At 44.2% G+C, this 226419-nt stretch overlaps 4 protein-coding genes across 15 annotated transcripts; 1 reads left to right on the top strand and 3 right to left on the bottom strand.

Annotated features, from left to right (window-relative positions):
• Positions 1–2313: 2313 nt before the first annotated feature.
• LOC129177448 (aspartate--tRNA ligase, mitochondrial-like) lies at positions 2314–14297 on the bottom strand. Of its 5 annotated transcripts, XM_054768596.1 has the most exons (17): positions 13744–14297; positions 13341–13440; positions 13200–13266; positions 11684–11785; positions 11510–11605; positions 11314–11437; positions 9701–9747; positions 9345–9451; positions 8032–8101; positions 7748–7927; positions 7467–7559; positions 7333–7395; positions 4829–4981; positions 4536–4754; positions 4365–4475; positions 3387–3462; positions 2500–3328 (listed from the first exon to the last, which is right to left on the bottom strand). In XM_054768596.1, the coding sequence occupies exons 1-17, from the start codon at positions 13907–13909 to the stop codon at positions 3129–3131; spliced, it is 1974 nt and encodes a 657-aa protein (XP_054624571.1). In that variant the 5' UTR covers positions 13910–14297; the 3' UTR covers positions 2500–3128. The 5 variants fall into 5 exon arrangements, with proteins under 5 accessions (XP_054624570.1, XP_054624566.1, XP_054624568.1 ...); XM_054768594.1 differs by having other exon boundaries at positions 2499–3328; positions 11510–11785; XM_054768593.1 differs by lacking the exon at positions 9701–9747 and having other exon boundaries at positions 2330–3328; positions 7467–7927.
• Positions 14298–51077: 36780 nt separating this feature from the next.
• chd7 (chromodomain helicase DNA binding protein 7) lies at positions 51078–134256 on the bottom strand. Of its 5 annotated transcripts, none has more exons than XM_054800467.1 (41): positions 133945–134256; positions 116167–117667; positions 115770–116062; positions 111304–111749; positions 104970–105120; positions 95629–95760; positions 95429–95494; positions 94851–94906; positions 93468–93582; positions 93092–93175; positions 92864–93001; positions 91784–91905; positions 91199–91442; positions 90895–91071; positions 89601–89744; positions 89432–89530; positions 89183–89366; positions 88893–89106; positions 88619–88814; positions 88356–88523; positions 88092–88271; positions 87904–88014; positions 84426–84637; positions 81030–81229; positions 80070–80229; positions 78794–78883; positions 76159–76262; positions 66584–66713; positions 65658–65773; positions 63832–64255; positions 60241–60449; positions 59205–60167; positions 57277–57443; positions 56869–57123; positions 55640–55810; positions 55339–55569; positions 55054–55269; positions 54834–54974; positions 54661–54765; positions 53179–53356; positions 51078–53103 (listed from the first exon to the last, which is right to left on the bottom strand). In XM_054800467.1, the coding sequence occupies exons 2-41, from the start codon at positions 117554–117556 to the stop codon at positions 52154–52156; spliced, it is 9732 nt and encodes a 3243-aa protein (XP_054656442.1). In that variant the 5' UTR covers positions 117557–117667; positions 133945–134256; the 3' UTR covers positions 51078–52153. The 5 variants fall into 5 exon arrangements, with proteins under 5 accessions (XP_054656442.1, XP_054656480.1, XP_054656470.1 ...); XM_054800505.1 differs by having other exon boundaries at positions 55054–55248; XM_054800495.1 differs by having other exon boundaries at positions 56875–57123.
• A 1896-nt stretch (positions 134257–136152) lies between these two features.
• Positions 136153–168045, bottom strand: rab2a (RAB2A, member RAS oncogene family). The gene is made up of 8 exons (XM_054766624.1): positions 167852–168045; positions 159447–159518; positions 158798–158865; positions 154052–154134; positions 152213–152305; positions 150665–150776; positions 144131–144199; positions 136153–136942 (listed from the first exon to the last, which is right to left on the bottom strand). Exons 1-8 carry the CDS (start codon positions 167895–167897, stop codon positions 136847–136849), a joined length of 639 nt encoding a protein of 212 aa, XP_054622599.1. The 5' UTR covers positions 167898–168045; the 3' UTR covers positions 136153–136846.
• Positions 168046–172634: 4589 nt separating this feature from the next.
• Positions 172635–196972, top strand: ca8 (carbonic anhydrase VIII). Of its 4 annotated transcripts, XM_054769151.1 has the most exons (9): positions 172638–172933; positions 175578–175769; positions 175836–175960; positions 177205–177300; positions 177587–177649; positions 179016–179064; positions 181479–181591; positions 192459–192640; positions 192707–196972. In XM_054769151.1, exons 1-8 carry the CDS (start codon positions 172861–172863, stop codon positions 192591–192593), a joined length of 846 nt encoding a protein of 281 aa, XP_054625126.1. In that variant the 5' UTR covers positions 172638–172860; the 3' UTR covers positions 192594–192640; positions 192707–196972. The 4 variants fall into 4 exon arrangements, with proteins under 4 accessions (XP_054625129.1, XP_054625126.1, XP_054625127.1 ...); XM_054769152.1 differs by having other exon boundaries at positions 172639–172933; positions 175584–175769; positions 192459–196972; XM_054769153.1 differs by lacking the exon at positions 172638–172933 and adding an exon at positions 172950–173151 and having other exon boundaries at positions 192459–196972.
• The last annotated feature ends 29447 nt before the right edge of the window (positions 196973–226419 follow it).

Here is a 226419-nt window from a genome sequence, read left to right as displayed (position 1 = left end):
CCGAAGCAAAGAAGGAAACTTCTCCTGTTGCTTCTGCCAACTTTATTTATTGAACGCGGCCACCAGACAGCAGCTCAGAACACACACACATCTCTCAGCATCGTCTCTCCTTCCTGCTTGCCCACAAGGCAAAGGTTAAACAAGCCCCACTACATAGCTGTCCAGCCAATGCCTGTAAGAAATGACACCGTTTATTTCCTGGTGTGCACTGGTCAATACTGTAATGCCGCTTGTTGTGGGGAAGGAGAGACTCACGTCGCCGATGCACTTTAATGGCTTTATTAACAGCTTTATTAAGCCTCTAGCTTCCTTTTAGTAAGTAAAAACCTTGGCTATGATTGCACTACATTGTCATGTAGACCTACAAAGTACACTTGGAAGAACAAGAGGTGAATAAATGTATTGCAACTGATGTGAAACTGATGAGGGGTAGGATTAAATAAGCTTTGCTTCTTCCTACTCCTTTTTGGACATGCAAAAGTGTGAATTGTACTATGTGATGTGCTACTGTTTGACTCATATGCATGTTCAGGATGAATTAAAACCATGAACCATGATAATAACAAGCCTAGTAGTGCTGTACAACTTTTATCCGCAGTCCGCAGTGCCCTCTACTGGTCAACATTATTATTTTTTTTCCTTTTTTTTTCCTCTACAAGATACAAGATACAAGATACAAGAGAGTTTTATTGTCATGTGCATAGTAAAACAGCAGTTATACCATGCAATGAAAATCTTCTATTGGTCAACATTCAAACTGGACGCCAACCTGTATATAGAGGCCACCTGTCCATAGCAGCCACTTTTGCAGACTCTCTCTAGTGGCCGCTATAGACAAGTTTGACTGTATTTTTATAGATAATACTCAATCTGTCTTGCCCAACAACACACATGAAACATAAATGACCTACTGTTGTTATCTTCTCTCCTGACGGTATCCCGTCAACTAGTGATGTTACGAGATGTGCCGAGGCTTCGAAGCTTGTGTCAAGTAATGGAGGTGGCGTTTCCGCGACGCGCGTTTCGAGGCTTGTTTCATTTAGGGGAGGAGCTGAAATGATGACGTCTGAAGCCTCGCTGCCCGGCTGTACCACGTGACTGCTTCGGGCAGTGGTTCATTTTGGCACGAGGTTTGACAGCAATATAAACCCCTCAGGCTCCATTCAAAATGTGGCTTTTTGATGAAGAGTTGCAGTCATTTCAGCGTTTGGATAGAGGTTATAGAGTTTGGATACTCGAGTTTGGATAGCATAGTTTGGAGAGAGGATGGAGCCAGTGAGGAAGAGGAGGATTTCCCCTGTGTGGGTGTAACGGTGTAACGCCTGTGAGGCTGTGAAAGTGTACGTTGGTAAACCTCACTCCCTCTACCTTAAGACCTTTGATAGACGCGTTGTCGAGAGTGCGGGCTTTTAGTCGTGTGGTCAGCGCTTTCGGCTCCCATTGTGAAGGTCTGTATTCGAGCCCCAGTGCGGGCTGGTTACATGGAAACTAAATATTCATTTATATTGTAATGACGGCTGAATAACTACACGTCAGGATGGCGGCATTCAGTCGGCCATTTATTTTCACAGATCGGAAAGCACTTACAAATGCAGGAGCCTTAGCTACACATGTGTGTAAAACAGCAACACTTCCTTAACCCTCTTAATCTACGCCCTTTTCACCAAAACGCTTGCTCCACACAACATGCTGAACCCGACTGCCCCCTATAGCTCACATACCAAAACCACAGCTAGGAGCAACACAATATACCCGTCGCTACAATATGAACTGGCAATTACATTTTTGTGTACGCCAGCGTCTTCTGTCCCCTGTGAAAGGGTGTTTTCAAAGGCTGGAGAAGTTATTTAAAAGAAATCGTTTAGTGATGGTGAGATGAAGCCTCATGAGGCATCGAACCACGTGAGCCAACTGGTTCGAGAAAGGGCTCATTTCTCGAAGCACGAACCCCCCTGCTGGCCAGGTGTATAATCACAGGCAGCTGTATCTGAACCACATTGAATTGTTGTGTCCATGAATAACAAAAACTGTATGACCAAATCATGTCTCTACATAAATGACCACATGTATGTAGAATAAAATATTTTTGAATATATTGTGTTTATGTACATTTTCCCCAAATGGTACTATCATACGACATGGCGAGTTGTGTAATAATGTTTCTCGTCACTTTAGAAAGATGGCAGGCAGAGGACAGTGGAAGTGCTTGTGTAACTAGGACAATGATGTACGGGACAGGGTACATTTTATTCATTTTTGTTCAGAAATAACACTTTCTCAACAGCTTTTGATGGCGTCAACCTTTGGCTTCCAGTTGTTGAGCTGAGAAGGCAGCCCATGAAAGGGTCTGGTCTGCCGTGGCCACGGTCTTTCTGCCTCGTCCACTCTCCAACTGGACTCCTCAGGTGTGTTGGGATCCGGCTCGAAGGACCAAGTAAATGTCAGGTTCACACGCCTGTGATGCTTGTAAAACACAGCAAAATTACAGAAGAGACAAGACAACAAGCACATCTTTTTACTCACAAGGAGAACAGAGGAGCGTACCAGAGTTGCCTTCCCACACCGCTCTGAATACATTCTCTGAGCTCTCACTTTTTATTTGGGTATTCCCTACCTACAGGGTTGTGCAACTCTCAAGGATGGGGTAGCAAGCAGCTGCACAACTGTACTTGTTTTGTCTATGTGTGTGTGTCTCTGTGGTGATTATCTTTAATACATGTGTTGTATGAAGCACATTTCAGCACAGCCTTAAAGGACATCGGTTAGTATTTGACTGCATCCTTGGTGTCAGCAGACCCAGTGGCGCCATGAGTCGTCACTTTCTGTTGCTGGGTTACCGCTGCATTCCTAAAACAGACATTCCTACAGGGCAACACACTCTAACACTACTACGATACATGCATGCTAATTATATTGCTGGTTAATTTATGTCCAGTTCCAACAGCAGGTAAGAAAAACAAGCCAACTCTGGTGGAGGTTTGATGGCTACAACCATTTTCAGGATGTAAACAAAAAGTTACCTTCTCAATCAATTTATTTGTGTTGAAAATGACTGATCCCACAATAAAAAAAAAAAACTCCCATCAAATTGTGGTGCATCTGCGTGCTCGTTGCACGTTAGCTACCGTCTAAATGTCCCCGCTTTCATCCTGTCCTCCTCTTGTCCCCGCCGGCCACCTGACCGACACGTGGTAAGGCTTCAGCTCCTCCTCTGACACGTAATCGGGGGCGCGGCCCATGAGGTCGTGACCGCGGAACGACTTGGGGAAGGCGATGACATCACGTATGCTGACAGCCCCCACCATGATGGACACCAGCCGGTCCAAACCTATAAAATAAATAAAAGATTTTCCACATCTCCGGACCCCTGGTGTCGTGAATCTCACCAAGAGCGATGCCACCGTGGGGGGGCGCTCCTGAGTCCAGAGCCTCCAGCAGGTGAGAAAGAACGGTGGGATCCTCCTGAGCGAGAAGCATGCTAACTGTTACGGTCGTACAAGTGTAAAAACAAGTTAAGCAAGGAAATAGAAGTCATCTGTTCCAGGGTCAAACTGTGGCCATCCTAAAAGCTCGAAGTGTACAGGCAATGTTTCAGGTCTTTTTGAATTCAGTTCAAAACGTTGAAACGTGTCAAAACAAGTTAAGCAACTCATTCGACAGCAAATACGTAACGATAAAAATGAGGTTTTGATAAATGCCAAGCCTCCATCCCAGAGACGTACAGTATTTACACGTCCTTGATGCTTTTTTAAAAACTAAAAGAGGTGAAGGCATGTGTGCCTAACAGCGGCCACTAGATGGCAGAAGTGCATCTGAAAAGAGCAATTTTGTAACTAGAAAGTCACATGACAGGAAGGAGGAAGCGGAAGAGCGTGGGGGCGTGTAGCGAGCAGAAGGCTACGCACTTTAGGGACGTTTTAACACAAGCGCACACGTACTTCTGTGGAATAGTTGGTGTATTTGTAAATAAAGTTATTGTGATGTTTTTGTGTTGTTTACATATTAGAGCTATCAGAAAAGCAAAACGTATTTGTGTCAAAGTGAAAGTTAGGATTTTGTACTAAAAGCTGCTTTTCTCCCTCTTTTAGTTGGGAACTGACATTTTCCTGAAACTTGCCTATGTTCTACTGCTGATTACTAAAGAAGGCAAACAGGTAGAAACAAGCAGACTGGTGACAGACGGGAGGGTAATGTTGGCTTATACTGCATAAGCATACAACACAACAAGATCAGCCCACGGCTCCACTGAAGGGCTCGTCTTCTGAAAACTGTCCAATGATAATGTGGAGAGAAGTCATGTGTTCCAGGGTGAAAGAGCGGCCTTCTAAAAGCGTGCATGCAATGTTTGAAGCTCCGTTGTTTACCTGGAGAATGTTCTTCAACACGTGAAGCTGCTCTGAAGCCTTATGGATGCGGATGGATCCTCCTCCGATCTCACAGCCGTTCAGCACCAGGTCATAGTGCTGACCCCGGACCTGCGAGTGCACACGTGTCCTGCACGTCAAGTCATACCACAGCCAGAAGACCACACCTACCTTCAGAGGCTGTGTGTACAGTAGCGGCGCGTCTTCTGGCACCGGAGCGGTGAAGGGGTGATGGGCGGACTCCAGCCGACCCGGCTCGTCCCGCTTGGGCACGAAGAGAGGGAAATCCACCACCCACAAAAAGTGAAAGGCTGAAGGATCGCGGACAGAAGAGCCGTGAGACTCCAGGAGGTCGGCGCACCGCAAACGAAGATGACCCAGCAGCGGGCGCTGAGAGCGCAGAGGAGACGTCGCAGTTGGGATGAGACGCTCCACGCCAGCGGGAACGCTTCCATTGGTCTTACCACCACGGCGGGAGCACCGGCGGCTATCAGCAGGAGGTCCCCGGGCTCGGCTCCGGTCTTCTTCAGCAAGGCGTCGCTGATGCCGCCTGACAGCAGCTTCTTCACAGGAGACTTGAGAGTTCCATCAGCTCTGACCAGCACCACGCTCACCTCCTGGGACAAAGAGCAGATCCACCGTTACGTCCCCCCCATTGGAGCAGCCGGGCTCATCTGCTCGTGGTTGTCAAGGAGATGCTTGCTCAGGATCTAACGCCAAAGGGTGGCCTGGGGGTCATTTGTGGCCCACAGTACATTCTAAAAATAGAATTTAACAAGCAGCAGCAAAAATGGGAAAAACTAGCATTCATTTTACAAGAATAAAGTCCAAATATGAAGAAACAAAAGTTCAATCAAATAAGCTTATTTTAGTAGCATAAAGTTCAATGATTTGAAAAAGAAAAAAGACTTTTGAGGTTGTGATACTACGAGGAAAAACTAACAAAACAACGAATAAACAACAATTTTTGGAAAAATAGGTTGCAGAAAAAGTTCTAATATTCCGAGAATCAAGTGAAAACATGATGGGAATAAAGTCCTAATTGCGAGAATAAAATTTACACAAAGAAAGTTGAAATAGTTTGAAAAAAACTGGAAAAATCTGCAGTCATGCTCCAAGAATAAAGTCTGAATATTCCGATAAAGAAGTTGTCAATTGAAGGGAATAAGGTGGTAATATGAGGAAAACAACCTCACTTTAGTAGCCCCACGTTCAAATATTCGAGAAAAAGAATCTATTTTTCAAAGTTGTAATCTCATCACAAACAAACCAAAAAGTCAATCAAGTTTTTGGTCGTGGAAAAAGTTACACTGCTTTGAAAATCAAGGAAGAATACGAGGAGAATAAAGTCCAAATCACGAGAAGAAACTGGATTACGTCAAGTTGAGGTAGTTAGAAAAGAACACATGTGAGGAGAAGAAGGTGGTCACCTAAAGCAGTGGCCCCCAACCCCCGGGCTGAAGAAAGAAAAAATCATTTCCATGATGTTTTATTTTGAAAAACATGTCCATTGTGGGTGTGCTAACTTCCTCTCTACTGCTGCTGTATTTGTACCATTTTTCTTTCACCTCATATTTGGGATAAATGCTGACACTACGTGGGAATGCATGAAGGTAAGTTTGATGACTTATTGAGTGCTAACGTGCACATTTGTCTCAAGTGAATTCATGCTAGCACCCACGTCAAACAGCCATGTCATAATGATGGCTCGCCATTCAGATGTTGTTCATGTCTTCCTTTTACACAATACATCAGAAATAAGATGAATTAGATCGCTACAATGTACGAAACCACACACACGGCCCGTGGGTCAAAGAAGGTTGGGGACCTCTGACCTCAAGGAGAAGCACCGCTAAGCATGCAGCGCAAAGACTCAGGAAAAAATGTTCATTTTTTTTAAGTCAACAAACCAACAAGTTGTAATTTAATTACTTAGGAATTTTTGAAAATGTCCTCTTATGGGAATAAAAAAGCGCATGAAGATGATTTGTTGCTGTGAATGATGAAACACACGCAATACTTGCTAGCACTTCTTCATGTGTTGCTGGACTAAACATCCAAGTGGCAAAGTTGCATCCTTTCATGTTCGCTATAGGTGCCCCCCTCCCTCCCTGGAAACAGCTTGGACACCCCTGCTCTACAGCAAAGCTCCCAACTCCCTCCCTCTCAGCTCTGGGCTGATCCTTGGCCGTTCTCAGGCTCATTCTTCACGGCGAGAGGATTTTTAAAATGCGTATCTGGAGAGCGGCGATGCGTGCAAGTGTATCAAAACCGGTCAAAATGCGTGCCGGGTACAAAAAATGTGTACATGTTGGCAGGTCTGCTTCCTGTTGAAGTGGACGAACGGGGCACAATCCTTGCTGGTTGGGATGAAATACTTCCTTCACCCCAACTCCCAGCCTGTCTAGCAGGACACATTTCCCATCATTCAACATGTTTTCCTATTGAACATGTCACCCCCATTGGTGGAAACCCATTACACGTGTACCCCTCCACGTGCCGCTCTGCTCAGGTGCTGGTTCAATCCTCCGTACGCAGCGGCGGTTCTGGCTTGAATGACGCCCTGGGCGGACCGACGCTGTGGCACCCCCACCCCCTTTTCTTTTTGGTACCTACATTACATTCTACCGCTCACTTCCTCTACTTCTTCCTAAGTTGTGCACCTGATGGCTTTGATTGTCTCTTAACCGCAACCTCCCACCGCCACTCAACTCTGATTGGCTGCCGCAGTTTCCTCTTTTTAGTTGGACGTAACAAGTTGATGTGAAGAATGGAATACGTTTTATTTTGGAGGCTTTGCTGTTGTAATGTACTTTTTCCAAGCGTATGATCAAAAAATGAAAGAAAACACTGCAACTTGGTGAAAAAGCTGCGGCTCAATCGGGTCGTGTGAGTCGGCAGCAGTCGCCAAAACCGATCCCGGAGGAAGGGGGGGTCATCACGCTAGCCGTACCAAAAGTCATCCTACCTGGTGAAAGTGTGTCTTGGCTGCTTGGTTCAGTCCTTCCAAGTCCTTGGCGGTAAATAACGTCTGCGGGCCAAAGACAGCAGAGCGTGAGAACGACACGCAGGCGGCGCCTCCAACGGAAGGTCAGTCCTTACTGCGCCGTCGGGGACACGGATGGCCAGTACCGAGCTTCCCGATTTGAGGAAAGCGGCGTCTGCGGACACGAAAACGTCTCTGATGTCCATCAGCTGGACGGACGACGGGACGAGAGAGATAGACAGGTGAGGCGAGACGGGTGATTGGTTCCAAAGCAACTGATCATTACGGCCGAGCAGCAGACATTTACCCACACGCACGCACATCACACTGGCAACAAAACACCAGCCTATTTCGGGGGTGGAAATGTCTACGTGCAGCAGACAGACACCCCCCCCACCTTCATGCCAAATCTGGTGTCGGGTTTGTCCACCCCGTAGTCCCTCATGGCCTCCTGGTACGTCATGGTTTGGAAGGGAAGCGTGATGGGGGTTGTCTCCGCGGGCCACGAGTACTGCAACAAACCCTCCACCAGGGATGTGATTCCCGCCTGGTCCACAAAGGACATTTCTATGTCCACCTGAGAGGGACAAAAAGTCCTTCAGCAGGTCACCCAGGCAAGACCAACAAGACACACCTCCCACTTTCATGCACTGCAAAGTCACCCTAGATGCCCCCTCCCACCTGGGTGAACTCGGGCTGGCGATCCGCTTTGGAGCCTTCGTCTCGATAGCACCGAGCCACCTGGAAGTACCTGGTGGACGTTGGAGAACAACACAGTCAGTGACGTGTGCCTGAGGTTCCCTCAAGACAGGACAGGAACAAACACAGCGCACCCACGACCTCTGGCACTCAGCAGCACGCCACCGGCGCCACCCTTAAGCCACACCCCCTCCCTCCACGCTTTCTATCGGGTTCATTTGCACTTCCGTGGTGATGGCTTTCCTTTTCCTTGGCGCGCTGCCGCTCGGGAGGCGTGGTGAAGCTCAGCGTGAGGCTCGTGTGCTTCATATACTGACCCACAAAACAACACAACAATAACAAACACCCACATGACAAACACGTAAAAAGTACAAATCTAAATACTTTAAAATGGAATAAAAACTAACCAATAAAACAAAAAGCAAAGCATGTGGATTAGTAAGTATTACTGTAATATCATATTACAACACAAGCTCCGTGAATGAGTGAATTTATGGACCAGCATCATGGAACCGAACACAGTCATCCCTCACCACTTCACGCTTCTACTTTCACGGCTTCACTATCACGGTCATGAAAAAATCACGCTGGTTGGTGGTTGGATACGGCCTACTGGTCCAATAATATGCATCTTTAAGGAAATTAAGCATTTTTAGGCATACAAATGGCTAAACGAAGTGAAGGACAAACTGATGGCACCGAGAAGACGCATTATGAGTGTAAAGGTGACTATAGGGGTGTTATGTCATGCCTACAGGGCTCTAATCATGTTAAAACATGTATTTAGAAGGTGGTAAACAGGTTTGCTATGCTTAATATGTCTTATTTTCTCTGATTATGTCGACTATAATGGCTAATAGGAGTGTGAAGGTGACTATAGGGGTGTTATGTCATGTCTACAGGGCTCTAATCATTATAAAACGTGTATTTAGAGGGTGGTAAACAGGTTTTCTATGTCTTATTTTCTCTTATGATGTCTACTATAATGGCTAATAGGAGTGTGAAGGTGACTATAGGGTGTTATGTCATGTCTACAGGGCTCTAATCATGTTAAAACGTGTATTTAGAGGGTGGTAAACAGGTTTTCTATGTCTTATTTTCTCTTATGATGTCTACTATAATGGCTAATAGGAGTGTAAAGGTGACTATAGGGGTGTTATGTCATGTCTAAAGGGCTCTAATCATGTTAAAACATGTATTTAGGTTAACTGCAAAAATATTCCTAGAAATTCCCTTATCAGGATCAGGTCTGGAACCAACTAAGCGTGATAAAGGAGAGATTGGCGAGTTGTCACCTGTCCACCCCAGCCACCATCAACAGCTGTTTGAACTGCTGAGGACTCTGAGGGAGGGAGTAAAAAAGACCCGGGTCTCTGGAGGGAACCACAAACTCTTTGGCGCCCTGCAAAAGCGGGAGAGATGATTGATTAGCATCAAGGTTTGATAGCATCACGGCAGCACAATACAAATACAGTCATGCTCACGTTCTTGACTTCCTGGAAACACTGGAAGATGACTCAGCTTATTATTGATTAGCCATAATCTATCGCTTCTTGCGTTGCTGTCACACTGTGTAGCTTTATGCACTAGCATGTTGTGTTGTTTCAGTGGTTTCTTTGAAATGAAAAAGAATAATAATCGTGACGCTCACCCCTGGGGTTCTTTTGAACAGTGTTGGCGTTTCTACATCAACAAAACCTGTCATGTGGGAGAAAACACAATCAGAGCATGGAAATTCAGGCTAGCACGGCTGGTGAGGCACTGGCTCCTTTGGGGTTTGTTTATGTTCACACAGGCTGCCCATGAAAAAGAAAAAAATAACTATTTTATAAAGTGAAAAATATGTGTGCACCCCAGCCTTCCCCAGGAAAACGCATCTTAAGTACTTTGTTGTAAAAGTCTGATCACGTCCTGGTGAGCTTGGATATTTATATTCAATCCTCCCTCTCGCCAGTCAAATTCATTCATTCATAAAGATAATGCATGATAACAATACATTTGACTTGCTGCTCTCCAGCTGGTGCCGCTGCTGTCAAAAAGAAAAAAACCACTGGCTTTTCCTCTTGATGGAAGGACGGCAGTGACAAGCCCACCCCACTCCCTCAGGAGGAAGACATTCTGTGTGTTTTATGGTGGAATAGCAAGAACAAAGACGTCCCACAGAAAGCCACGGTACAATAAACACGATATTATTGGCCGCATGCCGACAACGCGTAAGGCGGGGCTTGCGCACTAAGCTGTGAAGAGACGCTCGAGGAAAGTTTCTGGCGTGTATTTGATCAGGAAATGTGCACATTCAGCGTGTTTTTCAAGTACGTGCACACAACACTTGTTTATTTGGAGCAGCCGTTCTAATACTTGACATTGGCCTCATTCTTAGCATGCGTTTGTTCATCGGCCGCCAGTTCATCCTGTTCTCTACGAGCCAGCTCGCTGCTTGGGGGCCTTTTGCACAACCGCTAGCTCCTTCTTGGAAGCTGCAGCGAGAGCTTCAGTGTTATGTGGTGAAATGCATCTTGCACAAAGGTCTACATCAGGCGGCCCCGGGGCCCTCTGCGGCCCGTGACTGTTGCTTTAATGGCCCTCGGCACGTTCGAAAAATACAGTCCAACAAACAAACAGAAAGGGGAGTCATTTTAGAGAAGAAATAATTAAACATTGGGAACATAAAGTCATGATGTTAAGAGACAAAAGTTGGATTCCTACAAGAAAAAAAAAAGTGGTAATTTTGCGAGAACAAAGTCAAACTATTAGGAGAATAAAATTGTAATGTTACGAGAAAAAGTGGTAATTTTAGGAGAATTAAGTTGTAACGTGAAGACAAAAAAGTTGTCATTTTGCGAGAATTGAACATTTTTAAGCAAAACGTCGAAATATTCAAGAAAGTGTTTTTTTTTTTTTACATTTGAGAAACAAAAATATGAAAGTTGAATATGAGGTCGTTTTAAAGTTTGACTATTACACGACGACAAAAGTTGCCATGTTTGTCCAATAAGAGTAAAAATGGAAAAAGAAGCAAAAGAAGAAGAAAGGTTGAGCTAGCATGCATTCTTAGCATATCCGCGTGGGACGCTCTGCAACATGTCAACACCGTCCATCCTGGTGTACGTCAGCAAGCATGTGACAAAAGGCAACACTGATGTGGCCACAAAGCACCCAACTTAAGGACGCAGGGGGGAACTGACGGCACGGGGGGGCACCAAATGCAAAATGAAGTGCAACGGAGGAGCCCGTCCCTAAATAAGCGCAGCTGGACACACATACCGTGCACGTAACACAGATATTCCCTCATCTTCATCACAAGCTGGGACCTCAGTCTGAGGTTCTTCTGCAAGCGAGAAGATCTCAGGTCCAGGTAGCGAAACTGCATGCGCAAAGACTCGGATTTCTGTGCAACGAGAACAGAAACCATCATCCTGCTTTTTTTTCCCCACGTGAGGAGAAACGTGCAGCTACTCACTTTGACAAAGTCTTTGATTTCAAAAGGCAACGTCCGGCAGATGTTGTACACGTCCACGTCCTGGGCGAGGACTTCAATGCGCCCCGTCGGCATCTCCTTCCATGTGGAAACATCACGCCGTGACAGGAGCCGCTCCAAGCGGGACAACGCTCGCGTTCCATACGTTTCACACACCTTGTTTTCCTGTCCCGATGGCCGTTCCTTCACGGTGCCCGTGACTTTGATGACCGACTCGACGGTGAGATGACGCAGCGCTTCTCTGACGTGGCGCGCAGACTGCACACAAAAACACAAGCAGCTCTCGTCCACGCACGTTCTTTCAAGCGACCACGCCAAACACGAGGCCACGCGAGGTGCATTCGAAAAATATCATTTTACAAGAAAGCGACAAAATAAAACCAGCAAAAATAAAGGCAAAATATTCAGAGAAAAAGGCATCATCTTACAAGAAGAACGTCGTAATATTATGAGGAAAAACAGCTGCTATTTGACAAGAATAAAGTGAAAATATGACATCAAATAGTTGCATACTCACCACAAAAAAGCCTCCATTTTACCAAATAAACTCAGAATATTACAAGGAAAAATAATGTTACGATAAAAAGTTGCAATTTTTGTAATATTTTATATATTTTTTTCCCATTTCTGGTGTCTTGTTCAAAGATTTTCAACTTTCTTCTTGTGATATCGGAATTATGAAATTAGGACTTTCCCCCAACCTCGTTTTTTTTGAATGTCAACTTTATTCTTTTTAAAAAAAAACACAAACATCTTTTGTTCTGTAATAATTCACCTCTGTGCTACTAAAATCATTTTTAATTTGACAAATATTTCCTAATAATATTTTTGGATCAATTTGGCAAATAAGTGGCAGTTTGACAAAGATAACCTTGTGATGCTATGAGGAAAAATAACATCATTTTAGAAGCAGAGGTGAAATATAATAAATATATCTCTTTCTTTCAACTCCGTAATATTACAAACAAAACAAAGTTGTCACTTGTGGAAAATGACCTTGAGGAAAGCGTTATAATATTATGGGAATAAAGTCATAATATTACAAAAACAACATTTATGAAGATTATTTAGGAAGAAAGTTGCATTTGGAATATTTAACATACTTTTTGTGGCCTAGTGTTGAAATATTAAAAATAATAATTATATATATATTATTGCTTAAAAAAATATTATGAGAAAAAAAACAAAGAATAAAATTGGAATTCTTTAAAAAGTAGGTTGTGAAAAAAGTGATAATATTAAGGGAATAAAGTCATCACATTCCAAAAAGAAAGAGTTGCGTTCTAACAAGAAGAAAAGATGAACTTCTAATATTGTGAGGAAACATAATGTGGTTTTAGTCGCACGCAGCTGAAATATTCAAGACACAAATAAATGCTTGAAATGGTGTAATACTACTAGAAACAAACTAAACAAAATCACAGTTGTCATTTGTGGGAAATGAGGCTGTGATATGATGGGAATAAAGTCCTGATATTCCAAAAACATGACTGAAGAAGAAAGGTGGAAGAGTTGGAGCAAGTAACAGAACGTAACAGAAGAGCAAAGAGTGGAGTTGATGTGAATAATGACGTGTTTTTTCATCTTTGTGATGAAACAGAGCCAGCACATCATCCTGGATATCAGGAATATTCACGTGTTGTTCACGACTCAAACCATGACGCTGACTTACTTCCTCCTGAGGGATCAGAACTTGGGTCAAACCGCTGAAATCTCGTAGAATGACAAACAGGTCTTGTCTGTGGAAGACAGGAAAATGACACTCGATGCTTTTCCATGCAGCGTGTCACCTGTCAGCAAAAGCAGGAAGCACCTCAGGTACTGCACCCAACCGCAGAGTGTCACCTTCTCTCCCACGTGCTCCCGCCTCAGCTGTCCGCACGTGTGACTGCGAAAAGACAGAGCACTGCTACCTGGGCGGGAAAATCAAAGATCTCGTCAGCAGCCTGTTATCACAAGTTGTAATCCAAGGGCAACACTAAATCAAATGCTAGCAAATATTATTGGATGTAGTGGAGCTATAGTGCAGTGGATCTGCCCGGCACATTTTGGTTAAAACAATAAAAAGGTCAAATCAACAGTTGCCAAAAAAGATGCCTGTGAAGAAGTCCTTCAAACAAGCTCGCACTGGCAGACACGCTCGTTCTTGTTATCCCATCCCCATGAGACGGCACGTGAAGCAGGACACACGCAATACCAGTGCGTGGATGGAGTACCTGAGACATCAGACTGGCACGCGTGTCTGACCGCTGCTTTCCAGGTGAAGCGTCCATGACTTGAAGTCGAGGTCCACTTCCGGTTGCCAACCCGATGAGCTGCGAGTAGTCTCTGCAGCACATACCCGCATGTTGTTGCCATTGCTGCGTTTGTATGTCCGAACATGTGACGTGGGTCGTGCTCAAACTGCCGTGTGGGTAAAAAGTTCGTCTAGTGGGTCAGGAGACTTTACAGACCCTTAGTGACGTCATCATAACCCATTTCGGATTCCATCGTTCCTGTCATTTTATTCTTGTCTTTAAAGGTCGACTGGGAAGGCAACGAATGGCAGCCGCTTCTTACGTCCTGTTTCTCCCTGATCACTTACTTCAATGACTTGACGAACGCTGAGGCGAGTTCAAAATCTGAAAGCCGCATATTTGTTTATCCTGTTTGAGGTCCACATTTCCACGAAATGTATTCCAGACCAATAATATCACTCCAATAATGCGATGTTTTGTGGACCCCTCTGGCAAATGTGGATTCTTCCAATGTCTTCTTCTTCGTAGTATTTTGCAAATACAGCCGCCAGCGCCCCGTACTGGGCGAGCGTATTGCAGCGCGTGATAACGAGGACGCTTGACCAATCCAGCTGTGCGAGTGGAGCCCACTGATCTGTCCTAAAAGAATCTGGATAGCTCACACGTCGCACGCGCCCGTGCAAGCCGCTGAAGCCAAAGAGACGCCATCTTACTACTCACATGTCGACTACATTGGCACAGCGTACATAGTGTACAAAGCAGATGAAGAGGCTAACACAACATCTATATTTGACATTAAAAAGCGGGGAGATTCTCCCATTCCTTCAAGTAACGTAACCTTCGTCCCTTAAAAAGCATTTGATACGTTATTCTCTATCTTTTGGCTATATTAAATGTACTTTTCCCTTCCAATTCTCATTGCCTTTGGGACAAAATTCTACTGTGCCCCCTGGCTCAGCACTCCCCTATAGCAATGATAGTTTTACTCCTCTAGAAAGAGATTTTCATTTGAACTGCATATCCCATCCCTTTTTTCCACTAAAATCCATGGTCATGATCCTTTACTTTTTATTCTTACTTTCATACAATTCACTATGCTCTCGTCTGTACAAAATATGAATCATAAAAGAGACAAGTTTGAAAATTATTTCACATTCTGATGATTTTTTTTGTTTGTGTTATGAAATAGAAATAAGCTCTTTTCTGATATAAAAATATATTTGAACAAAAACCAGAGGAATAATATGTGATAACCATAATGTGTAATAACCATAAACACACACACACACACAGAACAAAACAACACTGAAACAAAACCATATGCTTTGGGTAAGACAATACGTTGTTTGCAATCTCAAACATACCGGTATGCATGTTCAGTAATATTATTTTCCAGAACATATCATATGAATGAATCCTTTTACGTCAGTCATTCAGCACTGTTGTTTATCCAAATGAAGGGTCATGCTGGGTCAATTGTATGCTAACTGGCTTGCTAACTGCACTGTATACAATGCCTGGTAAGCATCATGGAAGTACTGAGGTTCTCCTTCCTTCAAGTAGCGCAACCTTCGTCCCTTAAAGAAATACATATATCATGACAGAACAAAAAGTCAATAGATACTTGTCTTACTGAGGAGTTGATGCCAACCGCCATAATACAGAAGAAAAAGAAGACATTTGTAGACAGTCCCTGCTCTGCGGTCTCGCTGCCTGCTTCTCCTGGAGATCAATAGAAGTCAGACTGCACAGAACACGGCTCGTTTTGATCAAAACTGGCTTGTAGCTACAGTATTTGTCTGTGAGTCAGGTTCAACCTCCTGTGACGCTTGTAAAACATAGCAAAATTACAGAAGAGACAAGACAACAAGCACATCTTTTTACTCGTGAGGAGAACGGAGGAACGTACCAGACAACATTGACTAGTATCCTTGAAGGTTTTACTTTACTGCCTACCTTTCGGTACCAGTATTCCCCGCTAGGTTATAGACTCTAACTGTCTTACTGCAGTACCCGTACTTATAGATTACAGGAAATCTCACACAGTATTTTTATAGATAATACTCAATCTGATTGACCTACTGTTGTTGTCTTCTCTCCTGTCGGTATCCCGTCAACCTTTGGCTTCCAGTTGTTGAGCTGAGAAGGCAGCCCATGAAAGGGTCTGGTCTGCCGTGGCCACGGTCTTTCTGCCTCGTCCACTCTCCAACTGGACTCCTCAGGTGTCTTGGTGTTCTAAATCCACCACTCTGCTTTCCTGCTGGTGAATGTGTTTATCCTTCTCAGCATTCTGGATTCGCAGTTGCTTTACTTCTCCCACCAAGTCCATGATACCTTCTGTTGTCACCTAACAGCAGAAAGCTCCTCTGTGATGAAGTTTAGAGACCGTTTTATCTCGTCTACATCTTCCAACGACGGAATATTGTGTCTTCACCACTTACCTGGATCTAGGCTACAAGCAAGCCACTCCGGGTAATCACAACTTGTCCTGGTAGCGATGTCCAAAAGTCCCCACGCTGTCAAACATCAAGCTTCCGGGTCGCTATTCGGGTCACCGCTTGTACAGAGCAGCTCTCTGATCCCGATCACTGGCCATCAAACCGACTGGTCGTCAAATCCTGGTGTCGGATCAAAAAAGTCAACTTAATGTCCCAATGTCCCACGGCTAAGGACATAAATATGCCCCGGACGCCTCACTTCCACCCAGTGTGTCTTGCTAGCTGCTAGATGCGATCTGATTTTGGGCACCTTTGTTTTCCTCTCTTTCTTCACTCGTTCAGCATGTGGAGCCAAATACTAGTGTTGAGGTAAGGTCCTGAGCCTGAGGACTGCAGGGGGGTGGCTTCACCTATGACCCATCCACCTATCCACCCCCAAACTAGTAAATGTACCATTCCTTATTTATACATGGCATATTTTCATACTTACAACATAGAAAACCTGTGTACCACCTTCTAAATACACTTTTTAACATGATTAGAGCCCTCTAGACATGCAGTAACACCCCTATAGTCACCTTTACACTCATATTCCCCAATATAGGAGACATGGACTTAGTATGAGTATAGTAGACATCAACATTCTATGCTACTAAATTGACATTGTTTTTTATTCTCATAAAATTACAACTGCTTTTTTCTTGTAATATTTTGACTTTATTCTTATCAAATGACAGCTGAATTTTCCATTTTTTAGGTTCAAGTACATCAATTCCAAAGATGGGAAAATGTCTTTTCTTCAGTCATCCGAAAAAAAGAAAGAGAGGTGTTAAAGTTTATGTAGCCATTAGCATTGTTAGCATTTGTGTTTGATTGGCATACTGCACACACGCTACATAACGTCAAAGGCAAAGCCCCAAAAAACACATTTCTAATTGGACTTTTCCATGAAGGTTAAGGAAACACACCAGACAAACGCAAATGAAATGATTTGTCTCATGGATTTCATCAAGAAATATTGTGAGGAAAACATGGAGTAGAAAGTGAAACGTGTAAAAGTTGACATTCATTAGAGGCCAACAATTTCAGTAGGGTTCCACGAGTCTTACCTAATCATTTAGGTCATTCTTTTTATCACATTTATATCGGATTATTGACATCTGGGGCCCAGTCGGGCACAGCCCGAAGACTTAACGTGGGTCGCCCCTCCCATGAGCTCACCACTGGTGGGATGGGCCAAAGGGGTCGGGTGCAGAGCGAGTTGGGTGGCGGACGAAAGGCGAACCTTTGCGGTGCCGTCCTAAGTTGCAGAAGCAAGCTCTTGGGACGTGGAATGTCACCTCTAGCGTGAGGTGGAGAGGTTCTGGACTCACCTCAACACACAGCAAGGCTCTGGAACCAGTCCTCTCAAGAGAAGCTGGACTTTAGAGGTGACGGGCAGGGGTGGCAATTCTTCTTGCCAGTGGTGAGGGATGCCATCAAGCTGAAGAAGGAGTCCTATCGGGCCTTTTTGGGTCACGGGACTCCGGAGACAGACGACAGGTACCGGCAGGCCAAGCGGTCGGTGGCTCTGGCGGTCGCTGAGGCAAAAACTCTGACATGGGAGGAGTTTGGAGAATCCACGACTTCCTGGATGACTTTGAAGAGATTCTGGACCATCATCTGCACATGTCTTCTAATGAGGAAGCAGTGCCTGGGGACTCCATGGTGGGATCTCAGATCTCTGGGGCTGAGCTTGTCAAAAAGCTCCACGCTGGGAGGGTGCCAGGGGTGTATGAGATCCACCTGGAGTGAAAAGGGTGGCGTCGGGAAGATATCCTGCCCCAAGTGGAGGAGTTAAAGTACCTTGGGGTCTTGTTCACGAGTGAGGGAAGGATGGAACACAAGATGGACAGGCGGATTGGAGCGGTGTCTGCAGTGATGCGGACTTTGCATCAGCCCATTGTGGTGAAGAGGGAGCTAAGGATAAAAAATATGGGAATTGATAGGGGCCAAAAGGATGGGGGTGAAAAAATATGTAGTTTAAGAACGACAATACATTTAGACTAAAAAACATTTCTAAAAAAAAATAGATATAAAGACAAAAAAATCTAGGGTCACAGTACACACAATAGATAATAAAAGCTATGAGGAAAAGGGATATACGCAATAAAAACAGTTTAGGTGGGGTTACTCTCACTTTAGTTTGATTTGGTGACAGAACAACAGCTGAGTGTTAACAAGGAGCACAGCTGGGCTGGCTCATTATTCAGTTGGCTGTTGGTGGCTGAAGGTGTCAATTTTCGCAGGACAGGAGCGAGTGCTTCCTGTGGCCGCACAACTACGGACAATTTTCATTAGCGGCTGTTAAAAGGCCAGCGGCGCTGGTTCATTGTCTTTGTGACTCCTGTTTCTCGTCTCCAAGTCTGTGCTGTCACTTAAATGATATACTTACCATAAATCACGGTGTATAAACCGCACCCGTGTATTAACCGCACCCCCATTTTCAGGCTCACGGTGAGGAAAAAAAAAGTTGAGTTCATAAATGCTTGCCAACTCTTTCATCTCAAATCAACATGCGTAAAGGTACTAAGCAATTTCAAAAAGAAGAAGAAAGTCCATCAATTCATCTGCAAGGGAATTACATAATATTGCAATGCTTCAGTGTGAATTTGAATAAACTCCAACGTTTATTCAAGCGTACACAAGCATTTTCAGCAACTGTACAGCAGAGGGCGCTAAAGTCAAAGCAACTGTCTGACCCACAGACGGCTTTCCAAATACGCTTCTGGTTAATGTCTCCCGGTAGTTATAGCCAAATTCTGGCCTAGCGGACCCAAGCGTCCACGAACTTGCGTCTAGCGGCGCCAAACTTTGACTGGGCGTTTTTGGAGCAGTGATGAACTTTGCAGTGGCAGAAAATTGGCCGCTCGTAATATTTTGTGCAGCTCAAAACTTTCGGAGCGGGAGGAGGGACCATCAGTGGTGGCCGAGCGGATACGGCGTTGCCTTAACGGGGTCCAACTTCTGTTAAACGGTGGTGAACGAGCGGTGATGAATTTTTTTTACTGCTCCAGGAACGCTCCAGCAAAGTTCAGGCGGTGTGACCGGGCTTGTAGTACGAGTGATCTTCCGCTGAAGCGTTGTAGAAGCGTTGTCTGATATTATTTTTCAGTCCGAGTCTGGTCACAGACCTGTCATCGTATATAAACCGCACCCCGATTTTTTGCTTCTCGGAGGTGGAAAAAAAGCGCGGTTTATACACCGTGATTTACGGTACAGGGACTACTTGCACCTTTTTGTCACAGAGCCTTTTCTCTGTCGCCTTTTGTTTTCTCCTGTTGATATCATTAAAGAACCCCTACTTTTGCACTCCATGGCTTCGACTCTGCATATTGGGGGTCAAGCACTCGGCAGCTTCTACTCGTGCCTGATGACCCGTGACAGAAAGGATCTCAGCTGCTGTTTGAGTTGGTGTGCTACGTCTGAAGAAGATCCAATAGGACCGAAATGTCGCCATTGAGCACACCTTTTTTCTTTTTCATTGTTGAAAGCCCCCCTCCGTGAATCACCACCTTACCGTGGTGGAGGGGTTTGTGTGCCCGAGTGATCCTAGGAGCTACAGTATGTTGTCTGGGGCTATATGCCCCTGGTAGGGTCTCCCAAGGCAAACAGGTCCTGGGTGACGGGCCAGACCAAGAGTGATTCAGAAGACTGTTGGAGAAATGTATATAAATGTTATCATATATTTGTCTTAAAGAATGTATCTTCCTTTGTTTGAACCACTATAGCCTCTGTATGTGTGTGTGTCTGAGCAGTAAAGTTTTATGGGGCTACGGAGAAGAAGATGAAGGAACTCCTCTTGACCGCATGAGCGCTCAGCTGATTTTGTTCCTTCCTTAGTCATGATTACTTGTTATCTTTTCTATGCACTCATCCACAGAGACTCTTTGTAGATCAAGAAGAACAGACAGGAACTGCTAAACAACAGATGCTTGGAATGTTCTGGTGTAACTGCTGCATGTTTACAGATTCACACTCTTGATTGTTTGTTTATGTGAACACACACACACCCCCACACACCCCCACATACACAGTTAGATACAGATTGTATTGTCACGTTGCAGCTGTTGTGCTCTGTGTAACTAGGGAATCCCCAACAGAATAAAAGGGAGGAGAACGCAGAGTTTACTCAGAACGGATCGAGGTTGTAAACTGAGTACATTTCTGTCTGTTCTCCTCGCGAGTAAAAGCAATCTTGTTGTCTTCTTTCTTCTTTCTTATTGTGTTTAGAATGTTTTAGGTTGCTTGAACCTGACAAAGACCCGTATGAACAAACACACAAGGAGAGACCGCACCTCGCCCGGAAGTGGGATACCGGAGCCTCACCCTGGAGCCAGGCCAGGTCTGGTGGTCGGGCTTTCACCCGTGGGACCCGGCCGGGCTCAACCCGAAGAAGCCACACGGGATCTCCCCCCCGTAGACCCACCACCTGCGGGGGCAAGCATAAGGGTTCGGTGCATTGCGTTTTGGGTGGCGGATGCCTCCCGGACGCCTCCCTGGTGAGGTGTTTCGGGCATGCCCAGCCGGGAGAAGGCCCCGGGGAAGACCTAGGACACGCTGGAGGGATTATGTCTCACAGATGGCCTGGGAATGCCTTGGTGTCCTCCCGGTGGAGCTGGAGGAGGTGGTCGGGGACCGGGAAGTCTGGGCTTCCCTACTGAGACTGCTGCCCCCGCGACCCGGATAAGCGGAGGAAAATGGAATGGAATGAAATTGTTGAAAGTCAGAATAGTGATTGGTGGTTTTGTTAAGTTTGTTTTGTTTTTGTTTTTGTTATAGTTATCGATTATAAAATTACAAAAGCCAAAAAAAGAGAGCCTTTGGGCCTGTGCATTTTCCTCCTCCACCTCAGCTACAGAGGGAGGAGCTCTACCTCAAATGCCTACCCCTAACACCTTACCCCTAACCAACCCTAACACTAACACCCTACCCCTAACCACCCCTAACCCTAACACCCTACCCCTAACCAACCCTAACACTAACACCCTACCCCTAACCACCCCTAACCCTAACACCCTACCCCTAACCAACGCTAACCCTAACACCCTACCCCAACCACCCCTAACCCTAACACCCTACCCCTAACCAACCCTAACACTAACACCCTACCCCTAACCACCCCTAACCCTAACACCCTACCCCTAACCAACGCTAACCCTAACACCCTACCCCTAACCAACGCTAACCCTAACACCCTACCCCAACCACCCCTAAACCTAACACCCTACCGCTAACCAACGCTAACCCTAACACCCTACCCCTAACCACCCCTAACCCTAACACCCTACCCCTAACCAACCCTAACACTAACACCCTACCCCCAACCACCCCTAACCCTAACACCCTACCCCTAACCAACGCTAACACTAACACCCTACCCCTAACCACCCCTAACCCTAACACCCTACCCCTAACCAACCCTAACACTAACACCCTACCCCTAACCAACGCTAACCCTAACACCCTACCCCTAACCAACCCTAACCCTAACACCCTACCCCTAACCAATGCTAACCCTAACACCCTAACACCCTACCCCAACCACCCCCTACCCCAACCACCCCAATTGTCAATTGGAGCCCCACTAGAGGGAGCGAGTGAGCCACATTATAAATAGAGACCAAAAGTTACAGGGGGTCATTTGGATTTGGTCAGGGGAAGAGTAAACTACTCACCTGTTACAAAAGGAAAAGGTAAAACAGAGAAAGGTAAAATATACTCACCTGTTAGAAAATGAGGAAAATGGAAAGGGAAATAGACCCATATAGCAGAAATTTAAAGGAAAAATACTTACCTGTTAGAAAAGGCTAGTAAGCCAGGATTGGAACACCTGTTGGTGGAAAAGGACCAGACCAAAGTATGGACAGTGTTGCTCTGCAGGAAGCTCTTGGTGGTTGTGGGATCAGAGGCAAGGAAGGCGGTGGCAATATATTAAGCACAAGAAGTGCAACGAGTAGTACGAGGGGGTGCCATGATATTTTCTGTCTGGGGGATGTGTGTTTGGGCCGCCTGAAGAAGACTAAAATAAGTTGAAACGTCGCGAAGCAAATAGAGCCACACACATCGGGGGATTGCACTGCGTAGCCAAGAGGGCCGCAGAAGCGAAATAATTTCCGCTGAGAACAGCGAAGAGACAGAACGAACGAGGAATAGAATGACACCACATGCACGAAGAGCACTAAAGCCTAATCACGGGAGCACTAGAACAATGTTTGGTTTCATGATGGGGTGGGGGTTTGAACTGGAGGTAGGCCCGTGCTTGTGCCGCTTCCTCGTTATTGGGGGGGTGGACTCATTGTTCAAAATCCTAACCCTCCTAATGCTAACCAACGCTAACCCTTTTTGAAAAACCTAAGCCCTAGCCCGAACCCTATAGTAATTTGGAACACCGTGCATCTACAGTCATGTGACACCCTAAGGAAGCCTGTGTGTTTTCTACCATATTTGGTCATATGGATATTTAATATCAATTTTAACAATCTTGAGAGATTCAAGTAATAGAACTAAACAAATAAAACTGAAAAAAAGATTTTTTATAACTTTCTGTAAAATGTAATTTTAAAGAAATGCAATTTCTGTTGAGGAATAAATTAGGACACCCCCACATTCAATCCCACTTAAAATGGCTAAAATCACACCAGGTGCACATGATTATCATTGATCACATGATCATTACCAGTGTTTTGAAGGAGGCTTGCCTTATTTAAACCTCACATTTAGTTTGGTGTGCCCCTGACTGTTGACGTGAGAGAAAACACCACGGTGAGATCAGAAAGAAGATTGTAGACGTTTATGAGTCTGCTAAGGGATTTAAAAAGATTTCAAAAGAATATAAAATCAGCCATTCCACTACGTGGAGGACATTGAAAACAGCTGCCAACATGCCCAGGTCTGGCCGTCCAAGCAAGGTCACCCCGGGAGCTGACCGCAAGATGCTAAAAGAAGTCTCCAAAAACCCTAAAATGTCATCACGGGACCTACAGCAGGCTCTTGCTACTGTTGATGTGAAAGTGCACGCCTCTACAATCAGAAAGAGACTTCACAAGTTTAACCTTCATGGGAGGTGTGCGAGGAGGAAACCTTTGCTCTCCAAGAAGAACATGAAGGCCAGACTGAAGTTTGCCAGAGTGAATGTAGACAAAGACCAGGACTTCTGGAATAATGTTCTTTGGACAGATCAATCTAAAATTGAATTATTTGGACACCAGAACAGAGGACATGTTTGGCGTAAACCCAATACAGCATTCCAGGAAAAGAACTTCATACCAACTGTGCAGCATGGAGGTGGAAGTCATGGTTTGGGGATGCTTTGCTGCAGCAGGACCTGGCCAGCTCACCATCATAGAATCCACCATGAATTCTATGGTGTATCAGAGGGTGCTTGAGGAACATGTGAGATCATCTGTGAAAAAATGAAAGCTAAAGCGAAACTGGACCCTGCAACATGACAATGAGCCAAAACATCCCAGTAAATCCACCAAGGACTGGCTGAGAAGGAAGAAATGGAGAGTCCTGGAATGGCCGAGTCAAAGCCCAGATCTTAATCCCATTGAGATGCTGTGGGGTGACTTGAAACGGGCTGTACATGCAAGAAACCCCTCAAACATCTCACAGCTGAAAGTATTCTGCGTTGAGGAGTGGGGCAAACTTTCTTCAGACGATGTCAAAGACTGGTAGATGGCTCCAAAAAGCATCTCACTGAAGTTATTTCAGCCAAAGGGGGTAACACTAGCTATTAGGTGGTGGGGTGTCCTAACCTTTTCCTCAGTTAGAATATGCATTTTTGTTGATATATTTAGTTTAATGAGTGAAACAATGTTCATTTTTGTTGTTTACCTGCGATTAAAATCATTTTCTTTTCCAGAGATAAAGAAACACAAGCTCAGACATTGATATGTGAACATTTCTTCATAAAGAACTGAATATTTAATGGGGTGTCCTAATCTTTTCACATGACTGTATACTGTGTGTGTATATATATATATATATATATATATACTGTACATATACTGTATATATGTACAGTCATCCCTCGCATTATCACTCATTCGCTCTATTGTGCTTTTTCAAAAATAAATGAAATGGCAGCTTTGAGGTTTGCTATGGCATATTATTAGCCATAAAATGTTGTAGTACTCTGACCACTCGGCATCAGTAATGTTCTCTTATTGAGACGGGACGTTAGATTACGCTCACACTGCATGAAGTCATCCACGGCATATTTGACATGGTAGTGAAAAGAAGTTCTCACATTCCATGTGGAAGTGGTACGTTTTTTGCCTTCTTTGTCCTTGACCCTTCAAGTTTAGAATACATTAAATAAATTGGAGGCTAACTAGTTAGCTTGCTAGTTTGCTAATGTTTAAAGCCATGGCCGTCTTTTGTGCGTTACACTTGAGCAATGCGATGTAAACAAAGAATATTAGGAGTGTAAAAGTGACTGGGGTGTTATTTCATGTCTGCAGGGCTCTAACAATGTTACAAAAATGCATTTAGAAAGTCATAAACATATGCTTTTATATTACATTTATATATTACATTTATTACATTTATTAATATTACATTATATTACATTTTACATATTACATTTATTACATTTATTAATATTGGATCCTACTTTGCAGAAATTCACTTATCGCAGTCGGGTTTGGAACCAATTAACTGTGATAAACAAGAGATTTAAAAAAAACACAAAAATCGTAGAAGTCCATCATCCACTTTACAAAAGCAATCCATCGTCTACTGTTATATTTGAGGTCTGTATAATATGTATATATTTTGAAAAGAACTATAAAGGTTTACACTGCTTTACACGAACATACCAAATTTACCTATGTTACTTTTATTGATTTGTTTCAATATATGCTTTTCAGAAAGCAATATAATGAAGTTTGTTAGAAAATGTGTCGTGGTCCTTTAAATACAGCATTAAACATCAATTGCAGTTCCTTGGACCTCCACAAGAGGAAGACAATCATACACCTTTAACTCTAAAGAATGACAACAATTTCTTCAGCTCTCTTGTAAACTAGTAATCACAGCCTTTCTTCATGTGTTTCATACCCGATCAACACACTTTGAACAAAGAGGCTTACATTTGAGGGAACGACGGTCAATGAAGCTTTCTGACAGCAAAACGCGCTTTTTCATCACCAAACCTGACAAAACACGCAGTGATCCAAAACCACGAAACACACGCAAGTACATGCTGCACATATGTTCAGTGGGAAATCTAATCCTTATTTGGAAAGAACTCAACTGTTTTTTGTGATTTCCCTAGCTTGTTTTAGATGAATTCATTGAAGAAATGCTGTATATAAAGAAGAGTTGACTTAACCCTTAACCCTAATCCTAGCTAACCCTAACCCGGCCAAATGATCTTGACATGGCAACACCTACAAGCTGAAATCTGATTGGACAAATAAAATCAGAATTTTACTCCCACTCCAAATGGTATTGTTGTTCCTTCGTTCATGCTTGTGTCAAGGTTAACTGGTTTAGCATCGTACTGCAAACTCAATACAATACAATAATGCTTTACAGATGCCATGTCCGCTGTGCTGTGGGGGTGTCGCTCACCTAAATGCAACTGGGCTTTTTTCTCCTGAGGGTGAAACTGCAAGTGTTGGTGTTTATTTGTTGATCCCGTGATGAAAAAGTGAGAGTTTGATTGAGACTTGGGAAGCATGTTGCCATGGTAACAGCCCAGCATCACCAAGAAGTAACCTGGCTTGTTGTATTAGCGTCTCACCTCCCAGTCGACCAGTAGCCTGCTGCCTTCCTGGTGACCTCACAGCCCCACCCTGCCTGTGTGTGTGTGTTCAGTGATGCAGATGATCCACTGATCTGTGCTTGATGTGGTCCCCCCTCCCCCCAAAGCTCCAGTTTCCTCTCCCAGTCTGTGGTGATGGGGGGAGGGACTGACTGAGGAAGGCGGATGGGGGTTTGGGTCATTAAGGAAGGAGGTGAAAAGAAGAGCATGCACACGTGGTGTATATGGACCAGGGCACATGAGTGAAATGACAACCACAACGTTACAACACATATTTGCAATAAAAGTCACTCTTACAATTATTAGATTTGTGTCCAAAGTGTGGCCCGGGGGCCATTTGCAGCACGTGGCTGTTTTTTTTATTGGCCCACAGCACATCTTCATTTGATGAGAATAATGATAAATCATGAGGAAGAATATTGGAGCTAAACTGGAAGAAAACATTCCAAAACTCCAGACAATGGAGGAATGGAATGAAACCATAGATAAGATCTCAATTCCATGTTTCTCACTGATGGAACTAAAAAGGGAATCATTGACATTGTCAACAATTTCAAAGCAAAAACATCAACTGATTGTCATGGAATGGAAATGGAAACAATAAAAAGGGTCATCAATGAGATCGCAGACCCGTTAACATATATTAGTAACTTATCATTTCAGACTGGAATATTTCCCAGCAAAATGAAAACAGCCAAGGTGGTTCCAATTTTCAAAAAAGGAGACAAACACCAATTTACAAATTATCGGCCAGTTTCCTTGTTACCACAATTTTCAAAAATTGTGGAGAAGCTATTTAATAATAGGTTGGATAAATTTATTAATAAGAATGAATTATTGGCAAGCAGTCAATATGGTTACAGAGCCAACATTTCAACTTCTATGGCACTGATGGAAATCACGGAGGAAATCACTACTGCCATAGACAACAGAAGATGTGCAGCAGCAGTATTCATGGATCTGACAAAAGCCTTCCATACAATTCATCACAATATCTTAATGTCAAAGTTAGAAAGGTACGGAATTAGAGGTTCAGTCTTAAATTGGGTTAAAAGCTACCTAGCAAAGAGGAAACCATTTGTAAAGTTAGGAGAATACACATCTGGGAGTTTATACACCACGTGTGGAGTACCCCAGGGGTCCATACTGGGACCAAAACTATTCAATTTGTACATCAACGACAGGAGTAACAAAGTAACAAAGGATTTAAAATTGGTATTATTCGCCGATGATACCACCGCTTTCTGTTCTGGTGAAAGCACACAAGAACTCATTAAAAAGGTCAAGGATGAAAAGGTCATATTAAAGTCATGGTTTGACAGGAACAGATTATCCTTGAACGTAAGTAAAACTAAAATAATGCTATTTGGAAATAGCAGAAAGGACACGTACGACCAAATATAAAGAGTGACAGAGTGGACATTGAAAGAGTGAAAGAAAACACATTTTTGGGATCATAATAAACTAAAAAATGAGCTGGAAATCTTGTATCAAAAATATACAACAAAAGGTGGTGAGAAATACTTCAATATTGAATAAAGCAACATATGTTCTTGATGAAAAATCCTTCCACACTCTTTACTGTTCTTTGGTGTGAGCATGTCTAGCGTATTGTGTGGAGATCTGGGGCAATCATTAGGAAATAAAAGCAATCTTCACTCACTCAATGTCCTGCAAAAAGATGTCTGAGGATCCTTCATCATGACAACATACAAAGCCTTTCTTTTTAAAAGCACACATATTCAAATGTGCTCATTTAGTACTTTTTCAAACGGCTAAAATCAAGCATCAAGTTAACAATAACTTGTTAGCCAAAAACCTCATACAGTATTTCTCTACAGAGAGGAGGAATATGACTTAGAGGAAAATGAAAGTGAAAGCACTTACAGTATATACCACAACAACATATACTCCAACAAAGTACAGAGATGAGCACATTCAGAACAATACAAGCAGTTGATGTTTGCTAAATACAAGCAGAAGAGTCTTGATCATCTCAATGATGTTCTGTCATGCTTGTTTTTATTATTATTATTATTATTATTATTATACTGATTATGATATGGAATAATATTCCATGGAAAGCAGGAAGTGAACACCATGTACTGTCCTAGATGTGGAACGGATGAGGGGTAGGATTCAGTAAGCTTTGCTTCTTCCTACTCCTTTTGGATGTGTGGAAGCGTGCAAGGATGATTCATGAGGTGGATTCCATTGGCACCTTCATGTACGTTCAAATCAAATGAAACCAGATAATGTCATATTCATTTTTGGAATAGTATGGGAATAAAGTCAAAACATTATGCGAATAAAGTCATAATTATGAGAAGAACATTTGCAAGGAAAAAGTTTCAATTATAATTTTACAAGATTAAAGTCAAAATATGAAGAAAAAAGTCATATTCTAATGAGAAAAAGGTGGAATTCGACGATAAATGAATGTATTTATTTATGTTGGCAGGTCATCATTGTGAATGAGAAGCTGCTTACCTGGGAGGCTTGTGAAGGACAAACCGATGGGACCGGATATCCGCTTTGACGAGTGAGAGATGCAGTGCATGGGTATCAGCTTCCAGGATGGAGAAGAACCAGCCATAAACCCGTAGATGAATGGATGGTAGAGACACGCACCAGGTATCACAAGACTAGCAACCGCTTGACAGTCCGTCTCTTAAACAACGTCAGAGCCTGGGCTGCCAGCCAAAGGATTCTACAATAAGGTCACCAAACCCCCCCCCCCTTATGCATTCCCACATAGTATCAACATTTGGGAGCAAATACAAGGTAAAGGAAAAAGGCTAAAAATACAGCACAGTAGTCGTGGGACAAGTAGTGGTTACATGGTGCATTCAAGTACATGGTTACATGTGGTTACATGGTGCATTCAAGGATTCAAGTTGAATTACACATGCAAAAACTATGGGATTCCTAAATGTACAGTATATTATTTTGGAAATAAAATAATGGCCCATATTATCAAAAATGATATAAATTAACATTTTTTAAAGTGTTTTATTTATCATTGCGCCTGAATGTTACAGCATGCTTGGGGATATGATGTGCTCTTTGACGTTTTGAAATGCTGTAAGAACAACACTTTTATACAAGTGGCTTCTTCCTTTTACAATGTAAGGTTCATGTCTCCATCACTGTATGGAACGCTTATTTCAAGATATGCTTTTCAATGCTATCTTAAACCGTGTGTCCATGGAAATGTTTACATCCCTTTAAAAGAACATTTTAACAGCCTATGCTAACTATAGACTTGAAATATAAAAGCATTGAAATGGTGTTTTTAAGTTACAGTATATTATTAGAAACAAACAAAACAAAGTAAGTCTGTTAGTTTGGGGAAAAAGTGACACTATGATGGGAATAGGGTCATGATATTTTGAAAAGAAAATGTACATCAGGAAGTTGAACTATTTGGAAACTAAAGAAAAAACAGCATCAAAAATGGGGGAAAAGAGTGAAGTTGATATTAATAATATGCTTTGTCACCTGCTGTGTTTGACAGAGCTGAGATGAAAAAGACGTAGCGTATTTCACGACCATAAAGTGCACCGTATTAAAAGGTGCAGTCTCAGTTCCAGGTGCCATTTTTGTATTTAACACATACACAAGGCGCACCGTACTATTGGGTGCAGGTACGCACGCTAAAACATACCGTGATGTTCAGAAGTCAGTGAGGAAGTGAGGAAGTGACAACGATTTATTTCTTTAGATAAATTAAGAGCAGAACTCTCGTTCAGTTTATCAAACCCACTTGAAATCAGGATGGTCATCAAACACGCCGGCTTCCCTGTCGTCATTGTCAGTCAGTCTCGTTGCCGTGCGGCGCCTCAGGAATGATGCTGGCTTTTGTGAAAGCTCCAACAACAGTGCATCAGACACGTGAGCCCAAGCATCCACAATCCATTCACAAATTGTGGCGTAACTTGCACGATGCTGCCTCCCAGTGTTAGCGATTTCATTATTAACTGGAAACCTGAATGAAAAGCAGGCTTGCGGGCACCTCATGTGGTCGTGGGGGCTACCATGTACTGTGTACTATGTACATACTGCTTGCCTGCTGTAATTCCAACAACAACAACTGCTAAAATACTGCTTCAGTAGCCAAACAGACCTGGCAGCTACTATGGTGTGTTCAAGAACCACCAAACATTGTGAAATTTTGCCGCTTAACAAAAACAACATCATCAGTGAAGCATAAATACATAAAATGGGGGTATTTTTTCAACAGTGGTATATGTATGTTGTACATATGACCTGTATTATCACATATTTGTAAATTGTTACTGACTTATGCTGAATGAGATAAAAATACCTTCTTTTTGGAGAACAATTAAAAAATGTGTAAATGCTGAACCGTAAATGTGTGGTGAAAGAACACTGGAAGTCTTTGGTGGCTTTTGTTTGTCAAAGTGGGTTGGTGGGGATGAATGGGAGAGCCTCGTCACATCACTAACAGCTGACACACACACACACTTTCATTGAACACCACTTCCTCCCCCAGCAAAAAGGAGGATGTACTGCCATTGATCGCTGTAGTACCACTCACAGTCTTCAAGCTTTTCTGAGCTTTTCTGCTCCAGATTGGATCTCTTGGTCTGTGGCTGCCAGCGCTGGAGGTCCAGATAAGTCCTTTTCTGTGGCACCTGGATGCTGGAGGTCCAGATAAGTCCTTTTCTGTGGCACCTGGATGCTGGAGGTCCAGATAAGTCCTTTTCTGTGGCCGATAGTGAGTCAGTGGGTGGGCACCTGGAGATGCTGTTGGTGCAGATTTCTTCGGAAGATGTATCTTCTGTCAAATGAAGAGTAAGCACTGCCATGTATAAAGGCATCGTATGGATGTCTATACTGTGAGGTGGCACTTGCTACAGGAAATTGGGTGAAGTAGATCCCTACTGATTTGTGCTTTGGCATTCGCACTCCCATTTTCTTTTCTCTGATTTGAATTGTAAATAATTCCACTTTTTGATGGTAACCAGAAGGAGGTTTGATGGCACTATCTGCAGGGGAAACAATGAGTGCTGCAGCTATGAATCCAGCAGAGGTCGCTGTGACTCCACATGTTCGAGCAGGAAGATGTGATGTTTTGTCTTCTCTTCACGATGATGATTCATGTCTGATCAGCCCGAAACCTGAAGTGTCACATGGTTAAGTTGGCAGATGATCCTCCACTGATGACAATGAAGCTACATACAGAAGCCAGGTGGAACACAACAGGAAGAAGACCAAGGAGATGATTGTGGACTTAATGTGGAACAAACATGGTCCTCTCGCTCTGGACATGGGTGGAGCAGATGTGGAAGTGGTTACCACTTTCAAGTACCTGGGGGTCCACCTCAACCAAGACCTCACCTGAAGCAACACCTGTGGTCTGGTTCGGAGGTCAATCATTTTATCTCATAATTCAAATGTTTCTCCGCGGTGGAATGCTTGGTATAAATGCGCACGTTTCTATCACTGTATCTTCAATAGAGCCATTTCATTCATATGCTATTTATTTTTCAGGCTGATCTCATTTCATCAAAATCAATGCAGATATGAATCCACCCTGTGTGGTCTGCTGGGAGGAAATCAATTTCTAAGGCAGGAGATACGCGATCCTCACTGGCTTGTGTGTGTGTGTGTGTGTGTGTGTATCACTGGGAAGCTGGTGAAATACGATTGTGAATTCTGGGCTCCATCAATTTCCAAGAGCGGCTGCTGATGGCGCTGTGTCAGCCAATCATGTGGCTTTATGACTGCGAACTCATCACTCACCTCATCCTGACATCAAATATTGATTGGCTCACAGCGAGGGCAACGATGGACGGATGAGTGGCCAGAAAGACAGATGTGGTGAGGAGGAAGCTAACGTCATGAATGTACTGAATGTTCCTCATGTGTGACAGCAGCCTGAAATGATGAAGCAGACAAAACCAAAAGCTGGAAGTGAACTAACATTTCATCGAACACCACACCAGCACAGAAGGAATCCAAATGACAATACTCTCTTTTTCTCACGTTACTTCCTCGAGGAGATCACGAAACATTCATCTCATTTTTTTACACTAATGCTCCTTTTTGTGATTCACAATCTGAACCCGAACCCTAAGCCTGAACCAGGACGACAGGTAGTTGAAGAATCCCGTTTCACTGACTCACGAGTACCTGACGAAGACTCCCGTTTCACTGGTCTCATGCGGACTTGATGAAGACTCGAGTGTCACTGCCTCACATTTAAACAACAAAGACTCGAGTTTCCCTAATTCACAGGTACTGGATGAAGACTGAGTTCCTCACATGCATAGTGTTGCGTATGTGTGAGTTTCTGTGAGGGTGCCTCAAGTGAGGAGTGTAGGGCGGAGCCTACGTCTTCGCCAAAGTCAAGCTGGATAGGCTCCAACTTTGTACAGAGAAGGGATGAGTTGAGTACGTATAAGAGAATAGCAGTTACATTGTATGTACTTTATTTATCCCACAGCGGGGACATTCACTTGTTACAGCAGCAAGCAAGATACGCAAGTAAAGAATACATAGTGACTACAACATGGTTCAGGTGGTGCAGGTGTTGTAGAGCCTGACAGCGGTCGGTATGAAGGACCTGCGGAACCTGATGATGTGAGTACATTTAAGAGTATAGCAGTTACTTGATGATGTGAGTACGTATGAGAGTATAGCAGTTACTTGATGATGTGAGTACGTATGAGAGTATAGCAGTTACATGATGATGTGAGTACGTATGAGAGTATAGCAGTTACATGATGATGTGAGTACATTTAAGAGTATAGCAGTTACTTGATGATGTGAGTACATATAAGAGTACAGCAGTTACATGATGATGTGAGTACGTATGAGAGTATAGCAGTTACATGATGATGTGAGTACGTATGAGAGTATAGCAGTTACTTGATGATGTGAGTACGTATGAGAGTATAGCAGTTACTTGATGATGTGAGTACGTATGAGAGTATAGCAGTTACATGATGATGTGAGTACGTATGAGAGTATAGCAGTTACATGATGATGTGAGTACGTATGAGAGTATAGCAGTTACATGATGATGTGAGTACATTTAAGAGTATAGCAGTTACTTGATGATGTGAGTACGTATGAGAGTATAGCAGTTACTTGATGATGTGAGTACGTATGAGAGTATAGCAGTTACATGATGATGTGAGTACGTATGAGAGTATAGCAGTTACATGATGATGTGAGTACATTTAAGAGTATAGCAGTTACTTGATGATGTGAGTACGTATGAGAGTATAGCAGTTACATGATGATGTGAGTACGTATGAGAGTATAGCAGTTACATGATGATGTGAGTACGTATGAGAGTATAGCAGTTACATGATGATGTGAGTACATTTAAGAGTATAGCAGTTACTTGATGATGTGAGTACGTATGAGAGTATAGCAGTTACATGATGATGTGAGTACGTATGAGAGTATAGCAGTTACATGATGATGTGAGTACATTTAAGAGTATAGCAGTTACTTGATGATGTGAGTACATATAAGAGTACAGCAGTTACATGATGATGTGAGTACGTATGAGAGTATAGCAGTTACATGATGATGTGAGTACGTATGAGAGTATAGCAGTTACTTGATGATGTGAGTACGTATGAGAGTATAGCAGTTACTTGATGATGTGAGTACGTATGAGAGTATAGCAGTTACATGATGATGTGAGTACGTATGAGAGTATAGCAGTTACATGATGATGTGAGTACGTATGAGAGTATAGCAGTTACATGATGATGTGAGTACATTTAAGAGTATAGCAGTTACTTGATGATGTGAGTACGTATGAGAGTATAGCAGTTACTTGATGATGTGAGTACGTATGAGAGTATAGCAGTTACATGATGATGTGAGTACGTATGAGAGTATAGCAGTTACATGATGATGTGAGTACATTTAAGAGTATAGCAGTTACTTGATGATGTGAGTACGTATGAGAGTATAGCAGTTACATGATGATGTGAGTACGTATGAGAGTATAGCAGTTACATGATGATGTGAGTACGTATGAGAGTATAGCAGTTACATGATGATGTGAGTACATTTAAGAGTATAGCAGTTACTTGATGATGTGAGTACGTATGAGAGTATAGCAGTTACTTGATGATGTGAGTACGTATGAGAGTATAGCAGTTACATGATGATGTGAGTACGTATGAGAGTATAGCAGTTACATGATGATGTGAGTACGTATGAGAGTATAGCAGTTACATGATGATGTGAGTACATTTAAGAGTATAGCAGTTACTTGATGATGTGAGTACGTATGAGAGTATAGCAGTTACATGATGATGTGAGTACATTTAAGAGTATAGCAGTTACTTGATGATGTGAGTACGTATGAGAGTATAGCAGTTACTTGATGATGTGAGTACGTATGAGAGTATAGCAGTTACATGATGATGTGAGTACGTATGAGAGTATAGCAGTTACATGATGATGTGAGTACATTTAAGAGTATAGCAGTTACTTGATGATGTGAGTACATATAAGAGTACAGCAGTTACATGATGATGTGAGTACGTATGAGAGTATAGCAGTTACATGATGATGTGAGTACGTATGAGAGTATAGCAGTTACTTGATGATGTGAGTACGTATGAGAGTATAGCAGTTACTTGATGATGTGAGTACGTATGAGAGTATAGCAGTTACATGATGATGTGAGTACGTATGAGAGTATAGCAGTTACATGATGATGTGAGTACGTATGAGAGTATAGCAGTTACATGATGATGTGAGTACATTTAAGAGTATAGCAGTTACTTGATGATGTGAGTACGTATGAGAGTATAGCAGTTACTTGATGATGTGAGTACGTATGAGAGTATAGCAGTTACATGATGATGTGAGTACGTATGAGAGTATAGCAGTTACATGATGATGTGAGTACATTTAAGAGTATAGCAGTTACTTGATGATGTGAGTACGTATGAGAGTATAGCAGTTACATGATGATGTGAGTACGTATGAGAGTATAGCAGTTACATGATGATGTGAGTACGTATGAGAGTATAGCAGTTACATGATGATGTGAGTACATTTAAGAGTATAGCAGTTACTTGATGATGTGAGTACGTATGAGAGTATAGCAGTTACATGATGATGTGAGTACGTATGAGAGTATAGCAGTTACATGATGATGTGAGTACATTTAAGAGTATAGCAGTTACTTGATGATGTGAGTACATATAAGAGTACAGCAGTTACATGATGATGTGAGTACGTATGAGAGTATAGCAGTTACATGATGATGTGAGTACGTATGAGAGTATAGCAGTTACTTGATGATGTGAGTACGTATGAGAGTATAGCAGTTACTTGATGATGTGAGTACGTATGAGAGTATAGCAGTTACATGATGATGTGAGTACGTATGAGAGTATAGCAGTTACATGATGATGTGAGTACGTATGAGAGTATAGCAGTTACATGATGATGTGAGTACATTTAAGAGTATAGCAGTTACTTGATGATGTGAGTACGTATGAGAGTATAGCAGTTACTTGATGATGTGAGTACGTATGAGAGTATAGCAGTTACATGATGATGTGAGTACGTATGAGAGTATAGCAGTTACATGATGATGTGAGTACATTTAAGAGTATAGCAGTTACTTGATGATGTGAGTACGTATGAGAGTATAGCAGTTACATGATGATGTGAGTACGTATGAGAGTATAGCAGTTACATGATGATGTGAGTACGTATGAGAGTATAGCAGTTACATGATGATGTGAGTACATTTAAGAGTATAGCAGTTACTTGATGATGTGAGTACGTATGAGAGTATAGCAGTTACTTGATGATGTGAGTACGTATGAGAGTATAGCAGTTACATGATGATGTGAGTACGTATGAGAGTATAGCAGTTACATGATGATGTGAGTACGTATGAGAGTATAGCAGTTACATGATGATGTGAGTACATTTAAGAGTATAGCAGTTACTTGATGATGTGAGTACGTATGAGAGTATAGCAGTTACATGATGATGTGAGTACATTTAAGAGTATAGCAGTTACTTGATGATGTGAGTACGTATGAGAGTATAGCAGTTACATGATGATGTGAGTACGTATGAGAGTATAGCAGTTACATGATGATGTGAGTACGTATGAGAGTATAGCAGTTACATGATGATGTGAGTACATTTAAGAGTATAGCAGTTACTTGATGATGTGAGTACGTATGAGAGTATAGCAGTTACTTGATGATGTGAGTACGTATGAGAGTATAGCAGTTACATGATGATGTGAGTACGTATGAGAGTATAGCAGTTACATGATGATGTGAGTACATTTAAGAGTATAGCAGTTACTTGATGATGTGAGTACATATAAGAGTACAGCAGTTACATGATGATGTGAGTACGTATGAGAGTATAGCAGTTACATGATGATGTGAGTACGTATGAGAGTATAGCAGTTACATGATGATGTGAGTACATTTAAGAGTATAGCAGTTACTTGATGATGTGAGTACGTATGAGAGTATAGCAGTTACTTGATGATGTGAGTACGTATGAGAGTATAGCAGTTACATGATGATGTGAGTACGTATGAGAGTATAGCAGTTACATGATGATGTGAGTACATTTAAGAGTATAGCAGTTACTTGATGATGTGAGTACGTATGAGAGTATAGCAGTTACATGATGATGTGAGTACGTATGAGAGTATAGCAGTTACATGATGATGTGAGTACGTATGAGAGTATAGCAGTTACATGATGATGTGAGTACGTATGAGAGTATAGCAGTTACATGATGATGTGAGTACATTTAAGAGTATAGCAGTTACTTGATGATGTGAGTACGTATGAGAGTATAGCAGTTACTTGATGATGTGAGTACGTATGAGAGTATAGCAGTTACATGATGATGTGAGTACGTATGAGAGTATAGCAGTTACATGATGATGTGAGTACGTATGAGAGTATAGCAGTTACATGATGATGTGAGTACATTTAAGAGTATAGCAGTTACTTGATGATGTGAGTACGTATGAGAGTATAGCAGTTACATGATGATGTGAGTACATTTAAGAGTATAGCAGTTACTTGATGATGTGAGTACGTATGAGAGTATAGCAGTTACATGATGATGTGAGTACGTATGAGAGTATAGCAGTTACATGATGATGTGAGTACGTATGAGAGTATAGCAGTTACATGATGATGTGAGTACATTTAAGAGTATAGCAGTTACTTGATGATGTGAGTACGTATGAGAGTATAGCAGTTACTTGATGATGTGAGTACGTATGAGAGTATAGCAGTTACATGATGATGTGAGTACGTATGAGAGTATAGCAGTTACATGATGATGTGAGTACATTTAAGAGTATAGCAGTTACTTGATGATGTGAGTACATATAAGAGTACAGCAGTTACATGATGATGTGAGTACGTATGAGAGTATAGCAGTTACATGATGATGTGAGTACGTATGAGAGTATAGCAGTTACATGATGATGTGAGTACGTATGAGAGTATAGCAGTTACATGATGATGTGAGTACATTTAAGAGTATAGCAGTTACTTGATGATGTGAGTACGTATGAGAGTATAGCAGTTACATGATGATGTGAGTACGTATGAGAGTACAGCAGTTACATGATGATGTGAGTACGTATGAGAGTATAGCAGTTACATGATGATGTGAGTACGTATGAGAGTACAGCAGTTACATGATGATGTGAGTACGTATGAGAGTATAGCAGTTACATGATGATGTGAGTATGTATGAGAGTACAGCAGTTACATGATGATGTGAGTACGTATGAGAGTATAGCAGTTACTTGATGATGTGAGTACGTATGAGAGTATAGCAGTTACATGATGATGTGAGTACGTATGAGAGTATAGCAGTTACATGATGATGTGAGTACGTATGAGAGTATAGCAGTTACATGATGATGTGAGTACGTATGAGAGTACAGCAGTTACATGATGATGTGAGTACGTATGAGAGTATAGCAGTTACATGATGATGTGAGTACGTATGAGAGTATAGCAGTTACTTGATGATGTGAGTACGTATGAGAGTACAGCAGTTACATGATGATGTGAGTACGTATGAGAGTATAGCAGTTACTTGATGATGTGAGTACGTATGAGAGTATAGCAGTTACTTGATGATGTGAGTACGTATGAGAGTATAGCAGTTACATGATGATGTGAGTACGTATGAGAGTATAGCAGTTACTTGATGATGTGAGTACGTATGAGAGTATAGCAGTTACTTGATGATGTGAGTACGTATGAGAGTATAGCAGTTACATGATGATGTGAGTACGTATGAGAGTACAGCAGTTACATGATGATGTGAGTACGTATGAGAGTATAGCAGTTACTTGATGATGTGAGTACGTATGAGAGTATAGCAGTTACATGATGATGTGAGTACGTATGAGAGTACAGCAGTTACATGATGATGTGAGTACGTATGAGAGTATAGCAGTTACTTGATGATGTGAGTACGTATGAGAGTACAGCAGTTACATGATGATGTGAGTACGTATGAGAGTATAGCAGTTACTTGATGATGTGAGTACGTATGAGAGTACAGCAGTTACATGATGATGTGAGTACGTATGAGAGTATAGCAGTTACTTGATGATGTGAGTACATATAAGAGTATAGCAGTTACATGATGATGTGAGTACGTATGAGAGTATAGCAGTTACATGATGATGTGAGTACGTATGAGAGTACAGCAGTTACATGATGATGTGAGTACGTATGAGAGTACAGCAGTTACTTGATGATGTGAGTACGTATGAGAGTATAGCAGTTACATGATGATGTGAGTACATTTAAGAGTATAGCAGTTACATGATGATGTGAGTACGTATGAGAGTACAGCAGTTACATGATGATGTGAGTACGTATGAGAGTATAGCAGTTACATGATGATGTGAGTACGTATGAGAGTATAGCAGTTACATGATGATGTGAGTACGTATGAGAGTACAGCAGTTACATGATGATGTGAGTACGTATGAGAGTATAGCAGTTACATGATGATGTGAGTATGTATGAGAGTACAGCAGTTACATGATGATGTGAGTATGTATGAGAGTATAGCAGTTACTTGATGATGTGAGTACGTATGAGAGTATAGCAGTTACATGATGATGTGAGTACGTATGAGAGTATAGCAGTTACATGATGATGTGAGTACGTATGAGAGTATAGCAGTTACATGATGATGTGAGTACGTATGAGAGTACAGCAGTTACATGATGATGTGAGTACGTATGAGAGTACAGCAGTTACATGATGATGTGAGTACGTATGAGAGTATAGCAGTTACTTGATGATGTGAGTACGTATGAGAGTATAGCAGTTACTTGATGATGTGAGTACGTATGAGAGTATAGCAGTTACATGATGATGTGAGTACGTATGAGAGTATAGCAGTTACTTGATGATGTGAGTACATATAAGAGTATAGCAGTTACATGATGATGTGAGTACGTATGAGAGTATAGCAGTTACATGATGATGTGAGTACGTATGAGAGTACAGCAGTTACATGATGATGTGAGTACGTATGAGAGTACAGCAGTTACTTGATGATGTGAGTACGTATGAGAGTATAGCAGTTACATGATGATGTGAGTACATTTAAGAGTATAGCAGTTACATGATGATGTGAGTACGTATGAGAGTACAGCAGTTACATGATGATGTGAGTACGTATGAGAGTATAGCAGTTACATGATGATGTGAGTACGTATGAGAGTATAGCAGTTACATGATGATGTGAGTACGTATGAGAGTACAGCAGTTACATGATGATGTGAGTACGTATGAGAGTATAGCAGTTACATGATGATGTGAGTATGTATGAGAGTACAGCAGTTACATGATGATGTGAGTACGTATGAGAGTATAGCAGTTACTTGATGATGTGAGTACGTATGAGAGTATAGCAGTTACATGATGATGTGAGTACGTATGAGAGTATAGCAGTTACATGATGATGTGAGTACGTATGAGAGTATAGCAGTTACATGATGATGTGAGTACGTATGAGAGTACAGCAGTTACATGATGATGTGAGTACGTATGAGAGTACAGCAGTTACATGATGATGTGAGTACGTATGAGAGTATAGCAGTTACATGATGATGTGAGTACGTATGAGAGTATAGCAGTTACTTGATGATGTGAGTACGTATGAGAGTACAGCAGTTACATGATGATGTGAGTACGTATGAGAGTATAGCAGTTACTTGATGATGTGAGTACGTATGAGAGTATAGCAGTTACTTGATGATGTGAGTACGTATGAGAGTATAGCAGTTACTTGATGATGTGAGTACGTATGAGAGTATAGCAGTTACTTGATGATGTGAGTACGTATGAGAGTATAGCAGTTACATGATGATGTGAGTACGTATGAGAGTACAGCAGTTACATGATGATGTGAGTACGTATGAGAGTATAGCAGTTACTTGATGATGTGAGTACGTATGAGAGTATAGCAGTTACATGATGATGTGAGTACGTATGAGAGTACAGCAGTTACATGATGATGTGAGTACGTATGAGAGTATAGCAGTTACTTGATGATGTGAGTACGTATGAGAGTACAGCAGTTACATGATGATGTGAGTACGTATGAGAGTATAGCAGTTACTTGATGATGTGAGTACGTATGAGAGTACAGCAGTTACATGATGATGTGAGTACGTATGAGAGTATAGCAGTTACTTGATGATGTGAGTACATATAAGAGTATAGCAGTTACTTGATGATGTGAGTACGTATGAGAGTATAGCAGTTACATGATGATGTGAGTACGTATGAGAGTACAGCAGTTACATGATGATGTGAGTACGTATGAGAGTACAGCAGTTACTTGATGATGTGAGTACGTATGAGAGTATAGCAGTTACATGATGATGTGAGTACATTTAAGAGTATAGCAGTTACATGATGATGTGAGTACGTATGAGAGTACAGCAGTTACATGATGATGTGAGTACGTATGAGAGTATAGCAGTTACATGATGATGTGAGTACGTATGAGAGTATAGCAGTTACATGATGATGTGAGTACGTATGAGAGTACAGCAGTTACATGATGATGTGAGTACGTATGAGAGTATAGCAGTTACTTGATGATGTGAGTACGTATGAGAGTACAGCAGTTACATGATGATGTGAGTACGTATGAGAGTATAGCAGTTACTTGATGATGTGAGTACGTATTAGAGTACAGCAGTTACATGATGATGTGAGTACGTATGAGAGTATAGCAGTTACTTGATGATGTGAGTACATATAAGAGTATAGCAGTTACATGATGATGTGAGTACGTATGAGAGTATAGCAGTTACATGATGATGTGAGTACGTATGAGAGTACAGCAGTTACATGATGATGTGAGTACGTATGAGAGTACAGCAGTTACTTGATGATGTGAGTACGTATGAGAGTATAGCAGTTACATGATGATGTGAGTACATTTAAGAGTATAGCAGTTACATGATGATGTGAGTACGTATGAGAGTACAGCAGTTACATGATGATGTGAGTACGTATGAGAGTATAGCAGTTACATGATGATGTGAGTACGTATGAGAGTATAGCAGTTACTTGATGATGTGAGTACGTCTGAGAGTACAGCAGTTACATGATGATGTGAGTACGTATGAGAGTATAGCAGTTACTTGATGATGTGAGTACGTATGAGAGTACAGCAGTTACATGATGATGTGAGTACGTATGAGAGTATAGCAGTTACTTGATGATGTGAGTACATATAAGAGTATAGCAGTTACATGATGATGTGAGTACGTATGAGAGTATAGCAGTTACATGATGATGTGAGTACGTATGAGAGTACAGCAGTTACATGATGATGTGAGTACGTATGAGAGTACAGCAGTTACTTGATGATGTGAGTACGTATGAGAGTATAGCAGTTACATGATGATGTGAGTACATTTAAGAGTATAGCAGTTACATGATGATGTGAGTACGTATGAGAGTACAGCAGTTACATGATGATGTGAGTACGTATGAGAGTATAGCAGTTACATGATGATGTGAGTACGTATGAGAGTACAGCAGTTACTTGATGATGTGAGTACGTATGAGAGTACAGCAGTTACATGATGATGTGAGTACGTATGAGAGTATAGCAGTTACTTGATGATGTGAGTACGTATGAGAGTACAGCAGTTACATGATGATGTGAGTACGTATGAGAGTATAGCAGTTACTTGATGATGTGAGTACGTATGAGAGTATAGCAGTTACATGATGATGTGAGTACGTATGAGAGTATAGCAGTTACATGATGATGTGAGTACGTATGAGAGTATAGCAGTTACATGATGATGTGAGTACGTATGAGAGTATAGCAGTTACATGATGATATGAGTACGTATGAGAGTACAGCAGTTACATGATGATGTGAGTACGTATGAGAGTATAGCAGTTACATGATGATGTGAGTACGTATGAGAGTATAGCAGTTACTTGATGATGTGAGTACGTATGAGAGTACAGCAGTTACATGATGATGTGAGTACGTATGAGAGTACAGCAGTTACATGATGATGTGAGTACGTATGAGAGTACAGCAGTTACATGATGATGTGAGTACGTATGAGAGTACAGCAGTTACTTGATGATGTGAGTACGTATGAGAGTACAGCAGTTACTTGATGATGTGAGTACGTATGAGAGTATAGCAGTTACATGATGATGTGAGTACGTATGAGAGTATAGCAGTTACATGATGATGTGAGTACGTATGAGAGTATAGCAGTTACATGATGATATGAGTACGTATGAGAGTACAGCAGTTACATGATGATGTGAGTACGTATGAGAGTATAGCAGTTACATGATGATGTGAGTACGTATGAGAGTATAGCAGTTACTTGATGATGTGAGTACGTATGAGAGTACAGCAGTTACATGATGATGTGAGTACGTATGAGAGTACAGCAGTTACTTGATGATGTGAGTACGTATGAGAGTACAGCAGTTACTTGATGATGTGAGTACGTATGAGAGTACAGCAGTTATACTTCATGTCATCACAGACAACCTCATGTCCTCCATTCACTTGGGGGAGGAAGTCAGGTTGCATGAATGTCACCGTGTTCCATGTGTGTGTGGAGAAGGTGGGGGGTGCACTGGGCTCACGTTTCATCCATTTGTCTCCCATGGCAACGGGGTGGGGAGGGGGGGGGGGGCAGAGAGAGATGGTTTCAAACTCCGGAGGATGTGCTCTTCTCCTCCTCCCTTCACTTCAACTTCTTCCTCTCTCTCTCTCTCTCTCTCATGTCCTCCATCTCTCCTCCTTTCATTGGCATCATGGCGTCACTCTCTGGGGACTATCAGTCATGGAGGCCGTGACGACAGCCAGGCTGTAGGAGGTCATGCTGATGGCAGATGGCTCTTTATCACTGGAGCCCTGCATGGCCTCACCATGACAACCACACACAGCAGGAAGTGACACATCACTCACACACGCCTCACTTTCTCTCTCTCTCTCTGTCCATTTATCTCTCTGTCGCTCTACACATCTAACTCTCTACGTATCTATTGCTCTATGTATCTATTGCTCTACGTATCTATCGCTCTACGTATCTATTTCTCGGTGCATCTATCCCTCTACATAAAGACCTGATCAAAATCTTAAAACCAGTTGAAAAATTGCTAGAATGATCATTTGGATCTTAATGAGGTTTTAAGTAGAGCTACAATATGCAAAACAAGAAGGGGGTGAGACAAAAAGCATTTTGAAAAAGTCATTTATTGAAAATAACAATTCAACTGAAATATGTTGTTAATCAGCTCATCAAAAGTTTAAGGCCTCAGGCTATAAAAGCCAAAATCTGCTAAAAATGATGTAGTGTCATCATTCCCCCTGTCATGCCCTCCTGATGGTGAAGCTAAGAAGCTTTCTCTTTTCCAACGTGGTGGGATTGTGGAGCTGCATAAGCAAGGCCTCTCGCAGCGTGCCATGGCTGCTGAGGTTGGGAGCAGGAAATCAGTCATTCTAAGTTTTTGGAAAGATCCTGAGCATTATGGAACAAAAAAGTTACACCTGCGCTGAGCCGGAGGATCCCATTGGCTGTCATCAAGACACAGGCGGTCTTCCACCCTCATGAAGGTCCTTAGTGGTGTCGACTGCAGTGCAATAACCATCAGACACCAACTGCAGGAAAAGGCTTTAAAAAACAAAAAAGGAATTCAAAGACCTTGTCTCCTTCAAGGCCACAAAAGTGCCCGTTTGGACTTTGCCAGGGAGCATCAAACATGGGACATTGAAAGGTGGAACAAAGTTTTATTCTCTGATGAGAACAAATGTAACTTTGACGGTCCAGATGGCTTCCAACGTTACTGGCATGACAAGGAGATCCCACCTGAGATGTTTTCTACCCGGCACAGTGAGGGGGGTCCATCATGGTCTGGGGTGCTTTTTCATTCAGTGGAACACCGGAGCTTCAGGTGGTGGGGGGTCATCAAACGGATGCAGATGTTGGGGCGGGCATCCCTCATGACTGAGGGCCCTCGTGTGTGTGGTACCAGCTGGGTTCTTCAACAGGACAACGCTGCAGTTCACAATGCTGGCTTGACCAAGGACTTCTTCAGGGAGAATAACATCACTCTTTTGGACCATCCTGATTTCAATCCCATAGAGAACATTTGGGATGGATGGCAAGGGAAGTTTCTAAAAATGGCCATCAGTTCCAGACAGTTGATGGCCTTGGTGAAGCCATCTTCACCACTTGGAGCAATGTTCCCACTAGCCTCCTGGAAACACTGGCATCAAGCATGCCCAAAGCCATTTTGGAAGTGATGACCAAGAACGGTGGAGCTCCTCATTACTGAGTCCTACTGACAACATTTTTGGTTCTGCTTTGGAGAATTTTTTGTTCTTTTTTTGAGCGATGGTCCTAAACTTTTGATCAGCTGATAAACAGCCTATTTCAGTTGAATTGTTGTTTTCAATAAATGACTTTTTCAAAATGCTTTTTGTCTCACCCCCCCTTCTTGTTTTTGCATATTGTAGCTCTACTTAAAACCTCATTAAGATCCAAATGTGCAAAATGATCATTTTAGACATTTTTCAGCTGGTCTGAAGATTTGGATCAGGAGTGTATTTATCTTTTATCTGATTTCTTATTTTTTTGCATGTTTGTCCCACTTAAATGTTTCATATCATCAAACAAATGTAAACATTAGTCAGTGACAACACAACTCAACACTTTATGCAGAATCTTTTTTATTATTAAAAGGGACAGAAAAAATTCCAAACCTACATGGCCCTGTGTGAAAAAGTGATTGCCCCCCATTCAAAAAATAACGAGATGAATTGAGATCTATCAGTGTGGAAAAGGTTATAAAGCCATTTCTAAAGCTTTGGGACTCCAGCCAACCACAGTGAGAGCCATTATCCACAAATGGCCACAACATGGAACAGTGGTGAACCTTCCCAGGAGTGGCCGGCCAACCAAAATGACCCCAAGAGGTCACAAAAGAGCCCACAAGAACATCCAAAGAACCGCAGGCCTCACTTGCCTCAGTTAAGGTCAGTGTTCATGACTCCACCATAAGAAAGACACTGGGCAAAAACTGGTTCCAAGGCCAAAACCACTGCTGAAGAAAAACAACATTAAGGCTCGTCTCAATTTTGCCAGAAAACATCTTGATGATCCCCAAGACCTTTGGGAAAATACTCAAAAGTTGAACTTTTTGGAAGGTGTGTGTCCCATTACATCTGGCGTTTCAGAAAAAGAACATCATAGGGAGAGTAAAATATGGTGGTGGTAGTGTGATGGTCTTCAGGACCTGAAGACTTGCTGTGATAAATGGAAGCAGGAGAATGTCCAACCATCTGTTGGTGACCTCAAGCTGAGAGCAACTTGGGTTCTGCAGCAGGACAATGATCCAAAACACACCAGCAAGTCCACCTCTGAATGGATGAAGACTTTGGAGTGGTCTAGTCCAAGTCCTGACCTGAATCCTATTGAGATGCTGTGGCATGACCTTAAAAAGGAAAAGCCTCCAATGTGGCTGAATGACAACAATTCTGCTAAATTCCTCCCCAGCGCTGGAAGAGACTCATTGCAAGTTGATTGCAGTTGTTGCTGCTAAGGGGGGGCAACCACTTATTAGCTTTAGGGGGCCACCACTTCTTCACACAGGGACATGTAGCTTTGGATGTTTTTATCCTTTCATAATAAAAGGTTCATTTAAAAAGTGCATAAAGTGTTGAGTTGTGTTATTGACTAATATTTACATTTGTAAGATGATATCAAACATTTAGGTGGGACAAAACATGCAAAAATAAAAATAAAGAAATCAGGAAGGGGGCAAACACTATATTTCATGCCAAGAGGGCTCTAATTATGTTCAAAAGTGTATTTAGAAGGTTTTATATCTGCTTTCTATGCTCTAACTATAACTAAATATTTCATTTATACGTATAGATTATTATTATTCCTATATCACAATATCAAGCAATTGATATCATATCACTATCACATTGAATATCCTGTATTTATTTATGCTTTTTACAACATCAGTTTTTTTTAAAGCCCTTGAATTGATTTCTTAAGTCATTATTCAGTTTTCCATGTTCATATTTATTTTCAACCATCTTCTATGCCGCTTATCCTCACCAGGGTTGTGGGGGTATGCTGGAGCCTATCCCAGCTGACTTCAGGCGAGAGGCAGGGTCTACCCTGGACGGGTTGCCAGCCAATAAATGACAAATAAAAAATACTGGCAGTGTTTCAGTTCCTTCTCAGTCAATCAATCTTTCTCAAACTATGGTGGGGGTCAAACAGGACGTGCGCACGTTAGTTGCGTTAAAGAAATAGTGCCATTCAGGGAAACTTGTGAACGTGTTAAAACGTTAACTTTGACAGCCCTAGTCATTTCAGAATATATAGATAGCTGAGCAGACCCTAATCCTAACCTTTAACCCTAAGAGGAGACAGCAGTGTACAGTGTGTGTGTGTGTGTGTGTGTGTAGCCAGCGGTCAGAAATGCCCCCCTCCTCAGAGGAGCTGCTGTCTAAATAGAAAGTGACACTCAGACACTCCAGTGAGTGTCAGGGAGGGAGGAGGGGTGGGGGGTTGGGGGAATGGGGGGCAAGGAAAGGATTCCAACCTTGTTTTGTCTTGTCTTGTCTCAACCAAACACTGAGATGAGTTTTCCTCAACAATTCATTGACACGGTTCCTAAAGAGCAGACGTGATAAGAGACTGAAGCGTCGTGTTCGTATCATCCATGAGCTAAACTATCAACAAGAAAAGCAAAAATGGAAACACAGCAGACTGTTTCTCCTTTGAATAAATGTGGCTTCCTCGCACATCGACATGGATTTCTTTTACTGAGTTTAAAAAATGTCAAATATCAAAAAGGCCCCCAGATCATTTGGATCCTTCTCTAATGATTCACAGGTGGAAGCCAGTGTCACCACCAGGGGCACAGTACCTTTAGCCCCTAGTTTGTCATTCCTGTGCCTTGTGGGCGTGGCTAAGGTTAGGGTCACCACTAATCAATCATATTGGAAGATGAGCCATGAGCGCCACACTGGTCGTCAGGCTGGCGCTAGAGAAAAAAAACAAACAGCAAACATCAGCAGTAATTTCACAGGAATTAAGTCCAAATATTTAGACAAATAAATGTAATTCAACAAGAACAAATTAGGTTGCAGAAAAAGTCACAATGTTACAAGAATAAAGTCTAAATATTATGGGAATTAATTACAGGAAAAAAATTGACATGAAGAAAGCTGAAATAGTTGGAATTAAAAAAACAACAGTAGAAATGCCGTAATTTTACAGAAATAAAGTTCCAATATTAAGACAAACATTTACAATTTTATGACAATACATGTCACCTTAGCAGCATAGAGTTGAAATATTCAGGAAAAAATATAAAATATGAGGACACTGGTGTCTTTAACAGCAGAATAGATAAATCACACTAACTGTGTTATTAGGAGCAACGAGGAGCTGTGTTCAAAGACACCAAGTCATTCACTGTAAGTTGAATTCACGTTTTGAGTGAATTTTCTGGGATTTCCGAGCATACTTGAATACAGTTACAAAGTGAGTGATAAGAATATCCATGTATTGTTTTTCTTTGCATTTCTGTTTATTTAGACCAGAGGTCACCAACCTTTTTGAAAGTGAGCTACTTCATGGGGGCTGATTAATGCAAAGGACTACCGGTTTGATACACACTTCTGAAATAGCCAATTTGCTAAACTTACCTTAAACTATAGGTTATTATAAATTATTAATGATAATCATCTACCCCACTGCAATGCTTATAAAGTTAGCAACATAAACACGCATGCACAAAACATGTCAACTATTAGCAGTACACTAATCACATTGAAATAGCATGCTAACAAGATAATGAATTAGTGGCAATGCTGATGAGGCTAACTTGGCTCAGCAGTTAGCGACCACCTCGACGGCGCGGATGCTTAGTGACAGTGAGGAAATGTCCTGGCAATGACGAATGGACTAGAGAGGTGTTTGGAGTTGGATATACATATTTGGTGTTGGAACTGCACTGCTGTTGATGTGTTCAGGTCACAATAAAGTTATAAAAGTGTCAGACTGTGGGGAGCTACACTGTCCCGCCGTATGTCGTCATAACATTGCTGTGGCTCGCCTTGATGCGCATGTGTCAATTGCGCTAAAAAAATAACGTAACTAATTAAATAAACGAGTTAAGCCCAAGTAAGTATATGCAATATACACTGTATGTGTATATACAAATGACTGTCCAAGAATGATGTCTTGTTTCTAAACATGGTATGTGTGTTTATTCCCATTGAGTCTACAGGGGTCGGAAGCCTTTAGCAACAAAAGAGCCATTTTGCCTCCTCTTCCAGTAAAAAAAAAAAAAATAGTCTGGAGCCGCAAAACATGACACAGCTTATAAAAAAAGTTGTCATCTTTTTTTTTTTTTAATGGTACCTGTTACAGCAACAAAATTCACCAAATATAAGTGAATGTCTTTGCAGTAGGTGCCCTTCATTTTCTGAATCATTTCTTGTTTAGTTTTTAATTTGAAGAATAGATGCTGATATTTTTATGAACGATTCTTTCACGTGTTCATCTGTGAAGGCTTTCCCCCCCTTACGATCTCACGTGCAGCCGAGTGTTGCCAACTTAGCCATTTTCTCGCTAAATCTGGCGACTTTCTAAACCCCCTTGGTGATTTATTTTCCCAAAAGCGACTGGCGACAAACGTAGGGACTGGTATTTGGAGACGTAAAAGTGAAACGTTTTGTTGTGCCCCGCCTCACAGCAGTCACAGGCGGGGTGACACTATCCGCCTCTCCCGGAGTCACCACCTCGGCGATGAGCGTGTCACGAGCTCCCAACACATAGCTACAGCGCGCTTCTCGTTATGAAACATATTGCTATGCTCTCTTAAATTCTATACTTTTATTTTACTGTGCAGTAACTTGCTTCACACTCAACTCTAAACTCGGTCACCTTTTTTTCTCTCCAGTGAGACTCACCAACTAGCCTACCTCCCCTTTCCTTACTCATCCAATCAGCAGTCAGAACGCAGGCTGGACGCATTCACGGACTTGCGGTGAGTCGCAAATTTCAAATTCTATTCGAAATACACTTTCCCTTCTTCGGTGTTAGAGAAAATCATCCAGCTCAGCAAAGGGAGCCGCAACAAGGAGGCTGCGGCTTGCCGACCCTTCCCGTAGACTGCGTGCGTGCGCGCTTTGTGTGTGTGTGTGTGTAAGACAGATGCCTGGCCTAATGGCCTTGCCAGAGGAAGTGGAACATGAAATCCACCAGCCGCCCCAGACAAACACGCACCTTCTTCACTACTGAGTCACCGCTACTAAGGTTGTTTCAAAATAAAACTTTCTTGCTTTGTGTGTAAATGACATGTATAAAATAAGGTTTGTCTGGACTGAAAGTCAATGGAAAAACTTGAATATTTCTTTGACTCTTCCCACTGCTTAGCGATTCAGCACAAATGTGTGGATTTATGGTGAAAAAACATTTTCAACATTTCTTAAAAAAAAAAAAAATAGGCAGGGGGCAGCGAGATCCCGACCTGGGACCAAAAACTAGCCTGCCGTCGCTCAACCTTTCCCCTTCCCTCCATACCGTACCCTTTGGTAAGGGCAGGGAGGACGGGGGTGGGTTTCAAACTTCATTGGGGTCGTTAGGTTGGTTAGGGTTTCATTGGTGTTTGGATGATAGGCACATGACACCTCCAGAGACCTAATCGGCAACACCTTGCATACCAAGTGTGCCCATGTCTTTGAGCCCAGGAAGGGTCCTTCCTCTTGCCCCTTTGCCACTGGCCGCTTCAGAGAATGATCTTGTCTGTCGCAGAGCCCGTCCATGAATGCCAAGGTCTTTCATGAGCTTGCTGGTAGAAGCAGCCACAAAACCTCTGCATACTACTTCAGCTGGATAGACCTTGGCCTTCCATCCTCCTTGTTGTGCATCTGCTGCCAGGTCTGTGTGGCACAGCCTCCTCCTATGGGACTGTGAATCTCTAGGATGTTGACCACCTTTAGTGGAGGGGACCATAGCACTGAGTCTGGCCTGAGGGTGGTGCTTGCAATCTCTAGGGGAAAGATTAGCTGCTTGCTGCATCTTCCATCCCAGGCTGTGGGTCTGAAATGAAGCATTAGAAAAGACATCAAGCAGAGGCGGTGCTTTGGTTTCCTAGGCCAATATCATGATTCACTTTTATTAAAAGCATCATCGCTACAATTCATCATACATGTCTCCAAAAAACAAACAAAGACACACACACTCAAAAGAAAAGAAGAAAAAAAACATTTACATTATAAGTCTGTAAACTTCAAGGCTAGATAAGAATTTTGAGGTAATGCTCTTCAGCTTGCTGGCTAAAAGTAACAAAAAGTCCATTTTTTTTCCAAGAAAAGTAGCTAAGTAATAAAAGGTACCTGATTATTTCTTTCAACACCAGTGCATCAACAGGAACAGAGTGATTGCAGTACTTCTCACACTTTATTTTCTAGTAATACGACACTTGTGGTTTATTCATAGTCTGTGTGTGTGTGTGTGTGTGTGTGTGTGTGTGTGTGTGCTGGGCGAGTTATGTGGGAACATTCAAAAGCTGCCTTGGTTATTGCTGTGTCAGCATCACAGACAGGAGACGCGCATGAGAGGATGTATGAACGGACTTTCAAATATCCATCTCAGCACATTTGTAAAAGGAAACAATTCAAGCGCCGCTTCTTGCTTTTCCAACAAATGAAATGAAAAAGGAAAGAAGTGTGAACTTGTGTTGTGTTTGTAGCATCAGTGTGTGACTAACTAGTCTTCACCAGACGGGAGCAGCATGCACGGGGAAGCTAGCAGGTGGCGATGTTCAAAGGTGAGGAACGTCCCGTGCAAAGAGTCAATCCGGGGTGGGGGTGGGCGGTTGGTGTACTGGCGGGGCAGACCCAGTCTACCTCCTCTGTGCTACGAACGTCCCTTCCGAGGACTGAAGGCTAGCAGTGGAAAGACTGGAAATGGGTTTCAAACAGTGTGTGTGACTGGCTTAACAGTATCAGGGCAGCATTGGGGGCGGGGGGTATTTAGGGCTTCAGTGTAGTGGTAGGCTGTAGATTGTCTGTGTGTGTGTGTGTATGTGTGTGTGTGTGTGTGAGAGAGAGAGAGAGAGAGAGAGACGTGGGGGAACTCCAACACCCCCCAGCAGCTCCACCACACCAGCCTTTAAGACGAGAGGCTGCCCGAAAAAACAAGCAGGCTGGACAAAAAAAAAAAAAAAAGTTTGCATGCTGAGCTCAGCAATAACAATAATGATGAACAATAATAATAATAATACTACAAGTATTAATAGCACTACTGGAACTCGAAGTCCTATTTGAGAGTGGAGATGCAAACTGGCCAACAGTCTGATTTTTCCCTGACTACACTCAAAGATTTCACTTGAACCCCCCCGCGCCTCACTGACACACAGGAAATGCCAAACAAGAACAAATCAGTAAAAGCCAGAAAAAGAAAACAGGCTAGTTGATGGTGGAGGTGTGTTAAGGTGGTGGTGGTGGTGGTGGTGGGGGGGGAATTAGATTTCAGGTTTTATTGGTGTCACTAGTCCTTCTCCCTTGGAGACGCCCCCTCCTCTTCCTCATCACCTACCATTCCCCCCTCCCCCACCATGGATACCTCAGCTTGGCTTGTGGGCCCCCTGGCAGCCACGTTCTGCCCCACCAAGTCACTCTCGCCTCCTCGCACCTCCTCTTCCTCCTCCTCCTCCTCCACCGTCGTCTCCACCTTGTCGTCGTCCTTTGAAGGGCTGGTGGTGGTGGCGGCGTTGCCCCCCAGCACACCCATGGCGCTCTGGAGGTCGGTCAAGGTGGAGGAGGTGGGGAAGCCAGGCAGACTGAGTCCTCCCAGGCCAGGAGGAAGGAACATGGAGGGGTAGAGGAGGCCGGGGGCCATGGTGGACAGGAGGAAAGGATTAAACGCCAGAGAGTTGGCAGACATGCCGGCGGCGGCCAGCAGAGAAGCGGCTTCGCTGTTGATGGAGGTGGCGGCCGGAGAATCAGCAGCTGGCATCTGAGGGGCAGCGCTTTGGGATTTCTCCACGTTCTCTTCACCTTCCTCGTCATCTTTCTGGATGTTGTTCTTTGTGACGTTGTTGCCTTCAGTCCCATCATCTGCCATCTCCTTCTGCTCCACCACCACCTCCTCCTCCTCCTCCTCCTTTCTCTTCCTCTTTGTGGCTTCTTCACCTCCTTCTTCCACGTCCCCATCGGTGGTTCCGTTGGCATTCCCTGATGCCGATGCCGCCGTGGTGTTGGAAGCGGTGCCGGTGGTGGCCAAGTTGCTACCAAAGAGGCCGCCCAGGCTGAACATGTTGGGGAGAGCTCCCATGCCGGGCAGCATGAGGGGCAGCATGGAGGCGGCGGCCTGCTTGGGATCAGAAGGTGAAGGGAAAGCCATGAGACCAGCAGCCAGCTGGAGAGACTGGAGGCTCTGCAAGGACGACAGGTCCATTCCTCCAAACAGGCTGTTGAGCAGCAGAGGATTGATGCCTCCTGCAACAACGACCATCACCGTCATCAATGAGACAACACTGCCATCTCTCAGGCAACCAAGCCTTCACTTCTTACCTGCAGAGGAAGCAGCTGTGGCCAGCGACGCCTGGGCAGCCTGAGCCACGGCTACTTGGGCAGCGGCCGCCGCCTTCGCTATCTCAGATTTGGGTCGCCGTCCGCGACGACGGACGCCCTCCTCCCTGACGACGGGACCCGTCAACAGCCGGTCAAACATAGCTTCTGGGAGAAAACCCTGCACGCATTTATAAACAGTATCTACGTTAGTATACACATTACACACATTTCAAGACATGGGGGTCCAAAGGTTGGTTTTATTATTTAAAAAACAAAAACATCTCTATGGAAGAGATGTATTATGTCTTTTCTTTTCTCCATCATATTTGGACTTTATTCCCATAATATAACAAGGGAATCCCCCAAGGGAGCACAGTCCAGTACCCCCTCTAGGGACTCCACAATGGGCGGGTATTCTGAACTGCTGTTTGGCACATAAGCACAAAAAGTCAGGACCCGTGCCCCCACCCAGCTCACTCTGCACCCAACCCCATGAGTGGTGGTGGCGGCTGCTGAGGCAACACTGTGTATGGTGAGGATGGTGTGCTGCTGACCTTGACTCAATGTTGTGGATGGATGGAAGGAATACTTGGAAGACCTCCTCAATCCCACCACAACTTCAAAAACACACATTTCTTCAATAATATTTCAACTTTATGCTACTAAAAATGTTATTTTTTTCCCATAAAATGACAACTTTTTTCTTACTATTTTGACTTTATTCTTGTAAAATTAATGTTGAATTTTCAATTTTGTATTGAGATTTTTCCAAAGTGCCGCGGGCTGCAGTTTGCACACCAGAGTTTTAAGACCTTAATTCCAAACCATTGGGTCTTAGACACCCTTCTATTAGTTAGTGGCCTTTTCTTTTTATATGTTACAGATTTTTGCTGGATTTTTTTGTTGATTTTTTTTCTCCAATGTGTTGTGGGCCAAGCAAAAGCTAAGCCAGACCACACTTTGGACACCCCCGCTTTTATAGCTCTTCATCAGTGTGGACGGAAAATGGTACAGAGCATAGTAATGTGCACAGTTGATACGTTCCACCAAAAGATGGCCCACTGATGCTGTAGTCTAACAGATGGTGGTGTCATGGTGTCGATGTAAAACACTGATTGCATCTGAAAAGGGTGTCCATGCATTACCATGATAAAGATGTGTCATACATACATGGTTTATGTGATGACCATGATATCCTGCTATGACGAAGGAAAGAGTGGATAAAGTTTGTGCTGGTTGCAGCTTTAAGCAATGACCATAAGGGACACATTGAGCCCCCCAATGGAAGTCAAAATCTGGCAAGGACAGACATGATGGTAAGTAAAGAGACAGGTCAAGAATGTTTTTGGATGTGCACTTGATGCTACACAGAGAGACTGGAGGTTTTGTTGTGCTCCAGTGGCACAGTGCTGTCCAAATGCAATAAAATGCGAACATGTGTGCAGGGCTGAGTTCAAATCAACTTCACAAACAGCTACTAACCGACTGTTTGACAATATCTGTCCAGTCAGGCGCAATTGAAAATTCCGGGTTTTCCAGTAACCATCTGGGAAGTTCCTTCATTGGTGGAGCCATGGCCCCTCCCATCTACAGGCAGAAAATACACCATTAGTTTCACACACACAAAAAGGAGACTGTAAAAGCACAGATGAGACCTTGCGTCCGTTACGGCGGTTGACCACAGGCACTCTCTCATCTCCCGTCAGGGTGTTGATGTCAATCTTGTTGGGGTTTCGACAGCGATGACGTTTCTGCTTGGGTTTGGAGAACTGAGACAGCAGCAACTCTTCATTCTTCTACATACACAAGCAATACATGGATTCAAATCAAAAGGATGAAGCCAGACAGATGAATGAGAAGTAGAACGGGACGTACTGGTGTAAATCCAGCCATGTCCATAGTGTACGTGGGGTGCTGCCTCAGCCACTCCCCCAGCTCTTTGTTGGAAACTGTGGCCTCTTCCTCCTCCACGCTGCCAGACGCAAGAGATCTCCCACTGGGACTCTGCTCCGAGACAGCCAGGGGTCTATGGGCACGAGCGGCATCCCGGAGCCCTTCCACACCTGAAACCTTGGCCCCATCACCATCATCCTGAGCATGAACAATATTTCATTTATGGATTATATAGTTTATATGTCATGTATGATATGGAGTAGTTACCCCTCTTCCAGCTCTTTTGTTAGACATAAACAGCAGCTCCAGGCCCTCAACATTTTTCCTGCGGCCCCGCCTCCTCCTCATCATCGGTAGGTCAGCCTCCAGCGAACCATTGGCTCTGTGTCCGGAGGGCGGGGCTTGCTGCAGCAGTTCCATTTGGGCCTTGAAAGAGGGGTTGGTGACCAGAGCGCTGGGGAAGCCAGCCAACGATGGAGAAGCCTTGTGCTGCACACCCTGAGCAGAAAGCCAAGCCCTTTCACTTCACACCTTGTTTCTTGTAGGCCGGCTTCTAGCCTAAGCATACCTTGGTGAGATCTATGGCCTGGCTCTGGGACTCCATGGTGGCATGGCTCTCTCTCAGCTGGGCAACCATCTCCATCAGGTTGCGCCTCTTGGCTGCTCTTTCTGCCTCAATCTCGATCTTCCTCCTCCTTCTCCTCCTCTGCCGAGGCACCGTTAGACCCAGAGCATTGTCCTGCAGCACAACAATGTCAGGGTGTGTTCGTGTCATTTTATCCATAAGGAATAATGTCACTCGTTCATCTGTTCCAGAAAGCCAAAAATGTTAACACAAAACACGGCTTTACAGTTTGACATGCAGAAATCTATTGGAAATACATAGAAATGTAGAATGAAAGGGGGAGATGCACTTTTCTGTTTTTTAAAACCTTCATTGAAGATGTGATTGTTGATGTGAGTGTTCCCAAAGACACCACCTTCCTGTTTTGCTATGACTTATTTCTACAATTCAATAATGTTTCTCGCCTCATTAACCCAAAACGGAGCCACAGAGAGTTTCAAGGGGCAGCATTTTGATAAAGAAGGTGAGAAACATTGAATTGAAGAAATTAGTCATGGCAAAACAGGAAGGTGGTGTCCGTGTGGCATCTGGTTGCCACATGGTGTCTTTGGGAACAATCACATTTTTGTAGAAGGTTTCATCCATCAATTATATGCATTTAGAATGGTCAAAATATAAAAGTGTTTTGTGTTAACATTTTAAGAGTCACGCATCCTAGACGTAGCTGACTTCTGCTTCCAGCTGCCATTTTGTACCTTAGCAAGCTAGCTTCTTTGTTACAACTAAGGATGTTTTGTGATAAAAATCCATCAAGACCACAGCTGGACTCATGCAGTGTATTAATAACAACAGGACATGCACCGTAGTGTACGCTCAGCAGAGAATGTACGTAAACAGAGGAAACATTTGAGTGTAAATTTCTAGCATTAACTGAAAAACACACTAACCGGGGTGGACGCTAACCGTGGTACCTGATTATCTTGATGCCCCATAAGCGGTTGTGGACATACGCAAGGAATGCTGGGTAACTTCCTGTTGGGGAAGTGTGCTGGTGGGCTTCCCAGCATGCCTTGCGGGTAAAACCGTAGTTGAAAAGAGTATTGTATTGCACGTACATTAGTGTGTATTTTGATACACATAAATGGTGATTGTACAGTGTAAAGTTTTCCACTGTTCACTACTTGGAATGTTAAAAGGAGCTAAGTTGGGCTTAAGGCCCTATATGTTCTCACATGAACCTGCGGGGAAAGCGTCTTATCTTCACTCCCGCTGTAAGGGGCGTGGATCCCAGTCATGGCCAGCTCGCCCAAGCTCCGCCTCTGCAGCGGACTCTCTGTTGATGTGGCTACCGCCGCCGTGGTCATGGTGGAGACATGTCCAGGCAGCATGTTGCTAGGAAAGTCAAAGATGTGGCGTCTGTTGACAGGCCACTTGCCCTTCAGGACGGCTTCACAGATGTTGTCCATCCTGTTAATCATCACACGATCCTGTGGCGTGGAGAAGAGTGGCAGGTTAAGATATATCTTGGAATGATTAGATGTCTGTAGCTTCACCTCTGCATTTATTCACGGCTACAAACTCACCCTTGTATGTCTGATTATACAGGAAATGATGCCATTTGCTCATTGCATGAGACTCACCTTAGGCCAGAGTGCGTAGACGTAATTTCTGTCCCCCAAGGCCTGCAGAGCAGAAGATTCCACTAGGTCATCGGGGCAAAACCCATCTCTGGTTTCATCTCGAGCCGACGTGCTCAAAGACGCGATACTCTCTTCATCAAAGTTCTTCTGCTCGGACGCAGCACTCACTAAAGAAAGACAGGGATGGTCACATTTTACCACTTCATTAAAAAGCGCTTCAAAAAGTGTCATCAAGGGACACAAACTCATTTTAATCAGCTTGCCCCTGGAACTCGGGACCCATTTGAACTCTGTCAACTCATAAGGGGAAAGCAGAAATAGGCCTCTGACCAAATGACGTGTGTTGATGGGGGCGGGCAAATGACATTTCACTTCACAAAATGTACAACAAGCTCAACTACACAACAAAGAAAACGCTAGTGGTAGGACAGCATGGCTAATCACAGTACAGTCACACCCTCACTCATAAGTCATTGCTGTGGTTGAAATGGGCCCATTAGGAATACGCATGCATGTTTAAGCAAACTGTGCTTGTCCTTGGCCTAAATGAAGCATTTCAGCATAAGAACGGCTCAATGAACTCAAATACAAATACAAGGCAGAATTGGGAATGTGGTACTCTACATTAGCCACTAGGTGTCAGTAACTGTTGGGTGAGGCAAGAATCAGACTGATGGCCAGAAGCAGCATTTACTGCAGGTTTAAATTCACACGTCAGCTTTTACGGTGAAGGCCATTTCTGCCTCTTTTCCAGTGTGTTGCCGACACTGATCTGTACTAATAAATGTGGATAGCTCATACATCGCACCCGCCCGTCCAAGCCACTGAAGCCACAGAGACGCCATCTAACCACTCACATGTCGTACGTAGCAGACTACATTGGCACAGCGTACATAGTGTACAAAGCAGATGAAGAGGCTAACACAACATCTATATTTGACATTAAAAAGCGGGGAGATTCTCCCATTCCTTCAAGTAAAATATGAATCATAAAAGAGACAGGTTTTAAAATCAGTTCACATTTTGATGATATTTTTGTTTGTGTTATGAAATAGAAATAAGCTCTTTTCTGATATAGAAATATATTTGAACAAAAACCACAGGAATAATATGTAATATAATATGTAATAATATATAAACATTGTCTCCATATGGGGGTTCATTTGAAATTCGGGTAAAAAAACAACATTTTTTAATATTTGCAAGCAACCGCAAATGATTTAGTAGTCTAGTGGTGGTCGTTTGTTTACATAGCCCCCACAGCCCCCCATGACTCAGGTATGGTATGATATGGACAGAATGTTTAAAAATGATCATAGAGTCCTTATGACTAAGCTCAAGCACACCTGTTGTGCGAGGTTAGTGTGAAGACTAACCTTGCATTTAGTGTGAGTGGCTAACAAACTAACAACACACTTAACAACTCACAAGTTCTCACATAAGTCCGACAAGAGTTTCTTGTGAGTGGCAATTTGGCGGCCGCGTGGCTTCACAAGTCATTGACCAATGGTCTATCCAGATTTATTAGTACAGATCAGTGGTTGCCAACCAAACCACTAATTGTTGTGATTGTGAGTGCTGGTAGCTGTCAAAGATAAATATCAATATAAGCTCATGATATTTGATATTATATGCACAGTGTACGCTACATATACTATACTACATTAAGTGATGGCTAACTTGCTTAGTGAAGTGTGAATGTGAAGGTGCCAAGCAGACATTCAAATATTTCTTTTTGATAAGAAAAAATGCTGTTAATATTCAAGTTTGGAAGAATGTTTGTGTCCAAATGAAAGAAGTGCATTATTCCCAGGCTTTCATTTGCAACGAGCTTCACATTCATCCACTAAGCAAGAATCCTTCATTGCAGTTCTATTTTAAATAAGACCATCAAATCTAGATGATTATTCTTATTGTTGTTGTGATACCTTCAGCCATCGAGGATTTCTCTGATTTGTCATCTTCATCCATCCTGTCCTCCTCTTCCTCTTCTGGGCTTTTCTCGGTGTCTGGAGACTTTGGAGATTTAGCAGACTTGCAGTCCTGCTTCTCTGCTTGGTCTTCCTTCTCTGTGGTCGTCGTGTGGCCCGTTTGTGCTTGAGCTTCTTCCGGGAACTTCTGTGTAATCTGCTCGATTGAAGCTTCAACTGGAGCTACACTTGTCTTCCCTTCCATGACTTCTTTGTCTTGGTCATCCGTTGGCTTCAAACTAGTCTCTTTCATCTCACAGCTCTCCTGGTTTTCTTTTTTTGGCAGAGTCTTGCCTTCTTCTTGAACTTTTGTCACTGCGGCTCGTTTGTCACCCAGAACCTCGGTCTCATTTTTCATTTCTTCAGCAGTTTCAGTCTTTATGCACAGTGCACCATTGCCATCCTCTTCCTCAGCCTCCGTTTTGACCTCAGCCGCAGCCTTGTCTTGCTCCATTTTCACCTGGACTCCATCAGCTGCCTCCTCTTTAACTGTATGAATGGCCATCTTAACGGCGGATGCAGCACTTGCCAGCTCTGCAGACGTGAGGAGCGCTGTGGAGGCGCTTTCAGCTGTTTCTATCCCGGCTTTGGCAAGTTCTCCCATGTTAACCACGGTCCCTCGTTGGCTGGTGAAGCGCTGGTGCGCCTCCAGGAAGGCCAAGGTGGGGTCGTTCAGGATGTGATAATCAGTCCGGCTCACGCCGTGCTTAGAGGCCCCGATGAGGAGGTCCCTGTCGTGGCGGCCACACTCCCACCACTCTGGGAGGTCTGGAGAGGGCTGGCAGAGTTTAAGGCGTTCAGAGAGCAGAGGATGGGGGAGCACCTGTTCCCGGATGCGACGAAGCAACTCAATGCGATAGAGGGTGCGGGAAGCACGTTCCTCCGTAATGGGATCTATGATCAGCGATGGGTCGGAGAGCTCTGCAAAAGGTACAATTCAAAAGGATGAGAATATCATAGGCTGGAAAATGTGTGGTTGTGTCTCATTCCTCACCTGTGTCGCTCTTGACCTGCATGCGGCAGACGCATTTGCACATTGCGATGAAGGAGTAGTAATATTTCTCCAGGCTCTCATCCGTCTTCTTGTCCAATCGGGCAAAGGCTCTGAACTGCATCCAGTCAAATTTCTGACGTTGGGTGTCAAAGATGACTCCAAAAGTCGACACGACACGGTAAAAGTCAGCTTCCTCACGACGCGTCCATCTGAGAGAAAGACAAAAATAAACAAGATAATATTTTACCATGGAGAAAGAAGAAAACTTTGGTCTAATTGCAAAGGGTTGAACTGCATTATACTACATGTGCTTGTTGGGAACTGCACAGAAACTCCCATATTTCCATGTACTCATGGGAAAACTAGCAATATATTTACAGTGCATGCAAAGAGAGGTCCATATTTGCATGTATTCATGGGAAAATTAGCAATATATTTACAGTGCATGTATAGAGAGGTCCATATTTGCATGTACTCATGGGAAAACTAGCAATATATTTACAGTGCATGCATAGAGAGGTCCATATTTGCATGTATTCATGGGAAAACTAGCAATATATTTATATTTTGATTTTATTTATTTTTTATTTTTTTAATGAAAACCCACCATTTTGTGCTGAAAATCTCGATCATGACCCTGTTTACTGGTAAAAATCCCATCTAATTTTCCCTTCATTGGTAAAGCTTGAGTGCCAAACGTCTACCTTACTCAGTGGAGCTAAAAATAACACGTGGAACACCACAGACTACTCAATATATACAGTACATGCAAAACAATACTATTTTATACAAATATATTACCCGCAAGGTATGCTGGGTAATTTCCCACAATATTGTGTATTATTTTTGGTTGCACCGTGAGTGAGGGACTCCTCTGTGAATCACCACCTTACCATGGTGTTTTTTGTGCCCGAATGATCCTAGGAGCTATGTTGTCTGGGTCTATATGTCCCTGGTAGGGTCTCCCAAAGCAAACAGGTCCTAGGTGAGGTTGAGGTCGAGGGCAGGCGCCTGGGCGACCTGGTCTTCTGCGGCCAAATCTGGTTCTTGGGACATGGAATGTCACTTCTCTGGCGGGGAAGGAGCGTGAACTTGTGAGAGAGGTTGAGACATTCCGACCAGATATAGTCGGACTCACCTCGACCCACAGTTTGGGTTCTGGATCCAAACTCCTTGAGAGGGGCTGGACCTTGTTCTACTCTGGAGTTGCTGCAGGGGAGAGGCGGTGAGCTGGTGTGGGCTTATTAATAGCCCCCCGTCTAGGTGCCTCTGTGTTGGAGTCATCCCCGGCTAACGAGAGGGTCATTTCCCTACGCCTTCAGGTTGGGGAAAGGGTCCTGACTGTCATTTGTGCATACGCGCCGAATGGCAGTTCAGAGTACCCAGCCTTCTTGGAGTCCATCAGAAGGGTGCTAGAGAGCACCCAAACTGGTGACTCTGTCGTTTTGCTGGGAGACTCAACGCCCATGTGGGCAATGACAGTGTGACCTGGACGGCCATGATTAGGAGAAACGGCCTCCCTGATCTGAACCCGTGCGGTGTGTTGTTGTTGGACTTCTGTGCGACTACAGTTTGTCTATCACAAACACCATGTTCCAACATAAGGATGTCCACAAGCGCACATGGCACCAGGACACCCTAGGCCGCAGGTCTATGATCGACTTTGTAGTCGTATCATCAGACCTGCGCCCGCATGTTCTGGACACGCGGGTGAAGAGCGGGGCTGAGATGTCAACTGATCACCACCTGGTGATGAGTTGGATTAGATGGCGGGGGAGGATGCCGGACACAACTGGTAGACCCAAACGTGTAGTGAGGGTGTGCTGGGAACTTTTGGCTGAGTCTCCTGTTTGTCGAGTCTTCAACTCTCAACGTCGGCAGAGCTTCGCCTGTATCCCGGGGGAGGACGAGGATATCGAGTCCGAATGGGCTCTATTCCGTGCTTCCATTGCTCAGGCAGCCGATCGGAGCTGCGGCCTCAAGGTGGCCGGTGCCAGTTGTGGTGGTGAGCCCCCTATAGTGTTCCAACGATAGGGGGAATCACACTCCCCAGCCTCCCTGAGAAAGTCTATTCCAGGGTGGTGGAGAGAAGGGTATGACCGTTAGTTGAACCTCGGTCGAAATATGGTTTTCGTCTAGGTGGCGGAACACTGGACCAACTCTGCACCCTTGAAAGGTCACTGGAGGGTACATGGGCGTTTGCCCAAATGGTTTACATGTGCTTTGTGGACTTGGAAAGGGCATTCGACCGTGTCCCTCGTGATGTCCTGTGGGGGGTGCTGCGGGGGTACGGGATTGGTGGCGCACTACTACGTGCCATTCGGTCCTTGTACAACCAGAATAGGAGCCTGGTTCGCATTGCCAGTAGTAAGTCAAGCCTGTTTCCGGTGAACGTTGGCCTCCGCCAAGGCTGCCCTTTGTCACCGATTCTGTTCATAATTTTCATGGACAGAATTTCTAGGCGCAGCCAAGGTGTCGAGGGAGTCCAGTTCGGGGGCACTAGGATCTCATCTCTGCTATTTGCAGACGATGTGGTCCTGATGGCCTCATCGGGCTGTGACCTGCAGCGTTTACTGGGACGGTTTGCATCCGAGTGTGAAGCTTCTGGGATGAGACTCAGCACCTCCAAATCTGAGGCCATGGTTCTCAGTCGGAAAAGGGTGGATTGCTCCCTCCGGGTTGTGAATGAGGTCCTGCCCCAGGTGGAGGAGTTCAAGTATCTCGGGGTCTTGTTCACCAGTGAGGGAAGGTTGGAGCGTGAGGTCGATAGGCGGATCGGTGCAGCGTCTGCAGTAATGCGGTCGCTGTACCGGACTGTCGTGGTGAAGAGAGAGCAGAGCCGGAAGGCAAAGCTCTCAATTTACCGCCCCTATGTTCTCACCCTCACCTATAGTCATGAGCTTTGGGTCGTGACCGAAAGAACGAGATCGCGGATACAAGCGGCTGAAATGAGTTTCCTCCGTAGGGTAGCTGGACTCACCCTAAGAGATAGGGTGAGGAGCTCGGTCACCTGGGAGGAGCTCAGAGTAGAGCTGCCTCGGGCATCTAGTCTGGATGTCTCCCGGACGCCTCCCTGGTGAGGTGTTCCGAGAAGGCCCTGGGGCACACCTAGGACACGCTGGAGGGATTATGTCTCACAGCTGGCCTGGGAACGTCTTGGTGTCTTCCCGGTTGAGCTGGAGGAGGTGGCCGTGGACCGGGAAGTCTGGCCTTCCCTACTGAGACTGCTGCCCCCCGTGACACGGGCCCATTAATGGATGGATGGGCGTTCAGTTTGATGACATCCCGTTTGTGTTGTGCGAGTTTGGGTGGAAGCGTCAAGCTGAGACGAACACGCCGTGGCTGAGATGAACACGCCATGACATCCTCTTCCTCAGCCACAACCTTGTCTTGCTCCGTTTTCACCTGGACTCCATCACCTGCCTCCTCTTTAACCGTATGAATAAAGTCATAAACAGGTTTTCTATGCTCCAACGATGAAAATATTCAATTTATTAGTATTGAATCCTACTGAATTGGCTTATCGTGGTCAGGTATGGAATCAAGTAACTGCCATGAATGAGGGAAGACTAATTGAAAAATGTGTCCTACCTTTGTCTTCTTTCTTTATAGTACATGGCGCCATCATTCATCAAGGAATTTGTGGTCATCACTGGGGACTCCTCTGACATGAACTGCCCACCTTTAGCAAAATACGCACTTCCTTTAGCTAGATAGGCGCTTCCTTCAGCCATGAACACTGTGGTCGGATCTTGGATATAGGCTGCTGCCGTTCCTCCTGCCTCAGTAACCATGGTGATGGCAGGTAGGAAGTCCCGGCGCCGTCGTCTGCGACCGTCGGGTCTGTTCAGGGCCTCCTGGCGCAGCTGCTCCCGGCGATTGGAACGCTGGTAGGCAGTGATGAGCCGGCGCAGGCGCGCCGTCAGAGCCGAAGCCGCAGGCCAATAGAGCCGCTCGCTGGAACCTGCAGCGCCACCCATGGACAGCACACCTTGACCATTTTCAGCAGATTTACCTTCAAGAGTGGGAATAAATAGAACCACATTCAGGATGAAACAAACAAAAGATACATATACAGCAGCGGTGCAATTAGCTGTCCCATATTTAGCAAAGCGAATTATGTCATACCTATAAATCTGATAACATTAAAAATAGCTCAGATAACCAATCATTTTAAAGAAATGCTCCAATGAGTGAACATCACCCAGATCAAGCACTTCTTTCTCCTGTCTGTGACGTTAATGGCTTGTCGTAACTTTCTCTGAGCTCACTTTCCCAGCACGACATTTCACATGCTACTTGTAGCAAATTGTCTGTGATGAGGGGGAAAACCATCAACTACATAAAAAAAACCTTATCAGCCACCTGAAACATCAGGGACATGGTGTTTGAAAACTGTAAAAGGTTTGCCAGAGACCTCCGTGGCGTCACATTGGCCGCTCTGAGTGTGTGCCCGAATACAGTGCACCTTGCTGGGCCACGCCAGGTGGCTCCGCCCCCTCTATACTCTGGTTCTCCTGATAGTAGTAATGTCATGAAAGCTGCAACGAATTGATGATTCATCGATTATCCAATTTGACAAATGTTGTGGTCACGGATGAATGGTTTCATTTACAGTAAAACTGTACTGTAAATATACTGATTTCAGCCTCTCAAATGTGACCATTTTTGAACGTCCTTAGTCATCCATGAGCAGACCTATTATCTTTGTTTCAGGCAAAACATGACAGTCGCACACATCAGCTTTGACATTTTTGCCTTTTTCTGATGTTTTGCAAAGCAAACCACTGCTGAGATGTGTGTCGAGCGTCCGTAAGAACATTCCTACGCCAAGTATGAGATTTATCCAATTGTTCTTGTGTTTAGAAAAATGCGTACATTTATGCACAACTCTCACCATGCCTACACACAAGAGTGAAACTACAAATGGTGCAGGCCATATCATCTTGCTAAGTGCTTCACAACGTGATCATCAAACAAGGTGTTGGAAATTCCTCTTCCTTGCCCTCTTTGCTACGATTTTGAAAGGGAAAAAGTCAATTCCCTGCACCGTGCAGGGAGTAGAACACCGATATAAATGAAACCCTCTTAAAATAATGCACAAAAAATGCACAAAATATCATCATCAAACGTACTTATTTGTTCGTATGATGCACACAGAGCAATTAACAACTTCATACTCCACTCTCTTTGCACTGTGAGGTGTTCAGGCACACTCGTAATTGTGACTGTTAGGCACTAATTGTTTTTCATTTTTATTCACGTAGCCCCATGACAATTGCCGTAGTCCACTTTGGGAACCTTGGATCTACGGTATAGTGCTTTTAGCGTGTTAAGACAGCAATGTCACCACTTTGCTATGTCAAAACCTTTCTGTAAGAATGGAATGACAATAAAGCTTCGTATCTTATATTTACCCTCTGCTTCACCCTCCCCAATGTCATCTTTGTCATCCAGTGGAGAGTTGGTGAAGTCGTCCATTTCATCCTTAAAAGGCATCCGGAGGGGCTTGTATTCTGGGTCCTCATCCTCACTGTTGGAACGCAAGAAGTTCAACATTTGACAATTAAAAAAAAAAAGAAGAAAAAAAACGGTTCCTTTCCACTTCCTATACTTGTGAGATGAGATTCACATATCCACAAATCTTTTACTTTTATCACAGACTGGAAAATTCATGATTGTATTCACGTGCCTCAAAATGTCACATGATGATATTTGTTAGGTACTGGTTTAATTGATTTAACATATGTACAAGTTATAGTCCCACATGTCCAAAAGGACTCGGAAGAAGCAAAAGCTTATTTAATCCTACCCCCCATCCGTTGTACATTTATTCACTTCCTGTATTTCACATGTGATCTTTTAATACATAATGTAGAACAGTGGGAAGGTAATGTAACAATATGCTAACATAATTGTCAAGGTTTTTCCACAATCATAAAGAATAATCACATATAGTCATCAATATAATAATAAATAGGTAATGAATAGAGACAAACATAACAAAACAAGTTGAAGACTCTTCTTCCTTGTATTTTGCAAACATCAACTGCTTGTATTGTTTATTGAAATCTCTCATCTTGGTGCTTTGTTTGACTTTCCTACTCAATCCGTCCCATCATTTCATTCCACATACTGAAATGCTGTGGGTTTTTAGCGTTGTGGTCGTGTATAAATGTTTTAAGTTTAGTTTTTCCCTGAGATCATACTTCTCTCTCTTGTAGACACATGTCAAATGTGGACATTTGATATGTGCCAAACATGGCAAAGCAATACTAAAATGAGAAAGGAAAAGGGAGGGAGAGAAAAAGAAGCTTTTGGTCATCAGCGCCCGCTTTCTTACCCTTCAGCACCATCTGCCATCAAATCGGTGCCCCTCTGCTCGGCAGCGATAGCCTTGGCGTCAGGCATGCCCACCCGCTCCAAAAAACACAGGGTGGGGTCGGCGCGCATGGAATTGTACTTCTCATAGCCTGAAGAGGAAATGAAGGACTTTTAAAAAGCTGAGGGTGATATAGGCTATTAGATATCAACCATTCTTTCATGTGGGGCGGGCGGGCGGGCGGGCGCACACACACACACACACACACACACAGTACATGCCACAAGCATTGACTGTCAAATGAAAGGAGAGAAAAACAGTAGCAGAAGGGCAGATCCCAGCAACCAGCTGCTGGCAAGACAGCCTGTCTGTGTGTACGATTGAGCACACGTGTGCGTCCAACACTCTCTTGCTGTCTGCCCTTTTACGTGTGCATGTGCGTGTGCATGTGCGTGCGTGTCCACGGGAGTCTGCAGGTGCTACTTTGTGTGAGCTTTGTGAAAGCAGGAGCAAGCGGACGGAGAGGAAAATGTGTGTCATGGTGTCTGTGAAAGTGAACTAGTGTGTGTCTGTTACGGGCAATCAGGCAGAACAGATTAGATGTGTAGAACCCACTGAGACACATGAAGAAGGGAGAAACGGGGTAAAGGAAGGGAAAAAGTGGGTTGAGTGAAAATGCAGAGGGAGAAGTGGAAAGTGCATGAAGCAAAGGTTCTTCCTCAGCATCTCACACACATGAATGATTGGGGCCTTCACAGGTCATCACTCTGGCGTATGTGCACACATGTGAGGTGCTGTGCATGTGTGTGTGTGTAGGTGTGTGTGTGTGTGTGTGTGTGTGTGTGGCCTCCCCAGTGACTGGAGATGACGATTCACTACGGGTGAGCCTTTTGTAGTCCTATGTTGTGAGTGTGTGTCAGTCCTAATTGAATCATACAGGGCGGGAATGATGGAGAAATGATTACAATGATACCAATTTAATATGAATGAGGGTCTCCATCCAACGAATGGCCTCATTGTTGGTAGTTCCAGGCAAGTCAGCTACCACATTTATAAATCCATGTCCAAAACATGAAATGCATGTCTGTGTGACATGAACCTGTGTTACAGACACAGCTCACTGACGGAAAACACCTCAGTCTCACCTCACGGCACACTGAGGTCGACAGCTGCCCCCCGCCGTCACCATAGCAACACCTGTCAACTGGCGGATGTGTGTACGTGGGGCTACTGTCATATTTACAGGCTTGTAAAGAAAGCCAAGGCAGTGCTGGTGTGGTTAGGTCACAGCCGTTTGGGGGGACAAGGGGCGAGTCCAAAGCTTTTTACAGTGAGGGCCACATAGTGAAACAAGAAAGGATGCAACTTTGATACTTGGTGAAACAACACGTGTAAATATGCTAACAATGTATATATTTTTGAAGAAAAACAATGCATCTCAGCTTTGTGAAGATGTTATTAGTATCAACTTATCTTCGCTCTGCCCCCACTCATGTCTTTTACATTTGCCAAATATTTCAACATTCTTGTAATATGACCTTATTTCCACATTACGACTTTATTGCCATAATATGAACTTTTTCTCCAACCTCATTTTTCAAAAATGACAACTTTATTTTGTTTTGTTCGTTTCTCATATTACGTAAAAAAAAATGTCTTTAATATTTCAGTATTATTATTATATATACACACAAATACATACACACACACACGCACACACACTGGTGTTTGTCTAGTTTCTGGTGTTCCTTTTTCCTAATATTGCGTCATTGGGGTTGGCTACATCCATCACAATGGCTGTCCTCTGCTGCTCATCCATGATCATCATGTCCATCTTATCGGTCTGTATTGGGAAGTCCCACAGGATCTTAGCCCTCTCATTTTCCGCCACCTTGGGAGGTGTTTCCCGTTGAGATCTAGGGGTGTCCAGTCCATATTCTGCACAGATGTTTCTGTACACTATACCAGCTACTTGGTTATGGCGTTCCATGTATTCTTTTCCTGCCAGTATCTTACACCCTGCTATTAGGTGCTGGACTGTTTCAGGGGCCTCTTTGCACAGCCTGCACCTGGGATCCTGCCTGGTGTGGTGGATCTGGGCCTCTATTGCTCTGGTGCTCAAGGCCTGCTCCTGTGCTGCCATGATTCGCGCCTCTGTGCTGTCCTTCAGTCCAGCACTCTCTAGCCATTGGTAGGACTCATTAATATCCACCACTTCAGCTATCTGTCGGTGGTACATCCCATGCAGGGGTTTTTCCTCCATGGTGGTTCCTCCAAATCTTTCTTTTCCAGTTTCCACTGCCTGAGACATTCACTAAGTGCTTCATCTCTTGGGGCCATCTTCCTGATGTATTCTTGGAGCTTGGATGTTTCGTCTTGGATAGTGGTCCTGTTGCTCACTAATCCTCAGCCTCCCTCTTTGCGCTTAGCGTATAGCCTCTGGATACTGGATTTCGGGTTGTACCCTCCGCGCATGGTGAGCAGCTTCCGTGTTTTAACATCTGCGGTCTGAACTTCCTCCTTTGGCCGGCTTATTATCCCAGCAGGGTATCTGATCACTGGCAGGGCATAGCTGTTCATTGCCCGGATGTTGTTCTTGTTATATATATATATATATATACACACACACACACACACACACACACACACACACACACACACACACACACACATACATATACACTACTCAAAAAAATTAGAGGAATACTTCAAAAACACATCAGATCTAAACTGGGGGAAAAATGATGTTGAATATGTTTCCTGATAATAAGTGGGTGATGTATCAGTAACAAAATGATGCCACATCATTTGATAGAAATGAAAATGATCACCCTATAGAGGGGGGAAATCAAAGACACCCCAAAAATGAAAGTGAAAAAATGATGCAGCACACTGGTCCATTTTGCTAAAATGTCATTGTAGCAACTCAAAAGGATTCTCAGTAGTTTGTGTGGCCCCCACGTGCTTGTACGCATGCCTGACAACGTGGGGGCATGCTCCTAATGAGACTACGGATGGTGTCCTGGGGGATCTCCTCCCAGATCTGGACCAGGGCATCCATGAGCTCCTGGACAGTCTGAGGAGCAACCTGGCGGCGCCGGAGGGACCTAAACATAATGTCCCAGAGGTGTTCTATTGGGTTTAGGTCAGGTGAACGTGGGGGCCAGTCAATGGTATCAATTCCTTCATCCTCCAGGAACTACCTGCATACACTAGCCACATGAGGTCGGGCATTGTCGTGGACCAGGAGGAACGGCATCTCCAGACCCTTTCACATCTGTCGCATGTGCTCAGGTTGAACTTGCTCTCATCAGGGAAGAGCACAGGGCACCAGGGGTGTAGTTGCCAATTCTGGTGGTCTATGGCAAATGCCAATCCAGCTCTACCGTGCTGGGCAGTGAGCACAGGGCCCACTACAGGACGTCGGGCCCTCAGGCCACCCTCATGGAGCCTGTTTCTGATTGTTTGGTCAGAAACATTCACACCAGTGGCCTGCTGGAGGTCATTTTGTAGGGCTCTGGCAGAGCTCATCCTGTTCCTCCTTGCACAAAGGAGCAGATACCGATCCTGCTGAGGGTTGAAGGACCTTCTACGGCCCTGTCCAGCTCTCCTGGAGTAACTACCTGTCTCCTGGAATCTCCTCCATGCGTCCAGGTACCGCAGTGATGCCCTGGTCCAGATCTGGGAGGAGATCCCCCAGGACACCATCCGTAGTCTCATTAGGAGCATGCCCCGACGTTGTCAGGCATGCGTACAAGCACGTGGGGGCCACACAAACTATTCCATTCCATTCCATTTTCCTCCGCTTATCCGGGTCCGGGTCGCGGGGGCAGCAGTCTCAGTAGGGAAGCCCAGACTTCCCGGTCCCCGACCACCTCCTCCAGCTCCACCGGGAGGACACCGAGGCGTTCCCAGGCCAGCTGTGAGACATAATCCCTCCAGCGTGTCCTAGGTCTTCCCCGGGGCCTTCTCCCGGCTGGGCATGCCCAAAACACCTCACCAGGGAGGCGTCCGGGAGGCATCCGGACTAGATGCCCGAGCCACCTCAGCTGGCTCCTCTCGATGTGAAGGAGCAGCGGCTCTACTCTGAGCTCCTCTCGGATAACCGAGCTCCTCACCCTGTCTCTTAGGGTGAGTCCCGCTACCCTACGAAGAAAACTCATTTCAGCTGCTTGTATCCGCGATCTCGTTCTTTCGGTCATGACCCAAAGCTCATGACCATAGGTGAGGGTGGGAACATAGATCGATCGGTAAATTGAGAGCTTTGCCTTCCGGCTCAACTCTCTCTTCACCACGACGGTCCGGTACAGCGACCGCATTACTGCAGACGCTGCGCCGATCCGCCTATCGACCTCACGCTCCAACCTTCCCTCACTCGTGAACAAGACCCCGAGATACTTGAACTCCTCCACCTGGGGCAGGACCTCATTCCCAACCCGGAGGGAGCAATCCACCCTTTTCCGACTGAGAACCATGGCCTCGGATTTGGAGGTGCTGAGTCTCATCCCAGAAGCTTCACACTCGGATGCAAACCGTCCCAGTAAACGCTGCAGGTCACAGCCCGATGAGGCCATCAGGACCACATCGTCTGCAAATAGCAGAGATGAGATCCTAGTGCCCCCGAACTGGACTCCCTCGACACCTTGGCTGCGCCTAGAAATTCTGTCCATGAAAATTATGAACAGAATCGGTGACAAAGGGCAGCCTTGGCGGAGGCCAACGTTCACCGGAAACAGGCTTGACTTACTACTGGCAATGCGAACCAGGCTCCTGCTCCGGTTGTACAAGGACTGAATGGCACGTAGTAGCGCGCCACCAATCCCATACTCCCGGAGCACCCCCCACAGGACACCGCGAGGGACACGGTCGAATGCCTTTTCCAGGTCCACAAAGCACATGTAGACCGGTTGGGCAAACTCCCAAGTACCCTCCAGGACCCTTGCAAGGGTGTAGAGCTGGTCCAGTGTTCCGCGACCAGGACGAAAACCACATTGCACCTCCTGTAGCCGAGGTTCGATTAACGGTCGTACCCTTCTCTCCAGCACCCTGGAATAGACTTTCCCAGGGAGGCTGAGGAGTGTGATCCCCCTATAGTTGGAACACACCCTCCGGTCACCCTTCTTGAAAAGGGGGACCACCACCCCAGTCTGCCAATCCAGAGGTACTGTTCCCGACTTCCACGCAATGTTGAAGAGACGTGTCAGCCAAGACAGTCCCGCAACATCCAAAGCCTTGAGGAATTCAGGGCGAAACTCGTCCACCCCCGGAGCTTTGCCACTGGGGAGCATTTTGACTACCCCAGATACCTCAGCCACGGTGATGGAACTGTCCGCGTTCGTATCCTCAGTCTCTGCTTCCTCTAGGGAAGGTATGTCAGTGGGATTGAGAAGGGCCTCAAAGTATTCCTTCCACCGCCCAACTATATCCTCAGTCGAGGTCAGCAGGCTCCCGTCCCCACTGTAAACAGTGTGGACCGGGCACTGCTTCCCCTTTCTGAGGCGCCGGACGGTTTGCCAGAACCTCTTCGAGGCCGACCGAAAGTCGGCCACACAAACTATGGAGAATCATTTTGAGTTGCTACAATGACATTTTAGCAAAATGGACCACTGTGCTGCATCATTTTTTCACTTTCATTCAGTCTCAGTAGGGAAGCCCAGACTTCCTGGTCCTCGACAACCTCCTCCAGATCCACCGGAAGGACACCAAGGCGTTCCCAGGCCAGCTGTGAGACATAATCCCTCCAGCATCTCCTAGGTCTTCCCCGGGGCCTTCTCCCAGCTGGGCATGCCCAAAAACACCTCATCAGGGAGGCGTCCGGGGGAGGCATCTGGACTAGATGCCCGAGCCACCTCAGCTGGCTACTCTCGATGTGAAGGAGCAGCGGCTCTACTCTGAGCTCCTCCCGGATAACCGAGCTCCTCACCCTATCTCTTAGGGTGAGTCCCGCCACCCTACGAAGAAAACTCATTTCAGTCGCTTGTATCCGCGATCTCGTTCTTTCGATCATGACTCAAAGCTCGTGACCATAGGTGAGGGTGGGAACATAGATCGAACGGTAAATTGAGAGCTTTGCCTTCCGGCACAGCTCTCTCTTCACCACGACGGTCCGGTACAGCGACCGCATTACTGCAGACGCTGCGCCGATCCGTCTATCGACCTCACGCTCCACCCTTCCCTCACTCGTGAACAAGACCCCGAGATACTTTAACTCCTCCACCTGGGGCAGGACCTCATTCCCAACCCGGAGGGAGCAATCCACCCTTTTCCGACTGAGAACCATGGCCTCGGATTTGGAGGTGCTGAGTCTCATCCCAGAAGCTTCACACTCAGATGCAAACCGTCCCAGTAAACGCTTCATCACAGCCCGATGAGGCCATCAGGACCACATCGTCTGCAAATAGCAGAGATGAGATCCTCGTGCCCCCAAACTGGACTCCCTCGACACCTTGGCTGCGCCTAGAAATTCTGTCCATGAAAATTATGAACAGAATCGGTGACAAAGGGCAGCCTTGGCGGAGGCCAACGTTCACCGGAAACAGGCTTGACTTACTGCTAGCAATGCGAACCAGGCTCCTGCTCCGGTTGTACAAGGACTGAATGGCACGTAGTAGCGCGCCACCGGAGCACCCCCCACAGGACACCGCGAGGGACACGGTCGAATGCCTTTTCCAGGTCCACAAAGCACATGTAGACCGGTTGGGCAAACTCCCAAGTACCCTCCAGTACCCTTGCAAGGGTGTAGAGCTGGTCCAGTGTTCTGCAACCAGGACGAAAACCACATTGCACCTCCTGTAGCCGAAGTTCGATTAACGGTCGTACCCTTCTCTCCAGCACCCTGGAATAGACTTTCCCAGGGAGGCTGAGGAGTGTGATCCCCCTATAGTTGGAACACACCCTCCGGTCACCCTTCTTGAAAAGGGGGACCACCACCCCAGTCTGCCAATCCAGAGGTACTGTTCCTGACTTCCACGCAATGTTGAGGAGACGTGTCAGCAAAGACAGTCCCGCAACATCCAGAGTCTTGAGGAATTCAGGGCGAAACTCGTCCACCCCACTGGGGAGCATTTTGACTACCCCAGATACCTCAGCCACGGTGATGGAACTGTCCGCGTTCGTGTCCTAAGTCTCTGCTTCCTCTATGGAAGGTATGTCAGTGGGATTGAGATACATACATACATACATACATACATATATATATACATACATAAAAATATACTGTATATACATACAGTATATATATATATATATATACATACAAATATATATACATACATACAAATATATATACATACAGTATATATATATATACATACAGTATATAGATAGATAGATAGATAGATAGATAGATAGATAGATAGAGACAGAGACAGAGACAGAGACACACACACACACACATAATATGGTATATACAGTCAAATTTGTCTATAGCGGCCACTAGAGGGAGTCTGCAAAAGTGGTAGCTATAGACAGGTGGCCTCTATAGACAGGTTGGCGTCCAGTTGAACAGTAGAGGGCACTGTGGACTGCGGATAAAGGTTGTACAGCACTACTAGGCTTGTTATTATCATGGTTCATGGTTTTAATCCTGAACATGCATATGAGTCAAACAGTAGCACATCACATAGTACAATTCACAATTTTGCATGTCCAAAAAGGATTAGGAAGAAGCAAATCTTATTTAATCCTACCCTTCATCAGTTTCACATCAGTTGTAATACATTTATTCACCTCTTGTTCTTCCAAGTGTACTTTGTAGGTCTACATGACAATGTAGTGCAATCATAGCCAAGGTTTTTACTTACTAAAAGGAAGCTAGAGGCTTAATAAAGCTGTTAATAAAGCGATTAAAGTGCATCGGCGACGTGAGTCTCTCCTTCCCCACAACAAGCAGCATTACAGTATTGACAGCTATGAAAGCTATGTAGTGGGGCTTGTTTAACCTTTGCCTTGTGGGCAAGCAGGAAGGAGAGACGATGCTGAGAGATGTGTGTGTGTTCTGAGCTGCTGTCTGGTGGCCGCGTTCAAGAAATAAAGTTGGCAGAAGCAACAGGAGAAGTTTTCTTCTTTGCTTCGGAGCTGAATAACACTGACAAGTTAACAGACTAGTAGCGAACGGAAAAGAAGACGGCTTTGTTTGTGTCAAATACAGAAGATGAGGACTTTGATGGATTTGTGGATGAGGATTGATGAAAAATAACGTGAGTACATTCTAAAATACTTCAATTAAGTACAACCCAACTCAGTTTTGCTTCCGCTGCCGCATGCATGCTAGCGTATGTTTTTTTTATTGTAGCGTCGCTGGGAGCACGTCCTGTTCCCAGCCTACTTTGCGGTAATGTTTTGGTGCAAATGCTCTTAAAGTTACATGTTTGACCAGGAAATAGCAAGCTCAAAAAAAGATGGCTTTTTTATGTGGAACAACTGACAGTTTGTGTGGATCTTGTAAATGATTGTGACTGAGCTAGGACTCAGTAATTAAAGTCTACACACGACAGCTTCATTGATTGAAAAACAAAACTTTTTTGTACATGAAGCTTCTACTTGAGTCGGTAATTTGGCCGCTATATGCGGTCAGATATTGACCAAGGGAGACAAAATGGGTGGCCGCTGGCCAAATTGGACAGGTGACTGCTATACACAGGGTCTATAACATGTAAATTTGCTGGGGGGGATTTTTCAGTGGCTGCTATAGGCAGGTGGCCATTCTATAAAGGTGGCTGCTAAGACAGGTTTGACTGTATATGACTTGCTGACTTCAGGTGAGAGGTGGGGTACACCCTGGACTGGTGTCCAGCCAATGGCGGGGCACATACTGTAGACAAACACTCACATTCAAACCTATGGACAATTTAGAGTCTCCAATGAAGCTAACATGCATGTTTTTGGAATGTGGGAGGAAACCGGAGTAACCGGAGAAAAGCCACACACACATATGGGGAGAACATGCAAACTCCACACAGAAATGCCCAAGGGAGAATCCAACCCAGGTCTTCCACATTGCTTGACTGTGTGGCCAACATCAAACCGCTAGGCCACACTGTGGCCCATTTTACAAAAGTCATATTATAAAATAATATCAAAAAGTGAAAAGTAATATTGTAATGAAAAAGAGTTATGAGAATAATTGTGTAATATGAAGAAAAATGTAATTGTAGTCGCATAAGTTGAAATATTTAGAAATTGATTTGTTAAAAGTCAGAACACTGTGGGAAAGGAAGTAAAATGCGGTCGTTGTAATTTTTGGGAAATTAGGTTTGGGGGGAAAAGTTAGAATATTATGGGAATAAAGTTGCTATATTACCCACAAAAAATCAGAAGATAATTTATAAAGAAAGTTTAAATACGTATTTTGGAAAAAAACCAAAAGAAAAACACCCCAGCAAAAATGGGCGAAAGCGCCAAGAGTGGAGTGTATATGAATAATAGACTTTTTCACCTTTATGACCTTTATGCAGTGTAACTTCTTAGCATCTACCAATATCAATGCATCTTTTCATTCTTCACTATGTGGCCCCCACTGAAAAAGGTATGGACACCCCTGGCCTGAATATGAGTGCTTTTACAAAGATTTTAGTGTGTCGATAGTTGTTGCTTACCGTGTTTGAAAACACCAATGAGCAGCGATTTGTCTGCCTCGCTGTCCCACCAGTCTGTGGGAACCTCTGCATGGAATGGCTGGGGGTTCCAGATATCCAACTCACTGTGGAGCACATCAAAAACATTCAATCATAGCACTGTTTTACTCATCTTTTGCTGCATATTCATTCTGCCAAAATCACACTTGACTTACTGATAGTCACAGCCTGAAATTGCCAAAGATTGCAATGATAAGAGAGTAGTGTGAAAGACAATGCCAGATGTGTGGATGTCCATCTTTGCTGCACATATACTGTATACTGTGGGTGACATGTGCCTTCACTGATAGCACAGGAACTCATTAGTTGGCTTGGCATAGACCATACACACATGGGATGGGATGACTTGCCAGGTAAGGTTGCAGTAAAGCACCTGTGTATTTACCTCGTGTATTGTGAAAATCATCCATTATGGAAGGCCAGGACAATACACAATGTAGACAATGGAAGCCCACAACATGACTGACAGGAGAAGGGAACAACACAGGGAAACGCTCCTTATCTCGGCAAACAGCAGAACACCCGCTCTTTGGCAGCACGCACGCACGCACGCACACGCACGCACGCACACACACACACACACACTAAGACTGATGCGCTAAATCCCCCTGGCATATGTTGGCACCGGGGCATCCCGTATGCTTGCTCTCTCTCTCTCTCTGTCACACGCAAGGGTATGTCACAGTAGCCGGGGGGGTGGGTGGAGAGCTGACGTCAATGTGGAAGGGTTGAAGGAGGGGGATGGGACTTGATAAGCCACTAGTTTTCATGGTGATTTGCTTTACTTCTAACGTGTCGTTTATTTCTACATGTATTTATTTGTGGCAGACCACTACAAATAAACAGATTTAACATCTATAAAAAAAAAACTGTTTGGTTTTTTTGGTGCCACCTGTTGGCCCTTGTTCACCAACACATTAGAATGAGGCTGTGTCGCGTCACGACAACTCATCGTAATGGCATTTTTAGTGGCACATTCCAATTTATCTGTTGATGAATATAGTGATACACTAACACCTCCTTTATTGCAGTTCAATGACAAATCATTGTTACAGCTGCCACATCTTTTAATCTTAATAGTACAGTAATCCCTCATGCTTAATTGGTTCCACACTTGACTGTGATAAGTGAATTTCCTTCTAAATACAGTTTTTAACGTACTCTAGATGTGCAATAACACCCCATAAACTCCTATTATCCAATATAGGAGACGTAATCAGAGAAAAGAAGCCATTTTAGACGTGAATAAGACTCATGCGTGTGCGTGTTTCAGTAATGTCCTCCAGATGTGTGGACAGTGAGTGACATCGGGATTCAGAGTTAAGTTTTGGCTGAAGTACAGCCACATCACATACCCCGTGTTATTATGAGGATACTAATTATTATTGTGCCTGTTGTGAGGTCATTCAAACAGGTCATACAAGTCTGATGTGCTACTAGAGACACCTAGTGGCCAGTGTAGACTACAGTTCATCACAGTCCTTTAATCCCTTAAATTCTATTTGTATTACGTTCATTTAGGCTTTTTATGCTTAAAAATGCTTCATTTAGGCCAAGAATACGTGAAAATGGAGTAATATTTGCAAAAGCACGAGTGAGGGTGCGATGTGGCAAGGAATGACTGCATCCTTACACATCTAATACAATGTATTACCTTTCAAATCACCAAACAGGAGTGCTTTTTTTTAAAAAAATCAACAAGTAATTGCCTGTGCATGTTATAAGGCACACACAAAATGAAACCAACACCCGTAAGTCAATAACTTCATGTTCTGTTAATAATAATAATAATAATAATGGATTAGCATTTACATACTGTAGCACCCAAAGCACTTCACAATGAAGTGACGCCATTATTCATTCATTCCTCAGTCCTGGGGTAGTCTGACGGAAGCGGGGCTGCCAATTGGCTCCATATACGACCAGTGTGGGCAGCACTGCAGGCAAGGTGGGTGAAGTTCCATGATGACAGTGAGTGAGTGGAGGGAGCGAGGACCGAACAGCAAACCTTCCCATTTCTGGACGACCTGCTCAACCACTGCTGCCCACCATACGCAAATACGCTTTAATAACGTGTGGTCCCACATTTCTTATGACACAATGTGACAGTGATGAAGATTCGGCAGTCAGGTTGAGATGGAAAGGCAAAAATGTGACCAGAGTAGGCCGCCACACATGATGACAAATGACCCAAAATAGGTCAGATATGCAGTAAATATCCACTTCCCCCCAGATCATTTCACAGAGGCCCCGTGTTTGTGTCAGACGGGGAACGGAGGCTGCCAAAGAGGCCACTTGAAGAGAGGAAAATACGCTAAGTAATAATTCATAGCACCATCAAACTGCAACGGCCTCCTGGTCTTATATGCAGAGACCTCGGTCTGGCTGTGTGGGCAAATCAAGTCATTTTCCCGGTCACAGATTTTAGCAGCATCATAAGATGAAAACTTGGATTTCCACACATTGCACATAAACACCATTAATCCAGGTTTTGCAACAAGATTTTAAAAAATCCAAGTCTTTTGAAGCAGGCCGCAAGAAAATCAGATGAAGACAAGAAATGACAAACTTTAAGGACTACTTCAATGATACGAACCTTGAGTCAGCACCATCCAGGATGCGTTCAGCCTGATCTCCAATAACCTCCTGTCTCAGATAATACAGCATCCTCACCCTCAGCAACACCCTGGCACACAAAGTTTCAAGTCAAGACAGCGCAAAATGCTCAATGGACAAATAAAGTGGAAAAGAAAGAAAAGGAGAAGCTTTTGGCTTGTTGGCAGCCCAGTGTACTCATTAGCCTTCACAGACATTTTTATTTTATACATGGCTCTTCTAGGGGTGTTACCAGACCAGACTGGGTCTATCAGAATGAGACGAGATTTACTCTTCAGAAAAGTGCAATAAAATAAATATTTAAAAACATATACGACAAAATATTGTACCACACTCTTCTGCACTCTGTGTATGGGAGCGGCCCCGCCTCCACCCAGCCAAGTAAAGAGGCTGTATGACTGACAAAAGGGCTCACTCCGTTCATGCCGCTGTTTCATAGAACGCACGCGCCAAGGTGCTGAAAGCTATGCACAGAGTGAACTCTCTTCCTGCCAGACATGCATGCAAATGGCAATATATTGATCATCCTCTTCATCTTCATTTATTGTGTGATGATTTGATTTATTTATTATGGTCCTAGTGCCCACCAGACAGTCTTGCCACATTTTAATATTGTGAGATGTTGTGTATTTTCATATTTCATCTCTAAAAGGAATCGTGCCATCTTACTGCCATGAAATTTAATGCCATGTTGCTATGGACTCCTTACTGGTCACCAGTCACGACCAATTAAGATGGGCTCAGCTCTACTTGTGACGTTACGTGTGGGAGTGGTGGTGGATGGGAGGAGCCAAGAGGGCAGGAGAACTGAGAGGACAGAGTGGCCGTCAGCCCATCAGGAGGGAACCCGCAACTTTGTAGATACAGCAAAGAGGGAGAAGGGCATAAAGGAAGTCGCTTGGTACCCATTGTGCAGTGTGTGAGTGTGTGTGTGTGTGTGTGTTTGCTGGCAGCGTCTCTATGATCATCCATCAATGTGCCAGGCCTGATTAGCCACACAACACTGTGCTGTAGCCTAGCAGATGGCACCACATAATCACCCCCAAGTGTGTGTGTGTATACACTTTCTATGTACATATATGAATACATGCGTGTCCACTTCCTGTGCTTGCCTGGCACACAGCCAGGTGTGCACACAAACAAAGAAAAACAAGTTCCTTCTTAGTGAGGCAGAGAAAGTATGTGGCACCTTTGGACAACAGACACCATCAAGGAAGCTAGCATCCAACTGCCTTGCTTGTTTTTTTACAACATACTTGTTACAGTGATGCTTCAAGTGTCTCTTGTAGCTGTCCTCTTGCAGTAGATGGTCGGGATTACAGCTGGCGAGCCAATCTGCTCTTGGTGTCTGCGGGGCTGGCGCTGTGGCTTTTCCTTTTTTGCCCTTTCTGCCTCGAGGCACCGGTGTAGACAGACCTGCAAACAGTGTGGCAGCGGAAACTGCTGAGTGGTTTTGGTCCTAAGTAGGCTTGTGAAGGATAAACCGATGGGACCGGATATCTGGTTGAATAAATATAATGTGAAAGGAAAAAAGAAAGGTGAAAGAAAAAGGCTAAAAATTGCCAGTTAGATGGTGTGCTCAAGGACCAGGCAACCAAGTGGGACAAATGGCTGTTTGCAACCAACATGCAAAAACAGTACATTATTTTTTTAATAAAATGATGGCCCATATTTCCAAAACTCATACCAATTGACATCAAATTTGATGTAGTTATTTAAAAATATATTTTTTTTATCATTACGCCTGAACATTCCCTGCAGCCTGGTGGTTGGGGACCCCTGCCTTACGGCATGCTTGGGGATATGATGTGCTCTTAAGAACGTAACAATGACACCTTCATACGTCTACAAAAGACGAATCGTTGAATCGTATCCAATGGAATGGTTTGCTTGAAATGCTTGTGTTGTAAAAAGATATGCTTTTTGAATGGACCGGTAACCCGTGAGTCTAGATGCGCTTGGAATGGTCTACCACAAAAATTTCCATCTCGAATCGGAAGTTAGCATTTAGTACCAAAACAATGCAAAGGTATTGTTTATGAATGGTTTAGAAGTAAGTGAAGTTGAACTGCACTGGATGACAGCAGAAGGCGTTTGTGGTGGATGTCCTCATCTCAAGGGTCTCTAAGGTAGCACTGGAGTCCACATGCATGTTACTATTATTTACACCACAAGTTACATGCATGAAAGATATAGCACACAATATGTGCAGTTACCAGAGTGGTTGGTCAGCGTCTTGGTGGTGCCATCTTGACTCGGGGTTATCAGGTCCCAGATAAAGCTCTTGATGTTCTCGTCCCCACGGTAATGCAATAAGCAGTAAGCCAGAAGGGCTCGGCAGATCGTCTCCACGTCAGCCTCTTTCAGGGGGCGCTTGAAGCGACCGTGAGCCAGGATGTCACTCCACCTACCCCACCTGAAGAGACAATGTTAGGGCAAGATTAAAACGTGACAAGACTTCTTGGCACTAGGCCTGGGACAATAATACATACATAAATGCATGCATGTCTGTAGCTTCCAAACTGGCAGGAAGAGGGTTCAACGTATTGCTTTCAGCACCTTGGCGCATTTGTTCAAAGAACAACGGCATGAACGGAGTGAGCCCTTTTGTCAGTCATATGGTCTCGTTACCTCGCTAGCATACACACAGAGTGCAGAATTGTGTAACGTAGTAGAAATTCTATTTGTAAATTGCCATATATTTTATCATTCAAGTTAAAATCTTGTCTCGTTCTCATAGACCCAATCTTGCGTATCATCTCGTCTCGTGATAATGACAAAATAGTCAGACACTTTTCACAGCTTCACTATGGCTTTTCAGTCATAAATGAATAAATGGTGATGTTTTGTGGTTGAATATGGCCTATTAGTCAAATTATGCACATTAAAGCAAATCTTACGTATCCTTTGCCTAAATGAAGCATTTTCACGCATGAAAACAGCTAAAAGAAAATACAAATATAGGGCATTCACACATTCGTACACTGGTCACTAGGTGTGACTCATGTTACTGTAATACTCAGTACTGTACTGAGTACTGTAGTACTAAGACACACAATCACCAAACAGGTGTTTATTGCAGGTTTGAATGATCTCACAACAGGCACAGTAATCCCTAACACAGGCAACCTAAAACTAAACTTGTAACCCCCCAGTTCACTCTGCTCCCCCAGCACCAGAACACATTTACAGCAACACACATGAGCACCAGTCTTGTTTATGCCTTAAATGACTTATTTTCTTAAGTCTGCTATATTAAAGTATAAAGGTGACTATAGGGGTGTTATTGACAAGAAATGTAGGTGTATTTAGAAGGTGGTAAACAGGTTTCTGCGTCTTAAATGTCTTATTTTCTCTTATGTCTGCTGTACTGGATAATAGGAGTGTAAAGGTGACTACGTGCAGTATATGGGCGTGATTTCGTGTCTAGAGGACTCTTAATCATGTTAAAAAGTGTATTTAGAAGGGTGGAAATTCTCATCACTGTCTGTTCTGGAACCAATTAACCATGATAAATGAATTATTACTGTACTATTAAGATTAATATTAGTCACAGTGACTTGTAATTTCGTGCCAGTATGATCTCATTCTTTCATGAAAGTCCACATCACGCTGCACAACAACCTCTCCCACTACCTCCCAAAGCAAGTAAAGCTTGTGTGGCAGTGGGTCGGTCTCTTTCACCCTGTTCCGAGCGAGGTTGTTTTTCAATGTCCATTGAAGCATGTGAACTGACCTTACTGGGATCGGAGAGAGGATAAAATGGCGGACAAGTGAGAGGGACTGACGTGTGATGGGAAAGGACGACAGAGCGTCCACTGGAGACAACGCACGCCATCAGCCAGTGTGTTGTCGTGTCCTACAGCCTCAGGCCACAAGACTAGACTGTAACAATAACAACGTCGGCATCTAACTAGCGCCGCCGTTCCTCGCACACACAGTCGCATCCAGTCAGCCATGAAAATGGACAGGCTCTCTCTATACGTGTTGCAAGTGTGTCAGAACAGCACCGTGCTTCACTCAATGGGAGGCTTTTGTGTTGCAACTGGTTGACCGATTTCAGTATCATTCATTTGATAATCAGCTTCATGCACCTACAAGCCTTTAAAAGGCTCCCTGACATCACTCAACTTTGCTTAAGCATGTTATATATCGTGCATGTTATACATACTGTATATTGGGGGTGGCATGGCTCAGGTGGTAGAGTGCTCGTCTCCCAACCTGAAGGCAAGATACTGGAACCCCAGTTGCTCCTGATGCTGCGTCATCGGGTAGGTAAATGTGCTAGCCGTGTCAAAGCGCTATACAAGTGAAATTTACCATTGTTTGTAATGATGTTCTACGTTTTTCCATTTTTGAAAGCAAACGGTAAATTTGCAAAAATGACTTTTATAGTTAATGGCGCTACCCGTGACAAAGTATTGCAGTTCAGCTTCATTTCGGGAAATTACATGATCGGGGTGAGGCCTCTCAGCTGAAGTGGGGTAAACAAACGCTTGTGGAGGTAGATGGTGGACTTGGTTAGTATATTTTTCAATCAAATAGTAGTCATGCCACAATATTGTGTTGCTGCTGGATGTTCACAGTATCCCAGCGATACTGTAAGTTTGTTTTCTTTTCCCAAAAGAGGTTTAAGACAACAATGGACAAAGCAAATGCAAAGAAGGAGAGACAGATGGACGCCTGCCTACAGTTCCGTTCTTTGCAGTGATCACGTCACTTATGACTGCTGTGAACAAACACCTTTACAAGAAGCATTTGGCTTAAAAGTACGCCAAAACACATTTTGAAAAAAGGATGCTATTCTGATGGTACATAGAAAAAAAAAAAAAGACCAGAAAAACAATGTCAAAGTTGGCACAGAACAGGGTCAGTCATGTCTTGTTTACATAATGTCTTTTAAACACGATTCCATGAGGGCGACAAGGCTGTAAAGCATTATACATGTTATATAAACATCTTTTCACAGCCATGTTTACTGTGGGGGTGGAGACGGTGGTTGCAATGCCGACGCAATGTGAAATAAATCAGGCTATAAAGACGTCTTTACGCTCATTAAGAAGCCGATTTAAAAGAGTAATTGAAGGATAAGCAACTCCAGAGTCATTTCCACTTCCCATTCTGTGTCTTTAAGGTGACTAATCTTCATCTCCATGTCTTAAGGCTTAAGTCCATGTTCTAAAAGTTCTCTATTTCATCTCCAAATGTTTGTCCCTCCTCAAAAACTGCTGACACATATCTGAAATCTTCGCTATAATGACTGTAAACATCCTCCGTCTCGTATGCCGCCATGTTTGTTTACCTGAGTCATAGTACTCAAATGGCATCACTTCCAGAAATGAGATTGAACAGCGAGGGCTAGCTTGTCATGGCTGGCGCCATCGACTATAAGTATAATTTTTTACAAATTTACCGTTCAAAAATGGAACAAGGTAGAACATAATTACAAACAATATAGAACATATTTAAGTAATGTTGATCAATCATGTCAGGGACCCTTTAAGAACCATTCAACAGTGCAATTTTGATGTCTCAGATGTGCCGCATCACATTTACGTGATATTTTTGCAGTAAAGCTGGAAATTGTCACAGCTAAAGAATGGCAAACATACCCGTAGACTAGTAGGTTCTTCTCCACCCTGAAGCACTCGGATCGCGGGTAGCCCTGAGCTCTGTCTTGGGGCCGTCGCGGTTTGGACACCGGCCGACTGGGTTCATCCTCTTCGCTCTCCAGCTCTGAGAACTCCATCATCTCGTCCTCTTTCACGCTGCTGTAGTGCCGCGTCTGCTTCCTTACTCGCGGCGTGTCGATCACCAGCGTGTTCTGAGTGGAAAAAATGACAGAAAGGGTCTTAATTCGAGATGCTTCATCCGTTTAAAGTCTCCTTGTACACTTGTTGTCCTTTCATAAAGCCATGAAAATGGGGGGCATCTTCTGTAGCAGTATTTTCATTCCTGATGGTGTGAAAATTGCTCGTCAGCTCGCACAAAGTGTAATGATGATGTCGTCTAATGAATAACATTTTGTTTCATCCTTTACCAGCACATAAATACTGTACGCGCACGCAGGGCAGTAGTTGGCTCAACAATGATCACATAGGGCTGCAGTGGTTTCCATTTCAACATCACACAGTAAGAAGTCCCAGGGGAGCAGCCCAAGTGCTCCAACAGAGACTCCTCAAAACAGGCAACAAGGGAGACAAGTCCAAAAATAATGGGAGACAAGTGAAGGACATTAAACAGTTACTGTGTTCTGGTGAGTGTATGGTTTGGTTTCTGGAGTGATGCCTGTGTAGCCTGCAGGCATCTGCTAAGTGGAGTTAAGCAGCTTACTCTCAAACGCATGTACACACACAAAGCAAGAACAGCACAAGTAGGCCCGTCACCATGAGCAATACATCAATTCACCACACCATAAATAAAAACACACTGGATCATTTTGCCGGCCTCAATAAATTGACATGTGCATGCATGTTTCTTTTCCTCCTCTCTCTACCAAACAGGCTGGATGACTAGAGTTCACCCTGTGCATCGGTCACCCTAGGCACAAAGCAGAATGGATGCAGTGAGTGAACCCTCCCGTCAGTCATCCAGTCTCTTCGCTACACTCCAGCGAGTGCACTACTTACTAGCTGTGTGTGTCGTGCGCTACACGATGGAATACTTTCTTGGCGCCTGTTGTGTGTACATTTCAGCCTGTTTGTGCATCGTCCTGACACGTGACACGGAAAAGGTTGTGACAAAGACAATGAAATAAAGCACATAAAACGCTGGAACTTACATTTCAGTGATATAACACCTCATTGTGCACCAAGCATCCAAACATAAATTCTGGTGTATAAGCCACTACGTACCTTTTTCTTAAACTTTGAACCCTGCTGCTTATACAGCGGTGCGGCTAATCTATGGCTAAATTCTAATCTTGTGACATCTCCTTTACTTGACAACTACTACTAATTGTTTGAATACTGTGCCGCTTGCGAGTCAGTAAGGGTTGGGGTCGTTAGAGCTCGTCAAGCCACTGGAAATCACAGGAGGTCATTATATTGTATATAACAGGATCACAATATAACAGTCTGACTCACCGTGTCATCTTAACACAGTTTAAAATGAAAATATAAGTAGTTTTCCCATAATGCATTGCGTCTGAGCAATGACATCAGCCTCCCTCTGGACTCCCTTTGGTGGACAGAGGCAGCACTGCAGCGCCATCTACCTATGTTGCTTGTCCTCCATTGAACTGCTCTTCTGGCAGTAATGCATTATGGGTAGATGTTAAAATATTTGCCATTTTAAACTATTGGTACATGTTTGTATATTTCCTAGGTGTTTTTTGAGTGTAAAGTTGCTGTGTGATGAGTTTAGTGTTCCTTGTAAGATGACACCGTGAGTCAAATTGTTATATTGCGTAATGACGACCTGTGATTTCCAATGGGTTGACGAGCTCGTTGTGAGTCTTTTCATAGGTCATCATTGGCTGCTGTCAAAGTGCTGCCTGGATGTCACGGACTTGTGCATGCCACAATATGACATTTTATGACATGAACATGTGCAGCTTATAGTGTGGTGCCACTTATATATGTATAAATCTAGTTTTTTCTCCAACTTTAGTGGGTGCGGCTTATACAATGGAAATTACGGTACTTTGATCAAACTCCCACAAAACCTGACACCCCATTAAACGTAAACAGCAATTCCACACACAGTGATAACAGTGAATTAAGGAAGTCTATAAGCAAATGAGTTGACGTTTGCATTGACGCACTGAATTTCAGAGTAGCAGGTTATTTCTTTCAAATTTATTGTGATTTTTATCTTTGTGCAATTTTTAATAAAAGAAACAGTCCTTTGTTTTTTTTTTTGTCTGTTTAATTTAGTATGGTGTTTATTTTATTGAAAAGCTTGACAATCCAATTAGAATGTGAAATGTTCTTGAGAAATGAAAGTTTATTGCTTCTGATACAGTGTACTTGCATTAGTATGCCATATATTACCATTACATTCATGAAAAAATCATGTTGACAATAATATCGCTTATCGGCAATAATTCGTAGGACAATGATCGTCCAGCAAAATGTGTTATAGTGACAGGCAACAGTACACGAGTCCAACGTGAACAACTCACCAATCCCACGCCATTGTCTTATTATAAAAAGGTGCTGTCTGTCATGGTTCTTACTGCAATGGGTATGTTGGTCCTTGAACGCACCAAAGGTGTGTGCTGGCTATGAGATGCACAAGTTTGTTTGGCTATGGAAACAGTCAATCCAGCCTCAGAACTTGCAGTGGGGGAACACAAGTTCATATACGATCCATTATTACTGTAATGACAGCAGGCAAGCAGTGTGGCGTATTGGAGAAACGCCTTCGCTAACCTGCTAACCTTTAACCTGATGACCAGGCTAAAGGCTACGAAGTGCCTCCCATTCCATCTGTTCATCCGTCATCTTACTTCATCATCAACAATGGCAATTGGAGCGAGACACGGGAGGGTTCTGAAGCTGAATCTACTCTATTAAAAATAAGTCATTTTGGTTGCAAATGTTGATGCCAAATGGGACATCAAACTAGAGAGTTGGGGGGGCGGTCAAAAATGTACATTTTGATGTTTTTTCACCATTGGAGAGTTGTCTTGGAATGTATCTACTGTATAAAATATTGTAATGTCAGCTGAATGACAACTCATCCTCTTCTTGGAGTCTACAAAAGCACACTGTAGACTTCACAGCAACTCTTCTCTCTTGGGCTGGCTCTAAACAAGCAGGCAAACGCCACTGCCCCCTATGGTCCAAACCTCGAAGCACAGCTCGTCGCTACAATATCATATGAAAATAGAACATTGAAAGGAAATATATGCACAGATGGAGAAAACCGTGTGAAATCCTAACCCATTCTCCTTATGTCTGGCAAAGGTCACCAGTAAACATGATTTGGGCTGTCAACAACCGCCTATGCTGAGGTCAGCTGACCAGTCCGAGGGATGTGGAGGTAAGCGGGTTCCACTGCAGTATGTGATGATGGCAGCAAAGGTGCATAGGAATGATTTTACATTCCAGATGAGCAGGATGCAGGTGTTTTTACGTGTCTTACCCGTCCATTGATGGCATCCAGGTCCAGTTCTGCCTTCTTAGCCCATTTCTGCCAGAAGTCTGGATCCTCCAGAGAAATGTCTGTCCTGTTACCGGGTGCAACAAAACTGGCCTACAGGAAGACAAGGAAAGTCAACACCAGCATGCACACGATAAGAAGTCTGTTGTTTGGACCAGTAGGGTCCTCACCTTGGCAAAGGTGGAGCCTTTGCCTTCAGACTCGATGGTGATGGTGTGGGTGCGTCTCTGAAGGATCTGGTCAATGTCTTCCTCACAGAATTTGGAGCCTTCATCCTCCTCATCCATAAGAGCGCCATATGCTCCTTTTCTCAGTAGGTCTTCAATTTCTTTCTTGGACAATTGCTGGACCTGGAAGAGGAGTAACACTTGGTGTCATGTCTTCTCCCAGTGAGCTTACTGCTGGGTGTACCGGATGTGTGCGATCTATCTTACCCCGCTGTTGGCATTCTCACGCCCGCTCATACTCTGGAGGACAGCCTTGTCCAAACCCAGCTTCAGACTGGCCTTGTCGAACATCTCCCTCTCGTAACTGTTCCTGGTGATCAGTCGGTAGATTTTGACTGCTTTGGACTGGCCAATACGATGACACCTTGCCTGGGCCTGTAGATGGATGGATTTGGATCTTTAGAACACATCACATCACATTTGTAAGGCCTTCATCGTGGCTTAAATGGTCGGTAGGGTTTTTAAAGAACCTGCAGGTCGTTCTGAGGGTTCCAGTCAGAATCAAAGATAATGCAGGTATCTGCAGCGGTCAGATTAATGCCGAGTCCGCCAGCTCTCGTGCACAGCAGGAAGACAAAGCGGTCCGAATCTGGTCTGGAGAACCGGTCGATTGCAGCTTGTCGCAAATTACCACGAACTCTGCCATCAATACGCTCGTAGGGATAGCTGGGCACAAAGAAGCCCCCGGAGAGGTTTATAGTCAACATCAATGCCTGTGCCAAACCTATTTGAAAGCCTTCTCACCGTTTCTGGATGAGATAATCCTCCAAGATGTCCAGACAGCGGACCATCTGACTGAAAACTAAGACTCGGTGCCCACCCGCCTTCAGCTTGGGCAGCAGCTTGTCAATGAGCACCAGCTTCCCGGCAGCGTGGACCATTGCTTGAAGGGCCATGTCGGGCATGTCTGCTCCCACGTGGGCGTCCCGAAACTCCTCAATGATCTTCTCTTCAGCTCCTGCATGACAGAAGCAAAAATATAAACGGGAAACCACAAGAGCGGATGTGGTTTCTTCAGGGGTTAGCATGTATACCGTTAATGAGGTATGGGTGGTTACAACATTTCCTTAGCTCCATCATAGTGTTGAGGAGGTTGGGGACACTAGACCCGCTTCCACCACTCCCACCGCCTCCTCCTGCACCTCCTTTAGACAGGAAGGAAAAGTTCTTCTCCAGAATGGCTCGATAGTACTTCTTCTGGATGTTGGTAAGCTCCACCTAACAAAAGAGACGGATGCCTTTCATTTCCCATTCCTCCTCCAACCCAAGTAGAATAGAAATACCTCAATGATGGTCTCCTCCTTAGGGGCCAGGTTCTTTTCTACATCCTCCTTTAGTCTTCTCAGCATCATGGGCTTGAGAATGCCCTGCAGGTTTTGAACCTGTCGCACACGGACAGTGTGAACACGTTTGATGTCGGAGGTTGGACTCATCCCCGTGTCACGCGCTTACCTGTTCTTCAGTCTTCAGGTCTCCAAATTCAGTCATAAACGTTTGTTCCGATGGGAAGCGCTCTGGCTCCAAGAAGTTGAGCAAGCTGAAAAGCTCCTCCACAGTGTTTTGAAGGGGAGTTCCTGTCAACAGAACTTTGTGCTCCTGGATGTGAAAGTAGCGAGAGGAAATAAACTGAGTGAGAAATTTTGTAAAAGTGGACTTTAATGACATGATGAAGTATGCAATGGATTCCCACTAGGGTGTCATGAGGCACTCAGTTCACAAGAACCAGACCACGCACAAGCTTGGCTCTACAAGAACAGCATCATGAAAATAAGTATTAAAAATATCTACTCATTTAATTTCTACTATGTAACGCTCTTTTGCACCGTGTAAGCCAGTGTCCCCGCCTCCACCCACCCAGACAAAGTATGGCTGACAAAAGGGCTCGCTCTGTTCAAGCCGTTGTTTTGTGGAACAAATGTGCCAAGGTGCTGAAAGCGATGCACAGAGTGAAACCTCGTCCTGCCTGTCACGCATGCTCATGGTAATATATTGATTATCCACTTCCGTTTCATTTATTGTGTGATGAAACCATTCATTCACTCATTCATGTATTTATTATGGCCCCAGGCCTAGTGCCCACCAGACAGTTTTTAATCTTTATCACGTTTTAATCTCGTGAGATCCTGTGACACCCCCACATTCCCACCCACCCACGATTCATACAGGGTACTGGGTATCGGATAGGTGGTGACTGTGGAGACTGCATTCAGAGGTGAAAACAAAATGACAATCAGAGCGCTGTCTATGGATTAAAAAATCTGCGAGAAGAGGGAAACCCAATGAGAACCACTGTACACATATTGGTCATAGCCTCTCCAACCACTTGGAATGTCTTGTAGACAAAATAAACCGCTGGTGTACCAAGTAACAGACGTCCAACAAGTAGATTGAGGAAAACGTCAGCAAGTGACGCCAAAACATTGTGACAGACGTAAAGAAAGAGCCTCAACAAGTGTGACATGTGATAGCGGCATCAGCAACAGGACTGAAAGTGTCACTAGCTGCTCTTCATAGAAGACCTCATCAACAAAAGTACTACGGCTACCCCAGAAGATGCAAAGCACTCATTAGCAAGAAGACTTGGAAGGCCAGGCTGCAATTTGCCACAAAGAAAAGAGAGAATCACAGACAAGTACAGAGATGGCCAGTGGCGATATAGTGTACAGTATAACTTTCCTCATCTCATATCATATCATCATACAGTATATGTGCTGCATGGGTAAATACCAATATCAAAGACGCTCACCATGTCCATCAACTTGAGTCCTTCCAACAGTTTGCAGTTTCGGTTTTTCAAGCGGTGGGCTTCGTCTATAACCACACAGCGCCATGGGATGCCGCGAAGCTCCGGACAGTCGGCCAGAATCATCTCAAAGGTGGTGATCACAGCGTGGAAGCGATACGCCCCCTTTATTATCTTACCCTTCGGGCAAAATGTAAAGAAAATGCAAAAGAGAAGGGTTTCTAACATAGAGATGTTATTTATGCCTCCCAGCGAGGTAAAAAAGACAAAACGTATCGTCTGATGTGCCATAATCTACTCTGTTTACCTGTGCATCTCTGAAGTACATCTCATAGGCTTGGATGGTTCTGCGGCTGGCCTGGCTGCCGTGGTAGACCACAGCATTGAGCTCTGTCCAAGACCGGAACTCTCTCTCCCAGTTGGGAATGGTAGATAACGGGGCGATGACCAGGAAGGGCCCCTGAATGCCCTTCATGTAGATTTCGTAGAGGAATGTAATGGACTGGATGGTTTTTCCCAGACCCATCTCATCAGCCAATATACAGTTACGTCTGTGAAGGACGGGAGAGGGACTTCATATGAAAAACATTTGTCCAGAGACAATCTTCAATGGCTTAAGGGGTTCTTTATATGCAGTCAGTCAATCTATCAGCCCAAATGTCTACCTCAATATACCAAACTAACACCCGTGAAACATACATACATAACTACCACACACACTATGCGCTGATGGAAATAGATGCTTACACTCTAATACACACTACATGCAATACAATACTATTTTAGACACATTTAGAACCCCCAAGGCATGCTGGGTAGCTTCCTGTTGGGGTAGTATTGCAGTTACATTTTGGTTGCACTGTGAGTGAGGAGGTGTTGCTGGTTTACTTACGAGTTGTACCAGTTGAAGGTTAGCCAGTTGAGGCCTTCTAGCTGGTATTCCCTGAGTGCGTTGCCGTTCCTGTATTCCCTTGAGCCTTCTAACTTTTTCCACTCAGAAGCCTGAGGCCGATCCTAAACAAGGATGAAAGGAACGGCCCCGGAAGGTTAGTGCTTTTTGAGAAAGCGCACAGGTTGCTACAAGTTCCACAAGGGCTACAAAGTCAGATGATGAGCTTTCTGGACTCCACTTAAGCTCAGCAGTTCTGAAATAACAGATCTCTATATGTGGAGCTGTCCATTATTGAATTTTATTGTGTGGCTGCAGTAGCCTACCAAACACTATCGTGTAGTGTCTAATAGCCATATCAACCAGCAACACTTCAATAACGCAAGGTGATGACAAGTGGGAAGAAATACTGATGAGAAACTGGGAAAGAAAAGGTTATTTTGATTGGTAAGTTCTCTACTACAGTACATGGGCGCAGTCGTCCTCCTGTTTTTCTCAATATTTATTTTTCTAACACCCTGTTTTCGTTTCACTTACTTGGTGGGTGTTTTAAGCTGATATTTTTGTGAGAATGATATGTGAGCGATGGACAGACACCTTACCAAAGTCTACTTGTTGTACATTGGCTTTGGTTTTTATACATTGAGCTCCATCTTGTGATGAGCTGTTTAAAAAAAAAAATAAAAATGAATGTTTAAAAAACAAAGATTTGCATAAGATGATGGGCACAAGTTGAGAAACAAGTGACAGGAAGACCTCAGCTAAGCAGCTGCTTCTGTTCAGCATTAAACACACTGTCGGTGGTTTGGCCTGGCCGCAAGAGTGGTGTGTGTGTGTGTGTGTGCGCGCGCGCGCGCGCGCGCATGCAAGACCACAAGAGTGTAGCCCCGTGGAGAGCAGTTAAGGGGGCTGTAAATCTGTAGTAAGGAAGGAGCAGGCAGCAGGCCAACCCACACAAACACACGCGTATTGTGGGCGTAGCCTAAGTCAGACTTCACATTTTCACCAGTGGTGTGTGTGAAGTGAGTGCCTGTGCCACAGGCCGATGAAGTACAAAAAACACATGCACCCAACGGTACTTACCACTCTGGCAGTGTTTTGCGTGCGAGCTGCAATGCGTTCAAATTCCTCAATTTTTGACTGGTCAATATCCGCCTTGAGTTCCCAGGTGGAGTCTTCGTAAGGTAGACTGCACCATTTCACCAAATATAAGCTCACCGTCTGCACAAACACACAAACAGGGAGAGTGAGTGTGAAGAACTGCAGGAGAGCTTCAAACCCATAAAAGATGTCAAGAGGAGATCAAAGCACCTCGCCGTTTTCATCTGTGCTCTCTGAAACGTCCAGGACGCGGTCTACCTCCACATAGTCCGGGTTGAAAGGCTCATCGTCCATCTGGAAAGAAGCCATGCAGTATTTGACTTTTAGCAGCATGAGGCACACTATGTACAATACCTTTAACGTGTGAGGCCGATTTGCAGGATATTGCTAAAGAGAAACGTGTACGTTATCAACACAGATGACCATTTATTGCCATCACCGTTTGGAAAGCCGTCAGCACCTTCAAATTTAAGGCTAAAGGTGCCGATTGCCATCAGGAAAATGACACGCTGGGCCGGAGTAGTTGAGTGGAATGTTGGTGGAAGACGGGGTGAAGGACTAATAGTCAGGTAGAGCTCCGGCTTACCTCAGTGATAAAGTTGTTGAGTTGTTGCTTGGCCTTGAACCTTTTCACCTTCTGCTGTATTCTCTTGTCTTTCTCCAGCTCTTCCAGCTCTGCCCAACGACAGTGGAGGTAAGAACTGAAAGAAAAGAAGCACAAAAAGAAGAAAAACACATGACAAGTCACGCTTGACATGTGCAAATGATTTTTATGGGGGGGTGGAGGGTTACATCCTGATGTATGCGCTCCTATGGGGGAGGTTTTTACATCCTGATGTACGCGCTCCTATGCGCTGGCTACGTGCAAAAGTGGGGAAAATCGCAAGAGACATGCACATGGAGCGCACGGATTTTAAAAAGCTGTGAGAGGTGGTCCCAAACGCTCGACTGTCCTGCCCATCATTCAGGATCAAGATTACTGAATGCTAATGAATGGTAGAGGGGGTCATGGATTCTGTCCGCTGTTACAAAGATCTGGCAGGAGAAGACTCGCCTGGGACAATACTTGAAGGTAAGGCTGCAAGACAACACCAGGGACAAAAGGAGTATTCTCTTTTTATTACCCTTTCATTACATGATTGGACCATTTTATTTACTTCTTTTACTTTTATAATATATGAACTCATTCAATACCACAGAACTATTTATATCAGGGGTCTCAAACTCACGGCCCACGGGCCATATCTTTTTGATATGATTCTACTATATAGCATTGATCGAGTTGAGAGACATGAGGTGTTGTTTTTTCTGAATGAGTTTAAAATAGTTTTACTGTTTTTCAGACACTGAAACTAAAATCCTGTTTACACTTACAGTATGTTGCTAAAACATCCTCATTGTTTTTGTACCATTGCTGCTTGTACTCTGGTTAAAATATGCTGCAAAAATTCCACCCATTTTGTATCGCTTGTCTTCATTAGGGTCACGAGTAAGCTGGATGCAGCAAAATACAAACAATGAAATGTATTTATTTTTTTTGTTTCACCCCATCACTGTATGGAAATATTATCATTATCGGGAGTCGTGCATTACATATCATACCGTATTGTGAGGTACCCTGAGATTCCCAATACTTCATGCGGCCGAGCCACAACCAGACCCTATCTCCAGCAGCCCCCAACTAAATTGAGTTTGAGACCCCTGATTTATATGTTTTTATGAATCCGAATGCCCGATCCCAAAGACGTACTAGTATGTCTTCTATGGTTTTGTTGCATGACAGGCTAAAAGAGGAAAGTATTAAAGAATGGTTTCCTACGCTGTACACCGTGTATACATTGTGTGTACAGTATATACTGTGCATGTACTGTGTGTACAGTACTGTGTGTATCTACTGTGCATGTACTGTGTGTACAGTACTGTGTGTAAAGTAGGTCTCAAGGGGGGTCGGGCCAAGAGTGTCACTCACAAGCCCTTGAACTTGACATAGAACTCCTGAACCTCCGCTTCCTCCCCAGACTCCAGCTGCAAAGACAAGGACACATTCAATGACATTTTCATTGGCCGTGGAAGTGGAGAGTTATGTAAGAAACTCGCATGTGTGGTTTGTGTTTCCATTCATACGGGGGATGTATGAGAGACTCAGGCACGCACTCCACTATGCTGCTGCTACTGTAATGCCATGAATCATCAATCACTCACATATAGCCTGAGGAAATGCTAGATTGGTGTCTGGCGTTGCTCTCGCCTTGTGGTTTTGGCTGTATGCCAAGCCTGGGGTCAAATCTGAATGGAGTTGTGAGCGTGTGTGTGTGTAAGACAGCTGTCTGGCAAACAGAAAGTTGGCTGCTTATATGTGCATGCATGTGTTGGCAAAGCAACAAGCTGTCTCTAACAATGCTGGGTGTATGCACACAAACACAATCACATGTATACACACGTACACAAACACACACACAGAAAACTTTAGCCTGTTACTACAAAGCAAACCATGACTTGGGCAGTGTCACTCTGTTCCATGCATGTTTGACGTGTGTGCATGTGCACCTGTTTCTTGGCAGTGCGCACGCCCATGATCTTCTCCACAACTGGCCCCTCAGCCTCAGCCACGTCCTGAAAGCACAAAGCCAAAACCAATGTTGTCATGTACTGTTATGAACAGCTAAAGCAAGGAGCACATGCTAATGATCATGCTGATATCACTCAGTGGAAGAATACTGCAGAAATCACAGACACCTAGACCGTACCTGCAGCTGCGTTGATAAAGACGGTGACTTGGGCGCAGGCGACTCGTCCCCGCTGTTGTCGTCCTCCGAGATCCGAAACTCCAAGTCCTCTGTGTACCTCTTCCTCTTTACCTGGCGGCTGGAGCGCCGCTTCTGATGTGCAAAAGAAGAGACAGCTGTCAGTGTTGGCTTAACTCCAAGTGGTCCTCTGCTCACTCCAGGACTGGCTAAAACTTCTTCCTTCCGGCGACGCCCCCACACAGCAAAAAACAAAAGAATGCAACTTTCACACTTGTATGTGCAACAGCACATGTAGATATGCTAACATCATACATAAACACACACACACACGCATACATATACTGTACACTAGGTCCCCAACTTACGAACACCCGACTAGCGAACATTCGCGGATACGAACACAAGCCGACTGGTCTATATTTTCTTTTATTTTGCCTTGTAGTCACTCAATCAGTATTTATACTGCTACTGTACATTCTTGACCAGTAGAGGGCACTGTGACACTGCTAATGGCACCAACAGAGGAAGAGTTAGACGCTGGGGAGATAAAGCTAAATGGAAAGCTAAATTGTACAACCGGACAGAGCGTGTGATTAAAGTTTATGAAGAGTTAACAGGCCTGCTTAATTCTACACCACCCACAGAACACTACCTCTTTTAGAAGAGTCTAACCACCACCACCATTTGTCCTTTTTTTCAATATCTCCTCCTCCTCCTCCACAACGACGTATGCTGGACCACTCCTCTTCAAAGGTAAATAACATTTATCATTACGTATTATTATATCACTTTTATTATTGTTTTTTTCATTCATTATCCTGGTTTAATATTACTACTACATCCAAACTCATATTTACATACATACACATATAATGCATATGTATACACGTACATGTACTGTAGTACCTATATCATTGGAAATATTACCTTTTCCCCTACTGAAGAACGATTCCACTTAAGAACGGTCGTCTGGAACCCATTGTGTTCGTAAGTTGGGGACCTAGTGGCAGCCACCTTTATAGAACGACCACCTGCCTATAGCAGCCACTGAAAAATCCCCCGCAGCAAATGTACATGTTATAGACCCTGTGCATAGCAGTCACCTTTCCAACGCGGCCAGCGGCCACCCATTTTGTCTCCCTTGGTCAATATCTGACCGCATATAGCGGCCTAATTACCGACTCAAGTAGAAGCTTCATGCACGAAAAAGTTTTGTTTTTCAATCAATGAAGCCGTCGTGTGCAGACTTTAATTACTGAGTCCTAGCTCAGTCACAATCATTCACAAGATCCATACAAACTGTCAGTTGTTCCACATAAAAAAGCCGTCTTCTTTTGAGCTTGCTATTTCCTGGTCAAACATGTAACTTTAAGAGCATTTGCACCAAAACATTACCGCAAAGTAGGCTGGGAACAGGACGTGCTCCCAGCGACGCTACAATAAAAAAAAAACATACGCTAGCATGCATGCGGCAGCGGGAGCAAAACTGAGTTGGGTTGTACTTAATTGAAGTATTTTAGAATGTACTCACGTTATTTTTCATCAATCCTCATCCACAAATCCATCAAAGTCCTCATCTTCTGTATTCGACACAAACAAAGCCGTCTTCTTTTCCGTTCGCTACTAGTCTGTTAACTTGTCTAACTAGTGTTATTCAGCTCCGAAGCAAGGAAGGAAACTTCTCCTGTTGCTTCTGCCAACTTTATTTATTGAACGCGGCCACCAGACAGCAGCTCAGAACACACACACATCTCTCAGCATCGTCTCTCCTTCCTGCTTGCCCACAAGGCAAAGGTTAAACAAGCCCCACTACATAGCTGTCCAGCCAATGCCTGTAAGAAATGACACCGTTTATTTCCTGGTGTGCACTGGTCAATACTGTAATGCCGCTTGTTGTGGGGAAGGAGAGACTCACGTCGCCGATGCACTTTAATGGCTTTATTAACAGTGGAGAACACTGCAGGACTTTACATCCACGCCAACATAAACACACTTCCCAACTTTCTCCAAACTCACAGCTAGCACTGAGCCTAGCTCTCCTGCTCGGGACGCCCACCGTCACTTCCCGTCACTTCCTGATGAACTAAAGCTGTAATGACGCTCTGCCGTATAAAAAGTAAAATATTAAAAACAAGCGTAAGACATTACTAGCACAGCTTTGTTCTGTGGGTGGTGGATATATTCTATCAGTTATTATTAAGCCTCTAGCTTCCTTTTAGTAAGTAAAAACCTTGGCTATGATTGCACTACATTGTCATGTAGACTTACAAAGTACACTTGGAAGAACAAGAGGTGAATAAATGTATTGCAACTGATGTGAAACTGATGAGGGGTAGGATTAAATAAGCTTTGCTTCTTCCTACTCCTTTTTGGACATGCAAAACTGTGAATTGTACTATGTGATGTGCTACTGTTTGACTCATATGCATGTTCAGGATTAAAACCATGAACCATGATAATAACAAGCCTAGTAGTGCTGTACAACTTTTATCCGCAGTCCGCAGTGCCCTCTACTGGTCAACATTCAAACTGGACGCTAACCTGTCTATCGAGGCCACCTGTCTATTGCGGCCACTTTTACAGACTCCCTCTAGTGGCCGCTATAGACAAGTTTGACAGTGATTATATATATATTATATATATATATATATATATATATATATATATATATATACATATACACACACACACACACACACACACACACACACTGCTAAAAAAAATTTGAGGAACACTTGGACAGGTAGTTACTCCAGGAGAGCTGGACAGGGCCGTTGAAGGTCCTTCAACCCTCAGCAGGATCGGTATCTTCTCCTTTGTGCAAGGAGGAACAGGATGAGCACTGCCAGAGCTCTACAAAATGACCCCCAGCAGGCCACTGGTGTGAATGTTTCTGACCAAACAATCAGAAACAGGCTCCATGAGGGTGGCCTGAGGGCCCGACGTCCTGTAGTGGGCCCTGTGCTCACTGCCCAGCACCATAGAGCTCGATTGGCATTTGCCACAGACCACCAGAATTGGCAACTACACCCCTGGTGCCCTGTGCTCTTCCCTGATGAGAGCAAGTTCAACCTGAGCACATGCGACAGATGTGAAAGGGTCTGGAGATGCCGTTCCTCCTGGTCCACGACAATGCCCGACCTCATGTGGCTAGTGTATGCAGGTAGTTCCTGGAGGATGAAGGAATTGATACCATTGACTGGCCCCCACGTTCACCTGACCTAAACCCAATAGAACACCTCTGGGACATTATGTTTAGGTCCATCTGGCGGTCCAGATCTGGGAGGAGATCCCCCAGGACACCATCCGTAGTCTCATTAGGAGCATGCCCCCACGTTGTCAGGCATGCGTACAAGCACGTGGGGGCCACACAAACTACTGAGAATCATTTTGAGTTGCTACAATGACATTTTAGCAAAATGGACCAGTGTGCTGCATCATTTTTTCACTTTCATTTTTGGGGTGTCTTTGATTTCCCCCCTCTATAGGGTGATCATTTTCATTTCTATCAAATGATGTGGTATCATTTTGTTACTAATACATCACCCACTTATTATCAGGAAACATATTCAACATCATTTTTCCCCCAGTTTAGATCTGATGTGTTTTCCAAGTGTTCCTCTCATTTTTTTGAGCAGTGTATATATATATACACACACACACGTATGCATGTACGCATATACACACACACATGTACGCATATACACACATGTATATACGCATACACACACGTATCCATATACGCATATACACACACACACACGCACGCATATACACACATGCATACACACACACACACGCATATACACACACATGCATACACACACATGCATACACACACACACACACGCATACACACACACACACGCATACACACACACACGCATACACACACACGCATACACACACACACATGCATACACACACACATGCATACACACACACACGCACACACACACACACACACACACACGCATATACACACACACACACACACACACACACGCATATATACACACACGCGCATATACACACACACACACACACACGCATATACACACACACACACACACGCATACACACACACACACAGATATATACATATACACACATACATACACACACACACACACACACACACACACACACAGATATATACATACACACACACACACACACACACACACACACACACAGATATATACATACACACACACACACACACACACACACACACACACAGATATATACATACACACACACACACACACACAGATATATACATATACACACACACACACACGCACACACACACACACACACACACATGCATACACACACACGCATATACACACACACGCATATACACACACGCATATATATAAACACACACACGCATATATACACACACGCGCATATACACACACACACACACACGCATATACACACACACACACACACACACACGCATACACACACACACACACACACAGATATATACATATACACACATACATATATACACACACACACACATTCTCGTTTCCATGTTTTTTGAGGACCATATTTTTTATCGTCACTTGTGAGTACCACCCTTTCTAAAGGTGCTACAAGGATGAAAAAAATCAGGTACTCTAACCACATTTTTATAAGCTTATACACGACTTCAAATATCTAAATTGTTGACGTAATGAATTTTCTCGTGCTATGTGGGGACATAAGAAAAATCCAGAAAACACGGTTAATGGGGACCTCATTAACATAATATTTGCATACTTTACACCAAGTCCAATGTGATTAGTGGGGACTTTGCAACAAGTATATTACCAATGACATGTCCAGATTGTTACATATGTTAAAAAGGTTTTTGATCAGGAGATCAAGAAATCAACTATTACTATCACATTTCAGATTTCAGATTTAAACCTTAAATGGACAATAATGCAACAAGTATACATTCATTTGTGCTCTGATGTCAGCAGTGTAAGTGTTTTGCTCCAGCAACTTCAGATGTAGGATGTACTGGTCACAGGTCATATTGTCTGTGGATGAAAACTGTGGATAAAACTGATTCTCCAATATTTTTACAAAGAGTGTGTACCCAGACTCTGGTGGAAGGTGTGTTGTGGGGACCCCGTAAATGTCCAAAATACACTGATAATTAACAAGGAAAAAATATTCCTGTGAAGTTTAAATTATGCTCCAAGTATTGCACGATCACTACATTTCTACATATATTACTTAGAACATCTTTGTGTACTTGTACGCAATACATTGGGGGCACACACTGGTGAAATGTCTTCTAAACGTTTGTTATGTGGGAAAATGTTTGCTGTGCTAGCAATGTACTTGCACCCTAAGGTGTTTAACATACTACATTTAGAAGTTGAGTGCAAGTGCAGTACTTGAGCAGAATTTTAAACTTTACAGGGATTTTTTTCTTGGTTTATCATCAATGTAGTCTGGGCCTTGACGGCGTCCCCACAACACACCTTCGACAAGAGTTTGACCTGACCCTGTGTGTGAAACCTGTGGAAGAAACTGATTCTTCAATTTTTCACAAAGAGTGTGTACCCAGACTCTGGTGGAAGGTGTGTTGTGGGGACCCCGTAAATGTCCAAAATACCCTGTTTATTAACAAGGAAAAAATATTCCTGTGAAGTTTAAATTATGCTACAAGTATTGCACGATCACTACATTTCTACATATATTATATTTTCAATCTTTGTGTACTTGTTCGCAGTAGATTGGGGGCACACACTGGTGAAATGTCTTCTAAATGTTTGTTATGTGGGAAAATGTTTGCTGTGCTAGCAATGTACTTGCACCCTAAGGTGTTTAACATACTACATTTAGAAGTTGAGTGCAAGTGCAGTACTTGAGCAGAATTTTAAACTTCACAGGGATTTTGTTCTTGGTTTATCATCAATGTAGTCTGGGCCTTGACGGCGTCCCCACAACACACATTCGACAAGAATTTGACCTGACACTGTGTGTGAAAACTGTGGATGAAACTAATTCTCCAATATTTTCACAGCGTGTGTACCCAGACTCTGGTGGAAGGTGTGTTGTGGGGACCCCGTAAATGTCCAAAATACACTGATAATTAACAAGGAAAAAATATTCCTGTGAAGTTTAAATTATGCTCCAAGTATTGCACGATCACTACATTTCTACATATATTACATAGAACATCTTTGTGTACTTGTACGCAATAGATTGGGGGCACACACTGGTGAAATGTCTTCTAAACGTTTGTTATGTGGGAAAATGTTTGCTGTGCTAGCAATGTACTTGCACCCTGAGTTGTTTAACATACTACATTTAGAAGTTTAGTGCAAGTGCAGTACTTGAGCAGAATTTTAAACTTCACAGAGATTTTTTTCTTGGTTTATCATCAATGTAGTCTGGGCCTTGACGGCGTCCCCACAACACACCTTCGACAAGAGTTTGACCTGACCCTGTGTGTGAAACCTGTGGATGAAACTGATTCTCCAATATTTTCACAAAGAGTGTGTACCCAGACTCTGGTGGAAGGTGTGTTGTGGGGACCCGGTAAATGTCCAAAATACACTGATAATTAACAAGGAAAAAATATTCCTGTGAAGTTTAAATTATGCTACAAGTATTGCACGATCACTACATTTCTATATATATTACATAGAACATCTTTGTGTACTTCTTCGCAATAGATTGGGGGCACACACTGGTGAAATGTCTCCTAAACGTTTGTTATGTGGGAAAATGTTTGTTGTGATGGCAATGTACTTGCACCCTAAGGTGTTTAACATACTACATTTAGAAGTTGAGTGCAAGTGCAGTACTTGAGCAGAATTTTAAACTTTACAGGGATTTTTTTTTTTGGTTTGTCATCAATGTCGTCTGGGCCTTGACGGCGTCCCCACAACACACCTTCAACACACCGAGTGCATATATTATTCGATATATTACATTGAACCTCTTTGTGTACTTGTCTTAAACTGGCTATGACATGTAGTTTTAAACTGTTGTAAAGTTGGAGTGCATAATCTTGAGAAGTATCTATTTTTGGCCCTCATGTCTTTGTTTTTTTTAACAGTCTATCAACATACAGGAGAAGGCCAAAAACATACACACCTCTCAAGATTATGCACTCCCCTGCTGCAGCAAGCTAGCTGCACTAACTATAACTTTCCTGTAAGTTGAATGACAGTTGAACACTTATTCAGGTAATTCTAATTTGTCACACAAATGCACTTACCTTGTGTCACACAAATTCTTTACTTGTAAATTGTCACACACCTTCAATTATCCTTTTTTCTTCTTTTATAATCATTCCTTACGGGGACCAGGAAGTGGGCGGCACCCAACCATTTATGGAAAAGTGTGTGTGGAGAGCGAGTGTGTGCAGTACCAGCCACAAACTACTGGGGGAGCTTGTGGGCATGCCACACACACACACAGCCATTGAAAACCATGGGTTGTGGGCCAATGCTAAAAACCACACGGGCACCTTCAGAACAGCTTCTGGGTTAATTTAATACCATTTTCTTTATGGGGACCTGATTTTTGGTCCCCATACCGAAATCGGTCCCCATGACGTGACTGTGTAAACAGATCTTTGTCCCCACAAAGATATGATTACAAACACACACAGATATATACATACTGTATACACACATACATATACACACACACACACAGATATATACATACTGTATACACACATACATATACACACACACACACACACACACACACACAGATATATACATACACACACACACACACACACACACACACACAGATATATACATACACACACACACACACACACACACACACACACACAGATATATACATATACACACACACACACACACGCACACACACACACACACACATGCATACACACACACGCATATACACACACACGCATATATATAAACACACACACACGCATATATACACACACGCGCATATACACACACACACACACATATACACACACACACACACACGCATACACACACACACACACACACAGATATATACATATACACACATACATATATACACACACACACACACAGATATATACATACTGTATACACACATACATATATACACACACACACACACAGATATATACATACTGTATACACACATACATATATACACACACACACACACACACACACAGATATATACATACTGTATACACACATACATATATACATACACACACACACACAGATATATACATATACACACATACATATACACACACACACACACACACACACAGATATATACATACTGTATACACACATACATATACACACACACACACACACACAGATATATACATACTGTATACACACATACATATACACACACACACACACACACACAGATATATACATATACACACACACACACACACACACACACACACACACACACACACACACAGATATATACATACTGTATACACACATACATATATACACACACACACACACACACACACACACACACACAGATATATACATATACACACACACACACACAGATATATACATATACACACACACACATACATACATATTATCCACAAATGGCCAAAACATGGAACAGCGACAAACCTTCCCAGGAGTGTCCGGACAACAAAAATGACCCCAAGAGGTCACAAAAGAGGCCACAACAACATCCAAAGAAGCGCAGGCCTCACTCGCCTCAGTAAGGTCAGTGTTCATGACTCCACCATAAGAAAGACACTGGGCAAAAACAGTCCAAGACCAAAACCACTGCTGAACAAAAACATTAAGGCTCGTCTCCATTTTGCCAGAAAACATCCTGAGACCCCCAAGACACACGTCCAATTTTCCAGAAATTACAACTTTTGTTTTGTTTTGTTTTGATACTATGACATAAAAAACATTTTTCTTGAATATTTCTCCTGTATGCTAAAAAACCCCCAACATATTGACATAATGACATAATATCGTAATATTCTTGTAAAATCACAACTTGGATTACAACTTTTTTCTCTTAATATTTGGACCTAATTCTTGTCAACTTACCGCTGAAGTTTAGTTAAATTCTATTTTTAGAATGAAGATTGGGTCTTCTACCAATAAACAGCCTAATTATTGAGATTAGAAGCTCAAAAATCTTGTTTTTTTTTGTTTTTTTTTTTACAACAATGGTTGTGAATGCTGGCGTAGAAATACGCATGCATCCTCTGCATTTTAGAAAGAAAAGCTTGAGTGACAGCCAAGTTCAAGAGCTTGGCCTTCAGCAAGGTTCTTACAAGCTTCCGGATCAGCAGCGCGTCACGCTTTCCAAGAGTTTCCTACCTGCACACCATCCTCATCCTCCTCTTCCACAGGTGAGGCAGGCGGAGACTTCACCTCCGCATCTTCACTGGCCGAGCCCTGTCGCTTCCTTTTGGAGTCCTTCTTGGCAGCAACGGCGCCGTCTTCAGACTCCACCGTCTTCTTGCTACTACTAGAAACAAAGATAAACATTCAGATCATTTATTGGCAAACATTTCAAACTCCAGACAAATGATTGCTGCTTGGGACGGCTAGCTAACAAGACCGGTGTGCGCCTGTCTGTCCCAGGGCGGTCGCCATGTTTGATTTAGCCATTTAGAAATCATTAGTGTGCCTCAGGCACTGGAACACAGGGGGTTAATATGATGAAAGACGGGAGCAAGATGGAGAGATGCAAGCAGGGAGGAAGCACAAGGGGGGAGGGAGAGCAGGAGGGATGGAGGGGTGCCGCTTCCTTTAATCTCTGGCACGGAAAGAAAGAGGAGCCGGTCTGTATACAAACTATACAGGGAGTAAACGTGCACTGAAACACGTGCACACACGCAGCAACATGCACATATTGAATGTGATGGATGTCAAAGCTAAAGGCTAACATGCTTTGGTGGACATTTGCAAAACCTCCCTTCACAGACGGGACGCTTTCAGCATTCTTGCAGCCTTTCAGTCAACTTGGCCACTTGCAAAAACCACGTCAACTACATCTTCAGTAGTGGACGTGTGCAAATACAACACAGAATCCACTGATTACCTCCTCCACCAAGCGCAGCCGTTTCTGTTTGTGTTCAAAATAACTTGAAAAGTTCTGAATGGATTTGGGTGCAATGTTCAGGAATTGTGGGAAATGGGATATGAAAGAAATGATTGCATTTAGGGGGTGATGCACCGTCTGCATCCAGGAATTTTTTTAAAGGATCCTTTAACATTGCGAGATAGGACCATTTTCGCCATTTGAGCATAGACGCTATCGGTCAAAGGTTTTCCAACACTCCAATTCTGTGGAGGAAAAAGCTACATTTGAAGTCTTAAGATGGTCTGTATGTCTTGCGTTGTGAATTGCCTTTTTTCTTGGCATTTTTGTAGCAACAAATGACTTTCCCCAGTCCAAAGCTGGTGTTGACGAGGGTATAGTACCACAGCGTGTTTTTATGCTGACAGGAGGCAGTACGAACTCCACAACTTGGAACACCATTTTCATCAGTAGTAGGTGTTGGCATGCTAACATTAGCATGTTAGTATCGCTAGGTAGACACATATATAGACACTTCACAGTATCATGCTAGGTGTTAGCATGCTAATGTTAGCATTCTAACATGAGCATACTAGCATTTTTTTGCGATTTTCAGGAACATGAACTTAAGCAGACACTTAGCGCTATCATGCTAGATGTTAGCATGCTAACAATTATACTAAGATTTTTAGCATTTTCAGAGTTAGGCACTTATACCAACACTAAGCGCTATAATGCTAGGTGTTAGGATGCTAACGTTAGCATTGTTTAAGGCATTCAAACCAAATGTAGGACTAATTATGATGTGTACATCACAATATGGGAGGAATAAAGGTTTTTTTGGAGAGCTGTTGGAAACGTGAGCATTGCTCCCTTGGAGAGCAATAACGTATGTATCTGTTCTCGTGTGACTTCTGAATGACAATGTAGCGATGAGATCAAGAAAAGAGGAACTTCAGGGTCCTGTAGACATCTCAAGTGCTGTTCTTAACCCTCCCTACTTGTGACAAAGAATAACAGCCATAACAACCAGGATGACGACCTGGGTTGGTGTTTGTAAATGACTAGCCTATCATACATTAGACTACTCTGATGGCCATCGTGGTTGTTGCCCTTCTTCTACATCACAGCATGGAAGAGCATCTCTCTCGCTCTCTCTCCTGCACTGTGCCTCTTTCTACTCGTCCCTCCCGCTTGCTCACTCCCTTGCGGTCCCTGGGGCCCTTCTCCTTTCATCCTCGTGCCAAGAGCAATAACCATCTCCGTGGTAACGGCTGGTCATGTGACCTGCACCTGTTCCTCTGGCTGGCCGCCACACGCCGGAGCCATCTGCCCCCCCTCCCCCCCCCCACACACACACGCGCGCACTTCTCCACTTGGCTGCTTCTCTCCCTCCTCTGTGGCCTTGCTTCTTCAACTTCCTCAGTCATCACTCCATCTCTACACTACACTCCTCTTTCGACAACCACAACGTATCCTGTGGGCATCCACATGCAATTGTTTATGATAGTGTATATGTAGCAGAAAACACACAGGCAAAAATGACCTGCAACAGCCAAAAAGCTCACTCCATGAGGGTGTGTGTACCGTGGCTCCCCTTAAAGGAAAAGTGCACTTTTTTGGGGGAATGCTGTTCATCAGCCACAATCCTTATGTGAGACATGAGCACACGGCGTTCTCTTTTCTGTGCCTTCTGAAGATAGAAGAACAGGAAACAGGAGGCAAGTCATGAAGGCACCATTAAACACCTCCAAGAAGCTCCAGCTATGCTTCTCTATGTTTTTCCATCCATGCTGTGAGCATGTAGCAGCGGGTACACTCATGATGACATGGATATGCCAACTGTTAGGACAAGGGACATGGCGTAGTCTGGATCGTGCTGTGTTTAGGGACATGGTCGCACGGGCAACTGGGCTTTCTACAGCATCTAGTCTATGTTTTCAATAAGGTGCACTGAAGTCCACCAGAGTGAAGTGAAAGTTCGTTTCTCTACCGTGAGCCGTTTCAGAGAATTTAGCAGTACAGTCGTCCCTCGTTTATGGTGGTTGGTTGTTTCCACAGCCAAGTGTAATAAGAGAATTTCTGCAAAGTAGGATTCAATATGAATCAATGGAATATTTACTCAGAGCATAGAAAACCTGTGGATGACCCTTGATGATGATGATGATGTAAGGGCTACGCTACGTGCTCGTTCGACTGCATTTGTTTCTTTTCTTGGGAGAATGAACAGAATAAGAATTTCATTGCATAGTAGAAGTGCTGTTTTACTGTGCATGTGACAGTGCATGCAGCCAAGACACGGTGGGATATGGAGGTGGATCCAGAAGAACATGATGGATGCAGTTGCTAATGCTATGCTTCCATGAGGAATATGCAGGGCTAACATTGTGTTCCATCTTGGTCCTGATGAGACGTCTAGCGTCATTACAAGTGTTACAGCATCTGTGCATGTGCTGCTTGAGGCCACGCTTGGTGAATAAAGACCATCTTGTCATGAAGGAAGACAACCCCTGATGTGTTACACTTGGCAGGCGCGTGTTCCCAGTCCAGACCTTACCTGGCTGCTATGCTAACGTACAGCTGACACTTTGACCTACGTTGCTCTTACCGCTCACACGTGTCGGCTGGAGCAATCATGTCGGGCTTTGTACGCACATTCCACTTACGGGTTTTACAGTGGGTGCGTGGTGATCTTACTCCATCACCACAACAGCTATGTTCCGCACGCATGCACGCACGCACGCACACAGTGATTTGGGGAATGTCACAAATGGCAGGGGCCAAAAAAATGGTACGTCCGCTTGTGAGCTGAACTTAAGGAGTGCATGAAGCTGATGTGTTTCTTTGAGACGATGAGAGGGTGATGAGGGAGAAGGAGAGCTAATGGCCACCTGATGCTTTGACGAGCCACCATAGCCACGCTCAGCAACAAAGCAAGGTGCCACCATGTGTGCACTGCAAACAAATCACACACACACGGGGAAGGGCGTGGCAGCAGAGAGCTGGGTTATTTATAGATGTACTTCCTGAAAGAAGCAGACAGAGAGGCGGTGTGAGCGAGCAGGCCGGGGAGAGAGAGAGAGAGGGAGAGAGAGAGAGAGAGAGAGAGAGAGAGAGAGAGAGAGAGAGAGAGAGAGAGAGCACGAGCAAGGTCAAAAGGAGAGAGTTGAGCTGACTCGGCAAGTCAAGCACCTGATTGTCTCCGTGTCAGCCAGGAGGAAGTGTGCACACAATGACATCTTCCACCAGTATAAAAGCATCTCCTATTGCATTCCAATGTAACTCCAATCACGGAGTATGAAGCACTGCTCGGAAGGCAAAGGACTGTGGGATTTACATTTGTGGGCTGACAAGGAAGCTCATATTCTGAACCACTTCAAGGAGAAGAGCACTTTCTTTTCAACGTCATCTGCTACAGAGCACCGCGGCCATCTTGTTCTCGTGTGTTCCACAGCGGAGCAAAACACGAGCATCTTCATCACACACACACACACACACACACACACACACACACACACACACACACACACACACGAATGGAGAGGTGAGGGTGTGCAGGGACACGGCGGGACACAGCCATTTGTCACGTCTGATTATTTGGAGGAGGCATTTTTATGATGCAAATTACTCTAACATGTTGGGACGCCAAACTCTTTACTTAAATGACACAGAAACTAAGAGGAAGGGAAATCCCACCAGAACTGGGGGTAAGTCACTGTTGCTGTAGTCCGCTGCTGATGGGGGGTGCAACTATCCCTTTAACCATGAGTGGAACTTCTATCCTGGCTGCACTGATGTGACGTAGCAGCACAGATAGGAGCTAACGCTACTTCCATCCACAGCAGCAGCATAGAAAGCAGGTGTCTGTTCGCTATTACTCATCATGGCAGACTTCCTGAACACTACTTTTGGACAAATGAGGCTCCAGAACCTTATCTTTCTTAGCCTGAATACACGGAGCATGAGCTCTGCTAGCAGGTGGGGGGCAAGACATTACACCGGCATGACTCGGTGGTGTAAATGTAGAGCTTGCCAAGCCATTCCGAGCGAAACGGAGTGTTGGCACTGCACCGAGTGGCTTGCAGTGTTAGCGTGGATGGCAAGGCTCAGTGTGTATGGCGAGGAGGACACTGCTCCAAGAGACTGCATCACAACCAAGGAAGAATTGTTAGAGAGAAAGATGGGTAGGACTCATGTTTCACACCAGGATTGTGGATGATGGGCAACATTCAAAGGGAAAAAGTGGACTTTTTCTTGAAAGGAATGTGAACTTCATGGGTTTTGAAATAGTTGAAAGTGTTCAATGAGGTTTACCTTCCAAGAGAAATAGTAAGCCCCTGTGAAACTATGAAGAGCGTGCATCTACTGGATTTCATGGTGTTGGAGGAGGAAGAGAAAGAAAGACAACATGAAAGGTTGTATTGCTCCACCATTTTAGAGTAGCAGTGACTGGCCGGCAGCCATTATGATGCTAAATGAACCTGGGGGCTGCAGGCCACCACTCAAGATGGAGGAAAGCCTGAAAACAGATAACAGCTAGTTTACCAACGTGCACGCACACACACGACTCCCCCCACCCCCACCAAGTTGTGGCTGTGGAGTGGTCAGCAGCATGGCCGTCATTATCATTAGACGCCATTTTCTGCCACAAAGGGGGAAAAAACCCTCCCCCAATGCACACATACAACAACGCCTGCTCTTCATTGCCTCCCAAACGTTAAACGTTCCCCACCCCCGTCTCTTTCCCAGTGGTCAATGTATGTATGCATGCATACAAACACACCCCCACCCCCAGCACTGACCCCTTTGGCCCTCCCTCTTCCTCTGGATAAAAGGGCCCAAGAAACAAGAAGGGGGGTGGGTAGAGACAGGGGGCTGGTAAAGGAGGGAGCGAAAGATGGGGGCCATCCTGACACATTCCTCTGTCCGATCCAGTTTCCACCTTCACAATGAAAGCAGCTCAGACTCGCACACAAATCCTCCCATCCTGCCTTTGCCCATGTCCTCTGACTCAGGAGGAAGTGCACACGCCATCTTATGATACTGCGCTGCCCTTGGTGTCCTGATCCCATATATCACATATCACTCTGATATTAAAAAGAAACACCAGCCTGCATCTACAATCACAAAAACAGCAAGGAATAGGATGGATGTTGGCCATGTGGCAATACGTCTGAAAAAGACAAACTTGTCATGCACATGCCTAGCTGCCACTACATTGTATATAAAAGGTATAGCCCACATGCTATGCTAGGCTACTACATTGTGTTTAAAAGTATAGGTATAGCCCACATGCTACGCTATGCTAGGCTATGGCACTTCATTGTGTATAAAAGTATAGCCCACATGATATGCTATGCTAGGCTATGGCACTTCATTGTGTATAAAAGTATAGCCCACATGATATGCTATGCTAGGCTATGGCACTTCATTGTGTATAAAAGTATAGCCCACATGCATGAAGTAGTAAATGGGTGAGCTTTTAACTTACCTACTGTTGCTGACTGGTAATATTACTTGATCAAGCCTTTTGTAACACAGTACACTGCATAATATCGTATGGGAAGGCCAAGTGATGAGAGAAACAGTACAGCATACAGTGTATTGTACATACTAATGACTTCCTACCTGGATTTTTTGGGGGTCTTGGCCTTGGGTGTGGGGTTCTTGACTTTTTTCTCCTTAGGCTCTTTGGGAGTCTTAGGGTTCTTGGGTGTTTTAGGCGTCCTGGGGGTCTTGGGCTCACTGCCCTCTGCCTTCTCCTTTGGTTTCTTTTTGCGTTTTTTCTTCTCCTCAGCAGGTGGGGAACCCCCGTCTCCAGTTCCCACGCCAATGCCCTGCTCACACCCCAGGACGGGAAGTTCCGACTTGACGTCGTCGTCTCCCGTTGTCGTGTTCTTCTTCCCCTCTTCTACATCCTCTGCTTTTGTTTTCCTTTTCTTCTTCTTTTTTGGTTTACTTTCCTTGCCATCGGGCTGCTCCGTGCTGATAGGCTGATTGGAGTCGCCGGTACCGCCAGTGGATCTGTCAGCAGCCACCATCACGGTGTCGGCAGATGCGTCCGAGGGGGAATGCTGAGGGGAGAGGGAGGTAGATGACGTTAATGTCAAGCAGCTTGAATATTCATTCCAGTTCAGGGATGCAGAAGGCAACATGCCACCATGACATGCATGGCTATTTTAGCATCATATAGAGCAGGGGTGCCCACGAGGTGCCCGCAAGCCTGCTTTTCATTCAGGTTTGCAGTTAATAATGTGGGAACACTAGAAAGAAAAGTATTGTGAAACACAAAATGTGTCTTGTGGATACCAGCATTTTGTGAATGTTTTGGTAAAACAAGCACATTTGATCTGTTTGGGCTGAAATAAGCTAGGAAAATCATTTCTACAAAAATGAGTAGCTTGTGGCCATTTTCATTTAGTAAAAGTAGCTCTCACAAGACAACGTTGGTGGCCCCTGCTGTTGAGGATCTGCCACCACAAGCCAGTGGCCGCCAGGCGTGTTGGAACGTCTCAGCTTTTATTTGCACGGATTCACATCAGGATGAGATACAAACTTTGGTTTTTCATGTTCTGGAAGATGTGACCAATGTTTACGCTCAGTTTCAGACCGGATATGCTTGGCCTTTGCAGACTGCATTTAGAGGTGAAAGCGACATGAAAAGCAGAAGGTTGCCTGTGGGTGAATGAGAGAGAAGATGGAGAAGCCATCAGAAGCGTTGCTCCTACTCCACCCAAAGGAACACATCAGATGATGACAGGATCATGAATTATTGGAAAACATCTGATGGAGACGCAGAGGCTACGTTCACACTGCAGGGTATGACGGCCAATTTTCATTTTTTGTTCAAATACCATTTTATTTTTGACCCTAACCCTATTTCATATGACTAAAAAAGTAAAAAATAAAAATGAGACTTGTTCATGTGACGGAAAAGCGTTTGTGTGTTTGCAAAAGTACAGACTGCTGCAGTGCGTCTCTCGTGATGTGCGATACTACTGAGTTTTGATTCCATACTGGGGGATTATTATAACACCGGGGTGTGAGCAGCACCCCGGTGTTATAATAACCCCCAAGCACCAACATTTTTGCCTTAGTAAACAAACTGGCTGACATGTCATTTTTCCTTTTTTGTGCTTCTGCAATTTCGATCCTCTCCTCCTCATCCTGGTCCTTCTCGGAAACTGGTTACCAGCTGTTGAGAGCCTCTCCAGCTGCCGCTATGCCTCCTCCCTCTCTTCCAACGCTCCCCCTCTCTCTCTCTCTCTCCAGCTGCTCAGGGTCCCAGTAGCAGATGGGGAATCAGGCATCATGACACGAATAAATTAGCTCCACACTTCAAAAAGCCAGAGTGAGGAAGTGTGCTTTTGTGTGTCAGGCTAGCAGGAGGGAGCGGAGGCCTGTTTGTTTGTGGAAGCTTTCACTTCTACTCCTCAAGCGCTAAACGCAGGTGAACAGGTGAACACCACGAAGCTATTACATTTAAGCTAGCACTGTTCTTATGGCACAAACTTTGACCCCCTGATACGAAAACCCACTGCAAATCACCATTTAGTACAGGGACGTTTGCACTTCTCATACCTGCATTTCAATACCTGCCAATACCGATACAATGCTGATACCAGAGCTCTGCTTGCTTTAACACGTAGCCGCGCTCAGCCTGACACCTTCACAGCTCCACAGACACACCTTCTGGGTCGCTACGTTGCCACTGTTGTTGAGATAGCTTTGTTTGCTGATACTCTTTTGGCTACGTCGGAAATCTCCACACATGGTATCAGCAATTTCTGATAAGTAAATTACACTGGTACCGGAACCGTATACTGACACTGGATCAGATCAGCCCCATCCCTAATTTGTTTCACACCCACATGTCTGGTGTAAAACCATGACCGCCATCAACCAAAACGTCCATAGATGTGCACGGAGGGAACAACTAGGATGTCTTTACATGTATGCTCCCATGTCTTCAAAAAGCATTTACAGGAGAAGCCCATAGGGGTGCCACACCATGACAGTCGCATGTGCACCCACACGTACACCAGCAGTACGTGGGGGGGGGGATCTATCACTCCCAAGTCACACCCATGCACTGCAAGGTCACACGTGTCTGACACATGTAAACAGTGCCACCAAGACAAAATGGGGGGAAAGAGGGACAGAGATAGGGAAAAGAGAAAGGCCATTAAATCGATCACATCCTTGAAATCCTCCAGAATTTTTCCAGGACTTTTTCCAGCCACTGCAGAGGGAAGTTACCAAGGTCATACACCAACACTCACGACAGACCAATGCCTCTCATGGGCCAGTCATCACAACACTTTACCTTACAGCTGCTAGTTTTGTCTAAGGGGTGAAGTCCTCAAAGTCACTACATCTAGTGACAAAGTTCTACACGGAATTTACTGGCGCCGTCACGAGGAGCGATACCATGACAGACATGCATGCTCAGAACTTTTAACCCCTTTGCATTCCCCCAAAAGGCAGGGAGGGATGAACCATTTTCCAGGATAACATTACAGTTTCCAGGACACTTGTTATTTTCCTGTCGGTTTTCCATGACAGAAAAGTGCTGCTGCACTGAAGGATTCATAGGAACACGGTAAGGGAAGGTTGCATGGTAAAACAAAGCATTTCCTAGAAGCTGCAGGGACAGGGCGAGTGAGAAGGTTGCTGACAGCATTCATGACCGGGGGAGGGGCGAGACAGGCGTGTTATACGTCAGCTGGAGCGCCGCACGCAACGCTGCGTGTGTGCGTGCACGTGCATGTGTGATGTAGAATAAAGGTCACAGCACACAGAGCGGTGACCTTGAGTGGCGGATGGAAGCACACGTGTGTGTGTGTGTGTGTGTGTGTGTGTAATAACCATGCTTAGTGAACAGATGGAGCTTAGGATAGGAGACATGCAGTCATCACGACTGACTGACCAGTGTAGGTTTGCGTGCATGAGGGAGTGCGTCTACGTGCTGGTCTGCCTGTCAAACAAGCTCATCATAAGAGCTGTGCACAACTACTATAAAAGGATTCCACCAGATAGGCTATCCTCTCACCCCAGGCACATTCGCCGTCTCAATCCAGACCACACCGTTGGTGTGTATGGGAGTGTTGATGGGGGCTGCGGGGCCTGCAGGCAGCAATACTTAGGATGGCGCATGCAGCAGGGACCAGGCGAGAAGCGGTGCTCACCAGTCAACCTGGCATCTAGGTCAGGAGCGCCGGATAAATTGAGTGTGACAACTGAAATGTCAAGCACCAAACATAGGCCATGAGGGCTAGAGGTAGGGTGGGTGATGGTAAGGGAGGAAGCGGGAGGCGGCGTGAATGAGAATGCAGAGGGAAGGGGATTGGATGCGTGCTGGTGAGTGGGCGCGTGCACGTGAAACCACAGGACTGCTATTGTGTGAATGGGTCAGCGGAGAAAGGAGGCTTTGAGCTACTAAACAAGCTACTGGAGGCAGAGGGCATGAGGCGCCAGCAGACACCACAAACACGGGACGTCACCGGTGGAAATAGATAGCAACCGTATTCCCATCACACCCGCCAGGCATTTACTACTTCGCCATGGGGCCCGGATGCGCTCTTTTGGGGTCCCACGTCGTCCCCATCAACTCATTTTTCCTCCTGTCGTGTCTCTCTGAACATCTGGCTACATACATTCAAGAGAAGATGACATCAATAAGACCGGGAAAGGGACATGGAGAGAGAGCGGAAAGAGAGGAGACAGGGAGGGGGCAGAGACAGGAAGGGAGGTTTCCTCTAGAGACGGGGGGGGCTGAAGTGGGAGATTATGCTGGTGGCGCCTCTAGGCGTGTGTGGTAGTTTGTGTGGGTGTTGCATACCCATCTCAGGAAACAAACAGCTGCAGAAATCCATATCTCCCAACACACGCTAGCAGAACCACACACGTGGTCCAAAGCACACGCTAATGTGAGCAAACACACACTGGGCCCCACCATATGCTGCAGTCTTCTCAAATGTCATGGACACAAACACTGCACACTTCCTTTGCACTCCAAACATACAACGACCCCGCCCACGTGAAAAACAAACATTGACGTTATGGAAATGGGCATGGCTTTCATGGACACTCACCTGCATATGAGGCACTTTCTGTGGGGTGCTGGGGGGTGAGGAGAGCTGTTGGGTGGCAGACGGCGGCGGTGCCCACTGGTGGGAGGCCTGGTTGGGGGCAGGGGGCGTGCTTTGTAAGGGGTGGGGGGACAGGTGAGTGTGCTGGCTCATGGGAAGTGCTCCACGCTGGCTGACAGATGGACCCTGGAAAGCCATGGGAGAAGGCTGCACGGGCTGGCCGCTTCTAGAGGCTTGCTGCTGGGAATGAAGAAGATGCGGATCCCCGCCCTGGCCGACAGGGGCTTCATGGGGCCCTGTAAGCAGAGGTGGGAGAATCGTTAAGTTCATTGTTAGCGGAGCATGCAGCTTAGTTAGACAAATAAGCAGCTAACCAAAAGTAAATCAATACTTGGTTTACCTTGTTGTGGCCGATTTGGGCCCATATGGGGACCACGTTGGGGCCCCAGGCCGGGATACATCTGTCCGGCATTGGGTATGCTGTGGGTCTGCTGGTGTTGGGCATGTGGAGCAGACAGTGAGGTTTGGGGGGGTCTCTGAGGATGTGAGTTAGTAGACTGCAGGGCTGCATACCCTGTGACCTCCGTTAAGCCTGCACTAGGAGGCCTGCCGTGTTGGGGTGGAGGCGTGGGGGTTCCCAAAACCCGCATGGGGGACAGTGGTGAGGGGGAGGGGTAGGTTCCCTGAGCTGGGGGTGCGAGCTGGGACTGGGACTGATTTGGGGGCTGGGAGTGGCTAAGTGGGTGCATAGGCTGGCTCTGCTGCCCTGCTGCCTGCATGGGGACAGAATGTGTCTGGTGAGGCGGTCCAGGTGGGTATCGCTGCCCCTGTTGCCCAGAAGCTGGGCCTGATCCCTGGTTAAACCTTTGGCCAAGTTGTCCCGGTCCTATTGGAGGGCTGGTGTTGCTAGTGACATTAGCACTGGCACCCTGGCCAATGCCAGACCCCATGGCGCCATACTGGGGCTGATAGCCAGGGTACTGGGCACCCCCAAACCCACCCATTCCTTGCGGATGTTGGTGAGCGTGTGGAGGCTGTCGGGAGGGAGAATGTGGGTATCTCGGTGTGTGACTCATGTTGGGGTAACCCTGGCTTTGTGGCTGAGGGTGTCTCATTTGACCCCCCACCATTCCAACATGTCCCATGTAGTGAGACGGGTCCTGCGTAGGAGGGGCTGCCAGACTCTGTGTAGGGTAGCGTTGGCCGATGCGCGCTGCGTTGGATGTGGGTTGGCCTTGCATCCTGCCATAGTTGCTTTGAGACATTTGGAAAGTGCCCATCTGGTTGGGGCCACTCCCTGCTTGTGTGGCAGCCTGTTGATATGCTGATCTGCTTTGGTGCTGCTGGCCCCAAACACCACCCCCCGATGCTGCTCCTCCTGCATCACTGGGATACCCATGATGGGTGTTACTAGTGTTAGCAGGGTTATTATGGTAGTGGGAAGCCATGCCATTCATGGTTGCATTAATATTTGGTGGCCCCTGGCTAGGACCATTCTGAGCCACCATTCTCCCTGCAGGAGCACTGGCCTGATCGTAGCCCGCGTACGTGCTGTGCTCGTACATTTGGCCCAATTTGGGCTGCGTGCTCCCAGAACCAAGGAGCATGCTCTGGTGGTAACCCCGGTTTCCCTGGTGTTCGTGGTTGAGAGGGGGATTCGTCGGCTGGGCTAGAGCGTTGGATTGGCCAGGGGCAGGCTGTTGAGGAAAACAGTCTCCTAAACCATCTAATCCATCCGAGAACAGCCCCGCATCGTCCCCAAATAAACTCAACATCCCTGGGTCCGCCATGTTTGGCGGGGGCACCAACGAAGGGGGAGTGGGTGGAAGGAGTTCTCTGGTGCCGCAACGAGTTCGACAGCTAGCTGCTATCTTGCTATTCCATGGTCCTCTTTAAGATTCCTACAGAGAGAGATGGGTGGAAAAAGGACAACATTGAGGGGAGGGAACCAGCAACAAGCCCTAGCGTACATTTAGACAGAATACGTACGCATCAGCACAGTTAACAAAAAGTACTTTTCAGTCTTACAACTCTAATGACATGAATACTCACACATGAAGTTGTGGGTGATGAGTGAGTGTGCCGTAGGATTGGACTTTTGGACTATTTGGAGTCTTTGTATTCATTTCTATTATCTAACCTGCCGGCTCTTGTTAACAATGCGAGTGATCACATTGCAGTCATTCCAGGACTCGGTTACGTTGCGTCCAATCGTGCCAAAGGAGGGGAGTGTGCCCAACTCAGACATCAGAGCACCCATAACCAGGTGACAAGACAACCGTTACAAACAAGAATTAGGAACTGGGTTTGTCTGTACACACGGAAACGTTTTCACGTCGAAAAACTCAGGCTACCCTTAACGATTATTTTAAGAGGCGATTCATCGGTTAATTGATGACCATTTCAATTAATTGATGAATCGGATTGAAAAAAAACACATTTTTAATTTGACACCAGGTTGCCGCTTGAATATTCTGTTCAAATAATGTTAAATCCGAAAAAATCGAAATGTTTGTCAAATAGCTTCAGTAAAACAACACGTGTACACATAAATACAATCATCATCATGTCCTCAGTGGATGAAGGTGAGGCTTTGGGGTAATGGGATAGACCAAAAACCTACACTTGGTGGTTGGACTGCATAATACCAGCAAAGAGGGAAAGGCTTCTTGAGACGTCATCTGTACTTCTGTGAAGAAGGTGTCGGACGTTTCGCTCCTCATCCAAAGAGCTTCGTCAGCGAACTAACAAGTGCTGGTAGCCTAGGCCTTAAATACAGTAAGAGTGGGCGGAATTGGTGTGCCAACACCCTCCTTCTATTGGTTCCTTACACTAAGACTGGGAGGATAGTGGTGACGAAGCTCTTCGGATGAGGAGCGAAACGTCCGACACCTTCTTCACAGAAGTACAGATGACGTCTAAGAAGCCTTTCCCTCGATGGACAACTCCTGTACGACTGAGAGGCGACACAGACATACCAGCAAAGAGGCAAAAATGCCCATCACAGTTTTCCAAAGTCAAAGCTGATGTGGGGGAATATCGTGTTTTGGCTCCAGCACAAAGATACTGTAGTAATACCACATTTGAGAGGATATTTACAGATATTGAAATAGAAAACCATGAATCCACTGCCAAAATAGTTGGATTCATTGTTGCAGCTCTAGTCCAAACGACAACGTATTTTATCGTTTCAGCCTTTCATCCACATGTGTCCTGCGTGCCCTGAAACGCTATTTAAAAAATAAAAATAAAATAAAATGCTTTCCAAGTGGGAAATTGTGAAAACGCAGACATATCTGAATATTTGGCCTGGCACGACTCACCGCAGTCGGCATTCTTCTGATATTTTGTGGTCTTATTCTCCAAAATTACTGGCTGAAGTAATTCTACTTTGTCTCAAGTCTAGATGAGTCTTGGAAAGCGGAAGACGACGGACTTATGCACATGTTCTTTCTTCTACAGTTTTCTGTGTCACGTGTGTTTGTTTACTGCGCCACACGTAGGAGTGCCTTGTGTATTACATGCTTTTCACCCAGTCATCTGGATGCAGGTGTTTACTAATCCAGTGCAATGTGGACCTGAATTTTTTCAACCCAGCAAAAAAATAAATAAAAAATGAAAGCCTAGGAACATTTCCGTGTGAACAGGGCCCCAATACCATCCCTAAAACATCTCCCTTTCATCTCCAACGTAGCCAAGGAGCCATCTTGTGAGACTTCCACCACCATTTCACTCTTTCTGGCAGAGCTCACACCTACACGTGCACACTTGGCATTGAAGGCCAGCTGTCACTGTGGATAGAATTAGGTGAACGGTCAGTGTGCCGCATTAGATGCCAAATCTCATCAAAGGATGAGCGTTGGGCACACCTCACCCACCATGGTGATGCACATGCGGTGAGTTAAGGGTGGTACAACGCCACACTCAGCTGACCGATTTGGTCTCCACATTCACGCACATTTGGTAGAGGTGGGATCACAGTATACATTTCAGTATCTCCCACAGTGGGCCATTTGTGGTGCTGGAAATGGGGTTCACATGCGCTCATCCAAGTTGCATTATTCACACCATCCAGGGTTTTGCGAGTGCGATAACCTCCCGCAACTTCCTTGCACATTTTGGCCAACTGTCATCACTTTATCCTCGAGTAACGCTCAAACCCACACATCACCCATCTAACCAATTAATGGCAAAATAGTAGAAATGATAGTCTCATTTCTCTAGGCAAGTCCCTTGTTTAGTCATCCTCAGCATGTGAAGGTCTTTTAGTCTTACAGGTGTATTTTGGTATGAATAAAACCTATTTTTGTGTCTGTGTAGGCTCTCAGTCGTACAGGAGTTGTCCATCGAGGGAAAGGCTTCTTGAGACGTCATCTGTACTTCTGTGAAGAAGGTGTCGGATGTTTCGCTCCTCATCCGAAGAGCTTCGTCAGCGAACTAACAAGTGCTGGTAGCCTAGGCCTTAAATACAGTAAGAGTGGGCGGAATTGGTGTGCCAACACCCTCCTCCTATTTGTTCCTTACACATCCATGAGTTGTGGTCTAATCCTACCATTAGCACCTCCGATCAAAGGGAAGTGTAGCTCCCTGTAGTTGGGTATGAACGACTCTGATACTGGCTCGTTAGCATCTATTGTTCTGGCTCGGCCCTGGCTCCACCTCATTTGCAAGACTAAGAGCTGTGGGTTTTGGTCTCAGTAACCTGCTGAACACAGGGTCCAAATTAAACCTCAAACCACCATTCCGATTCAATGATGGGTTCTGTTGTTTGACAAAAATAGCTTCCAAAATCTTTACCTCGCTGTCCTCAAAAGAGTGATTGGTAGCTTTAAGGTGTAGATGTACTGCTGATTGAGGACCACTAGAATTGTCCCTGAGATGTTGATAAAGCCTTTTTTGGAGCATTTGCTTAGTTTCCCCAATGTAGTGCTCTTTGCATTCCTCATCTTTACAGTGGATGGAATAGACCACATTGCTCTGTTTTTGGTTTGGAGCCTTGTCTTTAGGATGTACTTATTTTTGTCTCAGGGTATTTCCTGGTTTGAAATAGGTAGGAATTTTGTGTTGCCATAAGATGCTCTGCAGGTTTCGGAGACCCCAGCTACATAAGGGACAACCACTCCTCTCCTTTTTGCTTCTGTGGGCTTTTGGGTTTCTTTCCCTACTCTCTTCTTTTGACATTCACTCTTTTGAGGACAGCGAGGTAAAGATTTTGGCCAAAGAAAACAGATGGTTTGAAAGAGGAGTAAAGGAAGCTATTTTTGTCAAACAACAGAACCCATCATTGAATCGGAATGGTGGTTTGAGGTTTAATTTGGACCCTGTGTTCAGCAGGTTACTGAGACCAAAACCCACAGCTCTTAGTCTTGCAAATGAGGTGGAGCCAGGGCCGAGCCAGAACAATAGATGCTAACGAGCCAGTATCAGAGTCGTACCTCTCGTTGACATTTATCCGAACCAAATAAATTCTAGCGTGTTCGTTGATAAATTGCTCCGTATTTAACCCGGAAGCGATCGGCGTATCCCTCATAGGAGGTCAAAGTTCGCCATGTAATTTTTGTTTTTAGCATGATAATTGAAGAACCACTCACTCAGTGCATTTCACTGAATCCTGGCTCATGTTGCCACAGTGCTGCAATGATTAGCTTGTATTGTGGAGTTGATAGGTCAAAGTTGATGTCATTACAGTCTTAAGAACGGCTGATGGGATTTGTAGTCTTTGTAGTGATACAACAATGGCATGGTAAGGACTGAAGGTCCATTTTTCTTTGCCATCTTTTCAGAGCTTTAACTCAAGATCTAGATTTGTCACTTGTTTTTATTTACTTTATGATACTCTCTCAAATGTAAGTTACTTTTCTAACAAAAGTCAAATCTATACAGAGATAACAGCATAAAGTCTACACTGAGTTATGTGCTTTACATTTAAGAAAGAGTGAACTTGGGAGGGTTGCTACCTGGCATTGCTCCTCACAAGGCTCCGTTGCTGCACTGCTGTGTGTGTATGCTAGCTGCCCCGCCTCCCCCCACAGAGACTAAGCGATTGTATGACTGACAAGAGGTCTCGCTCTGTTGTTCTATGAAACATATGGTGAGTGAAGCCTTCCTGCACACGTGGTGGTATACGATATGGAGGGCCACAATATTAGCCAGCTCGTTTTCATTTATCGTGTTATTATTTATTTATTACCGCCAGACGTTTTTCTTCTGAATGACAAACCTCATTCCATTTTAATATTGTGAGATCTTGCAACACCCCTCTTGACGATACATTTGTGATTTCCTCTGAAGGTAACCGTACCGGTACCAATGTGGCCCACGGTGAAAGCGGGTTTGATGCACCTGGTTTTAAACATTTTCTACTTCTGAAATGGAAGGGTTGGTGTGTTCCGCCGGTTACAAATCAAGGCAGGGACTGCTGTTGTGTAAGAAGAGACATCATTACAGGAGCATCTGTGCTGCCAGGAGTTTGGCAAGTCAAGTGTACGCAGCCTGAAGGCTCTACTACAGGAAATCTTTGCCATGTCAACACCATGTTTCCTTTGAGACAGGAACACACAAAACTCAAGTCAAACGACACAGCAACTGCTTATTACATCAAACCTAGCTAGACACACAAAGTAGTGACTGGAGAAGACATCTCCCATTACCACTTGGCTTATAATTGGTACCTTTGTTCCCAAACGGAGGGCATCATGCAGGAGTCGGGCAGTGCTGGGTGTAATTATGCTGGAGTGAGGGGATGCTGGGCTGTGTGTTTGGGGCTGGGATTTAAGGCCCGGAAGGAAGCAAGAGGGAAGAGGAGGAGGTTTGCAGGGGGGCTCGAGAGAGCAGCAGAAGAAAGAGACGCAGTGAGGCAAGAGAAAATCTGGTTATTTTACACATGGCTGCCTCGTTAATGGATAGTGTGTGTGTGGTTTGGGGGGGTTAGTAGGAAAGGGCTATGTTTATCTATCTGCTCCCTTACCACCAGGAAGGAAAACCACTGGCCGGCTTGCTGCCTGAGCCCAGACGATGGAGGCAGAGACAGACGTGCATACTGCACATGAAAGAAGCGTTTGCATGCATGTGTATTGTGTATTAAGTATCACATGCTGTAGTATTACACAGCCACTTCGACTGATATTCACAAGTATTACGCCTGGACCAAATTCTCCTCTGTTAGTGGCTTTGCTACTTAAGTGGGTCACAGGGGAGGTGGATACCAGGTTATACGATATCATCACTAGGGATGTCCCCATCCACATTTTTTGGCTTCCAATCCGATTTTTTTGCAGTCTTGCCAATCAATCCCGTACTGGTCCTTTTTTTTTTTTTAGCTTTTGTAATGAAGATTTGTGTGGTTGAATATGGTTATGAAAATACTGTAGCTCTTCAAAGCATTAAAAATACGAACGCACTTTAAATTTGCTTGCTTCTTCATCCTCTGCATGGGTGATGTAAGCGATTCCTCAAGGCAGAAAAATCCTTGAATTCTTTGAGAAATCGCTGCACCCCTACTCCAAACTAACTAAATTGCTTGTTTGTTTCAAAAAAGAAATTCACTGTGGTTAAAAAAAAAAAAAAAAAAAGAAGTCACATTTGAAGTCCGAAGACCAGAAGATAGGCAGATAACTCTAGTTAGCTAGGCAGATAACGCTAGCTAGCTAGCCAGCCAGCATCCATTGGTGTAGCCCGTGGCAAGCTCAATACCATTTTCCACCACATGCTGGTCAGTTTTTGTGATCGCCTTTGAAAGGCGTTTATCGGCAAATGCAGATCATGTGTTTTTTACGGAAATTGGCCGATGCTAGCCGATGGATCGGAGCATCCCTAGTTTTCATGCCAGTAATTAGAGCAGAATGAGCATTTGTGCTGTATGTTCCATGCAGATACGCCGAGCCTTCCATTACTGTCTACATCCTGGAAGCTTGCCTACGGACCAAACGTCGGAGACTAGTGGAAACATTTTGAAGAGTGCTTGTGTGTGAAGCTACTGGTATGATTCCTTCAAACGGGCACAGAAGAAAAAGAACAAACAGGGAACTGAACTGCACGTGAGTCAGATGGCAAAGGAGACAAGGAAGTCTAGTCGGTGTGAGATAGGCAATGTAGAGGTGGAGTGTGGAGTGGGGATGATGCTGACGGGTTGGACCACCACCCTGCGGCATGCTCTGTCAGACCAATAGGACATGTACAGTGGCCCTTTCATCATACTAGCAGCCATTTAGCTCACAGTCATCTTCATGTGCTCTACAGACATCTGAGTGCTATTTTTACAGACCAGTTGCATCTCTTTGTATATGCGTGCATAATCTCTTTAACCCACTGCTGCCATGACTGCCCTTGCCTCAATCCCCACCTAACAGGATGTTGACTCAACAGGCCAGTGCATCAGTGTGTCTCAGTCAAGGAGAAGAGAGATTGTGGTAGAAAATGGAGGTTGGGGAGGGTAGAGGGATGGGTGACAACTCAGTTTTTGGCCATATATTCCCTAAAAACCTTCCGTATATTTGCCTCAGACTACTCAGCACTGGAAAAGGTCAAGGTTAGATTTAAGAGGCACGTGCACATACGGCTCATGAGATGTACTTGACATGTCTCATCTCATGCACATGCACACACGCTCTATTAATGACAGCCTCTCTTCTAAGCGCAGCACTCGGTCCAGAAGGTCTTCCCTGCAGGAGAAAGATGGTGACTTGGTAGGGGATGGAGGAGGAGGAGGTGGTACGGGGAGAGATCAGAGGGGTGGCAATGACGCCGGGACCTGAATGTCACCGTGGTGTTTAAGACTCCCAATAACCTTTGGGTTGGACATGAGAGGATGGGGAGAGCAGGGAAGGGACCAAGAGATGCTAATGACGAGAATAAGGGAGGAGAAGACAGGGTGATGTGTGGTGACGGAGCAATAGATGACAAAATGGCTACTGAAACCACTTTGAGATTGCTTAAACAAGAGAGAAATGTGAGAAAATGTTATTGCTTGTCTGAGAAAAGCGCATAAGTGTACGGTGAGGGCTTTTACAGCCCTAAAACATATACAATCATTATAATAAAGTCATAAATACATAAAGTTGGCTGCTTTGCAGAGTTCACGTATTGCAGGCTATTGTGGGAACCTATCCCTCGCGATAAACGAGGGAACAGTGTATATCATCATTGCAAGAGGGGTTTGGGCTGGTTTGTTTAAAGCCCATTGCACAACAAACATATTCCAGAGGCAGGTGGGAGAAATAACACTCCTTACGAGGGGAACAGGTCCGCTGCAAGAAAAGCAGCTTACTGTGGTGGAATGATTTACCCAAGGCACCACGTATATGATAAGGAAGGGGCACGATTGAGAGAAATCGCTTAAGCGGTCGCGTTGCACATGGCTTAAGATATGGTCCCCATGTACGTATGGACACAGCAGAAGAGACTGGCTTAACCAATGCTGAAAACTATAGACCCCCGTCTGGCATGCGCTACCTTGCTGCAAGTCCTTAGCGGACGTTGCCTACAACAGTACACCAGAGGTGTGCATGCATCCCTGGAAGGTCAAAGCACAGATCATGAAAAACATCTTTCAATGGGAATCAGGGATGGTGGATACGGTTTGCCTTTTCTATCAAATGAAAGCAAAACTTGTTTTGAATCATCTGTCATTTGCACTTACTGCTTTCTTGAACAATTCGAGGGGAATGCGAGGGTAAAACTATTATTCTGTGGGGGAAAAAATGGCAGATTTTATTTTTAGGCTGACAGCCATCAAAAGTTGTGTTTGACCAAACACATTCAAACATTTAAGAGCAGTGGCAAGTAGATGGTGCTACTGTATGTATTGAAGTACACATACTGTGTGTAGATGCTACTGTATGGATTGCATTACTCTGTACTAAAACACAACCATGAGGAAATAGATTTTAAAAACTTAACAGTGATCTTCTATAAACATACGGACCTTTAAAGCAGGGGTTCTCAACTGGTCTCAACCTGGCACCCACATTTTCCAATGGCCATTTAGTTGCAACCCAATTGTCTTATTTGTTTACACTTTGAAGTCTTTTTTTTTTACACCTTTATGTCATTTTTGTTTGTTTTCATACACTGTATGCATTTAGTTTACTTATTTTCAGTCAAACCAAGCGAGGGTCATCTTTTGAAACACTAACATGTCCAAAGTGCATTTTAGGGGATTTATTAAGGCATGAGGAAGAACGTAACCGCATGCATGGAAATGCACAATTCAAATTTAACTTCAAAATTTGACTTGCAAGTGTGGAATGAATGTACAGTATACCAAACAGGAAGGTGATGCTACATGTCAGACATGTCAAACATTGGTTGTAAATGATGTCATCTTTGACTTGCTGTCAAAGATGACAAGCAACGATCCAGAACGAATCAGGACTCAGCAGTTGAGGACCACCAGTAGGATAATATAAGGGTAATATGGCTAATACTTGATATACTTGGGCAGGTGACGTCTTGTCTTGTCTTGTCTTTTGGTTTACGTAAATGGGACATAAAAACTAAAGAAAGGCTGCCATCATTTTCAGCCTAATAAAAAAATCCAAATGTCAGGTAATAATTGTACAATTAATGTTTGGAATTAAATTGTACAAAAGTAAATAAGGTTCTTTTGGGATGTGTTTAGTCGGGAAAATAACATTTGATTCCTGCGTATTTTGTAAGCTTACCCTCTTACAAAGACTGCAACGGTCCAGATTGAGAAGGACATTAGTATTCTCCTTTCTCTCCGGCCAAGCAGCAAGCATTCTCAACACCCATCAAGCACACAAACTAGACCTGTCCCGTTAGGAAAGTACTCCTAAACTCACCTCGTTATGTGCACTCAAGAAAGCCAACACAGAAAACACTTGCTTCTATTCAAAGCTCTCCACCACCGTGGGCAAGACCAAAGCGCTGTCAAAAGGGACAAGAACGTGGAGATGCACGGCGCTGGAACGGGCTACAAGATCATCAGCAAGAAGCTTGGTGAGAAGGAGACCACCATCAGCGCAATCATTCACAAACACAGTACAGTGTGTACAGTAACATAGGACAGCAGCAGAGTTTCATTTTGGCTAGGAAAGCCTTTCACTGTTGTAGGGCAGCTTACTAAAGGTATGACAACAAAGTTCAATACATGTTCCACATAAGAAGCATAACTAATAAGCTCAAAACTACCAATAAATCACAACACCAGCCACAAATACAGCAAGTACTCAACTTCGTTTCAGGGCTATTCTACACAGGAACTACAATTGAAAAAAATGTCGTATTTTTAAACACAAAAAATGACTAAAGCTGTCATTTTTGGAAAATTAGGTTGTGGAAAAATGTTACGATAATGAAGTAAAATATGGGATAAACACTTGGAAAATGAAAACAATCAGCAGCAATGGGGGGGAAAAGCTGTCATTTTATGAGAAAGTTGAAATATTAAAGACAAAGAAGTCACAATTTTATGAGAAGAAACTTATAAGAAATTTATTGATATAGTATATTTTATAAACATTTTTCAAAGTGCTGCACAGACTAGTAAAACCACAGATAACAAAAGTACGCATTACTACAGTAAAAACTAACAAATCAAATAAAAACATTACAATATTTCAAACAAGTCAAACAATAAAAGCAAGAAATACTTGAAATAGTAAAAATATAAATAAAAGCTAGCACAGAGATGAAGAAATAAAAAAAAAATGTATTTTATTGAAATAACTTGTAATATGAAAATGTATGCATTTTAACAAAACAAAAAAAATAGGATGAAAGTTATAATATTATGGTAAAAGTGTTAACAATATGGGAGTAAAGTCAGAATACAAAAAGGAAATTGCTGAAGATTTAAGAAGAATGTTGAAATATTTGGGGGAAAAAACATACTGAGCAAAAATGTGGAAAAAAGAGCAAAGAGTGACACTGATATGAATGATGTTTTTTCACCTCCAGTACATGACAGCGGAATACGTGATAGCATATCTACATGTGTTGCATGCATTTATTTGTCACTATGCAGCCCTCGCTGGAAGAAAGCTCCTTAGGACACGCCTTCATCAGGCCACAAGTTGTAAAATAAACACAAAGAAAAGCTCAGCAGGTTGTGTGTTGACAAAGTCAAAATGCGTGTGGCCGTTTTTATGGCTTAAAGTGCTCCTTAGTACAGAGTACTAAGGTAGTATTAGTACAGAGTTGCATCACCTCCTCTATGCCTCTCCCGCAAAAAAAACATAAAAAGATGGCTAAAAACGTTGTTGGGATCGACCGTTCGGGATTATAAAAGCATATCAATACGTCTTCGGTATTGAAAGAGTTAAGTATACCAAGATTAGCGTTTGCCATACTTTCATTTATTTGTGGCAGGCCTCTGCCTGTAAGCAACACATTACAATGTGACTGTCTGAACGCAGCTTGTTATTTTAATTGCGTACAGTAGGTGGCAGTATGCATCGCAGCTTTGCTTCTTAACGCACGTGTACTCTGCAGAAGTGTTGTGTAGGACACAAACAGTGGGGAAAAACATGAAAAGTGAAACAAACAGGTTCAGAAATCCAAATGACCCTTCTTCTGTCGCTTCTTTTGGTCTTTTTTTCCATATCACAAATAAGGCGGCGCCACCCGTGTGATGCTTTGAGCGGCACCTGATGCTCGTTGAGAGGAGCCATTCATGCTTTCATGTCAGTCAGAAAAAGTCACTAGTTGCTTGTTTGGAAAGCAGTGTTGATCCATCCTGCTATGTCTTTTTATTCCCTGGCAGACTGGCACATTCTAAAAATAAGAAAACCAAAAAACACCAAAAATGGAAAAAGCAATAATTTTACAAGAATAAATTTTAATAGCATACATTTTGAATATTAAAGAAAAAAAAGGCGTTATTTTTTTTTAATAGCATAACATTATAAAAAGGAATGACAAATGCATTTTTGGGGGAAATATTAGGTTGTGGCAAAAGTTATGAGAATAAAATATGCCTTGAAGAGAGTCAAACATTTGCATCACAAAAATGCCTTCTCCAACAAATCAGACCTCAAATACTTGTATAACACTCAGCGTTATATTTGTTGCCTGTCCATTCTTGTGCATCTTCTTCTGCGACGGAGTGCCACGGCCATCTTGTTTATGAGTGTGTTCCACAGCGGAAGAAGATGCTAGCGTCTTCATCACGTACATGAGAATGCACAAGTGACAGCACGCAGACACAGCGGGAGACAAACAACGCCGAGGTCTGATTTGTTTGAGGACGCAAATGTATTACTCTTTCAACGCATATTGTTTGGAGAAGCCAAAACCTTTATTTAATTGTCCCCAGCAACTAAGAGGAACTATGTTCTGTGCATCTACGCCACAAGTCTTGCCTGAACTTTTTATCCTTTCAGGAAAAGAGCACACAAAGCAAAGCACCACATTAAGACTACTTTTCACACATTCCTTCATCTACAATTGCAAAAACGTCCACATGAAAGTACACCGACCGGCTGTCACACACAATCAGGCCAATCAGAAGCCTGGAAAAGCAAGCACAAGTGACTTGGTGGCAAATGATACGCTCATCAATACAGCGCGCGTCCCTCCGTCGCTCTCCACAGCAACACACAACACTTCCTCATTATCCACCAATCACAGGCAGATGTCTTCAGCAGCACCACAATTCCAACACAAGCACATCCTTACCCCAACTTGATCTGGCTGGGCTCATACTGGGGATGCAGCAACATTAGACCAGCTGTGAAAAATGATAGGACACAACTTTGCCACTTTTAGAGTTTGTAAAGATAAGCCAACAAGTTACTGGATCTCATCTGGGCTTTGTCATACATAGCGGATGAACATCTCAACTTCTCTCATTTTTATTTTCAAAATATTTCTACTGTTTTCTTACATACAGTAATCTTGGTACATTTTCTTCTGGCAGATTATGACGATTCAAAAATATACCCCCCCAACCCCCCCAAGTAATTTTCCAAAAATGACTTCACTTTATTTTATGTTACAGCTTATACAAACAAAACTAAGCATGTTCTCCCTTTTCGACTTCAAGTCTATACTACTAAAATAACATTTACTTCTCTTCTTTAACGTTCCAAATTTATTTCCCCCTCATAGTATTTCAACCTTATTCTCGTAAAAGTGCAACTTTTCTCATTAGATTAGAACTTATTTCTCTTCATAGTTTGACTATATTCTTGTAAATTTATTACTGCTGCTTTTTCCATTTTTGGTGGTGTGTTTTTTTTTACTTTTCTTGTTCAATTCTATTTTTAGAAATATTAGACAATACAGTCAAAACTGGTTTTTCAAAAGCCCTACTTTCCATATGCATATGTATTGTATAACATGGCAAGTAGCTCCATCCGCATACGGCATCATTCCACGGCATCCAGCGTCTACAGAAAGCAACCTACACGCTGGTGCTTCACTCTTCCATAAAATGGCAAAAAATAACCCTCCATGGGGTGAAAGAAAGTTACGAGTGCCAGCAATTTGATAAAAAAGATGAGAAGCAGCATTGAATTCAAGAAAACTCATGGCAAAGTACAAAGATGGCATCCCCACAACCACCTTTTTTGAAACAAGAATCTTCAATAAAAAAGTTCAATGTTAATTTAGACATTATCATTATTTTCCATGGTCTTTTAACGTTTTTGGTCGTATTTTGGGGTGTCTGGAACAGATTAAATGGATGTACACGCTTGTACAATGTACAATACCAAAACCCGAGTGAGACATTTGGCGTTCAATGGCGTGTACATGACCTCACCCCGTGCATGTCACATGGCACAGACGCACCAGTCTCCCACATGCTCATGCAACTCCATCACTTGTTAAATGCTGCCCAACACCACAGATAGATTGTGGCCCTGCGTGGAAACACTTTTTTTTGTAAATATGAGATCCAGATCCGACAAATGCTGAAATTTTACCGTCCTATCACGCAAATGTCTGACAATTTTTTTGCACCCCCAGGCCACAACATCGGTCAAACGATGCAGTGAATTATTCAAATTTAAATTTGTTGACGCATTTCTTGATATGAAATCAACATTTGTCATGAAGGAGTGTGTTTCCACCCAATACACACAAGAAGTATAAACGTCAGCATCTGGGTTTATCACCTGAATACACACGCATGCTACATTCACATTGCTGTATGTTGACATGGTTATTTCTAGCATGCACTGCATTTTATTTTGGAGAGCAGGAAGTATTTCATCTCTTCTTTATGGTAACGTTCAAGAACAAATCCTGTAGTTTTACATAATAGAAGTATTATTTACTCTTGCTGTTTATATTGCACAAAATAATAGCTGTAGGTATGCCTGTCACAATCAATTATTGTAGATAATCGATATCATCAACATTTTTTTTTAAATGTTTGCAATGACGTGTAATTCTCATTTGAACCCCTAGATGGTACTCAAGTATAGCGTACCTGTGAGCCACATTAGCTTGACACAGAAGTTGCCCGTATGCATGTTTAAAATTGATGCCATATAGCCGTATTGAATGGTTGCATTTCTTTTACAACGCAGCGAGCGACACGGTCTGTGAGCGCGCACCGTTTTGTTTATACAGTATTGCCTTTGCCGACCAAACACCTCAGTTAGCGTCAACTGTCGGGACGAAGGCTCTGCTGCCCGAGGCGTGGCCATCTGTAGTTGCTTTTTCCCCAGTTGAGAAAACTGTCTGTCGGTCATCGGTGTTCATGCGCTTATTCTTTTTTAAACCCAAATATTCCCACACTGGGGCTGTTGCGTTCGCCTTAGAAACCATCGCTTCTGTGCCTTCACTCATGTTAGCATACGCTTTCTCACCAGCCTAATTGGTGCTAGCATCCTGTGTCCGCTCACGAGTAGCCCCGCCTCCACAAAGAGGCTGAATGAGAGGACAGGAGGGTTCACTCTCTCCGGTCATTCCACTATGGAACCAAAGCGCACAGACACATGCAGAGTGAACCCTTTAGTCATCCCGCCGGTGTGGCACAGAGACGAGCATCTGAAACGCACGCATACGCGCACATGTCAATTTATCCAGGGCGCCATCATCCCACCTGGTTTTAATTGTTGGCTTCATCGATTATCATGACAGGCCGAGGTGTCTGTATTTTTCTTTACTGATTCCCAGGTTGTTTTGTCAGAAGATGAATAATCTTCAAAATAAAAGCTCCTGGCAAGTCATTGCTTTTCATCCTGTTTGACCAAATAAACATTCTCTAAATTGATTATCTCCCTGTCGTCATTTCCTGGTGGGAGGTGTAACCCTTGCGACATGGTGACAATGAAAATCAATGTGGTGTAGAGCCTGGCCAACACCGGTTCAACTGAACTAAATCTGCAGCGCAACCAAAGTTTGCTGTGGAGGAAAGGGGGTAACTAAACTCGTGCCAGACTGGTTCCCACTTGAAGACCTCCAACTCCAAGGTCACCGCCACAACTTTGACGAGAGTCGCCATAACATGTAAAAGAACACAGCTCCTTTTTTCCTCAGTAGAAAACCCCCAAACCAACCAAGCCACCTCAGTTTGAAAAGACCTTTCAAAGCACAAGAAAAGACGGGGAACAAGCGGGAGAATGACCCGTAGTGGTGAACATCTGTTGTGTGTGCGTGTGTGGTCGGGGCCTCTTATCTCTCCCTCTGTGGCGCTAAACATGACTAGCTGCCATCTTGGCTGCATACAAGGGTGGTGGGGGTAGTGCTGGGGGTAGTGCTCCAAGCAGACAAGAGGCGGAAAAAAACAACCATGCCACGCATTTATATACATAGCATGGTAGCATGTCCGCCTTTGCGGAGTTATACTGAATCTACAACAGTTTTGTTTAGCTGACCTCACGGCAGTTTTTTTAGCTAAAGCGGTAAGCGCCGGTAAAGTTGCCGGAAAGCGTCAGGGTGACCATTACGCAAGTTGAGCGATTTTCGAACATGATGGAAATGCATCCGCATTTAGAGTAGAATATAAAACATGTAGTTCAGCGAGTTACTACAAGCAAATAATGAGCAGTGGGGGATCGGCAGGTGCAATTTGATCTCTATGTCGAGTAACAAGTGTATTCAAACTTCATCGACGAGTGAAAAATGTGCAGCACAACAGGCAAAAGGAAAAAAAAAAGACAACTTACCAACTTATTTCGTCAACTGGCCAAAAGTAATCGCAGAGATGCGATAGCTATAATTCCCCGAGAGCGAAGCATCCTGCGGTTAAGTGCCCTGAACTGGGGGCTCATAAGTACACAATGAGGCTAACATGCTAGCTCAACTTATGCTGGCTAACCTCCAGCGGCTAGCGAGGCTAATTAGTGGCGTTTCGCACGTCGTTCCGAACTAGCCTTGTTTATTAGGCTTTTACTCGAGCATGCACCTCGGCCAAGTGTGGTCCGAGGCGAGACTTTTCCCGAATATTATTGAAGAAATTCAAGAGAGTGAAACGGGAGGTAAAACATCCGCAAACAGCACGGTTGTTATGAGATGACCGCCTGGCCTCACTACACCCCCCCTCCTCTGTCCCATTCGTCCAATAAAACTAGCCGCTACTGCGGGCACTTCGGTGTCCCAGAGTGATGAAATGGTTGGATTGGGTGAAAATGTGACTTTTGTTGACAAGTGTGTGTATACATGTGTCCGTATAAGGTAGTTTAGCACGGAGCCGCGGAGCAATCTCTCGTGGGAATGTCCCCCATTCAGTGACTCACCTCTCGGCTCGAGCCACCTCGTGTCTCCTGGAAGCTTCAACACAATTAGCTAACTATGCTAACACTTTACAGCTGATTCAAGTTTCACGCCACTGAACTCAACAAGTCTCCTGGAAATATACACAAGTACTGAGATTTCACTGTGAAATCCCGAATAAATACATATCAATATTTACACTTTTCAACTAAGAGTTGGAAGTGGGTCGTGTGTGTGTGTGTGTGTGTGAGAACCATTAGTGGGTGGCAAAGCTAAACTTGCTATTGTTAGCATGTCGGCATGGCAGATAAGTCCTTCAATGACTTTCTACTTCAATTTAAACCAAATCACAAACTACTCGTTGAGAAGAGGCCGGTTGGCGTGGAACACATCCCAACTCACGCACAGCGAGCCCGATTGAAAAGTAGAGAAAACTTGCCATTCACCGAAAGGAACCCCTTTTAATTCACAAACGCCGACTTGAGATCAGCTATTTTCATGAAGCGCTACACATTTCACACACTTTAAACATGACAATTGAACATCTTACCTCCCAAGCTCGATCACTTGAGCGTTTTTCTTGATCAAATCCTCCTTGGTGGTGTTTAGTATCTCCGTTTGCTTGGGGGGGGAAATCACCGTGTTCCCGTTTGGCTATGAATAAACATAGGGGAAAAAAGTTGAATTTTAATGTTTATGATGAAATATTTCTCCGCTGGGTCGAGCTTATGCGACCTCGCCGACTGGTGCGCGTTGCGCTTCTTTCCTTTGTGTTAATTTCACTCAAATCGAGTTTAATCCGATCGATCCCTCTCGGCTGGTCGCGCTCCCGAGTCCTCCCCTTCAGACACTCGCTCACCTTCGTCGGCCGGGGGTGCGCGCTCCCGAGGACCTCTCATACAGATAAACAGGCAGCGTGCGCGGTCACTGACCCCATCGTGCACGCGTGACGCGCGGCGGTAGAAAAAAAGCGTGGACGTCATCTTGAGCTGATGATTTGAAAAGGATACAATATACAGTAGAAATACATATAAAACACATGATGGCTGCTTAACAATTCTGGCATCACCGAGTCAACTATAATGAGCTGGCATACATTTCACATCATAGCAGTACCAGGGGCCTGTGGACGAGTCTTGTAGGAATATCACCAGTTGTACAGTGTGTACACCAGTACTAGTACGTACCGTTTATACTACTGTACGTACTGTATATGCAGTATATAGTATGTATGTATATATTAATAATGTTACGTGTTCGTTATTGTGTTGGTACAGGTAATCTGCTGCCCCCTGGAGGATGAGGTGGTGAGCAAACCTATACATACTACCTTTTTTGGCCACTGAAGGGTATCCAAAGTGCGGCCAGGGGCCATTTGTTTTTTCTATAAGTCCCTGGCATATTTGGATATTAAGTCAGTATTAATGGGGTATATGACAACTACATGATCTGTCAAATGGTCTAAAATGGGTTAGGCTTCCTGTTTGTTTGTGAACACGGGTTCTTGAGACTCTTTTGCGCATCCGGTCAAAACAAATGTCTCCACTGGCTTTGGTGACAAAATGACAGGGGGCGCTGCTGAAATATAAACAAGTCACAAATGCCATGAACAGCTGGAAGCAAGTGAAGCGATGTTGACTTTAGAATGTTTTATTATAGTTTATTGTGATAGCATTTTGTTTTTTCTCTTTTTTTCCCCATTTTCTCCAAAGAACAAACACAACAAATAATAACTGGGGGGGGGGGGGGGGGGGGGGGGGGGGGGCGGCAGGGAAGAAGAGCGATAGAGAAGGGATGGGGGACATAGATAAAATGAATCCACAGATAGATAGATGCATCATGTTTGGCTTGATCGTCCCTCTGTGTGGGTCTGTCTGTCCACACACACACACACACACACACACACACGTTGCTTTACCAAGAATAATCCACATGTCTGAATACATGGAAAATAAAAAGCAAAGCCAACAGAGCTTGCTAGTTCCACAGGAGATAAGAGGTTATATAGTACACATGTATGCATCATCCAAGTATGCATGCATATGGGGGGGTGGGTGTGTGTCTCCACGTTGTGCATCCAATGAATGCATGGGCAGATAGTGGTCAAAGATGTCTGATGATTTTATTTGTTGTACCAACTGTCCAAACCTGGCAAGGGGGCGGAGTTAAGGCAGACAGCTGATCATACAGAAGTCATTTCCCCCTCCTTTATTGAACCCAACATAGGTAAACATGCTATTTTGGCAATTAAAAAAGACAAGAAGCTAAGGAGGGAGAGAACAGAAGCAAAAAATGATCCAAACAGTAAAATGATGATGAGTACATTGCTCTAAAGACGTTACGTATCTGCTGACTATTCATGGCGGTAGCCGTAGCTTGCCTTGACATTTTAGTGGCTTCTTCTCCAACCGGAGACTTTCCAATGGTCTTGTTAACAGCCTGTTATCATTCACGCTTGTCATTTAAAAAGGGCACCACCGATCCCCTTTGGGTTTAAATGAGAAGCTGCTCGAAGTCCCCGGTGAAATACGTTGACACCACAACATGCCAAGTTTCACTCTTCCACCAGTCCAAGAAGCTAGAGGAATCTAAAAGAGCCGTATGTACAGTACACACAATAGCACGTCTGATAAATACACTTACCAAAACATTTCTAATCATTTCCTTTTTCACTTCATTTTCAGAGCCGCCTCTATCGGAATCTCTTGGCCTTTCTTTACCGTTTTCCTATCATTCCAAAAGGATCCATTCTCGCACGCAACACTTGACTCCTTTATTTTCTGCCCAGGACAATTTAAAACACATTTTTGTTTAGTGTTCATTAAATACGTTTCCATTGCAAGTGGAGCAGACGACAAAGAGAAGGAAGGAAGGGGCAAACAACCTTCGAGGAACAGAGGCTAGTGATTTCAAAGACTGACTTCATTGGAATGCCTGTATCATCCCTACACACACACACACACACACACACATGTACTAGCATGCCCTGCTGCCAATGTGCTACATGCTTTTCTTTAACATGGCGATGTGTGTGTGTGTGTGTGTGTGTACAGGCTGTAGAGCCAGCCACGTCTCATTGTGTTTATTGACTATGGATGGACTAAACCTCCTCACCATCACCATCTTTCATCCTCCACATCCAAACAAGTGTCATTTAAAAAGGACAACCGTTAAAAACCAAGGATAGTGTCAAATTTTAAACTCAGGGTTTGCAGGTGAAGCGGTCATCACACTTGTCAGGGTTGACCTCGTGGGACCCTCAGGTATGACCAACTAAGTAAACGGGGGCGGGGTAATGATGGATGACAGAATGGACAGTCAACTTCAACAGGAAGTGAGCCTGGACAGTTCTGCAGAAACGCAAGGGAGCCTTGGAGGGGGCCAATAGAGTGGGCTGGGGGGACAGCTGAGGGGTTAGAAGAGGGGGAGAGGTCGTCTGTTTTCCGGGAGCTTCAGCAGCAGCCACCCCCAGCATGCTGCCCCCCCTGGCTACCGGGCAGTGTTGAGTTGGTGGTAGGGTGCTGGGGTCCAATCTTTATACCATTAGCCTGCATGGAGACACAGCACGTTAAAAACCACGTCATGCCAAAACAAAGCTGCATGTGCTGCAGTTATACTCTTATTTGTGTTCTTACTGGTTGTACCGTGAGTGAGGTAGGCATTTGGGTGGATGACTTCCTCTTTAGATGACAACAAATGAACACAACACTTTCCTCATGGACTTCATAAACATCCGTGACAAATCAGAGTACGGTAAATAGGACTCTGAAGGTCATCTCCACTCATTCACGGTGCAACCAAAAACAACTACTAACACCTGTGGAGCACTCATGTAACTGCACCACACAGGCTATGGGGGTATCCAAATATATGCTTACAACCACAAAACAATACTTACTCATTTATACCACAAGGCATGCTGGGTAACTTCCTGCTTGGGGCTTTCCAGCATGCCTTGTGGGTTCTAACTTTGTAAAAAGCAGTACTGCTTCGCATGTATGTTAGTGTCTATTTGGATGTGGTGGGGTTTCTCATGTTATTACTGGTTGCACTGTGAGTGAGTTGGGCATTGGTTCCTTTTGGTTTGATGTGAGTAAGGGTGCACACATTTAATCTTTCCACCGATAAACGGCACAATGATGGAGATCATAAGCACAAAACGGCAGGTTTACCCCACAAACAAAAAAAGTTTTCATCAAATATACGCAAATTTGCAGGAATGCCCCAGTGTGGGTACGCCCTAGGACCCTCAGCAGACCAAGTACAAGAAATAGTACCACGTAGTACTGTATGCAGCAGCAGCAGAGACTACACGGCACAACTGTACACAAAACCTTTGCAATACATACATACACACACACACACATCTAACGTGCACACATGTGCTGTATCAACTATGAAACATCTGTCAACTATTAGCACCCAAGGAAATAGCAGCATCAAATGGGACCTGGATGGTTTGTCAGATGAATGCGTGTCCTCGTGTAGGAGGTAAACAAAGATGGAGCCATTGCTTTTATGGCGAGATGAGGCTGACACGGTGCCTGTGGGGGGGGGGCTCTTAGATCACCATATTTGGAGCAACAGGTGCTGCGGCCGGCAAAGGCAGAGGAAACAGCGGCGCTCAAGGATACGATGAGAAAAGAATGGCAGAAAGAAAAAGACAAGGAGTGTGGAGCGAGAGGCAGGTGGGTGTCTGAGAGACGTACCGCTTTCATGTTTCATTGAAGCCCCCCCTTGCATGCTAGTGTGTTGCGTCTTCTCTTTGTGGTTGGAGAACACTCAGCTTGGCTCGGGCTCTGCTTCTGTATATATTTATCTCCCTCCCCCTCCTACACTACTTTCAGTAGCAGTGCTGCCTCCTTTAAATCACCTTTATTGAGCGAGGGCCGTGTGTGTGTGTGTGTGTGTTCTCATCGTGACTGCCAACATTTCTGTTGGGGCTTCCCTCATTCCCTCTCTCTCTCTCTCTCGCTCTCCCAGCCAGTCAGCTGATGTGGTTTGGCCGGCTGGGCCTGCCTTCATTCCATCTTGTTGTTCCCAACAAGATCGCGGCTGGCTAGCTGACTAACACTTGGACTTGGTGCTGGGCTGCTAGGATCTACACTCATGGTGTTTAGATACAACACCTTCTGTCATACATACATGGACATGCTCGCAGGGCGTTTGGCGAGCACCGTGTGTGAACGAGCCCACGTGATCCTCACAATGCACTTACAAAACACTATTAGGCAATGGCTTTGGACCCTGCATGAGGCACACATGTCAGACGTGATAGAATAGAAGATTTCAGAGACGAATATGAGACCGGAGAGCTTCAATTTCCAGGTTTTTACATCTGGATGGGATGCACACCTTAGAAGTCAGCACTTTTTGCGATGCCCAAGTGTGCTCTCCCCATCAAAAAATTCACTCACTTTCAGATTGGCTAGGATAGGTTTTGCCTGTGCAGACTGCATTTAGAGGTGAAAACAACATGAAAACCAGAGAGCTGTCTATGAGTGAAAAACAACTGTGATTCTGAGAGAAGATGGAAAATCAATGAGAAGTAGTGTACAAACATTGCTGATAACCACCTCAACCATTTGGTAACAGACATCCAACAGCTGCAGAGGGCAGGAGCGAAGGTATCACTATCTACTCTCCACAGAAGACTTCACGAACAAAAGAAACACAGCAGAAGATGCAAGAACAATACGAAGGTCAGGCTGCAACATTCGTGTGGCTGCTTTGTGTTGGGGACTTGATTTTGCAAAAACCAAGGCCATGTACAAAACCGAGGGCCACATTTTGGCAAGAACTTCAGTGTAAAAAAAGAGCCATACGAAAAGTGGGGCTCTTCATGTTTTTACTATCTTTTTAAGTGCACTGCTGAAAACCACAATCTTAAAATGCAGCAGTGCAGAAATGACAGCTTGTTTTGGTAACTGCTAATCTTAACATTAGCTCCAATTCATCTACAGTCCTCCCTCCTTTATGGTGCTTTATTGGAGTAGAATTCACTATTAATATATGAATGATTTTCATAGTTAGAGCCTAGAAAACCTGTTTATGTCCTTCTAAAATGAGTTCTAACATGATTAGAGCCCTTTAGACATGAAATAACACCCCTATAGTCACCTTTACACTCCATTCCATTCCATTTTCCTCCGCTTATCCGGGTCCGGGTCGCGGGGGCAGCAGTCTCAGTAGGGAAGCCCAGACTTCCCGGTCCCCGACCACCTCCTCCAGCTCCACCGGGAGGACACCAAGGCTTCCCAGGCCAGCTGTGAGACATAATCCCTCCAGCGTGTCCTAGGTCTTCACCAGGGCCTAGTCCGGGAGGCATCCGGACTAGATGCCCGAGCCACCTCAGCTGGCTCCTCTCCATGTGAAGGAGCAGCGGCTCTACTCTGAGCTCCTCCCGGATAACCGAGCTCCTCACCCTGTCTCTTAGGGTGAGTCCCGCTACCCTACGAAGAAAACTCATTTCAGCCGCTTGGATCCACGATCTCGTTCTTTCGGTCATGACCCAAAGCTCATGACCATAGGTGAGGGTGGGAACATAGATCGAACGGTAAATTGAGAGCTTTGCCTTCCGGCTCAGCTCTCTCTTCACCACGACGGTCCGGTACAGCGACCGCATGACTGCAGACGCTGTGCCGATCCGCATATCGACCTCACGCTCCAACCTTCCTTCACTCGTGAACAAGACCCCAAGATACTTGAACTCCTCCACCTGGAGCAGGACCTCATTCACAACCCGGAGGGAGCAATCCACCCTCTTCCGACTGAGAACCATGGCCTCGGATTTGGAGGTGCTGAGTCTCATCCCAGAAGCTTCACACTCAGATGCAAACCGTCCCAGTAAACGCTGCAGGTCACAGCCCGATGAGGCCATCAGGACCACATCATCTGCAAATAGCAGAGATGAGATCCTAGTGCCCCCGAACTGGACTCCCTCGACACCTTGGCTGCGCCTAGAAATTCTGTCCATGAAAATTATGAACAGAATCAGTGACAAAGGGCAGCCTTGGCGGAGGCCAACGTTCACCGGAAACAGGCTTGACTTACTACTGGCAATGCGAACCAGGCTCCTGCTCCGGTTGTACAAGGACTGAATGGCACGTAGTAGCGCGCCACCAATCCCATACTCCCGGAGCACCCCCCACAGGACACCGCGAGGGACACGGTCGAATGCCTTTTCCAGGTCCACAAAGCACATGTAGACCGGTTGGGCAAACTACCAAGTACCCACCCTCCAGGACCCTTGCAAGGGTGTAGAGCTGGTCCAGTGTTCCGCGACCAGGACGAAAACCACAATGCACCTCCTGTAGCCGAGGTTCGATTAACGGTCGTACCCTTCTCTCCAGCACCCTGGAATAGACTTTCCCAGGGAGGCTGAGGAGTGTGATCCCCCTATAGTTGGAACACACCCTCCGGTCACCCTTCTTGAAAAGGGGGACCACCACCCCAGTCTGCCAATCCAGAGGTACTGTTCCCGACCTCCACGCAATGTTGAAGAGACGTGTCAGCCAAGACAGTCCCACAACATCCAGAGCCTTGAGGAATTCAGGGCGAAACTCGTCCACCCCCGGAGCTTTGCCACTGGGGAGCATTTTGACTACCCCAGATACCTCAGCCACGGTGATGGAACTGTCCGCGTTCGTATCCTCAGTCTCTGCTTCCTCTATGGAAGGTATGTCAGTGGGATTGAGAAGGGCCTCAAAGTATTCCTTCCACCGCCCAACTATATCCTCAGTCGAGGTCAGCAGGCTCCCGTCCCCACTGTAAACAGTGTGGACCGGGCACTGCTTCCCCTTTCTAAGGCGCCGGACGGTTTGCCAGAACCTCTTCGAGGCCGACCGAAAGTCGTGTTCCATGGCCTCACCGAACTCCTCCCACACCCGAGTTTTTGCCTCGACCACCGCCGAAGCCGCGTGCTGCTTGGCCTGCCGGTACCTGTCAGCTGCTTCAGAAGTCTCGCAAGCCATCCATGCTTGATAGGACTCCCTCTTTAGCTTGACGGCAGCCCTGACCTCTGGTGTCCACCATCGGGTTCGGGGCTTGCCGCCACGACTGGCACCGACCACCTTGCGGCCGCAGCTCCGATCGGCTGCCTCAGCAATGGAGGCACGGAATAGAGCCCATTCGATATCCTCGTCCTCCCCCGGGATACAGGAAAAGCTCTGCCGGAGGTGAGAGCTGAAGACTCGACGAACAGGAGACTCTGCCAGCACACCCTCACTACACGTTTGGGTCTCCCGGGTCTGTCCGGCATCCTCCCCCACCATCTAATCCAACTCATCACCAGGTGGTGATCAGTTGACAGCTCAGCTTCTCTCTTTACCCGTGTGTCCAAAACATGCGGACGCAGGTCTGATGATACGACTACATAGTCAATCATAGACCTGCGGCCTAGGGTGTCCTGGTGCCATGTGCACTTATGGACATCCTTATGCTGGAACATGGTGTTTGTGATGGACAAACTGTGGTTCGCACAGAAGTCCAACAGCATCACACCGCACGGGTTTAGATCGGGGAGGCCGTTCCTCCCAATTACGCCCCTCCAGGTCACACTGTCATTGCCCACATGGGCGTTGAAGTCTCCCAGTAAAACGACAGAGTCACCAGTTGGGGTGCTCTCCAGCACCCCTCTGATGGACTCCAAGAAGGCTGGGTACTCTGAACTGCCGTTTGGTGCGTACGCACAAACGACAGTCAGGACCCTTTCCCCAACCCGAAGGCGTAGGGAAATGACCCTCTCGTTCACCGGGGATGACTCCAACACAGAGGCACCGAGCCGGGGGGCTATTAATAAGCCCACACCAGCTCACCGCCTCTCCCCTACAGCAACTCCAGAGTAGAACAAGGTCCAGCCCCTCTCGAGGAGTTTGGATCCAGAACCCAAACTGTGGGTCGAGGTGAGTCCGACTATATCTAGTCGGAATGTCTCAACCTCTCTCACAAGTTTGGGCTCCTTCCCCGCCAGAGAAGTGACGTTCCATGTCCCAAGAACCAGATTTGGCCGCCGAAGACCAGGTCGCCTAGGTGCCCGCCCTCGACCGCCACCCAAAACACAATGCACCGGACCCTTAAGCTTGCCCCCGCAGGTGGTGGGTCTACGGGGGGGGGAGATCCCGTGTGGCTTCTTCGGGCTGAACCCGGCCGGGTCCCACGGGTGAAAGCCCGACCACCAGACGCTCGCCTGCGAGCCCCTCCCCCAGGCCTGGCTCCAGGGTGAGGCCCCGGCATCCAACTTCCGGGTGAGGTGCGGTCTCTTCTCGTGTGTTTATTCATACGGGTCTTCTGAATTACTCTTGGTCTGGCCCGTCACCCAGGACCTGTTTGCCTTGGGAGACCCTACCAGGGGCATATAGCCCCAGACAACATAGCTCCTAGGATCACTCGGGCACACAAACCCCTCCACCACGATAAGGTGGTGATTCAAGGTGGGGCCTTTACACCTTTACACTCCTATTACCCAATATAGTAGACATAAGCACTTATAAGACATAATAACTCACACATTAGCATTGGGAAAGATCCTTGTAGTAGTATCTCAAACCTAATGTGGGTCGATGGCATGACATTCAAATAAAAAAATGTCTGCCAGCCGATCATCCATCCTCGCTTTGATGTTTGTCATAGGACAGCCAGGCATTCATGCACGTACATTTTGACAACGACAGACAGTGCTGCACTACAGCCGGCTTTGTTTACGCCACGTTGCGCAACCCTTACACGCAGGCTACGAGATCTCTGCAGGGACATACGAGAGGTCGGTGTTGTAAGCATAGCAGGCTGCCAAGATAAATAGTTTGCTTTATTTATTCTAAACTAAAGACACGGATTAAAAATTGAAACGTAAGAAGGCAAATACGTACCACTTCCTCACGGAAGGGGCGGAGACCTATGTTGTGTCGTGTCATTAATTCATTTTTCAAAAAGGTGCGATAGAGTGAGGGAGTGATGCTCCAACGGCAATGTAGCGAGGGATTGGACTGTTTTGTGCAAGCAAAAAATTCGACGTAGTTGTAGTAGTAGCAGTAGTAGTACTAGTAGCAGTAGCAGCAGTAGTAGTCGAAGTAAAATACACTGCTGTTCACGGCGGTTATGCTCCCAGACAACCAACAACTGGCGGAAAACTGCAACTAATTGATATGCACATAAAAATGTAGATTTTAGTTTCAAATAACAGACTTTGATGGAATTTAAAAACAAATGACTGCATAAGAGCGCAAACATACCCTGACGTATGCTGTATTTATCAACTTTTAACCACACATGTATGAATGTCTTTCCTGTGGGGAGAAAATTATTTCTCTTGGAGATAAGTTTAGTATCTGTCTGTCTATCATTTTTGGAGGAAAAAACAAGGTAGCAAATATATTTTAGACCCTAAATGTGTAAATTAGTGGGCGGTGGAACGCTGCAGAGCCACTTGAAAAGTCTTGCCTGGGTTCTTTCCGATGTTCCTGGATGAGGCATACCAGCATTCCTGTCTGGACAACTGTTCCACCAAGATAACCATACATTTGAGCACATGAAGGCAAACTGGCTGGCTGGATGCATGTTTGTTTTCTTGCTCAATGCCTGAGACCTTGTTGGGTGTGAGGAATTTATGAGCTGGCAAACTGCCCCCAGAGAGAGAAATGGGAAAGCAAAGCAGAAAAGAGGTAGAAGGCAGGGAGCTTGAGGAAGAACAGAGCTGTTACGTTTTAGTGGAAAACCTGCAGGTGTAAAAGACAACTCACCTCATTGTTGATATCAAAAACACCCTCCTGGATTTTTTCGTAAATCTCCTTGGCTGTGTTGATGAAAGCCTGAGAAGAAGACAGGAAGTGTTGGATGAGGCAGAGCAGAAGGGCTCAGTGTGATGACCTTGTTGAGTTAAGCTTCATGGGGATCTTAGCCGCACACCAGACGGGTACATTCATTCCATAATGGGTGTGTCCCAAGATTTTTGCACATATCACGTATCACACAACATTGCTAGACTGTTACATGACAGGAAGTAACGCCCCCATTTTTACCATATACTGAAAATGTTCCAGACGAATGAGAATAAAGTTGCGTTCCACAAGGTGTAGTCATCGGTAGCGTTGCCTAGAAAGGTGTGTCAAACGCCAGTGACAGCTTCAGACATTTGACACGTGACACTTGGCAGATGCACAGCATTGTACTGTGTTCACAAGACACACACACACACACACACACACACACACACACACACACACACACACACACACACACACACACACACACACACACAAAGACAAGACAGACGCCTCTGCAAATCTGTCAGCTGCTTGTCAAGTGTGGGATGTTGAAACTTCCCATTCGCATCTGAAGTAGGCTTGCACTCAAAAAGAAAATGGAACTCAAATAAAAATCTGGGGAAAAAAATGCATGTTTAAGCAAACTGTATGTATTTTTTTGCCTGAATGAAGCACATGCATAAAATGGCTACATGTAGTAAAATACAAACGTAAGGCATCCAGAAGGCACATTCAAAGACATTGTGATGATACGTGGTATTCTACACTGGTCACCAGGTGTCACTAGGCCTGTCACCATAACACATTTTGCTGGACGATAATTGTCCTAGAAATTATTAGCGATAATCGATATTATTGACAACATTTTTTCATGAACATTATGGCATAACACGAGTACATCACATCAAAAGAAATAAGCATTCATTTCCCAAGAGTATTGAGTATATAAGAGTATACTCTTAAATAAAATTGCAGATGCAATTGTAATAGCTTTATAAATATAGGCTATTTTTATGACACCCTCATTTTATTACCATTATTAGGATGTGTGCTGCTCTTATTTTGAAGACCGGAAGTGTGATGAAAAGGTGTTTTAACTATGGCTAAGCGACATAGCTATCAAGCGCCTCTTGCATCTGTGGCTGTTGTCCCATATTTCACACACAACTTGCACAAAGTCAGCAGGTACCCTAAAATGCTGGCTTACATTGACAAGCACGAAAGCACAACTCACACACACTGGGGTCTTTTGGTCAATATTCCGACAATAACCAAAGTGACACTGACTAAAGATCGGAAATATTGTGATTGTTTGGGATTTTTATTTAGAAGTGCAATATTTGCTAAAAAGAGACTGAGTCCATTTTATTTTCACTGGGGGTTTTCTGTCTTTTTTGTTTTTCATTTATTGTGTTTGTTTCATTTCTTTGATTTAAAAGATCTTTATATTCCAGTTTAAATGTCAAATACTCATGAGAAATGAACGTTTATTGCTCTTGATACGGTGTAGTGACATTATTATGCCACTACACATGAAAAAATTTTCTTCACGAAAAAATGCTCTGGAGATAATGTTACCGCAAGGTATGCTGGACAACTTCCTGTTGGAGAAGTGTGTGTGTGGGCATCCCAGCATGCCTTGCGGGTTATAATATAGTATAATATATATAATATAATAGAGTATAATAGTATTGTTTTGCATGTGTGTTAGTATGTAAGCGCCTATTTCCATCCCACACAGCCGCTGTGGTGCAGTTACAGTACATTGCGTTTCTCTGAACGGCCTCCTTTATGGTGCTTTATTGGAGTAGAATTCACTGTTAATATATGAATGATTTTCATAGTTAGATCCTAGAAAACCTGTTTATGTCCTTCTACATAACTCATCTCATAATCCAAGATGGAGCAGATGAAAGCAAGGAGGGGCAACATGACGAGGACATAGTCAGCCAAACAAGTGAAGACAATGTGGATGAGGGGCAGATAAGATCTGAACTGAAGCAAAATGTCAAGAGTGAAAATTAGAAATGATATTTGGAGGTGATGGAATGGAAGAATGGAGTACAAGGGGGAGGAGGAAAGAGCAGGTAACAGGAAGACAAAACGAGGAGAGGATGCTTAGAGAAATGGCCTCCCATCAGCCTAATGTCCACCCACAGAGCCTGAAGACAACCCTCCACGCTGATTGGCTGCTGGGTGTCGGGCAGGGGAGGCAGGGTGGTAGCTATGAATATGTATGAACTTTAACTGCTTGATATACTGCTGGAGAAAGGGAGGCGACGGCGGGGGGGGGGGGGGGGGGGGGGGGGGGGGGGGGCGTTAAGGGAGACCAAGCAACGAGTATGTGTGTGTGTGTGTGTGGGGGGGGGGGGGGGGGGGAGAGATGGCCTTGTTCGATGACAGGGAGGGAAAAACGGAGCGCTTGAGGAAGTGAGGAGGATAAAGAGGAAATGATGGACATGGAGGGATGGAGGGATAGAGCGGGTGCAGATGAAGGGAACCAAGGAGAGGAGTGGTATCAGGAGGATTCAGAGGACACTAATGAGACAAATTAATCATACCACACACACACACCTCCCCCTCATTTCAACCCCTGTGAGAGCTCTACTCCACAGCAGAATGTGTGTGTGTGTGTGTGTGTGTGTGTGTGAGACACAGGCCAGGCAAGAGAATGGAGGAGAAAAAAAAAATCAATGTTAACACACACACACACACACACGCGCCTGAGGCTGGCATGCTATGCAGCGTAGGATGGGATTATTTATGTGATTGGATAAGTGAGAAAGGGGTCCCAGAAGACAACAGCGTGCATTCATGACATCCAACACCAGGGGTGTGTCCAAGAGAGCCAGCTGTGCTCCATCAAGCTGGTGTGGCGCTCGTTTCCAAAGTCAACAACTTTTATTCCTGTAGGGATGGAATCCTTCATCCACCGTCACAAAAAGAAAGCAGGGTTGTCCAATGAGCGGTCCAGGGGCCATTTGCGGCCCACGGATGTTTTTTTTTTTTTTTTTTTTTTTTAAATTGGCCCACAGCACATTCTAAAAACATAAGAAAAATGTTAAAAAAAAAAAAAAAAAGTTCTAATCTCGCGAGAAAAAGTTGTCACTTACGAGAATAAGGCTGCAATATGAGGAAAAATAACATCATTTTACTAGCATAAAGTTTAAATATTAAAAAAAGATGTCTTAAAAAGTTGTAACATTATAAAAAAAAACGTATTTAAAAAAAAAATTGGAAAAAGTAGGGGTGTAAAGATTCACCCAAGAATGGATTTCTATTCCTATGATCCAACTACATCCATCTGTGTTCCATCATGATGATGATTGATAGATTGATGGAACATGGTTGAAAAGGTAATCAATGGATTGCATGAACAGTAGGAAATAAAGCACCGCAGGCTTCATATGGATGTGTGCTTTTTAGCACTTCTAATGATAAACATGCTCACAACGTTACCCAATTCAGTCTGCTTCATGCCGGTGACGTCATGGCCACGCGCCAGCACGACAAAAGGCACCATGGGATTTCACACAACGCTGACTGTCCAGGCGCATCCTTGCAGCAGCAGGTAGGAATGTTACAATCCCTTTGCTTCTCACACGGTGTGTTTTTCATACGACATGGGGTGTATTTTCATTGGTAGTTTCATTGGTATACATGTTTGCATCTATCTGCAGATGAAATTTCATTCAAATCTGATGTGCAAAATATGTTCATTTTGGCCCGGAGAGACTGTGTACATGCAATTTGTAGTGTGGCGTGGAAACCAACACAGTGCTAGCCATACATGAAAATGACTGCCCTGGACTTTTTTTCCGTGGGTGGATGACAGCTATCAATGTTAAAGCAATGGGAACCAAAGGCACTATTTCCCACTATGAAATGTGCTCTAACTTCTTTAATACTTGGGGTAGAGAAGTGAATGAGGTATCAAATTAAAGTTCAAGTCATGCTTCAGACAGATTTCATTAATCACGGTCTTGATTTGACTTATTGCAATATTTTGTACCATTCCTACACAAGGCATTTACGTTGAAAAACAACAGCAAAAGTAGCAGGTACACCTACTGCTAGTTCAACCTGAAGAGGCGTTGCTTGCACTTTATTTTGATATTAATGTTGTATTAGTTTTATGTTGAAAAAAGCAGAAGGTACACTAAGTCCCCAACCAACGAACACAATTGTTTCCAGATGACCGTTCTTATGTCGAATTGTTCTTAAGTAGGGGAAAAGGTAGTATTAGCAATGATATAGGTACTACATGTACGTGTATACATATACAGTATATGTGTATGGATGTATGTAAATATGAGTTTGGATGCAGTAGTAGTATTAAACCAGGATAATGAATGAAAAAAACAATAATAAAAGTGATATAATAATACGTAATGATAAATGTTATTTACCTTTGAAGAGGAGTGGTCGAGCATACGTCGTTGTGGAGGAGGAGGAGGAGGAGGAGTTATTGAAAAAAAGGACAAATGGTGGTGGTGGTTAGACTCTTCTAAAAGAGGTAGTGTTCTGTGGGTGGTGTAGAATTAAGCAGGCCTATTAACTCTTCATAAACTTTAATCACACGCTCTGTCCGGGTTGTATCATACAGCTACAACTTAGCCTTCCTCTCTCCTCTTCCTCAACCTGTTTGTCCATTAGCAGTGTCACAGTGCCCTCTACTGGTAGCAGTATAAATATAGAGTTACTACAAGGCAAAATACATGAAAATATAGACCAGTCAGCTTGTGTTCGTATCTCCGAATGTTCGCGAGTCGGATGTTCGTAAGTTGGGGACCTAGTGTATTTATTTCACAGTCACACTGCTTGAATTTTTGGCTAAAAAGTTACAGAATCCATTTAAAGTTACTGAATCGTATCGTATCGTATCGTTCTAAACAAACCAATATCATTGTTGAATCGTATAGGCAACCATGAGTCGTGATATGTTGTTATGTAAAATTGTTACCTATGCCCCTGGCCCTGACTGGAAAAAACCTTTCTTTACCCCAGCCCAGACAGAAACAGTCGTGGTTTGGTACGCAACGTATCAGAAATTAGGCCAAATGTCCAGCAGTGTTTTCCAAAGTCATAGCTGATGTGTGTCAACATCTTGGATAATCAATTAATCGTCAATTCAATGGTGAATTGTTGCAGCTCCAAAGCTCACACAAATGGTAACTCATACATACTGCAGTGTATGTCAACAACAGCTTTTCAAAATACGCTAAGATGTGGGCGAGCAGGCAGTTGATGTGAGCGTTCATAGTGTTTGTTTAGAAGCTGGCGTGCATCTTACAGCATTTCTTCTCGTTTCTATTGGTGGAACAAAACTGCAGAGGAAAAGAACATTCAGTTCTATCGGCCATCGTCGTGCAGATTAGGGGTGTCCCAATCCACATAGTTTGGCTTCCAATCCGATGCCATTGTTTTTATAGTCTTGCCGATCCAATCCTTTTTTTTTTGTTTTTTAAATAATAAGTTTTTGTTGCAAACATGATTTTGTAGAGTCGAATATGGTTATGAACATAGCTGTTCAAAGCATTCATGAATGTACTTTATTATTCCACAGCATGAGCAACAGTATTGTTTGGCTTTTGGAACGAACCTCTGTGAGTCAGGTCTCTAATACAATAAAAGATCAAATTGGAGAAAATGGGCGTGCTAAATATTTTTAGGGTAGGACTAACCATTTGACATGGTTATAGATCAATTTGTGGTGTGATTTACAATATATGACTTTCTTCAACGCAATAGTAAGGTATTGACGGTCCCTGGTATAAACAACCAGTGGTTAAAGCTGCACACAGCAGTCCGGGCACAGTGAGGGGGAACTATCGCTGTAGCCATGGAGCCCAATATCCAACATGAAGCTAACTTCACCATGGTACATCGCGGTGTCTGCATGGTGGTGTTGCCTTTTCTTCATCTTGCAGGTAGGCAGGACTCGAGTAACCAGCTTTGAGGCGCATTACCACACCTACCGTGTTGACGTGTGGCTCAAGTTACAAATGTTATACGGCAGCTGGGTCGGCCCGATCTCGTGGCGAAAGCCGATATTATCCGATCTTCAAAATACAGCGGATCGGCAGCTGACCCTGATCCTGAAGATGGGATCGGGACATCACTCGGGAAAATGTAACCACAAATTGACATTTGTGGTTTTACTGTTGCAAAGTTATGCCAACGGTTTGTTTTCTTTGGGAACTGAAGACAAATCTTGCTGAATAAAACTAAACTTGATGGCATTTTGGATGAAGAACATGACATTGAAATCCACTATTATAAAGCACTGTTAGGCATTCTACATGGGTAATGTACTTCTTTCATTCTCTGCTACTCTTTGAAATCCACTGCTCACTCACTTCAAAAGCAGATGCTAACATGCAGCACTGTGAAATAGCAGATGTGTGTGAAAATGATTTATATGAATGCAGAGAGTAGTGGTGTTACGCCGAGGAGTTTATGGGGAGATTTCCGTCAGCTGTTGTGATGGTGCTGACGTGTTGTTATTACCTCCTCTACATTGGAGGCAGTCTTGGCTGAGGTCTCCATGAATATGAGGCCATGTTCTCTGGCAAACGCTTCCCCTTCCTCTTTCTTTACCTCTCTCCGGGACTCCAGGTCACTGGAACACACAGACATGCACAGGAAATGATGTCACAGTACTTCTCCATGGGGACATACTGTATTAGCTATCTTAGTAGAGCTTTACTCCTTCCAACAATCACATCATCTGGACCTACTTTCACTCAATGCTTCTTTTCTACTTTATGTACATTGTGTAGACTCACTTGATTTGTTGTTGGGGTTTTTTTCCAACAGAAAAATATAAAAATATAGACCACCACCATCGCCTTGTATTCAGGAGGTCAATCACGGCCGTCTCACGCAAATGCGCATGCACGTCACAAAAGCCATCTTCCTGTACAAAAACATTACAAAACGGACACTCTGGATGGCGCTATAGTCCCGTTGAACTGGTGAGTTCCCTCCTACGCTCTTCCAAACATATCACCACCCTTTTGTTGTGTGCGTGAGAAATAGTGAGGTGTAGCTTGCATGGTCACTTGCATGGTCGGACCAGGACAAGGGCGGGGCATAACGCTTGTAACCCGTTGGAAAGCGAGGGCCCATTTAACAGCTGCATACAGCAGCTACAGTATAACCTGATCAGCATTCACGCAAGGCCACTTCCTGTCCGTCTCTTTGTCGAGTGCCCCAGGGAAAACATTTATAATAACACACGTCTTATGTCTCATTATGACTACTGTACTGGGTAAGAGGAGTGTAAAGTTGACTATAGGGGTGTTATTTCATTTCTGTAGGGCTCTAACAATGTTAAATGTATTTATAAAAGGTGGAAAACAAGTTTTCAAATGTATAACACTTTATTTATTTATTGGTATTCATGTCTCTTCTGTTGTTTTTGCTTAATTTATTGGTATTAATGCTTCTTATGTTCTCATTCATTTTTGGGAGAATGAACAGAATAAGATTTCATTGCATACTATAACTACTTGTTTTACTGTGCATATGACAATAAAACTCTTGAATCTTGAATCTGAATCCAACTACAAAAATCTTTCACTGATAATTAAGGAATTCTACTTGGAGGACATTCACTTGTCACGGTCAGGTCTGGGAGCAATTAGCTGCCATAAAGGAGGGATTATTGTACTCGTGATTTTTCGCCATTTGCTGGTAGTCTTGTAATCCCTGCCAAGAGCAGGGGATCTACTGCATGCTATATACTTTTTGTGACATTGCAGAGATTTTCTTTCTAGTTTTTCTTTGTAAATCTACGTACTGGATGGCTCTGGATGCTTTCAACTTCCTCGTTTAGTTAAGTGGAACAGCGCAATCATCTTGACAAGCCCTCTTTTGACATGCATCTATCTTACAGAACACCAACTTGCTTAACCGCAGCTACAAAGTGTGCCAACAGCGCCCTACAAGCAAGTTCTCCATTTGACTTGATTTCCTGTAATGTATGCAACATTTTAGAGCAAAAGGCTCCTTGCTTTTCTACCATGGAATCTATCAAGCAAGACAAAAACAAACCTCTTGTTGCCAATGAGCATAATGACCATGTTGGAGTTGGAATGTTGGCGAGCATCCTCTAACCAGGTCGTCAAGTGGTTAAAGGTGTCCCTCCTGTGGAAACAATTCAAGGATTATTGTCTGTTTGGGCCCAGTGGCACATATAGAATACAGAATATAAGGCTGCCCTCTCAAGAATGTAAGAGCATGACACTTGATTACACGTAACTACACCATCCAATGCCCTCCAATAGCTGCTGCCTGAAATGTTGCTATTTAGGATGAACATGCTTAGTCTCAATTAGGAGACAGTCACTTCATTGCATTGTTGCAAAACCATACAATCGGAGGTTGTAAAAGTCTCCCAAACGGCGGTGCACCAAAGAAAAGGAAAGCCATGGAAGAGAAAATGAACATGATAAAAAGCTTCAAGATGTGTTGGCCGCTCTTTCATTCTCAAATGTCATGACCAGAATTAATGGTAAAGATTACTGAATGCGAGAGGGCTCATGGATTCTGTGCACTGTTACAAGGAGATCAGGGAGGGCTGCAAGACATCCACATCCTCATTTTGCGCTTGGTGCGTGCGCTCTCATCATCATGGAGAATGTGTGGAGAGGTGCATGTGGTGCGGCTTTCGAGAGGTGCATTTGGCGGCTTTTTCTCAGGTTTGCCGGTGGATCTTGGCAGCGTGCAGCGGTGATGGGAGGTCCACTGTCGCCGGCGGTTTTCGGGGGCTGGACTGCTGCGTGCTGGGGACGACAGCACGGGCTCGGGGGTTGATTTGCGTCAGGGCGGGGGTGACGCTGGTAGCGACAAGAGAGGCAGCATGTGTGCCGAGGGAATTGCGGGGCTGTTCGGTTCTGACGTTTGAAGAGGATGACTTTAGTGGTTTTAGTTCCCAGCAGGATGAGGAGGACAGCAATGAATAACCTTCCTGGTAAGATACTGTTTTAACCCGCCTTTATACGCACTGTTCAGCACATTTGGGAAAAAAACCTTTAATTAAAAGTTTAGAAAATCTTTCTGTGTACCCTGTGATTGACTGGCGACCAGTCCAGCGTGTACCCCGACTCTTGCCCAAAGTCATCTGGAATAGGCCCTAGTACACCCACAACCAAGTGATAAAGGATAAGGGATAAGCGACAGAGAAGATGGATCTTCCTGCGTGCTAAATATCGCATGTTACCAGGTGGACACCTGTGGCTTATAAATCGGTGCAGCCTATATACACTACCGGACAAAAGTTGTGGACCAACCCAATTTTTCCAGTTATTTATTGTACTTCAAGTGGTTCAAGTCCAATAAATAGCTTGGAATAGTACAAAAGGTAAGTAGCAGAGGTTAAAGAAAGGTTACCCAAAAGTGAAAAAATGTGGATTTCAGAATGATACTGTTTCATGGACCACAAAATGGGTCAACCATTTAAAGCTGTTGTGCAGAAATGGAGGTTGATGGAGCCTTGGCAGTTGGTGCAAGTCATTCCTGCAGGTGTTCCGAGTTCTGGACTTAAGACCTCCTCTGTCTGCATAAAAACACACTGTGGCACTATAGCTTTGTCAACATCAGTTGAACAGCATTGTAGTGGAGAAAGCCATTTGTTGCTCCAAAAATGCCAAGAAAAAAAGGCAATTAAGAATGAAAGAGACACAGACCATCTTAACACTTATAATAGCTTTTACCTTTTAGAAATTGGAGTGGTCTAAAACTTTTGCCCGAAGTACAAATCTTTTTTCCTCTTTAAATGTAGTGGGTAAGGCTTATACTCCATAGTGGGACAAGTACAGTACTCATTTCTGGGAGTGCATAGGAACACGAGGACGGCGTGTGTCGAGTAGATGAGGCAGTTGATGTGATTACCTTGTGATGTCATAAACTAGCAGTGCTCCCGCTGCTCCTCTGTAGTAAGACCTGGTGATGGAGCGGAATGACTCTTGGCCAGCCTGGAGACACACATACATTCATATATTCATGGAAAGAAATGGAACTGTCAATCACTGAAAGGGATGGAGCTGATCTGTTGGCTTTCCAACAGTGCTCATCATGCTACAGACGGAACATTCTGTCCTATAAATCACCAGTCTTTGGATATTTGGGACATTTGTTGACCGGATCTCCCAGTCCTGATTCCCAAGCAGAGTCCGGCTCCGGGATTTGGGGACGGTTATGAGAAGACAGGACAGAGCAAGCATCTGTAAGCGGATACAAAGGAGTTCTCTCTTACTCGCTCCATCTATCTTTCACAATTCCTTTCTTTCTCTGCAAGCGTGCGTCAAATCCCCACCCCCACTCTGTCCACATATGAACAATAAGGAAAGTCACATTAGCTTGTATTGATGTAGCATTGATGTCAAGCAGGCCAGCCCACCAGGTCATCTTGCTCATTTCCAGCTCCTTCTATTCTTCCTCTTCTCATTGTCTCACCTTCACCATCTGTTCCTGACGTCACTCATCTTTTCATTCTCTTTCCCCCCCATCACTCCATTCACCAGCTCGCGTTCTTACCACCCCCTCCCCAAGTCGTGTCTATTCATGCTCTGTCTGCGGTCAATGTACAGTCACAATGTTGCCGGTGTCTCATTTGGGCCGCGGGCTCAAACAAAACTGCACTCTGTGCCAGCAGCTGCAGCTTGGCACTCCCCCGAGCTCAGCTGTTAAAGCAAACAGCCGAGCAGGCGCAACCGTCGCCAAGTGGGTGAATCACTCAGCCAGTCACCCACTATGTCAGCAGGTCTGCTGCTTGGCCAAGCAATCGGCAATGAGTCAGGACACTAACGAGTCATTCAAAAAGCAAAAATCAGTGGTGCTGGAAGTGGCTATGACGTGTGCTGGCGTACTGTGTCCACTAAACAGGCTGTTTATCTTTCAAATCACGGAACGCGTGAATTCCAGGTGACATGTTGCAACTGGTCTTTGGGCGAGCCCGCACGCCACAAGCTGACTTGTGTCATCAGATCTGACATCACCGCTTGTCTTCTTGCTCAACACCTGCCCTCACGTTTGTTGAGTTCTGGCTCCCTCTATTGGTCAGACACGGTGCTGCACATTACACACGGCCCTCCAGGATTATGCCGGGTTTTTTTTGCAATTGTTCCCACCTAAAATGCCTTTTTCACACAGTTACACTGTTGTTGGATCGAGGCCAACCATGCTGCCGATACAGATCACATGGATTAACTGTAGAAGTATTTATGATGATGATGATATTGGCAAATGGGTGGTTATTAAAAAAATAAACGTTTGGGTGGATTGTCTTTTTTTGGTGCTATTTAACACAAACCTGAATTGAATTGGATGCACGTTTTGGACTAATACATTGTTCAATAATTGTTTTTTAGCTCAAGATGAGAACATGGAAAATAAAAGAACAGAAATAAATCTGTTTATAAAATAAAATGTGTGGTGTTCAAGCTAAAAGGAGAATAGAGAATAGAGTGTCCAACTATGTCTTTCATTTATGACTGGCAACATTTCAATCGTGCACTACTTTACTTGAAATGTTTCAATAAATAGTTGTGACGTCCATCCATCCATCGTCTATACCTCTTTTCCTCACTAGGGTGGAAGGTATGCTGGAGCCTATCCCAGCTGACTTTGGGGGAGAGGCGAGGTACACCCTGGACTGGTGTGGTTGTGACGTTCTCTATGTAAATAAATAGCTCACCTCTCCTTTGTTTTTGTCAAAGTAGATGAAATAATGCTGTAAGTTGGATCCAGGTGTGCTCTGGTAATTCTTAATTGATTGTCTTTATACACCACACATTCCTACAAGAAAAAGATTTCAATGACAATATTTGCAATGATTCATTCATATCCCAGGTACGTTTTCATATTACTCTAAAACAGGCATCAATTTCCATTTAGGTTTGTGTCAAATTAGGGATGTCCTGATCCACATGCTTTTGTTACAAAGGTGAATTTGTACAACATTAAAAATAAAGTATTGTTGAATGTACTTTTTTTATTCCACAGCATGAGCAACAGTATTGTTTGGCTCTGTGAGTCAGGCCCCATCACAATAAAAGATCCATGAGAAAAAATGGCCGTGCAAAACACTTTTAGGGTAGGACTAATCATTTGACTTGGTTATGGATCAATTTGTGGTGTGATTTACAATATATGACTTTATTTTAAAAACTCTCTTAGGGCCCTATGAAATCCCTTTTATTTTATTCCCCAAATTCAGTTTTTTTCCATTTTTAGAGTTCAGTTTTTTACCTTTTCCAGTTATTTGACCACATAGAGTGTGTGCTATTTGTGTTAGTGAATAAAATGCAAAAATGCTTCCATTTACGGATGCAATCCACCACTGGCCCATCTGGTCCAGTCATTGAGAAATGGATGCAGCTTAGCTAATTCTTCTAATAGCACATATTGCTAGTACATCTTCAACAAACTCCAATGCCCGTGCTTTTCATGAAGGAAGATGTAGTCACACATGTCATTCCAATCTGTTTTAATGACACCCTTATTTGGTTTACACAATTAGACAAATGTGACAAAGAGTGCTCTTATTTTGAAGGCCAGAAAGTGTTGAGGATGGCAATTGACGGTTGATACGCGCTGGGTGCCAGAATACACGTGCCTCTGGTGTTTTTTCCACTCAGAACCTGCACATGGTCAGTGGGCATTGTGGAATGCTCCTTACTTTAAAGCAGTAAAACACAACACCGTGACAATACTCTACACTCATCCCACCTGATTCTCTCTCACACACACACACACACACACACACCCACACAGCTGCACTAGCTAAACTAAGACAACCCTGCTAGCTTCCATTCACACTCCGTAACAGAGGAGTTTCCAAGGTTTCTCCTCGCCGTTTCAACATGTTTAGTAGTGTTTGTGTGGTGAAACTAACTTGACCACGGTACACCACGGACATGTCTGCATGGTGGCAGGGGCCGAGTGGCTACCAGCTTTGAGGAGCATCACCACACCTACCATGTTGGGAGTGTGGCTCAGAGTTACCAACGTGATACGGCAACCCGATCAGCCCGATTTCGGTGGAAGCTGATATTATCCGATCTTCAGGAATACAGCTGAAGATGGGATGGACACATCCCTATGTCAAATAGTCCAAAATGTTGTACTTTTGTACTAGTCATGTTGGACTAAATAGGTCAGGTAACGAAAGGAGGCTGACTTTGTAAGTGCGCTCAGAAACTCTGCCATGAAATTAACACTTTTGTAATCTTCTCCATTCATGTTCTGCTCTTTGTTGAAAACGTTAGATACGTTAATAAATAAATAAGTCATAAAGATTATTTGTCATATTTAATTACACAGCAGCGGCAGTCACATGCAGCCCACCACCACAGCTTCAGAAAATGCTAGGGGAAAGTTATTTGCACAGCACATCTCCACTCAGTGTGCTCATGTGTGTCATGAAATACAATCGTCATGTTTCAATAGGACACTTATACAGATACCAAGAGGTGAAGCTAGCATACGACCTACCTGTTGGAGACCCCGTCACTGTCTTAAAGCTGTACACACTACATGTTTATGTCAACAACTTCATTCATGCCCGGGTGTGCTATGATGCAACAGCTCATTGTGATGACCCCTTTGCGGTACGGTCGTCCCTCACAATATCCTGATTCCATTATCTCTCACTTGCTGTATCAGGCTTCTTTCAGAAATCAATGAATGAATGATGGCTGTTTGCTAACAGACTATGGGCTATTATTGGTCCAGACATATGGAAATACAAGTGATATGTAGTGTTGTGGTCACTAGGCGGCAGTAATGATACAAAACATTGATGTTAGCTTACGTGACATACACTGGAAAAAAATTATCCTCCCATTCCATGCAGAAGTGGTAGGTTTTTTGCCTTCTTAAGTTCAGAAGAAGTAAATTTGAGGCTAACTGGTTAGTTTGCTAGCTAGCTTGAGTCCCTGTGGCATAAAAGTTCCGCAGTGTGATGTAAACAATGAATAATAGGAGGGTAAAAGTGACAATAGTTCACTTATTTCATGTCTACAGGGCTCTAATAATGGTAAAAACTGTGTTTACAAATGTATGGAAATTACAGGCGTGCACTGTGTCCGGCATAGATAGCACAGGCATTGTTAGCGCTGTTGTCAGTCAACATATTACTCACGTGGAGGGTCATCACATGTGGAGATGTGATTGACAAGGAGACAGTGAAAGCGTGATGGTTTTACACAAGGGACGACTGCACTAATTTGTTATTCAGAGAAGCTTCATGATATTTCATTCCATGTGTGAAACTGGCACTAATACAGTATATGATTGGAATAAATAGCATGATAGGTATAAAGTAGATTTTCACGATGTTATGTTCCGGGAGCTCCTGCAACTGGCCAAAAACGACTCACCGATACTGCCATAAAAAGGTCTGTTGTTGCTGTGCGTTCAAGGACCACTAATCTCACAGCTTGGTAAAAAACACAAAGAGTGAGGACATAAAGAGTGGTACATGTATGCTGTATTATCACCTGTTTACAAATACTCTGCAGGTACTGTATATACAGTAGGTGTATCACAAGCTATATGAATGTGATTTTACGGCTTCCTGCTGTTGTTAAGGTGAATTATCATTGCTATTCGGAAGTTCAATAATAAATACGTTACCGTGTCCCAGATCTGCAGTTTGATCTGTTTGCCATCTATAGTGATCATCCTCGCTCCAAACTCCACACCTACATTTACAAGGGAGAGGAATTTGCTTGTTAATTTGTTCTGGACTTTCACATGCATTTTGATAAGCATTTCATGCTAGGAACATACACAGATGGCCATAGATGCTGGTAGCAATTATTCATCATGCAGGGCTGTGCATGGTACAATACCGTTTTAAACTTAGGTATGGAACCCTGACTATGGCATGTAGAGATGCATTGTAATCATGGGAAAATATGGCATATATTTTCACATCATCATGCAATAACGCCACATTTTGGAATACAATTAATGAACGCATTTTGTCCTAACTTTTGCAATATGTAATAAGTTATTAGAGAATGGAGTGAAAACGTATGACATTATTAAATAATGTGGCTCTACACAGCGTATCGTTCCACCCCAAATTGCTAGCATATTAAAGTGAAAGAGCAGCATGCCTGATGATGAAAAAATGAGATGGTTGAGACATACATTATTATCTTAGCAGGAACTAACATTTGACATTTGCTTTGAAGAATATTGGGAATGTACTGCATATCCTCTTGTTTCTGCTGCCAACATACTGCTAGAAACAATCCCAGACCAGGAGGAGTCTTACCAATGGTGAGATCATGAACAGGCTGGAACCTCTTGTCTGTGAACTGTAGTAATAGACATGATTTCCCCACACCTGAAAAGACACACACACGCACAAACACAGAGAGTCATCAGGAATCCAATCAAAACACACACATACAGTATGTGCACACATTCATTCAATCTCCTCCACAGAAACATTGTTATAGAAAGCACTAAAGAGACTCCAATGAGTCCACCAAGTCAGACTACTTTGAACTTTAACCTTCATTAGTGTCCTGAGCACGAGGCAGAGCGCCTAAAAGGCAAGTAAAGTGAAAGTGAGATGTAAGAAAGCGAGACAATTAACATTGGCTGCAAACGCCAAGGACTGGATGTAAAATGATCTTGTACTATGAAATGGACAGTGATAACTAGGCGGCTTGGTGTTTTCTCCCTCCCTTGCAACGCCCCTTCTTGGGTACAAGACATGCACAGGGATAAAAGGATATAATCTTTTTTGAATCTATTTCGTATGTAGGTATAAGTTCCAACACCCACTAAAACTCCACTGACATCACGGTTGTAGAAATGGAACTCTTTCATACTTGTATTGGGACACAGGACATCCATGTTTAGCAATACGTGTGTGGATGGATCGTTTGCTTTTCAGGGATAATCAATCTTTCTGCTGACAAGCTCTTGGATGGGAGTGACTGGCTGACAGCCCAAAGTAAAAACTGTCTTATGTACAAGAAAAAGAGCAAAGCGTATCCAAATAGAGCTGATTTTCATATTCTGAACCAAAAGCTGGATCATTTCAACACCCTGTCTGCCCCAGTATCCATCATACATTCAGTTAGCATGCATGTATGAGCTATGTCATGTTAGGAATGGAATATTTTGGATTCTGCAACATGTATGTGCTTATCTCCAACACAGACACAACACATTCACCAAGACCTTTCACTTGGAACAAAAAGCACCCTGTTGTTATTAATGTCCCCCACGCACACTGACACACTTTTATTATGCGTCCCCCTTTCAGTGTCCTGGCTAAGTCGCCCAGCCCCCTAGCCAAGGATTGGTTGAAACCAGATCAGACCAACAAACTTTCCTGATCGTTAGGACCGCCTCCACACGAGGCTTATGAGGAAGAGGAACTCGGTTTCAATTTAGAGACTGCTTGGACCTGTCTAGACCTTAGCTGGTGGGCTGGCTGTTCTCTCCAGTGCTGGCATTGTACAATAATTGTGTGTATCTACTCCTTTTACTATTCAATTGTAAGCCTTACTTGAGACTCTTTAGCATTATTTCACAGCTGCTACAACAAAAGAATCTGGGTGGACTTGGCCCTGCTCTGAACTCAACTCTGAAGGTCAAACGCTTAACTGACACCTCACTGGAACCACAACATCACTCTCTGGCTGGTGTACTGGGGCACGATGGCCAATTAACTTCTCTATGTGAAGAAATATCAGCCCCTCTTCTGACGTGCGAAGCTCAGGCCAATTCCATCCAATCCTCCTGACAACTGATGCATTGAATCAGCCAACGAAATTGTGTTGGTTGATTGGCAGTCTTTTATTATGAAGGCAGGGAGAAGTGGAAAAGGTGGACTGGATGTCGACAGTGCATCAACAGCACATCAACGTTGTGCCTCTCTAGTGTTTTTGTCTTTATTTTACAATCAATCAGGACTAAAGAGTGTCAGGAAGTAGTCAGGTAGCTGCCGAGAGTTTGACTAAGTCTGAACGGAATACCTTTGGAACGGCTGAGCCTATTGTCAAATCATAGTATTTCCCAATCCATACCACCAAATGACTTGTTTTGACTCAAACAGATTCTGTCTTGCAGAGATAAAATTCCATTTGTTAGCTTTGAAAAGAGCTTAAAACCACACCTCTACCCCCAAATAGTTTGATGACAGCTTCACACTTGATTTCATGAAGAAGAAGACAAGAGTGAAGAAAAGAATTACAGTGTGTGAGTGTGTGAATCTAAGTTTATGGAATAAAAAGGCTCATGGACAATTAACAATTACGCTTACTCAAATAATTCCAAATTCTCAACACAGATGATTTGAATACAATTTGACTGTTTGCAACTGGCTTAAGATGAAACCAAAAATATAACCACCACCACCACGTTACCATTAGTACTTTCAAAGAACATATTGAAAGGAAAAATACTTTGATTTTTCACCATTGCTAATCAATGTGAAGGCAAACGGTAGAGAATAAGATGCCTGGTGTTCATGGCTGTCTCATACACACGTGAAGTCATACTGCTCTCTTCAGAGGCTGTACATTCTTCTTGGAATGGATTTTTTACATTTGGACATCTACAGTATATACATAGGCTGTACATTCATTGGCTCCTGTGTGTGTGTGTGTGTGTGTGTGTGTGTGTGTGTGTGTGTGTGTGTGTGTGTGTTACGTGGCGTGTGGCTCAGTGCTGGAAAGGGGCGGGACATTGTGCTTGCAGCACACTGGAAAGTCGGTGCCCTCGAGGCAGCAGAATAACGCTTGCAAAGAGTCCCTCGTTTCAGGCATGATTAAAGAGCTAAGTGGTTAGGCAAGAATATATCACTCATTTGGGAAAATATGATATAATATGTTACTGCTACTGCTAGTACATGATGGACTAGAATGCCAGTTACTCAGAAACAAACACATCCAAATCAAACATTGCTGAGTCAGTCACACTAAAAAAGGTTTTGTGTTGTATTTTTAACTACATGTAAAAAGACTACAGAGAAAACTGGCAAAGGCATCCATGTCCTAGCAGCACAGCACGACACTATACTACGCCGGTCATCCCTCACCTATCACAGTTAATTGCTTCCAGACCCCACTGTGATAAGTGAATTTCCACAAAGTAGGATTTGTAAAATAATAAAAATAATATATGCTGCTAATTTTATTAGAGCCCTCTAAAGATGAAATACCACCCCTATAGTCACCTTGACACTCCTATTACCCAGAGTAGTAGACATGAAAAGAAGATATAAGTAAGACTTGTGCTTGTGTGTGTTGCTGTAAATGTGTTCCCGAGGGGAGCTGAGTGAGCGGCAGACAGGAAGTGACGTCGGGAGTTCAGAGTTGAGTTCCAGCTTGGCATTGGTTACAATAGAATACAAATAGTATACAAATAGTGTTTATTTGTATTAGGGATTAGTGTGCCTGCTGGGAGATCATGGCAAGCTGCAATAAAAGCCTGTTGTTCCACCAATCAAGTCTGGTGCTTGTGTGTCCCACCCAACATTACAGTAGTGATGTGCGGATCCATGATGAAATATCGATACTAGCTCTTTTTCATGCTCTACAATGGATTCCAAAAGCAAAACATGGATACATTTGATGCTTGAGTCATGTGAGGTAATGTGCATCAGTAGAAAGTAACTAAATCACTGGTATTCTGTCTAAATGGTAGAATGTTGTTGGGAACTACTTTTTCTTCCGCCTGAGGAAGTACATAACGTGCACGTGCACGTGCAGCAGCACACTGCTCTGTCACTCAGTCTCAATCTGTTAGAAGGACGACCAATCATAAACAAAGCCATGGGTGACTTGCAAATAAAGTTTTCATCATTTATTTATTTTCATGGTTGGATTGTTTTACTTATTTTATTGTTTGAAATACCATTTTCACATATTTTAGGTTTTTTCCGCTGTTGCCCATTATTGCAAATCACAGCACAGGTTTATTTACCAAACACATTACACGTATTTGCACAAAAGTATCACTGATATCAGCCGAAATTTTACTCAGTATAGGATCAGAAAGGAAATCAATGGTCTTCCGCATCACATTACAATACCATTACTGCCACCTAGTGACCAGTACAGAACACTACACTTCATCGGAATGTCATTCAATGCGTCTTTTGCTTCATTTAACAAAAAGTACGTAATATTTACTTAAATATACATATGTTTTGATGCCAAACCGCTGGATTTATTCAAATGTGCACGGCTCAGATGAAGGGTACCCTTTGCTTGACTTGAGTAGTATGTGAAATTGTTGTTCTAACAGTGTGTACTATCCCTATCACTCTGACGTTTATAGAGGGAGGAAGCTTACCAAACCATAAATGAAGCCTGTTCATGTTTTTATTTTGCGCTAGCACGGCTATGTTGTAAAAAAGTGTCTATGTTTGGACATTGAAATGTTCCATGTAAAGCACGTCTACTTTTGTTGTGAAATTAACAATATTTTCTCTGATCATTTTGTCATGATTTCTACTTAGAATTAAAGAATGATGTCTGAAATTGGTTTCTTATGCGTTTTATTCAAATATTCTCTGTAAAAAAAAATAACTGTTGTGTAATCATTAGTGAAAAGTACATAACCTTCGTGTCCGCCTGCTGATGAAAATTTTGAAGAACATAATTCCATGGAAAAACAACCCCATGATGATTACAATGATATATATTCATGGAATAATTACTCAACTCTGCAACTAAAGTGATTTTTTTGTGTATAAAAGAGTAAAATAAGATTATTTGAACAAAAGTCTAACACCCCAAAATTTCGTGTCAGGCCAGTAATGTACAAACACTTGGAGCTCACAGCGTAAATTGCGTATTGCTAGTAAATATTGAATTAGAAAATAAAAAGTGCCTTCTTGCGCCAAACAAAACTTGAGTCCTTCCGCCGGTTATTCGCCAAATACGCGTTCAGCAGGGGAATGTTTCACCGTGTCCGCCATTTTGTGTTAGCATAATGTACATTCAGTCACAACCTCGGCAGCATCAAGCAGCATCATTCAATTCGACGAGCAATCGGCGGTTTAACAACCATTGTCAAGTCTAAGGTAAGATGTTTTCATTTTTATATATATTGGAGAAGATCTTTATGCGCTTTGAAAAGATTTTTTTCGTCAGGTGAGTTACACATTTTGTGTTTATCGAGCAGTTTAACTCGTTTTGACAGCCGTTGTTTTTACCTCTCGTAGGTCGCCGTCTGTGTCGTGTGCACAAAGCGGCGAAAAAAAACACGCGAAGTGGGCAAAATTATTCATCATTACTAGTCGGATTTTACTTACTTTTATCCGTCATATTATATGTCGTTGACATTTATCCCAACCAAATAAATTCTAGCGTGTTCGTTGATAAATTGCTCCGTATTTAACCCGGAAGCGATCGGCGTATCCCTCATGGGAGGTCAAAGTTCGCCATCTAATTTTTGTTTTTAGCATGATAATTGAAGAACCAATCACTCAGTGCATTTCACTGAATCCTGGCTCATGTTGCCACAGTGTTGCAATGATTAGCTTGTATTGTGGAGTTGATAGGTCAAAGTTGATGTCATTACAGTCTTAAGAACGGCTGATGGGATTTGTAGTCTTTGTAGTGATACAACAATGGCATGGTAAGGACTGAAGGTCCATTTTTCTTTGCCATATCTTCAGAGCTTTAACTCAAGATCTAGATTTGTCACTTGTTTTTATTTACTTTATGATACTCTCTCAAATATAAGTTACTTTTCTAACAAAAGTCATAACAGCATAAAGTCTACACTGAGTTATGTGCTTTACATTTAAGAAGAGTGAACTTGGGAGGGTTGCTATGGGAAATGGAAGATGTCTCCAGCTCTGGTATGTTGGGTGTGTGTTTTGCAATGTTTGAAGTTTGTGTTGATAACATTACCAAGGTCTATCCACCAGTTGGACATTTTACCCAAAATCTAACACTTTGGTACCCTTGATCTGAGCCATGCACATATGCTTTTGAAAATGTGAAGCATGAAGTGGCGAGGAAAGACTGCATGAGCAAAAAAACAAATCAGACCTGCATGTAACTTTTTTTTTCAAATGCCTCTTCCATATGTAGCTACTGTATTAATCTGGCTAAACACACTACTGCAGTCTCTACGTTTATATATCCCACACATACAGGCATGAAACTATATTAGACACCCTCATTTCTTCAGTTTCGTCTTCATTGAAATGCCTGATACAGCTAAAGGTACCTTTGTTTGGACAAATATAACAATGACAACAAAAATGGCTCATAAGAGTTCCATGTTTTGGCAGGAAATGCTATAGCTAATCATGTAAGAACTTACGTGATCTTGGTTATCATCAAGAAAGGCATGGAAGTTGCATCTCTTATGAGTGAATAACGGGGTAGCCTACCTGGGTCAACAAGTCAACTTCCCTTCCACCAAATAGTCAGCTAGCTAATTCTGCAGCACAAATCCTTTGGATGAAGAAGATGGCACAAAGAAAGAAAGATAAGGAGTAGCGTGCACACCCATGCAGCACCAGAAGTGGCTTTCATGGGAATGATGATCTGTTTTAATATTGGTTATCTTCAGCATAACAAGGTTCATGAAAATATGTGAACATTGTTTTAACATACACTATTTAGTCATATTCATTGTTAACAAACATGATATGACTCTCACAGGAATACATTTTATAAAATCTGTCTTTCATGGCTCTCTTAGCCAAAAAGGTTCCCCACCCCTGATCTAGAAGATCCTTTATGTATTTGTTTAGGGGAGACGCCTCGGTGGCAACCCCAAATAGTGTACTCAAAAGGGTTTGCTGCAATTTACCTTCCAGTTACTAGCGACAAAGTCAAGATGGAAAGACAACTAGAGAAGCACTCAGAGAGCGCAGATCTCCGCCAAGCGCCACATTTCCTTCCACCCCCCCTTATTGTGAGCCGCACCAAAATAATAATCCTACATTTTTTGGCTCAGTCTTTGATATTTGGTGGAATTACTTATTATTTTGAACACAAACAAACTAGAAAAGCACTCGGAGAGCACCCCCCTCATATTGTGATTTACAGCATAAATATTAGTCCTGCATTTATTTGACGCACATATTTAGATTCCTTGGCCATAACAACACAGCATTAGAAAGTGGATTCGTAATGATGGCAATGTTAGTTCAGTAGTTATTCACAAAAATGGCATCTTCCGTAATGTCGCTTTTCTTCCGGATGGAGCTCCACAGCTTTTGAAGATACCACAAATCCAGATTCCACAATGTCTTGGCTATATAGAATGGTGTTTGTTGCATGTTTATAGCTTCATTTCTTGTCTTCCTTTGATAAGACAACAAATTCCAAAGGTCCCCTTATTGATTCATATTCTGGTCCATAGTATCCGGAATGATTCCATGACCTTTGACATCTACAACCTGTCGGAAACTTGTCCTGTATTTTTTTTCCAAGTGCTCTGACCATTTTTTGTGGAGTTATATGCACAAATGCCGAAAATGGTCTTATCTCGCAATGTTAAAGAATCCTTTAAAAAATTCCTGGATCCAGACTGTGATCTGGATCACCCCCAAAATGTAATCACTTCTTCCATGTCCCATTTCCCACAATTCCTCAACCTTTCATCCAAATCTATTGGGAACTGTTGAAGTTATTTTTGAACACAAACAGATAAAATGTAACTCTAGTCATAAAGTCATAATATTACAAGAAGAAAATTTACAAAGATTATTTTAGAAGCAAAAAAAAGTTTATGCTAATAAAAAGGCTTTTCCGCCTATATGTCAGTTGATCCTTGAAATACTTCTTAGCATCTTTTTCATTTTAGTTTGGGCCCCCCTGTATCAGAAAGATGATATTTGTCATGCATACAGTAATCTAGGCAGGAGCTATGTTGAACATTGGTATAGTATAGTATAGTATAGTTAGTAAGTACATGTTTACGTCTTACGTAGAAATCTAACAAATATAGCGAACGCACTTTGTTTGATGTTGAAACGTGCACCTGCTGCTAGGTGATAGGTAACATGCGTAGGCCCCTCATCCCACGAAATCATTCATCACTGCTCAGCCACGGAATTAGAAGACAAAATAAAGGACAGACAGCATGGAAACGCCAGCAGGGTCGAAGCAACACGCGCATGATTCAACATAAGCTAACACAACATAACCATAAGCTAAACATAACATAACATAACCCATCTACGCCATTTCAGACAATATTTAAGGCTTGGCTCTTCCGAAGTGGCCTCCTCTGGGAAAAGGCGTACGATGGTCATAGTGATTGGAATGGTGTCACAGACGTCGATCCTGCGATTATTCCAGATACTTATTTACTGAGCTGCTCGCCTCTTGCGTAATATTTGGTCCAACTAACGCTGGCTAGTCCGTTGGCTGAGCTAGCTGGCTGTGGCTAACACCCCCACCCTGGACGCTATTGGACCAAAGGCCCTTATTGTTCGGCGAATGTAAACAGCTACTGCTACAAAATGGGGGACTTGTCTGCTATTGTACGGCACTTGTAGATGTTGTGTTTTTAAGGCTGTGCTGTTGAGTTGTGTTAACAGTATAGAAGGACAACTGTCATCCCACCTCTACGTCTCAGCTTTTACCACGTCATTGGACTATCCAACACTGCGGAAATGGACCGCTAGCCACATGCTAACAGCTAGCACCAGGCTAACACCTATTCTAGTTTGTTGCTGCCTACCTGTGTCTCCGATGATGATGTATTTGAAGAGGTAAGCGTATGCCATGGCCCTCGGTGCGTGGAGTCAGCTGTCTTAACTATCACAACTTTGTATAACCGACCTGAAACCGCGTGAAAAAGATGGTTGTCAGCTGGTTTGACTGTTTTCCTCAGTCGGCGCTGAAGAAGGAACAATAAACAGCCAGAGCCTCAATCTGACGTCACTAGGCCCGCCCTCGCCACGCTACCGTATGAGTATTTCATGTGTCCTCGGAAACCACAGCACTATGAGGAGTTCATTTCTCCCAAGTTTGTTGTTGTTGTGTTTTATGGTGTTTATGTGATTTTAGTTTTGGCATTTGTACGTCGCCGCGTAAAATGCAAAACACGCTTAGTCCTCAATATGATCAGCAGCATTGGCAGCTCACTCAAGACATTAAAACATTGTACATCCATCCATCCATTTACGTCTGCTCCAGACAGAAGTCTCAGTAGGGAAGACTAGACCTCCCAGTCTCTGGCTACCTCTTCCAGTTCCACCTGGAAGACACAGAGGGATTCCCAGGCCAGCTGCGAGGCATCCAGACTAGATGCCTGAGCCACCTCAAATGGTTCCTCGAGATGTGGAGGCATCAGTGGCTGAACTGATTGATGACCAAACGCCTCATCTTTTAGGGTCCAGATAGGGTCAGCCACTACCCAAAGCTCGTGATTGCAGGTGATGGTAGGAAGCCACAAACTGGACAACCTCAGCACCTTTGCTGTATCTACAAATGCTGTCTATAAAAATAATGAACAGAACCAGTGACAAAGGGCAGCCTTGGCGGCGGCCAACATTCCGACTTGCTGCTTGCAATTCAAACCAGGTTCCTGTTCTGGTTGTAAAAGGACTGAATGGACCTGGTACTTCTGGAGCATCCCCCGCAGGACACCTCAAGGGGCAGAGTTGAATGCCTTTTCCCAGTTCACAAGCACATATGGACCAGTTGGGCCAACTCCCATACACCAGTACTCTTGCAAGGGTGTAGAGCTGTTCCAGTACCCCACCGCCAGGACAAAAACCACATTGCATGTCCTGTAACTGCGGTTCCACTCATGGTTGTACCCTTCTCTCCAGAACCCTGGAATGGACTTTCCCAAGGAGGCTGAGGAGTGTAGTACAACCACACCCTCTGGGGGACAACTAGACCAGGGTATGCCAATCCCAAGGTACTGTTCCCATCTTCCACTCAGTGTTGAAGAGCCATGTCAACTAAGATAGTCCTGCAACATCCAGAGCCTTAAGGATTTTGGGAAAAAAGTCATCCACTCCTGGAGCTTTGCCACTGAAGACCTTTGGAGTATAGCTGAAGGACATGTCCGCACTGGGATTCAGAACGGCTTCAAGGTATTCCTTCCACCGCCCAACTATATCCTCAGTTCAAGCCTCCATCCCTACTGTAAACCGTGTGGGCAGGGCACTGCTTCCCCCTTCTGAGGTTTTGGGCGGTTTGCCAGAACCTCTTTGTAGCCACGCCCTGCTTGGCCTGCGATACCTGGCAGTTGCTTCAGGAGTGCCACAAACCATCCATGCTTGGTAAGACCACTTCATCTTGACGACCCCCCTAAGATCCGGTGTCCACCAATGGGTTCGGGGGTTGGCATGGACCACCATGCGACTACAGCGCCGGTTGGTCGTGTCAGCAATGGAGGCACGGATCCGGAGGTATGGGTATCAGGTGACTCTTCCAGACATTCCCACACACCCTTACTAGCAACAAAAGTGGTGCACGAGTCTCTAGTACAGGCTAAAAGGTTGACAACAGTGATGATTTGCAAGGACCTTTTGAAAGACACCGTTTGTGACCTTGGCACATATTTATTTACTTGTGAGATATCATACTTGCCGGGCTTGGAAGACAACTATCTGCAGCTTTTAATTGTTGCTCCTCTTCAAGTGTAGTGACTCCTCTCTTCCTGTAGAGAGGACTAACGTGCCGTGTTTTCATAAAAGCCATCAGTGTTCAAAAACATGGGAGTGTTTGTGTTGGAATAAAGAAAGACTGCAGACAAATCATAATAACAATAATCTATGAACTTTCTTCTCTTTTCATTTGACTAATAATTGAAAGTGAAAGAAAAAGTTTTCTCCCAAGGATACTCCAATGTATGCAAGCCTGTTTGGCCACTGAAAAAGCAACTCCCAATGGTAAGCCATAATCATGAGATAGAACAGTTGGATTCATGAGAGAAAAAGTCATCATGAGAATAAAATCTCATGAGTTTAAAAATCAAAATTCTGAGATAAGAAGTCATGATTATGAGATAAGCCATAATTGTGAAATAAAAAGTCCAAATAGTTGTTGGAATAAATTGTAAGTTATCAGTGAGATACAGCAGCTCCCATGTGGAACATACATCACTTTTTCTTTAAGGATTCTAAAGAGATGTTCCCATGTCATTAAGGATGTCAAAGTCATGTGTTGTGTGAGACGGGGGTGGGATGACTTCCTTGTACTTCCCTGTAGACATGTTTTCTTTTGTTTTTTCTTTTGCTCAAAACAAATGAAAAATGATATAATTATGAGATAAAGTCCAAAAGATGAGAAAAAAATTAAATTGAGATAAGAAAGTCCCAAGTATGAGATCAAGTTGAAATGAGATATGAACTGCGCATGTGCCGACGGACCATATGACGAAATTTTCAAAAAGATGGCTTCTCTCTCGTTTCCTGACCTTTTTTCCTGTCTTAGTAAGCGTGTCATTTTCCCAAATAGATATTTTGAACCACCGGAGCATGTACGTGGTATTTTTGCTCTGATTTTACGACTTCTACTTCCGAATAGAGGCGGGCTGACAAGCGGATGTGATGTCACGTGAAACCCAGCAATAATGCGGCCAGACGCCTGCCATATTGTACGAGTGCACTAATCGGAGAATGCACGCAAACCTGGGAAAATTGTGGTGTAAATTTTTGACGTTAACCAAAAAAACAAGCTAACTGGGGCGAACACTAACCGAGGTTCCACTGTATTATATTTCATATTGAAGTCTAATTTTAGGAAGTGGGGACTAGCAACAAATGCTGCTTTTAGTGAGATCAAGGCTGAAATGAATTATTAAAATTGTAATAATTCATTTTATTGTGCATTTATACATTTTATTCCTGGGGATGCAAATGGCCCCATTTCGGTGGAATGGTTGACACATGCAAATACCTCTCAGTGAATGTGCAACATGAGATGGACGGGTGGATTGGTGCAGCGTCTACTGGGAGGAGCTGGACAAGGTAGTCGGGGAAAGGGAAGTCTGGGCTTCGCTGCTTCGGCCCCACCTTGGATAAATGGACACATGGATGGTTTCTAAGGTGACATAAGCCGTGAGTTTGTAGCATCTGGTATCTGGTCTCCGGACTTTAGTGGGTTCAGATGTGAACGGCAGGCAGAGAAAGTGGAATACTTGCCCTGCTTTCATGGCCAAATGGTAGAAACAAGGGAGTTTGCCTGCATTCTGACTGCTCTGAGGACAGTTTCTTGTTAAGGAAACTGGGGCAATTACCATCAGTAGCCTGGGGGATAGCAGAAGAAAAGAAGGAATAAGAGAGGGACAACAAGGGCAGGGAAGATTTACTTTCTTCAGCTTGCTTTTCTGTTCTGCTGCGATGAACTTTCCAGACTTTTTTTGGCTGCAGTTGTCTGTCAGTCGAGGGTTTGTCTTTGGCCCCCGAAAGAAACACCTCCCTGCCAGCTTGCCAACACAAAACAAGAAATACTTTGGAAACATAAGCAGATTTATTGGAGGCTTGTGAAGGATAAACCGACGTGACCGGATATTCGCTTTGACAAGCGAGAGACGCGGTTGCATGGGATCCTGGATGGATAAGAACCAGCCATAAACGCTTAGATGAATGGATTGTAGAGACACGCACCAGGTATCACAAGACTAGCAACCGCTTGACAGACCATCTCTTATAGGAGGGTCATTCATGCTCCGTAGCTTAGCTTGACTGAAGACCAGAATGGATGTAAATAGCATTAGCTGCACGCTTGCTAGCAGTCACTGGACAAAAAAATAATATGCACATTAGCACTCAATAAGCTCATCAGCTCTTACCTTATGCATCCCCACATAGTACCAGCATGTGGGAGCAACTATGAGGTGAAAGAAGAAAGAATAACAGTATAGTAGTCTATCTGTGCAGGACAAAGTTAGATGGTGCGTTCAAGCACCATCCAACAAAGTGGGACAAGTCGCCGCTCGCATTAAACATGCAAAAGCGGATTTCTAACTGTAGATTCTTTTTGGAATAAAATAATGGCCCATATTCCAAAATTGATTTCCCTTTACATCAAATTTGATGTAGTTATTTACTAAATATTTTATTTCTTTTTCCTGATCTTGTGTGTGAACGGCCTGGTGGTTGGGGACCCCTGCCTTACAGCACGTTTGGGGATATTATATTAGAAAACACTCTCATACAACGGCCTTGTTTCTTTTAGAATGTAAGATTCACATCTTGCTGTTCATCATCAAATGTAACCATGGGATCCTATTGAGTGGTATCACGTGTACGCTGTATGGAATGGTTGTGTTTTGAAATGACCCGTGTATCTACAGTCGATGCATATGGAATGGGCTACCACACGGAGATTCTGGTACATCCCTAGTTTCCTGTACAGTTCCCAGACTCGTAGAGCGGGAGCAAAGATGTAAAGAGAATGAAATAAGTGTTGGAAGGAAGCCAAGGTGAATGAGTGCACCTGCAGAGAAAGAGAGGAAGAGGGGGATGACTGGAGAGGAGAGAGAGAGAGAGAGAGAGAGAGAGTGAGAGAGAGAGAGAGGGAGGCGGAGTTAAAGCGTGTAAAGAAAAATGGTGAGAAGCACGGCTCTGCATACATCAGACAGTGAGTCCGGGGAAAGTTGAGTATATACTGTAGACTCAGAAAAAGCAAAATACGTAGAAGTTGGGAATCCATTCAGTCGGTGGCCAGCAAGAACTTGGGTTTCTGTCCAAGAGTCTCCAAGGTTTTCCATCCAGACTGCCAAGCAGCATGGCTGACAGAGTGAATGAGGACTGGGAGAATAATCCTGGGAAAGACGAGCTGGACTGGGGCTATGAGGAAGGTAGGCATGTGAAGGGATGTCTGCTGCTTCATGAAAGACAATCAGCGTTTCAACAATGAAGTCCTCCAGTCATCCTAGCAAACAAACGCTTGTATTGCTCTTGTTCAGGCAACTGTACAATAACTTGCATTTGTCACACCACATGTACTCTATTTGTCTTCTTTTTCCCTCCTGCCTGTACTGAGCCCTGAGGAACGTGCCCTGAATGTGTTTTTACTGTAAGTATGATTCATATAACGTCAAGTGGCCCACACCACTAGCATGTGCGTGGATGGAAGCATTTCCTTACATTTCATTCTATGAAATAGAAACAATACCACAAATTGCACCCGTGTCACTTTGTGTGCTCTCTGGTTCTGCTGGTTCGTGTACTTCTTGTAAAAAGAGCTAGCGAGGCTTACCTTGCAACAACAACACAGCAGCCTGCAGGGAGATAAAACCACACAGCACTGGTCCCATTTCCATAGCAAATGCAGTCCTCCCTCACCACATCGCAGTTCCAATTCCACAGCTTCACTCTATCACGGCTTTGCAAAAATCAATCGTTATGCTTGAATACAGCCTATTGTTACAATGTTCCAATCCTAACATTTAATCAAATACTGTCAAAAGAAATGAACCACTTTTCATTCGTCATTGTTTCCCCAACAAGAGTGGATGGTTGGTTGTCTGTATGTGCCCTGCCATTGGCTGGGGACCTCTCACCAGAAGCCAGCTGGGATAGGCTCCAGCATTCCCTAGTGAGGATGGATGGATGCTTGAATATCACTCCAGTAGTAGAGTGAATAGTTGCTTTGTTATCTCACAAGCGCACACAAGAGTTTGTCGAGCCTTTTTCTTGCTATATTGAAACTATTCAGGCCAAGAGTTTGGTTGCTGAGGAAGGAGGGAATGTGACGGCCCCCCAACCCCGGCATTCACCGAGTGAGTCTGACTGCAGCCAAAAGGCAAAGTGTGAAGCGTTTGTGCTTTTGCAAGAAGCAGATCTGGCAACTCAAGCCCGACTGTTTGGAACAATATGGAGATAAAAGCTGAAACACACACAGGCTTGGTAACCTGGACTGTTGGCAACAATGCACGGCAGTGCAGTAACCCCTCGTTTATCACGGACCTGTTAGATCAATGAATTTCTGCGATATACAGTATGAGTCAATGTTAATAAATGGAATGCTTTAGTCGTTAGAGCAAAGAAAACCTGTTGATGACTTTCTTAATAGGAGTTGTACCGTTATTAGAGATCTCTAGACATGAAATCACACCCCAGTAGTCACTTTACACTCCTATTCTTCTTTGTTTACGCTACGTCACATTGCTCGGCTACGGGGTCATAGACGCTTGCACATGATTAGATACTATTATAGATATTATATATTATTATTATTTTATATTATAGATACTATTTTATACAAATGTATAACCCCCAAAGGTTAGATATGCTGGAAGCCCAATGAAAAAATGAAATGAAATGAAACAGGACAAACAAACCAACGCAGGTGCCTTTGAAATGTTTATTGTCCCACAAATTGAGGCTGAACTAGATTATTGTCAACAGTTTTTGAGAACAAATAAACCACTAATGTTATGATAATGTATAATAATGAATAATAATATATTATACTGAGACTGAGACCCGGCTAAGCGGAGGAAAATGGATGGATGGAGGGATATTATAATGCTACACTATTTGTTTTACTATGTCTATTTGTCATCTTTCACTCTGTAAAGTGCTGGAATTGCCATTTGTGATGTGTATTTCCCCACAGGCAATTTGTAACGTCTGTCAAACATTTGCAGCATTTCTTGAAACGCTGCTGTTTCAGCTGTATTAAAGAGCAACATTTCTGTTGTGATGACTTTCTGCGAATGTACAGCATTTTGCGCTGTTGCGTTTGTATTTACTTTGCCTGTCGCACGTCTCACGTCTCCCGCATGCAAGTTACAAATCAAAATGACCTACCACTTCCTATAAAACATATCACATATATACTGTATAACATGTAACTGGTGAACTTTGAAAGTACCATACTTCATTCTAATGATTAGTATTCCACATTCACAGTCAAAGTCAAAGTAGTTGATATCATTCCTAATTCAGTTGAGTGCCATGTGTCAGTCAGTACTGTATGTCAGTCAAACGACGTGGCGTTCATTAGGACACAGTTCATGTCAGGTTAGCATTTGCTATCAAACATTACTGAGGATATAAAATGATGATGCAGCCCAAGTCAAGGCATTGTGAAATAATAAGTGTAGAAAACACACATTTCTATAGTGGAGTTCAGCCATCAAACCATTGGCTTTTTTCTACGTAACTAGCCGCTACAAGTGAACACATAACTTTGTTACAAAGTGACGTTTACATGATCGACCCAGACTACCTTGGCGATGGACGTAACGGGCACGCCTTGTGTAGGTGCTGAACAAATGCAGTGAATCCGCTTCTTAACTGTTTGGAGGCGAGAGAAGAGGAAAACAGACGCACATGCGCACGGAAACATATGGGGGCCATTTTCATGCATCATGTGATGAATGAATTGATTTATTATTATGTTTTCAGATGAGTGAGTAGAGTATGGCAGCTCATCATGTCCAATAAGCATCAAGCATGGGGATGATGTGCCAATGCTGCATTTCCTCCTCATAGGTGTAGAGTGGGGACTCCATTTCCCAGCAGCCAACGGTGAGTACCAGTCACCCATCAACCTGAACTCCAGGGAGGCTCAGTATGACCCGGCGCTCCTGGACGTACGCCTGTCACCAAACTATGTGGTGTGTCGTGACTGTGAGGTCATCAATGATGGACACACTGTGCGCATTGTTCTCAGGTCTAAGTCGGGTAAGCACACACACACGCACACACACACCTTGCTGACAATGTCTGAAGGCACTGTGCTGTCCTCAGTGGTTACTGGGGGTCCACTGCCCAGCGATCATGAGTATGAACTTCACGAGGTTCGCTTTCATTGGGGCAAGGAGAACCAGAGAGGATCAGAGCACACGGTCAACTTTAAGGCCTTTCCTATGGAGGTACACACACACACACACACACACACACACACACACACACACACACACACACACACACACACACAGCATGACCATGGAACCAGGAGCACGGAGGAGTCAGACCAGCAACCTTGAAAAAGAAGATTACGTGTTAGAACGTCGGTGTTGTTGCATGTCTGTCCTTGAACAAACTCCCAACTTCCCATCTGGTGCTAGCTAGCGAGGCTGCCGAAGGCTAGCCCTGGAAGATGAGCACAGCAGCGCTGCAACAACAATAAAACGTTGGATATCAAGAGTATGCTAACTCATCCTTGTTTACTTCTCTGACGACCTCCTCAACATGTTTTGCAATCAAGCAAAAACGTGAGAAAAAAAGGCAAAATGTTGGGAGGAGGAGTACCACAAGCTACCCAGCATGCCTTGCGGTGGGAATGGGTGTTGTTGTGGCATGGTATTGTTCGTAGATATCAGTTGTTATGCCCACGTGCATGGTGCAGTGGGTGGTGTGTGTTGATGTGTTGTGTTGTTTGGATGGATTGTTTTCTCCAAGCTACAGATGGCATCTGACTATTTTGGTGACTGCAGTTTCCATGTTAAAGGTTTCAAAAAAGGAGTTTGGAAATGCCTGGTGGGCCGGATTAAGATGCTTGGCGGGCCCGATGTGTGGTTCTTGACGTGCCTGCTGATGACTTGATAGACATTTTGTTAGTAAGCTAAGGATGCTAACGAGGGAGGACGTTTAAAAATATCTGAACTCATTCAATCCCAGCCGTTTGTCATAAAACAACCCCTTAGTGGCGGCCATTTTAGAGCGTTTGGGCTGATCTTTCAGGGCACACAGAATATTGTGTTGTACGGTTATAGAAACATGGAACCTACCAAAAGAAACACTACACTCCTTTGTCAACCCTAACACTAACCGAGGTACGTTTCAGGAAAATATCAGTTCCCACCTAAAAAAGGGAAGGTGTGCATTTAATTCTGGATAAAGTTTCTTCTGCCATTGGTGAGGGGGCCTGTAGCGTAACCCCTGCAACAATGGGTTGGCTTTCACCAGCGGGTGTCAGAGTGCAAATGGGTTTGTATTGAAAGCAAAGGAGTCTGTGGTCAGGTCTGATGTTTGCTTATTCAAAGTGGAGGCTTGCTCTCTTGACAAAATGCTGGCTAAGAGTCTTAAGTCAACATCAGCTGACGGCTGTTGCGCGCACCTGTCCCCAGTGATGCTCTCTCCAAGCCAGCTTGTCTTGTGTTGTGCTTCTGCGTAGCTCCATCTCATCCACTGGAACAGCACACTCTTCAACTCGCTGGAGGACGCGCTGGGGAAGAACAATGGCGTCCTCATCATTGCTCTTTTTGTGCAGGTAAGCAACAAGCCGTGTTTGCTGCATCGCCACCATGCTCATCCAAATACACCAAACAATATTTCACCCCAACATCACGTATTTGACCATCCCTACCTTGCATCTTCATAATCCACATTTCATCCCACCAGGCTTTTCCTTCCTCCAATTGTTTGAGTTGCGTTTGTCCGAGGAAGCCAACATGCTTTCACTGAGTGATTAGCTGGAATGATTTTAGCAACGCTGCATTGTCTCCAAAACATACCGTGTGCCTCTGGTGACCTTTCCATCGGGAATGTGCCGACAGGTCGGAAAGGAGCATCTGGGTCTGAAAGCCATCACTGAGGTTCTGCAGGACCTGCAGTACAAGGTGAGACCTACCGGCGAAATCCCCAAGTAGTTGCCGCTCCAGAGCACTCCCTTTCTCTCTTCGGTTACCATTCACTAGCCATGGATGCTAACAAGCTAAATGCTAAATGGACTGTTTATTTAAGTATTAAATGTATAGGTAGTACTCACCAAGAATGAATGATCATGACGATCAATTAACTCACCATGTCGCCAACCACAGCACACACCTGCGGTGCGTTCGAGGGCCGCCAAACAAAGTGCGAAATGTCAACGCTTGAGGAAAAACATGATGAGTGACGCACAAAGACATGAACATGGCTTTCTAACAGTGTAGGCCAGGGGTGTCCAAAGTGCGGGCCGCAGCACATTCTAAAAATGTCATCTAGCAAGAAAAATAAAAGACAACAGCAAAAATGGAAATATCAACTTCAAGAAGAAAGTCAAAATATTAAAAGGTCTAACAAAAAAGTCTTCATTTGATGAGAATAATGACATGACATTCTTGTTCATTAGGATTATTGTTATTGTATTATAATAACACCACTTTAGTGGAATCAAGTTGAAATGTTATCATGAATATCAGGAGTTTCAATGAAAAAATTTGGTTGCAGAAAAAGTTGGAATATGACCAAAATAACATCGGGATGTTATGCTCAAAAATAACAAAGTTGAAATATTCAAGAAAGACATTATTTTTCAAAAAGTGCAATATGATAAATGACAAAAAAAGTTGCAATTTTTGGAAAATGAGGTTGTGGAATAGTCAATAATGTTAAAACACTGAGAATAAAGTCATAAGTACGAGATGCAAGTTGAAATAGCAGAAATAGCAGAACAGCAGAAAGACAACAACAGCTAATGTAGCATTCCAACGAGGAAAAAAGAATCAGGAGTAAAAATAATATCATGAAATCTAAAACAAAAAATACTCACTTTGGAAGTCATAACATGAGAAGCATTTTGGGAAAATGAGGTTGCAGAAAAGTTGGGAATAAAGTCATGAAGTTCCAAGAAGAACATGGATGAAGGTGATTTGAGAAGAAAGGTGAAATCTTGGGTGGGGCAAACAGCAACAATGTGACAAAAAGATGAAAGCGTGAAGTTGATGTGAGTAATATGCCTTGTCACCAGCTGAGGTGAAATACTGCATGTCTACTGTAAGTACATGCAGTATACTGTACTGTAAGTATATACTGTATACTGCATGTAGAACTCCTTAGCTTGACCTGCATGATGGCATACAGTATGTAGAAATGGGACAAATGAGATTTGTTTTTGATGGAAAAACTGCTGACAAAACAAATGTGTGACTGAGGACGGTCCACTGGACGTATGAGGTGATGTTGGAGCAGATGAAGACAAATGAGAGTTTGTATTTCCTTCAGGGCAAAAGCAAGATCATCCCCTGCTTCAATCCCAACACTCTCCTGCCTGGTGAGCAAACATGTGTCATGTGACACTTCCATGCAAAGTCTTCCCTCGCTACATTGCCCTTCACCTTTCTCGGATTCGCTGCTTTGCTGATTTTTTCAAGTGAAATTTAGCCTTTTTCTTTTCACGTGCGTTGTGTTGTGCGTTCCTGTGGTGCATTCGAGCACTCTACTGTATGTGCGCTCTGTTGAATGTGTGTTACTGTATTTACTCGTGTGTCCGGGTGTGTTTACGTGCCTGCATCAGCATATTCGGAACCCGCAGTAGACGATACAGAGCCACAACAGTCCGCATTGGCAAAGGGAGGACCCACCTATTGTGTTCTGTGTCCTTATTGGCTGTAGACCGTTGTCAATCAATCTCCTACATGCCCTTTCCTGTTGTGGCCAATAGTCGCTAGCAAACTGGCTAACTGTGTGAGCAGGGGCCCACTGCACAAAAGTAGGATTCAAAAATCCAGGATCTAGGATCCAGGATCTATTCAAACATCCAGGATCTAGGATCCAGGATCTATTCAAACATCCAGGATCTAGGATCCAGGATCTATTCAAACATCCAGGATCTAGGATCCAGGATCTATTCAAACATCCAGGATCCAGGATCTATTCAAACATCCAGGATCTAGGATCCAGGATCTATTCAAACATCCAGGATCTAGGATCCAGGATCTATTCAAACATCCAGGATCTAGGATCCAGGATCTATTCAAACATCCAGGATCCAGGATCTATTCAAACATCCAGGATCTAGGATCCAGGATCTATTCAAACATCCAGGATCTAGGATCCAGGATCTATTCAAACATCCAGGATCCAGGATCTATTCAAACATCCAGGATCTAGGATCCAGGATCTATTCAAACATCCAGGATTTAGAATCCAGGATCTATTCAAACATCCAGGATCTAGGATCCAGGATCTATTCAAACATCCAGGATCTAGGATCCAGGATCTATTCAAACATCCAGGATCTAGGATCCAGGATCTATTCAAACATCCAGGATCTAGAATGACTGAGCTGAGCTCAAGCGACCCAAAGCAAGCGCGTCAAGTGGCTGCACGAAGCCCAAGCCAGGATGAGCAGACGCTGATCAAGCAAGCCAGGTGAAACCAATCCCGGATCAGTGCACGTACGCGGCTTCCTTAAATAAACCCCGCCTATCCATCACAGAGTCACCGATTCACCATGGCAACGAGAGCAGCACACTCTCCCCGACAGAAGGGGAAATCCTGTAGGAGGCAAAAAAAGCAAATAAAAAGGGACGGCAGCACCACCACAGCCCTAAAACAAGGACAGAAAGCGTGGATGAGTGGAAGTATTGCAGAGGTGATCTACAATACTTTGTGTGTACTGTAAGTAGTGCACAAATACACACAAATGGAGGAGCCACAGAGCGCAGCGATACGGCGGCAGACAAATATAGCGCTGAGACGATCGTGAGGTCAACCAGGTCAGCAATAATAATCATGTATAATAATAATAATAATCAGTAGGACTCTTTTGAACGCATATTGTTTGGAGAAGCCGAACTCTTTGCTGAAGTGACCCAGCAACTACGTTCCTTGTCAGGAAAATCCACCCAACTTCAAGTGGAAACATGCCAACTATCCCTTTAACGTGGCGTTCCATGCTCGTTGGGCAAGTGAAGAGCAGCAGTGTGCACCGATGTCTATCAACTCTTGGCTTTATGAGCGCATCACCGCTACTCGCTGCTAGCTTCTACGGCATGTCCCGCAAGCAACACAGTGACCATGTGACCATGTGTGAAACCGTAGGAATGTGGTGGAAGAGACTGCAGATGTGAGTGATATTGTGGAGATGTGACTCCATCTTCCATTTTGTGCCTGCTGACTGACATGAACTACATCCTGGACGTTAGCCTAACTCCACACAATAAATCTCCAAGGTAACTTATGTCACAGCATGTCCCGCTCTCCACTGGCCCACTTCCGGATCATGGATAAGTTGAGCCTGGGCAACCGAGATATCCCGGCTTAATCCCTTATCTTTGTTTTGTGCAAAAGGCCCCTGCTTGCTAACCGCCAATAAACAATAGAAGAAGAAGAACACGTGAGTCACTCAATCATTTCTTGTGTCCAACCTCGTAGGTTGATCATTGAAATTCAGAAGGAAGGTTTGAACTGGAAATGTGAGGAAATGTTAACGCCTGTCTGAGAGAAGTGTGTGAGGTGTATGCTGGGGGCTTTTACAGCATATACACTCAGGTGGGCTACTTTGCCAATTTGGATTATTGCGGGCTATTTTGGGAACCTAACCCCGCAATAAACGAGGGAACGCTGTACTCATATGTTGCAACAAATGTCTTGATGTTGGATTCGAGGATGCTGTCATGGCTGTTGATGAATGATGGATGAAGATGATTCAGCACGACTTAACGAGGCTTCGTCTGCCACCAGACCCTTTATTGCGAGACTACTGGGTGTATAGAGGATCTCTGACAACGCCGCCTTGCAGTGAGAACGTCACCTGGATCCTCTATCGCTACCCTCTGACCATCTCGCAATTACAGGTAACGACTTCACGCACAGTTTGCTTGGTGACATGCTAGCAGGCGACGTGTTTCACTTCATAGCAGTCAAAGCACACGCTTTGTGCAGCGAAGCTCGCTTTAGTCATGAATCCGTTCCCAAACCTCCAAAAACCAACCAAAAGAAATCATGTCAATGCATGAATCTGATCCAGGGTCTGTCACTTTTTTTCATGAATGAGAATTCAGAAAAAAACACATCCACAAGTCCGCAAAAGAAAAAGAAAAGGAAAGGAGACACCATTAGACCATTTGAGGCTGGACGTGGAGTGGGGAGAAGTAGAACTTATTAACCCCCCCCCATCTCTCAAAGGGATACCTCCATGAGCACCACATACCGTGCGTACTTGCACTGATATTTACACGTGTAACAGGTGTGCTAATGACAGTAGCATGCTGGACATACTGTAGATACCAGCAATGGTCACATCTCACCACCAGCTAAACCAACCTCAGTGCCTCAGTGCCTCAGTGTCTCAGTGCCTCAGTGCCTCAGTGTCTCAGTGTCTCAGTGCCTCAGTGCCTCAGTGTCTCAGTGTCTCAATGCCTCAGTGCCTCAGTGTCTCAGTGTTTCAGTGTCTCAGTGTTTCAGTGTCTCAGTGTCTCAGTGCCTCAGTGCCTCAGTGTCTCAGTGCCTCAGTGTCTCAGTGTTTCAGTGTCTCAGTGTTTCAGTGTCTCAGTGTCTCAGTGCCTCAGTGCCTCAGTGTCTCAGTGCCTCAGTGCCTCAGTGTCTCAGTGCCTCAGTGCCTCAGTGTCTCAGTGCCTCAGTGCCTCAGTGTCTCAGTGTTTTAGTGTCTCAGTGTTTCAGTGTCTCAGTGTCTCAGTGCCTCACTGTCTCAGTGCCTCAGTGTCTCAGTGTCTCAGTGCCTCAGTGTCTCAATGCCTCAGTGCCTCAGTGTCTCAGTGTTTCAGTGTCTCAGTGTTTCAGTGTCTCAGTGTCTCAGTGCCTCAGTGCCTCAGTGTCTCAGTGCCTCAGTGCCTCAGTGTCTCAGTGCCTCAGTGCCTCAGTGTCTCAGTGTTTCAGTGTCTCAGTGTCTCAGTGCCTCAGTGCCTCAGTGTCTCAGTGTCGGGAAGCACACATCGTGTTTCGGTAGACATGGGAAAGGGTGAATGATGGAACATGGCTTTTGTTCAGCTCCAGACTATTCCAGACAAAGACAAACATCTCCTGGTGGTATCAGCTGGTGGAACATCAAAGTTCCCAAAACCTCTCAGGTGGTATGGCTGATCTCCATGACAATCTTGCTAGCTAATACAGTACGTTAGGAAGTATGTACTTTAGAATCTTGCTAGCTAATACAGTACGTTAGGAAGTATGTACTTTAGAATCTTGCTAGCTAATACAGTACGTTAGGAAGTATGTACTTTAGAATCTTGCTAGCTAATACAGTACGTTAGGAGGTATGTACTTTAGAATCTTGCTAGCTAATACAGTACGTTAGGAAGTATGTACTTTAGAATCTTGCTAGCTAATGCAGTATGTTAGGAAGTATGTACTTTAGAATCTTGCTAGCTAATGCAGTACGTTAGGAAGTATGTACTTTAGAATCTTGCTAGCTAATGCAGTATGTTAGGAAGTATGTACTTTAGAATCTTGCTAGCTAATGCAGTACGTTAGGAAGTATGTACTTTAGAATCTTGCTAGCTAATGCAGTACGTTAGGAAGTATGTACTTTAGAATCTTGCTAGCTAATACAGTACGTTAGGAAGTATGTACTTTTACAAGGTCAATGACAATGACAATGTTTGAGTTGTGGTCTTCTAATGATTGCCCCATGCTGCCACTATGGAATCACAGGAGTGCCAAAATGAAAAGGGAATACGTGTGGAAATACAATGAGAATCAATAATACAAAAATATATAAATGTAGTCTAATTTTTTTTACCATTTTGTCTTTGTTTTTTCCATTTTGGCGTTACTTTTCCTGTTTAGTATTTGTGTTTTCCATTTGTGTTTTATCATTTAGTAAAGACAAATGCAATACCAAGCAAATGCAAAGCTGTGGGCAGGTCATTCAAAATGAAACGGGGGAAATTTAAATAAGATCAAATAAGCATTTACCTCTTAAAGATTGCGTCACACAGCTTCATCCATATCTGCATTCATCAGCGCAGATATGGCCTTTAAAGACTTTTTTATCAAAACTTTCCATGACATCTTCCACCAACCGAGCAACTGCTCATCATTCTCGTTGAACACCTCTTCTCAATTCGTCCACGTCCGCCATATTTAAATTTCCCCCTTTACTTTTGATAAACGTGGATTTGCGTCTACTTTCTGTCCGTGACATTTCTTCCAGGCTCCCGAGTTTCCATAAGTACAGTACATAGCCCCTGCTATGTACTGCTTTGGATGCAGTAGTAATATTTAACCAGGATAATTCATGAAAAAAACAATAATAAAAATGATATAATAATACGTATCATTACGTATTATTATATCATTTTTATTATTGTTTTTTCTATTCTTTTTTCTTTATTTACCTTTGAAGAGGAGTGTTTTTTCCATCTCTCCCATGCATTTGCCTCTCCTCTTTGTACTGATAGTGGATGCCATTGGTACAGAAGTCTCCACATGTTCCATCATTCCAACCTTGCCTTTGTAAATTGTTCCTACGGTTGAGCGATTCACTCCATTAGCACGTTCTAAATTAGCCATTTTCTCGCCACCGTCCAACTTCCTGATGATGGCCACCTTCGTTTCCATAGAAATTGATTGAGGTTTCCCGCCACTACTACTAGCACTTGCACTCCATTTATCGGCCATGATAACGTCTCTGTAAAGTATCGAATGGGGTACAATCGGCGTGCTCCGAGATGTTATCAGCGACAAGTGCAGCGACGAACTGAGAAAGATGGCGCGACAGGGATGCCGCTACCCACAATTCATAGCAGCAGAATGGCGCGCAATACAAAAATAGCACCTTTGTATTTCGAAAACATTTAAATGACAAAATATGGCAATTTTCGAAAAAAAATCATTAAAAAAATAGACCAGTCGGCTTGTGTTCGTATCTACGAGTGTTTGCAGGTCGGTTGTTCGTAAGTTGGGGACTTGGAGTGTACTTCCACACGTATTCCCTTTTAATTTTGGCACTCCTGTGATTCCATATTCCACGCATTAGCAAGTACGGGGAGCAGTTGAAGGTATGGGCTGCATGGTCATTGAGCTCTCTTGAGATGTTTGCTACGTGCTTAATACGTCCTTTCCACTTGAACACACGGCCTATCATTCATCCTCAACAACATTTCCAGTGATTATGCCATCGAGTTCCTCAAATGCCAAGCCGTGTTGCTCATTTCCATCCCTAAGTTCCAAATATGATTACTTTGGTTGTTTGTCTCTATGTGCCCTGCCATTGGCTGGACACCAGTCCAGGGTGTACCCCGCCTGTCACCCCAAGTCAGCTGGGATAGGCTCCAGCATGCCCCCGCGACCCTAAAGAGTAGAAGCGGTATGGAAAATGGATGGACGATTCCTTTCCATCCACTTTTTGATTTGACTGACATCATGAAGACTGTCATTGCTGTCAAATGTATTTGTCTCTTCTGCAAGACACATGTTACCCGCTGACAAGGTTAAAAATATCATGAATATGCAAGTGAAATCATTTGGGGCCCAATACTGACCCCTGAGGGACCCCGCATGTCCCCCATGTGAACACTTAAAGAGCTTAAAGAGCTTTTGAGCCGTTTCCCAGCCACCCCACGTACGCCATATCCTTCTCGTCTTTTTAGTCATATTTCACGGCATCCAGTATCAAATGAAAATAGCTACATTGCAGACTCTTTATTGTTTCTTCAGTAGCATGGATGAAGCAGATCTATGCCTCCCTAACCTTCATTAAGCACCGGGCTTTGCTCTGCTCACCTTCTAAGACAACCTGAACCCTCCAGTTGACATCCGTTGAACTTTGCATCAATTGAAATACAAAGCCTTCTTCTTTTTCAGCCTCCACAAAGTACGATTCCTCCTTCTTTGGAAATGGAATATGTCCATAGTTATGGCAGAGAAAGCCTGTTTACAGCCTCCTACATATAGAGCCCTCACCACTGTGGTCACCTTTACACTCCTATTACCCAATATAGTAGACATAATAAGAGAAAATAAGACATTTAGACATAAATAAGACATAATATTTCCTATTAGAGCCCTGTAGACATGAAATAACACCCCTATGGTCACCTTTACACTCCTATTACCCAGTATAGTAGACATAATAAGAGAAAATAAGACATTTAGACATAAATAAAACATAATATTTCCTATTAGAGCCCTGTAGACATGAAATAACACCCCTATGGTCACCTTTACACTCCTATTACCCAATATAGTAGACATAATAAGAGAAAATAAGACATTTAGACATAAATAAGACATAATATTTCCTATTAGAGCTCTCTAGACACGAAATAACACCCCTGTGGTCACCTTTACACTCCTATTACCCAATATAGTAGACATAATAAGAGAAAATAAGACATTTAGACATAAATAAGACATAATATTTCCTATTAGAGCCCTGTAGACATGAAATAACACCCCTATGGTCACCTTTACACTCCTATTACCCAATATAGTAGACATCATAAGAGAAAATAAGACATTTAGACATAAATAAAACATAATATTTCCTATTAGAGCCCTCTAGACACAAAATAACACCCCTATGGTCACCTTTACACTCCTATTACCCAATATAGTAGACATAATAAGAGAAAATAAGACATTTAGACATAAATAAGACATAATATTTCCTATTAGAGCTCTCTAGACACGAAATAACACCCCTGTGGTCACCTTTACACTCCTATTACCCAATATAGTAGACATAATAAGAGAAAATAAGACATTTAGACATAAATAAGACATAATATTTCCTATTAGAGCCCTGTAGACATGAAATAACACCCCTATGGTCACCTTTACACTCCTATTACCCAATATAGTAGACATCATAAGAGAAAATAAGACATTTAGACATAAATAAAACATAATATTTCCTATTAGAGCCCTCTAGACATGAAATAACACCCTGTGGTCACCTTTACACTCCTATTACCCAATATAGTAGACATAATAAGAGAAAATAAGACATTTAGACATAAATAAAACATAATATTTCCTATTAGAGCCCTCTAGACACAAAATAACACCCCTATGGTCACCTTTACACTCCTATTACCCAATATAGTAGACATAATAAGAGAAAATAAGACATTTAGACATAAATAAGACATAATATTTCCTATTAGAGCCCTGTAGACATGAAATAACACCCCTATGGTCACCTTTACACTCCTATTACCCAATATAGTAGACATCATAAGAGAAAATAAGACATTTAGACATAAATAAAACATAATATTTCCTATTAGAGCCCTGTAGACATGAAATAACACCCCTATGGTCACCTTTACACTCCTATTACCCAATATAGTAGACATCATAAGAGAAAATAAGACATTTAGACATAAATAAAACATAATATTTCCTATTAGAGCCCTGTAGACATGAAATAACACCCCTATGGTCACCTTTACACTCCTATTACCCAATATAGTAGACATCATAAGAGAAAATAAGACATTTAGACATAAATAAAACATAATATTTCCTATTAGAGCCCTGTAGACATGAAATAACACCCCTATGGTCACCTTTACACTCCTATTACCCAATATAGTAGACATCATAAGAGAAAATAAGACATTAAGACATAAATAAGACTCATACGTGAGCATTGGGAGAGTTTTCTGGACAGCGTACTGTGGTGCCTGATGTCTCATCAGTGTAACATTACTGACACCTAGTGGCCAGTTTACAATACTACATATGACATCTTTCAATACGTGTTCTGGATGCCTTATGTTTGCATTTTCATTTTTATGCTTAACAGTGCTTCATGAAGACCAGGCACTGGGGGCCATTTGTGAGCCACAGATGGGTTTTTTTATTTGCCCATTTGCACATTCTAAAAAAATCTAACATAAAGAATTCAAAAAAACCCAACAAAAATGGAAAAATCTGCAGTAATTTGGCAAAAATAAAGTCAAAATATTGAGAGAAAAACGTTGTAATCTAATGAGAAACAGTCCCAATTATAAAAGAAAAGAATCTTGTCATATTAGGAGGAAAAGTAATGTCATTTTAGTGGCATAGATTTGAAATATGAAAGAAAAAAATATGTCATTTATTTACAGTTGTAATATTATGGGAAACAAAACAAAAACGGTGTAATTTCTGGAAAATTAGGTGGTGGAAAAAGTTATAATATTATGGGAATAAAGTGCAAATATTGTAGGAATAAAGTCCTGATTACAAGACGAAAGTTGAGATGGATCATAATAGAAATGAAAAAAAACAATCATCTGATTGAATCAAGTCAGAATATTAAGAGAAAAAAAAGTATTCTTATGAGATAAAAGTCCCAGTTTGACTAGAATAAACTTGTAATGTCATGAGGAAAAACAAAAGTCATTTTAGGAACATAAAGTTTAAACATTAAAGAAAAAATGTTGACTTTTTAAAATTCATAATATGAGAAACGTCATGCCCCGCAGGACAGGATTGATCACTTCCTGTCCAGTGCTCTTGTTTCGGAATGCTGCACTTCCTGCCGGGGCTAAGATGCAGTGGCTTTACCCCGACGGCTGCCCAAGCCAGCTCATGCAAGCAGTGCTTCACGGCCGTGCCGTCACGTGGACGTTCAAGCTGCGGTTTCTCCTCTGGATGCTGCCCGCCTGTCGGCACGTGCCCCGATTTGTTTGCAAAGCATTCATTCTTTTCACCCCAAACGTTTGCATTTATTTCTTGATTTTAATTTTTATTTCATGTATTCTTCATTTAGTCAGACCCTTTAAAACATGTCTTCATTTGTTCCCAAAACACAAATATTACATTTGTTTATATCTGATTTCAATCTATTTTATTGACATTTCAAACATAAAAAAACGTTTATTCTGTTATTTCCAAACACAAATATATTTTTAGAATTTTTGTTCAAACTTCATCAATGTTTTTTCAAAATATTTCTTGGTTGTTTTTCTTTTTCCAGACATTTGCATTCATGAATGTATGATTTATGTATTCGTGTCATTAGGGAGCATTTGGTGCAACCAGCATGCAAAAAGTCAGTGTTTGTTTCCAAGTGAGCTCGAGGGAAGTAACAGACAGGAGGGGAAAATGAGCGCTTGATTTGCTCACCTCCACAGTACGGGTGCTCACGTGTACACAAGAGGACGCTGCCAGCGCGTGGCGGGGGTCGAGCATTCGACAGCCACACCACAGATCAAAACAACAAACAAAATAAAAGTTGCCTTTTTTGAAAAAGTTCACATTCTACAAGAACAAAATGTCCAAAGATTATTTAGGAAGAAAGTTGAAAGATTTGGAAAATCTAATATTATTACGAATATAATATTTTGGGGGAAAACAGCAACAATTAGTGCAAAGTGATGAGGAAGGACTGTATGTGTATATGTATATATATATATATACATATACATGTGGACATATATGTATATGTATGTCTACATGTATATGTACTGTATGTGTATGTGTATATATACTGTATATATATATATATATACTGTACATGTGGACATATATGTATATGTATGTCTACATGTATGTCTATGTATATATATATATATATGTCTACATATATATATATATATATATATACACACACACACATATACATACATATACATATACTGTATGTCTACATGTATATATATATATATATATACACACACACACATATACACACATACATATATACTACTCAAAAAAATTCAAGGAACACTTGGAAAACACATCAGACCTAAACTGGGGGAAAAATGATGTTGAATATGTTTCCTGATAATAAGTGGGTGATGTATTAGTAACAAAACGATGCCCTATAGAGGGGGGAAATCAAAGACACCCCAAAAATGAAAGTGAAAAAATGATGCAGCACACTGGTCCATTTTGCTAAAATGTCATTGTAGCAACTCAAAATGATTCTCAGTAGTTTGTGTGGCCCCCACGTGCTTGTACGCATGCCTGACAACGTGGGGGCATGCTCCTAATGAGACTACGGATGGTGTCCTGGGGGATCTCTGGGGGTTTAGATCTGATGTGTTTTTGGAGTGTTCCTCTAATTTTTTTGAACAGTGTATATGTATATGCATATGTACAGTATATGTATACATATGTATGTGTATATGTATGTGTATATGTATATATATCTATATGTATATGTATGTGTATATGTAGATGCATATGTACAGTATATGTATACATATGTATGTGTATATGTATGTGTATATGTAGATGCATATGTACAGTATATGTATACATATGTATGTGTATATGTATGTGTATATGTATATATATCTATATGTATATGTATGTGTATATGTAGATGCATATGTACAGTATATGTATACATATGTATGTGTATATGTATGTGTATATGTATATATATCTATATGTATATGTATGTGTATATGTAGATGCATATGTACAGTATATGTATACATATGTATGTGTATATGTATGTGTATATGTATATACTGTATATCTATATGTATATGTATGTGTATATGTATATGCATACCTATATGTATGTCTATACCTACTGTATATGTAGAGTATATGTATACAGTACTGTATGTGTATATGTGTATGTATTGTAAGTACACAGTGCGTGTATACTCCCTACTTATGAATGCTGTGGAGTGACATACCTGTACAGTATATAGTATGAATTGATGGAACTGTCCAATGACATGATTACTGTATGTACAGTATACACCTTGTACTGTATATTTGTGGTATTTATCAGACTGTACTGTAGTGTAGCATCAGCCCTACAGTTTGTGTACACAATGCAAATACAGTAAACACTGTAAATAGAGTACGTAGTGTACATAGACAGTAAATACTACCAGGACGGTTAGGGCATAAAGACGTGGTGACTATGATTTTCTTTCATGCTTTCAGGCAGCAGAATTCCAGAATAAAAGTCCCATATCAAGCCCTCGTATTGCTATTAGCTCAACATTTCAGACGGTGGCATTACGCTCCCACGCTGGTGACATCAGTGCACACTTGTTGCACTTGTCTGGCACTTGTGCACGGGTCTTTCTTGGTTCCCACAAGTTTGTGTGACTTTCACGTGTCAACATGGAAAGCAGCCCGAGGGAATCACCAGTCTGCTGCAAATATTTGGAGTGAGGAAGCTCATGTTGCACGTCTTTGTCAAGTCACATGTCCTCATGTTGGGCACATCACTTCAACAAGTCAACAAGTTATGAGGTGGACTTACCACACGCCACAAAAATACACTTTTTTTCTCTGAGCTGAACTGCAAAGATGGCAAGAGGCCCGCCTCCTCAAAGCTGCGTTAGTGAGCGCTCATAAGTCAGACTTCATCCGATGCTGATGAGGCAGCACCTAAGGGGGGGCACAACTAAAGGCTACTCAGAATGTGCCCTTTCATGGCATCATTTGTATTTTTATGTCCTTCATGTGTTTTTTGTGTACATAGCGAGTGACATGCACGCATGAAGGCTGCTGGAACCGGAGACTCTCCCGTTGCAGCAGCCTTCATGCACTGTGGAACACACACACAACAACGGACAGGCCTCCCGCGTTCCAAACGCATGCATGTCAGGTCCAGCATGCCCCCGTGACCCTGGTGAGGATAAGTGGAATGGAAAATGGATGGATGGGTTTTCTACTATTTTTCAAGAAAGATATTTCAAGAAAAAAATCTCAACTTTGTGTCGTTGCTGACTTTTAATATCAAGTTTCTCCTTACATTACACTACTATTACTACCATTACTATTACTACTATTACTTTTTCTCCTTACGTTACACGACTATTACCTCTATTACTACGACTATTCCAAATACTAAACCACAGAAGCCACAAAACCTCTGCATCCTACTTCAGAGGATGGACGTTGGCCTTCCATCCTCCTTGTTGTGCATCTGCTGCCAGTTTCTTTGGTCCCAGGCCTCTTCGGTGGACTCCTCCCATGCGACCGTGAGCTCGAGGATGCAGACCACCTTTAGTGAGGGGGGCCATAGCACCAAGTCTGGCCTGAGGGTGGTGTTTGCAATCTCTGGGGAAAAGATTAGTTGCTTGCCAATATCAACTAGCATCTTCCAATCCCGGGCCATGGCTAGCGGTCCAGTTTGTGGTTTGGTAGCTGGGGGGTTAGGCTGTTCCTGTCCCTCTCAAAAGAATGTTGGCACAGAATGGAATTGGCAGTTGATGGTGTTCGTCTTGCTCTCAAGGGCTGCCGCCAGACTTGAGGACCTGGTCGTGCCTCCAGGTGTAGAGGCCTTGTGTGAGGCTGGTCCTACAACTGGTCCAGATGTGTTTGCCCAAATTCAGCAACTTTCAGAGGGTGCGGGTGGGTCCTCTCCATACCACTGGTGAAGGCTTTTTGGGGATGGGAGCACATCATATGTAGCTCTTATGATGAAGCTGATGTCACTTGCTTCCATTTCCCAGAGCTGCCTCCAGGTGAGCTTTCTCCTCTCCATGCCGTCCCACCTCATCTCTCGTCCCTGCTTGGCAAGAGAGACAGGGATGATGATAATAACATGACAAGATAGGTCTGATGTTGTACGAGATGTGGGAAATGATCGCAAACTGAGGCAACATTTTGGCCTAAAGGAAATGGGAAAACATGCTAACCGCGGTGTATGCTAACTGTATCTTCATATCTGCTGTAACCATGGAAATGTCTACTTTTTTGATACCAAGATCACCCGTGCAGACAATGCAGATGCAGAGGAGCACTTCAACACTTGAAGTGAAAATATGTCCTTTTCCGTCTCTGCAGATTGAGGAGTTCCGCAGGTTGCGGTCACATGCCAAAGGCGCCGAGCTGCCGGACGGCAACGACGGAATGCTGGGGGACAATTTCCGCCCCACCCAGCCACTCAGTGACCGGACGGTCCGTGCGGCCTTTCAGTGACTTTCTCCTGGTAAATCAGAAAAGACCTACAGAAACAAGAGTGGAAGGTAACACAAGAAAGACTGCACTTGCTACCCCCCCATCATCCACACCAATCTTTCCATCAATGTTAGGATCCTGTCCCTGAGGAATTCACTCCTCCGGAACCACACCATAATGGATCAAGTCCCGCAAGGTCTAGCCCAGTTCACTTACTAATCTGGCACCAGGCTTTTTGTGCTGCGTAGAGTATGGAGACATGTCACATGTAGAGCAGGAGCACTGCTTTGACATCTGCTAAAGTGGCGTACATTGCTGACCTTCATACGTAGCTCTTTGCCCTTCAGGGAAACGTGCACCTTTTTTATGATGCCCATCATCCACAATCCTTATGTGAGACGTGAACACACACGTCCTTCTCTTTTCTGTGCCTTCTAAAGATATAAAAACAGGTAAAAAACTCTTCCTGGGTGCATTGATTTCACATAGCAACATAGAAAGGAATGCTACACCTAGCATCAAACACAAAAACACAACTCCAATATGTACCGTTACCTTTGGCTAGTGGCCTGAGGCATTGTGAGCGAGTGAGTGGTGAAGCTAGTCGCTAGCCAGCTTGTAGCTAGCCGGCGTGGTGTGGCGAGGTGTCACTATGCCAGTAACGTACAGTCAAACTTGTCTATAAAAGCGGCAAAAGTGGCCGCTATAGACAGGTGGCCTCTATAGACAGGTTGGCGTCCAGTTTGAATGTTGACCAGTAGAAGGGAAAAAAAGAAAAAAAAAAAAGGGAAAATAATAATAATAATAATGTTGACCAGTAGAGGGCACTGTGTGACTGTGGATAAAAGTTGTACAGCACTACTAGGCTTGTTATTATCCACGACCCACAGAACAAAGCTGTGCTAGTAATGTCTTACGCTTGTTTTTAATATTTTACTTTTTATACGGCAGAGCGTCATTACAGCTTTAGTTCATCAGGAAGTGACGGGAAGTGACGGTGGGCGTCCCGAGCAGGAGAGCTAGGCTCAGTGCTAGCTGTGAGTTTGGAGAGAGTTGGGAACTGTGTTTATGTTGGCGTGGATGTAAAGTCCTGCAGTGTTCTCCGCTGTTAATAAAGCCATTAAAGTGCATCGGCGACGTGAGTCTCTCCTTCCCCACAACAAGCGGCATTACAGTATTGACCAGTGCACACCAGGAAATAAACGGTGTCATTTCTTACAGGCATTGGCTGGACAGCTATGTAGTGGGGCTTGTTTAACCTTTGCCTTGTGGGCAAGCAGGAAGGAGAGACGATGCTGAGAGATGTGTGTGTGTTCTGAGCTGCTGTCTGGTGGCCGCGTTCAATAAATAAAGTTGGCAGAAGCAACAGGAGAAGTTTCCTTCTTTGCTTCGGAGCTGAATAACACTGACAAGTTAACAGACTAGTAGCGAACGGAAAAGAAGACGGCTTTGTTTGTGTCGAATACAGAAGATGAGGACTTTGATGGATTTGTGGATGAGGATTGATGAAAAATAACGTGAGTACATTTTAAAATACTTCAATTAAGTACAACCCAACTCAGTTTTGCTCCCGCTGCCGCATGCATGCTAGCGTATGTTTTTTTTTTTTTATTGTAGCGTCGCTGGGAGCACGTCCTGTTCCCAGCCTACTTTGCCGTAATGTTTTGGTGCAAATGCTCTTAAAGTTACCTGTTTGACCAGGAAATAGCAAGCTCAAAAGAAGACGGCTTTTTTATGTGGAACAACTGACAGTTTGTGTGGATCTTGTGAATGATTGTGACTGAGCTAGGACTCAGTAATTAAAGTCAACACACGACAGCTTCATTGATTGAAAAACAAAACTTTTTCGTGGATGAAGCTTCTACTTGAGTTGGTAATTTGGCCGCTATATGCGGTCAGATATTGACCAAGGGAGACAAAATGGGTGGCCGCTGGTCGCGTTGGACAGGTGACTGCTATACACAGGGTCTATAACATGTACATTTGCTGCGGGGGATTTTTCAGTGGCTGCTGTAGGCAGGTGGCCGTTCTATAAAGGTGGCTGCTAAGACAGGTTTGACTGTAGTTCTCGGGCATAACAATGCTAATAACAATAATAATAATAACAATGTGTTTCATGTGCAGCTCACATGATTGAAATGGAGGCTTTTTCAGAAGGCTTTATAGGCGGAATAGGTGCGTCCTATTACGTGCATTCTTAGCTGCCTCTTTTTAGCTGTTTTTATATGTTTAGAAGGTACAGAAAAGAGCAAGATGTGCGTGTTATGTCTTACATAAGGGTTGTGGATGATGGGCTAAATTCCCCCCAAAAAGTGCACTTTTCCATGAAGGCATTTTTCATGTGTTGACAGAAATCATGCTAAAATGTATATGTTGTTAAAATGATTACAAGTTGTTTAGATGAATACTTCATGGTTTATTGAAGTTTTTATTAAAAAATATTATTGCTAAAATGTACTATTGCTAAAAATGGGTTCCGCTAGTAGGAAAGATACTTCCAAGAGACATGATGAGCCTGTAGCTCTTTTTAGAGACCCCTTTCTTTTGGATCGGCTCTCGAAAAAGAGTCGACTCTTTTGGCTGCTGAAATGTTTTGTTGCTTCAGTTGATTCCTCATCTTAATACGTGTAAAATGAATTTCTTGCGTAAAACTGGAATTCTATGAAATGTTGATTATTTATGTGCTTTTAGATTTAAATGCAGAAGCTCAACAGGGAACGCAACGCAACCAAAACACACAAAAACAAAGACAAAAACACACATCTCCATCCATCCATCTTCTTCCAATTGTCCGAGGTGGGGGTCACGCGGGCAGAACCCTAAGCAGGGAAGCCCGGACTTTCCTCTCCCCTCTCGTCCAGCTCCTCCTGGATCTGGAGACGTTCCCCGACACGTTGAGAGACATACATGTCTCTCAACATGTCCTGGGTCTTCCCTCCCGGACATGCCCTGAACACCTCCCCAGGGAGGCATCCTGAACAGATGCCCACGCCACGTCATCTGGGTGACGGTGCTTGTAACCTTATCTCTAAAGGGAGAGCTCAGAGAAAACTCATTTTGTACCCACCATCTTGTCCTTTGGGTCACGACCCAAAGCTCATGACCATAGGTGAGGGTAGGAACGTAGATGGGGGGGTAAATTGAGAGCGTTGCCTTTCAGCTCAGCTCCCTCTTCACCACAACGGGCTGATGCAGAGTCCGCATCACTGCAGACACCGCTCCAGTCCACCTCCTGTCCATCTTGTGTTCCATCCTTCCCTCGCTCGTGAGCAACACCTCGAGGTACTTCAGCTCCTCCACTTGGGGTCCTTGGGGTCCTCCTACTTGGGGACACTCAGACTTGGAGGTGCTGATTCTCACACTCAGCTGAGAACCGATCCGGTGAGACTTGAAGGTCACGGCTCCATGAAGCCAGCAGGACCACAACATCTGCAAAAAGCAGACACCCGATCCTGCAGCCACCAAACTTGATCAAAATAAAGAACAGAATCGGTGACAAAAGGCAGCCCTGGCGGAGTCCAACCCTCACTGGAAACGGGTCCAACTTACTGGAAGCAATGCCAACCAAAGTCTGACACCGGTCATGCAGGGGACCAATGGCCTGAATTAGGTGGTCTGGTACTCCTGGAGTACTCGCTACAGAATTCCTCGAGGTACACAATGGCATGCCTTCAATGCCCACAAAGCGCATGTGGACTGGTTGGGCAAACTCCCATGCACCCTCACGGACCCTGCTGAGAGCCCAGGGGTCCTCTCCAGAACCCCTGAACAGACCTCACCAGATAGACTGAGGTGATCTCATGATAGATGGAGTGCACTCTCTGGTCCCACCACCCCGGCCTGCCAAAACAGAGGCACCGCCCCCATGTCCACGCGATGCTGCAGAGTCATGTCAACCAAGACACCCCCCACCCAGGAGCTTTTTGACAACCTTGCAGCCTCAGCCCCCGAGATAGGAGAGCCCACCCTGGGGTCCCGAGGCAGCACTTCCTCATCGGAAGAGTCATCTCAATTAGACGAAAGGTTCCAATCTGATAGTCAATCAAAAACATAGAAGACAAAGTAGCATCCAGCTAATAAGACTTTTTGCTCGCCTTTCGTGAAGATTGGCGTGTCTCAGCTTTTGTTTCCTGCTGTTGTTTTCCTCACCTTTTTTAGCCTGCTTGTGTGTGTACCCCCCCCCCCCCCTTTTGACCAAGAACAGGAAAAAAGGACAAGAAAAACCACGTATTGTTCAAAGAGCCCGTTGGTCACCACTTGCGACGTCGTTCCACGCTGAGCGCCCTCATTTTCATTCCAGTCTGCTTGGTTTACATACGTTTGTATATCCGTGCTAACTTTATTGACATGTGATTTCATGAGTCTTTCATGATCTTGGCATGAAGACAATTAAACGCTAAATAGCTCAACTTCATTTGTGATGGAACTCTTTGAAAACTCCACAGCCGCTTCTGTACCGCACTTGATGTCTGCTCAGGTGGCGCACATCCTCACTGATGAGCCAGAGGAAGGCTGCTCGGGTGCTGCAGACCAGCCAAGTCCAAACCCTTGTCCCCCAGCGGGGCCACATAGTGAAAAATGAAAGGATGCAACTTTATGCTAAGACGTTTTGCATATTTCAAGAGAAGAGTGCATCTCAGCTTTGTCACACTGCTGAAAAATGAAAAATGAACATCCACTTGACTCTACTCATGAATGCTGCACTTTTGACCTTTATTATCACCTACTTAGAAATCAGTACAGACTTCGGGTGGATGAGACGTGCTTTACGTGGGGAAAAACAGCCTCTTTTTGGAGAAAAACGTGTTTTTGGACCAAAAAAAAAGGATTTTTACATTTTCTTTTTCCAAAAATTCACATCCAGTGGTGTGTCAAGTGTTCTTATTTTTTTGCGCGTTGGTCCCACTTCAGTGTTTCAGATCATCAACGGAACGTAAACATTAGTCAGTGACAACACAACTCAACACTTCAAGCACTTTTTAAACAAAACTTTTTACTATTCAGGGAGAAAACAAATCTGCATTGAGTTGTGTTGTCGTTGTCGTTGTGTTTACGGGGCCGTGAATGCTGAATGGGGAGTGCTTGGGGGTCTAAATTTGTACACCCACACCAACACAAACAGCACTTAGTTGCACGGAAGACATCCACTTGCCTTCAGTCTTGGGCTAATGTGCTCCATGTGCTCACATGAACAAACACCAGTGCTGATGGGATGGCGTACGGTCCAAGATGATCCAGTTTGGACCAACACCAACACTCTGCACCTGCTCAGGAGCCACGGCCGTGTGTGCTTTCAGGCATTGAAAGAACGTATTCATTCTTTTCGTCAAGAATAAAAACAATCACACGTTGTATGAGTGCCCTCCTCGGTGGGACTGCACCCTCCTGGAATCCTGTACGGCATATTCGAGCAGGGGGGTCCAAAGTGCAGCCCGGGGGCCACTGGGACTGGTGGCTGCTTTATTTTCATTGGCGTGCAGCACATTCCGAAACTCTAATTTAACAAGACAACTAAAAAGAAAAGAAAAGAAAAACCAACAGCAAAACTCTGCAGTAATTTTATCACAAAAATGTAAAACTGTTCTGAGGAAAAAGAACATGGTTTTAGTAACGCAAAGCTGAAATCCTCAAGAAAAAAGACGTTACGTGTTTCAAGTTGTAAAATTGTGGAAAAAAACAAAAACAAATAAAGCTGTCATTTTTGGAAAATCGGGTTACGAGAATAAAGTCCAAATAAGTCATCATTATGATTATTATTATTTCCAAGAAGAAAGTTGAAATCATTGGAAAAAACATAAAAATAAAAATAGTAGTGTTTTTACAAGAATAAAGTGAAAATATGAGAAAAATGTCATAAATGTGTCATTTAAGAGAATAATTCATGTCATTTTATGTGATGCATTCAAGAAAAATAATGGATCATCTTTGAAAAAGTTGTAATTTTATGAGAAACAAACAAAGCAAAATAACATTTTGGGTTGGGGAAAAATAATCATAAATCCAAATCATCCTAATATTACAAAAGGAACATTGAGAACAATGACTGAAGAACCTTTAAATCTTCTATCTTTATTTTTTTTAACACAAACAGAAATGGGGAAGATGGAATATGAATATGAAATATGAATGTAGAAAAGCAGAAACACTAGAGGGGGATAGGTGGAGGGGGGCAGGAAGCTCCACAGACATCCATGAAGTAATGTACTGTAATGGTGTGTCAAAATAAAAGCCATCTTTGTGTAATTAGCACTGATCTGTATTATATATCTGGATAGACCATTGGTCAATGACTTGTGAAGCCACGCGGCCGCCATATTGCCACTCACAAGAATCTCTTGTCGGACTTATGTGAGAACTTGTGAGTTGTTAAGTGTGTTGTTAGTTTGTTAGCCACTCACACTAAATGCAAGGTTAGTCTTCACACTAACCTCGCACAACAGGTGTGCTTGAGCTTAGTCATAAGGACTCTATGATCATTTTTAAACATTCTGTCCATATCATACCATACCTGAGTCATGGGGGGCTGTGGGGGCTATGTAAACAAACGACCACCACTAGACTACTAAATCATTTGCGGTATGCGGATATGCAGTTCAAATGAAAATCTCTTTCTAGAGGAGTAAAACTATCATTGCTATAGGGGAGTGCTGAGCCAGGGGGCACAGTAGAATTTTGTCCCAAAGGCAATATGGAGTACCTGAAATATAAAGTACTCGGTATGGCCACCAGGGGGCGTCGTACTGCCGTGATAAAAGGCAAGCTTGTTTATTAACGTGAGGAGGGAAAATGGCTCATCAGCGACTATGAATGTGAACGTGAATGTGACACTGATCTGTACTAATATATCTGGATAGACCATACGCCGCACGCGCCGTGCAAGCCGCTGAAGCCACAGAGACGCCATCTTAGCACTCACATGTCGTACGTAGCAGACTACATTGGCACAGCGTACATAGTGTACAAAGCAGATGAAGAGGCTAACACAACATCTATATTTGACATTAAAAAGCGGGGAGATTCTCCCATTCCTTCAAGTAACGCAACCTTCGTCCCTTAAAAACCATTTGATACGTTATTCTCTATCTTTTGGCTATATTAAATGTACTTTTCCCTTCCAATTCTCATTGCCTTTGGGACAAAATTCTACTGTGCCCCCTGGCTCAGCACTCCCCTATAGCAATGATAGTTTTACTCCTCTAGAAAGAGATTTTCATTTGAACTGCATATCCGCATACCGCAAATGATTTAGTAGTCTAGTGGCCTTCAGCGCTGTACGTGCAGCATCCGTCAATACGGCCTTGCCCCCCCTCCTGTCAACCTTCTGGTGAGCAGCAGTAGACTGGCCAATCTGGTTAGCCAAATCAGTGACGAGGTACTCAGTTCAACATTACAGGTGCTCTGCTAACTAGCGCCCACACGATCGCTCTGCTGGTCACAAGGGGAACTTGGTGTGGAACTAAATCCCGGGGCACTCAACCCACCCACTTTAGGAGACTGGACACCACCCCTTTGCCTCTTCCAAATCCCATATGAGAGCAGTTTACATTCCCTGTCATTGACTCGCCCCTCGCACAGACATGTCTATGGTTATAATCACACTTATATGAGGGAGACAGAGCAACCAGGAACAAACTATAAATCCTCATATGTCACAGCAAATGAACAGAAAAGTAGCCGACTATGATGAGCATCCCACGACGATCAAGACGGCACCGATCTCCAGCTGTTCCCGCAGGTCACAGCACCAGTGTAACCCGCCCTGCTTCACACCGCCCTCCCCGGGGCTCGAACACAGGACCTTGGTAATGGTCGGCGAGAGCGCTGAACACACGGCTAAAAGCGTGGACTGTTGACCGCATGTTCAGCGCAGCTCTTAAGGCGGAGGGAGTGAGGTTTACCAACGTACACTGGCACAGCCTCACAGGCTGGCGTCCGTTACACACGCAAATGGAAAAACATGCTAACCGGGGCGGACGCTGACCGAGGTTCCACTGTACATGTCTTATGCTGCTTGTTAGCTTGTTTGTGGCCTCTTGTTCTACTCATGCCCACTCTTGAAAAGGTGGAAGACTGCATGTGTCCATCGTAGCAAACATCCTGGATGCCGTGAGCACACGCATCCTTCACAAGGCAGAGAGGACAATATGATGGGGAAGTCATGAAATGCGCCCTCCATGGAACGCTACACTTTCATTACAGACAGTAGCCTCACTTTTGGCTTCCTGCTAACATTTTAAAAGGCTTTAGATGTTAAATGTTAGCGTTTTGAGTGTCATGGATGTTATTCACCCCGCAGCTCTGGCGACTCTGATTGGCTCAGACGGGAGCCATTAAGGGTATCATTCCTTTTCTATATTTATTTATCTATATTTATTTCCATCATCCAGTGGGGATGCTGATTTTGTACCTTTACCCTCTTAGCGGTCCATATTTATCAAAATAGTTTTATTTTAACACAGAGAGACACATGAAATAAAAGCTATCTTCCCCTGGCGTGCAGTCAGGGCCAGCAAAGCCTTCTCTGCTGGCCGAAACACTAACGCATTGACCTACATTTACGACCTCAATGACGTCTTTGTTCCATGAAATTCTCGTCATTTATTCCAGTTCTTTCATTTGGGAGCGTGTCTCTTGGCCGCACTGCTTCTACGTGTACGTTAGATGTTTTTGTCCAATCAGATTTCAGCTTCACAACACAACAAATGTTGGGGGTGGGGGGGGGGGGTCACTGTCAACACATTAGCAACGTTGTCCGTTCATACGCCTTACGTTGATACTTTGATACCAATAGAAGTGGCTCAAAGGCTAACCTTGCACCTAGCAGGACAATGCTAGGTATCTGCGTATGTTCATGTCTATGAAGATAGGTCAAATGCTAACTGTTAGCATGCTAGTACAATTATCTTAACCCACAGCAAATGGCAAGGGGGCTATCATCATTCGTGGTGTGTGCAAAGAAAGCAAAACACCCCATTCTTTTTACAACAGCATGCACATTATAATATGTGACATACAAGTACATGTTTTTCAATGATTTATACCTTTTTAGTCTGTCATGTTCCTTTCACATGACGTTGTGTCATCAAAAGCGCCCGTCTCGTTGAGGTGCGTGTCTCCATCTTACTGACCCGACTGAAACAAATGACTTGAGTACAAAGATTGAGTGATGGCTTCCCCAGCCCAGACATGTCAGACTTGATGGCATTTCTCTCTGCTTTAGTTATGTTAGCCTGCAAGACAGTACTAGCATACTAGCAGTACACCGAACAAATACTCTGTAGGGTTAATAAAGCTCCAACATCATTGTGTTACGTGTGTGTGTGTGTGTGTGTGTGTGTGTGTGTGTGTGTATATGTGTGCATCCATCCATTCCTGGGGTGCAGTGGAGCATCCAGCCAGTTGATAGGAGCTGAAATCTAATTGTGTCACAGACATAGAAAAGGGTGACTTAGATAGATGGATGGATGGATGGATGGATAGATAGACAGCCTCTCAGATTTTGCCTTTCTTCTGCGCCGGGAGAACGCAGCAGCCTGCGGGCCCGGTGAGCTGAATACCCGGCGAGCAAAGCATCCGAGGCGTAAACGAGGCAAGCGGGCCGGCCTGCATGCTAGGCTAAAAGCTAGAGCGACTAGGCCACCGCTACCAAGCCTGCTGCTAGCCAACGTCCGCTCTCTTGAAAACAAGATGGACGAACTACGAGCAAGGATTACAGCTCAACGTGAGATCAGGGAATGCTGTGTCCTCACCTTCACAGAAACCTGGCTGACGGAGGATATACCGGACTCGGCGATCCAGTTGGAATCATTTGCTGCTTACCGGGGAGATCGGACTTTAGCGTCTGGTAAACACAGAGGTGGCGGCGTCTGTGTTTACGTAAACAAACGGTGGCGCACAGACGTACAGACGATGGAAAAGCACTGCTCGCAGGACATTGAGCTGCTGATGGTGAAATGCAGACCTTTTTATTTGCCTCGTGAGTTTAGCGCTGTGTATTTAACTGCTGTTTACATCCCACCACGAGCTAACACTGCTAACGCACTAGGCCTCCTGCATGACATCATTGATAAACACGAGACCAAACACCCAGACGCTGTATTCATTATATCTGTCGATTTCAACCACTGTAACCTCAGGACTGTCCTCCCCAAATATTACCAGCATGTGAGCTTTCCCACAAGGGAAAATAACATCCTGGACCAAGTCTACAGCAACATGAAAGGTGCTTTGAAGGCTGTTCCAAGACCCCACTTTGGAAAGGCTGACCACATCTCCATATTCCTTTATCCAACATACAGACAACTTCTCAAACAAGCTCCCCCTGTAAGTACAGCAGTTAAAGTATGGAATGAAGAAACTGATCAAGTACTTCAGGACTGCTTTGGCTGCACAAACTGGGATGTGTTTAAAACTCACACAAACTCACAAATAAGCTCCTCACACTTGGCCTGTCTCCCTCCCTCTGTAACTGGGTGTTTAACTTTCTCACAGGCAGGCCCCAGTCAGTCAGAGTCCACAATCGCACATCCAGCTCAAGAATTGTGAGCACTGGGACCCCACAGGGGTGTGTGCTGAGTCCGCTCCTCTACACGCTCTTCACCTACGATTGTGTGGCCTCCCAGAACAACACCAGCATCATTAAATTTGCGGATGACACTACAGTCATCGGACTGATCACTGGTGGTGTTGAAACATCATACAGAAGAGAGGTGGCGGACCTCATAGCTTGGTGTCGTGATAACAATCTCCTTCTCAATACAGATAAGACTAAAGAGATGATCATCGACCCAAGAACAAGGGAAAAGGAGCCGCATAGACCCCTGTTTATTGATGAGACTGAGGTGGAGAGGGTGAAAACCTTCAAGTTCCTTGGCACACACATCAGCGAGGACCTCACCTGGTCTCACAACACCCAACAAATTCTGAAGAAGTCCCAAAGGAGACTGTACTTCCTGAGAAGACTGAGGAAATTTGGCATGTCCACCACAATCCTGAGTTGCTTCTACAGATGCACTATGGAAAGTGTCCTTACCGCCTCCATCACTGTTTGGTACGGTAACTGTACAACACGTGATAGGAAGGCACTCCAGCGGGTGATCAAGACCTCACAGAACATTGTTGGGGCAGCCCTCCCCTCACTGCAAGACATTTATAAAACTAGAGTCCTACGAAGAACACACAACCTCATCAAGGACAGCACACATCCACAACACTCATTATTCACACTCCTACCGTCAGGCAGACGCTACAGGAGTTTGAAGTCCAGGACCACAAGGCTGGCAAACAGCTTTTACCCACAGGCCATCAGGCTTCTCAACAAAGCACTCGCACACGCCGCACGCAACACACACACACACTCATAGCACTTTATTTATTTATTTATTTATTTATTTATTTGTTTATTTGTATTATTTATTTGTATTAATGTCCCTTCTGTTGTTGTTGCTTAATTTATTGGTATTTATGTTTCTTATGTTCTTATTCTTTCTTGTGTTTTCTTTCTTTTCTTGGAAGAATGAACAGAATAAGAATTTCATTGCATAGCAGAACCACCTTTTTTTACTGTGCATTTGACAATAAAACTCTTGAATTTTGAATCTTGAAGATAGATAGACAGATAGACAGACGGACGGACGGACGGACGGATGGATAGATAGATAGATAGATAGATAGATAGATAGATCATCCAGGCGCAGGTGCTTGTGATGAAGAACATCACCCCCGCTTCTCTGACACTCAAAAGAAGCTTCTATGTGATGTGTTCAGCTAGCATTCATCATCATGTCCAATGTTGCTTACCATTTGCAAATACCCGACTCTTGTGGTGACTTCATTGCATCACCCAGAGCAGGGGTAGGGAACGTACGGCTCGGGAGCCAGATGTGGCTCTTTTGATGACTGCATCTGGCTCTCAGACATTTCTTAACACCATAAAATGTGTTTATTTTAATTTGTTTTCCTGACATTTTAAAGTAAAACTTTACAGAAATCACAGTGTTAAGAGGAACATAAAAAATATGCATTCTAATGCATTTTAATCCATCCATTTTATTTTCTAGCGCAATGCCAGCTGGCCTTCCCATGGCCACCACCACCAAAACTTGATTATTATTGGGGTCGTCCCTCCTTTAATCAAATAGTCAGCTAGCTAATTGTGCAGAGACAACCCTTTTGACAAAAAAGAAAAATAAAGAAAGATACGGAGTAGGGCGCAAAACCATGCAGCGCCAGAAGTGGCATTAATGGTAAAAAGTTATTTATTAATAATTATTGGTTAACTTCAATATAACAACATTATTACAAAGAATACATTTAGAGACTTATTATATTCTAAAATTGTTAGTCTTCCTTAAATATACACACATTTGGTTGTATTTGGTGTTAAAAGATATGGTATGGCTCTCACAGAAAGACATTTTAAAATATGTGGCTTTCATGGCTCTCTTTGCCAAAAAGGTTCCCGACCCCTGACCCAGAGGTTGGACCTTACAGCCAAACCTACACTTTTCTACACCCCCCTTTTCCTGGCACTGTTTTTTTAAGTGAATTGGAGCCCTCTAGACATCAAATAACACCCCTATAGTCACCTTCACACTCCTCTTAACCAATGCAGGAGACATACAAGGACAAAATAAGACATCAAAAGACATAATACACTCTTGATGAAAATGGAAGTAAAATGTATAAAAAAGGAGTCAGTAATGAGCAGCTGTGCCATTCTGAGATGAAAAATGTGTCAGGCTCAGGGAGTCATGTTTCTCCGAAATGCAGGCACAGGGATGAGTCCAAAAGTACAAGATGTATTTCATGTAGAAACAGAGGACAAAAAAAGAACTACCACGTGAGCTGGATGGAGGTCTGGTGCAGCAGGACGACTGAGCTGGTTGGAGTGGCGAGATGAGCTGCAACAGGAGGATCAAGGCAAGTGGTACCAGGAGAAATACACATGGTCTGGAAGCGCAACCATGGAGAATCATCCAGCGCTGGCTGGCTGCAGGTGAGGAGACTAAAAAGGTAGCTGATTGATGACAGCGGCATGGATCCAGTATCTCTGCCCAGCTCAGGAGGTGTCAGAATCTGAACTAGTCAACAGCGGAGAAGTGAGCAGTAACACACAACATAAGTGGAAAGAAGCACAAAACTACAACAGGTGACAAGTGTCACTGAAGAGCATGACGAAATGGTGAAAAATGAGTTTGGGTACGATTGATGCCAGTTGGTCCAGGTGGTGAAGATGGCTTCACTGTCTGGAACTCATGTCCATTTTTGTAAATCCATCCCTAAATGCTCTGCTGGCTTTAGATGAAGGGAACATGCAGTATGCTCCAAACGAGTGAGCTTAGTGCAGCCTTGTCCTGTTGAAAAAGACAGTCATTACCACACAGACGAGGGCCTTCAGTCATGAGGAATGGCCCCTGGGACAGCTGCCGTTTGACACCCCTGCGCAACCTGAAGCCCCATTGTTCCATTGAAGGATCATGGTGGTGGAAAACATCTCAGATGGGATCTCCTTGTCATGCCAGTAATGTTGGAAGCCATCAGGACCGTCAAGGGAGAATAAAACTTTCTTCCACCTTTCAATGTCCCATGTTTGGGGCTCTCCTGCAAAGTCCAAACCTTGAAGGAGACCAGGCCTTTGAAGATGTTGTTTCTTTTCTGGCAGATGGCGTCTGATGGTTATTGGACCGCACTTGGAACCAGCAACAACCTTCATTTGGCCCAAGGATGGTCCTATGTCTCGACGGACAGCCAATAGGATCCTATGGCTCATTTTTTGGGTCTACTGGTTGACTTTTTTGTTCCATGAGCCAACCTCAGCAGCAATGGAGGCTTTGCTTTTGCAGCTCAACAATCAAAGAGAGAAAGCTTTTTTGCCTTTGCCATCCAGAGATGATGACACTAAATCACATTCAATCCACATTTTGACCAACATTTTGCCGATGCTGTCCTCTTCAACTTTCGATGAACAGCCTATTTCATTTGAATGCTTCTTTGCAAGAAATTGCTGACTAAAAAAATGCCTCACTTGCATTTCGAAGCTCTACTTAGAACCTCCTTAAGATCCAACAGTGCCAAGTGTGCATTCTTGACATTTAACAAGGAATGAAGACATTACAAGACACACTGTTCGTGTGTCTCGCTATAAATGTGTTCCCAAAGATGGACAGGAAGTATCTGTCTATCCATAACAAAAGAAATCGTCATCTCTATGATCGTGACTGTGGATAAGCTAAGTGATGCTGAGATGTCTACGTCTGTAATAAAACTCTTTGTTGACTAATTGTGTAGAAAAAAAGTCAATAGTTTGAACTCCACTATAGAAGTGTGTGTTTTCTACACTTGCGTTTATTAAACTGTTATTTCATGATGCAATGGAAAATGTGTTCGTTGCTAAAAGCTTTTTAATATGTTGCCTTGACTTTAATATGCTGCATTGTCTTTTTATTTCTTGTATACGGGTAATGTCTGATAGCAAATGCTAACTGGACATAATGCATGACGTGTATGCTACGTACCTATTTGACTGACACTACTCGGGTTATGTACGCAACTATTATGTGTCATTATCTTTATTGGCAAGTTGAATTGAATTGTGAATTATTGAATTTTTTGATGCCCGGTAAACTTTGAAACTGTGAATGTGAAATACTAATCATTACTACTTAGTACGGTACAGTGGTACGTCGGTTAACGTCCACCCGGCTTAGCGTGTTTTCCGGTTAACATCCAAAATTGTTGCTAAAATTTTGCCTTGGCTTGCGTTCGCCCGCCTGGTTGCCATGCAGTTGGCACGCGTAACAACCTGTTATTGTTAATAAATGTGTTAACATTTTTGGATGTCTGGAATGAATGAATTGGATTGACATGATTTTCTACGGAAAAATTTGCTTTGGTTAGAGTCCGTTTTGGTGTGAGTCAGACCTTGGATGCTAACCAAGGCACTACTGTAGTTTACTGGTTAGATTTGATGTATAAGTACTATGTTTTATATTACGAGTGCAACCTACATAAATACTCCTATGTGGAAATACAGTTTTTCTCTCTTTATACCGTAGCAGGAGGTAGTTCTTTGGGACTTGGTCATTTTAAAAGTAGCCGGCAGGCTGCCAAAGTGTGAGCAGCTATGAGTTTTGGGTGAGAGTGAAGCTGATGCGGTTGGGGGTAGGTCGGGTATGCAATCCGCATCCAGGTGAAATACCTGCTGGAAGTCCTAGAAACAGAAGACAAGCTGATTTGCTCTGGTGTTACATCTGCTGCCGCTTCTGATGTGCTTTCAGCCATACTCCTTCCACCATCTGTTGTCAGCTTTAGTGGCGGGTGGCTGATAGGTGCCTCAAAGAGCAGGCAGCACAGCCAGGATTTGGAGAGACGACAACAAATGTTGCTGTGGAAGGAACCTCATGAAATGACTGACGGTGGTGCTGTTGCTTGATGTCGTCATCTCCACTCTCTTTTACATTTAAGTAGGTTTCAATTGATTTGAGAGAGAAAAGCAGAGAAAGAAAAGAGGGGAGGGGAGCGGAGCGGGGGATGGGAGGTTGTTGCCATGCCAACTGCCATAATAATCATCCTAATGATTGATGTGCTGCGCTCCATTTCTTCTCCTTTGGACTCTCTGTCTGTGTCTTTTCCCCAGATGTCTGTCTTTCGTGCTTTCTGTCTGTCTGTCTGCTTTCAGTCATCCTGTCCTGTTTGTCTTTCTGCGTCTTCTGCCCGTGCCGACAAACAACAAGACACTCTTTTTCCTACTAAGAGAGCCAGCTGTCGAAATACTGTACTGATGTGTCATCGCATGCTACAATGCAGCCGTTAAACGTTACGCAGTACATCACAGGTGTCAAAGTCAGTGATATCATTTTAAGACTGTCCATAGGACACTTCTCTTGATTATTCTTTATATATTTTATATTATTTATGATTATATACAGTATATATATTTACCTTTTTAATATAGTTATTTGTGTATTCTTTTATTTATCATTTTTAATGTTATTAAAACAAATATTTTATTGAGATATTTCTGTACTTATTTAAATGTACTTATCCAGCGGAACCTTGGTTAGCGTCATGAATCAGTTTCAGGAAGTCCAACTCGAACCAAAACGTACTTTTCCCACGGGAAGTCATGTGAAGAAGGCCAAAATCTCACGTTTTTATAGTTTTCCAGTGATAGTTTGACATGCAGAAACAACTGGAAATGCATATAAATGATGAACGAAAGGGATAAATGAACATTTATCTTACATTTACCTTCACTGAAGGCGTGATTGTTGACATGAGTGAAAACAGGAAGGCGGTGGTGGTTGGTCTCGCTGCCACGGCGTGTCTTTGGGAACAATCGCGTCTCCAGTGAAGGTAAATGTAAGATAAATGTTCATTCATCCTGTTTCAGTTGTAATTCACATGCATTTAGAATAATTTCATGCATGAAAACTATAAAAACATGTTTTGAGAGCCCACTGCTGATGACATCATAGATGGGCGACGTAACTCCCAATTCCGGTAGCCATTTTGTTAAGTTAGCTAGGATGCTAACAAGGAAGGACACTTTGTGCTAAAAAAGAGTCCAGTTATTAATAACCCAACAAGGATTGTACATTTCTATATTAATGTCTGATTTGGTGCAGGCGTTCATTTCTAACGATTGGAGATCATTTTAGTAGCACAGAGCTGAAATACTAAAGAAAACATATCTTTTTTTTTTTTATGGTAAATACTATGAGAAACAAAGAGGCCGCACGGTGGCCGAGTGGTTAGCATGTTGACCACATAGTTGGGAGTTTTCTCCGGGTACGCCGGTTTCCTCCCACATTCCAAAAACATGCATGTTAGCTTCATTGGTGACTCTAAATGGTCCATAGGTATGAATGTGAGTGTGAATGGCGACCAGTCCAGGGTGGACCCTGCCCTCACCTGAAGTCAGCTGGGATAGACTCCAGCATACTAATTAGGATAAGCAGCATAGAAAATGGTAGATGGATGGTAACAAACAAAACAATAAAGATGTCATTTTTGGAAAATTAGGTTGCAAAAAAAGTTATGTAAGGAGAATAAAGTCATAATTACCAGAAAAACATTTCCAGTTGAAATAGTTGTAAAGCTGTCATTTTTGAAACATTTGGCTTGTGCAAAAAGTTATAAGAATAAAATAAAAATATCTTTGGAATAAAGGCAAAATATGATGTAAAGAAAATCTAGGAAGATGATTTAAGAAGAAATATTTAGAAAAACAGCAAAAATGGGGAAAAAATAGCAACATGATAAAGCTGAGCTTTAGTTTTTACAAATATGTACATCACATATAAATATCTAAATATATATATATATATATATATATATATATATATATATATATATATCAAACCCTATATATATAACCCTAACCCTAGCCCCTAACCTCATATATGAATATTGTTATTATTTTAACCCTTGATTCAATGATGTCACTGTTGCTTTGAAAAATACACACTATACACTTATTTTCCATATACAGTCAAACTTGTCTATAGCGGCCACTAGAGGGAGTCTGCAAAAGTGGCCGCTATAGACAGGGGGCCTTTATAGACAGGTTGGCGTCCAGTTTGAATGTTGACCAGTAGAGGAAAAAAAAGAAAAAAAAAGGGGAAATAATAATAATAATAATGTTGACCAGTAGAGGGCACTGCAGACTGCGGATAAAAGTTGTACAGCACTACTAGGCTTGTTATTATCATGGTTCATGGTTTTAATTCATCCTGAACATGCATATGAGTCAAACAGTAGCACATCACATAGTACAATTCACAATTTTGCATGTCCAAAAAGGAGTAGGAAGAAGCAAAGCTTATTTAATCCTACCCCTCATCAGTTTCACATCAGTTGCAATACATTTATTCACCTCTTGTTCTTCCAAGTGTACTTTGTAGGTCTACATGACAATGTAGTGCAATCATAGCCAAGGTTTTTACTTACTAAAAGGAAGCTAGAGGCTTAATAATAACTGATAGAATATATCCACCACCCACAGAACAAAGCTGTGCTAGTAATGTCTTACGCTTGTTTTTCATATTTTACTTTTTATATGGCAGAGTGTCATTACAGCTTTAGTTCATCAGGAAGTGACGGGAAGTGACGGTGGGCGTCCCGAGCAGGAGAGCTAGGCTCAGTGCTAGCTGTGAGTTTGGAGAGAGTTGGGAAGTGTGTTTATGTTGGCGTGGATGTAAAGTCCTGCAGTGTTCTCCGCTGTTAATAAAGCCATTAAAGTGCATCGGCGACGTGAGTCTCTCCTTCCCCACAACAAGCGGCATTACAGTATTGACCAGTGCACACCAGGAAATAAACGGTGTCATTTCTTACAGGCATTGGCTGGACAGCTATGTAGTGGGGCTTGTTTAACCTTTGCCTTGTGGGCAAGCAGGAAGGAGAGACGATGCTGAGAGATGTGTGTGTGTTCTGAGCTGCTGTCTGGTGGCCGCGTTCAATAAATAAAGTTGGCAGAAGCAACAGGAGAAGTTTCCTTCTTTGCTTCGGAGCTGAATAACACTGACAAGTTAACAGACTAGTAGCGAACGGAAAAGAAGACGGCTTTGTTTGTGTCGAATACAGAAGATGAGGACTTTGATGGATTTGTGGATGAGGATTGATGGAAAATAACGTGAGTACATTCTAAAATACTTCAATTGCATGGTATTACTGCTGTTTTACCATGCACATGACAATAAAACTCTCTTGAATCTTGAATAAGTACAACCAAACTCAGTTTTGCTCCCGCTGCCGCATGCATGCTAGCGTATGTTTTTTTTATTGTAGCGTCGCTGGGAGCACGTCCTGTTCCCAGCCTACTTTGCGGTAATGTTTTGGTGCAAATGCTCTTAAAGTTACATGTTTGACCAGGAAATAGCAAGCTCAAAAGAAGCTGGCTTTTTTATGTGGAACAACTGACAGTTTGTGTGGATCTTGTGAATGATTGTGACTGAGCTAGGACTCAGTAATTAAAGTCTACACACGACGGCTTCATTGATTGAAAAACAAAACTTTTTCGTGCATGAAGCTTCTACTTGAGTCGGTAATTTGGCCGGTATATGCGGTCAGATATTGACCAAGGGAGACAAAATGGGTGGCCGCTGGCCGCATTGGACAGGTGACTGCTATACACAGGGTCTATAACATGTATATTTGCTGCGGGGGATTTTTCAGTGGCTGCTGTAGGCAGGTGGCCGTTCTATAAAGGTGGCTGCTAAGACAGGTTTGACTGTATATGCAAATATATACAGGTATGTATTTTTATATTTACAGTATATGTACCTTCTTAGCTTTGCACAAAAAAATCAAAGTAGCAAAGTTGCATCCTTTTATTTTTCACTGAGGCCCTTGCTGGAAAAATGTTTGGAGACCCCTGGTTGAAGCAGTGTGTGCGTGTGCGCGTGTGTGTGTGTGGGCGTGTGCGCGTGTGCGTGTTATTGTCAGGCTGCATTGGATGCAAAGTGACAGGCTGTCAGCAATGCTATCTCTTCTTCCTCTCCATTTCCACACACAAGACAAGCTAGGTCAATGACACGCCCACAGCGCTACATGGCAAACATTAGATTGGACTTTATGGCACACAAGCTAACCTTGTTTGCCACAACCCTTAACATCTAACAGTATTGGATGTGTACTGTACTTAGTAGCGGAGAGGAAAAGTCCTGCCAAGTTTGTTTGTTGTGCTTCTCAACATTCACACATTTTAGACATTTTTGTGCTGGGAAATGCTTCATTTAGACTAAAAATAGTATTTGCTTAAATATGCATATTTTGGGGAGGAATAGTCGGGATTCAAGCATGACTATATGATTATTCAGCTGACAGCACAAATTGGCGAGGGATCACTGTGTCATTATCAACTCCTTCATCCACATTCATTCGTTTGCATCATTCATTTCACTCACCACATCATGTTCTTCTCTTTCATTTGCATGTGCAGGTACAGTAATCCCTCCTTTATCACCATTAATTGGTTCCGCACCCGGCCCTGATAAGTCCATTTCCACAAAGTTATGTAGATATGGCATAGAACACCAGTTTACCACCTTCCAAATGTGCTTTTCAACATCATTAGAGCCCTCTCCACATGAAATAACACCCCTATAGTCACCTTCACACTCCTATTACACCATATAGTAAGACAAAACACATTTAAGACATAAACAAGACTCGTGCTTGTGTGTGTTGCAATAAATGTCTTCTGGACTTGTGGACAGGAAGTGAATTTGGGGGTTCAGCCTAACAGCAGCCCATGTTGCTACTATTTTGATCCACCCATCTAACCATCCATCCATCCATTTTCTTACCCTTATCCAGGTCCAGGTCACGGGGGCAGCAGTCTCAGTAGGGAAGTCCAGACCTCCCATTCCCCAGCCACCTCTTCCAGTTCCGCCAGAAGGACAGCAATGCTTTCCCAGGCCAGCTGTGAGACATAGGTCTGCCCCAGGGCCTTCTCCCGGCTGGGAATGCCCTGAAAACCTCATCAGGCAGGCATTTGGACTAGATTCTTCACACTCAGATGCAAACCTCCCCATTAAACCCTGAAGGTCACAGCCCGATGAGGCCATCAGGACCACATCGTCTGCAAATAGCAGAGACCAGATCCTAAGGCCCCCGAACTGGACTCCCTCTACACCTTGGCTGTGCCTAGAAATTGTGTCCATGAAAATTATGAACAGAATTGGTGACAAAGGGCAGCCTTGGCGGAGGCAAACATTGACCGGCAACAGGAAGGTCTTACTGACTGGCAATGCCAACCAGACTCCAGTTCTACAAGGACCCAATGGCACGTAGTAGCGCACCACCAATCCCGTACTCCCGGACACCCCCCACAGGACACCGCAAGGAACACGGTCCAGTGTCTTTTCCAAGTCCACAAAGCACATGTAGACCGGTTGAGCAAACTCCCATGCACCCTCTAGTACCCTTGCAAGGGTGTAGAGATGGTCCAGTGTTCCATGACCAGGACCAAAACCACATTGCACCTCCTGTAGCCGAGGTTGGACTAACAGTCGTACCCTTCTCTCCAGCACCCTGGAATAGACTTTCCCAGGGAGGCTGAGGAGTGTGATCCTCCTATAGTTGGAACACACCCTCCAGTCACCCTTCTTGAAAAAGGGGACCACCACCCCAGTCTGCCAATCCAGAGGTACTGTTCCCGACTTCCACGCAATGTTGAAGAGACATGTCGGCCAAGACAGTCCCGCAACATCCAGAGCCTTGAGGAATTCAGGGCGAAACTCGTCCACCCCCGGAGCTTTGCCACTGGGGAGAGTTTTGACTACCCCAGATACCTCAGCCACGGTGATGGAACTGTCCGTGTTTGTGTCCTCAGAATCTGCTTCCTCTTTCTCTATAGAAGGTATGTCAGTGGGATTGAGAAGGGCCTCAAAGTATTTCTTCCAACATCTGACTATATCCTCAGTCGAGGTCAGCAGGCCCCCGTCACCGCTGTAAACAGTGCGGACCGGGCACTGCTTCCCCTTTTTGAGGCGTTGGATGGTTTGTCAGAACCTCTCAGAGGCCGACCGAAAGTCATGCTCCATGGCCTCACCGAACTCCTCCCACACCTGAGTTTTTGCCCTGACCACCGCCGAAGCCGTGTGGCGCGTGGCCCGCCGGTACCTGTCGGAACCTGTCAGCTGCTTCAGGAGGCCTACAAGCCATCCATGCTTGATAGGACTCCTTCTTCAGCTTGACGGCAGCCCTAACCTCTGGTGTCCACCATCGAGTTCAGGGCTCACCACCACAACTGGAACCGACCACCTTGAGGCCGCAGCTCCGATCGGCTTCCTGAGCAATGGAAGCACGGAATAGAGCCCATTCAGACTCGATATCCTCGTCCTTCCCCGGGATTCAGACGAAGCTCTGCCAACGGTGAGAGTTGAAGACTGGACGGACAGGAGACTCTGCCAAACGTTCCCAGCACACCCTCACTATATGTTTGGGTCTCCCGGGTCTGTCCAACTCAGTTTGGGTGCTCTCCACCACCCTTCTGATGGACTCCAAGAAGGCTGGGTATAAGCGACAGTCAGGACCCTTTCCCCAACCCGAAGGCGTAGGGAAATGAACCTCTCGTTAACCGGGGATGACTCCAACACAGAGGTACCGAGCTGGGGGTCTATTAATAAGCCCACACCAGCTCACCGCCTCTCCCCTGCAGCAACTCCAGAGTAGAACAAGGTCCAGCCCCTCTCGAGGAGTTTGGTTGCAGAACCCAAACTATGGGTCGAAGTGAGTCCGACTATATCTGGTCAGAATGTCTCAACCTCTCTCACAAGTTTAGGCTCCTTCCCCGCCAGAGGAGTGACATTCCATGTCCCAAGAACCAGATTTGGCCGCAGCCACCCATAACACATTGCACTGGACCCTTATGCTTGCCCCCTCAGGTGGTTTGTCTACGGGGGGCAACTTCCGTGTGGCTTGTTTTGGCTGGGCCCGGCTGGCCCCATGCATGAAGGCCTGACCCCCAGGCGCTCACCTGCGAGCCCCTCTCCCGGGCCTGACTCCAGGGTGATGCTCTGGTATCCCACGCCCCGGCGAAGTGCGGTCCCTCCTCTTGTGTTTATTCAAAAGGTCTTCTGAGTCACTCTTGGTCGGCCCGTCACCTAGGACCTGTTTGCCTAGGGAGACCCTACGAGGGGCATATAGACCCAGAGAACATACTGTAGCTTCTCGGATCACTCGGGCACACAAACCCCTCCACCACGGTAAGGTGGTGATTCACGGAGGACTATTTTGATGATTATGTTCTTATCATTGTGACTGTCGTGAGATCATTTAAAGCTGCAGTGTTGTTATGGTGATCACGTTTGGTGCTTGTGTGTCTCACTGAACAATTACTGACACCTAGTGACCAACGTCGAGTACTAAATCGGTCAATACACATTTGTATGCTATCTCAGGTAGCCCTTCTCACACTTGGCAATGCCTAATGTAGGCAACAAATACGTAACATCTGCTTCAATATGCAGCTTTTTTGACAAATAATAGGCCATATTCAAATGTAGCACTCGCCTCATCCTGAAAGAGAGGGCAGAGCATGTGTGAGCTGAACGGTGCTGGTCACTGCCCTCCTTCCATAGAGAGGAAAAGCCAGCATTTTTTGATGAATGAATTTGTTTTAGTATTTAGCAGAATAATCATTCTCGTGTGACTATATATATTATTGTATGTGTGGATGTATGTGCACGTGTGTGTGTGTGCAGCACAGTGGCATAATAAATAGGAATGCATGAAATAATGATGAGACTGGGTGTAAAAGTGTGACAGCAGGGAAAAATAGCCCTGAATGATGCATCAACCCTCAGCTAAAAATGTGCAAATGAAGTCAGTGGAATTGTCATTCATTCATTCAATACCAGCCTGTCAGAACAGAGGACTGTGTGTGTGTGTGTGTGTGTGTGTGTGTGTGTGTGCATATGAGCACATGTGTGTCCTTTAGGTTTATGGTTAAAAAAACAAACTTGCATTGAGTGTTGAGTGTAGCAAAATCCACTTTTCCAACAAATTCACTTGCCTGTTCTTATGCTCATCTACAATGTGAAAATTGTCAAATCTTATTCAAAACAGTAAATCTGACAAATCTTACTATTTAAAAAAAAAACAACCTGAATGTCATGCGAGGCCGTGGAACACGGCGAGTAACTCAGGATCCCAAAATGCAGACAACGAGGCAAAATACAAAAAAAAGGAAAGTTTAATTTACAAAAAGAGTCCAAACATGAAAACACAAAGTACAAACAAGGAAAATCCAGCAAGGGTAAGAGTCACTAACAAAAAACACTAACAGCAAAAGGCTGTTAGGACAAAAACTAGCGATAACAAAAATACACTGTAGGCAAACCTTACAGGAGTCGATACAAACACTAAGCAGGAAGGTTCGGGTAAGCGGGGAGCCAGAGAGCAGGGTAAGGAGCGGGAAGCCGGACAAAGCGGTACAGGAAGCAGGTCGTCTAGGAGTCAGGGAGTACAATCTGGCACTGGTCTGGAGTTTGGCTGGAACTTAAGTAGGCCGGTGGTAATGAGCTGCAGGTGTGTGTAATTAGGTCTGGGTCATGTTCAGGGATGTGCTGCAACACATAACCAGCAGAGGGCAGCAGAGCAGAACACAGAACATGACAGTATGCCCCCCCCTTATAAGACGCCGCCTGGCGGCTTACCTGGCTTGTCAGGATGGAGACGGTGGAAGTCACTAACGAGGGACGGATCCAAGATAAGGGAGCGGGAGATCCAGGAACGCTCCTCAGGACCATAACCTTCCCAGTCGACCAGATACTGGAACCCTCTGCCCCTCCTTCGGGAGTCCAAGATGGCCTTCACTGTGTACGCTGGGTGGCCATCTATCAAGCGCGGCGGGGGCGGAGCCTCGACCGGTGGGCACAGGTGACTGGTGGATACAGGCTTGAGACAGGAGACGTGGAACACTGGGTGTACTTTGAGATTGGATGGCAGTTTGAGTCTCACGGAGGAGGGGCTGATGATGGAGTCCACAGTGTAGGGGCCCACAAATCTGGGCGCCAGCTTCCTATTCGTCCCTGCTAAAGGTAAGTCCTTGGACGACAACCAGACCTCATCGCCAACCTGATAAGTGGGAGCTGGGATCCTGTGACGGTCAGCCAGCCGTCGATTCCGTGCTGCCGTGCGGCCTAGTGCAGCGACTGTCTCTCTCCATATCCTCCGGGCTCGGCGTAGATGAACCTGCACGGATGGCACTGCAACTTCCGCCTCCTGCGAAGGGAACAGTGGAGGCTGATCTCCGTAAGCGACCTTAAAGGGTGACATACCTGTGGCAGAGCTGACAAGCGTGTTGTGTGCGTACTCCACCCAGGGGAGGTGGGGGGCCCAGGAAGATGGATGCCGGTGACAAACGCAACGTAGGGCAGCCTCTAGGTCCTGGTTGGCCCGCTCTGTCTGGCCGTTGGTCTGGGGATGGTGACCGGAAGAGAGATTGACCGAGGCCCCCAGCATCTTGCAGAATGCCTTCCAGACTCTGGACGTGAACTGGGGGCCTCTGTCTGAGACGATGTTCATGGGAATGCCGTGAATACGAAAGATGTGTCTCACCAGCAGACGAGCTGTGTCCAGGGATGTGGGTAGTCCAGGTAGTGCAATGAAATGAGCCATCTTTGAAAACCGGTCCACAATGTTCAATACTGTCGTGTTCCCCCTAGAGCAGGGGTCGGGAACCTTTTTGGCTAAGAGAGCCATAAAAGCCACATATTTTAAAATGGATTTCTTTGAGAGCCATATAATATTTTTTAACATTGAATACAAGTAAATGTGGGCATTTTTAAGGAGGACCTCTAAAGTTATTCTTTTTATTAACATTGTTACACTGAAGCTATCCAATAATAAATAAATTACTTCTTACCATTAATGCGACTTCTGGTGCTGCGTGCTTTTGCACCGTACTCCGTATCTTTTTCTTTTTCCAGAATTAGCGATCTGACTATTTGATTTAAGGAAGGGAAGTTCATGCGAATAGGCTACCGCATTATCCAGTGATAATCGAATTTTGGTGTTTGACCCAGAAAATATTGGAAGGACAGCTGGCACTGGCTCTGGCCACCCGCATTGTGGTAGAAAATGGATGGATGGACTAAAATGCATAACAAAGTTTTATATTTTGAGTGTTATTTTTAACACTGTGACTTCTGTAATGTACATTAAAAGGTCAGTGAACAAAAAAACAAAAATACATTTTTATCGTGTTAAGACATGTTTGAGAGCCAGATGCAGGCATCAAAAGAGCCACATCTGGCTCCCGAGCCATAGGTTCCCTACCCCTGCCCTAGAGGCAGGTAAACCGGTAATGAAGTCCAAGGATATGTGTGACCAGGGCCGGGCGGGGATGGGTAATGGTTGGAGCAGGCCGGCTGGTGGTCGGTTTGAAGACTTACTCCTGGCACAGACAGAGCAGGCCGCGACGAACTCCTTGACGTCCGCCGCCATAGAAGGCCACCAGAATCTTTGCGCCAGTGCGCATAACGTCCGTTTGAGTCCCGGGTGGCAGGTTACCTTAGACGTGTGACCCCATTGTAGTACCTCTGACCTGAGATCCTCTGGGACGAACAGTCTTCCTGGAGGGCAACCCTCTGGTGGTCTCCTCCCATCTGTTGCTTCCGACACCCTCCTCTCCACCTCCCACTGGAGTGCACCCAAAACTCGAGCCACAGGTATGATAGTCTCTGGTGCCTTTCCCTCCTCCGTGGGGCTGAAGACTCTTGATAGGGCATCGGGCTTGACATTGCGTGAACCGGGTCTGTAAGTGATTGAAAAATTGAAGCGGGTGAGGAATAATGACCAGCGGGCTTGTCGAGAATTGAGTCTTTGAGCGGTGCGGATGTAGGACAAGTTCTTATGGTCAGTGATGACTATGAACGGAAGTGTAGCACCCTCCAGCCAATGACGCCACTCCCGCAGCGCCAGAACGATGGCCAGCAGCTCCCTGTTACCCACATCATAGTTACTCTCAGCCTGTGTGAGGCGACGCGAGAAGAAGGCGCAGGGGTGCAGCCTCTGGTCGACCGAGGATCGCTGGGATAGGACGGCTCCCACTCCCGTATCCGATGCATCGACCTCTACAAAAAATTGCAGGATAGGGTCAGGATGAATGAGAACTGGTGCGGATGTGAATAACGATTTAAGATTACAAAAGTCCGTCTCTGCCTCTGGGGTCCAAACAAAAGGAACGTTAAGAGATGTAAGCCTAGTCAGAGGTCCAGCCTTACTGCTGAAATTGCGGATAAATCGCCTGTAGAAGTTGGCGAACCCTAGGAACCTCTGTAAGTGCTTCCTTGATTTAGGAGTTGGCCATTCGACCACCGCCTGAATCTTGGCGGGATCGGCACGTAATTGACCCTTCTCCACGATGTACCCCAGGAACGGCACTGATGTGACGTGGAAATCACATTTCTCAGCCTTAACATACAACCTATTTTCGAGGAGGCGTTGGAGAACGAGTTTGACATGCGTAGTGTGTTCTTGTAGGTTCCTGGAGAAAATCAGAATATCATCAAGATACACGAAGCAAAACAGGTTAATCATATTGCTTAGAATGTCGTTAATCAGATTCTGGAACACCGCTGGGGCGTTAGTGAGACCGAAAGGCATGACAAGGTACTCAAAGTGCCCCAGCGGAGTGTTAAACGCGGTCTTCCACTCGTCTCCATCCTTAATGCGCACTAAGTGGTAGGCATTATGGAGGTCAAGCTTAGAAAAAATCCGTGCCGAATGGAGAGCGGAAAAGGCAGAGTCCATGAGAGGGAGCGAATAACTATTACGCACCGTGATATTGTTCAAACTCCGATAGTCGATACAGGGGCGCAAGGACTTGTCTTTCTTGGCAACAAAAAAGAATCCGGCTCCGAGAGGAGAGGAAGAAGGTCGGATGAGGCCGGAAGCTAGCGAAGCAGAAATATAGTCTTTAAGAGCCTTTTGTTCCAGCCCAGAAATATTATAGATCTTGGCGCTGGGTAATGTGGTGTTGGCTAGTAATTCTATCGAGCAATCATATGGTCTATGAGGTTGGAGTGTCCTTACGGTCCTTACTAAATACTTGTTTCAAATAATGATACTCTTCAGGCACACTGGTGAGATTGATCTCCTCTACAGGAAGTGGGTTAACGGACCCCTCGGAGATGGCTGACCTAAGGCAATTAGCGTGGCAGAACGTACTCCAGTTGACTATGTTCATCTTAGTCCAGTCCACGGCAGGATTGTGGAGTTTAAGCCACGGTAGCCCGAACACTAGTGGTGCTGCTTGGGAAGGCATGATATAGAAGCTAATGTTCTCAGAGTGATTACCCGACAAAGCGGTACAGGAAGCAGGTCGTCTAGGAGTCAGGGAGTACAATCTGGCACTGGTCTGGAGTTTGGCTGGAGCTTAAGTAGGCCAGTGGTAATGAGCTGCAGGTGTGTGTAATTAGGTCTGGGTCATGTTCAGGGATGTGCTGCAACACATAACCAGCAGAGGGCAGCAGAGCAGAACACAGAACATGACACTGAAATTAGAAAATATATAAATACACTAGGTCGCCAATTTTCGAACATCCGACGAGTGAACATTCGCAGATACGAACACAAGCCGACTGGTCTATAGTTTATTTTATTTTGCATTGTAGTTGCTCAATCAGTATTTTATACTGCGACTGTACATGCTTGACCAGTAGAGGGCACTGTGACACTGCTAATGCAGCCTTAGAGCTAATGAGCCCAACAGAGGAAGAGTTAGACGCTGGGGAGATACAGTGTAAAGCTAAATGATACAACCTGGACAGAGCGTGTGATTAAAGTTTATGAAGAGTTAATAGGCCTGCTTAATTCTACACCACCCACAGAACACTACCTCTTTTAGAAGAGTCTAACCACCACCACCATTTGTCCTTTTTTTCAATATCTCCTCCTCCTCCACAACGACATATGCTGGACCACTCCTCTTCAAAGGTAAATAACATTTATCATTACGTATTATTATATCACTTTTATTATTGTTTTTTTTTTCATTCATTATCCTGGTTTAATATTACTACTGCATCCAAACTCATATTTACATACATACACATATACTGTATATGTATACACGTACATGTAGTACCTATATCCTTGCTAATATTACCTTTTCCCCTACTTAGGAACAATTCCACTTAAGAACGGTCATCTGGAAACAAATGTGTTCATTAGTTGGGGACCTAGTGTATATACAGTCAAACCTGTCTACAGCGGCCACTAAAGGGAAACGGCAAAAGTGGCTGCTATAGGCAGCATTAGCGTTGCTAACGTTAGCGTGCTAACATGTAGCATAATAGTGCTAAGTGTGTCATGAGTTAGAGTGCTGCTCTGCTGCCATCTTATGGTCTCTTGTTGCAGCGCACCTTGGGGAGGAGCTCAGACACACCTGTTTGTTTTTTTTTTTTTTTTTTTTTTTCACCTGTCCTGTCCAGCCTTTAAAGCAGATAGAATTGTAGATCTAAATGCTGTCAAGTGCTCAACAGATTTACTCTGCCAGGGAGAAGTGTGATATACATATACATATTTTTTCATATATATATATATATATATATATATATATATATACATACATATATATATACACATATATACATATACATATACATACACACACACACATATATATAGTCATACTGCTGATATCACCGTCGCTGTAATAAAACCAACAACATAACAACACCCTGGTTAACTCAGTGAGTAATGTGGGGAAGTACGTATATACTGTGAGTGTGCATATGTACAGGCATCTCTTTATGTGAGGAAGACTTCATATATATGTAAAGGTGCAGAAATGTGTGGGCGTGTAATTGTCACTGAGAATGCATGAAAGGAAAGGGGCCGCCTCCACCTCCCAGAGAGCCCCGCCCCAAATAGCCAGGCCAGGCCCCGGCCGCCAGAAGGTCACCAGGCCCATAGGGGCAGGCAGCACAAAGATCAGCGCCCCAAGAGCCAGCCCAGAGGCCCCCCCCCCGGGAAGACCAGCAAGGGGCCGAAGAGAGGTAGCCCCAGCCAAGGACAGGGCGCCAGCGGGCCGGCGGACTGGCAACCCCTGAGACCAGCGAGAGATCACACCCCACAAAGGCAGACGGGTACCGGGGGCCACAAACCGGCAGGCCCAGAGACGCCTCCACAACCGGAAAGAAGCCCGCCCGCGCCGGAAGCGCCAATTCCCGCCCACCGCCCCCCCCACACCCGGCCCGCCCCGGGCCAACCCCCGCCCGACCCCCGACACAGGGCCGCCCCGCCAAGGGATGCAGGAGGCACACCCTCCACCCACCCGGTGGAGGCACGGGCAGCAGAGATGTATCACCCAGCACCCGACCCCACGGAGCAAACCCCTGTATGCCCCCCCCCCAAAATAAATAACGAAAATAAATAAATAAATAAAAGTGCACACACGCACGCACATACAGTACACATTCCTACGCACTCACACGCACGCACATACACACTCCTACGCACATACACACCCCTACGCCCCTACGCGCACGCTCATACACACACCTACTTACTCAAGCGCGCACACACACACACACACACACACAGTGGTCGACTGCCCGACACCCGGAAGCCCCACCCTATCCCCCGTTGGTAACCCAAGGAGCAGCGGAGCCGGGGACCCCGGGGTCCCAGACATACGATCCAGAACCCAGGCGCGGAGAGCGCGGACCGCCGGGGAGCAGGAAGACACCAGGCCACACTCTCCCAACGGTGGGACGCCGCCAGCAAGGCAGACAGGGGAGCCAGCGAGGAGGAAAGCGGGAAACTGAGCAGGCAGGCGGGAAAACGGGCGAGCAGCCAGGCGAACCACCACAAAGCGCCAACCGACACCCGCGGGCCAGCAAACCCCGAAGAGGGAGCGGGAGCACCACACCCCAAGCCGCAGGGAGGCCAAGCACCAGAGCCGAGAAGGCGAGACCAGCAGCAGACCAGCCGACGGCCCCCACAAACCACCAGAAGCCAGACCAGCCACACGCCACCAGAGCCGACAGCGCACCACCCGCGCACCGGAGCCCCACCCCCGACAAGCCCACAGACAGACCGGGGGAGGCGAGGACACAGACAGCGGCCCGGCAGAGCACAAAGCGCAACGGCGACAAACGCCCAAGCGCCCGGCAGAGCACAACCCCCCCCAGCGGGCCCGGCCCCAGGGCACCCGCCAGAGGCGCCAGGGAGGGACAGAGAAGCAAGCACCGCACGACCGGGCCCACGAAAGGAGCGGCCCGGCGCCCAAGCAGATGCCCCCGCCCGCCCCGCCCCCCGCCACGCCGCAGACCGGCCAACGCCCCACTCCCCGCCCATCCACCAACACGCCAAGGGAGAAACCCCGGAGGGAGGGAGACAACCGCCGGCCCGGAAGCAAGGGACCAGCCAGACACCAGCAGGCAGCAGGGACCGCCCGCCAGCCCCCCGCCAGCCCCATCCCCAAGCCCCCGGCCAAAGCCACCCCACCCCGGAGCAAGCATCCCCCCGCCGATCCCGGGAAGCACCACGCAGATGGACACCACGCCGCCCGCTCCCACGCGCACCAAACGGCATACACCACACACATAAATCGGTAAAATAAAATACTGTAAAATAAATAAAATAAAGTAAAAAAAAAATAATAAAAAAGGGGCAACCCAAACCACCCTCCCACCCAGGGGGGATAGCCCCGCAGGGGCAGCTGGGCTCAGGTACCCGCGCCCCCACCAGGGGGAGAGGCCGGCCCCCACACCGGACGGCCCCACGCGGCAGCCGAGCAGGAGGGCCCAGGGCAGACCCCGCCCCACCCCCAGAGGCAAAGGAGGCGAGGGAGAGCCAGCGCCACCAGCCGCACACGGGCCCCCCCCAGCACACCTGTTTTCAATCTTTGTTGGACTACTTTAGCTCTGCTTCCATGTTCAGTCATTGCCGGATTGTTTTCCCATGTTCAACTGTTCTATGCTCATGTCCTGTCTTGTATGCCTTCCCACGTTTCTGGCCTCAGCTAGTTCCTGTAAGTACTACTCGTGCAAGTTCCTGTCAGCCTTTTTGCTACAGTCTGTTTGTTGCTATTTTCAAGTTCTCGCTCCTGCCCCATTGCTGAGACCACCGGCAGCTCCACAGAGGAACCCATGCAGCAGGGAACAGGTCGCCTGCCTACGGCGGAACTGGCTCGACGGCGTCGCCTACGCCTCTGCCTATACTGCGGAGCTGCGAACCACCTCATCGCGGCGTGCATCATCAGGCCACCTCGCCGCACTCAATCACCCCCAGACGACGTCAAAGGTACTCGCCCTCCAGCTGACGCAGGTCGAGGATCGGCTGGTAATCGACCACCAGTATCAGACTGTGAGTACCCCGTCAAGCAAGGTAACAAGAGGACCACACAATTAGGGCTACATGTGGCTGGAACAATTAGTGGGGGGGGGGGGGGGGGGGGGGGGGGGGGGGGGGGGTAGGAGCATACCAGTTTCCGCATTCATTGACTCTGGAGTGGACGATAATTTCTTGGACTCAAGTTTCGTCATTGTTCATAAGATACCTAAGGTTAAGTTCTCTAATCCTAAAGTGGTTCGCTCCCTTGATGGTGCATTGTTAGCGATGGTGTCATATAGACCGAACTGGTGTCTCTTTGACTCTCGGGTAACCATTAGGAGATGATTCGATTCTTTATTATTCCCTCCCATTCAGCCCCCGTCGTACTTGGATTGACCTGGTTAAAACTCCATAACCCATCAATTGATTGGAAGAGCATGACTATTAACTGGGGGAATCATTGCTTTGCTAATTGTCTCCGATCTGCCATACCCGAGAGTCCAATTGTTAGACCTATTGACGAGAAGATTGACTTATCTAAGGTTCCCATGTGTTACCATGATCTGGCACGAGTATTTAGTAAAGAGAGCCCAGAGTTTGCCACCCCATCGTCCGTATGACTGTGCAATTAAACTCATGCCCGACGCACCATTACCTAGTGATAGGCTTTACAACGTTTCCGCACCAGAACAGAAGGCCTTAAAGGATTATATCACGACCTCGTTGGCAGGAGGGCTCATCCGCCCCTCTTCGTCACCTCTGGGGGCTGGTTTCTTTTTCGTCGAGAAAAAAGATAAATCCCTACGCCCGTGCATCGATTATCGTGGGCTCAACGAAATTACTGTAAAGAATTGCTACTCGCTTCCACTCATGGATTCAGCATTTTCGTCCCTTCACTCCGCTAAGATATTTACGAAATTGGACTTGCGTAACGCTTACCACCTGGTCCGCATTAGGGAGGGGGACGAGTGGAAGACAGCATTTAACACTCCACTGGGTCACTATGAATACCTGGTCATGCCCTTCGGGCTTACTAATGCACCTGCCGAGTTTCGAGACCTCATTAACGATGTTCTTAGGGATCTCTTATATCAAGTCTGTTTTGTCTACCTGGATGATATATTAATTTTTTCCAACTCCTTACAGGATCACATTCGCCACGTACGCCAGGTCTTACAACGGCTTCTGGAGAACCGCTTGTTCGTGAAGGCAGAGAAGTGCGAATTTCATGTTACTACGGTCTCGTTTTTGGGATACATCGTGGAGAAGGGCCAACTCCCGCCAAGATACAGGCGGTGGTCGATTGGCCTTCTCCCACATCAAGGAAGCATCTACAGAGGTTCCTTGGGTTCGCCAACTTTTATAGGCGTTTCATTCGCAATTACAGCAGCAAGGCGGAACCTCTGACGAGGCTTACATCCACCAAAGTACCCTTTGTTTGGTCTCCAGAAGCAGAAAAAGCTTTTGTTAAGTTAAAGTCATTATTCACATCCGCACCAGTACTTACTCAGCCTAACCCCTCTCTACAATTTTTTGGTGAGGTCGACGCTTCGGATACAGGAGTGGGAGCCGTCCTGTCCCAAAGTTCCCCAGTCGACCAGAGGCTCCACCCGTGTGCTTTCTTCTGAAGTCGCCTCACCAAGGCAGAGGGTAATTACGATGTTGGTAATAGGGAACTGCTTGCCATCATTCTTGCGCTGCGGGAGTGGCAGCATTGGTTGGAGGGGGCAGCCATACCTTTTGTCGTCGTAACAGATCACAAGAATCTAGCTTATATTCGTACAGCCCAAAGACTGAACTTTCGTCAAGCTCGCTGGTCACTTTTTCTGACAAGATTAAATTTCTCAATCACGTACAGACCCGGCTCCAAGAATGTTAAACCCGATGGTCTTTCCAGAATATTCAACCCTTCCAAGGAGGATGGACCACAAGAGACCATTTTACCTGTAGCCCGGGTCTTGGGGGGCCTTCGCTGGGACATCGAAAGGAGTACGTGGGTGGAGTACGCCCACAATTTCTCCCCAGCTCGGCTACAGGTATGTCCCCGTTTAAG

The sequence above is a fragment of the Dunckerocampus dactyliophorus genome, chromosome 2 (assembly GCF_027744805.1).
Source record: "Dunckerocampus dactyliophorus isolate RoL2022-P2 chromosome 2, RoL_Ddac_1.1, whole genome shotgun sequence".
Taxonomy (NCBI): Eukaryota; Metazoa; Chordata; class Actinopteri; order Syngnathiformes; family Syngnathidae; genus Dunckerocampus; species Dunckerocampus dactyliophorus.
The sequence above is the reverse complement of the archived record's forward strand: the minus strand, read 5'-3'. Positions and strand labels throughout refer to the sequence as shown.

Excerpts from the sequence above, each read along its gene's own strand:
- LOC129177448 (XM_054768591.1), bottom strand. The coding sequence starts at position 13,909 with ATGTTCGGACATACAAACGCAGCAATGGCAACAACATGCGGGTATGTG. Across the intron at positions 11,786-13,199 it reads TTCTGATCCCTCAGGAGGAA|TCTGCGCGCCACGTCAGAGA; the intron begins GTAAGTCAGCGT and ends TTTTGTGTGCAG. Across the intron at positions 3,329-3,386 it reads CCACGGTGGCATCGCTCTTG|GTTTGGACCGGCTGGTGTCC; the intron begins GTGAGATTCACG and ends TTTATTTTATAG.
- chd7 (XM_054800467.1), bottom strand. The coding sequence starts at position 117,556 with ATGGCGGACCCAGGGATGTTGAGTTTATTTGGGGACGATGCGGGGCTG. Across the intron at positions 65,774-66,583 it reads ATGGCAGATGGTGCTGAAGG|TGAGGATGAGGACCCAGAAT; the intron begins GTAAGAAAGCGG and ends GCGTTCCAACAG. Across the intron at positions 60,450-63,831 it reads TATAAAGAAAGAAGACAAAG|ATGGACGCGTCGTGAGGAAG; the intron begins GTAGGACACATT and ends TCTTTCTCTCAG.
- rab2a (XM_054766624.1), bottom strand. The coding sequence starts at position 167,897 with ATGGCATACGCTTACCTCTTCAAATACATCATCATCGGAGACACAG. Across the intron at positions 158,866-159,446 it reads TGTTCATGATCTCACCATTG|GTGTGGAGTTTGGAGCGAGG; the intron begins GTAAGACTCCTC and ends TTGTAAATGTAG. Across the intron at positions 154,135-158,797 it reads AACTGCAGATCTGGGACACG|GCTGGCCAAGAGTCATTCCG; the intron begins GTAACGTATTTA and ends GTGTGTCTCCAG.
- ca8 (XM_054769151.1), top strand. The coding sequence starts at position 172,861 with ATGGCTGACAGAGTGAATGAGGACTGGGAGAATAATCCTGGGAAAGAC. Across the intron at positions 177,301-177,586 it reads TCATTGCTCTTTTTGTGCAG|GTCGGAAAGGAGCATCTGGG; the intron begins GTAAGCAACAAG and ends ATGTGCCGACAG. Across the intron at positions 179,065-181,478 it reads TCCCAACACTCTCCTGCCTG|ACCCTTTATTGCGAGACTAC; the intron begins GTGAGCAAACAT and ends GTCTGCCACCAG.